Genomic DNA, 279,004 nt, shown 5'->3' with positions numbered 1-279,004 from the left:
GTGGTGCTGGCCTACAACGGAGCCTCGCGGGGGTCTCCGTGGCAGAGCTGCTGCTGGACGCCAAGGGCACCAGCGCCTCCCTGCGCCTGCAGAGTGTGATCATTTGCCACGAGGGCACCTACATCTGCACCGTCTACCTGCCCCACCTGCATGCCCAGCAGGTGCTCGAGTTCAAGGTGGTGGGTGACTGAGTGACCGGGGTCTCCCTCGCAGGGAGGATGGAGGGGAAGGGGAAAAGGGGGATCAGCTGCCCCCATTGAGCCAGCATCCTTTATTCTCACAGGGTCCAAATGCCGTCAAGGACCTAAGGATCCAGATAGACTGCTCCTGTGCCTGGAGGCTCCAAAAGAACATAGGGAGAGTGCTTAAACCTTGCAGTGGCCAAATAGCCCTGAGATACCTGCCTTGCAGATGACCCTTAGGTGCCTTCCTATTCTATAGTTCTATGATTATAAGAACCTAGGATAGACTACCTCTGCTCCTGGAAGTTCCATGGGAACAGACAAAGAGCCTGAGGCATCCAGTCCGGCCTCCTGTCCTTGCAGCGGCCAAATGCCCATAGGTAGTGCTTCCTGCCTCCTAAGGGGTTGGGCTGGATGACCCCTGGGGGTCCTTCCACCTCAACCATTCAAGCAATCCAGGGAGGCTGCCCCTGGACTGGGAGGCTCCATAAGAAGAGCCAGCTGCTGGATCAAGCCCTGTCCTGTCCCTGCAGCGGCAGGGACCACCCTGCAGATGTCCTTCCCCCAGCCAGGATTTGAACCCAAGATCCACCCTCTCCCCTCCCAGCAGATGGGAGTCTGAAGCCTTGGCTGCCTGCAGCTTTCCTGGTTGTCAGCGGCTGGCGCTGCGCTCAATCCCTCTCCCCCCTCTCCACATGCAGAGCCCCCCCTAGTGAAGCTGCGCCTATGACGTTCTCAGTGCCCCCCGGCGCCTGTCCCCAGCCGGCCTGCGAGGTCTCCAGCTTCTACCCTCTGGGTGCCTTGGTTAGCTGGAAGCGGAGGAGGTCCGGCGCCCCCCAGGACACCTTCCTGGACATTGGGACTCGGGGCACCGCCAGGCCCCCAACGGCACCTTCAACTTCATCATCTTCGCCTGCCTGTTGCCCATCCTGACCGAGGACCACGGGGTCTCCTATGTCTGCCACATGGGCCACCCCGGGGTGGGTGAGGCATCAAGGCGGCGGTTGTGCTTCATGTGGCAGGTGGGGGGGCATCCGTGTGCATGTCTGCGCTTGTGGGTATATGCGGGGGTCCCCTGGAGGCTGGGCAGCAGGGCCCAGAAGACCAGCTGCGGGTGCGATTCCTGACTCTCCTTTGCTGGGGACTTTGATGTGGAAGTTGGGTGGCTGCCTGTCCTGCAGAGACCGGTGGCTTTTTTGCCAGGAATCATGACAACGGAAATCAAGAAGACAAACAGACCATTTATTTATGTACGCCACAACTGCTGCCAGGATTCTAACTGCAAAAAATCGGAAAAGAGAAACTATTCCCTCAAAACTCAAATGGCAAACCAAATTGCTAGAATACATACAGTTAGCAAGGATAACCAGAGCAGTAAGAGGAAATACGATACAAGATGTTAATAAAGAATGGACAGTAATCAAAGAATACCTTAAAGTTTACTGTGATAACAAAAGCTTTGTGGCAGATATCAAATGAGTCTTGTAATATAAGGAAATATTGGAGAAAACTAGAACCAAAAAGGAGAATGTGAGGTGGGGGGGGGGAGATTTAGGAAACTGTAAAAAAATTAGTTCAGAATAGTACAATGAGTATAGTCAGAAGGCTTTTCTTTATTGTAAATAACATCATTTCCTATTCTTTTTCTACTTCTTCTTTCTCTTTTCTTTTTCCCCGTTCATTTATACTTTTTGTATATTCATAATCTGTAATGTTTGAATGTAATGTTTTATATTGTATGTCTTTTTAAGATTTCAGTATAATAAAGGTTTTAAAATAATATAAAACAGGAAGAGGACAGTTGGAGGGGGGAGGGGCCTGCAAGGAATGCAGGGAAGGAAGGATCTCTCAGGGTGGGAGATGGGGAAAAGAGGGGGGCACCCAGGGGAGAGCTGGGGGAGCCTGCCTTTCTATGGGTTAATAAATGATATGATACAAATGTGATAAAGGGTATTTTTAGTTATTCTGCCCCATTCTCTTTTTTATACACTTGTGTTTTGTAAGGGTTGTTTAATAATTTTTGCTTTTGTCTTTTTCCTTTTTGGTTTTCCCTCTGTATGAATTCTTTGATGGGTTGTGAGATTGTCGCTTCGACTGAACCTCTTTCCACACTCATGACATTGAAAAGCTTTCTCCCCTGTATGAATTGTGTGATGGGAAGAGAGCTGAGACCCCTTCCTGAAAATCTTTCCACATTCGAAGCACTGATATGGTTTCTCCCCTGTATGAACTTTTTGATGCAAATTGAGACTGTGCCTGTGACTGAAGCTCTTTCCACATTCCAGGCATTGATATGGTTTCTCCTTTGTATGAATTCTTTGATGCGAAGAGAGATTGGAGCTCTGACTGAAGCTCTTTCCACATTCGAAGCACTGATAGGGTTTCTCCCCTGTATGAACTCTTTGATGGGAAGTGAGACTGTGCCTGAGACTGAAGCTCTTTCCACATTCCAGGCATTGATATGGTTTCTCCTTTGTATGAATTCTTTGATGGGAAATGAGATGATCCTTCCGGCTGAAGCTCTTTCCACATTCCAAGCACTGATAGGGTTTCTCCCCTGTATGAATTTTTTGATGGGAAGTCAGATGGTGGCTGTGATTGAAGCTCTTTCCACATTCCAAGCACTGATAGGGTTTCTCCCCTGTATGAATTCTTTGATGGGAAGTGAGATGTGCCCTTTTACTGAAGCTCTTCCCACATTCCAAGCACTGATATGGTTTCTCCCCTGTATGAATTCTGTGATGGGAAACAAGATTCACCCTCTGACTGAAGCTCTTTCCACACTCCAAGCACTGATGGAGTTTCTCATGTGTATGAATTGTTTGATGGGAAGTGAGATGATTTTTCCTACTGAAGCTCTTCCCACACTCCAAGCACTGATAGGGTTTCTCTCCTGTATGAATTCTTTGATGGGAAATGAGACTATCCTTCCGATTGAAGCTCTTTCTGCACTCTAAGCACTGATAAGGTTTCTCCTTTATATGAATTCCTTGATGGGAAGTGAGATGGTGACTGTGACTGAAGCTCTTTCCACATTCTTTGCAGTGATACAATTTCTCCCTACTCTTTGTTCTTTCTTGTGAAGTGAAACTATCCCTCTTTCTTTGATGGGAGGTGGACTGGGAGCTCTGACGGATGGTCTCTCCACACTCTGAATATTTATATGACTTCTCTGCTATGTGGATTATGTTCTGGTCCCCCTTGTTCTTCCCTTCCAATTTTTCACCATCTGCAATGAAGAGAGCAGCTAATTAGACCGTCAGAAAGAAATGGAGCTCCAGATTATTGAACAATGTTAATGAATGCTTGTGATAGAGGAAGAACTGAAGAAAGTTAGATGTGAGGCCTTACTATAGTTTTCACTGCCTTTGGTGGCTGGTATTAACTGACATTCTTAAGGAAACCTATCCATTCTTAAGGTAATCAGCTCTAAGTGCTCACTCGAAGGAGCTGAAGCTGAGACTCAACAACAATTAACTGACTTATTGCTTGGTTTTTACAGTAGTACCTCAGGTTACATACGCTTCAGGTTACATATGGTTCAGGTTACAGACTCCGCTAACCCAGAAATAGTACCTCAGGTTAAGAACTTTGCTTCAGGATGAGAACAGAAATCGTGCTCCGGCAGCAGCAGGAGGCCCCATTAGCTGAAGTGGTACCTCAGGTTAAGAACAGTTTCAGGTTAAGAATGGACCTCCGGAATGAATTAAGTACTTAACCCGAGCTACCACTGTATCTGGGATAGATTTTGTTTGGCTCAATCATGTAATCCACTCCATCTCCGAAGTCAGTCAGCTCTTTGGTCAACCAAATACAGGCAGAAGCAAAAGCAAAAATAAAAACAACAAACCTGACAGAAGTTACAACAACTTCCCTAAAAACTCTGAAGCCGACATTTAAGAAGGCCTTAGCAGTTCAGACAAGCCTGGTCATTGTTTAAAAAGGCATGAATAGACAAAGAACATTCACAGAGAAGACTATTGATATCCCTCCATTCAGGGATCATGGTGGGGATGTTAGAATCCCAGATGCTATTGGTCTCCATCCATATGTGGGATGTAATCCACTGGGAGCAGTCAAGTACAGCATTCCTTGTTTTGCTAGAGTGGACATGCAAGGGAATGTTTGGTCCAGCCAGTCGAAACTTCCTGTTCTTCCTGGCCTGGAGCATCCTTCCTTGCTGTGACTAGTGGGTGGGTGTGACCTTTCCAGACGTGGTAAAAGGCCAAGTCACCCTGCCGCCTTTCTTTTTTCTCCCCTTTTTGTCCTGCCTGCTTCCTGCCTCACCTGCCTGGACTGTTGGCTGCCATAGCAGTTCCCCAGGTCATCTCCCATATGGGGTAAACCTGTTTGTACATGTTTGTAACTATAAGCCTTAAGCCTGCCTTCAGGGATCACACTGCGCTCGGCCAGATCATAAGTAAAACTACATTTTGTTACTTATGAATAAGACTGTGGTGTCTTTATTCTTTTAGGAGGGATTCAAAAGGGTCTTACCAGGAATATTAGAACATATCTCAATCTAGACAAGCCAGATTGAATTGCTAGTTGTCTTAAGAAACTCACACGAATTTGGAACTAGTTTTCTGCTGTGTAAAGGGGAATGCACTCTGCTAAGTGAAGAAACTTGCTAGCGCAAGTTAGGAAGGATATTAATTAACAATATATTCTCTCCTGCCACCCTCAACATTCGCACACCAAATAGTGGAGGTTCATCACATAGAGGTATATATGGAATTTCAAAACTGATCTTATGATCCAACGGGGAGTTTTACCAAGAGGGTCCATGATCCCATGATTCTCCTCCTTGACTTCCTTATGCAGAGCTCTCTGCTCAAGATCCTGCAACGTCCATGCCTCATCTATGAAACAAACAGCAACATCTTCACCTGCACATTCCCCATTAGCAGTTACCTCAATCTGGTTGGTCTAAATTTAAATTTATACGTAAATCACTTTCTTCACTTTGAACCCCTCTGCCATGTTCACGAGGAGACCAACTCTGTATTGTTTCATTGGTAACATAAGAGGAAAAATGACTATGACTCACACTTAATCTAATCACAACGACCACAAGAGCTCCTGACTAGGCATTCAACTATGTGATGTTGAATGTTCTCTGTTCTCTCCTGTTTTTTCCTTTTTTGTTTCAGTTTAAACCAAATCATGAACCCAATAATGATGAGCCATATGTTATAGATCAGTGGTCAGCAAACTTTTTCAGCAGGGGGTCGGTCCACTGTCACTCAGACCTTGTGGGGGGCCGGACTATATTTTTTTTGGAGGGGGGGGGAATGAATGAATGCCTATGCCCCACAAATAACCCAGAGATGCATTTTAAATAAAAGGACACATTCTACTCATGTAAAAACACGCTGATTCCCAGACAATCTGTGGGCCGGATTGAGAAAGCGATTGGGCCACATCTGGCCCCTAGGCCTTAGGTTGCCTACCCATGTTATAGATATTCCTGCAAATGTATTCTGCTATTTTGAGATGTACAAATGACATGAGAAGACTCAGTCTACATATTTGTATCATTTATTGGTCCTATGATACTTGTTTTTAAAAGCAAATAAAAGTTATACAAAAAGGAAAAAAGGGGCAACACACGGAGACCTCATCTGCGTTCAATCTACAAAGCGGGATCAGGTTACTTTAAAGAGTCGTGGCTTCTAGTGCTGCGCGATGGATTGGTAAGTTGTCTGACATTGGTAGGGCATTCAGATCACAGCACTGGTTTTAGACATTTTGAGCAGCCAATATATCGCGGTGGCCAGGGACCTGTGATGTATTCCTAGCTTAAATTGCCTGCAGATGACAAAGGTGCAGGCAGGCAGGCAGGTGGGTGGGTGGAGGAGCCCGGAAAGGTGCTCCCCTTCTCCATCTCCATCCGCCTGCCTGTCTCCCCCCACCCCCAAACTGAGGAAGCCCCAATACCTCTCCAGCTCCATCCATCCATGTCCGCATCTCCACTCCCCTGGAACTCACCAGATCTCTCAGAGGTCCCTGGGAGGGAACGCTCAGAGGTTGTGGGGAGGGATGCGGGAGACAACCTGACCAGGTCAACCGTCCATCTTCCCCCTTCCATCCTCACTAGCTTTGCCGGATCCGTCTCGTTCATCCTTCCTGAGGAGTCGAGGAGCCAAAAGAAGCTTCAGGGTCCTGGAAGAGAGGAAGAAGGCCCTGCAGGGATTTTCATACAACTTAATTCCCTACTTAAAGGAAATTGGCAGGATAATAAAGCTGGGAAGTGGTTGGCATGTAAACTGTGTAATAGATCCTTTCTTATATACGTTATGTCCAAATAGAAGCTTTTTGTGTTCCACGCATGTACAAATAAATCTATTGTACCTCATGTACATATGTACTGCAAGTAAAGGAGTTTTCTAACAAAGAAGGCTTTAAATTTGCTTTACAGTCATTTGCTACATGTGCTACTCCATGAGTAATCTATGTGATTAAGTGTCCTTGTGGGTTACTTATATGTAGGCCACACCATTAGACCCATCAAAGTAAGAATATCAGAACACCGTTCCAGAATCAGAAACAGTGTTGTTGACGCGCCTTTAGTGCAACATTTTATTCAAGCGTCACATTCAGATGAATATTTAACATTCTTTGTGATCTGGGCATATCAAGGACCTGTAGAACAAGCCAAAAAGATTCTTATGCAGAAAGAAACCAGATTTATTTTCCTGCTCGATTCTTTGCATCTCTCAGGTTTAAATACAGAAATAGATTATAGTTGTTTTCTATGAGCTATTCTTAACATCTTGATATACCATTGATAATCTTAAAAACCGACGTTGAATATGGTGGTTTCAAGGGGGTCACTTTAAGAGGAAAAAAACTTTGCTGTAGATTGCTGCCACCTGTAACCAGAAACAGCAGCTGCATACAACAACTATACTTTGCAAAGGCAGATGTGGACCATTACAAAGAAAAGTTCATCTTTTGCAAGTACTGCTCCTTAAAGTTGTTGCATTTGACATTTGTATTCGCAAAGACATACATGGAACACAAAAAGCTTCTATTTGGACATTATGTTTAAAAAAACTAAATCATTTGTAAATACGTGGAACACAAAAACTTCTATTTGGACATTACGTATATAAGAACTGATCTATTTGTATTTCCTGTTCTAAATGTTGGACTTTAATTGCTTCGCCTCCAGGCTTGATTATTGTAACTCGCTCTACGTGGGGCTGCCCTTGAGACTGACCCAGAAACTCCAGCGGCTACAGAATGCCACGGCGAGACTCCTTACGGGGTCCTTGCTGCTGGATCACATTCATCCAGTGCTTTACCAATTGCACTGGCTCCCGGTGGAGTACAGGGTCAGGTTTAAGCTGCTGGTTTTGACCTTTAAAGCCCTACACAGCCTAGGACCCTCATACCTACGGGACCACCTCTCCTGGTACGCCCCGCAGAGGACCTTAAGGTCCACAAATGACAACATTTTGGAGGTCCCAGGTAGCAAGGTGGTTAGATTGGTCTCAACTAGGGCCAGGGCCTTTTCAGTACTGGCCCAGACTTGGTGGAACGCTCTATCCCAAGAGACTATGGCCCTGCGGGACTTGACATCTTTCCGCAGGGCCTGCAAGACAGAGCTGTTCTGCCTGGCCTTTGGTTTGGACCCAGTCTGACACTTATGTTTCCCTCCCCTTATGGTTTTGATTTATGGGTTACTTTTAAAATGAGGCTGCATTTTAAATTGCATTTTAACCTGTATTTTAAATTGGGTTTTTCCCCCTATTATGATTTTACTGTAATTTTACTGGTATTAGCCACCCTGAGCACGGCTCTGGCCCGGGAGGGCAGGGTATAAATAAAATTTATTATCATTATTATTATTCTACTCAATTAGATAATGTGAAAAGAGCTATGTTTATATGATGTATAAAAAATTCATATAGTTAAACACAGCCAGTTACGTTGTGGTCATCTGTTGCCAGCCTGACAAGTTAAGATTTATATTCAATTATTTGCGTATGGCATATATATTTTTATCACAAATAGCTACCAGGGGCAGGCTCCTTTGTTTCCTGTCTTGGAGATCTCCTCCCCTCCCCCATTCATTTTGTTTTATTTCATTTTCACTTTTAATTTGTATACTGCTTTTCTATATTACTATACCCAAGGCAGTTTACAAGCAGAAGAAACAGCAAAAAACCAGCAAAGATCACACACCCCAATAGCAATCTGACCCAATACCAAAAAGTTAATAAAACCATAACTTTAAAATAAACAACTTATATAAAATAAAGCAATATTCAATAATCCATTAGAATATAACAGTAAACTGTATAATTAAGTATCAGAAGATATTAAACAGTTTACGCTTAACCACTACAATAAAGAATTACTAAACTATAATCATTAAAAATAAGAGCAAATACACTAGAGCCCTGCATCCTATTCCTGTGAATGACATTTGTTGTAACTCTTTTTAATATGGCATTTTAAAATGGTTATAACCCGCCTCGGGTAATAAATGTAGGAATACGAGTAATAACCACAACCAGAACAACCTGAACAACTATAACATTAAGCCTCAAGGGTGGTAAAACACAAAGCCTCAAGAAACAGACAGAGCTTTGTTGTTGTTGTTTTTACACACATTACAGCATCTTGAGGAAAAAACAGCCTCCAGAATACTCACCCATTGCATCTCTGTTTGGCTCAATCCGGTTGCTCTAAATTTAAATTTAAACAGAATTTACTACCTCGGCTTTGAACACCCCTTGAAAGTTCATCAGATAGACCAAGACTTTATAGGGCTTCATTGGTAATGGAAGAGGGAAAAAGACTCTTGCTCTCACCTACAGGAAGCAGAACCACAAGGGCAGCTGACTAGGCGTCTGGCTCTGGGATGCTGACTGTTCTCTGTTAACAAATTCTACCGTGTTTCCCCCTTTTCTGTTTCAACCAATTAATTAACCAGGAATTGCTACACTGACCGCTAATAATGAACCATAGGTTGTAAATATTCCTGGAAATTTATTCTGCTCTTTTTTGTGATATACAAATGACATGAGAAGAGATTGTCCATTTATTTGTCTCCTTATTATCCCCATGATCCTTATCTATAAAGCCCCATAAAAGTGATTCAAAAAAAGGAAAGGAATAAACCAGGCTCCACCTGCGCTGCAGCTGCCAAGCAGGATCAGGCCACCTGGAGAGCCCTGGAAAAAACACACCAAGAACTCAGGCCAATGTAGTGGGAGTGGTCCCTACTCACAAATCAATAGTCAATTGTAACAAAAACTAATCCATTCAAAAATATGTATTCTGACAAGGATTACAAACTCAAACAGAGATTACAAACTCAAACTCATAAGGACGTTGCAGAAATTACAGGGGGCCCCCCACATCTTTAAAGTTGTTAAATGTTACAAATATTATGCCTCAATGTATCCTTTCAACTTGACAGCTCAGGGAAGTTACCTAGCTTTAAAAATCATATACTGTAAAATCAACTCCTTTGCCAGTTTCCTCCATTCCAACACTATTTTGCCCTTGTAAAATAGGGACCCCAGGAAGTGCCCAGAGGTGACAATTGCTGAGCTGATTGTTGGCCAAGGAAAGCCTAACCCCATCCCCAGACATGCCAAGGGTTCCAGACATGAAAAGGAAGGTCTATTGTACTTTGGGTGGTGAGACTTCAGGTATCCTTATTAGCCTATGCTAATCTTAGACCTGGGTCTTGCCCTGACATGTCTGTCTATGCTAATCTTGTACCAAGGACTTGTCTGGACATGTTTGCCAAGGTTGAACTAGTGTAACCCCTGTCTACCCCTCCCCTTTTGTGACATGTCAGTGATGTAAAGAAGATGTATTGATGATGCTGTGCGAACTGTATTCTGGGATATGGTGGGAAGTTTTAAAAGTCAGTGTTGCCCCATGCTCTGGGTTCACTCACTGCTCTTGAACCTGTTGCGCAACAATAAAGGATCTAAGTCTACTGACTGCTGTTTTTTGCTTGGCTGGAATTTCCTTCTTTTTACTGACCGCAGGGACCCTGGTACTCTGACGAGCTGGGCTGCTGAGTAGTCTCTCAACCCAGAATTTTCTTTAACGTACAACTTCCCTGGGGAGAGCATCCCACAGACACAAACCAGCAGTCATCCAGATGGGCAGTGTATAAATAATAATAATAATAATAATAATAATAATAATAATAATAATAATATGTTGGAGTGCAAGCTTCCACATAAATCTCAAACACAGAGAGTAACCCTTTGTTTGGGGCTGCTTCTTCACTAGCCACTCAAGTCAAACCCTTGTAGCAACAAGAAAGACCAGGATAACTAGCTGCTTTTTGCTTCTACTGTATATGCTTGGCTGCAGACTTTGGTATTTCCTGACTGATCAGGAGCACACAGAATTGCGTCCCAGCGCAGTTGGGGAGAACTGTAGGTGGTGTACCCAAAGCTTACTTTGCCACAGTAAAGAGAAAGGGGAGCTGCTTCCACCGGTTGGATTTCTGCCTGGTTGTTCAGAGGCAGGCAGTCTCTTGCAGGCAAAGGGGTCTGAGGCGCCCCATAGGGTGGCTTTGCTCCTCCCAAATCCCCTTCTCCTCAGCCACAGAGTCCTAGAATGGTAGAACTGGTAGAAGGCTAGTCTCCCTTCACACTCTTCCTCAGGTGCAGATACACTTCGTCTCATGGGGTTGATGGTGTGAAACCAGGGCCTGGATGTCCAAACTGGCTCAGTCTGGGTGCCTGGGGGCAAGTCCTGGGGTTGCCTGTTGGCTATTTGCAGATTAGTTGTGCTACAGAAGGCGTGTTGGGGAGACCACACATTACAAGGAACGCAAAAATAACTTTTGCTAGGTTTTAATAACAAAAACTCCTTTTATACTAAATTACAATATATCAATAAGCGTGACCCATCCACCAGGGTACTGAGAGAGCTACATGGTGCTCTTTAATATACCACACCCAACAGCTTACCGTTATTACCACAACTTAACAGCACCTGCTATACTGCTTCACAGCTGTAAAACTAGCTCACGTTATTTGCTCTGGCCTTTAAAGAAATACACATCTTGTGGAACAATAATGAACCTTCAGATTTAAAGAGACCATTCACCACTGCCCACTCACCCTTGCCCTTTCTGTGCTCCCTCTTCTGGGCTAAGATGGGTGGCCTCATTGTACAGAAGAGGAAAAGAGTGTGGAAGAGAGGGGATAGGACAGTAATTGCACACACACACACCTCAGTAAATAAGAACTGCTGTATTACAAATATAGGGGGTGGGTGGGGAGACCTGGCTTGCCAGTAGCAGGGGTCTTTGTAGACCATAAGCTGAACATGAGTCAACAGTCCAATGCAGCAGCAGAAAAAGTGAATGCTGTGTCCAGTTCTGGGCACTACAAGATGAATATTGACCAACTGGAACATGTCCAGAGTAGGGCCACCAAGATGCTCAAGGGTCTGGTAACCAAGCATCTTGAGGAATAGTTGAGGGATCTGGGTATGTTTAGCCTGGAGAAGAGGAGACCGAGAACAGATATAAGAGCCATCTTTTGAAATATATAAAGCAGGCATAGGCAAACTTGGCCCTCCAGATGTTTTGGGACTACAGCTCCCATGATCCCTAGCTAACAGGACCAGTGGTCAAGAATGATAGGAATTGTAGTCCCAAAACATCTGGAGGGCCAAGTTTGCCTATGCCTGATCTAAAGGGACCACCTGTAAAAGAATCAGTACATCTCCCAGTTGGAGAACTGGCCCCAAACTAAGAGGGTGAACTTCAATAGGGACAAATGTCAGGTTCTGCACTTAGGCAGGAAGAACCAGATGCACAAATATCAGATGGGGAACATCTGGATTGCCAGTGGCATATGGGGAAAGGGTCAAGGGGTCCTAGCAGACTATTAGCTTAACATGAGTCAACACTAAATACAACAGCATGAAGCAAGTCTGTGTGGGGCAAGAAGCACAAAGAGGCTGTTGGTCCCTCTTAGCGGAACCCCCTGGAGGGGCTGGTTCAGAGCAGAACACACAAGCCCCGCCCACCAGATCCCAAACATTCTACGGATCCAATTAGGCCTCAGTGATTTTGATACATTCAACACTTGGCCAATGACGTCCACCTTGCAGATCTGGATTCATAGTGTGAAGAAATATTGGGCACCAGGCTTGCACCCCATGGCTCTGAGAGGCGAGACTGACTTCTCTGCTGGGGCTACGAAGCACAAGAACACCGTTGCAATCCTCACCCAAATACTAATTAAAGTCTCTTAAAATTTAATTACTACATAGCAACTGGTTTTTTAAAAAAGCATTTTTTATTAAATCTCCAAAAGTATTTCACAACATTATATAATTTTTTTACGCCATGAATTTTCTTCTTGATGTCCCACCTCCCTTTCCTGATGTTTGTTTTTTGCTCCATTTTATTAGTTGTTTCACAGCACATAAGTTTTTACTTTCTAAACTCTAGGATTGTTAATTCTTTCACCTATCCATTAATATTTCAAATCCTGCTAACAGCTTCATGTCTGGGTGATACTTTAATAGATAATCCATCAATGGTCTCCAATCCTCCTTGAAAACTTCATTATATCCTCTTAATTTGGCAGTTAATTTCATCATTTCAGCATAATCCCTCTGTTTCAGAAGCCATTCCTCCTTTGTTGGTAATCCCTCCTCTTTCCACCTCTGTGCATATAAAGTTCTAGCTGTTGTTGTTGCTACATAAATAAATGGGTCAGTTTTCTCACGACCTCCGTCCCCATTGCTTCTAGCAGAAACACCTCAGGTTTTTAAGGAACTGTCAGATTAAACATCCTTTTCAGTTAATTATATATCATCCCCCCCAAACACTTTGCCTTTTCACAGGACCACCACATATTATAAAATGACCCTTCCTCCTGTTGACATTTCTGGCACGTACATTTTTATACATATTTGCTAGTTTATATGGTGTTATACATTATTTTCACATAGTTTTCTCTCAAGGTATAATATGCAGTAAATTTCAAATCTATCTTCCATAGTCTCTCCCAAGCATTCATCACTACACAGCAATTGCTATGGTTTCTCCACACTGTGAGTTATTTGATGGGAAATTGGATGGGAGCTCTGACCGAAGCTCTTCCCAAAGCACTGATAGGGTTTCTTGCCTGTATGAATTCTTTGATGGCAAGTGAGGTTTTTCTTCACAGTGAAACTCTTTCCACATTCCAAGCACTGATAGGGGTTTTCACCTGTATGAATTCTTTGATGGCAAGTGAAGCTGTCTTTCCACCTGAAACTTTTTCCACATTCCAAACATTGATAAGGATTCTCCCCTGTATGAATTCTTTGATGGGAAGCAAGACTACTCTTCCACTTGAACCCCTTCCCACATTCCGAGCACTGATATGGTTTCTCCTCACGGTGAACACTTTTATGTCGATAGTAGTTTGGCCTTGTATTGAAGTTCTTTCCGCATTCCAAACACTGATACGGCTTCTCTCCTGTATGAATTCTTTGATGGGTCGTGAGATGGGCCCTCTGACTGAAGCTCTTTCCACACTCTAAGCACCGATATGGATTCTCCCCCGTGTGAATTATTTGATGGGAAGTCAGACTGACCTTCCATCTGAACCTTTTTCCACATTCCAAGCACTGATAGTCTTCATCCTCATAGTGAATTCTCTGATGTCGATGGAAGCTTGAGCTTGTAGTGAATCTCTTTCCACAGTCCAAGCACTGATAGGGTTTCTCCCCTGTATGAATTCTTTGATGGGCCGTGAGACGGGAGTTCCGAGTGAAGCCCCTTCCACATTCCAGGCACTGATAGTGTTTCTTCCCAATGGGATTTATTTGATGGGAAGTGGAAAGGGAGCTCAGACTGAAGCTCTCGCCACACTCCATATATTGATATGGATTCTCCGCTGTGTAGATTTTGTCATGGTCTTCCTCCTCCTCCCTTTCCAATTCATTCCCTCCTACAATGAAGAGAGAAACTAATTAGAGCCTCAGGAAGAAATGGAGCCCCAAATTATCAAACAATGCTAATGAACGCTTGTGATAGGGGAAAAGACGGAGGGAATTCGATGTGAGGTTCTACTACAGGGTTCACTGCCTTTATTGACTGGAATTAATTGACATATTTATGGGAACCTGAGATTTGAAAATCCTGACTCTTTTCTGGGATGTGTTTCATTTGGGCCAATCATGGAATCCACTACATTTCCAACGTCAGTCGTCCCTTTGGTCAACCAAAAACAGACAGAAGCAAAAACGAAAGCATAAATCCCAACAGAAATTACTTCTCTTACCACTGCAAAGCCTACATTTAAAAATGCTGGGGCAGTTCAGACCAGCTTCATCATTGTTTTTTAAAAGGAATGGAGGGAGGTGTGAGGAAGTCAGGGAAATAGGCAGATGAAAGAAAGGATATGGAAAGACTGATTTGTTTTTAACTATTTTTATTTTTCTGTATTTTGTATTTTTTGTCTCCTTTTTCTTTTCTTTTTTCTTTTTTTCTTTTTTACATTCTTGTATTTCCTTTGAAATTTTAATAAATATTATTATAAAAAAAAATTAAAAGGAATGGAGGAAGAATATTTGCAGACAAAGCAGGAGATGCGCCTCCATTCAAAGTGAGCTGTAGGGATGTTGGAATCAGAGGTGCTGGAGGCGGCCCTGCTGAGCACCGTCATTTATTTATTTTAATGCATTTTTACAAGTCATATGCGCATCATATCGTATTCATCATTATCTCTTATCCTTGGACTTTCCAGTCCATCTCTCCATGGCATTCTAGGGTGTCTTGTCAGGAAAACCCAGGACACATTATCAAAAGCCATGATATGACCACTCCTCTGGTCTCTTTCTCTCAGACCACTGCTTCTATCCTCCCCCCCTCCTTTCAGTTTTCAAAAACAAAACAAAACAAAACAAAACATCACCCTTAAATATAATTCTGGACATCAAGAAATGGGAAGCAGGGAAAGAATAAACTAATCCCTGCCCAACAAAACTGATAAAAAGTTTCTTTCTTCCTTCTCCCTTCAGTCTTAAGCCCTCTGCTTTTCTTATTTCCTCTGTCCTCCTCTCTCCTTGCCTGTAGCCTTGTCTCCTTTGCATTCTATAGTCTTCTTTTGGCTTATTCTTTCCTTAGGAGAGTTTTAATGTTACCTGCCCCCTTGAAGGTTTGAATCAAGCCAAAGTCCACTCAAGTTCCACAATCCACATTTGTCCAATAGTCCATTCAGGTCTTGCTGTATTTCAACATCCACACTATTTATTCAGTCTCTCTAAAACGTTTCCTCCATGCATTCACTCTTGTCTGTAGTCTATTTTATACTCTAATTTTAGCCTCAGATTTCTTGAGTGGAAATCTTTGTTTTCTGGGGTGGTCTTTTTCAGAGAGAGAAAGGGGCTGCTTCACAGATGTTCCCCTTCTTTCCCCCTTAGCACTATTTTCCACCAGCGAGACAGTCACTCACACAGCCACCGTCTTTTTATCCCCCCCCCGCTCCACTCTCGCCTTTCCAATCCTCTCTTCCACCTCTTATCCTTTCCATTTTCCAGTTGTTTGGGCTTTAGAAATTCATCTCTCTCTTTCTCAACCCTCTTGCTTCTTGCCCCCCTTCCACTTCTCTCATACTCACAAACAGGTCTGTTCTTCTCAACAGTAACCACAGTCAGTTTTCCCCCAGGCACCGTAGTGCCCTTTCGAGATGGGCTTCCTTTTTCTTAAGTACTTTTGGGGGTCCTGTGGCTCTTTCTCCCAGACCCAGCTCTTCTTTTTGGGGTGCTAGCACTCGGTTAGGTCCACATCAGGGGCTTTCTGTCCTGGAGGGAGCATAGCTCCCCTTTGCCATCTTAACCCCCCCCCCGATCCTTCATGGAGCTTTCTCAGCCCCGTTCAAGATCCTCTGCACTGTGGGGTGTCCTTGGAGGCTCCAGATTCACCTGGAGGTTTGGGGGGGAGTCGCAGAGCCCTCACTTTCTCCCCTTCTCCTCCAAGACAGCCAGCTTTCACTCAGTGAGTGCAACCAGCTCCATCAAAATATTGCAGATTTCCCCTATAGATATATGTATGGAATTTCAAAACAAATACAGTGGTACCTCGGTTTACAAACTTAATCCATTCCTGAAGTCCGTTCTTAAACCAAAACTATTCTTAAACCGAGGCGTGCTTTCCCTAATGAGGCCTCCCGCCGCCGGTGCCCTTCCACCGTTCGGAATCCGTTCTTAGGCCAAGGTAAAGTTTGCAAACCGGGACACTATTTCCGGTTTTGCGGAGTTCTTAAACAGAATCGTTCGTAAACAGGACTGTTCTTAAACTGAGGTACCACTGTATTGTGATCCAACAGGGAGCCTTACTGAGAGAGACCAGGATCCCACCATTCTCCTCCATGACTTCCTTATGCAGAGCTCTCTGGTCAGGATCCAGCAACGCCCACTCCTCATCTGCGAAATGAACAGCAACATCTTCAAATGACAAAGGGTCCTAAAAGGAAAAGGGAAAATTTCTCCTCTTAGACAGCGTAAATATTATCTACTACACATTGCTCTGGTATTTTATGCCTGTTAATGGCTGTCTTGTTTGGGTGGGATTGTTTTGCTGCACATTTTAAGTACGAATGCTGATGTTGACGTCTCTGTGGAAATTTCTTTTCGTGTATTTTAATGATGGGTATTAATCATTGTTTAAATGGGTGGAACTTCACATTGTGTTCTTCATGTCATTTTGTTAGCACAAACATTCCCATTTGCCACATGGAAAGATCCTCTCTCTCATCTCGCTGTTATGTGGAAGGGTACCTTTAAGTTTAACTTTAAGGAGTGCATGGCAGCCGAGGTGTGGGAAGGAGAGCAGGGAGCCCCATTGTGCAACTCATGGAGCCGGGTAGGTGAATCCTGACCACTCTTACTAGTCTGCCTACTGCTTAGAAACCTGTTTTAGCATTCATTGTTAAGCATATGAAGAAAATGGCAACAAATGGCAATCAATTATACTAACTTTACCAACTGCTTTACCAACTGCACTGGCTCCCTGTGGAGTACAGGGTCAGGTTTAAGGTGCTGGTTTTGACCTTTAAAGCCCTATGCGGCCTAGGACCCTCGTACCTATGGGACCGCCTCTCCTGGTATGCTCCACGGAGAACCTTAAGGTCCACAAATGACAACAGGTCCCAGGTCGCAAGGAGGTTAGATTGGTCTCAACTAGGGCCAGGGCCTTTTCAGTACTGGCCCCAACTTGGTGGAATGCTCTGTCACAAGAGACTAAGACCCTGCAGGACTTGACATCTTTCCGCAGGGCCTGCAAGACACAGCTGTTCCGCCTGGCCTTTAGTTTGGACTCAGTCTGACCCTTATGTTTCCCTCCCCTTATGGTTTTGATCTATGGGCTACTTTTAAAATGAGGATGCATTTTAAATTGCATTTTAACCTGTATTTTAAATTGGTCTCCCCCCCCATTATGTTTTTACCGTAATTTTACTGATGTTACCCGCCCTGATCATGGCTCTGGCCAGGGTATAAATAAAATGTATTATTATTATTTATTATTAATGTCATTTCAGCCTTTGTTAAGGGCAGCTTTGACAGGACAAGAGGAGGAAAAAAAATTGTTTGGGCTCAGAGGCACCTGGCTGCCCCACCCCTCGGCCTCCTTCCCCACAAGGCTCCTTCCTCTGACCTGATCTGGTTCCACAGCTGCTGCTTCTGCTCCACCACCAAGAGAAGAAGGATGAGGAGGTCTTGCTGGCATCCTTCTGTCACCTGCAAGACACAAAGGTAAGTGGGAAGACATTCCTGCATGCTTCTCTCAGAGGTTCAGCTGTCCATCTCTAAGACAGGCATTAGAAAAAGTCTTACGTGATGAGTGCATTTGGACATTTGGTCCCATTTCATATTTTATTTGTGTAAAGATACATCTCCCCTCCTCTTGGCCTCAACTGTCTCCACCCACCCCAAAGATGAAAACCCAAAGATTAGTTTCCATATTAATAGAATGAGACCAAAAAGAGACCAAAAAGGCTCCTTACCCAGCAGCCTCTCTCTGGTGTCCAACAGAGTCCTCTCTGCCTCAGGCAAATATGAACCCATTTCTGCTAACAGAAACTTTCCCTGAAGGAGCAACAAGGATTCAAAACAGGGAATGAAAATAGGTATTACAATAGGAATGGCAGAAGCAAACACTTCAGGGCTATCAGATCTCATTGCTTGCTTTCCAAAAAAAGAAAGGATGAACCATTAGGAAAGAATTTTAGGATACTGTCCCTCCTGCCCCTTGGGAATATCCAGAGTTAAGTCTCTCTCACCTGCTTTCTCTCTGCCTGCTTCCTCTCCTCTGCCTGACTCAGGAGGAATCCTTCGGCCAGGGCCACCGCCTGGGAACTGGTCTCCGCTCCACATTCCCTCACCCAGCTCTCCATCTCTGGAGGAAGGACAGCCAGGAACTGCTCCAAGATCACCAGGTCCAGCATCTCAGCTTTCGTGTGCTTTTCTGGCTTCAGCCACTGATAGTAAAGGTGGTAGAGTCGGCTGCAAATCTCTCGGGGTCCTTTGGCCTCCTGGTAGCAGAACTGCCTGAGCTGCTGGCTCTGCACAACTGAGCGGAGAGTGTCCTCCTCTCCCAGGATCTTCTGCACAGAGTTTTCCCAGAATCCCCCACTGCTCCCAGTTTGGATGTCATGGCCTCTTCCCACTTCAGGGCCAGCTGAGTCTTGCTCATCCATCTGGGCTGTCAGGAATCCCCCAAGAGATCGGAAGGAGCCCCTTGGTTTTCTGCCCCGTTCTGTCTGTCCTAAGTAGAGGTGCTAGGAAGTCCTACAAAGCAAATGCATTGTCGTGATCAGCAGAAGACAAAGGTTCATTGAGCAAGATTAGATGAGTCCAGAAACAAGGGCTGGACTGCTCCACAGCCCAGACACTGAATTTTCTTTTATTTGAAAAGAGGAAGGAGGAGAAGTCAGCCTCTAGCCCACGTAGAAGGACACTTCCCAAGCAAAATGTGAAGGCTACTGAAGGGATTTCTGTGAGATGAATCAGCCTGGTTGCTCCTGACTTTTCAGTAATTGCAGTCAAGGAATGAAGTCGAACCGTGATGGACAAGTGAGGAACTTGTACCAGGGTCTAGACACCTCCAATGTCAGGGATGCCCAGCGCCACCCAGTCCATTTCCCTTGCAGTGCAGGGAGCCAAGGTTCTCGACAAGGCTTCCTGTTCAATCTCAAAAGATCCTCTGAGCATGTAGGGCCTGCAGGTCTGAATAGGTGCACATGTGCCAGTCAGGAGTCTGGATAAGACCCCTGTCCTATCTGAGGATGGGGGAGGGGGAGCTTTGATTGTAAGGGAAGGTTCGCTTGCATCTGCAGGGACTCAGCATCAGAAGAGGAGAGGAGCCCTGCAGGATCAGGCCAGCCCCCCCCCCCCGATATTGAGACTGGGCTCATCCATCTGACTGGGGTTTCCTGGCATGCCGCTCCCCCCCCCCCGACCCCAAGCCCCCTCTCCAAAGGGGCATGGATAGAGTTCCCTCCTCGTCCTCTCTCTGGCTTTGGGGGCAGTAGGACTCTCTGCTCCCTGACTTGGGGGTCCCCCTGTTCCTGAGCTGAGCAGGACCCCCTTGCATCCCTGCAGCCCCCTTCTCCCCATTGCACCCTCAGGGGGAAGAGAGACGAGACTCACCGGATCCCAAAGACAAAAGCGAGCCCCCTCTCCTCTCGCAGGAAGAGACTGGGAAACGGGGGGGGGGGATTCTGCTCTGGAGGACCGGCTCGCCTCGCCCCCCCTTTCTCTCCCGGCCTCTCTAGGAATCCAGCTCAGTTTCTTTTAACCCTCAAAAAGCCGAGCGCAGGAAGAATCCCTCCCGCGCAGGTTGCCCCGCAAGAGGCGAATGCGCGAAGCCGGAGCCGGCTCTCTCCAGAAGCGCAGCCCCGTCATCATCATCATAATTTATTATTCATACGTCTTCTTTGGCGATCCCTCGTCGCCCAGTAAGATTGTCTTCCACAAACACGGTTTTAACAGTGAGTCTGTAAGTGACTGTGGAGGCCAATTCTGGATCCACACGTCCTTCCACAGTGGGGACACAGGTTTCCGGGTGGGAGCTGATCACAGTGTGGATTTGCCAAGCATGCCTTCCTCTTAGCACGTTTCTCCCTTGTGTCCTGAGTTCGAGTGTCTTCAAAGCCCAGGACACCTTTGGTGAAGGCTGTTCTCCAACTGGAGCGCTCGCAGGCCAGTGTTTCCCAGTTGTCAGTGTTTATACTACATTTTAAAGATTTGCCTTAAGTCTTTAAACCATTTTTGTTGACCACCAGTATTACGCTTTCCATTTTTAAGTTCGCAACCCCAGAGTCGGACACGACTGGACCTAACGGTCAGGGGTCCCTTTACCTTTACACTGCTTTGAAGGACACAAGATTCTTATAAGTAAACCTTTTTATGCTCATTTGAAAGACTGGTCTGGCTATCGGTAAAAGGAGCAGAGGTAGCAAATCCCAAGTGCCCAGAATGGATACCTAATACAGGCTGTGCTGCCTTATACATCCTGTAAAAAGGTAAAGGGACCCCTGACCATAAGGTCCAGTCGTGGCTGACTCTGGGGTTGCAATGCTTATCTCACTTTACAGGCTGAGGGAGCCGGTGTGCAGCTTCCGGGTCATGTGGCCAGCAGGACTAAGCCGCTTCTGGAGAACTAGAGCAGCGCACGGAAACGTCGTTTACCTTCTCGCCGGAGCGGTACCTATTTATCTACTTGCAATTTGACGTGCTTTCGAACTGCTAGGTTGGCAGGAGCAGGGACCGAGCAACGGAAGCTCACCCCATCACGGGGATTTGAACCGCCAACCTTCTGATCGGCAAGTCCTAGGCTCAGTGGTTTAACCCACTGTGCTACCCGTGCCCCGTGTTCTTCTGATTAAAGGTAAAGGTTAAGGGACCCCTGACCATTAGGTCTAGTCGCAGCCGACTCTGGGGTTGCGGCGCTCATCTCGCTTTACTGGCCGAGGGAGCCGGCGTACAGCTTCCAGGTCATGTGGCCAGCAGGACTAAGCCGCTTCTGGCAAAACCAGAGCAGCGCACGGAAACGCCGTTTACCTTCCCGCCGGAGTGGTACCTATTTATCTACTTGCACTTTGACGTGCTTTCAAACTGCTAGGTTGGCAGGAGCAGGGACCGAGCAATGGGAGCTCAGCCCATTGCAGGGATTCAAACCGTTTTTAGCCCTTCATTTCCAGAGGTTGCTGCTCAAGACACCAGCTGATTAAATAACTACAGCAGCAACCACTTTTCGTGCAAAACGAAGTCCAAGTTACGAAGATGCTGCTGCAGTTCTGTATCTTTTCTCTCGTGCTCCACCTGCAGCTCTCAGTTCCATCAGGCGGGGCGGGAGGAAGGGGGGGGAAATAGCGCCCGAAGTAAACCCACAGATCAGACCATCTATGCTAGTCTACCACTACAAATCTATGGGAGAAGCGCTTGTGGTTCTTCCCTTGTAGCTTTGGAACACCTGCCCGCGCCTCCTCCTCCTCCTCCTCTCTCTGAACTGCTTTCTCTATGGTTGCCCTCGCTCTCCTCTCAAGGCTCCTCAGCAATTCATAGGGCACGCCAGGCTGCCCATCTCATCCGGGTCCTTCGGTGGCACAGCCGCAGTACGGCCTAGCGGGAGCGGTGGCGGCAACGACAGGCAGAGGTGAGGCCCCAGGCAGAGACGCTCAGTTTGGCAGCCGCGAGGATGATGGCGGCAGAAGGGCCCGAGGCTCCTGCCAGTCCCGGCGGGGAGGGGCTCCCGGGGGCCGAGGCTGGTGAGAGGAGGCCAGAGGGGGGCGGGCCGGGCAGCCAAGCAGCACAGTTGGAGCCTCCCTCCTCCCTGGCCGGCAGGGAGGGCGGGAGAGGAGCTCCTTCCTTTGAAACCTGGGAAATTTAAGGGACATTATTAATAAGGGACAGCAGCGGGACATGGCGCTGGGATAAGGGAGTTTCCCGCCAAATAAGGGACAGTTGACAGCTATGCTGATAGATGGTAACCTCATCAGTGGGGCCAAATCGTGCTTGACCCTCCACCAGGCATGGCATGAAGAAGGTCATTGGCTAATGTAGTAGCATAGTAGTGTGAAGAAGTGTTGGGCCCTGGGTGTGTACTCCATAGTCCTTTATTTTTTTAAATAACTTTATTGATAACCATAACAAAGCATAGAGACAAAAATAAATACACCAATCAGCAAACAAACCCATACTACATCCTATATTATTTTAATCTTTAATATTTCTTCTCCCTCCCCCTCCTCCCTACTTCCCTCACTTATATGGAATCTTGTTGTTCTTATATTATTCTGCTGTTCTATTTAAATTCCTTTAATAAACTAATTTTTCTTATTTTTATTCATTTACCTTGTGATATAGTTACTATTTTTTACTAATAATATTTATTTGCTAATAATTAGCTTACCTTTCCAACCCTTTCCATATATGTTTCAACACATTCCCATTCTTTATTGACCTTCTGAGTGAAGCCTCCTCTCACTGACACTGTTAATTTTGCCATGATCATGAATTCACAAATTTTGGATCTCCATTCCGATAACTCTGGTACTATTGTTTTCCAGTTTTTTGCAACCAATAATCTTGCTGCCGCTGTTCCATATAAGAATATATTCTTCTTGTTCTTAGGAATATCAGCTTTTAGTAGTCTCAATAAATATGCTTCTGATTTTTTATGAATTGTAATCTTAATCCCCCCCCAATTCTTCATGAATCTTTATCCAAAACTGTTTTATTAGCCTACACCCCCACATGTGAATTAGGCTTCCCATGTCTGCATTGCATCTCCAACATTTGTTTGAATAATTTTTATATATTTTGGCCAGTTTCACTGGTGTATCATACCATCGGTGGCACATTTTCATATTTTCTCTTATCAGGTAGCAAGCGGAAAAGGTTATATCTTGGGTCCAAAATCTTTCCCAGTTTTCTAGGTATATTATTTTGCCCAGGTCATGCGCCCATTTTATTGTTGATTCCTTTATGATTTCATCTTTTAGATCCCACTCCCATAATAAATTGTACATTCTTGATATTATCTTTTGATCCGATTGTAATAATTCTTTTTGTTAACTTTGAGATCCCCTGTTCAAAACCCTGTTTTTTATCCTCTTTAAACAAATTTGCTATCTGATGATAATGGAGCCAACTACTGCAATGCTCTTTAATTTTTTCATATGCTCTTAATTTTAAAATACCCTGTCCTTTTGTTACTTGGTAGGTTGGCCAGATCTTTCCCATGTTCAATTTTTAAATTCCTATCACCTCTGATGGTGAAACCCACCAGGGTGTTTTCGGTTCAAGTAACCAACGATGACTTTCCCAAACTTTATATACGGGCCTTCTTATTATATAATTTAAGAAATCTTTATTACCGTATTTTTCGCCCTATAGGACGCACCGTCCAATAAGGCGCACCTAGTTTTTTGGGGGGGAAATAAAGGGGAAAAATTATTTCTCCCCCAGGCGCGGGGCTGGGGCGGGGGAGGCCAGAGCTTTCCCCCGACCCCAGCCCCCAAACAGGCAGCTCTCTGCAAGCCGTGGGAGCCCAGCGCTGGCTCCCGCTGCTTGCCGAGAGGTCCGGGAAGCCTGGACGCGCTGATCTCAGCGCGCGCAGGCTTTGGCATGCAGGCAACTCTCCGCAAGCAGCGGGAGCGCTCCCGCTGCTTGCCGAGAGGTCCGCGAAGCCTGGAGAGCGAGAGGGGTCGTTGCGCACCGACCCCTCTCACTCTCCAGGCTTCAGCGAAAGCCTGCATTTGCCCCATAGGACGCACACACATTTCCCCTTCATTTTTGGAGGGGAAAAAGTGCGTCCTATAGGGCGAAAAATACGGTATTTAACACTTTACCATATGCCAAATATAAGTGCCAACCAAATCAGTCACCCCTCAATATCTAAGATCTACGCATTCCTCAGCAAAATCCAATCTTTAACCCACCCGAAACTGGTCGCAAAATAATAAAGTTTCAAATTAGGTAATCCAACCCCCCCCCCCTTTGGAATCTGTTAATATTTTATACTTTATCCTTGGCTTCTTTCCTTGCCAAACAAACTGTGTAATATCCTTCCTCCATCCTTCAAATATCTGGTAATTACTGGTTATTGGGAGCATTTGAAATAAAAATAACAATTTTGGTAATACAATCATTTTTATCGTAGAAATCCTGCCCCAAAGTGATAATTTTAATCTTTGCCAAATGTCCAATTGCTTTTTGACTCCATTCCAATTTTTTTTTGTAATTCTCTTCAAATAATTCAATATTTTTCATTGTTATTTGAATTCCAAGATATTTTGCTTTTTTTACAATTTGAAGACCATTCCTCTCTTGTATTAATTTTCCCCTCTGTTCATCCAAATTTTTAACCATGACCTTAGTTTTTTATTTGTTTACTTTGAGCCCCGCCACTCTTCCAAAATCTTCCATCCTTGCCATTAATTCTTGTATACTATCTACTGGTTCCTCTACCATTATCAGCATGTCATCAGCGAAGGCTCTAAGTTTATATGAGTTTCTTCCTAATTTTATTCTATCCCTCCTTATTACCTCATTCAGAACCTCCAAGGTAAGTATAAAGAATGAAGGGGAGAAAGGGCATCCCTGCCTAGTCCCCTTTTGGATTGGAAAATATTCAGTCAACTCATTATTTATAATCAAATTTGCCGTCTGATTGTTATAAATTGCTTTTATTGCCCTTATTATTGGCATACCCATACTCCATGGTCCTTAAAGACACGGTCGACTTCTGTGCTGGGTCCCCAAAGGTCAAAAACACGGTTGCAATCCCCATCTACCTATTAAGTAAAGTCCCCTAAAATTTAGTTCTGTACACAGCCATGGTTATGGCTTCTCCTGATTGTGAGTTCACTGGTGGGCAGTGAGATTGCAGAATTCTTTCTGTATTTGAAGATCTGATGTTTCCCCCCGTGTAAATTATTTCATGGGAAGTGAGAGAGGAGCTCTGACTGAAGCTCAGTACATATTCCAATCATTGTTAGTTTTTCCCACAATGACTTCTTTGATGGGTAATGAGAGTGGAGTTCTGACTGAAGCTCTTTCCACATTCCAAGCACTGATACGGTTTCTCCCCTGTATGAATTCTTTGATGGGCAGTGAGACTGCCCTTCCGATTGAACCTCATCCCACATTCCAAGCACTGATAGGGTTTCTCCCCAGTATGGGTTCTTTGATGGGAAGTGAGACCGGACTTCTGACTGAAGCTCCTTCCACATTCCAAGCACTGATAGGATTTCTCCCCAGTATGAGTTTTTTGATGGCAAGTGAGAGTGAAGCTGTGACTGAAGCACTTCCCACATTCCAAGCACTGATAGGATTTCTCCCCAGTATGAGTTCTTCGATGTACCACGAGACTGTTCCTCTGACTGAAACACTTCCCACAGTCCTGGCAGTGATAGGGTTTCTCCCCAGTATGAAGTCTTCGATGTGCCACGAGACTGGCCCTCTGATTGAAACACTTTCCACAGTCCCAGCACCGATAAGGTTTCTGCCCTGTATGAATTCTTTGATGGGCAATGAGAGTGCTTCTGTGACTATAGGTATTTCCGCATTCCAAGCACTGATAGGGTTTGCGCCCAGTGTGGATTCTTTGATGGGACATGAGTTGGGATTCCTGACTGAATCTCCTTCCACATTCCAAACACCGATATAGTTTCTCCCCGGCTTCTCCCTTGTTTTTCATTTCTAATTGATCACCACCTGCAACAAAGAGAAAAACCAGATCAGAGCCTCAGGAGGAAATTTAGCCCTCAATGCTTGAACAATGCTAATGAGTGTGGATTGATGCCAGGATTTGTCCACGTCTGGAACCCGATATGCACCCCGACTGGGCTAGGCAGGAAGACTGGAACATCTTCAGCATAATCCGGAAACCTGGACTCACAACTGTGCCTTATGAGCACCACTGTCAGAGGTTCAAGAAACGTAGATGGGGCTGCAAGAGTTTTGAAGCAGTTCTTCTTGATTTCTACAAGCTACAGAATTATTTACAGAATATACAGACTGTGTGCTATAGCTTCTTACTCACACATCTTATCTACAGCAGAGATGAAATCACTCTCCCTAAACACGAGGCTCAGAGTCAGGAAAAGGAAGATTAAAGACACGGTTCCCTCCCCCTTCTCTCTGACCACCAGATCATACGATTCTCCCAGAAGGGAGGGGTGAAATGCTAACAACGAGTGCTTTTCATAAGGGAAGAACTGAAGGGAGTTATCTGTGAGGTCTTACTAAAGGGTTCATTAGCTTTGTTGACTGGCATCAAGGATGATATTTATGAGATCCTGAAATTAGAAAACCTGGCTCTTTTCTCAGATAAGATTTTACTTGGTCCTATCATCGAATCCGCTTCATCTCCAAGGTCAGTAGCCTCATTGGTCCACAAAAAATGGACAGATGCAACATCAAAAGAGCCTAGGAGAAACTACTGGAGAAACTAACAAGTCTAAAGCCTACGTTTGGAAAGGCCTTGGCAGTTCAGACTAGGCTGACTTTCTGATGTACTGTTTTATTCTGGATTGTTTTATTTGACTTTTAACATAGTTTGTAAACTGCTTTGAGTTTTTTTTTAATCTGAAATAAAAAGAATAATAACAATAGTAATAATAATACCTGGAGGAAGAATAGTTACAGGTAGGTAGCCGTGCTGGTCTGCCGTAGGCGAAACAAAATAAAAAACTCCTTCCAGTGGCACCTTAGGAAGGATTTTTCTTTTACCTGGAGAAAGAATAGTCACAGATGAAACAGTAGATAGATCCCTATTCAAAATGTTCTGTACGGGTGTTAAGAGTCACAGATGTTGTAGGTATCACTGTTGAGCTCCATAAAAATATTAGAGGCTTGTCACATAGAGATACACATATTACATTTCAGAACAGATACAGTGGAACCCCATGTTATGTATGCAATCCGTCGTGGATCATGCTACGTAACACGGGTGTGCGTAACGCAAACGCACGAAAACAAAAAAACCAGAAAAAGCGCGATTTGGGTGCTTCTGCGCAGGCGCAAAGTGTGCAGAAGTGTTCCGCGCATCCGGGCCACGCGCGCTCCGGAAACACGTCCGGGCGGTGGGTGTGCTTATCCCAAACGTACGCAACACAAGGTATGACTGTATTATGATTCAACAGGGAGCTTTACCGAGAAAGTCCTGTTGGAAGATCACCCTCCCGGGAGCATTGCCAGCATCCCAAAGCACTCCGGGGCGATTAGTCCGGTGGTCACTCTCTGGCTACCATCCAGGAATCCTCCTTTAGTCCAGAGAGACCGATAATTAGGCGACTTGTCTCTTATGAGAAAAGCACACCAATTTCTCCTGAGCAAAATCAGAAGAAAAGGCAGTTCGTAGACTTCATCTACTTTATTAAAACTGCATAGAAAATACACACGACTGCACGGTCCTGAGCAGTCCAGCTTAGAGTTCTCCGACTCAACACTGCTCCAGTCCAGGAGCGGAAGAAAGAAGTGTAACTCCGCCCCGGTTACACTGAGGACAGTCTGAGAACTGCCTCAGACTTCCTTTTCCCCGGTCAGCTACACCTGATGTAAACAACAACCTTTTAGCTTTTGCTGCTTCCTGGCAGCTCGTGCAGCTCGTAGGGACCGAAATCCCGACAAGTCCATCATCTCACGATTCTGCTCCATGACTTCCTTATGCAGAGCTTTCTGTTCAGGATCCAGCAACGCCCACTCCTCATCTGTGAAAGGAACAGTGATATCTTCAAAGCGCACTGAACCCTAAAAGAAAAAGGGAAATGTCCTCATATAGCGTAAAGATGATCGACTAGACATTGATCTGGTGTTTTCTGCCTGTTAATGGCTGTGTTGTTTTAAAGGAATTGATTTGCTGCACATTTTAGTTATGGATTATTATTTTTATATTTTAAATGAATTCTTCTATTGTGTCTTTCAATGGTGAGTATTAATTTTGTTGTAAATAGGTGGAACTGAACATGGTGTTCCTCAAATAATTCTCTTGGCACAAGGTTTCCAATTTGCCGGGGGGGGGGGGAGGAGGATCCCCTCTGTACTCTCTCTGTGTGCTGTTCTTCAGGGGGCAAATGGGAAGCAAAAGGAGACCTAGGAAAGCCCTGAAGGTGAATCTTGGCTACTGTTTTTATGGTTTCTCAACTGCTTAGAAGCCTATTATAGTATTCAACAATAAATAAAGAAAACGGTGACCGAGAAATAATGCAAGCAACAGTAAGGCTAGTTGAGGCAAGGCAGCTGTTCCTTATTTTCAGGACCCTGACCTTCTAGAAAGGCCTATTTGGTCTTTGTTCAGGGCAGCTTGGCCAGAAACAAAGTGGAGGAAGAGTGAGATTTGCTTGGGCCCAGAGGCACTCTTGACTACCCCACCCATCAGCCTCTTTCCACAATATGCTCATTCCTGCTACCTGATCTGGTTCCACAGCGGCCGCTTCCCCTCCTCCCCCATGAAGAGATGAATGAGGAGGTCTTGCCAACATCCTTCCGTCACCTGCAAGAGACAAAGGTAAGTGTGAAGCCAGGTGTGCATGTGTCAGGGAACTGGAGGCAGAGAAGGGGGAGAGCATGGGCTCCTACCGGGAAAACCCTCCTTTAATAAGCTCTTCCTCGGACGAGAAAGGTGACGAAGGGCTGTCAGGAGGTAATGAATCTGAGAGGGGGGAGGCACTTCCAGGGTCAAGCCACTCTTGTCAGAGAGGAAGGAGGGGGGCTGGGCTTAGGAAGTGGCTATGCTGGGGAAAACCGAAAGGAACTTGAGTTGGGACAACTGACCCGCCATGAATCAGACGGACTTTTGAGCTGCTTGTACATAGCTTCAAAGAGGCAATAAATCCTGTAAATATGGCTGGATTCCCGGACTATCTTCGCTAACACTCACAACTCATTGCTGACAGCATGCTTCTCTCAGAGGTGAAGCAGTGCAGCTCTAACGACAGATGGGCCTTAGAAAAAGCCTCACCCGCAGAGTGCATTTGGATGTTTGTACCCATTTCGTATTTTAGCGTCTTCCCTTCCTTGGGGCTTTCCCCCAAGAAGATTCAAGGAACCCCTGGATGAGTTTCAGGATTCACAGAATGTGACCAAACAGAAAAACAACTCAATCCTGCATACCCTGTGGCCTCTCTTTGATGTCCAACTGAGTTCTCTCTGCCTCAGAGGAATACCGGCCCATTTCTGCAAACAGATCCTTTCCCTGAAATAAAAGAATCATAGAATGCTAGAGTGGAAGGGATTCCAAGGGCCATCTTGTCCAACCCCCTGCAAAGCAGGAACCTCAACAAGGATTCCAAACAGAGAATGAGAAGAAGGGTTAGAAAAGCAAAGGCAGAAGCAAACAATTTAGGGGTATCAGATATCATTCCTTGAACGCTTTCCAAAAAAGAAGAGCCGTTAGCTGAGAATTTTGGAATACTCTCCCTCATATTCGGAGCTCTCTGGGAGTATCCAGAGGAAAGTCTCTCTCACCTGCTGCTCTGCCTGCTTCCTCTCCTCTGCCTGACTCAGGAGGAATCCTTCAGCCAGGGCCACCGCCTGGGAACTGGTCTCTGCTCCACATTCCCTCACCCAGCTCTCCATCTCCGGTGGAAGGACAGCCAGGAACTGCTCCAAGATCACCAGGTCCAGCATCTCGGCTTTCGTACGCCGTTCTGGCTTCAACCACTGACGGAAAAGGCAGTAGAGTCGGCTGCAAACCTCTCGGGGTCCTTCGGCCTCCTGGTAGCAGAACTGCCTGAGCTGCTGGCTCTGCACATCTGAGCGGAGAATGTCCTCCTCTCCCAGGATCTTCTTCACAGAGTTTTCCCAGAATCCCCCACCGCTCTCGGTTTTGATGACATGGCCTCTTCCTGCTTCAGGGCCAGCTGAGTCTTGCTCATCCATCTGGGCTCTCAGGAAGCTTCCAAGAGATCAGAAGGAACCCTTGGTCTTCTGCCAAGTTCTGTCTGTCCTCATGAGAGGTGCTAGAAAATACTACAAAACAAATACATTGTTGTAAGACTGACACACTGTGAGGAGAAGAAAAATGTTCCTTGGGCAGGCGTGGATGAGTCTTGGTTTAATTCTTATTAATACTGAATTTTAATCTGCCCTGGGTAATCAGTGTAGTAGTAGTTGGATTCTGCACCGAAAAGGTTGGACTAGACTAAGGTTACCAGATTTTTTTCGATGAATCCAGGGACACTTTTCAACTTCCAACTAAATAGATGGATTTTGTCAGGGGACTGATTTGTAAATCTGGGGACTGTCCCTGAGAAACGAGGATGTCTGGTAACCTTAGATTAGACAGCCCTTGGCATCCCTTCCAACTCTACAATTCTATGATTGTATAATTCTAATAATATTAATAATAACAACAACAGCAGCAATAACATAAAGCATCAAGTGTGGGGAAAATAAAGCCCTTGAGATTTTGGCGTAGGTAAGCACAAACACCCCATCGGCATTTTGCTTCACCTGGTTGATCTAAATTTAAATGTCAAATTGAAGAATTAACAATGGAGTGCACCTCTGGGGGTGAAGTCAATTTGCTTTGTGAGCAGCACCAAAGTGACAGCAGAAGGTGCTGGAAGGAGGCGTACAAAGTGTCACCCAACCACCTTAGGGAATCCACTCTGGGTTTGTGGAAGGTTTACTCCTCAGCCTTTTCTTCTCCTGAAGGAGGTTCAGGATCAGAGTTTTCCTTCTCTTAGCTGGGTTCCCTTTCTGGGTCGAGGAGCCCCATCTGCCCCCCACTTGACCTTTGGACCCCCTCTCGGTTTTGTCCACTCAGCATGCTGAACCCCATCTTTGCATCACTGTAGACTTGAGACCCATGAGCTCCCCCATTGTTCAGCCCGGACACTGAGGTCCAGCGCCGAGGGCCTTCTGATGGTTCCCTCACTGAGAGAAGCCAAGTTACAAGGAACCAGGCAGAGGGCCTTCTCGGTGGTGGCGCCTGCCCTGTGGAATGCCCTCCCTTCAGATGTGAAGGAAATAAGCAGCTATCCTATCTTTAAAAGACATCTGAAGGCAGCCCTGTTTAAAGGTAAATGGACCCCTGACCATTAGGTCCAGTCATGTCCGACTCTGAAGTTGCAGCGTTCATCTCGCTTTACTGGCCGAGGGAGCCGGCTTACAGCTTCCAGGTCATGTGGTCAGCATGACTAAGCTGCTTCTGGCGAACCAGAGCAGCGCACAGAAACGCCGTTTACCTTCCCGCCGGAGTGGTACCTATTTATCTACTTGCACTTTGACGTGCTTTGGGACTGCTAAGTTGGCAGGAGCAGGGACCGAGCAACGGGAGCTCACCCCGTCACGGGGATTCGAACCGCTGACCTTCTGATAGGCAAGTCCTAGGTTCTGTGGTTTAACCCACAGGGAAGTTTTTGATATTTAATGCTGCATTGTTTTTAACACTCGATTGGAAGTTGCCCAGAGTGGCTGGGGAAACTCAGCTAGATGGGCGGGACATACATAATAAATTATTATTATTATTATTTAGCCCCCTGGCCAAAGCCTTTCCTGCGATTGCAGCTGCTGCAGTCCGCTGACAGCTCCGAGGAGCCACAGGAAGGAGCAGAGGGCAGGGTGGGGAGCCAGGGTGGCCCCCAGGACGCATCCCTACCAGAGGGGTGGGTCCCCCCACGCACCCGCCCCCTGCCACCTGGGACTCTTAATTCTCCCCACTTTGCCCTATGGCAGAAGAGACTAACCAGCTTCCAGAAGGCGCCGTCGAGAGAGAGAAAGACAGAGACCCCGCGCCCCTCCCTCTCAGTGCAGGAAGTGATTGGCAGGAAGGACTTTTGCACGCCCCGCCCTTCCGTTGCGCTATTTCCGGTCCTCGAGGCGGTGGGGGGGATGCAGAATTGCGCACCAAAACACCAAAGGCGCCATTTTGGAAGAGGGCGGAAGGGAGGGCTCCGTCATGCTGGAAAAGGCAGTGATAGGGCAGGTATCAAGGACGCCATCTTAGGAGGGGCACTGAGGCTAGAATGTGACGCAAGAAGCGGGCGGAGGAGGCACCACCGCCATGTTGGACAAGGGCAAGTAGAGGACTGGGAGGAAATCTCCTCAGGAATGGAGGTCGAGTCCTCATTAAGTCTAGACTTCAGGCCCTCCTGATGTTTTTGGCCTACAACTCCCATGATCCCTAGCTAGCAGGACCAGTGGTCAGGGATGATGGGAATTGTAGTCTCAGAACATTGAGGAAGCCTAGCCTAGTAGGTGTTTATGAAGCCTGTGGTTTTTAAGGGAGAGGGCTGGGTTTTCTCGGCTTGCTAAGGGTTAAAAGGCCCTGAGCTGCATTCCTAGAGAGGAGAGGAAATCGGAAGGGGAGGGAGAGTCCTCCAGAGCCGAAGGCCCCCCCTGCTGGGCGGGGGAGGGGCCGCCATCCTCTCTTCACAATGCAGTCCTACCTTGGAAGTCGGAATCCCTTATGGAACTGCATCTGTTTTGAAATTCAGTACATATTTCTCTGTGACAAAACTCCAATATTTTACGTACAGGTGGGTAGCCGTATTGGTCTGCCGTAGTCGAAACAAAACAAAATAAATAAAATAAAATAATTCTTTCCAGTAGCACCTTAGAGACCAACTAAGTTAGTTATTGGTATGAGCTTTATTCTATTTATTATTTTTATTTATTTGTTTGTTTTGTTTTGTTTCGACTCCCAATATTTTGATGCTGCTCAATAGCACCACCTACAACATCAAACCTAGACAGCATCTTAAAAAGCAGAGACATCACCTTGCCAACAAAGGTCCGTATAGTTCAAGCTATGGTTTTCCCAGTAGTGATGTATGGAAGTGAGAGCTGGACCATCAAGAAGGCTGATCGCCGAAGAATGGATGCTTTTGAATTATGGTGCTGGAGGAGACTCTTGAGAGTCCCATGGACTGCAAGAAGATCAAACCTATCCACTCTGAAGGAAATCAGTCCTGAGTGCTCACTGGAAGGACAGATCCTGAAGCTGAGGCTCCAATACTTTGGCCACCTCATGAGAAGAGAAGCCTCCCTGGAAAAGACCCTGATGTTGGGAAAGATGGGGGGCTCAAGGAGAAGGGGACGACAGAGGACGAGATGGTGGGACACTGTTCTTGAAGCTACCAGCATGAGTTTGACCAAACTGCGGGAGGCAGTGGAAGACAGGAGGGCCTGGGGTGCTCTGGTCCATGGGGTCACGAAGGATCGGACATGACTAAACAACTCAACAACAACATCTGGGATCCTAACACCCCCACAGCCCACCTTGAATCGAAACCTCCCACTCCGGGGAGTGGAGATGGGCCTGGGACGTCTTAGCCCAAGGAGTTGGGGCGTTGCCTCCCCATCACCCACCCCCATCTGGCTTGCGGAGGGGGGCAGTTTTGCAGGTACCCTGGCACCCCTCAAACTTCTTCCTCTGCCAGCCCGAGATCGAGATCGTGGTAGGAGGAGAGAGGAGCGAGAGAAAGGCTCAAACCCCCCCCCCCCCAAATCTGGCTTGTGAATTGGGCAGAAGGGAGGAGGAGAGCGCTGCGCTCCCTCGCGTCTCCAAAGCAGGGGATGCATGAGGGTCCCAGCCTGACGGAGGGGAGGCAGTGACGGAGCCCAAGTCACCTGGTGAACTTCTTGGCTGAGTGGGGATTGGGTGCACGCCCTTAGACACTCTCTACCCAACCCCCCCGCCCCACCTCGGAGCCCCACTGATTTCTCAGCCAGCGCAGAGGAGGGGATTATTGGGGTCTTCCCCGCTTCAGAGCCAAGAATCTCCGCACATCCCTATGACTTGAATTTTAAGGCACTTTTGCGTCCTCATTCCTGGTATAAGAGCAGGCGGGAATGAAGTCCGCCAAATCCACTGCTTTAGTGAGCCACTTCTGCTAACTAATGCTGCTGAACCTTCAACAGCCACCCAGTTGAAGGCCATTCCTGGGCAAGGAAGGGGGTGGGAGATCCTCTCTCAGCCCCCCCTCCATCACTCATGCAAAACCATGCTGCAAGTCCGCTACATGATTTCCACCTCTAGAGGTGCAAACCTTTCCAGAAATCACGTTCAGCCTATTCACCATGCATGGGGAGCATTCAGTATTTTGGGCAGTGTGATTCAAAGACTATTAGCTGAAATATTCTTTCGTGCATCCCCGTCTCTGAGAGGGAAGAGACTCCAGGAAGTGGGTAGAGGATGAGGGACTTCATCTCAGGGTTGTGGGTTCAAGACCCAGGTTGGGCAAGACGATTCCTGCATTGTAGGGGGTTGGACTAGATGGCCCTCGGGGTCCCTTCCAACTCTTTGATTCTATTGCTTTTTCCTCAGTGAGAGGATCCATAACAAATGACAGTGCACTTCAGTCTCCCAGAAAGGCAGCTTGACTCATGGATACAAATATCAGCTTCCAGGAATTGGCTGTGCTTTGGAGGGCAATGGTCAGGCCCAGCAGAGGAGCTAGTGGGAGGCAAGGAAAGGGTTAACCCCTCCCTGTGTGCCACAGCCTCCTTTCTGACTCCACCCCCATCCACAGCTGTTAGATACAAGGATATAAGCAGCATTAAATCAAATGTCTGGCAGGAAATGAAGTCTGGTCCAAGCCTCCTGCTTCCAAATAAGGCAGCAAGGGGTGAACTGGAGGTCGGATCTGGTGCACTTGGAAGACAAAAACCGAGACAGCAAAGATGCTTTGCACATTTCCTTTTTAAAATTTGCACATAAATTGTTTTGCACGCACCCCTACTGTGCAGGAAACTGCAAATGCATGTGGCACAGAGGTTCATTCTAATTTGGGCCGGCCTGAGACATTTTGTTGCCCCAGGTGAGCCAGAAAAGGGTGTGTGCCTGTCATGAATGGTACTTTGTGAATGGTGCTAGGCTAGAGCATTGAGAAAGACTGTCAGGCTGAGGGACCAAATGCAGCCCTCCATGCCTCTGTGTCAGGGCTCAGGCCACCTCCCAGCCTCCTTTGCACCTTCCGTGCTTTTGTTATTGTTTTAAAACTGACTGCAATGTGTCTTTGGATGGAGAGAAGGTGTGGTGGGAGGAGAGCACTTGTCTCATCCCCTTCCAAAGAAGAAGAAGAAGAAGAGGAGGAGTTTGGATGCCTTTCACTCCCCAGGGGTGCCCAAACTTTTTTCAAAGAGGGCCAGATTTCATGAAGTGGACATGCGTGAGGGCTGACCAAAGTTGTTCAGCTTTTTTAGGATTTCAGCCCAGGAAATAAACTGCCAATAAATAAGCGGCTAACCATCTCCTTTCTCTTACTCCCCCAAAACGAACACTCTGTGAGGTGAGTGGGGCCGAGAGAAGTGTGACTAGCCCAAGGTCGCCCAGCAGCTGCATGTGGAGGAGCGGGGAAGTGAACCTAGTTCACCAGATTACGAGTCCACAGCTCTTAACCACCACACCACACTGGCTCTCCCCTTTCCACTGACTGACCCCTCTTTCACCTTTGTACAATGGCTTACTGGCTGGAGACTGCAGCTGCTCTCCTGCAAAGCTGGGAGCCTGCCTGTCAGGATGCAGTGGATTTGATTATCTGAGCCCGGCTTCGGCTGGGGAGGGTGGGATATAAATAAAAAATTATTATTATTATTATTATTATTATTATTATTATTATTATTATTATTATTTTATTATGTATTTATTATTATTTCCTATACCACTTAATATATTACAAGCAACCACAGACAACTTAAACAAAATATTACAAAAATGCAGCATCCCATATTGCTGCACGCCACCCCAGTCTCCAAGGTGAGTGAGATCCCAGGGCTTCCAGGCGCTTCAGAATCCTGAATGCTACAAGTAAACATGTCGTTATGTTTTTATGTATGGGAATGGTCCCATTTCTTGGGGTAGTTATAAACACAATTGTGTAGCTCTTTCTTCCACAGATTCCAAATGTGCAGTTGCTACAGAAGTGTGCAGAGTGGTTGCCTGGCTTGACCAGCTGACAGCGGGCTTTCAATTGATGCGAGATAAGCCCATGCAACTGACCTCTTGGTGACTTTTGATACCATCGACCACTGTCTCCTCCTGGAGAGGCTCTCTGAGTTGGGGGAAGGCGGCACTGCATTGCAGTGCTTCTGGTCCTCCTTGGATGGTTGTCTTCCATGGGTGAGGCTTGGGGAGTGTTTTTTGGCCATGTGGGACCCTCAATGTAGGACTCATGATACTAATATTGCACAGCCTGAAGCAATTGGATATATGAAAACTGACTCCTTTCGGAATAAAAATAGTCCAGACTCATAAATGTTCTTCAAAGCTTTACTAACCAAAACATGTTCAAAAACAGGTAGAAAACAATCAATGATACATCCAGAAAGTTGTATAAAGCACATGCATATCCAACATAGGTTTTTCTTAAAAATATAATTAGGATCAGAGCAAGAAATTCAAGCTCTGTCTCTCCCATAGTTTGCATTAGCCTGCACCAAGAGAAGGCAGAGGGCCTTCTTGGTAGTGGCATCTGCCCTGTAGAACGCCCTCCCGTCAGGTGTCAAGGAAATAAACAACTATCCGACTTTTAGAAGACATCTGAAGGCAGCCCTGTTTAGGGAAGTTTTTAATGTTTGATGTTTTATTATGCTTTTAATATTCTGCTGGGAGCTGCCCAGAGTGGTTGGGAAGGCCCAGCCAGATGGGCGGGGGATAAGTAAAAAAATATTTTTATTTATTATGGTATTTATTATTATTGCTACTACTACACACATTTACAAGCATGCCTTTGTTGCCTCACACAGTGTCCTATTCATTATAGAGTTGCGTGTGAAATAATTAGTGTGTGTAGCATTAAGAAAGGTTGTCCAAGGCATCTCTCTGTTTGCCTCTCGCATCCCAGATCTGCCCTCCATTTCAACCCTGCTGCCTTAGGTGGAAACAGGAGGCAACGGACAGGCTTCCTTTCCTTCCCAACATTTGATTTAATGTTGTTTATATCTTTGCATCTAGCAACTGTGGGGAGGGAGGAATCCGGAGCATCAACGCTTTCCTGGTTCCCATCGGCTCCTCTGCTGAGCCCGACCCTCACCCCCTCAGCATGGCTAATACCTCAGTGGGTCAAGCTGCCTTTCTGGCAAGTGCACTGCTGTTGTTACTGAAGCTCTTACTGAGGAATTACCAGGAAGCTTTTAAAGGAAGTCCACAGTTTGGAAAGGATCAGCCAAACCCTTCACCTTTGCAGCTTAAAGGAACTGGGTGGTGGTGGTGGTGGTGGTGGTGGTGGTGGTGGAGGAGGAGGAGGAGGAGGAGGAGGAGGAGGAGAAAGGGATCCCAGAATCAGGGAAATGAAACCCTGAAAATTCAGCTGAATGTGGTTTTTTACAAGCTCTGTAAACATACTGCATTTTTTGGGCTGGAAAACTGCATTCACAATTCACACAAGTGTATATACTGAAGGTTAGCAGGCGTTGGTTTGCACATTTCCAAAAACTGTGTATGAGGAAGATGTGAACTGAATTGAATTCATCCTTGATTAATCCTGTTGGCAAACTTTCCCTTGCCCTGCCTTGCCGATAAGCTGGAGGAAAGAGCTGCTGCTGAAAGCGCCCCATCTTTGAAAAGCGGGTCTACAGAGCCATACGTTTCACAGGGAGACAGAGAAATAATTTACACCAGGGGTGTAAACAAATCAAAATAGTCCTTATTTATGAAAATGAACTCACCCTGGGGAGGGGGCGGGGAAAGGATTGGACATATAACTCTCCCACCTTCGCTTCCATTTTGTAACATGGGAATGTGGGCCTTCCACAATATCATTCGGAGGACAGGCCCCAAAGGATGTAAAGTCATTGGGGATTCAGAAACACACTTCTTCCAGCAGCCGAGCTTATCTAAGTGAGACCTCAACAAACCAAGCTTATCTATATTTGGCTTCTCAGTCTGTATTGTATGTGAAATAGGGATAATTGTGTGAGAGAACATACAAGGCTTTCCCATCTCGCCCTGTCCTCAGATTCTTCTTAAAGGAGAAAGAGCACTCTACTTACGCTCAGAGGAACACTGCCCTTAATTTTTCTTTTAATATAGAAAAAAATCATAAGCAAAGTGAGCATTTAATATGAAAAATACCCATTCAGCAAATGCGCTGCGGAATTCAAAGTATTCTAGCACTGGTAAAATTGTACTTGCAAGAGATTCATGGCTGGATCAGGGCACCAGAAAGTAAAAAACAATAGGATGTTTTGATTTCCATATTTCTGAAGTGGTGTTTGTTCCCAAAAGCAGCCTATCTGCACCAAGACAGTAGTCTAATCCCAGATACACAGCAGAAAATCCCACTGAATTCAGTGAGGCTTACTCCCAAGTAAGTGGCATTAGGATTTCAGTCTTAATCGGCTTCTTAAGGTGAATCTTGAAAAGCAATGAAATGCACTGCTCATTTCTGCTCTTTTGACATGGAAAGAAGCTGTCTCCTTATTTGCTTTTGCATTGAATTTTTTATTATATTTCCACAGTAAGCATTACAAGCGTAAACAAGAAAACATTGTTCAATACACAGGTGTGTTGTATATTTAAATACATTCAGGAATTACCGGTACTTCATAGCACATGTCAATTTCCATCCACCTGAAAGAAATTTAGAAGTGATGGCTTTTGGTAATTCTGTGGAATTTTTACCTGTCTTCTCAAGTTAAAGTCTGAGCATCTTTGCTGAAGGGGGAAAGAACCACCTGGATTTGGCTGCCTGTTTTTCAGCATTTCCAAACATAATAAAAAAGTAAAATTAAATTTAAATTTTCTTTCCTTCCCCAGCACTAAACTGTCCCTCCCTTGTGCCCAAGTAAGGGAAATGAGATAGAAGGACAAACTTAAACTGAACTGTGAAATTAAGGTAGGGGGAATGGCTGAAATCCTGACCCAACTTAGTGGGAACAAGACTTGTCGAATTCAGAGGAACTTCAATCCCTTAATTTTGAAAGGCACCATGCAAGGAAGGTAGTTGAATTGTAAATACATGTTGATCAACCGAGTGTTTATTGTGTGCTATGAAAAAATACATCAAACTATATGCATTTCCACATTAGTAGACAACAAAATGGAATACTGATTTGTGCAAAATAAACCAACTGCAATGGCTGAAAGTACAAGTGGAAATCAAGACAGACTTAGGCATTTTAGCACATCCCTACCGAGAGTGAAAATGTTCTGGTGTTTAACTGGATCATTCTCACTAGATGCATTACAGCAGTGGCGTAGCGTGGGGGGTGCAGGGGGGGCCGGCCGCACCGGGCGCAACATCTGGGGGTTAGGGTTAGGGGGCGCAAATCCACAGGTTAGGGGACGCAAATCCACGGGTTAGGGGGTGCAAATTACTTGCCTTGCCCCGGGTGCTGACAACCCACGCTACGCCACTGCATTACAGTATGTTGCATATTGAGCCAGACTCCTCTTCTTTCTTTCTTCTCTTCTCTTCATTAATTTCCCTTTCCACTTCCCTTCGTATTTGTCTCTTCATCTTCTCAATCTCTTCTTTGTCCTCCTCTAGCATGTCTTCCGTGTAGCAGGGGGCTGCCTTGTTCTTTTGGACCAGGTGGTCAATCATCCCAAGCAATGCGGCCACCTGCTCCTCTCTTTCCTGCCCTTTCGCCTTGTTGTTGAAAGCCAGGCATCTCCCGCCACACTGAGCGATCTGGTTCTGCAGATCCTGGTCTCCCTCCGCCAAGAACTCTTTGAAAGGCCTATCTTCCAGCTCATCCTTCCGGGTGAACAAGATGATCATGTAGTCCTTGGCTTTGCAGCTGAAGATCTTCTGGATCAACCGAGCAACGGCTTTCTCCTCCTTGCTGAAACGAGTCAGTTGAATGACTTGTATGATGACATGGGGTCCTGGGTAGATGTGCTTCACGCAGGTCTTGATTTCCTTGGAAGTCACATCTTCTGGAACATTTGTGTCGAAAAAGCCAGGCGTATCAACCACCACAATTCTCCTACCACCAATGACCGTGTCCTCTTTCTGACACTTTGCTGTCACTGAGGAAGGGGACATGAAGGATGAAAACTTTTTGTCCCCCAGGATGGTGTTTCCTGTTGCGCTTTTCCCAGCTCCAGTTTTGCCCACCAGGGCGATCCTCAGTTCTGCAAGAAAGAGGCAAGAGATGGTGAGCAACTCTTCTGCATTGTCACCAGAGAGGAAACTGAGGAGAACATGGGCACCACCCCTCCCCTGCCCATCTCCATCACCCAGGAGCTGTGGGGAGGGAGAAACAAATCGGTCAAGTTCTCCTTCCCTCAGGTTCTCATTTCTCCAGACTTAAGTTCAGTTCTCTACTTTTAGGCATGACAATCTGTACACATTTTAAGTGCATTTAACCCAATACACGTTTCTGGGTGCATTTATGCCCACTATAAACATTTCTGCAAGCAATTTCCCCTAATATAATTCATTTCTCTACAGATATACGCAAATTTGTGTGCATTTTTTCCTGTTCTATGCTTTTTCATATATATATTTTGGTTGAACTGCATCTTTTAGCTCATATAATAATTGGCTACCTTTCACCCCAGGGTCCCAGGGTGAGTTACAATTAAAACACAAAGTTAAAAACAGGCTAAAATTATAGAAATAAGACAGGTGCCAAAGTTAGACACCTCAAGCTTCAAAAGAGGTGCACCTTCAGCTTTTGCCAGAAGCTGCACAATGAAGGCTCCAGGTGCTCCTCTTCAGGGAGGAAGTTCCACATCTATGGGGCCACCACAGAGAAGGTCCTGGGCTGACCTTTTGTAGTTGGTAGAACAACCAAGAGGACCCCTTCCCCCAATCATAGCACCCAAGAGGGTCTGCAGGAAAAGAGGGGGGGGGTCTTTCAAGTATTGGAGACACGAATCATTTCGGTCTTTAAACACCAATGTGAGCACCTTGAATATGGTCTGGAAACAAACCATGAATCAAGCTAATGTCTCTCCCATGGTTACATTGATTCCATCCAACACCATCCAGGAATCTGGGAGAATGAGATCAAATCAGCTCAGTCTTACCTGTGCTTCTCCCAGCCATATTCAGGCAAGCAGAAAAATTCACAAGCCAATATTTAGGATTTCTAGATCGGAAGCAAAAGGAAACAGAATCAGCCAATGGGGAGCTTTCTGTATTAGGCAGAAATGTGTGTCCCCCCCAAAAAAAAGAAAAACCTGCCTCACAGAATTCTTTTTCCAATTTAGAGGATCTTCCTAAGTGTCCACTGTCCCAAATATTTGGCCATCATGTGTGTGTTTCACTCTTTTTGTGTTCCATGCCCCCCCACTGGCTCATGTTCAGAATAAGACCCACGACTCCCAGATTCTGACTAAAACGTCACACCTATGTAGCAAATGAAAAGCGTCTCTGCTTCTTCCAAAAGACACTTTAGCTCAACCTTTGGTGAGGCTCCAGAGGATGAGAGTCATGGACTTGTGGAGCAGCCATGATGGCCCCTCAGACTCACAGGGGGCATCTGAAGGGAGTTTGCTGCCTTAGTATTTGATATGTTTCTCCATAGGATACATTCCTCTGGGGAGCCATGGGGCCACCATTTCCCTCCAGTATGTGCTGAAAGGAAGGGATGTCTTGGGGAGAAATGGCAGGTCCCGCAAAACAGGAATGGCCTTCACTGATGGCTGCCTCAGAATGGAGGCTGGTTAGTTGGGGCAAGAGGGACACTGCCCCACCCAGCCCCCACTTGCTCCTCCTTCCTTCCTTCCTTCCTTCCTTCTGCTCTAGGGTGCAGCTGTGAACATCTTCCTCCTCAGCCTCAGAGTTGCCTTGATAGACGTCAGTAGGGAGGAGGATGGGGACCACAACAGAGAGAGTTGACTCCGCCTCTCAGTGGTTCTGGCTACTCTTGGGCTCCCTGCCTCCCACCCCTCCCCCAGTCCGAATGGCCACCCCTGGGACTGGGACTTTCTTTGCCTCAGATCCCAAGATGGACCTGGCCTTGGTTCACTGTCCAAAGCTCTGGATGTCTTCTTCCCCACTGAGGGAAATGGGAAAATGCCTATCAGCTTCCAATTCCTTGGCTGAACTGAGAAGGGCAGAAAAGACCATTCTCAAGGGAAGAAGCCTTGCGTGTTTCAGGCAAACAAGGGCAGGAGTTATTGCTCAAAGAGCCTTGGCAGTCTGAGGAAACTCCCTTCCCCGCCGTGGTCTTAATAGTGCGGAAAATATAGCGTGACTCTGCTTACGTAACAGAGAGGGTCTGCCAGAGGGCATTGCTGAGCGGCCTTAGGACTGGGGCTGGAAGACAATATCCCATTCCTCCACCCCATGAGGTCACTGAATTCATGCACGGGGACGGGGCTGAGCTCTCTGAGCATCCTCTACATCATAACTTCCAGAGTTGCAACTATGCCAAGGATTTAGTGGTAAACATAGTTTTCTCCAGCAGGTGGAAGCGGAAGAGAGTACAGATACATACAGGCCTAAGTATTATTGTGGATTGCTCACTTTCCCTTGTTTTTTGTCTGAACAGCTAACATACAGAAGAGCCCTGTGTGAGTTTAAAGCTTGCATCTTGCAATTTGCATAGGACCTGGTGCAAAGAAAGATATTCTTCCTCATTCTGTCCTTGGGAATGCTATTCATCTCCCTACCACCCCATGCCCAGGGGACTGGGGCAAGTCTACATTTCTTAGTTATTGTCTGTGTCCCACCTCCAAAATGCTGCTTCTCTTGGACCATATAACAAGGAAGAGACTGAAACAAGCTGAGGGCTTCTCATCTTGAGGTAACTGAGAAAGTTCAGGAGATTAAAGTGACCCGTTTGGACGCAAGCAACAGCCCAGGCTGGGCAGTTCAGAGAAATTCTAGTATACTAATCTGCAGAACCAAAGAAGGCGGCCAAGATTTCTACATGAGCAGCACAAGAATGCAGGGGAGGCCTGGATCGAAAATTCCAAGAGGAAGGAGAGAGACATGGAGCCATCGCAAGATACAATTAATGTTTTGTCCGTGTGGAAAGTAGCAAACAGATCAGTAATAGAGAAGGAATGCAGACCTCTGCCTCTGTTTACACTAAGTGGGATAGAAACATCTTTTGTTTATGGAGAAAGAAGAAGAGGATGATATTCTCCAAAAGTCAGGTTTTGGCTCAAGGACTCGTTTTCTCAGCATCCCTGTTTCGGACACATCTCCCCCTTTGGGACCTCCTTGCGCTCCTTCATTGTGCCTCTGGGCAAAGGCCTGCATCAGTCACCATAATCCTGCCACCCACATGGTTGCCTTGCTCAGCCTGATAATATTATAAGAAAAGAATCTGAGGTGCATCTCTCAGTGTGCCTCCTGCTTGATAAGAAACCCTAAAAATGCTACTGCAAAATTAATGCTGGTGTCAGAGTGTGGGGGTATTTCCCAAGATTGAGGGGTGCGGATGTCAAAGATTTTTTGTTCCCCCACAAACAAACCCTATGCACACTTTACTGGAGTAAACTCCATGGAACTTAATGGGGCTTTCCCCACCTAAGTAAAAATCCTCACTATTACTCCCGAAACTGCACTATTAAAGTACAAAGATTTGGAGCTCTTGCTCTAGTTAGAAATACAGTGGTACCTCGGGTTAAGAACTTAATTCATTCTGGAGGTCTGTTCCTAACCTGAAACTGTTCTTAACCTGAAGCACCACTTTAGCTAATGGGGCCTCCCACTGCCACCGCGCGATTTCTGTTCTCATCCTAAAGCAAAGTTCTTAACCCAAGGTAATATTTCTGGGTTAGCGGAATATGTAACCTGAAGCGTATGTAACCTGAAGCGTATGTAACTGGAGGTACCACTGTACAGCATTTTAAGCGTAGAGCAGACAGCTATTGGGGGAGGGGATTTCGCCTCTCTCTCTTTTTTAGCCCTGGTGAATCCTCCAGGGGGTGCCATTGAAGCTCCCAGTCTGTGTACCCAAATGCCTGGGGGACATTGCCAGACTGGGTCTTTGACCTGGCTGAAACAAAGGCTAGTTTGCCCCGCCCCCCAGAACAGACTTTTGAAGCCATTGAGTTCAACCATTGAAGAAATTGATTGTTGGAATTGGCAGACTTCACCCCTTAGAAAAGTATGACCATGTTTGCAGATTGCAGCCATTTCTGGCAGAAAAGAAAACCGCTCCACAGTTCTTTACAAATTCCATTTGAAAGGTTCTCTGTGCGAAAACTTAATTTTCTGGGCCAAGTGCCTCTTGGTTCTATAGATCCATATCCAGGACCCCCTAAACTACTGTATAAAAAAGTATTATTCAGAATAACATTTTGCACAGCCCACTAAGCTAGGTAGTAACCCAGTAACATTTTGCACGACAGCAACTGTTATGTACTGAGTTGAATAGGATCCAAACTGCAGCAGTCTGATTGGTCCTAGAACAATAGGATCCAAAAGGCAGCAGTCTGATTGGTCCTAGAACAATAGGATTCAGAATGCAGCAGTCTGATTGGTCCTAGAACAATGCAGCAGTATGATTGGTTGGCAGGAACCACCCAATCATGCTCCAGATAGAAGTGAATCCACAACCTGGTTGGCTTACAGTAGAATTCCGGAATTAGCCAATCATGTGCAGCCCATTGTGTAAATAATGTATATAAAGCAGATACTTTGAGGGGACTTTCATTCATTCATTCCTCCTCACCACTATGAGCTGAATAAAGAGCATGAAATCACTTTGCGACTCTGAATATATTTCACTGGCGACGAAGGTGGGATCCTGCTGAGCTGACTGCCGCACACAGCACCGCAGCACCGCCACCTGTCGCACCGCTGCCTCGCACCGTGTATCCAGGCTTCAGCTCCGGGACACAAGGAACTCAGAATGGCAACCGACAGCAGCTTCTCGCCATTCAACCCAGCATCTGGAGACTGGGAAGCGTACGCCTCCCGTTTCACCTTCCTCCTAGAAGCCAAAGGGGTCACCGATGAAGAAGACGCCAAGAAGAGGGCAATATTCTTCAGCGTCTGCGGAGAGGAGACGTTTGAAATCGCCCGGGCTCTCCTTGCGCCTGAAGACGTTGCTACTGTTCCATACAAAACAATAATGGAACAGCTGAAGGGGCACTTTTCGCCACAGCCCTCAGTGGTGGCTCGTCAAAATGCCTTCTACGCAAAGCGGCAAGCCCCTGGGGAAACCATAACTGGGTTTGTGACCTCTCTCCGCCAAGCTGCCCGGTTCTGCAACTTCTCAGAGCTGGAGAACATGCTTCGTGACCGCCTCGTCGGTGGCCTGAAGGATGAGAAGCTGCAACGACGCCTCTACGCTAAGAAGGACCTAACGTTCCAGGTCGCTCTGGAGGAGGCCCTGGCAACGGAAGCTGCCGAGAGGTCGACGCAAGAGGCACGGCCGAGCCAGCCGTCCCAACCGAGGGTCCACCACAAAGACCTCACCGACGACTCAGGATCTGACAAGGAGGAGGTGCACCGAGTACAGCAGCGCACTCAAGCAGCCCACATACCACAGCTGCCTCGACGAGAAGGAGGGAACTGCGCAAGCTGCGGGGAAAGTCACGAGAGGAGGACCTGCCGTTTCCGCAACGCAGAGTGCAGGCAGTGCAGAAAATTGGGACACATCGCCCGGGTGTGTCGAGCTCGGCCCACCCGACGCCAGGCATCAGATGACCAATCCAAGAGCCCCAGGTCCCGGGGCCCAACACACCAAGGCAACTCGACGGAGCTCACGGACTTCCAGGTATACCAGTTGCCCCACCCCAACGTAGAGAAAATTTATGTAGAGGTACAGATAGAGGGGGCCCCATGCCGCATGGAGCTTGACACGGGTTCAACTCCATCCATAATCTCGGCAAGAACCTTAAGGAAACTGTGTCCTACTGGGGGTCCCAAACTCAGGCCGGCCCCATTCACCCTCCGGGACTTCCAGAAACGTAAGGTCCCCACAATGGGGGTGGGGACCTTCAGGGTGCAATACCGAGGGCGGACGCGGCAACTGGACTTGCTTGTGGTCAAGGGCCCCTACATTAGCTTACTGGGATTGGCATGGTTTGGACCACTGGGGCTAGCCGTCACCGGGGTGAACCACACAAGCTTACAAGTGGACGTGGACGCCATATGCAAGGAATTTCCGGGGGTTTTCGATGGGAAATTGGGACAGTATACGGGCCCCCCCATTGCTCTACAGCTTGACCCCGCAGTACGACCAGTCAGGCTCAAGGCCCGCCGGGTCCCATTCGCTCTGAAACCCCGTATAGACGAGGAATTGGACCGACTCGTGGAGCAAGGAGTGCTGGAGCCGGTGCCTAATGCCCCCTGGGAAACCCCAATCGTCACACCCGTCAAGCCTAATGGTTCGGTCCGCATCTGCGCAGACTACAAATGTACCATAAACAAGGCCCTCACGGCCCATGCATACCCAGTGCCAGTGGTCAGCCATGTCCTTGCCACCCTGGCTGGGTCGAAAATTTTTGGCAAGCTGGACTTGGCCCAAGCATATCAACAGCTGCCAGTAGATGAGGCCACAGCAGAGGCACAGACGATTGTGACGCACAGAGGAGCGTTCAGGGTAAAGCGGCTGCAATTCGGTGTCAGCGTGGCACCAGGCATATTCCAGAATCTAATGGACTCTCTCCTTAAAGGGATTCCTGGTGTCACCCCCTTCTTCAATGATGTGTTGATTGCCGGGCCCACACCAGAGGAGTTTGAGGACCGCCTCCGCACCGTTCTGCACCGTTTCCAGACGGCGGGTCTCAAGGTGAAGCGGGAAAAATGTCTACTAGGAGTGCCTCAGGTGGACTTTCTGGGATTTATGGTGGACGCAGAAGGGGTCCACCCGACTGGGGACAAGGTACGGGCCATTTGTGATGCCCCAGCGCCCAAGAACAAGACTGAACTTCAGGCCTTCTTGGGACTATTGAACTTTTACCATTCCTTCCTTCCCCACAAGGCAGCGGTAGCGGAGCCCCTACACAGACTCCTGGACAAGCGGGCCCCTTGGGTGTGGGGCCAGCGCTAGGAGGCCGCATTCCAGGCAGTCAAGGACTTGCTGGTCTCAAACTCGGTCTTGGCACACTTCGACGAGAGGCTGCCAGTGGTGCTAGCATGCGATGCCTCGCCCTATGGCATTGGCGCTGTCCTGGGACACCAACTCCCGGATGGAAGAGAGGTACCAGTGGCATACTTTTCCCAGACACTCAACGCAACCGAGCGGAACTACTCGCAAATCGACAAGGAGGGTCTGGCAATCGTGAAGGGAGTAAAAAAATTCCATGATTTCTTGTACGGGCGGCCCTTCACCGTGGTGACTGACCACAAGCCGTTGCTTGGCTTGTTTGCCCCTGAGAAGCAGACCCTCCAAGTGCTGTCTCCTGGCGTCCTCAGGTGGTCAATTTTCCTTGCCAGCTACCAGTATGCACTGATTCACCGCCCTGGGAAGGCGATGGGCCATGCGGACGCCCTCAGCAGGCTACCACTACCGGAAACAGGCCCTGACCCAGCACCTGCACAAGAGGTTATGAGCCTGGAGCTGCTTCCTGACCGCCCCATTCAGGCACAAGAAGTTGCACACCATTCCAAGAAAGATAGGGTCATCTCCCGGGTCCTGGACTGGGTGTGGAGGGGATGGCCCAGCAGCAGCCCTGGGCCAGAATTCGCCGGCTACACAACCCGCAGACATGAACTGTCGGCCCACAAGGGGTGCCTGTTATGGGGAAGCAGGGTCGTTGTTCCCCAGCCCCTCCGCAAAAGGGTCCTCACAGCCCTACACGAGACACACCCAGGGGTAGTAAGAATGAAGGCCCTTGCCAGGAGTTATGTGTGGTGGCCGGGGATCGACGGAGAGATAGAGGCCTGGGTCCAACACTGCCAGGCCTGCCAAGAATCCCGCCCAGATCCCCCAAGGGCCCCAGTCCAGTCCTGGGAGTCCGCCCGAGCACCATGGTCACGCCTGCATGTGGACTTCGCTGGCCCCTTTCAGGGGAAAACATTCTTCATAGTGGTGGACTCCTACACCAAATGGCTGGAAGTCGCACTGGTACCATCCACTTCTACGTCCGCAGCCATCCGGGTACTACGCAGGCTGTTTGCTACCCACGGGCTCCCTGACACTCTCGTCTCAGACAACGGGACTGCATTTACGTCAGGAGAATTCCAAACCTTCACAGCGCAGAACGCCATCCGCCACATCCGTTCGGCGCCATTCCACCCTGCCACCAATGGCCAAGCAGAACGCATGGTGCGGACCACCAAGGACACCCTTCGCCGCATGACGCAAGGGGATTGGGAGTACCGCCTTGCCACATTCCTTCTAGCACAGCACAGCACCCCCAGCTCAACGACTGGCCGGAGCCCCGCTGAACTACTAATGGGTCGGCGCCTTGCAATCAGATTGGACCGCCTTCACCCCGATAGAGCTCAGGATGAGGTAGTGGTGGGGGAAGGCAGGAACCCCCGGACCTTCGAGGCCCAGGACCCAGTGTACGCAAAGAATTTTGGGGCAGGCCCTGCATGGGTACCCACCACAGTCACCAGGGTCACTGGCCCCGTGTCGTACGAGGTGCTAACAGATGGGGGGCAATGCTGGCGCCGCCACTGTGACCAGATACGGCGACGATTCCCGGGAGAAAACCAGGAGGAGGAGGACAGGTCAGGGAACAGTGGGGCAGTGAGGCCCATAGAGCAGCAGGGGCAAGCAGGAGAGGCAGAATCAGTAAATACAGAGGGGACCCGTGAGGCCGAAAGGACACCGGAACCAGAACCACGACTGAGCGAGCCAGTTGCGCCAGAACAAACAGCCCTATCACAGCCAGCATCCTTTGAACACGAGCCAGAACCTGAACCCCGGACCAGGGAACACCCCAGGCCGCAACGCACACGTAGGCCGCCGGCATACCTTGAGGACTATGAATGCGACCTCCCGGGCAGGACTGGAACTTAGAGGGGAGGGGTGTTATGTACTGAGTTGAATAGGATCCAAACTGCAGCAGTCTGATTGGTCCTAGAACAATAGGATCCAAAAGGCAGCAGTCTGATTGGTCCTAGAACAATAGGATTCAGAATGCAGCAGTCTGATTGGTCCTAGAACAATGCAGCAGTATGATTGGTTGGCAGGAACCACCCAATCATGCTCCAGATAGAAGTGAATCCACAACCTGGTTGGCTTACAGTAGAATTCCGGAATTAGCCAATCATGTGCAGCCCATTGTGTAAATAATGTATATAAAGCAGATACTTTGAGGGGACTTTCATTCATTCATTCCTCCTCACCACTATGAGCTGAATAAAGAGCATGAAATCACTTTGCGACTCTGAGTATATTTCAGCAACAATTGCACAATCATTCAAAACTATTTCGTTTAATTCACTCAACCATACTGGTGAACTTGATTCAGTGATACCAGCTTTTCAAAGCCATTTGACCTCCAGCGTCCCCTGCTGGCCCCTAGGCAACCCCACCGCCCCCCAACCCCCAAGCACGGGGTGGTACCTCCCAGTTTGGGGGCCACTGCCTGGCCGGCTCTGCCTGCAGGTTGGCAGGCTTAACTCTGTGTGCAGAGGCTCCTTCGCCTAAAAGTTTCAAAGGACGGAAGGGGGAAAGAATGTTACAGCCATTTCGAGAGCCACAATTGTAGGGGGTGGGAGGAGGGGGCGGAAACAGAGCTGCGTTTTCCACATATCTAACAAGAGTTCCAAATTAAAAGGCAAACAGGAAAGACACGGAGCATCTCCAAAACAGACTGATCTGCTTCCCAAACCTGCAGACTCGGACCTTCAACTCTTGCAGCAGCCGCTCACGCCTCCCCAGCACCAAGCTGTGGGTCCGAGGGAAGTGTGGGGTTCCTCTGCCTCTCGGGTGCTTCTGCAAGCGCCGCGGAAGACTCAATGGGGCGAGCAGAGTCGTCTCCGCTTGGCAATTCTCTTTTGGTGAATGAGAAACAAGTCAGAGAAACCTCCCTGACTTATCAGAAAGGGCTCGTGGGCTGCTAGCCAGAAATATTTGGTGGCACTGCAGGGTGAGAGGGGGGCTGGATTCGCCCCTCTCCGTTTTATTCCCCTCTGAACCGAGTCCCTGGTCCACGAGAGAGAGAGAGAGAATAACGCCCATCAAGCGCAGCTGCTCTTTGATAACGCGGAGAAGAAGGTGCGCTTCTCTTTCTGCATTTGGGAACCCCAGACGTCGCCTTGCGCAGAGTTGGGCCATCGCTCCGTCTGGCGCAATGTCGCCTGCACTGACTGGCAGGCGCTTCCCAGGCCCAAGTCTCTCCCCCAGCCCCACCTGGAGAGGCCGGGGATCAAACCTCGAACCTTCTGCATGCAGTGCAGCTGAGCTGATTCTCCCTCTTGGCGAAAGATTCCCTTGCTCTGAGTTTGAGCGCAGATGGGCTGGAGAGAACAGAGGAGGGAAGGGGGAGATTCCACTTTGACCGGCAAGCCGAGGTCTTGATCCCTGAATTCAGTGATTTGGGAAGAGATGCCAACGAAGGATTGATTTTTCAGAGGGACCCTTTCTCTTTCCTCTGCCTCTCCTTTCTCTATCCAGTTCAATGGAGAGATTTCTTTCTTGCAGGGAGAAGCTGTGTGCCGAAAAATCCCTGGTGTGGGGCAGAAGAAGTCATTTCCATTCCTCCCCCCTACTGACTTTTTCTTTGTCTTTTTGTACCAACCCCCCCCCACCCACGACAGCTCTAATTTTGGGATTTGTCAGTCTCCATGTCCGCAAATTTCAGGCAATTCTGGCGGGGGGGGGAGGGGGAAAGAACATGTTCTTTTAAAAATAAACTTTAAAACCCCTAGAAGGATGTTCCTGCAGATTGTCAGGCTCCTTCAACTGCCAATTTAATTTAATCAAAAGGAAAAGATTCATGATTATACACGCAAGCCAAAATTTTGCTTCCGAGAGCTCTAACCCAGCCTCTAGCAACAGGTCAAACAAAGCAGACCTTGAGCATCTCTGAGGCAGGTTGAGATACAGAAGACTTAAAGTCAAACCTTGTGGCTGCTGCTCCCAGTTCCCAAATACCAACCTGTAGTCCGTCTGATGTGTGGGTCTCCCTCCGTGTGGGTCTTTCTCTGTGTGGGTCTCCTCCTGTTGCTGGTCCTCTTGGCTGCTTCTCCAAGAACTGCAGGAGACCAAATGCAGCTCCTCTGAAATTATCCTCCCAGAGGGCAGTTTTGTCCTCTCCTGTAGCCAATAGAAACAGAAATGCAATTCCGGGAAGCTGTTTCGGCTTCTCAGAACATGATCTGGCTGCTAGCCATGAATGCTTTTGGGGTGTGTGTGTGGAGCTCATGCTTGCCATCTCCATTTTATTTAGCTCAGAACAGAGTCGGCCATCGACAGAGAGGGAGAGAAGAAACTGCAGAGCAGAGGGACCATCGAACACGAGAGTCTTCTTCAAGCTCCAGAGGCGTCACAAAGAAGGTACCGTTGGCTTTCTTGTCTTAGGAACATCCGAAGCTCCCTTTGCAAGGAGACACCACCTTGGTCCTTCTGGCTCAGCAATGGCTACCTGCCCCCCTGGAGATGCCAGCGGTGGAACCCGAGACCACCTGTATGCAAACCAGAGGCTCAGCTGCTGAGCTGTGCCCCCTGCCCCAATTCACATGGAGAAAAAAGGAAGCTGTTTTGTCCTGAACCAGACTGACTAGTCCATTTAGATTAGTATTGTCCACACTGGCAGACAGTAGCATCTCCAGGGCTTCTGAGTGGGGAGGTTCCGGGGGTGTGTGTGAAATGGCGACATTCAGCAGCAGCAGAAGGAAGCAAGTGGGAGAGAGTCCGCTGGGTGAAAGGGGGGGGGGAGAGAGGCACTGGAAGTGGTTGGCATCAACCCCCTTCCCCACTGAAAAGCAGCTGCCTTCAAGAGGCGGTCATCTCTGGCAGTGGCGTAGCGTGGGTTGTCAGCACCCGGGGCAAGGCAAGTAATTTGCGCCCCCTAACCCGTGGATTTGCGCCCCCTAACCCGTGGATTTGCCCTAACCCCAGATGTTGCGCCCGGTGCGGCCGGCCCCCCCTGCACCCCCCACGCTACACCACTGATCTCTGGAGGGTATTTTCATCAGGACTAGGCCCCAAGGAGCCTACAGGCCATTATCCTGAGTGGATGCAGCTGTTCAGGGCCCTCCCCAAACCAGCCCACCTGCCTGGGAGCTGCAGAAGGGAGGATATCAGGCAAGGCTGTCAGTGACCCACAGGGCAGCAGCAGAAGCAGGTGAGGGGGGGAGGAGAGATGCAGCTCTGGGTGGAGGAAGGGAATATCCGGGTGCTTTTCTTAACTGTTTGAGGGGTGTTGAGGGCGAAGCAAGTATGCCTGCAGATGTAGAATCATAGAATCATAGAGTTGGAAGAGACCACAAGGGCCATTGAGTCCAACCCCCTGCCAAGCAGGAAACACCATCAGAGCACTCCTGACATATGGTTGTCAAGCCTCTGCTTAAAGACCTCCAAAGAAGGAGACTCCACCACACTCCTTGGCAGCAAATTCCACTGTCGAACAGCTCTTACCGTCAGGAAGTTCTTCCTAATGTTTAGGTGGAATCTTCTTTCTTGTAGTTTGGAACCATTGCTCCGTGTCCGCTTCTAGAGGGTGGGAAGATTCTGGCAAGAGATTGTGAAGGACAAAGTGTTAGGCATGTTTATTTATTAATGCTTATACACCTGTTGGTGATAAAAACCACACACCTTCAAAGCTGTTTCCAAAAAGATAGAACAATGAAATTATCAATAGGAAAAATTAGCAAACCTAATTTAGGACCAATGCATGTAAAAAATGTCATCAACTGCCTCCCTAGTAATTGAATCCCAAATCTGCAGGGGCAGAATATGGTGCTTTGAGGTTCTTTCAGGGTTGTGTTTCCATCATAAGCTTCCTCTGGTGATGGAGAGGAGTTTGGGCAAAGCAGGAGCTAATGAACTTCTTTTTCTGGTTCTCTTCTGGCTCAGCAATCTGCCTGGACAATGGATGAATGGAGAGAGGAAGTTAGAGGTAAGTCTCTCCCTTCTCCTGACCCTCCTCTGAAAGAACCACATGATGGGAATGGTGAAGGTTGGACCATTCGTGGGCCACAGTTGGAAGGGTGAGGTGGCCCCAGGTGCTTAGGGGAATTGTTGCAGTGTATGGACCCTGCATGGTGGCAATTTGGGGGCGAATTCCCAGGCAAGAGGCAGGCCCACATATCTGGAAATGAGCAGCCCACTCTCCCTTAAGGAACAAGACTTAGTGGCACAGCAGGAATAGTTGTTGACTTGGGTTTCCAAGGTATGAGTGTGGCCAGGTCAATATTGTTTTCACTCCTGGCTGACATGCCAGCTTAGGGTCTTTCTTGAGAATAAGAACCTGGGTGGTGTTTCTACAAGGTAATCTCTCAGTTGGGCTACTGCAACGTGCCATGAAACTGCCATCCCTTTAAAACAGTTCAGTCCTGGATTCCTAGACATCTTCCTAATTCCTTTCCAGAGACCACCAAAGCACAGGAGAGCAGAAACCTCAATGAAGATCTACGGATTGTTCTTGTTGGGAAGACGGGAGGAGGGAGAAGTGCCACAGGAAACACCATTTTGGGCGAAAAGAAGTTCGAGTCCAAATCTTCACTGAAGGCAGTGACCCAGACTTGCAAGAGAGAAGTCCGGGCAGAGAAATGGGAAGGAAAGCAAGTTGTTGTCGTTGACACTCCAGCCATTTTTGACACCTGCCTTCCAGAGCAGCAGAATAATGCAGAGATCCAGAAGTGTCTCTCTCTCTGTGAGCCAGGTCCCCACGCCCTGGTGTTTGTGACGCAGGCTGCCCGTTTCACCGAGGAAGACGCTGTGGCCACCACGAGGGTGGAGAAGGTCTTTGGCCCAGAGGCCACAAAGTACATGATTGTCTTGTTCACCCGCAAAGAAGACCTAGAGACAGAAAGCCTAGAGGAGTACATAGGACAGTCTGGAAACAGAGCCCTGCAGGATTTGGTGAGGAAATGCCAGGGCCGTTGCTGCGCTTTCAACAACAGAGCAACAAGAGATGAGCAGGAGCTGCAAGTGAAGGAGCTGCTGGTGGAAATTAAGCAGATGATGATGGACAACCAGAACAAGCCTTTCCTTCAGCAGTTTCCAAGAGGACCTACAAGAAGTGCAGACAAAATGAAACCAGAGGAAGAAGCAATGGACACAGACAAGGGAGGACCAAATGTATTCCCTGAAGGTAGAGTCAAATTATGATTCTGAAGCAGTTAGAGACCTCCCTGGGTTGAGTTTCCCAAGGTAGCCCTTCCTTAAAGAGACCCACCAAATACCTGCTCTTCTTCTTTGTACAAGGAAGAGCCCAAAGGCAGAAGAATTCTGCACCCATAAGGGGGTGGCTCTGTAACTTGCAAACATTTTGCAAATTATGGAGATGGGTGCAAGAGTTAGCTTGCTTTGTGCAATCCACCGCATGAATTTGGTGAATTTGGAGGGGAGGGATTTGGGTGATGGTGGAGGGAGAAAGGCAATGTCTACTGTATTAAGAATTTAGGATAACCCTGGAGCTGAATCCTGCCAAAGGCCTCTCAAGCACAGCATCCTGTTACATAGAACAGAGGAACCTGCCTTGTACTGAGCTCAGTACTGTCTACACTGATTGGCAGCAGCTCTTCAGAGTTCCAGGCAGGAGATTCTCCCAGCCCTGCCCTACAAATACTGCGTTCTCTTCCCTCTCTCCCCCTCTGTGGTGTATGAAATTAACAAACCTCTCTTGCAAGACATTCTCACACTTTTCATCCAAAAGACAGGATGGAGCATAATATGGACTTGTGCAGTAGGAGAAATTCCTCCCTGTGATGCATTTAAAAATACTGCGTGGACAAAATTTCAGTGTTAACGTTCCTTATTCCTTCCCAACAGAGCCTGGGAACCAGAGTCGATCCCACAAGGATTCTGAACTGCGGGTTGTTCTTGTTGGGAAGACGGGAGGAGGCAGAAGTGCCACAGGAAACTCCCTTCTGGGGGAGAAGAAGACCTTTGAGTCCAAACTCTCCCCGAAGCCAGTGACCCAGACATGCAGCAGAGAGGTCCGAGCAGAGAAGTGGAAGGGGAAACAAGTCATCATCATTGACACTCCGGCCATTTTTGATGCTCGTCTTCAAACACAGCATGATATTCTGGAAGTCCAGAAGTGCCTCTCTCTCTGTGAACCAGGTCCCCATGCCCTGGTGTTTGTGACGCAGGCCGGTCGTTTCACCGAGGAAGACACTGTGGCCGCCAAGAGGGTGGAGGAGGTCTTTGGCCCAGGGGCCACAAAGTACATGATTGTCTTGTTCACCCGCAAAGAAGACCTAGAGACAGAAAGCCTAGAGGAGTACATAGAGCTATCTGGAAACCGACCTCTTCAGGATTTGGTGAGAAAATGCAAGGGCCGTTGCTGCGCTTTCAACAACAAAGGGACGGGAGAGGAAAGGGCCAGCCAGGCAGAAGAGCTGCTGTCTCTGATTGAGAAGGTGGTTCAGGAGAACAGGGACCAGCCGTATCTCAAGCCGTGTCTGATGGAGATGTCACTGAGGTCAGATGGAAGGAATCCTGGGGAGACTTCAAAACAAACAGCAGCAGGGGAACTAGTGGAAGATGAAATGAATGCTGGAGGAATCCCTGAAGGGCAGCAGAAGAAGAAATCAAAGAAGGTAGGGTGCAGAGAATGAGAATGGGGCCCCTGTCTTTTCCAATTGCTGATGACTTAAATGGTAGCCAAATTCCAACTTGGAAAAGGAGGATGGAACAGGGCTGTTTTCAGTTGCTCCAGAGGGTAAGAGCTGAACAAGCAGCTCAAAAGTAAAACGAAAAATGATTTAGACTAAACATTAGGAAGAACTTCATGTTCCTGGGGAAGAATTTATTAATTTAATGCATTTATATCCCACCTTTTCCTCCAAGGAGGTCAATGTGGCGCACGTGGTTCTCCCCCCACCTCATTTAACCTCCAAATGCTATTTCATTAGGGGTTTTTAAGCAGAGTCTGGGGGGGGGGCTCCCTCTTGAGAGACTGCAGAAGGGTTGGGCTAGATGACGTTTGAGGTTCCTTCCATGAGCTTAAGGGGGGGGGGTAAATTCTTGCTTATTTGAGAACTCCCCCCCTACTTCTCCCCTTGACATCTTTCCCCTTTTTTCTTGACTCCACGCCAATCACTTACCCCGGGTTTGTTTCCAACAGGTGTTTAGTTCTGCCATGGGCTCCCTTCGTTCATACCTTGTCCCAGAATCTGGAGAAGCTTCCAAAGGAGGCAGGGGAGGAGTAGGAAGATCCCGTCCTCCAATGTAAACGGAAGCAGTGTCATCAATAAACACAGCAGAATAACCTGCGTTCTCCCATCATTATTGCATGTCCTCCGTGTGGCACTATTTCACGGCCTTCATCCCCCTTTCCCTCACAACCTCCTTAAGCCTAAAGTGGGTTTAACATTTTGGATCCAGGGAATTCTGTGGCTTATCCACACTTCCCCTTGTTTTTCTGCCTCTCCACAGGAAACCCTCTCCTTGGCGCTCAGTTGAAGCAAATGTCAATCGTCTTTCCTAAGGATTGATGTTTGCTCTGATTCAGATGTTCTGATGTTTGTTCCATTGGGAGGGGTGTGATAAGAGGGGAACCGCTCAGACCGGTGCTTTCTAGGGACGGGATTGAGGAAGGGTGGACAAGCCAGTGTGCGATAAATAAATCAAGAATCCTATTTTAAAGTCATCCATGTTGGTGGCCATCAATATAAGCTTATTGTTCATATGTTGAATTAGATATATATGGGGGCACCAACATCTTTTAAATGTTTGGAGCCTCTAAAACCCTCTCAGGCCATGGCAGTGGGCATGGGGAGTTCAGTGGCTGTGTGTGTGCACCAGGGGAAGGTGTCAAGGGCACAATTGTGCCCCTGGGAAACATATTGGCAGCTGCTGGTCTATGAGGCCAGGCTCCAAGGCAGCTGGAACATCCTTTTCTTCCCTTTCTGAGATCACTTGGCTCTTTCTGCCTCAGCAGCGGACACCTGGTATCCGCTGCGCACCTGATGCTTCTCATTTCCATTTGGGCAGATTTCCTTTCCCCCCTCCCCTCTCAATAAGTTGACATGACTCCTACTTTCTCCTGCTTCCTCTCATTGGTAACAAACACACAGCGGGGGCGGGGGGAGTGAGTGTCTTCTGCACCCTCCTTTTGAGTCAGCAGAACCATCCGCTTCTAAGACTTGCCCTTTGGAAACAAAACAAACTCTTCCAATGTGTTATTTATTGTAAAAAGGAAGGTCTGTGCTATTTTGCAACCACTTGGAAATTACCCTGGGGACTGATGGGTGAACTGGGGTTTACTGGTATTTTGAAATATATGGTGGGAGCATTTCATGTCATATTTGGTAGTAACAGCAGTGACAGAAGATGGTTTTGCTACAAACTGTACTAAATTTGAATATTTTCCATTCATCAAGCTACATGAATTCTCTAGTTGCTCAGATATTAGAATGTGATTCTAAGTTTGGTTCCCTTCACATGCATCTCAGCTGTTCCAGAAACTCCTCCCTGGAAGAGGCAGAGAGGCAAAGAACTGTCCATCCCATAATGACTCCAAGGTCGCTTCCAGCAGTGTTAGAAACGGAGAAATGAAAGCTAGGAGCTCAATGGCACCTTAAACCGAGGTTGTGAAAGCAACAACAGAATGTCTAGGTGCGCTTTTTAAATAACAAGAATTCAAAGCTGAAAAGGAATAGACTACGGCGTTTCCATGTGCTCTGGCTTCCGTCATGGTGTCCCGTTGCGCCAGAAGCAATTTAGTCCTGCTGGCCTCATGACCCAGAAAGCTCTCTGTGGACAAACACCGGCTCCCTCGGCCTGAAAGCCATATGAGTGCCACACCCCATAGGCACCTTTGACCAGTGGCGTAGCGTGGGGGGTGCAGGGGGGGCCGGCCGCACCGGGCGCAACATCTGGGGGTTAGGGCAAATCCACGGGTTAGGGGGCGCAAATCCACGGGTTAGGGGGCGCAAATTACTTGCCTTGCCCCGGGTGCTGACAACCCACACTACGCCACTGCCTTTGACTGGACATAACCATCCAGGGGTCCTTTACCTTTTACTCAGGTGGCCCTGTGAGATCTCGTGTGAGCATCCCAGTGTCTGGGCTCTGAGCAGGCCTTGCCTCCCCAGCAAGGCAGAGAGCTCAAAAGCTCGTAATGTGCCGGGTGACTCCAAGAGGACCTGCTGCAAAAAGAGCTTTTAAATTCTCCAAGTTGCTTGGATTTAATGTGCGCACTTTCAGCCAGCCTGTTTCAGGGCTGCTTCAGCTACAGGTGAGCACAGAGACTCGGAGACGAGCAGTAAAGCTGATTCTTTATTCAAGGAAGTGGAACACAAACAGAGGAACATACAGGCAAGACTTGCCCTGGTCAAAAAGTTGCCAGAAGTGATGCTCTGTGACTCCCAATTCACCATGACCCAGTGAAGCATAGGGCTGATCCCTGCGACCCCTGAGCCAAAAGGGGTGCCTTGTTGAGAGATACCCAAACAACTGAAAAATCAACTTTAAGTGCTATTCTGAGCCAATGTATCCTTATGGTGAAAGGGTGGGGAATCCCAGATGAGTGAGTATTATACAGTGGACACTCGGGTTGCGAACATGATCCGTGCAGGATGCACGTTCACAACCCGCAGTATTCGCAACCCGTGTCTGCGCGTCTGTGCACGTGCTGGTTGTGATTCGGTGCTTCTGTGCATGCGCAAAGCACGATTTAACGCTTCTGCACATGCGCGACCACCGAAACCCAAAAGTAACCCGTTCCAGTACTTCTGGGTTTCAGCGATCCGTAACCTGAAAAAACGCAACCTGAAGCATCTGTAACTCCAGGTATGACTGCAATGCCTTTATTCATAGAATCACAGAATTGTAGAGTTGGAAGGTCACTTTCTATATCTGTTTATCTGCAACAAAAGGGCTAAATATTCCCGTGCCATGTATTGTTTGCAAGGCACCTTCTGAAGCATCGTCAGGTGGCATTCAGAGAGTATATGAGCCCCAAAAGGGTCTTTGCATGCACAAGTGTTCTAGGGAGTCTCTGCCCACCATCATATGTGGCTCACACCACGAGCCTGTTCCAATTTCCCCTGTGAATGTGTGAATGGCCAGTTATGCAGTCATTTGGGCCAGGTTTCCCAATCATTCTCCGAAAGGGTAGCCATGCTAGTGATATTGAGGCACCGTCTGTTGCTGTTCTCTCCCTGCTCCCCCTTAGCTCAAATGCAGCAGGCTGGCTCCTGTATGATAAAACATCACAGAAAGCAGTCAAATACAACATTTCCTGTTTGCCCAGAGTGGACACACAGGGCAATGTTGCTCCAGTCAGGAGGACTTCCTGTGACACCTAGTCTGGAGCATCCTCCTCCTGCTTGTGACCAGGTCGATGGGCATGACCCTGGCAGACCCTATAAAGGGGCTAATCACGCAGCCACCTTCCTCTCACTCTTCTTGACTCTCTTGATGCCTTTTGCTGTCTGCTTGCTCTCAGCCAGCAGCACATGGGCTCATCCCTCGCGGAGGATGAAGCCACACTTTTCTCTGCAACTGTAACTACTAGCTAAAGCCTGCCTTCGGAATCATACTGTGAACTGAATGTAAGTAAACCTTATCATTACATTTAATAGAAGACTGTTGTGTCATTATTGCTTTTAAGAGGGAACTAAAGGGGAAATTTACCAGGAACAATCCAATCTGGACAAGCCAGACTGGATTGTTGTGACTAATCCTTCAACCAGCTTCCAGCAAGGGAATGTGCTCTGCTACTAGCTCACTAGTGTGAGTGAGGAAGGATAATATTTAATCAATATATCCTCTCCTACTATCCACATTCCCACAGCCCCTTCCTCCTTCTCCCCCTCCTTGCCCCCTCTCCGTCCCAGAGCCCTTGCAATGCAGCCTCCCTTAGGGCTCTCAAGTGGCCTGCAGATGGCAGTGTGTCCCTTCCAGTGTGGGAGAAGCACCTCCTGCAACAGCCATGCCACCTTCGAGTGCCAGAGTGCCAGGCTGGTCCTGGAGGTCTTCGTTTGTTTGTGAGGTTAAGGCAGGGGGATGCTAGAACGGTTTCTTCAGGGAGTGAAGATGCTACACAGAAGTGGCTTGTGGGAAGATGGGGAGCGCATGGAAGCAACTAGCGCCAACAAGGGCAAATGTGCCTGAATGGTGAACTGCTGGTGCTGGTGCAAAAAGGAGGCACTGGCTCAGGATCACACCCTATATTAAAAGTGCATATCCCCCCACAGAATCCTGGGGACTGCAGTTCATTACGGATGCTGGGAATGGCAGCTCTGTCTATAATAGGCAAGCTATAGTTACCAGGATTCTCTTACGGTAGGCATACACTTCAAAACTGTGTGGGGGGTTGCAGGTAGTTTGTTGCTTTCTCCCACAAGAGAGTGCCAAATCCATTTTTATTGTGCAGCTTAAATTTGCTGGCCTACAATTAGATCACCCCTGCAAAATAGTCACATTCTGGGAGGGGCCCACAGCCAAGCTCTAAAGGCCTTGGGACTTGGGGTGTCTGCACACAGCAAAGCACCCCAAGGTGCCCTTCAGCTTCTCTTGTGATGCACCGTGTGGGATGGTTTTAAGGTATGCAGGATGCCCAGGGGAAGAGAGACCCAATTAATCTGTGTTCTGTTCTCCGCATTCATATTTCCAGCTGTTTTAGGTAAACAGTGATTTAAGGCTCGTTCTTAGGACGTCCTTTAATGTGCAATTCTCTTTCTGTCTAAGGGGGGGCCTGCCCAGGATGTAAACAGAGGCTCCCTCCTTAGAGTCCTTCTTCCTTGCTTGTGGGACGGGGGGGGGGGGGCTAAGCGCACAGCAGCCATAGCCACATGGAAAATGTACTGTCATGGACGCAGAGGTGTGGTGGGGGCACCAGCTAGGAGCCCCCAAGGGAAGAGGGCTCAGAGCCTGGGGACAGTGAGCGAGGGAGAAGTCTGGGAGGAGGAGGTGTGTGTGGGGGGGCAATTCAGGAAGTGAGGCTGAGGGCCCCCCCCCGATTCTGGCGTTTCTGCTGCATTGAGGACTCTGTGTCATTTGTAGGGCTCTGGGCAGAAGTCCCAGCCACCCCCCATCCTGCCCCTGCTCCCCCCAAAGTGGGGGCAGACCCCCCCTCCGGTTTTGCCACGCCTTGGCATTCCGAGGTCACTGCGCCCGCAGAAGGTGGTTTTCCCATCTCTTTTTTAAGCTTAAGCGAAAGCAAGCAGGAGGCCGTCCCCTTGAGAGTCCTCCAAAAAGGATTTCCATGCTGCTTGGATTATTCTTGAAATCCTTCAAGATTTCTAAAGTGCAGCAATTATTTCCAACGGCTGAACCGTTTCTTTCTTGGAAGTCAAAAGGAAAGCTCTTTCCCTGCCCCCATGCTGAGGTTGGGTCCAGAGCATCACAGGAGTCGATTAAACCGCCCTGGCAGGGGTGGCTAAAGAGGGGCAGGGCAGTTGAAGGTGTGGGGCATGGTGGGGGGTGGGGATCCTCAGCCCCATACTCCACAATCCATGCAAGACAGGAAAGAGTGTGTCTGTTAGGATCTGCTCTTTGCTGTGATCAGTCCCTGTTTGTGAGCAGGTCACAGACTCATGGAATCAGAGGATTGTAAAGGGACGTGGGTGGTGCTGTGGGTTAAACCACAGAGCCTAGGGCTTGCCGATCAGAAGGTCGGCGGTTCAAATCCCTGCGATGATGGGGTGAGCTCCCATCACTCGGTCCCTCCTCCTGCCAACCTAGCAGTTTGAAAGCACACCAGTGCAAGTAGATAAATAGGTACCACTCCGGTGGGAAGGTAAAAGGCATTTCCATGCGCTGCTCTGGTTCGCCAGAAGCCGCTTAGTCATGCTGGCCACATGACCTGGAAGCTGTATGCTGGCTCCCTCGGCCAGTAAAGCGAGATGAGCGCCGCAACCCCAGAGTCGTCCACATCTGGACCTAATGATCAGGGGTCCCTTTACCTTTACCTTTAAAGGGACCCCCTAGGGTCATCCAGTCCAGCCCCCTGCAATGCAGGAATCTCACCTCAAGCGTCCATGATGGATGGCCATCCAGCCTCTGCTTAAAAGCCTCCAAGGAAGGAGAGTCCACCATTTCCCGAGGGAGTCTCTTCCACTTCTCAGCTTTCAAAACTATTTTACAATGCAGCTTAAAATATAAGAACAGAACACAACAGCTAACCGCAAGCAATAAAACAACAAAATGCAACAAGCCAGACCTTCGTCAGCAGCAGTTTCAGTAGCTACCCTGCTGCGTTGAGTTCTTACTGTTAATTAGTTTATTTTGCACTGAATATAGTTTGATATGCTATTATCCTGCATTTTGTGTGTGTGGATATGTAGGTATAGATATATACAAACATAAACGTTCTACACCAGGGGATTTGCCCCTGTTCAATTTCCACCACCACCTTTCTCCCCTTGCTAAAACCCCACAGCTTCTCCCACCCCCGGCTGCTTCCAATTGCTGTGGTTGAGTTTAACCCACCCAGGGGGTTGCTAAGCCCCTGGGCAAAGGGTCTCCTCAGCCCTCCATTAAACTTCATGGAGAGTGCATTGAATGGAGGGGGGCAGGTGCTTCGCTCCTCTCTCTCTTTTGAGCAGCAGTGCATGGCCTGGGCTGGGCTGGCATTCCTTGCGCTGCTGTTGGTGTGGCCTCACCACCTGCAGAGTGTGACAACGTTTTACATAGGGAGATGCAAACCCCCAATCCTGGACAAAACTGAGTCATCTTCATCTCCTTCCGCAAGGCAGCAAGATGGGGGGACATTCCACACTGGTCATTGCCTGGATAGCTCAGTTGGTTAGAGCATGGTGCTGATAAATGTGGGATGTGAAACAAGTAGCAGTCAAGAACAACATTCCTAGAGTGGACATGCAAGGGGATGCTTGGTCCAGCCAGTAGAAACTTCCTGTTTCCTCCTGGGCTGGGACAAACTTCCTCTGCATGTGACTAGGGATGGGCGTGACCTTACCTGTCCAGGTGACAAAAGGACCAGGAACAAAGCCCCCCCCGATTCCATTCCTCAAAGAAGCAATATCTCTTCAGCTAGAGATGCCCTGTTGGTTTCCAGCCAACAGAGCACAAAGAGACTATCTCCTTATGGGATAGTTCCAGATGTATATACTTCTGTAACCTAAGCCTGCCTTCAGGGATCCATCTGTGAACTGAGTGAATGTGAGTAAATTTCTTTTATACTTTTTACACAAGATTGTGTCTTGTCTATTCTTCTTAAGGGGGAGTAAAGGGGATTACCCTCCTGTTGTTCGGTCCCTGCTCCTGCCAACCTAGCAGTTCGAAAGCACATCAAGTGCAAGTAGATAAATAGGTACCGCTCCGGCAGGGAGGTAAACGGCATTTCCGTGCATTGCTCTGGTTCACCAGAAGCGGCTTAGTCATGCTGGCCACATGACCCGGAAGCTGTATGCCGGCTCCCTCAGCCAATAAAGTGAGATGAGCGCCGCAACCCCAGAGTCGGTCACGACTGGACCTAATGGTCAGGGGTCCCTTTACCTTTTAAAGGGGATTACCAGGAATCTTATATTGAGAGGCTAAAACTAGCCTGCAACAAGCTAACCAATGTGTATTTAAAAAGGGGAATGTTAAAACTCTGCTAAGTTATAGAACTTGCTAGCGCAAGTTAGGAAGGATATTATTAAACAATATATCCTCTCCTGCCTCCCTGAACATTCCCACAATAATGCCAAGGTTGCAGGTTCGATCCCTGTATGGGACAACTGCATTGCACAGGGTTGGCCTAGATGACCCTCAGGGTCCCTTCCAACTCTACAGTCCTATGATTCTATGACCCCAACCGGATATTCATTCATTCATTCATTCATTCATTCATTCATTCATTCCCTGCCCATCTGACTGTGTTTCCCCAGCCAACCTGGGCTGCTTCCAGCATGTATAAAAACAAAGCAAAACCTTAAACCCAAAAAACCTTCCCTATACTGGGCTGCCCTCAGATGCTTCCTAAATGTTATATAATTACTCATCTCCTTAACATCCGGTGGGAGGGCGTTCCACAGGGTGGGTGCTGCTACCGAGAAGGCCCTCTGCTTGGGGGCCTTCCCACCCACCTTCCCCTCTCTGGGTTACTTTAAATGGGGCTGTGCAGTGTCTTCCAGGTTAGCTGGGGAGAGTTTGTATTGGGGTGGCATTGTCCCAGTCATCTGATGAGCAAAGGCATCTTGCAGGAGCTCTCTCCCTCCCAGCCCCCCGTGATGCCTTCATTAGCCTGACCTCGATTCCACACAGCCTCTTCTCCTGGACATGCATTTTGTGCTGATTGCCTGAGCAGTCCTTAGACTGATAATAAACTGCGCTCCCATAATAAACATGCCTTGCACCTCCAGGGCTGGCGCAGGAGAGAGGAGAGGCCTCAGAGGACCCTCGGCTGCTCTTTCAAGGCTCCCACTGCGCCATGCGGAAGTGTCCTTTGATTTTTTTATTTATTGTATGTCTATGACTCTTTTCATTCAAATGAATCTCAAAGCGGCTTACAACCAATAAATAACCACAACATAAAAACAACAACAGCAGAATAGGGCATTGCGAATACAGCATACACCATACAAAATAATTAACAAATTATCAATGAAACAGTTGCAATAGTAATAAAAAAACTTAACAAAACAGCAACGAAAAATAAGCTAAACCTCACAATTACGGCAAGTCATGTGATTAACAAATCAATGCAGCCTTTAGAATCTATAAGGGTAAAGGACCCCTGACCATTAGGTCCAGTCGTGTCCGGCTCTGGAGTTGCGGCGCTCATCTCACTTTATTGGCTGAAGGAGCCAGCATACAGCTTCTGGGTCATGTGGCCAGCAGGACTAAGCCGCTTCTGGCGAACCAGAGCAGTGCATGGAAACGCCGCTTACCTTCCCGCCGGAGCGGTACCAATTTATCTACTTGCACTTGGACGTGCTTTGGAACTGCTAGGTTGGCAAGAGCAGGGACTGAGCAACGGGAGCTCACCCCGTTGCGGGGATTCGAACCACTGACTTTCTGATCGGCAAGCCCTAGGCTCTGTGGTTTAACCCACAGCGCCACCCGCGTCCCTTTCTTAGAATCTATAAAACGATATTAAAAACATTAACGAAATAGCAACTAAAAATACAAGCTAAGCACTAAGTCCATTCACACAACCTCTGCACCCCCACGACTCACGCTCTCTCCCCAAAATAAAACCGTGCTGCCTCCTTGACCCCCCCCCCTCCAGGGAGGGGAGGGTGCTGCTGGTGACCTGCCCAGCCAGATGGTGCTCAGTCTCCTTATTGCACAGACCCCACTCCAGACCCCAACTGGGAGGCTGGGGAAGGGAGGTGCAGAGGCCCCACGTCAGGAGCTTTTCCTTGGGTTTTTGGAAGATAATACCAATAACAAAAATAATAAGAAACCAGAAGCCTTTTTATTAGGAATTACAGGTACTGACATACCAAAGTAGAAGAAAAGACTCTTTATGTATGGAACACAGCCGCCCCAATGCTTCTAGCCCAGAGGTGGAAAGAAGATAAAGTCCTGACCAGAGAAGAATGGCAAACCAAGCTGATGGACTATGCCGAGATGGCAAAGCTGACTGGGAAACTCAGGAACCAAGAGGATAAAAACTTGACAAAAGAAGGGGGGGGGGAATATAAACTACATAGGAGCCCACTGTAAGCAGATGGAAACAAGAGCAGGATTTTTACTCACTTGTAGTGTAAAAAATACTATGGATATTGTGGTTTGATACAAAAACTGGAGTATGGATGAATATGCAGTTGTAGATGATTAAAATGAGGTTCCATGGAGGCGATGGGGGGAATTTCTCAGATTCAGAGAATCTCTTTACACAGATATACTATTCTTACTTTTTGTTTATCTGTATTTTGTATTTGTAAAACCAATAAAAATTTCAACAGAAAGAGAAAAAGATCTGTCCCAGGGTGACCAGGTCTGGTTGAGATCCTGCTCTGGAGTCCAGCCCATAGCTGTCAACTTTTCCTTTTTCTTGCGAGGAATCCTATGCTGAATAAGGGAATTTCCCTTTTAAAAAGGGAAACGTTGACAGCTATGGTCCAGCCTTCCTGACACTACCTGAGAGTTTAGGAAACCACTTAAGCGCTGGCCCTCACCTTCCTGGTTGCATCGAGTCACTGCTTTGGATTTTTCATAGGAAGGAGGGAAGGAGACGGGGTTTCCTGGCTTCCTCTTGGGAACGACTCTGACGGCATGTCGGATTGTCGGAGCCATCCATCTCCCTAATAAGCCGCCCTGGATGGCTGCTGGCAGCTGCAAGAAAGAGGCAATTAATAAGGATCTTTCTGACCTAGATCCAGGTGGGTTTGTGGCTCCCGGATGAGATGCCACATTCATTCCTCACGCCATCCTCCCTGCTGAATGCTAACCTCTTTTCTAGCAGCGGTGGAAAAAGGGCTTTGGCTGGGGGGAGGGGGGGAGATTGCAGAATGGAGTCGCCCCTTAAGCAAGGAGTGGGGAGATGAAAGGATCAAAATGGCATCCTTTTTGATAGTGTGATTGTCCTTTCTGTCCGGGGCAGCGAGCAAATCATTAAAACAATATCATTCAAAACATTTCTTAAAAGCAGTTTGAAACATTTGCTACTATAGTGGCACCTTAGTTCTCAAATTTAATCCGTTCCAGAAGTCTGTTCCAAAACCAAGGCGTTCCAAAACCAAGGCACGCTTTCCCATAGAAAGTAATGCAAAATGGATTAATCCATTCTAGACTTTTAAAAACAACACCTAAAACAGCAATTTAACAAGAATTTCACCAGTGCTTATTTCTGGGGGAATGCAGGGGTACGCATACCCCTAAACATTTTGTGAATCTAAGTTTGGCCTCATTGAGGGGCAGTATTTCAATATGAGTAAGAAAATGAGAGTACCCCCTAAACATTTTTTTAGAAAAAAGCACTGAATTTTACTATCTAATGAGACCATTGAACCATAAAGCAACAATCAATGCACTGTACTATAAAATAAATAAGACAGTATTGTAGATGATAAAAATAAAAAGTAACTTTTTTTCTTACCTGCACTGATGATAGTCATTGTTTGGATGGGGGGGCTTTTGTCCATTTCCACAGTCACACAATCAATCAATCAATCAATCAATCAATAGTTGAACTGGGTTACACACAGTCACAAAAACAAATGAACCGAAAAAGCCTCAAAAACAAAAACTCAAAATAAATAGCAAAAACAAAAGCGCCAAACTTAATCCGTTCCAGAAGTCTGTTTCACTTCTTAAATGTTCGAAAACCAAGGCACAGCTTCTGATTGGTGCAGGTGCCCCAGAAACAATCACTGACAGCCACATCGGACGTTCGCCTTCCAAAAAAATTTCGAAAACTGGAACACTCACTTTTGGGTTTTCGGAGTTTGAGAAACAAGGTACCACTGTATTGATGTCAGGGTTGCCAGGAACAGTATCCTTCAGCCAACAAGTGCCTGGCCAAGCAGGGATGCTTTCAAAGCTCTATTGAAAGTCAGCAGTGAGGGAGACAGACACACCACACTGGGGAGGGCATTCCACGAGAGGAGAACCACCACTGAAAGGTCGTGTCCACACCAACAAGGCCTCACCACAAGTATCTGAGGTAGATAAGGGCAGTGGCTGCCTCCAGGTCACCTCTGTCAGCATTGCGGCTGAGAGTGGGATTTGAACCCAGAACCACTACACCGCCACGGCTGTTCTTGCTCACAATCTCTCCTGCTTCTCCCACCTGCTTTCGCTTTTCACCTTCATTCTGACTTCTCAGCCCTTCCTTGCTTCCTTCCTTCGTCCCTGCATGTCCTGTCCAGGATCCCACGCATTGTTGACCAAGTATATAATTGCTCCTTCCTTGTATAAACTGCTGCTCTACGGGTATTGTAGAACGGGGATTTGACATTGTAAATTGATAGATACTGTGCGCTCTGCTTTAGGCAGAGCTTCATCTAGGAGTTTTCTTTCATCGTGTGCTGAGGCAGTAATTCCCCAGAGACGCAGTTCAGTCGAGCTCCTTTGACACCCTGGGACTTTGATGCAAGGTTGAAGTTCTTCTGTCGCCGCCACTACAGGAGTATCCGAATCCAGAACGCACCATCTGCATATAGATTTGTTTTATACTCTGTAGGGTGGTTTGCTTTCTCTTTGTTATTCTTTAAACCTTTTCTTAATCCCACAAATCTGCATATCCATTAATGTTCTTAAACATGGTATAAATACATTTCTTTTCCTTTTTTCCTTTTTGGAACTGGTCTAAATTAAGGAGAGTGGCTAGCTCATCCTGCTAATTTAAATTTTCTCATTGATCCCGCACACCCACACTGGTTTGGCAAGATTTGATCTTGATTGCATCCTTAGAGGCTCTTTGAGAATGAAAGTAGACCTTGCTCACTCAACAGGGATGCCCACCTCTTATCCAGGCTAAACTTACGCAATTCCTTCACGCACAAGTCAGATCTCTTGGGCTGTTTTCCTTACCTATGGGAGTACAAAGGGAAAGCAGGATCCTGCCCCCTCCTGCCTTTCAGCGCTCTGCTCAGCAAGGGCAAAGGCACCGGGCTGGCTGACAATCGCCAGGCACTGTTTGTTGCGGTTACCAAAACGATTTAACAGCAAAACTTTAAGCAGCTTTTAGTTTCACGTTGAGGATGCATTTAGCCGTTTGCCCTATTTGCAAATACACCTCCCCGCTCCAGGATGCCCTCAGCTGCCCCTTATACTTCTGGCCCCCTTCCCCTCACACGCAGAGACACCGCACCCCTCCGCCCTCCACTTTCCTGGCCCTGCAGCTTAAAGCCCGTGGGCAAGCTGGCAGTCAGAAAGGGCGCTTCTGCCGCTGAATGTTCCCAAAGCAAGTTCCTCACTGGGGTGTAAGTAATGCCTAGCAAAGACAGGGAGAGAGAGAGAGAGAGAGAGAGAGAGAGAGAGAGAGAGAGAGAGAGAGAGAGAGAGAGAGAGAGAGAGAGAGAAGGAAGCACTCAAAGACACTTCTCACCTGGGAAGCGAATTTCCTTGTGAATTCCTCAAAGCGTGTTTGTTAATGCTACTAAGTGCATAAATTGCTTTAGCCAACTCCCTCCAGGCATTTGTGTCCCGTTCATTCATAGTCTAGGATTTAAAGATCATGCCAATTGACGCCGCTCAGGCTGCCTTGGGTGGTCATTCGTCAGCCACGGCAGAGGCTTCACTGCCCGGTTGGCACCCAAAGCAGGCTGCCGGGCACCAAGTGCTTTACTTCCAGGGGAAAAAAGGTGCCAGGACACACCGTGAAGTTTTTACACATTTTTAACCGGTGCTTTTCTTCAGGGAAAAAAGGTGCGTAGCCTTGAGAACCCCCAGGGGAAAAAAGCACTGCTTGGTGTTGATATCCGAGCTCTCTGCCAACGTCACCCCTCTTCCCGCTGGAATGCTGAGTCCCTGTCGTGTTGTACAAAGCTCACTGGCCATTACCAGGACAAAAGGCTAATCTTGGATAACTGTGTGTGTAAAATAATAAAATAAAATAAGGGAAATGACATCAAATCAGATGTAGAAAGAGCAGGAAAGTAGCACATGGAATATGCCAAACAAGGACAATACATTTAAGAGTTCTTTGTCATCCTGGAAAAAAAGTGAGAATTTGGGTGCCGCAGGGTTCTGTCCTGGGCCCACTGTCGTTCAGCATCTTTATAAATGACTTGGATGAAGGAATTGAGGGGATGCTCATCCAATTTGTAGGTGACACCAAACTGGGAGGGGTAGCTAATGCCGCAGGAGACAGAATCAGAATTCAAAATGACCTTAACAAATTGGAGAACTAGGCACAAGCTAACAAGATGAATTTCAATTCATTGAGGGAGAATCTGTTGAACTGGCCAAACCAGTCTCTTTGTAAGATACAGATAGGTAGCCTGTATCTAAGTTTGTTATTAGTACGAGCTTTTGTGTGCATGCACACTTCACATGCACACGAAAGCTCATACCAATAACAAACTTAGTTGGTATCTAAGGTGCTACTGGAAGGAATTTTTTAATCTTTGTAAGATAATGGCCTGAGCTGGGCAGTAAAGTGCTCTCTTCAGCATCTTAGAGAGCGAGCCATGTTGCCATAGTGACAACTGAGTGATGCTGCTCTCCAGAGAAGAGGGGCACAGCCTTTTCTCACCTCACATGGCTGGATGTCACATGATCCACGAAGGAGATCAAGAGGCTAAAGGGGCAAATTTTGGCATGGGAGTTTTTGGCCAGGCTGGGAGCTGGTCAGAAAGAATAGACTTTTCTGTGGAAGGAATCCAGAGCTGTGAATTTGTGGGGCTTCTTCAGAAACCCTAGTGGGGAAGCAGGTTCAGCTGGGGTGTTAATGCTGTGAGTCCCTCTACCCAGGTCCCTATGCTCAGGTTGTATATATATTTGTCAATGAAACCATATAGCCTGCAGACACCACAGACTCCGCTGACCTTCAGTCCAAGGAAACTGAACAGGCGCCCCAGAGTCTCTCACCACCTGGAGAATGAGGTGTACGAAACAATATTATTATTTCTGGTGCTTTCAGTTTAGAAGGTTTTACCTGCTGCTTTTGCCAATGTTTCCTTAATCCATGTGCCAATTTTGCTATTTTTTTAGCATCCTCTGGTGTTTTGCAAGACATAGAAAAGTAGGATACAAACTTGGGGGGGGGGGGAATCAACAAATACAAATGAATAGTTGTGAACAACTCCTCAGACACATTTCAGAGGGGATGCCTCTGCAATGGAAGTTAGGCTGCCCATTAGTCAAAATGCCCACACTTTGGCTAAGAGTGGTCAAGAGTATGCACAATCAAGTATGTGACTTTAAATATCTGAAAATGGCTCTCGTATCTCGCTTGGTCTCCTCTTTTCCAGGCTAAACATACCCAGCTCCTCACAAGGCTTCATTTTCAGACCCTTGATCATCTTCGTTCCTCTCCTCTGCACACCTTCCAGCTTGTCAATATCCCTTTCCCTCTCTGTGATTCCACTTCTAGCTGTGGTCAGCTCTGCCTGCTGTCTCTGGGGACCCTCCATCTCATTCTGCTGAGTGAGTTCCCCGGCTGATGGCACCGCCAGGAGGAGCCCCTCTCGGATCCTTTGCGATTATGAGACAGGGAGCCCCATGGGACAGCAGTGCCTTGCCTTGCATCACCTGCCATCTTTTAGGTAAAGGCAAAGGACCCCTGGATGGTTTAGTCCAGTCAAAGGTGACTCTGGGGTTGTGACGCTCATCTCGCTTTTCAGGCCAAGGGAGTCGGCGTTTGTCCACAGACAGCTTTCTGGGTCATGTGGTCAGCAGGACTAAACTGCTTCTGGTGCAATAGAACACCGTGACGGAAACCAGAGTGCATGGAAACGCCATTTACCTTCCTGCCACAGCAGTACCTAATTATCTACTTGCACCGGTGTGCTTTCGAACTCCTAGGTTGGTAGGAGCTGGGACAGAGAAATGGGAGCTCACCCCATTACAGGGATTCGAACCACTGACCTTCAGATCAGCAAGCCCAAGCTTTAGACCACAGAGCCACCTGAGTCCCTGCGCCACCTATTAGCAGTCTTGTGCTCACCTGGAAGAGGCCCTCTTTGCTCTGCATTTCAGAAATGAAGAGCGAAGCACAGGCCCAGCTGGGGAGAAAAAGCAACTCTGCAGAATCAGCCCTGCAGAGGCGATGCTGTGGAGCTCGGTCGCTCTGCCATTCCCACCCACTGGGGCCATGCGCTTCTCCTTCCCTTCCACGCAGCCATTAAGAGAGATCAAATCACTGAGTTAAGAAGGAGCGTGGGGAGGATGCAGGAGCCCAATTAAGCGCAGGCACAGTTCTCCATGGCCGAGCCTCGCACTCCCCATCTTCCAGCCGCAGAACCAGCTCCCGGCTAATTGGGCCCGGCAGTCTGTCACACAGGTTCCTGTCAGACTTCTCCTTGATCCTTTGGGACAGGAACCTATCACACAGGCTCTCCCCCCCTTGGCTCCTGTGTAGTTCTGTGCCCCCTGCCCCCAGCAGCAGCAGCAGACAACAGAGAGAGATGCAAAGGGCTGCAGGTGAGTGTAGAATAAGGTTGCCATATAACCCAAAGTGAAAATCCCGAGGAAGGATTTTTGCTTCCACACTAGGGCTGCCATATGTCTGGGTCTTCCTGGACATTTTGCAGATTCAGCAAAAATCCACCCGGATGCTGCTTTGCAGCCCGATTCCCGGATGTGTCCAGGACGTAGGAAAGCCCTAGTGTAGAAGTACGTGTTTCACATGCAGAAGATCCCAGGTTCAATCCTGGCATCTCCACGTGGGGTTGGGAATGTCTTCTCCACTCAGACTCTGGAGAGTGACAGCTGCCAGTCACTGAACAGCACCTGGAGCTAGTTGGGTCCAATGGTTTGACTAAGTGTAAGGCGGTTTCCAATCTTCCCATGCGTCTAAAGTAAGATGACAACAATGAGGATATAAATGCTTGTTTGGTGTTAGGTGTGGGGATGTTCAGGGATGCAGGAGAGGATATATTTTTTGATTATAGCCTTTCTAACTTGTGTAAACAAGTTCACAATTTAGCAGAGTAACATTCCCCCTTTTAAACTCACAGCGGATGCGTTTGCTCAGGCTCACTAAAGCCTCTATAATAACTGTTCTGGTATTTCCCCCTTATTTCCTCATAAAAGATAAGATATGACACAGTCTTCTAGAAAAGTATAAAAAGAGTTTACTCACATTCTCTTCACAATCGGATCCCAGAAGGCAGACTTAGCTTAGAAAAGTAACATACACCTGGAAACTATCTCATAAGGAGACAGTCCCTTTGTCCTCTCTTGGCTGGAGCCCAAGAGAGCATCTTTGGCTAAGCAGATGTTGCTTCTTTGACTAAAGTAGTCACAGAGAGATAGATGGGGGCCAGTCCTATGCTTTTGTTACCTGCACAGGTGAGGCCACACCCACCTCTAGTCACATGCAGAGGAAGTCTGTCCCAGCCCAGAAGGAAACAGGAAGTTTACCTGCTGGCTGGACATTCCTCCCCACGTGTAAACATGTTCACTCTAGGAATGTTGTACTTGACTGCTCTTGTGTTTCACATCCCACATTAGGCACCAAAGGATGTACTCCACAGGGAGCTGGCTTCTGGCACCAGACCAATTGGCAGACCGACTCTGCCTCACAAAGATGTCTGCAAGCATAAAATGAAGGTTGGCAACATCAACCCTGCTGTGTGGGAATCCCTTGCAGATGACCTCAGTGCCTGGAGACAGACAGTCAGGCCTTGCCTCCATAGCAGTGGCCGGAGAAGGAATGACCGCTGGGAGGAGAAACCCTCTGGTGCAAATGCAACAGCACAACCAGACACCTTCATCTGCCCCAGCTGCAACAAAATATGTCTCTCCCGCATCGGTCTCTGCAGCCACAGCAGGTGCTGCTACCTCCCAACAGCTTGACCCCACCCCCGAAGGTGCTCTCCTCCATTGTCTCATGAGACAGAGCCTGCCTCCATCATAAGTGCATAATGGAATCTTGGACCACATCTTAAGTCCTGCCATAGTTAGAGGCAGCAATGCTTCTGAATATCAGTAGCTAGAAAGCACAGGAGGGGAGAATGTTGTTGAAGGGTCTTTCAGCTGCAGTGGTTGGGGATGTCTCAGTTCTGTTGGCTCAAGGAAAAAATAGGTAAAAAAAGGAGAATTCCTGGGATGCCAAGACCCAAGTTAGAGGCTAGTACTCTTGGGCGAGAGAACCCCAGCAGAGCTTTAAAATCACAAAACGCACAGCAAAGTAAAGTGTGGCTGTTAGACCTTTAAAATATGCCCTTCCAAGTTCCTTCCAAAGTCCCCCTCTTCCGGTGGACGTGCCCTAGGATTAAGGTCTTCTGGGAAATGATTTATAATGAAATGAAAAAGGTGCTTAAATGCACTTTCGTGAAGAAACCAGAAGCTTTTCTCCTGGGCATGGTAGGCCAATTGGTGTCAAGGAAAGATAGGACGTTTTTTATGTACGCTACAACAGCAGCAAGAGTACTCTTAGCAAAGTATTGGAAGACACAAGAACTGCCCACACTGGAAGAATGGCAGACCAAGGTGATTGACTACATGGGACTGGCGGAGATGACTGGCAGAATCCGTGACCAGGGGAAAGAGACGGTGGAAGAAGATTGGAAGAAATTTAAAGTTTATCTTAAGAATTGTTGCAAAATTAATGAATGTTAAAATGTCTTGGGTAAAGTAAAACAGAATTGCAGTGACAAACAACTGGATATGAGAAAAAAGATTTAAAGAAAGTGCTATAAGAAATTGAAATTAGGGGTTGCTGGATTGATTTAAAACAGGGATGCAGAAAGGGGAGGTATGGGGAAGTCGCTGAAAGAAGGTCTAAGGAAAGAAAGGTTAAGAAATTATACGTGTTTATATGTTTGTTTGTTTATGTATTGTGTTGTTTTGTCATTTAATATGTGTTGAAAAATCAATAAAAAATTTATAAAAAAAAAACAAAGTTCCCCTCTTCCTTTGACATAGAAAAAGACCACCATGTTTGGAAAGTTTAAAATGGTTTACTTACAAACTCTTCAAAGGTCAGATTCCTGTGCTTTCCCATACAAGTCAGAAAAGTTGCACAGGCATTAAAACTTGGCTTAGTTGACAGGTGGTGAAAGTTCCCAAATTATTGGTTAGCAATTCAAAAGAAGCTTGTAAGAGCCATGCAGCCTGAGCTGCAGCAGCCAGCTCAGAACCTCTTCGCTTGCTGAAGTTCACCTGTAGACTGGAAGCTGAACTAAGAAAGGCGAAGTGACCTTGCTAGGCGTAGCAGCGCAGCTTACTCTATGGTATCAACCCCTTCATGCATTAATCAAAATTAAGCATGTTGGTTATAGAATGCTGGTTATCCCACAGATCCCACCATGTCAGAAAATGCCTCCTACTTTTAGGTAGTCTGGGCCCTATCTTTGCCATGTAAGCTGTCAGCTGCACTTGACCTGGCCAGCATCAGCTTCTCTTAAATCTGATCCGCTACACACAGCAACCAAGTCAGCTCAGAGCTCCCTCCACAAGCAACCCACTGTCAGCTCCTGTCTTCCCTGGGGGCTGCCCTTTAATATCTCGCTACTCAGAAACCGAGGGCGGATTCATATGGGGGATGTAACATGAGAGCCAGGCCATAATATTGAAGAGACAGCCAAGAGAAAGCAGTTGCCAGGAGCCGTTATCCTCAGTGAGATCTGGCCAAGGGAGGCCTGCGGCAGGCTGGTGCAATCTCTGCTTCCTAAAAGTTTAATACGGCAAGAGTGGAGTGTGTTACGAAGGCCCAGGAGATGCCTTGTTCTAAGCCACAAATGTTTGCTCAGTCCTGCTCTGCGGGGGATAAAGAGGAGCAAAGAATCTCTCTCTCTCTCTCTCTCTCTCTCTCTCTCTCTCTCTCTCTCTCTCTCTTCTCTCTCTCTCTCTCTGTGTGTGTGTGTCTTGGGGAACAGCTCTCCTGGTCAGACTAATGGAGCCTCAACTTTTCCCTTGGGAATGTGGAGTTTGTTTTTCTGATCACGAAACCAGCACCATGTTCTGGGTCTGGGGAGAGAGGATGTTGCAGGTATTAAATATAGCGCAGTCTGAAGCAACTGGGCACATTTCCTTTGGAAATGAAGACCCATGAAAATATTATTTAAACTTTTACTGGCAGAACTTTCTTCCAAACAGAATTTAAACATCAAAAATACCTATACAATACCTTGTGCTGTCCAGCACAGGCTCAGCATCTTACAAAATACAATATAATCCAATCAGACCTAAAAGCAGAGGTCTCTCTTTGCGTTCAGAGAAAGACTCGTGGCCACCGCCCTCCCAAGGTGGCAAATTTGCAACTCAAGACCTTCATCACATGATCAAAGGTTCACTCTCAGTACATAGGAGAGAAACAATCAACAGGTAAGCATAAACTAGTGACAGCTCAGAGCCCTTTAGAAAAATTCTTGTGAAAAACCCCAGTGTTAGCAACCCTTCAGCAATACACATTTAACAGTTTTCCATTTTAAACCTCCATTAATACATGCACACTTTTCATTTCTGTGTGAATTAAACCATTATAATTAACAGAGGAGGAACAGATGTCCAGGTTGTGCTGCATCCTTTTTGGAAAAACCTGTTGATTTATACCATCAGATCCAGCTGGGACCTCGCTCGGTAGGGTACTTTTTAGTCAAACAAACAATGCAGGACTGCCCAGAGGACATTCCTTGTCCACCTGGCATGGTTCCTTCTGAGGAGTATTATCATCATCATCATCATCATTGCCGTTATATCAAGATGGGATGGCAGGTGTCTGTCCACATATGCATAAGGACAGGGGAGCCACAATTTCCTAAAGAGCAGCTGAATGGCAAGGAGAGGGAAGACGGGCATTGGCTGTGCAGGAAGATCCACGTTGCTGTGAGAGGCTGGCTTGCCCTGACCCAGAAATGCCTCCCCAGAACTATTATCCGTGAGTCTTTGGACGCAGTGACTCAGGGAAGCTGCTCTGCTGGGGCCTCTGCTTTCCTCCTCCTCCATCCATTCCAGATCAAATGGTTTCCGCTTAACGAAAGCCACAGGGATGCTTCCCTCCTCTGCACTTTCAGGCCTGCAACCTGTTGTTCTTCGGTATTTTTTTTTTTTGTTAAAGTATAAAAGGAGAAACCCCTGGACACCTAGTTCCAGGTTTGGGGCAAGTTCTCTTTGGCAAGAGAGCCCTGCAGAGATTTAACATCACAAAACGTGCAGCAAAATTGTTGTCGGCCTCCGTCTGTCTCAGGAGACAACGCAAGAGTACACCTTAGAGGGCGAAGCAATAAATAATCCAGATATCGCAGAGACAACACAGTCTTTGCTCTTGCCCAAAGGAAACACGGACCCTGGATCCCTCAAAACTCCTCAGAGATTGGGGTGGTGTGCTGCAGTGTATGAGGAGCACCTACCTCCAGCCATGGCCTGTTCACCAGCCTTTCCTGGACTGGGATAGCATTGCAGCAGTGGCACGTGCTCCAGGAAACTCCTGCGTAAGCTACTGCAATGTGCTGTATGTGAGACTGCCCTTGAAGATGGCCCAGCTGGTGTCAAGTGCAGCCACCCAGATCTCAGGTGGTGGAGTCAGGTAGGACCATGTTGCGCCCCCTCCTCCCAGAACTGCATTGGCTGCCAATTTGCTATCTTGGGTCCAGTTTAAGGTGTTTGCTTCAGGGACTTCGCATGCAGCTTGGGGACCAGGCACTTGAAGGAGCAACTCTCCTGTTGTTTGCCAAACTCCGCCTTAAGAGATGGTGTGTGTGTGGTTCTGCTGATGGAATCATAGAGTTGTAGAGTTGGAGGGGACCCCCAGGGTCATCTAGTCCAGTCCTCTGCAATGCAGGAATCTCAACTAAAGCAACCATGACAGGAGGCCATCCAACCTCTGCTTCAAAATCTCCAAATAAGGAGAGTCCATCACCTCCTGAGGGAATCTTAGAATCATAGAATCATAGAATCATAGAGTTGGAAGAGACCACAAGGGCCATTGAGTCCAACCCCCTGCCAAGCAGGAAACACCATCAGAGCACTCCTGACATATGGTTGTCAAGCCTCTGCTTAAAGACCTCCACAGAAGGAGACTCCACCACACTCCTTGGCAGCAAATTCCACTGTCGAACAGCTCTTACTGTCAGGAAGTTCTTCCTAATGTTTAGGTGGAATCTTCTTTCTTGTAGTTTGGATCCATTGCTCCGTGTCCGCTTCTCTGGAGCAGCAGAAAACAACCTTTCTCCCTCCTCTATGTGACATCCTTTTATATATTTGAACATGGCTATCATATCACCCCCTAACCTCCTCTTCTCTTCCACTGTGGAGCAACTCTTCGTGTCAGAATGTTCTTCCTGATGTTTAGTGGGAATCTCCTTTCTTGTAGCTCGAAGCCATTGGTCTGGGTCCTATCCTCCAGAGCAGGAGAAGACAAACCTGCTTCTGTCTATAACTGCAGCCCATTGTGCAATGTCTCACAGCAGGGTCTTCCTGGGTCTGGCTGGCTTCCTGCTCTGCCATCTCCCGCAGAGGGACCTGCTTGCCACTGAATTAATTCTTTTAGTATGGAAAGCCAAGGGAGGAGAGGACAGGGTGGAAAGCAAAGATGGAGGAGGCTGATCACCCTCTTCTTCTTCCTCCTCCTCCTCCTCCTCCTCTGCTTACCTCCAGGTGCTCCATAGCATCCCACCTCAGTGGACCACCTTCTTCCTTCCATGAGCCTCTATACTGCTGTCTGTTGCCCACAACCAGCTGCTGGAAATGCTTTTTGGTGTTGGGGGTGATCAGGGATGGAGGGTGCAAAAAGCCCACTCAGCCACCCAGTAAATTTGTAGTATCACTAGTTCGTGACCACACCGCCTACCATGTCATGACATTCTTGACGATTTTATTTTTTAGTTAGGTGCCGTGTAGGTTGTATCCAACACTGGATAACTTGGTTGGTTAAAGTGTGGTGCTGATAATGCCAGGGTCACAGGTTCGATCCCCTTAAGGGACCACTGCATATTCTTGCATTGCAGGGGGTTGGACTAGATGCCCCTTGATGCCCCCTTCCTACTCTACAATTCTTCGATTCTATGATTCTATGCTCACAGGCAAAACCAACCACCAGAAGCATTTTCTCTTCCCAGCTCCTCTCCTCCTCCTCCTCCTCCTCCTCCTCCTCCTCCTCTCCCTCTCTCTCTTTCTCTCTCTGTAGAGGGGCTACTCATCACCATGGTAACCACTCCGCCTTTGGGCTCCCACAACTGCACGGTAACTTCACTGCTGCTCCTGCCTCTGCTGTTTGCAGAGCTGGATAAATTAAAAGGAAGGGAGAGAGTTGGGGGGGAGGAGAGGACGGTCTGGGGCCTCAAAATGTAGAAAAGGTTCAGAGGAGTCGCCCCAGGAGGAAGCCAAAAGGAGGGCTCAGCCTCCAGGCCCATCCATCATGCAGCTCCTCTGCATTACGTAACTGGGCTCGCCTGCCCCAGGCCCAGAAGATGATGAAAGTCCTTTGCATCCGTTCAGGCACTCTGAGAGTGGCTTGAGGTGCAGTGAGCCCAGGCAGAGCAGGACCCGATGACTCTCAGCCACCCTGTGTGTTCTGGAAGGTTACTCTCATGCTGCACGGACAGAAGTCTAGTGTCCAGGTCCAGGGAAGTCATAGTCCCACTCTATTCTGCCTTGCTCACACCACTCCTGGGTCCAGTTCTGGGCTCACAATTGAAGAAGGATGTTGGCAAGCTGGAAGGCGTGCAGAGGAGGGCAACAAGGATGATCAAGGGTCTGGAAGCTAAGCCTTATGAGGAAGGGTTGAAGGAGCTGGGGATGTTTAGAAAGGAAAAGAGGAGACTGAGAGGAGATATGAGAGCCGCCTTCAAATATCTGAAGGGCTTTCATATGGAAGAGGGAGCAAGCTTGTTTTCTCCTACTCTGGACGGTAGGACTTGAACCAGTGGCTTCAAGTTACAAGAAAGGAGACTCCAACTAAACACTGGGAAGAGCTTTCTGAGAGTAAGAGCTGTTAGACAGTGGAACAGACTCCCTTGGGAGGTTGTGGACTCTCCTTCCTTGGAGGTTTTAAAGCAGGGGTTGGATAGTCATACGTCAGGGATGCTTGGGATGAGATTCCAGCATTGCAAGGGGGTTGGGCTAGATGACCTTTGGGGTGTCTCTTCCAACTCTGCAATTCTATGACTCCATGAAATGCCACTCCCAGTCGAGGGAGAGGCCCCCTGAATCCCCCGAGGGTGATTCTTCCAGCTCAGCTGCCTTGCTTGGAGGAGCAAATCCCTCCTTTCACTAGACACCCTCTTGGGCATGGGGCTGCCCAGCCCACATGGAGCCACAGGCTGTGGAGATTGAAGGGCAGAGCTGAAAAATCAGCCTGGGGTGCTGTCCAAGTCCTGAAAGTGCAGGGACTGTCAGGAGTTCAGCCTACACTCAAGTAGGACTCTGGCAGAGACACATGCCCGACTGGCATGTTCTCTCCCTCCTGGTCGATCATTCGGGAGCTTCATAAGCTTTCTTCAGCCCAAACATCACAGCGACCGATGCCAACTGACATCAGCACACTTAGGGATCCACAGAGTCTGCGTAGTTCGCGTAACAGAGCTCAGCAACTCAGCATTTTGGCTAATCTACTTTATTTACATATAAACACACACGGAGCACTGCAACATGGCTCCCTCTCTCTCTAGCATCAGACAGCGAAGAGGAAAAGAACAAAGGACAATAGTCCCACTTCACGGAACACAGGAACACAAACATCCTGTCTCCGTCACTTCCTGCTTTGTGGAGTCAAAACACATACTGTCATATGATAGACAACAATCCCATGACTGCAGTCACGGAGCAGGAATTCTAACAGGGACACACACACCCTCACTTGGCTGCCATGGACGGCCACCTGCCATGGCCTCTTTATTGAGATTCCTGCATTGCACGGGGTTGGGCTAGATGGCCCTCGAGGTCCCTTCCAGCTTGACAGTTCCATGATTCTCCAGCCCAGCCTTCTTTGCCTCTGGCTCACTGGAGCCTGCAAGCCAGCACCCACCTAAGCAGTCTGAGCCTGGGTATTTTTAGCCTTGGAGAATAGCCAGTGGATGGGGGAGGCGAGGGATTACTGCCTGCTCTCACCTTCTCCTCTCCTCTCCGGGGACCCTGGTGTCATCACATTGCTCAGGAGCCGTGAAGCCATGTGAGGATGGGGGCATCCCAGGCCCAGGAGGAAGAGGGAAGAGGCGCATGGATTTAACTCCTCTCGTCCATGCGAATGGAGCAGGAGTCCCATGAGAAGAGGGGGAGTGTGTGGCTGGTGGCTGCATGGCCGAGAGGCTGGTGCGTTGGGCAGTGCCACTGGCGTTGCCACCTTCTCCCCCCCAGGTGCTGCCAGGTGTTCGAGAGACGCCAGGCAGGTATTATGATTCCTCTGGGCACTGACTTATTTATTAGTGCTGTAGACGTGGATTATTTATGCTCGTCACACATTATCCTCAGCACAGAGCTGCGCACCAGAGGAGTCAGAGACCGGCTCGGTCCCTGCAAGCTGGAGAGATGCGTGAGCGGCTGGAGGAGCCCAGCGTCCTGGCGCGAAAGGGGAGGGAGCGGAGAGCAAAACTGCTTCAAGTGCCACTTTTTCTACAACATTAATTTCACACCCAACAGACTTTCTGAAAACATCTCTGTGTACCAGGAAGGCTCTCTCCCCGGCTGCCTAGGGATTCCCTTGCAAGAGGTGAAAAAAGGAATGTCAGGACTCAAGAGCTGTGATTAGGGATCGGGGCCCTTCCACACCTGGCCTGCTCCCCGCCCCCAGCCCCACAGCTACATTATCATGTTCCAGAGAAAACCCTGAGGGGTGTCAAAGGTCCTCTCAAAACATTAGCAAAGGGTCCCTTTCACTTTCATTTTTATTTTTGCAGTGTTTTCTTCCTGATGGTGATGGGTGTGGGTGTGTGTGTGTGTGTGTGTGTGGGTGGGTGTGACTGCTGCTGTGTTGGTAAAACAGCTGCCGAATCCTGTTGGGATGTGAATAGATGCTAGGAGAGGCTAAATTTATCAGATATTATTCTTCTTTCCTGAAGATGTTTCAGCAGAGTGTCATCTCTATTTAAGAGAAGCTTAAATAGGCTGGTTCTAGCCTTTTAAGGAAATCAGCCCTGAGAGCTCACTGGAAGGACAGATCGTGAAGCTGAGGCTCCAAGACTTTGGCCACCTCATGACAAGAGAAGACTTCCTGGAGAAGACCCTAATGTTGGGAAAGATGGAGGGCACAAGGAGAAGGGGACGACAGAGGATGAGATGGTTGGATGGTGTTCTTGAAGCTACCAGCATGAGTTTGATCAAACTGTGGGAGGCAGTGGAAGACAGGAGTGCCTGGCGTGCTCTGGTCCAGGGGGTCACGAAGAGGCGGACACGACTAAACGACTAAACAGAGCCTTTTAGTTTAACTAATCCAGGATGATTTAAGGCAGACCGGATTCTCCTGGTGTTTCCCCATTAAAACAACAATCACACACAATACAGTATAGTCTTGTAAAAAGTGAAAATAACATATACTCACTCAGAATAGTTGTTGAAGAGTAACTGATACAGCAACTTTCTTCAGGCAGGCTTCGGTAATTCAGTTACAAAGACATGCTTAAGTCTAGCTTAAGATGGAGTCTGAACATTGGAGCTCAGATTTAGCAGATGTTCTCACATTTCTGGCTTAGTGATGAAAAGGTTTATTTTGTGTGGCTTCAGTTTTCAATGTTTCTGCAGGCTGTTGCTGTTTAACTGTGGTGTGTGGTTTTTTGTTCCTATTGTATATTGCCTTGAGAGAATTGTATAGAAAGCGACTAATGACTCAATGACAATAACAATCACAAATCCCACCAGCTAATGACAGCGCCTCGGTCCCAGTGAGTGGCATTTAATCCAGGTTAATTAACTTGGAGCAACAGACCCCGCTTGGCCCAGACAAGGATTTGCAAACCGTTTAATAAATTTATAAGTGGTTTTTAAACACCAGGCTGCACCTCCTGCTGCACTTGTAGGCTGACGCTGAAGAAATAGCTCCTCTTTCCTCTGGTGTAAACCAGCCTTCCTCCAGCCTGGGGGCTGAGCAGAATCCTGCCCTGGAGCTATAAGCAGATCACCGTATCCATGGCAGCGGGATCCTTAGCTGAAAGATCCTTGACACTCTTCACTTTTTCCTTCTTTCTTTCCTCTGTATTAAATGGCTATTCTGCAAGCCCTCCAAGTCTCATTAGACTTCCACCTCCACTGCCTGATGTCCAGGGATGATGGGAATTGCAGTCCCTCCACATCTGGAGGAGCAAAGAATTGTCTGTCTTGCGTTGTCAAGCAGCCAGTGGCTAAAATTGCACAGTTTTTGGAAACTGGAGCTCGCTTTGCTCAGATATGTGATGCAATTTGGGATGTTTCCTAGAAATATATCCATGGGCAGAGGTGGAAAGGAAACTGTACAATATTATCAAACTTTCATGCATCTGATGGAATTGGGCTGTGGCCCACACATGCTTTCCCCCCTGCCACAATAAATCTGCCAGGTGCTACAATGCCTGATGAGGAACGGTCGAAGGAGCTGGGTATGTTTAGCCTGGAAAAGAGGAGACTGAGATAGGAGAGCCAACTTCAAATACCTCAAGGGCTGTCACATGGAAGAGGGAGCAAGCTTGTTATCTCCTGCTCTGCAGGGAAGGAGGCGAACCAATGGCTTCAAGTTACAAGAAAGGAGATTTTGACTAAACATCAGGAAGAACTTTCTGACAGTGAGAGCTGTTTGACAGTGGAAGGGACTCTCATGAGAGGTGGTGGACTCTCCTTCCTTGGAGGTTTTTAAGCAGCGGTTGGATGGTCATCTGCCATGGATGCTTTAGCAGAGATGACACCTGGGGTCTCCTTTCAACTCCACAGTTCTATCATTCTGTGATGCTACTATGACTTTTTTCTTCCTGGGTTTTTGCTGTTCTTATTTTTACCTGTGAGCTGATTTGATCTTTGGTCTTTCTGGGGCGGGGGGGGACTATTGCTGTATGCTACCACAGCTGCCCAAATGATATCTGCCCAAAACTGGAAAGAGGAACTGGCTCCAGAAAGAGACAACTAGCAATTAAAAGGCAATTGGCAATTAAAACTGATGGAATATGCAGAGGTGGCAAAACTTACTGGAAGATTAAGAGATCAAGATGATGAACTTTTTGTAACAGAATGGGGGAAATTTATTGAATACATGAAAAAGAAATTGTAAACTATTAAATACATTAGCAGGATAGATATAAACACAAGCAGTAAGAAATTTAAAGGAATTATAAATTTGTAAGAAGGGTAAATTTGGATTTGCAGTGATAAAATAATAGAAAAATAAGAAACCGCAGAAGGGGAGGGAAGTCACAGAAAACATTATTTGATTTGTGTAGATTTTTATTCATTGTTGAATGCTGTAAAATGGAAAAATAAAATATTTAATGTAAGCAGCCCCTGTCAGGGAAAAAGGCAGGGTATAAACAACAACAACAACAACAACAACAACAACAACAACAACAACAACAACAACAACAACAACACATTCAGAGTCCTTTCTCAGCAGTCATGGCTGCAAGGATTAAGGTGTCAGCAGCAGATCCTAGCCAGGCAAAACACTGTAAAATACTACTACTACTACTACTACTACTACTACTTATTTATTTATTTATTATTTATACTCTGCCCATCTGGCTGGGTTTCCCCAGCCACTCTGGGCAGCTCCAAACAGAAAATTAAGAACATGATAAAAAATCAAACATTAAAAACTTCCCTAAACAGGGCTGCCTTCAGTATCTTCTAAAAGTCAGATAGTTGATTATTTCCTTGACATCTGATGCGAGGGTGTTCCACATGGTGGACGCCACTACAGAGAAGGCCTTCTGCCTGGTTCCCTGTAACCTTACTTCTTGCAGGGAGGAAACCGCCAGAAGGCCCTTGGAGCTGGACCTCAGTGTCTGGGCTGAACGATGGGGGTGGAGACTCTCCTTCAGGTATACTGTACAGGACCAAGGCCATTCGCTGCTTTAAAGGTCAGCACCAACCCTTTGAATTGTGCTCGGAAACGTACTAGGAGCCAATGCCGGTCTTTCAGGACCGGTGTTATATGGTCCCGGCAGCCACTCCCAGTCACCAGTCTAGCAGCCGCCTTCTGGATTAGTTGTAGTTTCCGGGTCACCTTCAAAGGCGGCCCCACGTAGAGCACATTGCAGTAGTCCAAGCAGGAGATAACCAGAGCATGCCCCACTCTGGCAAGACAGTTTGCGGGCAGGTAGGGTCTCATCCTGCGTACCAGATGGAGCTGGTAGACATCTGCCCTGGACACAGAATTGACCTGCGCCTCCATGGACAGCTGTGAGTCCAGAATGACTCCCAGGCTGTGCATCTGGGGATTCAGGACCAGGGAGTCCTCCACATCTGCCCACCCCCTGTCCCCCCAAAACTCTGTCCAATCTAGATGCAATGTAAAGTTGAGGGTAGAGCCAGGATGCCCCCCCCAGACAACAATGGGAGAGGAGGGACACTGCTGGATATGCTACTTTGTGGAGAGTTGCTGCTCTTGCACTCAGCTGCTGCTTTTGGGTTTCCTATAATGGGCACCTGGTTGGCCCCTGTGAGAGCAGGATCCTGGACTGGATTGGGACCCCTTGGGCCTGATCCAGCAGCTTGTCTTGTTGTAGGCTCTTAAAGTTTTCCAGGAAGCCGTCGGTTACCCAGGGGTTGGGGCAGTGGGATGGGAAAGATTCACCAAAAATGTTTGTAAAAATATATATAGAAGGTGGGAGATGGTTGGTGGGAGGACCCTGAGTGAGAGGCTGGGAAGGGAAGATCTCCCAGGGTGGGAGACTCGGAGAAGAAAGGAAATGAGTGAATTTGAAGTATTTGCGCCTGAAAGTATTGCTTAGCAGAAGGCAGAACAGCTGGATGTCATCTGAGAGTGAATATTTTTTTGGGGGAAATTGTATGTAACTGACAGATGGAAAATCAGAAGTGCTTTTGATCTCTTTCTCCTCTATTCCTGTTCTCTTCTTTATTCTTTGTTTCTCTTTGGTTCCCCTTGGTGTCCTCTGCTCTGGGTCTTTATTTGGATTAAGGTGGTGGGTGGAAGGCCCCTGAGTGAGAGGCAGGGAAAGGAAAACCTCCCAGGGTGGGAGACGGGGAGGAGAACGCAGAGGCGAAAGCTGGGAGGGTCTGCTCCTTTCTGTGTGAGGCAAGAGTTAAGATTTACCTGCAAGAGAAGCCTTTGCATTCTTCTTCCTTTCTCTGTTTTTACTTTTGTCTAGATTAGTTTCTTTTATCTTATTGCGTGTGCATGTGTAAACACACACACACACACAGCTCCCAAATAAGCAGCTTAGATAACAATTTGGTCCCTAAAGTTCTGGAAGTTCAGGAGCCGCCTTCAAGAAAATGGATGTTTAAACATCTTTGCCCCCATTTTATGGTTTTTTTATTAGCCACTTTCCCCCCTGCTGGGATAAAAATGTTTAAATCCCAATGTGCTAGGTGGTGTGGGGAGGGAGGGAGACGCAAAACCTTTGTCTGCTTTTATTTTGCCTTTGATCTACCTCTTGATAAATCCAAGACCGGCTGCTTTGTGTGTGTGTCAGATCTGGGGTGTGTGTGTGTGTTCCTGAATAACTCCTTGTGTCAACAAGGCTTTCAGAAGCCCTTCTCCCCTCAGCTGCTTGAAGTGACGTGGAAACATGCAGTGATTTTGAATCGCTATGAGCTTTCGCAGCGGATGTGCCATGTGTCTATATTTAAACCAGGCTGATAAATTTTGCATCAGACACAGTTTAAAGGCAATGAACAATTAAACTCTCCAAAAAGATGGGCTTTCTGAAAGGTGCCTAAAAGTGGGTGGCAGCTGCAATGCATTTGGACCTGTTAACAAATGTGTCTGTCTTTCTTAATTGAGGGGGGCATTTCTTTGTCCCACAAAGAGAGAGAGGCTAAAGGAGCGCCCATTCCATGGGTCAAAAAGAACATCTGCTTCCTATGACTGGCCATTTGCACAGCTGTTGCTGCTGAGGAGGTCTCTAAATCTGCAGCATCTATGACCTTAGGTGGACTCTCCTTCCTAGGAGATTTTAAAGCAGAGGTTGGATGGCCAATTGTCTGGGATGCTGTAGCTGAGATTCCTGCACCCCTGGGGTCCCTTCCAACTCCATAATTTTGCGATTCCTTGGTGTGGAGCAGGCTTCCTCAAACTCAGCCCTCCAGATGTTTTTGGCCTACAAAAATCCCATGATCCCTAGCTAGCAGGACCAGTGGTCAGGGATGATGGGAATTGTAGTCTCAAAACATCTGGAGGGCTGAGTTTGCCTATGCCTGTTTCAGGCTATAACTCTTATCAGCCCCGCTAGCATGGCTATTGAGTGTGGCTGAAGAGTGTTGTAGTACAGAACATCTAGAGGGCAAGAGGTTGGCCCAGGCTTCCTCAAACTTGGCCCTCCAGATGTTTTGGCCTACAACTCCCATGATCCCTAGCTAGCAGGACCAGTGGTCAGGGATGATGGGAATTGTAGTCTCAAAAAACATATGGAGGGCCGAGTTTGAGGAAGCCTGGTGAGGAGGGAACAAGACACATTCTGTCACCTGCCTGGAGTCCTCCAGACCTTTCCCTGCCATATCTCTAAAACAAGAAGCTCATATTTCTGCTCCTGTCGCCAAGAAGTACCATCCCTTTTTAACCTAAGTCATTCACAACACCATGTAGGGCAGAGATCATGAGCCCCAGTGCTCAAGGAATGGGGTCTGTGCTGGAGCCTGGCCTTGTTGGTGTGGGGTGTGGGGTGCATGAGCACATCTTCACCACAGCTGGAAACCAACAATGGCTGCAGCAGGATTTGGTTGCAGTTCAAGTCCGCCTCCCTTGTGAACAGACCCTTAGGCCGCTGTCATATTGTGGGGCTGGGGAGCACACTGAGGGTGGAGCTTAGCTGCTGTGGCTGCTTTTCAGCACTTGGACAGCGCACAGCTAGCAAGAGGGATTTCTTCATTTTATTCTACTCATTCATTACATTTCTAGACTGCCCTTCATCCAAAGATCGCAGGGCGGTTGACAATATAAAAACACGAAACAGTCAAGTCGTCTGCCCACAGCAGTGACCAGAGGAGGAGTGACCGCTGGGAGAAGAAGTGCCCTGGTGCATCTGCAGCAGCACAACGGGATGCCTTCATCTGCCCCGGCTGCAACAAAACATGTCTCTCCCACATTGGTCTCTGCAGCCACAGAAGGTGCTGGGACCTTCCAACAGTTTGACTTCACCCCCAAAGGCACACTCCTCCATTGTCTCCTGAGAGAGTTGGATGTCTACGAGCACAGCATAATAACAAACAAAAATAATTCCCTCCAGTAAAGAGCTTTTTATTCAAAGTGTCTCTCATGAAACAGCTGCCAAACTTGCAGGCAGGTTTCAACAGCTGCACCCAGAAAGAGGCAGGTGAACATGTAAGAAGTGGCCCACAATGGACAAGCCTGGCTTTGTGCTGACCTCACACAAGAGAGCCTGCGTATGCTGGGAAATGCTTCTTGGCCTAACCTCCTTCTCCCCCACTCCCAGGGCCAAGCTGCAGCCGAGGCAAGGACCTTAAAGGTAAAACTGTGTGTGCCCATGCGCATGCGCACAGAGCACTGGGTCTTGCTCATCGGCACCCTCACCTTGAGCAGGAGTTGCCAAGTGGAGAAGCCTCTTCTGTGTCCACGGCCCAGGTGACAGATGACTTTTCTGCTGCCATCGGCTAATTTTAGCCTTGCGCTGGGAACAAACAGCTCTTGCAATCTTTTTTGGGAGTTAAGGTGAAGGGGCTGCCATATGTTCGCCTGGGATAGTAGAGTTGGAAGCGATCTTGAGGGTCGTCTCAACCCTTTGCAACGCAGGACATGAACACAAGTGCCCTCTCTTTTCCTGTGGTTTTTGGCAACTGGTCCTTTTCTGAACAAGCCCTGCTGAGGCCCATCAGCACGAGGTTGCTGGGATCTCAGGGTGCGAGAGTTCCCCTAAACATTTGTGGGTCAGAACTGGAAGGACACCTCCAGCAGCCAAACAGCCGCCAGGCAGAGGAGATCCCCTTTTTCCCAATGGGTCAGTGGACATCTCTTCCTGCTGTGCTTCTGCTCTGTCCTTGAGACCTCCCTCGCTCCTTCCCTTTCCCTTGGATGTGTCTTCTGCTGTTTAGACTAGACTCCTCCTCTTCTAATCTTTGTCTGCACCACAGCCACATATAACTGGGCCCCTGACAATATCACTTTACGAAACTGCCAGCCTTCCTCAGCCTTCACCCTCCCAACTCTTCACAGCAATTTCCCAAGTTTGCTCAGCCAGTCATGGCTCAGGATGAGCTGAGGGCCATTTCTTCCCACCCATCATGTTAAGGGCTGGTTGGATGCAAAGGAATGGTGGGAAGAACCGGCTGGGGAACCCTCAAGGGAAGAAGGCTCAGAATCCGGAGATTGGTGGTGGGATGACAATGAGCAGTCAGAGAGAGTAGACTGGGAGGAGGAGGTGTCGGAAGCTGATGAGGCAACAGGGCTTAGTGAGCAGGGAGAGTCTGTGTCAGAGAGCAGTCCAGAATTAGAAGCAGAAGCTGAAGCAGGAGCGTGGGAAAAGAGAGGCCAAGAGGCAGAGATGAGTCAGGCTGGTGTAGAGTCATGGCTGTCTCCCCCTCCTGCTGCAACAAACTTCCCTTCCCCCCTGTCTCCCAGAACCAGATGAGGCATGAAAAGGGTGGAGGGGAGGTTTGCTGCACACAGATGTAGTCTCTGACTGCTTGGGGAAAGCCCTGGGGGGACTTGTCCTGTCTAAGTCCTGAGGGGACTTAGACAGCCATGGGGGACTTTCAGTCTCAGCAACTGATCTTCATAGATTAAGACCACCGGGAACGAACTTTTCTGTGAACTGCCCTGAGACCTCTGGGTATGGGTCCATGGAGATTGTGTTTTTGCTAATAAAGAGTTAACTCCAATTTTGAACTGTGTGATTACTGACCAGCAGTCTTCTGTGACATCAGATCTCTCTCTCTCTCTTTGTGTGTGTGTGTGTGTGTGTGTGTGTGCAAGCGTGCTCATTGGAACCCCCAACCTCTCTTTTCCCAACCTCCTCCCTCCACTGTCTTCATTTCCTCTCCAACCCGCTTCAAGGAATTAATAATGTTTGTGTGTGGTAAGATCATAGAAGAGCTTGCTGGATCAGGCCAATGGGCCTTCGAGTCCAGCGTCCTGTTCTCTCACCCTGCTCTAAAAAATTGGCAAATGGATCTTTTCAATTTTGCACCTCCTTGGCTTGGTTCTCAGTGCAGGGAAACAGCCTGAACCAGCCTAAATGCAACCCTGGGGGCACCTGGTTGGCCACTGTGAGATCAGAGTGCTGGACTGGGTGAGCCATTGGCCTCATCCAGCCACAGGACTCTTCTTACATTCTTCGTGCCAACCTGGAATCTGGAGAGTTTGTCTTTTCTCTGTAGCTGAGAATTCTGTGTCATTCCAGCCTTCCCGATGAAGAGTCGGGTGTAACACGGAAGTGTTCAGATTCCATCAGAGCTAATCTTTGGTGAACAAGTCTGAAGGCTCACCCACACTTCTTTGCTCAATGCTTTCTAGACTCACTTTCAGGCTTTCCAGGTCTGTGCCAAAGGGTGGCAGCTGTGTTTTATTGACTCGGCACTTTCCCCAGGAAAACCTGTGATTTAAGAGATTCTTAAGGTCATGGGTTCAAGCCCCTCCTCGGGCAAAAGATTCCTAAATTGCAGGGGGTTGGACAAGATGACCCTCGTGGTCCCTTCCTATGATTTAATCAAAGCAAACAGCAACCCACAGAAAACCCGATTTGCTCCAATTCAGCGCTAAAATGCAGAATCGGTCACATAGCATGGCATGCACACACCATTTGAATGCAAAACACTACTAAACCTTAGGTTACGTAAATACAATCTTGGTAACAACACACATACTGTAACAGTCTGTTTTTGACCATGTAACTTGTATTTCAAACACAGTTCAACATATAAAGTCCATTCAGTTACTAAATTGGCCATCCTTTGGACTTTAATTTCTCAGGATATGTTTCGTTTGCATGATGTGTTGGTCTATGGAATTACACTTTGTGAGATATTGTATGTTGAATTGTGTTTGAAATACAAGTTACATGGTCAAAAACAGACTGTTACGTTGTGTGTGTTGTTACCACACCATTTGAATGGCAATGCCCAACAATCTTTTTTTGGGGGGCAGCCCCCTCAAATATTTTATTGGGGTGTTCGAAAGGAGCTCAGCCCCGAGGAGTTGGCTCCTAGGAGCAAAAGATTCCTTCACTGAAATGGGTTGGACTAGATGACCCTCGGGCCCCTCCCAACTCTACAATTCTGTGAAGTAAAAGCCCGCTGGTTTCTCGCAGGCTGCTGGGCTGCTGCAGGATGGTGTGTGTGTGGCAGGCAGTCTGTCCAGCCCAACTGGCAGAAGTGGACGGTCCTTAGTGAAGCCCTTAAGAGCATCGGAAGAGTCTGGCCACAGGTTGACCAGGCCAGATCTCGACTAAGCTGCCTCTTGGGGACGCAGGAGTCCGGCTGGAGTCGGCTCTCCATGGGGGTTTATTTCTGGGGAGAACTTCGCGAAGGCGGGGGGGGGGGGAGTGTCCGGCGAGCAAAGCCCTTCGGCGCCAGCAACCTCACAGAACAGAAAGCCAAAAAAAGGGAAGAGCTGAATTGGGGGCGAGGGACAGAAGCAATCCGACGTCGCGGACAGGGGAAGGGTCGGGGAGCCCACCTTTGCTCTCCCCTGCGAGAATTTGGGGCATCCAGAACCAGCCGCGCTGCGCTGACACCACAGTTTCTGGCGAACAGAGAGTAACCTTTCAGACGGGAGAAGCGCTCCGACGGCGCAGACCTTTCTCTCCGTCAGCGCGCACTCTGCACAAGCTCTGCGACTCCTTTTTCGCGCGCCGAGAAGGTTAAGCTTGGAGAAAAAAGGCGGCGGCGGCGGGTCTGGTTTCGGGGAGCTGCAGCGGAGCGCCGCGCCGTCGGGGCTGTCCTTGCGTGGGTTGGGCAGCGCCCTCCCCGCTGGAGGGCGGGCCGAAGCGAGCGGGAGCGTCTCTGCCAGGCTCGGGGCTACGGGCGGAGGAAGCCAGCGGCGGGCAGGACTGAGGCGCTGGCCGTCGCTCGGCCGTCGAGGCGCCTCCATGCGGCGCTGCTGCTGCCGCCGCTGCCACTGCCGCTGCCGGACGGAGCCGCGGAGCAGCGGCGGGACATGCGCGCGCGCCTCCTCGGGCTGGGGCGCCGCCGCCACCGCCAGCCTCGCCGCCCGCCCGCCTTCCCCGCCGCCGGCGGGGGACGCCGCGCGGCCGAGGGATGCGAGGGCCCGTCGTCTCCCACCTCCTGCTCGGCGTGCTGCTCAGGTGAGGCGGGGGGGGGGGACGGGGAGCGTCTTCGTTCGGGGCCGCAGCTGCAGGGAAGGGGCACTTTGCACGTGCTCAGAGGCGCGCTGGTATTTTCCAGGTGGCGGCGCGTTCTCGGCGCCGGGGCTGAGAGCTGGCGCTCGAAACCGGTTCGGGGGCTCAAATCAAGTGCCAGGCAGCCCCGCCCCCCCGCCTCACTTTCCCTCTTCGCCTTCGTTCCCGCAGCTCCTTCCCCTCCTGAGCCGGCTTTGGAGCATAAGCCCTGCAAAGAAATCACGAGAGGGTCTCTCTCCCTCTCCTTCACCACCAGCTTAGCCCGCAGATCTCCACAGTCCCAGCCCCCACCTCTCTTCCAGATCTGCTTGGATCTTGTCGGGGGGGGGGGGCTTCTTGCTTGCGCTCGGACTGCGGGGGCGGCGGGTTGTGAAGCCCGGCAGGGAGGGAAGGAGCGAGGCTGGTCCTATCCCGACCCAGCGAGGCCTCTTGGTCCTTCTCGGGGGAGAATTTTAGCACCAGCCGCTTTTCACTGCCGGGGGAGAATGCCCTTTGCTGGGCAAGAAGGCTCTGGGGACCGGATCCCCCTCAGAGACTGGCGCTGGCAATCTGGGCGCAGATGCGGCGGCGGCGGGGGGCGCTTAGCTCTCAGGCAAGGCTCGGGGAGGGGTCTGAAGGAGAAGGAAGTCCTTTCACCTGAGCTACTAGGCCTGGTTCTCTCCAGGGTCCGAGCAAGCAACACTTCTCCGGGCACAGGGCAGGAGGGGGACCAGAGAGGCCACTCCAGCAACGAAGCGCCCCCGGGTGGGACGGGCATAGGGGAGGAGTACTGTATGTTCTGGCATGGTGAGTACTCCTAAGAGGAACTGACAGCCTTCTTGGGTTTAGGGGAACGCAGAGGTGCCCGCAGCAGCAGCAGGGTCCTTGGGGTGGGATGTGGGGCTTGCAAGAAGATCCATGTTCCTCATCCATTTTGCGCTGGGAGGTCCCAGCATCGCCCCACAGACATTCCAGCTGTGGGGAGAGCAGCGCTGGGGGAAAACTCCTTTAAGTGTTCTGTAGTGTAAGAGCCTCGTAGATGTTTTCAGGACTCCAGCACCCCGTGAATATTTCAGATCCCCTCATGTCAGCCTCGGGTTTCCAGGTAAGCGCTTGGGAAGCGGAGCCTAAAAGTCTGCAGGGAGGTCAGGAGCAACTCCCCCACCCCCACCCGCAGTCTGGGCTTGTTCCGCTCTGCAAATTCGCCAGCTGTCTCTAACATAGCAACCATTTCTACACACGCACACGGACAGTGCAGTTGTGAAGTGTGGGAATAGCCAAGGAGGTTATTTTTGATCGGGAGCAACCTCTGTCCGTTGTCTGGACTTAAAGCTCGAGGTTTGGGGGAGAGGCCGGCCTGCCAGCGACACTGAGATCTGGGGGTTTCAGACCTCAAGAGTGAGAGAACCCAGCTAAGCCGCCCCACCACCTGCATGGAGGGGTGCTGAAATATACTCAGAGTCGCAAAGTGATTTCATGCTCTTTATTCAGCTCATAGTGGTGAGGAGGAATGAATGAAAGTCCCCTCAAGGTATCTGCTTTATATACATTATTTACACAATGGGCTGCACATGATTGGCTAATTCCGGAATTCTACTGTAAGCCAATCAGGTTGTGGATTCACTTCTATCTGGAGCATGATTGGGTGGTTCCTGCCAACCAATCATATTGCTGCATTGTTCTAGGACCAATCTGACTGCTGCATTCTGAATCCTATTGTTCTAGGACCAATCAGACTGCTGCAGTTTGGATCCTATTCAACTCAGTACATAACACCCCTCCCCTCTAAGTTCCAGTCCTGCCCGGGAGGTCGCATTCATAGTCCTCGAGGTACGCCGGTGGCCTACGTGTGCGTTGCGGCCTGGGGTGTTCCCTGGTCCGGGGTTCAGGTTCTGGCTCATGTTCCAAGGATGCTGGCTGTGATGGGCCTGTCTGGTCTGGTGCAACCGGCTCGCTCAGTCGTGGTTCTGGTTCCGGTGTCCTTTTGGCTTCGCGGGTCCTCTCTGTATTTACTGATTCTGCCTCTCCTGCTGGCCCCTCCTGCTCTATGGGCCTCACTGCCCCTCTGTTCCCTTGGGACTCCTCTGACCTTTCCTCCTCCTGGTTTTCTCCCGGGAATCGTCGCCGTATCTGGTCGCAGTGGCGGCGCCAGCATTGCCCCCCATCCGTTAGCACCTCGTACGACACGGGACCAGTGACCCTGGTGACTGTGGCGGGTACCCATGCTGGGCCTGCCCCAAAATTCTTTGCGTACACTGGGTCCTGGGCCTCGAAGGTCCGGGGGTTCCTGCCTTCCCCCACCACTACCTCATCCTGAGCTCTATCGGGGTGAAGGCGGTCCAATCTGATTGCAAGGCGCCGACCCATTAGTAGTTCAGCGGGGCTCTGGCCAGTCGTTGAGCTGGGGGTGCTGTGCTGTGCTAGAAGGAATGTGGCAAGGCGGTACTCCCAATCCCCTTGCGTCATGCGGCGAAGGGTGTCCTTGGTGGTCCGCACCATGCGTTCTGCTTGGCCATTGGTGGCAGGGTGGAATGGCGCCGAACGGATGTGGCGGATGGCGTTCTGCGCTGTGAAGGTTTGGAATTCTCCTGACGTAAATGCAGTCCCGTTGTCTGAGACGAGAGTGTCAGGGAGCCCGTGGGTTGCAAACAGCCTGTGTAGTACCCGGATGGCTGCGGACGTAGAAGTGGACGGTACCAGTGCGACTTCCAGCCATTTGGTGTAGGAGTCCACCACTATGAAGAATGTTTTCCCCTGAAAGGGGCCAGCGAAGTCCACATGCAGGCGTGACCATGGTGCTCGGGCGGACTCCCAGGACTGGACTGGGGCCCTTGGGGGATCTGGGCGGGATTCTTGGCAGGCCTGGCAGTGTTTGACCCAGGCCTCTATCTCTCCGTCGATCCCCGGCCACCACACATAACTCCTGGCAAGGGCCTTCATTCTTACTACCCCTGGGTGTGTCTCGTGTAGGGCTGTGAGGACCCTTTTGCGGAGGGGCTGGGGAACAACGACCCTGCTTCCCCATAACAGGCACCCCTTGTGGGCCGACAGTTCATGTTTGCGGGTTGTGTAGCCGGCGAATTCTGGCCCGGGGTTGCTGCTGGGCCATCCCCTCCACACCCAGTCCAGGACGCGGGAGATGACCCTATCTTTCTTGGAATGGTGTGCAACTTCTTGTGCCTGAATGGGGCGGTCGGGAAGCAGCTCCAGGCTCATAACCTCTTGTGCAGGTGCTGGGTCGGGGCCTGTTTCCGGTAGTGGTAGCCTGCTGAGGGCGTCCGCATGGCCCATCGCCTTCCCAGGGCGGTGAATCAGTGCATACTGGTAGCTGGCAAGGAAAATTGACCACCTGAGGACACGAGGAGACAGCACTTGGGGGGTCTGCTTTTCGGAGGCAAACAAGCCAAGCAAGGGCTTGTGGTCAGTCACCACGGTGAAGGGCCGCCCGTACAAGAAATCATGGAATTTTTTTACTCCCTTCACGATTGCCAGACCCTCCTTGTCGATTTGCGAGTAGTTCCGCTCGGTTGCGTTGAGTGTCTGGGAAAAGTATGCCACCGGTACCTCTCTTCCATCCGGGAGTTGGTGTCCCAGGACAGCGCCAATGCCATAGGGTGAGGCGTCGCATGCTAGCACCACCGGCAGCCTCTCGTCGAAGTGTGCCAAGACCGAGTTTGAGACAAGCAAGTCCTTGACTGCCTGGAATGCGGCCTCCTGGCGCTGGCCCCACACCCAAGGGGCCCGCTTGTCCAGGAGTCTGTGTAGGGGCTCCGCTACCGCCGCCTTGTGGGGAAGGAAGGAATGGTAAAAGTTCAATAGTCCCAAGAAGGCCTGAAGTTCAGTCTTGTTCTTGGGCGCTGGGGCATCACAAATGGCCCGTACCTTGTCCCCAGTCGGGTGGACCCCTTCTGCGTCCACCATAAATCCCAGAAAGTCCACCTGAGGCACTCCTAGTAGACATTTTTCCCGCTTCACCTTGAGACCCGCCGTCTGGAAACGGTGCAGAACGGTGCGGAGGCGGTCCTCAAACTCCTCTGGTGTGGGCCCGGCAATCAACACATCATCGAAGAAGGGGGTGACGCCAGGAATCCCTTTAAGGAGAGAGTCCATTAGATTCTGGAATATGCCTGGTGCCACGCTGACACCGAATTGCAGCCGCTTTACCCTGAACGCTCCTCTGTGCGTCACAATCGTCTGTGCCTCTGCTGTGGCCTCATCTACTGGCAGTTGTTGATATGCTTGGGCCAAGTCCAGCTTGCCAAAAATTTTCGACCCAGCCAGGGTGGCAAGGACATGGCTGACCACTGGCACTGGGTATGCATGGGCCGTGAGGGCCTTGTTTATGGTACATTTGTAGTCTGCGCAGATGCGGACCGAACCATTCGGCTTGACGGGTGTGACGATTGGGGTTTCCCAGGGGGCATTAGGCACCGGCTCCAGCACGCCTTGCTCCACGAGTCGGTCCAATTCCTCGTCTATACGGGGTTTCAGGGCGAACGGGACCCGGCGGGCCTTGAGCCTGACTGGTCGTACTGCGGGGTCAAGCTGTAGAACAATGGGGGGGCCCGTATACTGTCCCAATTTCCCATCAAAAACCCCCGGAAATTCCTTGCATATGGCGTCCACGTCCACTTGTAAGCTCGTGTGGTTCACCCCGGTGACGGCTAGCCCCAGTGGTCCAAACCATGCCAATCCCAGTAAGCTAATGTAGGGGCCCTTGACCACCAGCAAGTCCAGTTGCCGTGTCCGCCCTCGGTATTGCACCCTGAAGGTCCCCACCCCCATTGTGGGGACCTTACGTTTCCGGAAGTCCCGGAGGGTGAATGGGGCCGGCCTGAGTTTGGGACCCCCAGTAGGACACAGTTTCCTTAAGGTCCTTGCCGAGATTATGGATAGAGTTGAACCCGTGTCAAGCTCCATGCGGCATGGGGCCCCCTCTATCTGTACCTCTACATAAATTTTCTCTACGTTGGGGTGGGGCAACTGGTATACCTGGAAGTCCGTGAGCTCCGTCGAGTTGCCTTGGTGTGTTGGGCCCCGGGACCTGGGGCTCTTGGATTGGTCATCTGATGCCTGGCGTCGGGTGGGCCGAGCTCGACACACCCGGGCGATGTGTCCCAATTTTCTGCACTGCCTGCACTCTGCGTTGCGGAAACGGCAGGTCCTCCTCTCGTGACTGTCTCCACAGCTTGCGCAGTTCCCTGCTTCTCGTCGAGGCAGCTGTGGTATGTGGGCTGCTTGAGTGCGCTGCTGTACTCGGTGCACCTCCTCCCTGTTGGATCCTGAGTCGTCGGTGAGGTCTTCGTGGTGGACCCTCGGTTGGGACGGCTGGCTCGGCCGTGCCTCTTGCGTCGACCTCTCGGCAGCTTCCGTTGCCAGGGCCTCCTCCAGAGCGACCTGGAACGTTAGGTCCTTCTTAGCGTAGAGGCGTCGTTGCAGCTTCTCATCCTTCAGGCCACCGACGAGGCGGTCACGAAGCATGTTCTCCAGCTCTGAGAAGTTGCAGAACCGGGCAGCTTGGCGGAGAGAGGTCACAAACCCAGTTATGGTTTCCCCAGGGGCTTGCCGCTTTGCATAGAAGGCATTTCGACGAGCCACCACAGAGGGCTGTGGCGAAAAGTGCCCCTTCAGCTGTTCCATTATTGTTTTGTATGGAACAGTAGCGACGTCTTCGGGTGCAAGGAGAGCCCGGGCGATTTCAAACGTCTCCTCTCCGCAGACGCTGAAGAATATCGCCCTCTTCTTGGCGTCTTCTTCATCGGTGACCCCTTTGGCTTCTAGGAGGAAGGTGAAACGGGAGGCATACGCTTCCCAGTCTCCAGATGCTGGGTTGAACGGCGAGAAGCTGCTGTCGGTTGCCATTCTGAGTTCCTTGTGTCCCGGAGCTGAAGCCTGGATACACGGTGCGAGGCAGCGGTGCGGCAGGTGGCGGTGCTGCAGTGCTGTGTGTGGCAGTCAGCTCAGCGGGATCCCACCTTCGTCGCCAGTGAAATATACTCAGAGTCGCAAAGTGATTTCATGCTCTTTATTCAGCTCATAGTGGTGAGGAGGAATGAATGAAAGTCCCCTCAAGGTATCTGCTTTATATACATTATTTACACAATGGGCTGCACATGATTGGCTAATTCCGGAATTCTACTGTAAGCCAATCAGGTTGTGGATTCACTTCTATCTGGAGCATGATTGGGTGGTTCCTGCCAACCAATCATATTGCTGCATTGTTCTAGGACCAATCTGACTGCTGCATTCTGAATCCTATTGTTCTAGGACCAATCAGACTGCTGCAGTTTGGATCCTATTCAACTCAGTACATAACAGGTGCACTGAAGATAACCCAAATCTTTCCCAAGCTGTGGTGCAGTTCTTGCATTCCAATGAGTGTGGGGCTACCCCATGAAGGCCCCGCAGCTACTGCAGGGGTGAGAGCAGCCGCCAGATTTCCTGGCTCTGTAGGACTGCCTGATCTGGGGCTTGCCTCGGGATCTTCTTCCAGGTGGGTTTGGAGTGAAAGGAAGGGAACATCTTGCTTGTACAAAGGTACATCCATCTGGGTGGGCACAGGCAGTAGGAGTTCTCTCAGCTTTTCCAGGAATCCTCACTCCCTCTGCCCTTCGGCTCCGCAGCGCAGTATCTCCTGCCCGCTGTGTCCACTGGGAGTGATATCAGGTTGGCCTGAAGGCACTGAAGCTAAATCAGGTGAAGGTAGCCGATGGGTCTCCAAGCCTCAGTGAGTCAGGGACTTCCCCTGCATGCAAAGACAGACTCCGGCCGATTGAGCGGACGAGACCAAGAGTGGGTCCAATGGCCAAGAAGGCGGTTTCTGCAGGTGGTCTAGGGGGAAATGAGGGGCAGGTGGGGCTCGGCCACCTGGAAAGGGAGCCTATCTGGGAGAAGGAAAACTCTGATCATAAACATCCGCTGCCTTGCGGGATATCTTTGGGAGAAGACAAGGCTAAGGAGAAAACCCTGCACAGAACAAGAGTGGAGTCCCTAAGGCCGTTGGGTGGTGCCTAGTACGCTTCCTTCCAGTCCCTCCTGCAGCCCAGCTGGTGCTCTCCTTTGGACCCCATCAGTGAGGCCCAGAGAGGGGTCTTGTTACAGGGGCAGCCCAGGACCTCCAAACACTGGTCAAGGCTTGCGTCCTGGGGAAGTCCCTTCGGTGCTGCTAACACAGTTGTTCGACTTTACCCCTGGAGATGCACGGATGCCAAGAACTGAAGCTCTTAGCCCCTTGCGTGCTTCTCAACTGGACTGGCGGCAGACGCTCCTGTCCTCAGACTGGGTCAAAAGGGAAAGGCCTGGACGGAAATGGGACCCCCACTTCTGGAGATCCTCGAGGGCTTGAGAGAGACCCCAGGCACTGCGCAGCCAGGCAGCAAATGGTCCACACTTCCTGTCGCTGTTTTCTGATCCTTCCTGCTCAGCCCAGAATGGTACAGCTCTCCCCCACCCAGGCATGCAGGGCTCCTGGTCTCCAAGGGCTCACCCACCCAACTTCTGCCGGGGGGGCCCACCAGCCTTTTCAGGCAGCACTGGCCCAGTAACGGAGCAGGGTCATTGGAGACGCATCCAGCTCAGATAGTTTTGCTTGTTGCGTTTATTTAGATGTCATTTCTTGATGCAGAAAGAGAGAGGAGAATGTATATTCTGCATGCTGCCGAAGCCTCAATTGGCTTGTAAGTTACTCCAGATCTTTCAGCCCCCCCAGAGGGAGGGGAAGGGAGCTGTTCTTGCCACAGACCAAAACCGCCAGGGGGCCCTGTTCCACTCCGGATTCTGCAGGGGCCTTGGCCAGCGAATGATGAGTTGGATGCAAGCGCTGCTGACCTCCCGCAGCGTTTGCTTTGCTGACCTTGCAGAGGAGCTGCTGGGCTTGTTAAAATTATTTGGCCTCCCAGGATCTGCGGAGCCTCTTTTGCGTCTTTTAACAAGGTAGCGTCTTGCAAAGTGCTTTTCCAGTCTAGCCAGCGACTCCTTTCCTGGGAGCTTCCTTCCTTTTAATGGACGAGCATTTTCACGCGGGGAATCGACAGCAAATCCTCGGGCAGCTCTCGGGGAAGGGGGCATTTGGGAGAAGTGTGGATAGCTCGGTTGGTTGGAGCGCGGCGATGATAACGCCAAGGTTGCATCTCTGATCCTCGTTTGGGACGGCTGCATATTTATTCCTGCATTGCAGGGGGCCTGGACTCGATGATCCTCAGGGTCCCTTCTAACTCTATGATTGGCAGGGGGGGACTGAGAGGCTGGCATTAGGGACAGAGGCAGAGCTAGCTGCTCCAGCGCCCGGAGCGGTGCACATGCCATAGGGGTGGGGTGAGTGTCCCAGGGGGAGAGATGCCCATGGGGGGTGGAGCGAGCTGTCCATGGTGGGCTGCTTCCTGGGGGGGGGGGGGGGAGCCATGCCGCTTTGCCAGCGCCCTTCCTCCCTTCCCTCTTCCTTTTAACAGCTATGGGGAGGCTCCCCCCCCCCAAGCAGCCCGGGAGCAAGGGGCAATGGCGCGCTGCCGGCCCACAACTCCAAAGCCTCCCCCGGCTGTCAAAACAAAGGGGGAAGGTGGGGAAGGCCGCTGGCAAAGCCGCGCATCTCCAACCCTTCCCCTGACGGCTCGGGGTAGGCCTGGGAGTCACGGGCAGACGGTGTGCCGAATGTCACCCCCCCTCAGTGATGACACCTGGGGTGGACCGCCCGCACCGCCCCCTTCCTCTGCCCCTGCTTAGGGACAGGCAGAGCCTGGGCTCCTCGGAGTTGACAAATGGAGGGGTGCACATGGAGGGACCAGCAGCTGGCCAAAGAGGGGAAATATTATTGACTTATTCACAGAATCTATAGCCCTCTCTACAGCTGAATTCTCCCCACTCCCAAGAGTGGGGCGCAAAGTAATGAAAACAAATAACAACAACAACAACAACAACAACAACAACAACAACAACAATTTATTTATGCCCTGCCTATCTGGCTGGGTTTCCCCAGCCACTCTGGGCGGCTTCCAACAGAATGTTAAAGTACAATAACCTATTAAACATTAAAAGCTTCCCTAAACAGGGCTGCCTTCAGATGTCTGCTAAAAGTCTGGTAGTTGTTCTTCTCTTTGACATCTGATGGGAGGGTGTTCCACAGGGCGGGCGCCACTACCGAGAAGGCCCTCTGCCTGGTTCCCTGTAACTTGGCTTCTCGCAGGGAGGGAACCGCCAGAAGGCCCTCGGAGCTGGACCTTGGTGTTCGGGCAGAACGATGGGGGTGGAGACGCTCCTTCAGGAAGAAGAACAATTTACAAAATCTTTAGTTCATTGAAAAACTAAACAACGTCCTATTTGTCTGGGGGGAGGTGGGGGCAGTGCCTGCCTGCCCCTCTCAAGCACAGCTGGGAAGAGGCCTCTGCAGGCTGGGCACACTCAGAGGAAGGTGGGCGGGTGACAGAGAGAGAGTGCAGTGCCCACAGTGCCCTCTTGCCTGGGGATGGACAGGGAGCGGGCAGAGAGCAGCCCCCCCCAGGAGTGACAGCAAACTCCCTTGGGTGGTGGGAAAGTCTGCTCTTGCCCTGGCAGTTGCACAAAGACTGGAACTGGAGGAGGAGGAAGATGGCACCTCCCTGTAAAGGCTGCCAAGGCTGATGTCCAGTTTTTGCAGTGCTGGTTTCCTCAATTTGCTTAATGACCGTCCTACAGTAATTCTGAGCAGAGCTCTGGGGAAGCACCCCTTGTTCCATGGGGAGAGCCAGCACAAGGCCTCGCAGGCGAGATGCATGCTGGGCCCAGGCTGGCAGCAAAGAGGAAACCTTTGTCCCTCTGGATAACTCTCTCTGCCCTGCTGTTGGGATGTGAAGAGATGCTAGGATCTAATTATTAGGTATTATCCTTCCTTCCTCACATTTGTGAGCTCAGCAGAGTGCCATCCCTTTGCAGCTTAGTTTTAGCCTTTTAGTTTAAGTAATCCAGAATGCTTAAGGCAGACTCGGTTCTCCTGGTATATTTCCCCCTTTTCTCCCCCTTAAAACAACAGTCACACAAACAGTCTTGTAAAAGGGGAGGGGGGATAAAATTTCCTCACTCAGAATACTTGTTGAAGAGTAACAGATGCGGCAGCTTTGTTCAGGCAAGCTTAAGATGGTAATTCAGATACCAAGACATGCTTAAGTCTAGCTTAAGACGGAGTCTGAGTTTGGAGCTCAGATTTAGCAGATGTTCTCACATTTCTGGCTTGGGGGAAAGTGCTGAAAAAGAGACCATTTGCCCAGGGAGGTAAGTTAATATATATGGCTCTGCCATCCCTCTGTCATGGCACAGTGGGAGTCCCATCTCTCACAGAGGGGACAGAAGGAGTAGCTTGAGTGGCACCAAGAGGTTAGACTATTTGTTTTATGCATCAAAATCATGTTCCACCTTTTCAAGGAGCTGAAGGTGGCATACAAAGCTCTCTTTGTCCTCATTGAGCCATCACAACAACCCTACAAGGTAGGATGAGAGGCAGTGACTGGCCATACCTTGTGAGCTTCATGGCTGAATGGGGATTTGAACTCTCTCTCCGGTCCTAGTCTGATGCGCTACCCACTGTACCACACTGCTGCCTTCTACCTCTGCGTGTTGAGGCACCTAAACCCAGCAGGGCTGAATGGCGACAGGCAGCCCAGATGATGCCAGCTCCTATTTCCAGCAGTGGTGTGTGTGTGTGTGTGTGTGTGTGTGTAGAAAAGTGGGGTTCAGCCTGCTGACTGTGGAATGTAAAACACAGGAGCAGTCAATGACAACATTCCTAGAGTGTACATGTTAGAACATGGGGAGGGATGTCTGTCCAGCAAGCAGGTAAACTTCCTGGAACAGACTTCCTCTGCATGTGACCAGAGGTGGGTGTGGCCTCACCTGTGCAGGTAATGATAAAAGCACAGGGCAGGCAGCCATCTCTCTCTCTCTGCCATCTTCCTTCGAGGAAGCAACATCTAAGAATGCCCTCTTGGCTCTCAGCCAAGAGAGGAGGAGAGGACTATCTTCCTATAAGATAGATTCTAAATGTATATTACCTTATTAAGCCTGTCTGCCTTCTGGGATCATATTGTGATACAGAACATGAGTAAACTCTTTTATACCTTTATGAAGACTGTGTCGTGTCTTGTATTTTAAGAGGGAACAAAGGGGAAATTACCAGAGTAATTATTATAGAGGTTCTAGCGAACCTGTGCAGACGTTACCGTTGCGAACTTAAAGGGGAATGTCATAAACTCTGCTGATATTTTGGGAACTTGTTAGCACAAGTTGGATTAGGATATAATCTCACAATATATCCTCTCCTGCACCCCTGAACATTCCCACACTGACATCCCCCTCTCTTCCTCCCAGACTGGTGTCAGGGAAAGGAGAAGCAAAATCTGCCTCACGGAGCCTCCCGCAACCAATGTCTCCCTCTGATTTCCTGGACAAGCTCATGGGCCGGACGTCGGGGTACGATGCCCGCATCAGACCCAATTTCAAAGGTAAAGGAGGACTTTGCTCACAGGCTTCCCATCCTTTCGCAACGTTTCCCCATCAGGGCTGCCAAATCCAGGGCATCATACACATCCCTCCAGCGCTGAAGGTCACTCTGTGTGCAAGAATATTGGAGGCTGGAAGTTTGAAAGATAGCCAGGGATGCAAAGCCCCTCCCCACACAAAAAGAGAGACACCAGAAGACAAGAGAGCCCTTTCCTGGGTGGAAATGGGGGAGTGTCGTCCCTGGGAATTATATTGCAAGACTCCTGGTGTTGGATAGATTTAGATGAGTAGGAGAGGATATTTTATTTAGTCATTATCCTTTCTCTTTCTCACTTCTGTGAGAATGTAAATACTTATTTTTTAGCAGAGTTAAAATCACCATCTGTGCACAGCTTATCTCTAGAAGCTGTTAGGATAAGGTTGCACGACCTTCTAGAGCAATTATGATATCCAAGGATGCTCTAGGCAGACTTGGATTATCTGCTCCTGTTCATATTTCCCTCTTAACAAAGAAATCACTCTTAGGCTATTTAGTAAAACAAGAAAATATAAGGTTTACTCACATCAAAAGTCTTGCCAGGATTCAACAAGTATGGTGATGAAAATCAGACAGGCAGTAATCCTTAAATATTACAAACACCCATAGTCTAGTTCAAAATGGAGTGTGCTTTCTGGAGGAGAGCTTACAGACAACCTACCCCATTGCAGGCAGGAGAAAAGTGTGCAGAGACAGGAAGAAGTAAATATTAAGTTTCTATTGTTCTTCCTGCCACAAAAGTTTAGAGGCTATGACATCATCATGTCCCCTGTTTGTGACTATCTAGGAATCATGCATTTGTGATTTGGCTGCACATCCTCTCACACGTGTCCTGGGATCATTGGAAAAACAAGTGACCTGTATAAGGCAGGTGTCTCCTCCAGGTGGACCAATGCTTTGACTTGGTCGAAGGCGGCTTTGAGTTGCACCCTGGAACCTTGTCAACTCACCTGTGCTTTCCCATTGGCTTACAGGCCCGCCCGTCAACGTGACATGCAACATCTTCATCAACAGTTTTGGTTCGGTCACTGAAACAACCATGGTGAGACTCTGACTGCTTGCCTCGCCCCAAGCACAAGGGTCCTCCTCTGCCCTGGGGCTGGCTGGGCAGCGATCCCTGGGGGTTGTGCTTGCCTCTGAGTGGCTGCTGTTCCCTTGGAGGTTGATGGGGGGCAGGGAGAGGAAAGTGGTGGGAAAGGTGGAGGTTCAGGTGATGAGGACAGTTGGGAAGAAGGCAGAGAAGAGCCTTGTGGCTTGTGCATAAGAACACACAAAAAACCCTGTAGTTGGATCAAGCCCATGGCCCTCCTAGTCCGGCACCCTCACGTACTCGGGTCTTTGTCTATCATAGAATTACAGAGTTGGAAGGGACCACGAGGGTCATCTAGTCCAACCCTCTGCAGTGCATGAATCTTTTGCCCAGTGCGGGTCTTAAACCCACGACCCTGAGATTCTGAGTCTCAGGCCCTACCAACTGAGCTACGATGGGCACAGTGGCTAACAAGAAACCTGTGGGAAACCTGCAAGTAGGATACTACGGTCATAAGAACTCTCTCCCAGGGGGTGGACTGGATGACCCCCAGGTCCCTTCCAACTCTACAGCATTGATTCTCCCCTCCTGTGGTTTCCAGCAACTGGTATCCAAAGTCATTAGTAGGATTGTGTCCAGTTAGCACTGAGAACAAGGAAGCGATGTTTCACTTGGTATTATTATTATTATTATTATTATTATTATTATTATTATTTTATTCCTGCCCCCAACTATGCAGGGAGAGCGTAGCCTACATCAATAGCCATTGATGTGCAGGAGTTCCAGAGCCTTTCTCCAAATCTCTTCCCAGCTTGCTTGCTCGCTTGCTTCCTTAGTCCCACCTCCCACCTGCCTTGCTCACTCCCGGGCCAGGATACCAGAGGCCCTGAACCACACTGCACATGGATGCATGTGTGTGTGTGTGTGTGTGTGTGTGTGCAGGTGCATGCCTATGTCATGTGGCTTGCCCCCGCGTGTGACGGCTCCTCTCTGCTCTCAAGGACTACCGCGTCAACGTCTTCCTGAGGCAGCAGTGGAATGACCCCCGCCTGGCCTACCGGGAATACCCTGACGACTCCCTGGACCTCGACCCATCCATGCTGGACTCCATCTGGAAGCCGGATTTGTTCTTTGCCAATGAGAAGGGTGCCAACTTCCACGAGGTCACCACCGACAACAAGCTCCTGCGCATCTTCAAGAATGGCAACGTGCTCTACAGCATCAGGTGGGCCCAGCGGCGCCTGGCATGGGCTCTCCCTGCTGCCACTCGGAAGCAGGGCAGGGCCCGACACAGACCCCTGACCCCCCTGACCCCCTCCTTTCTCTCCCCTTCCCTCCTAGGCTGACACTAATCCTGTCCTGCCCCATGGACCTCAAGAACTTCCCGATGGACATCCAGACCTGTACGATGCAACTGGAGAGTTGTGAGTACCAGGGCAAAACCTTTTTGCGGTGCCAGGTGCAGGACAGTCGCCGCACCTGCAATCTATGTTTGGAGGCAAGGAGGAAGGATGCTGCCCCAAATTGTTGCCAGTGAGCTGCACGGAGTGGCCAGCAGATGGGCAGTGGAAGGACTGCCAGCTGAGTCCAGGGTGGCTCCCTAAAGTCATTGTTGAGGTTCTGGAAGGCCCAGCAGACTCTGGCAGTGGAAGAGTCCATTTCAAAGCAGCTCTGGTGCTTCTCAGAAAGCAATGATGCCTTGAGTGGCGGAGTTGGAGGAGCAGGTCAAGGGGAAAGGCAATAGCCCCTGGGGCAGGGAACATGTCTCCCAACCAGCAAGGGAGGACAGTGGTGTGGGAATGTTCAGGGATGCAGGAGAGGATATATTGTCTGTTCACAATTTAGCAGAATAACATTCCCCCTTTTTAAAACTTGCAGCGGATGCGTTTGCTCAGGCTTGCTAAAGCCTCTATAATAACTGTTCTGGTATTTTCCCCTTATTCCCTCATAAAAGATAAGACATGTCACAGTCTTCTATAACAGTATAAAAAGCTTTACTCACACATCATTCAGTTCACAATCGGATCCCAGAAGACAGACTTTGCTTAGAAAAGTAACATACACCTGGAAACTATCTCATAAGGAGACAGTCCCTTTGTCCTTGGCTGGAGGCCAAGAGAGCATCTTTGGCTAAGCAGATGTTGTTTCTTCAATGCATGTAGTCAAAAAGAGAGAGATGTCTGCCCTGCCCTGTGCTTTTGTCATTACCTGCACAGGTGAGGCCACACCCACCTCTAGTCACATGCAGAGGAAGTCTGTCCCAACCCAGAAGGAAACAGGAAGTTTACCTGCTGGCTGGACAAACATTCCTCCCCATGTGTAAACATGTTCACTCTAGGAATGTTGTACTTGACTGCTCTTGTGTTTCACATCCCACAAGTGGAACTTGTAGTTGAGCATGATCTGGTCTGCGTTCCCTTTGCTATGGGGTGGGAAAGTGACTGGTGCTGAGCAGAGGAAGAGGCAGTGAGCAAAGGGCTGTCTCATGGAAGATGGAGCAAGCTTGTTTCCTCCTGCTCTGGAAGGTAGGATTTGAACCAGTGGCTTCAAGTTACAAGAAAGGAGACTCCAACTAAAGACACCAGGAAGAGCTTTCTGAGAGTGAGAGTTGTTTGACAGTGGAATGGACTCTCTCAGAAGGTGGTGGACTTTGGTTCATTGGAGATTTCTAAGCAGAGGTTGGGTACAGTGTTAGAAACGGAGACATGGAAGCTAGGAGCTCAATGGCACCTTCAACCGAGGTTGTGGAAGCAACAACAGAATGTCTAGGTGCACTTTTTCAATAACAAGAATACAAAGCTGAAAACGAATGAACTGCAACTAAAATATTATCTTCATTTTTCACATGGTCTAGTCCTTCCCCTGCCCACCCCCCTAATATTTGTAAGAAGGTCCCTTCTTCAGAGAGTAGCTGGAAGTGGGGAGGCAGAAAAAGGTCCTCCTTTCCTTCCGCTCTGCAATTTTAATCTGAAATTAGGACTTGCTGCACCCAGAGCTCAGAAACTGCTGGCGCCAATGAAATTCCATGGCTCAAAATGCTCCTAGAACGGGAGTTTTGAACACTGGTTAGGTAGCCACCTGTCATGGATGCTTTAGATGAGATTCCTGCATAGCAGGGGGTTGGACTAGATCAGAGGTTCCCAAGCTTATTTGGCCTAGTGCCCCCTTTTCAGAAAAAAAATACTCAGTTGCCTCCTGGAAACCTACCTTTGTGAAGTGCACAAACAGAAAGATGCAGTGACAAATTTGCATTCTTTTTATGTATCTATATTTCTAGCTACGTCCTAAGCAGATAATCACTCTGACTTTAACTCTATGTTACATTGATAAGCATCATTATACAACAAATGAAACATGTACAAATGGTTTTTCAAAATTTCATTCTCTTCTTGTCTTTCTTCATGCTTTATTCAATGCCCACCCCCTTGCACCCGAGGCTATTACCGCTCCCTGGATTGTCCCAGTGCCTCCCAGGGGGTGGTATCACCCACTTTGCGAAACACTAAGCTAGACGACAAGGGACGCGGGTGGCGCTGTGGTCTAAACCACTGAGCCTCTTGGGTTTGCCAATCAGAAGGTCAGCAGTTCGAATCCCTTCAACAGGGTGAGCTCATGTTGCTCGGTCCCTGCTCCTGCCAACCTAGCAGTTCAAAAGCACGTCAAAGTGGAAGTAGATAAATAGGTACCGCTCCGGCGGGAAGGTAAACGGTGTTTCCGTGTGCTGCTCTGGTTCACCAGAAGCGGCTTAGTCATGCTGGCCACATGACCCGGAAGCTGTACGCCGGCTACCTCAGCCAGTAAAGCGAGATGAGCGCCACAACCCCAGAGTCGGCCACGACTAGACCTAATGGTCAGGAGTCACTTTACCCCTTTACCGTTACACACATTGCACCCAGGGAGCCAGGGGTCCCTTCCAACTCTACCATTCTATGAATGCCTTGTGGTTTGGGGGAGGGGGGAGGATTCCCGACAGCATTTGTGGCTTTGTATAGATCGCTGGAAGACTCTGGGTTGACCTTGTCCCTCTCACCCTTCCTTCCTCACCCGCTGCCTTTGCCTTCTAGTTGGCTACACCATGAATGACCTGATCTTTGAGTGGGTGAAGGAGCAGGAAGCTGTGCAGGTGGCCGAAGGCTTGACGCTCCCTCAGTTCATTTTGCGGGATGAGAAGGACCTGGGCTATTGCACAAAGTCTTACAACACAGGTAACCAGCCTCCCTTGGTCAGATGCTTCCATCCCAGCACAGAATGAGCACCTTCCCACCCACAGTGCTGCCCACTCCTTTGCCACGGGGCATGCGACAATGGCGGGCATCTCACCTCCCAGATGTTTCCCTCTCTTTTTTCTTGATTTCCTGATTCTGCTTTTTAAAAAATAAAAATAAAAAATTAAGGATCCCAATCTTGTACAGAGTCTCTTTTTAATTGATGGTATCACATCTGCATATTTGACTGGTTTTTGCAAACCATCCAGGGGAACTTGGTCCATGGGCAGTCTAGGAATGGCACAAATAAATGAAATAAAGAGGGGAACAACCTCTTTATGAGGAGGACACATGGATGCCCCCCCCCAAACAACCTTTGTAACCTCAGCATTGTCTCATTGGCACTCTCTCTCTCTCTCTCTATATATATATATATTCAGTTTTTCATCATTAACATCATTCAAACTTAAATTCAGCAATATTTATATCTTTGTGGGATTCTCTAACCCCTGGACTTCCCTCCTCCCCCTTCTGGTTTTCCTCAAATATATTTTTTAAATTTTGACTGCATCTAATTGCATATATCCAACTTTAATTAAATTTAATTAATTAAATCCCTTACCAGTTAAAAATTACAAGTGCTACATCAATCTTGCCAATGTCTTTAAATTTTTACATGGTTCCTTAATATACTCTATAAATTTATGCCATTCTTTTTTAAATTTACTGTCATCTTGGTGCCTGATCTTCCCATTTCTGCGTAGTCCATCATTTTCTCTATCTACTCTTTCTTGGTTGGCGTTTCCTCTTACTTCCATCTTTGGGCAAAAAGCATTCTTGCAGCTGTCTTTGCATACATAAACAGTCTTTTTAAGTCCTTTGGTACTTCTTCTCCTGTAATGCCGATTAAAAAAAGCTTCCTTTTTTATTAACAAAAGTTATCTTAAACATTATTTTCAATTCATTATATTTATATATCATTTCCCAGAATGCTCTAGCCTTTTTGCACGTCGACTACATGTGTTAGAACGTGCCTTCATTCTCTTTACACTTCCAACATAGGTTGCTAGTATTTTTCTACATTTTTGCTAATCTTGTGGGAGTCAAATACCATCAGCACATCATTTTCACATAGCTTTCTTTCAATGTACAGCATGCTGTAAATTTCAAATACTCCTTCTGTAATCTTTCCCAATCAGCAGTGTCTCATGGGCACGCTCAGGACCGGATTTAGGTTTGATGAGGCCCTAAGGTGCTCCAGAAGGTAATGGGGCCCTTTCAATGTCCAGCTGTCCTTTGTCAACAACAAATTGTTGCTGTTTTTTGTGTTGAATGTATGCTATATGGTCATTTATGGACCTCATAGGCATCTCAAGCCATTTGCACATAACCAACTATGTATTTTATCAAAGTGATTGAACTGAAATGCAATTAAGAAGAAGCATATTAATAGTGAAATAGTGAATAGTATATTAATAGTGAAATAATTATTAATATCTAACTTAAAATGATTTTTTATTCATAACAAACTTAATAATGCAAACACATTGGCATTTGGCAAGAACAAAAGTTCCTTTAGAAACACAATGTACAAAGACTCATAATCTAGTCTCTAGAAACTTGCTATAACATGAAATAATAATTGTAGGTTTTATTTTATGTTTTTTATCTTATATTTTGGAAATGTAATAATAATAATAATAATAATAATAATAATAATAATAATAATAATTTATTATTTATACCCCGCCCATCTGGCTGGGCCTCCCCAGCCACTCTGGGCAGCTTCCATAGAAAACAAAATGTACATCCAGTTTTTCCCCCTTTAATTTTTTTGGGGGCCCCCAAGAGAGTGGGGCCCTAAGCTGTAGCTTGTTTAGCTTATACGTCAATCTGGCACTGGGCCTGCTCTGCCTTTTCCCTTGCAGGGAAGTTCACCTGCATCGAGGTGAAGTTCCACCTGGAGAGGCAGATGGGCTACTACCTGATCCAGATGTACATCCCCAGCCTGCTCATCGTCATCCTTTCCTGGGTCTCCTTTTGGATCAACATGGATGCTGCCCCTGCCCGGGTGGGCCTTGGCATCACCACGGTGCTAACCATGACCACGCAGAGCGCGGGCTCCCGGGCGTCTCTGCCAAAGGTTGGTGCTGCCAGGTGGTTTGAGGGGGAAGGGGAGAAATAGCGCTCTCCCAAGGAGGGAGGCAAGTGAGCCTCTCCAGTCCCCAAGATGGCGTCTTGCAAATATTTGTTTCATTATTGCATTCCCACCGCACCTTTCCCTCCTAGGAGCTCAAAGCCTCATACGTGGATTTTGAGGAGTAGGAGAGGATGTTCTATTTAGCCACGCTCCTTCCTCTTTCTCACTTCTCTGAGAATGCAAATCTCTATTTCAGCAGAGTTAAAATCACCATCCTGTGCAGCTTATCTCTGGAAGCTATTAAGACAAGATTGCATAACCAAAGACACTTTGTCAGGGACAGAAAAAAGGAGAGGTTTATTATTTATTCATCATATCCACCACCCACCTTTTCTCAAGGTAGTGTACATAGTTCCTAGAATCATAGAATTTTTTATTTTTGCAGAAAAGACAATACCATTATTATAACCAGTTACATTTCCATACATTATTGTATAGATATAAGTGGTATCATTATCCTAATACGTATATGCTTATTAAAAACCTACTATATTCTGTATAAACTCAAAGTCTATGTCTACCAGCAATCCATTCATATGTTGAGGGTGTTGTCATGTTGTCAGTCCATTGACTGAAGAGGATCAGATCTTTAGTCTTCCAATGCATCAGTATAGAATTCATCATAGAACCATAGAAATGTAGAGTTGGAAGAGACCCTGAGGGCAATCTAGTCTAACCCCTTGCAATTTAAGAAGGATGATGGAAGGTGTGCAGAGGAGGGCAACCAAGATGATCAAGGGTCTGGAAACCAAGCCTTATGAGGAACGGTTGAAGGAGCTGAGTATGTTTTGCCTGGAAAAGAGGAGAGTGAGAAGAGATTGGATAGCTGTCTTCAAATATCTCAAGGGCTGTCCCATGGAAGAGGGAACAAGCTTGTTTCCTCCTTCTCTGGAGGGTAGGACTCGAACCAATGGCTTCAAGTTATGAGAAAGGAGGTACTGACTAAACCTCAGGAAGAACTTTCTAGCAGTAAGAGCAGTTCAACAGTGGAACAGTCTCCCTTGGGAGGGGGTGGGCTCTACTTCCTTGGAGGTTTCTAAGCAGAGGTTGGGTGGTCATCTGCCATGGATGCTTGAGCTGAGATTCCTGCTTCTCAGGGGGTTGGACTAAATTGACCCATGGGATCCCTTCCAATTCTAGGATAATTTTATTCTAAGACACTGTGGGACATTAGGGTGCTCCTGCTGAATAGGGGACAAGATCCCCAAGGGGGATGGAGTCTTTCAAGTCAGGCCCTGCCTAGCCATCCACTTCTGAGGAGCCACCCCGTTCTCCCTTCCTCCTTTGCAGGTCTCCTACGTTAAAGCCATTGACATCTGGATGGCTGTCTGCCTCCTCTTCGTCTTCGCCGCCTTGCTGGAGTATGCCGCCGTCAACTTCGTCTCCCGCCAGCACAAGGAGTTCATGCGCCTGCGCCGAAGGCAGCGGCGGCAGCAGATGGTGAGTAGGCGGACTGACACCCCCACCCCACCTGCCCCGCCCCCCACCTTGGCTGTCTTCTTGATGGAAGGGGGCGATTCGCTGGCTGTATTCCCAGCTGCTCTTCTCAGCCCAGACACAATGGCCATGATCCTGGGTTGGGGAAAGGGAGGGGTGGGCAGGATCAGGGCTTCCCTTCTCAAGCGGCAATAGCTGAGCCATCCCTGTCTGCTGGGTTGCTCAACCCCTTCCTAATGGAGCAGGATTGCCCCCACTTGCCCTCCCTCCCAGATTCCTGGCCCAGCTGACCCTGAATTTTTGTTGAAAGTCGCCCAGGATGTGGTGGGGAGGCAGGGGCTTCGGAGGGGGCTGTAGCTCAGACTAGCATGTTGAGAAACAGATGGCACCCAGAAGATATTTCAAGGCCTCCCACCTGTTTTGCAGGTGTTTTTCTTTCATCAGGTTCACCAAATCTGCCCCGAGTCTCTGTAGCAAAAGAAAAACAAAACAAAACAGGTTTTGAATCTGATTTGACAACATTATCATTGGCCGCTGCCACCAACTCCCAAGAGCTCTCAAGGTCTAGTTGGAGTCTTTCATTCTGAACCATGAGGACAAATCTTTATTTTGAGGGGAAGGGCTGTAGCTCAGTGCCTGCAGAAGGCCACAGGTACAACTCCCAATGGCTTCTCCAGGGAGGGTCAGGTGTCTCAATGCAATTTGTTCGTTTTGCGGGTTCCTTTTCAGTCAGCTGAATCACCCAGAAAATCCTCCAGAACCTTCTTTCTCAGTCCACTTCATCTGTTGGTGAATTCTCATGTGGGAACAAACACCTCACCCATTCTAGTCCTGCTTAAAGTATTTATTGAAAAATTGACATTACAACTACTGGTCTAAGGAAAATAAAGTAAAACTATGCACAGAGAATCCTTCCTCCTCTCTGCTCTTTAGCTGTCTGGCCAGAGTAACAGCCAAAATTCTCTCATTCAGAGCCTGTCTAATAGAGAAGTCTGTTGCTAAGGAAACCCTGTTGCTGGGGAAGACCTGTTGCTGGGATAAAACTTGTTGCTAGGGGCAAAACTATGCAAGGATCGTTTCAAGCCTGTTTTTAGACTACACTAACAGGGAGAAGATGCTTGATCTGAGAGCTGCTGCCATTCAGTGGATGGAGCTGTAAGAACATAAGAATGGGGAACAACCTGGCTTGCCAGTAGTACATGTGAGAAGAATCTAGGGGGTCTTGGTGGACTCCCAAGCTTAATGTGACTCAATAGTGAGATGCAGCAGCAAAAAGAGGTTGGGTGGCCATCGGTTATGGATGCTTTAGTTGAGATTCCTGCCTTGGACCAGCTGACCCTCAGGGTCCCTTCTAACTCTGTGATTCGACGATTCTATGATTCTGTGAGCAGGATGAGATGTTGCCCAGCTGGAGGGAGCATCTCTGAGCAGGTGCAGAGTGCAAATGGCCTTCTCTAGCTGCAGCAAAGCCAGGCACAGACCTAGAATTCAGAGGAAACACCTTCCTGGGCATGGCGGCAGGGTTCCCAGCTGGGTTTGTACCCCCAGAGATAAAGCTACTGGTCTTTGAGGGTGTCGGTGAGACTGTGTTGCTGCTGCTGCTTCCTCCTTCCACCCCTCTCCCCTTCTCCTCACCCCCCTTTTCCTGAGTCATGCGCCCCAGTGCCCACCCCCACTGCAACCATCTCATTTGTAGAGGCCCACACTTTAATAAATGAAATCGTCAGGAAAAGCAAATGTTGAAAGCACATTTTTGAAAGCACATTTGCGTAGCTTGGCTTATTTGGCATCCATCCATTTCTGGGAGTTGCAAGGAAGGGCCAGGAATGCTGAAGGACCCTGGGCAATCCTGCTCAGCCCCTTTCTCCTCACCCTCCTTAGCCAATGGCCTTCTTTTGAGACGTCACCAAGCCTTGACTAAACCCTCCCAGTTCTATATCTGCAGCCTTAAAGGCTGGCCACTTGGCAAGCCGAGACGGAATCATAGAATTGTAGAGTTGGAAGAGACCCCCAGGGATGCAGGAATCTCAGCTCAAGCATCCCTGACAGATGGCCATCCAACCTCTGCTTCAAAACCTCCCAGGAAGCAGAGTCCACCACCTCCCAAAGGAGTCCATTCCATGGTTCAATGGCTCTTCTGATGTTGAGATGGAATCTCCTTCCTTGTCATTTGAATCCATTGGTTCAGGTCCTATCAAGGTGTGTGTGTGTGTGTGTGTGTGTGTGTGTGTGTGTGTGTGCCTGTAATGATGCTGCCATCCCACAAGCTCCCACAAAACCTTGCCTTTCATCCTCCTCCATTCCCCTCCTCCTCCCTGCCTAAGCTGGGAGCTCCTGAATGGCTGGTTTGTGTGAATGTGCCGTCAAAGCCCACACGCCATTTTGAGCCCTTTGTTGGAGGCATTGTGTATGTGTGTGTGTGTTTGTGGGAATGAGGGTTGTCCTTGGGTGGAACAGACTCCCTTGGAAAGTGGTGAACTCCCTCTCTCGTTGGAGGTTTTGAAGCAGAGCTTGGATGGCCATCTGCTTGAGTTGAGACTCCTGCATTGCAGAAGGTTGGGCAGGTCCCTTCCAACTCCACAACACTACGGTTCTGTGATTCCACCCACCAGGGCCTCTAAGCCCCACTGCCCCACTGCCTTTTTGCTGCCATCCTCCAAAGAGGAGAGGGCAGGCCTGCCAGGCACCTGGTGGGTCTCCCCTCTCTGTTCTGTGCACGTGTGAGTCCACCCAGAGGACTGTAGTCAACCAAGCTCTCTAAGAGGAGACCTGTTGAGCCAGAGTGAGCCACACCTATGGGCATCAATGGACAGACCCTTTGCACGGGCTCCCGCCCAGAGTCGCTGTGCGCCAGCCGAACCCTCGGTCATCCACTCTCCTGTTTCTGTTTGATCTGCACTCCCTGCTGGATTGTAAAAGGGTCTGAACAGCCAGACGCCCAGCTTGGAGTCCCTACGGCAGCTGGAGGTCACGCCCAGCAGCGAGTCCACCTGCGAGACCCTCTCTCAATTCGGCAGCACCGACTCCAGGGTAAAAAGCAAGCACACACCCCTTCCCCACCCCCTGACCCCACCCCGCAGGTCTCCTGCTCTCCGCCTGACACCCTTCTCCATGCCAACCCTCGTGTTTTTCCCCTCCCTCCCTTGCACCGCCTTCCCCATTGCCTGTGAGAAACCCACCCTGCAGTGTTGCCCACAAATGCACAGCACCCCCTGTATGTGTGGGAGCAAAGGGTTTTTGCTGGCGATGGGGTCAGCAAACAGCCCAGAAGGAGAGAGGGTTGGATGTGCTGGAAGCGAGCTTAGGAGGACCGAAGGGCAGCTGTTATCAGGGCATGCATGCGTTCTGAGTGGCACAGACCTCTTCGTCAGTCACACACTATGGAAGCTGGAAATGTAGAAGGCTGCAGCCCCTCTTCACATGCTCTCATGGGATGCGTATAGAAATAAGGAGATAATATATTTGTTAGATATTATCCTTCCTTACTCACATTTGTGAGTTCAGCAGAGTACATCCCCTTTGCTGAAAATAATAATAAGAAGAAAGCTGTTGATAAACTAGTGTTAGCCCTTTAATTTAAGCAATCCAGGATGGTTTATCACAGATTGGATTTCCTGGTATTCCCCTCCCCCCCTTAAAACAATAAACACACAGTATTCTTATTAGTAAAGATAGATTTAGGTACTCACCTGGTTTCACAGCAGCAGTCCTGCACCAGGCTTAAAAGGTAGTTACAGACATATATGGTAGTTTAGATTAAAGTAGAGTTTGAGCTGTTTCTCATACTCAGTGCATGTCCTACATCCCTAGTCACTGAAGAGAAGAGATGAGAGAGATCGGAGATCAGGAATCAAGAGAGCAAGCAGGCCAGGGACGTGACCAGCTTATATAGGCTGCTCGCCTTTACCTGGTTAGAGACAGTGGGAGTGGCTCTCCCAGGGCGGATTTCCTGTAGAGATCCAACTTCCCCTGTGTTTGCCTTTCTAGCAAACACACCTTGTTGGTTTGACTGCCTTGTAGACATCCCGCCTGCTCTGCTGTGGCATGTCTCCGGCGTTACTTCGAAAGCAATTGGGTCCCATTAGTTTCAGTTCCCTGGTTCAAGCCACCATCCTTGGAGGAAGGATTTTGGGCTTGAGCCATGATGCAGCAGCATCGAGGGCCCCCCTGTCCTGTAGACAAGACGGAGAACCTTTAAGCCGTGACTACCCCTCCAAAGCAATGATCCCAGCTCCCTGGGCTGCTCCCTCCCTTTCTCTTTCCCCAGGAGGAGGAGGTTGTCCGCGAGAGCCGCTTCTACTTCCGGGGCTACGGCCTGGGCCACTGCCTGCAGCACATGAAGGACGGTGGGGCAATGGAAAGTCTTGACATCTACAGGCCACCCCCTCCCACCTCACTCCTGAGGGAGGACGAGATGCTCCGGAGGCGCTACCTGGACAGGGCCAAGCGCATCGACACCATCTCTCGGGCGGTCTTCCCCTTCACCTTCCTGGTCTTCAACATCTTCTACTGGGTGGTCTACAAAGTGCTTCGCTCAGAGGAAGTCCACCAAGCCACGCCCTGAGCTCTTACCAGGACTCGGAAGCCAAGTCACAAGGACCTTGGGAGCTGCATTCTGTCTGGCGTTCACCTTGCAAAGCATTGGGATGTTGACCTCTCTCTCCCCCACGCCCTTTGTGTTTCCTGGACACAAGTTTCCCAGTGCTGGCCAAGAAAGTTGTCGAGCTGTGCATGGCATGAGAAGGTCCAAAGCAAAGCTTACTCCCACTTCTTCCTCCAGTACCTCCACCACCGGAGCATGGCGTTTAAGGGTGGGGCGTGTTTCTCAAAGTGTCCCAGGGATTTTAAGGTGCCCCAGCCTACTGGAGGCACCAGAGTTTCTACCCTAGACCTGTGTTGCTGCTCCTTCACCCCAGCAAGGAGGTGGGAGAGTCAGTGGGACCCAGTTTCCCAGCTTCGTAGCACAGTGTGCTGCCACCTCCTCCCTTGCCATCTAACCCACAATCCCACCAATACTTAGCCAGCATGGTCCAACAGAGGATCCTTGAGGAGGACATTTCCCAGTCACACAGCATGGTCCTTACATCAGCTGGGCTCCTGCCCTGCCTTAGTAGCATGGATATGTCTTGCAAGCAATGTCACTTCCTGCCATCTCCCCAGCACCAACACAACCCATAGATCTGGAAGACCAACCAAACCAGCAGTGGTGCAGGGGGTGGGGGTGGGGGGACTGGGACATGGTGCAGAGATGAAGGTCCTTAAGGACAAGGCAGGTGTGGTCAGTCCTTGATGGTCCAGAACCTGTCCAGAAATGGAAACAAAAGGAAGGCACAAGTAATGCAACTCTATCTTGCTGTGTGTGTGTTTATACTTTTTAGAAATGTTTAACTGCTGCTTGGATGGACTATGGGAGAAATGTTTTGGTGTCCTCATTCAACGCAGTTCAGTTCTTTTTTTGGGGAGGGTAACATAGTTCTTATTCCTTTTCATCTTTAAGCTGTTTATCATGGTTGCATTGAGATATATCTTTGTTTACATTAGAGCATATGACATGCAACAATTACATAAAATTAAAACAATAAACACACAGACAAATGTTTCTGACAAGGTTGTGTCAAAGTGTATATAGCAAAAATATGACAATTACTACAGATATGAAATGGTGCAAAGTAACAGTGACAATAAGTAAGAGGAATTTTGTATCAATAACAATTAGAATTTATAGGAATTTATAGGAAAGGGGTAGGGGGAAAGTTAAAATATGTCCTTCATGCACGCTAGACTGTGCTGTAAACTTTGGGTACGGTTCTTCCATATGCCTCTTTATTTGTGTAATCAATAAAGTCACATCAGATTGCATAAAAATCATCATGATTCTTTTGCCCTCTTGCTACTTTTAATTTTTGTGGCAGTTTTTCCAATCCTGTTGTTTGCCAGATTGCATTCGACTATTGGTCCATAATCAACCGTTATTTGTAATTATTTCCATGTCTTGGCCGTGGTTGTTCTTGCAGCGGTTAATGGATGTGTTATGAGTTATTTGTTTCTAAGCTGCAAGATATCGTGACTTACAAGTGAAGTGGAGCCAGTCCTGGGGTCCTGGGGTCCTGGGGTCTGTCTGCCTTGTAATCAAAGATATGCTGGAGGCACAGGGCAAGGGAGGGCGTTGCCTCAGGGTGTGTTTCCTGAAGGCTTTGGCACTCCGCAAAACAGGGCTCCATAATGAAGGAGAACACAAAAGCACAGGAATTCAGAATCCCACTCCCTTGGCACCTAACAGGGACAGTGTTGGCATGGGATGAGTTTTCCAGAGGAGAGTTCTCCTTAACAGAATAAGGGAAAGCGAAGAAATGGGACGTTCCTAGGCCTATACTGACATCTAGGGACCATTGAGGGAAGTTTGCCTCAATGCAGGACAATCTTCTTGAGAGCTCAGTACAGTGGTACCTCGGGTTACATACGCTTCAGGTTACATACGCTTCAGGTTACAGACTCCGCTAACCCAGAAATGGTGCTTCAGGTTAAGAACTTTGCTTCAGGATGAGAACAGAAATCATGCTCTGGCGGCGCGGCAGCAGCGGGAGGCCCCATTAGCTAAAGTGGTGCTTCAGGTTAAGAACAGTTTCAGGTTAAGTACAGACCTCCGGAATGAATTAAGTACCACTGTATACGTTTATTTTAGACCGTACAGATTCTCCCCAACCAGTGGCGTAGGAAGGGGGGTGCGGTGGGTGCGGGCCGCCCCGGGTGTCAGCACTGGGGGGGCGGTGTGTGTGACAAATTGGCAAAAATACGTGTTTTTAAAATAAATTTTAAAAAATTAAAAAATTGGGCTCACGACACTTTTTTTTGGAAAAAATAATATTATTTAAAACGAGTTTGATAACTTTGCCTGACAATTAATTAACCTCAGCAAGTCAACACAATACATATTGAAACTTTTTAGTTCAGTCAACAAACGCAACAAAACACGGCTGAACTTGACGCTGTGTAGCGGAGAGCAAATGGACAAGGAAGGGCAGGGGGTGTTTCGTTCTGCCTAAGTCTGTCTCTGCAGTTTGTACTCGAGCAAGACGTAAACAGCCGGTGACTCATCATCACTCAACCCGCAGCCAATCCTATCTGCACCGGGTACCACCTGACCTTGCTACGCCACTATCCCCAATATTCCACCTCCTCCACTGAAATACCCTTCGCAGGACTCCCTGTGGAGAGTGAAGGACCACAAGCCAGTTTGCTCAGCAGTGTTGATAAAACACACTTTTAATAACCCCCCCCCCAAATTCTTTTAAGGATCAAGGGAGATTGTTCTGTCTGTTGTCTCCTCCAGTCAAATCAAGGGGTCTCTTCAAAATCTGCCTGTGCCCAGGCCCAAATCTGCTTTGGAAGTGGATTGTGCCCAAGCCTTGGAAAATCCTAGGCAGCCGTCTCTTGGACCAGAAGTTGTTTCATCACTGGCAACCCCGCAAGTACTTTCCACCCCAAGTGAGCTTGTGCATCACCTGGGCAGGCCCTCTCAACTAAGCATGGAAATGTGCTCCAGTTCACATTTAAAGGTGAACTAACCTAATTCACACTTTCTCAAACAGCGCGAAAACCAAAAGACAGCCATCTTTGGAATTCTCACTTCTTTGAATTTTGTAACCCAGTCCTCTAGCCAAATAATGTGCGTAAAAATGCACATGACAGGGCAAATAGTGCATATAAAAGTTTATACAGTGGGAACTTGGTTTTCAAATGCCTTGGTTCCCAAACACCAAAAACCTGGAAGTGTTTTTTTGGAAGCCGAATGTCTGATGCAGCTGTTGGATATTGTTTCCGGGGCACCTGAACCAACCAAAAGCCACTTCCTGGTTTTTGAACATTTCAGAAGTCAAATGGACTTCCAGAACAGATTAAGTTCGAGAACCAAGGTACCACTGTATTTGGCACTTTTGTTTTGGCTATTTATTTTGCGTTTTTGTTTTTGAGGCTTTTTCAGTTAATTTGTTTTTGTGACTGTGTGGAACCCAGTTCAACTACTGATTGATTGATTTATTGTGTGACTGCGGAAATGGATAAAAGCCCCCCATTCAAACAATGACTATCATCAGTGCAGGTAAGAAATGTTTTAATTTTTTTTTATCATCTACAATACTGTCTTATACATTTTAATAGTACAATACATTGATTATTGCTTTCATTTTATGGATCAATGGTCTTCTTAGAGAGTAAAATTCATGTTAAATTGCTGTTTTAGGGGTTGTTTTTAAAAGTCTGGAATGAATTAATCCTTTTTGCATTACTTCCTATGGGAAAGAATGTCTTGGTTTTGGAACGCTTTGGTTTTGGAACGGATTTCCGGAACGGATTAAGTTTGAGAACCAAGGTACCACTGTATTGTCAAAAATGGAATAGAGAAATGCATTATTTTAGGAGAAATTGCTTTGCAAGCTTGTATGTGTTAGACAAACTTTCATATAAATCTATGTATATTAGGAGTAAGTTGAACGAAGATGGGGTGAATTTTCAGCAGGACTTGAAACAAATATATACTCACAAATTGATGTGGAAATGTGGAGGGCTAGACTTGAGAATTGAAAAATGAGAAATGAAGATAAACCAAAATTTGCCCACCCCTAACCCCAACCTAAGCTATGGAATACAGTACAGTGCAGTGGGGTGTCATGTATTTATTTATTCTTATTTAGCAAGATACGCACACACATATATAATTTAAAATACTGATGAAAACAGACTTTAAAAACATTAAACATATCTGAATTATCAAGATATATCTACAAACCAATAGCTTTTTAAAAGCAATGTACCCAATGAAATTCCATGTCTCTGTAGGCTTGCCTGTGGAAAGGAAGTTTAAGCAACGTTTAAAAGAAGCCTGCCCAATGAGAGACGGAGATTATGTGGCCCTTGTGCAGGGCCGTCTTAAGCATATCCGGCGCCGTGGTGCAAAGATCCCTCCCCCCCCCCCGTTTCCCAGAGTTGTCGCCCTTTTCCCAATCCTCTGCAGGGGTCGCTCTCCTCCCGAGGAGGCTTGGGAAGGAAGCTGCACGTCCACCAGCCCTATGGTTGAGGGGGCACAGCTGGCGGGCGTGCAGGGAAAGGGGAGGCAAAGCCACGCAGCTCCCCCACTCGCTGGGGCACCCCTGAGAGGCCAGCGCCCTGGCGCAACGCGCCACTAAGACCAATGGGATAGACGGCTCTGCACTTGTGAAAAGTCCCAGTTCCGGAGATGGGATTCATGGAAGGCCACTCCGTCAAGTAAACTGATCCCAAGCTATGGAGAGCTTTGTATACTAATAGTCACCCCTCTAATGTGGCTGAGTAACAAACCAGAAGTGCAGATTGAAATACTCTTTGATGGTGTTGAGGGGAAGGATGTAGAGAAACAAGCCTCTCCCTCTTCCTGTTACTGGAGGAATCTCTGTGAAAACGAGACCTGTCACTGGGTATGTTTTTGCTAGAAGGAACTTAGTTGAACATTGAGGAAAGCAGCTTCCTCTGCCTCCGAAACCTCAAATCGGCCTGTTTCCTGTTTCTGTGAGAAAAAACACATAAAGCTGCAAGTAAGTTTCAAATGGAAGCAAGCATGCAGATAGAGATATCCGCTCCGCCTGCACCTAACTTGCTTCACCTCAAAAACGAACGGGCGTGGACAATGAAGTCCCCTCTCCACAGAGTCCTGGTGTTGCATCTGATGGGAATCTTCACAGGAGACAATCAGGTATGAAAAGGCACCTTGGAGGGTGGAGGAGGGGGCAAAGGTGGGCTTCAGTCCAGAATTCAATCTTAATTCTGGAGTTTGGGTTTCACCAGCCTCCTGTTAACAGGACTGGAGGAACCAGCAGCTGTGGCCAGGAAGGCCAGATCTGGAAGATGAGAAGCCACCAGTGTTGTCTGCAGGGTTTCAGGCAAGGGATTTTCCCAGTCCTTCCTAGAGATGCCCACCTGGGACCTTCTGCTCTAACACAGGGCTTTGGCCATTCCTCAGACTTGGTTCAGGCATTCTCCAAGGAGGTCAGTCACTGACTGCTAACCTCCAGGGTCGAGGGTGCCACTTTCCTCTTCATCACACTGAGCAGGAAGTTAGCTGTCATCTTGGTAATCCAACAATCAGAATCCTGCAAAAGAAGGGACACTATCCAAGGCTGGATTGGGAGATGAAGCTTGTTCATGAGAGGAGTTAAAAACCAAGATCTTTCATCTGTCCAGTTGGGACAGAAGAGCATTACATGTTCCATAGTCTCCAGAGCCGTGTCATTACAGGTGCATGTTCTGTTTGCGATGGGGACTCTGGAATAACGACCCGACAGAATTGCTGTAGGAAAACAGTTGAGACGGGCACACGTAAAGGCCCTTCGCTTAGCCTCCGAAGAAATTGTGAAGCAGTATAGAGGGATCCCTTCAGGGGGAGAAATAGCTAGGGCTAGGCCTGAACACGGCCCTCTTGCATCGGCAGCTGTGTTAGAGAAGTCAAGTTGCTGTAGCTTCTTTTTAATTGAAGGTAGGGCCGCCGGACTGATACACTCTAATTTAAGAACAGTTTTGCAATTCAGATTGGAAAGAGAGCGGAGTTTGAGGTTAATTGTAGTTTTCCAAGGGGAATTATGAATATCTCTTAGGATCAGATTGGAAAAACCACCTCTAATTCGAGCATCCGATGCTAGAAGATGGGAGCTATAGGAAATGGCTCGACACCATGCTCGTTTTACAATTGAGGGCTGGGCGAACTCAAGTCGTAGGGCTGCACCTGAGACGCATCTCGGGACACCGGAAAGAGATCTCAGAAACATATGAAGTGGGCGATCCAAGTTACCTGATATTGCTGTAGTCCATACTTCACAGCCATATAATAATTTAGGAACAACTTTGGCATTGAATATTTGAATTGCTGCTGGAAGGTGTTTGCCACCCTTCTGGTGGTAAAATCGGACAATGGCATTGGAAGTCGTGGTTGCGGCGAGAAAGGCAGATTGTAGATGGGTGGTCCAGGAGAGATTATAAGTGAATATTAAGCCTAGATATTTAAAGGCTTTTACCTTTTCTAAGTAGCCACCTGTGATCTTAAGCGGCTCCAGCTTGAGTTTGCGGGAACGAGTGAAGTGAAGGACTTTCGATTTTTTATAATTAATATTAAGAGCTTCCGCCTTACAATAGGCGATAAATGCATTAACTGCATTTGCTAGGTCCGCAGCTGTTCTGGATAAGATGACGGCATCATCTGCATAGAAAAGGGAGGCAACGGGGTGACCTGCTAAGTGAGGAGGATACTTAGTTGCTAGCTTCAAAGGGGAAATTGCATCATGAAGATAGAGATTAAACAGTAAAGGGGCCAAGAGACAACCTTGTTGGACGCCCTTGGCCGTTGGGAATGGAGTGGTGAGGGAGCCGTTGGGACCACTTCGGACGCAAGCTGTGGTGTTTGAATAAAGGGAAATAATTAGGGAGAGGAGGTGCGGATCAATTCTGAGGATCTCCAACACCCCCAGCCCCCCCTGCTACAAGGTGTTTCGAGGGGTCAGAAATATCAACTTCAGCGCTACTGTTGATGATACGGTCCGTTTCAGGCAATTCGCATCCTCATCACGGCAAGAGGGGATTGCCCAATGTTTCACTAAAGTTGGACAGCCTGTGGCCAAAACCATCTTTGAGATTTACACTTGTCATGGGGTTCTCATCAGAGAATTTTCTGACATGCCCATTGAGGACGAGGTTCTGATCCCACCTTATGAGCAGTTCAGGGTTGTAAGTTCCAGAAAGGATGAGAATGGTACAACCCGCATACAGCTCCGCTCTGCTGGGAAATTCAGCAAATACAACTGTGCATATGCAAGTGGTAAGAACCCAAGCAATTACTCCTGGGATCAGAGAATAGCCAAGTTTCCTTCCTTCCTTCCTTCCTTCCTAGAATGGAAGAGGGATAACTGTCATTAGTCATAGAGTAGACCTATTGATATCAGTAGATTTAAGTCAATTTATTTCATTGCTCCCACTCTGGATATGTCTAATGTTGGATGCCAACCCCTAATATAACGAAGTAAAAACAGCATCAAATAGCAGAGTTAAAATTATAGTTACAAAGCAGAGGCAAAGAAAGCAAACTTCTAACAGGAAAATTATATACAGTACTGTAGTTGTTAAAACAAATTTATTGAAAGATGAACCCCGTTTACCCAATATTGGAATTGTAAAATAACAGATCATTTGTCTCCTTATTTATTCACTACAAGTTAACTTCCTACCCAGACACACTTTTCTGAAATGGTTCATCCACTTTCTCCTTTATTGTATTTCAACTTCGAATTTTCTTTTGTATTTGGTAGTTACTCTCCTTTTTATTGCAAATTAATACGATATTAAAAATCAACAAAGGAGAGTGAAAAGGGCATTTGTTTGTCACCAACAGGAAAAGGGTTCTTGGATTTATTACTTCTCCCAAATATAGAATGAGATAGGCATTGCAGGGTTGCCATATGTCCTCGTTTTCCAGGGCACGTCCTCTTTTTCATGGGTAGAGAGCGATCCAGAGTTAAAACTGGAAGTTGGCAGATGTGTCCTTTATTTTGCTCTAGAAAGGTTGTTTTTAGAGGGCTAACAGTGCCCCATCCTCTACTGGGATGAGGAACCTCAGGCCCAGGAGCTGAAGGAAGATGCCTCAGGACTCTCCCTTGGCCACAGCCCTTTGCCTCCTGGGCTCCACTCCTCACTGGCTCAGCTCTGCAGCCTCCTCACATACTTTTCGCGGTGTGGAATGTGTTCGTGGGGTGCAATAATGCCGAGAGAGAGATGGGGGTGGCGGTGGATGACCCCTTTTGGAGCATGAAGGATAATAATACATGAACGACTCATGTTGTGGTTCTTGTTTCAGGTGGGAACTATGAGGACGATGCTGTGGACCAGGGGTCACCCAACGTTTTGGCCCAGTGGGAACACTTTGAATTCTGAGAAGGTGCTGTGGGTGCTGGTCACCAGAGACGCCAGCTTGTGAAAGCGACTGGAGGGGCCAACGTCGTGTGTGCGACGGCACGACACCAGGAGGAGCTGGGGGCAGAGCTGAATACAGCAGCTGTGTGGCTTCAGTGGCTCTGCCTCTCCTCCTCCCAGGGCCACCACTGACAGGAGGCTGCTTTGAACCTCCTTCCCTTCCACAGCAGGAAGAGGAGGAGCCAGAGGCCGGAGCTGGGCCACCCTTGGCTCCACACTCAACCTCCATGATTTTTGAATGTTGGCAGGGTGTCCATACCACCCAAAATATGGGGTGGGGGACAAAAGGTCTCAGCCCCCAGGAGCTGGTGCCCCTGCCAGTCACAAAACGGCTGCCTCGGGGATATGGAGCAGCACAAAATCCTAGCCTAGCCTATTCAAAGGTGGACACCAAATCTGGTTGGACACATACCACGTTGAGATCCAACACACTCCCTGCTGTTAAAGACAAAAAGAGGACAATGGGAGCTAAGATGATCCCCAAATGTTTTCCATAAGCCAGGAAGGTGATAATCTTGGGGACACATTGATCTCTGTCCTTGTTTGGATGATGATCATCTGAGCATTTTGTGCAACGTTCTGCTTCTGAGGAAGCGGGAAAGAGCGGCTTCCGCATCACTTACCTCCAGAACTACCTGAGCTCAATTACATTATGAGAATATATGATGCTGTGGGGGGAGGTGAGGAAATAAGTATTTGTCAATAGGTAGAGAGGGGAAAAAATACTTAGTTCATTTTTTTAAAAAGTTTACCCTTATTACTGCCTTTCCCTCAAGGAGACAGAGGTGGCGCACAAGGTTTTTCTCATTTTGATCAGCAAAGCAACATTGTGCTCTATGATTGAGAGGCAATGACTTCTGCAAATCAGCTGTGTTGAAGAATTCCTGCCTAATCCTGAAGACATGCCTCTTTACCTATGCTTTGCTAATGCAAACAGTTTCCTATTGCTTCCATACAATGCTCCTAGTAGTTGTATTGCAAACATTTCCATATAATGTATTGCTGTGCTTTTACTATGTTAAAAATTTGCCACTTTTCACCATTTGCCAGTTATTCTTCATAATTTTCCAAATCATTGCCTTTTTCATGTGGCTTGGTATAAAATAGCAAAAAGGAAGGCGTTGTGAGCAGTGCATGCTGAGTCCTCTCTCTGCTGATTTTGAACTCCAGAGATGGCTTCCTTGTGGTCATTTCTTTCAACTCACTTCCTGGAATTGAGGTGAATAAGAATACAGAAGCCAAGAAGGATCCAAATTCAACAATTTATTCTGAATTTTCACAAAAAAGTACGAGTGAATTTCCACCATGAATTTGGGACAATAAATTTCCCCAAGGAACGCCCTCTCCCTTGAAGTTTCTCACCTTCCTGTGCCGAGAAGGTCCCTTCCACACACAGAGAACAAGCAGAGCAGCAAACTGGCTTTGCTCCACAATGCTTAGTATTCATTTCATTGTCTTATTGCATTTATAGAGGTAAAGGGACCCTGACCATTATGTCCAGTCGTGGCCAACTCTGGGGTTGCGGTGCTCATCTCACTTTATTAGCCGAGGGAGCTGGCGTACAGCTTCCAGTTCATGTAGCCAGCATGACTAAGCCACTTCTGGCGAACCAGAGCAGCGCAAGGAAACGCCGTTTACCTTCCCGCCAGAGCAGTACCTATTTATCTACTTGTACTTTGACGTGCTTTCAAACTGCTAGGCTGGCAGGAGCAGGGACCGAGCAAGGGGAGCTCACCCCGTCATGGGGATTCGAACTGCCGACCTTCTGATCGACAAGTCCTAGGCTCTGTGGTTTAACCCACAGCGCCACTCGCGTCCCTTATTGCATTATATCCAAACCCTGTTCTATTCTATCCATTACACAACAAAGACGGGGAGATTTAGGCTTCATTTCAGGAGCACACAGTCTTGACAAAATAAAACTGACTAAAAATGGATCACCCACCTCCCAAGTTTTGTAAAATACTGTTAAGTTTTGCTGCAGTAGTTTTGTCTGTTTAAAACGGGGGCTGTATAAAGCCCCCACTTGTTCTTCAGAAGGAAAAATGGGGGTCAAGGAGGGGGTTTTTTGTTTTTGTTTTTAACCAAGGATGACCACTGGGTAGAAAATCGGTAGCTAAACAGGTAGTTAAACAGCCATTTGAGTCCAGGTGGGGAAGCACCAAACACCTCAATATATCTTTACTTACAAATGAGGCCTGGTGGGTTGAAGGGGTGTGTGTGTGTGTGTGTGTGTGTGTGTGTGTGAGAGAGAGAGAGAGAGAGAGAGAGAGAAGATGAATTGTGCAAATGGAGTAATAATAAATAAAATCCCTGAACCTTGGAAATGGCCAGAGTTTCATGCCATCCTCACTTCCCTCCTGCAGGTGGGGTGATTCAGAGCATCCTTTGGACCCCTGAGCAGATTCCTTTGCATTACTGTGTCACCACCTTCAAAAAACACACAGCAGCAGGAATAAGAAAATATCTTACTAAGGGAGACCCAGGAAATGAGGAAACAGAAGAGGCATGTTCTTTTGTTGGGAGAGAGCTCTGGGCTATCTGCAGCCCCCGGATCTCCAAGCGTCCTCCAAGCATAGCTCTGGAAAAGGGATCCCCTTCTTCTCCAGGGCGCTCCAGCAACATAAACCAACTTGATTTATGCACACTAATCTTCTGGCATTGCACAGCAAGAAGAATGAACCATCCGTAGATCAGCAGCGTCCCGGAATCTTACCCCCGAAGTTTTGGAGCCCAAAAAAAGAAAGGAAGGAGAAAGTGAGCGACACGCAGTTCCCTTCGGGGCCGCGGGAGGCAGACGCAAACGCGGGGCGCAACAGCGAGGGCACTTTCGATTTCGTTTCCATTCACTCGGGCGGAGCTTTTGCGCACCAGCTGGGCGGGCGGGGAGGGGTGCAGGGGGCTCGGCAGCGGCTCTCCAGGCCTCACAATCCCCGCTTTGTCTCCCGGTCCTCGCGCATCACGCGGGGAGACTCGCGCAAGAGGACAGCGTGGGCTGGGCATGAGGACTCCTGCTGCCCTGGGCAGGCTTCGTGCTAGGAGGGAGGACCTCGGACGGATGGACTTGGCTACGCCCATGGGCCCCGATCCCCCTTCCCTCTTGCAAGCTGGCTCTGGCGTTGGACGGGGAAAGCGCAAGGCGCTGCCCACGCCCGGACTCCCCGGGTCTCGCCTCTGGCCAAGGAATCAGGAGGGAGATGCGCGCCACGGCAGCGCGCTCAGCTGAGCTTCCAGGATCCCGCCGCTCTCCCCGCCCTCCTGAAGGGCGTCTTGGAACAAAAGGAGGCGCGATCGTGGGATGCTGAGCTCCGCATCCGTCCACCTTCAAGGCTGAGAGATTCTGGCACAGTGCCGGATTGAGGTATAAGCCAAAGAAGCCATAGCTTAAAGCCTCACTCTCTTGGAGCCCCCAAAAAATTTAAAGGGAAAAAAACCCTGGATGTACAATTCCAAAATATAAGATAAAAAAACAAATAAAATAAAACCTACATACAGCAACAGGGTTTTGTGTTGTGTAGGCTCCTATGATACCAGTAAACCCCAGTTCACCCATCAGTCCCCAGGGTAATTTCCAAGTGGTTGCAAAATAGCACAGACCTTTCTTTTTACAATAAATAAAACATTGCAAGAGTTTGTTTTGTTTCCAAAGGGCAAGTCTTAGAAGCGGGTGGTTCTGCTGACTCAAGAGGAGGCTGCAGAGGACACTCGCCTCCCCCCATCTGCTGTGTGTTTCTTACCAATGAGAGGAATCAGGAGAAAGTAGGAGTCATGTCAACTTATTGAGAGGGGAGGGGGGAAAGGAAATCTGCCCAAATGGAAATGAGAAGCATCAGGTGCGCAGCGGATACCAGGTGTCCGTTGCTGAGGCAGAAAGAGCTAAGTGATCTCAGGAAGGGAAGGATGTTCCAGCTGCCTTGGAGCCTGGCATCATAGACCAGCAGCTGCCAAGAGGTTTTCCAGGGGCACAATTGTGCCCTTGACACCTTCCCCTGGTGCACACACGCAGCCACTGAACTCCCCATGCCCACTGCCAGGGCCTGAGAGGGTTTTAGAGGCTCCAAGCATTTAAAAGATGTTGGCGCCCCCATATATATCTAATTCAACATATGAACAATAAGCTTATATTGACGGCCACCAACATGGATGACTTTAAAATAGGATTCTTGATTTATTTACCACACACTGGCTTGTCCACTCTTCCTCAATCCCGTCCCTAGAAAACACTGGTCTGAGCAGTTCCCCCCTTTTCACACTCCTCTGCGATGGAACACCCCCTCTTCTGCTCTAAATCAGAGCAAACATCAATTCCTGGGAAAGACGATTGACATTTGCTCCAACTGAGCGCCAAGGAGAGTGTTTCCTGTGGAGAGGCAGAAAAACAAGGGGAAGTGTGGATAAGCCACAGAATTCCCTGGATCCAAAATGTTAAACCCACTTTAGGCTTAAGGAGGTTGTGAAGGAAAAGGGGATGAAGGCCGTGAAATAGTGCCACACGGAGGATGTGCAATAGTGATGGGAGAACGCAGATTATCTCATTGTGTTTATTGATGATACTGCTTCCGTTTACATTGGAGGAAGAGATCTTCCTGCTCCTCTTTTGCCTTCTTTGGAAGCTTGTCCGGATTTGGAGACAAAGTTCAAACAAAAGGACCCCACGGCAGAACTAAATGCCTGTTGGAAACAAACCCGGCGTAAGTGATTGGTGTGGAGTCAAGAGAAAGGGGAAAAGATGTCAAGGGGGAGAAGGAGGGGGGAGTTCTCAAATAAGCAAGAATTTAGCCCTCCCCTTGAGCTCATGGAAGGAACACCAAATGTCACCTAGCCCAACCCTTCTGCAACCTCTCAATAGCCCCCCCCAACACAAGTGAACAACACAAGCAACGCTGACACCAAACTCTACATACATTAAACATAATAGAAACACCGCCACCCGACCCCACCCCCATCCATCTTCCCTCTCTCCACCCCCCCTTTCTTTTTTCTTTCTTTTTTCTTCTCCCCCTAATGCCTCAACAAATGAAACGGATTTGTAAAAATGTTACATAGAAGAAGAAGAAAAAATACGAGGCACTACACTTCCGTAAAACAAGAAAATCCTTAATAAAAAATATTTTTAAAAAAATAGCCCCCCCCGACTCTGCTTAAAAACCTCTAATGAAATAGCATTTGGGGGGGATTAAATGAGGTGGGGGGAGAACTACATGCGCCGCCTTGAACTCTTTGGAGGAAAAGGTGGGATATAAATGCATTAAATTAATAAATTTCCCCCCAGGAACATGAAGTTCTTCCTAATGTTTAGTGTAAATCATTTTTCCTTTTACTCGAGCTGCTTGTTAAGCTCTTACCCTCTGGAGCAACTGAAAACAGCCCTGTTCCATCCTCTTTTCCAAGTTTGAATTTGTCTACAATGTAAGTCATCAGCAATTGGAAAAGACAGGGGCCCAGTTCTTATTCTTTGCTCCATATCTTTTTCACCTGACATTTTGATTTCTTCTTCTGCTGCCCTTTGGGGATTTCTCCAGCATTCATTTCATCCTCCACTGGTTCCCCTGCTGCTGTCTGCTTTGAAGTCTCCCCAGGATTCCTTCCATCTGACCTCAGTGACATCTCCATCGGACACGGCTTGAGATACGGCTGGTCCCCATTCTCCTGAACCACCTTCTCAATCAGAGACAGCAGCTCTTCTGCCTGGCTGGCCCTTTCCTCTCCCGTCCCTCTGTTGTTGAAAGCGCAGCAACGGCCCTTGCATTTCCTCACCAAATCCTGCAGGGCTCTGTTTCCAGACAGCCCTATGTACTCCTCTAGGCTTTCTGTTTCTAGGTCTTCTTTGCGGGTGAACAAGACAATCATGTACTTTGTGGCCTCTGGGCCAAAGACCTCTTCCACCCTCTTGGCGGCCACAGTGTCTTCCTCGGTGAAACGGCCGGCCTGTGTCACAAACACCAGGGCGTGGGGACCTGGCTCACAGAGAGAGAGGCACTTCTGGAATTCCGGAATATCATGCTGTGTTTGAGGATGAGCATCAAAAATGTCTGGAGTGTCAATGACGACCACTTGTTTCCCCTTCCACTTTTCTGCTCGGACCTCTCTGCTGTAAGTCTCGGTCACTGGCTTCGGGGAGAGTTTGGACTCAAAGGTCTTCTTCCCCAGAAGGGTGTTTCCTGTGGCACTTCTCCCTCCTCCCGTCTTCCCGACAAGAACAATCCGTAGATCTTCATTGAGGTTTCTGTTCTCGTGTGCTTTGGCGGTCTCTGGAAAGAAATTAGGAAGATGTCTAGGAATCCAGGACTGAACTGTTTTAAAGGGATGTCAGTTTCATGGCATGTTGCAGTAGCCCAACTGAGAGATTACTTTGTAGAAACACCACCCAGGTTCTTATTCTCAAGAAAGACCCTAAGCTGGCATATCAGTTAGGAATGAAAACAATATATTGACCTAGCCACACTCACACCTTGGAGACCCAAGTCAACAACTATTCCTGCAGTACCACTAAGTCTTGTTCCTTAAGGGAGAGTTTGCTGCTCATTTCCAGATTTGTGGACCTGCCTCTTGCCTGGGAATTCGCCCCCTGAATTGCCACCATGCAGAGTCCATACACTGCAACAATTCCCCTAAGCACCTGGGGAGTATAGCATCTAGATCAAGGGAAGTAATAGTGCCACTGTATTCTGCTCTGGTCAGACCTCACCTGGAGTACTGTGTGCAGTTCTGGGCACCACAGTTCAAGAAGGACACTGACAAACTGAAACGTGTCCAGAGGAGGGCAACCAAAATGGTCAAAGGCCTGGAAACGATGCCTTATGTGGAACGGCTAAGGGAGCTGGGCATGTTTAGCCTGGAGAAGAGGAGGTTAAGGGGTGATATGATAGCCATGTTCAAATATATAAAAGGATGTCATATAGAGGAGGGAGAAAGGTTGTTTTCTGCTGCTCCAGAGAAGCGGACACGGAGCAATGGATCCAAAGTACAAGAAAGAAGATTCCACCTAAACATTAGGAAGAACTTCCTGACAGTAAGAGCTGTTCGACAGTGGAATTTGCTGCCAAGGAGTGTGGTGGAGTCTCCTTCTTTGGAGGTCTTTAAGCAGAGGCTTGACAACCATATGTCAGGAGTGCTCTGATGGTGTTTCCTGCTTGGCAGGGGGTTGGACTCAATGGCCCTTGTGGTCTATTCCAACTCTATGATTCTATGATTCTAAGTTTACTAAGATTATTCAGAGGTTTGAGCTAACTCCCCAAGCTTTTGATGATATTACAAATATATCATTCTTATTATCATCGCTTGGACCAAAATTTAACGCATTTGTAAGCCTCATGGACCACAGAGAGGGTCTAACTTTTAAAGACTTGATCAGTCATTTAAAAGAGGAATGCAGAGATAGAGCTGAATCTCCAGTGAGAAATGCTAGAAGCAAGGACAGTAATTATGCATCTAGGCAATTTACAAAGTCCAGAGAGATGCCCAAGAAAGTGGTTTGCTTCAATTGCAACAAAGAAGGGGACATTGCAAAGAACTGCAGAGCTCCTAAGGCAAAGAAACCCCAACCCTTTCAGCCAAAAGGGGAAAAGAAGGGGAATGTGAATGCACATGGCTACTGCAAGAAAGGAATTTAACTGTCCAGAATCGTGAAAATAAACGTAATAAATGGATCATAGATTCAGGTGTGAGCTCTCATTTTTCATATGAAAAGGACTTTTAATCAGATAAATGATGTAGACAGATCTGAAATAACGCTGGTGTCTCTGTGTCCAAGCCTTCTGTGCCATAGGTCCAGATCTGCCTCATCCTTCTGGCTGGAATGTGCCACTTTTGCAGACTGGTTCTCTGAAAGATTAATCTCATATACACCATTTATTAGCTTTGCTTGAGCAAACACTTTGCCATTTTTAGTCACATTACATTCTCCATTTCCAAATGTGATCTGGAAACCTTTCTTGTCTAAAGTGGACACACTGATTAAATTCCAGCTCAGTTCTGGTACGTACAAAACTCTAGAGATTGTGTTCTCAATGGATTCATTGTTTATATTGCATTTCAAGTTCATGGAACCTGCACCTTTTGCTTTAACAATGTTGCCATCTGCAATCTCAATTCTGGATCTACAGAAACGAAATCTTGTAAGAGGTTTGCAGGTAAAGCAGAGCAACAAAGCTCCAGCAAAGTGCATAAGCTGTATTACTGAGAAGGCTGTAAAACCTTCATTTCCACGTTGTGCAGAACAAAGAAGCAACAAAGTGCTTGACATAGTGCACACTGACATATGTGGACCCATGAATGTTCCCTCACTGGGAAAGAATAGATATATTTTAATATTTCTGGATGATTTTACAAAGTTTTGTGTTGTATATTTCCTCAAAGAGAAGAGTGAAACAGTGGACAAGCTCCAGGACTACATTGCCATGGTCAAGAATAAGTTCCAAAGAGCTCCAGCTGTGTTAATGAGTGACAATGGAGGTGAGTACTGCTCAAATGAAATGCAGGCTCTCCTGGCCAAGGAAGGAATTGCATGCATAACCACAATTCCTTACACACCACAGCAGAATGCCATAGCTGAGAGAAAGTTTAGGTCCATTATGGACATGACAAGGTGCATGCTAAAGGATGCATGTTTGCCACAGAAGCTGTGGGCCGAAGGAGTGTACACGTCGGTCTATTTGCAGAATAGACTGCCAACAAAAGGAGCAGAGCACATACCATTTGAACTTTGGCATGGGAAAGCTCCCAATCTGTCGCACATACGTGTGTTTGGAAGTCCGTGTTACTTCCACGTGCCCAAAGAACACAGACACAAACTTGACTCCAGGGCAAAAGCAGGTATCCTTGTGGGATATGCTTCTGGAGGCAAAGGATACAGAATTATGGACTTACAAACTGGTAAGACAAATGCATACCATGCGGTTTATTTTGATGAATATGGAAAAGTAGACACTAAGAATAGTGTTGTGGACTCTTCCGATGAGTCAGAAAGGACTCAAGAGTTTGTATATTTCCCTTCTGAAACCCCACAAAGTAATAATCTGCCTTCGAGTGTTACAGCGCCTCCTACAGGCGACGCACCAGAAGACGCAGAGGACCAGACCCCTGGCGGCACCAGAGACGAAGAGGAGGACTCAGATGGGAACATGCCTGCGTTGGAGGAGGATGAGAAAGCTGATGCGGTCGCAGAACCAGAGGTCAGGCGCTCATCCAGAACCAACAAAGGTGTCCCACCATTACGGTTGTCCTACTTTGCAGGGTCGGTGTTTCCACAGGAACCTTCCACTTGGGAAGAGATACAGGAGATGCCAGCTGCAGAAGCCAGTCTCTGGAGGAAGGCCGCGCAGGAGGAGATGGATGCACTGCATCAAAACAAGATCTGGACACTCACTGAGCTGCCTCCCGGTAAGAAGGCCATTGGCAGTAAATGGGTTTTCAAGGTTAAGAAGGGGTCAGAAGGAGAAGTGCAGCGCTACAAAGCTAGACTTGTAGCACAGGGATTTTCACAACGTTTTGGTGAAGATTATGATGAAGTTTTTGCACCGACCGTGAGGTATAGCAGCTTAAGAATGCTTTTGAGCATTGCAGCCTCCAAGCAAATGAGGGTGAAACACATTGACATCGCTACTGCTTTTCTTTACGGGCAGATTTCAGAGCAAATTTATATGAAACAGCCCAAAGGTTTTGTGAAACCACATGAGGCACATCTAGTGTGCAAACTCCAGAAAGGACTTTATGGACTTAAACAGGCTGCTAGAGCCTGGAACCAGAAGTTCCATAACATGCTGACGCAACTTGGGTACAAGCAAGGCAACGCTGACAAGTGCTTGTACAGTAAGTCAAATAATGGACAATTTTCATATATCCTAGCATTTGTTGATGACCTGATTATTTCCACAGCAAGTGAGAGGGACTATACACAGATAGTAAAACACCTTAGCAAAGAGGTGGAGGTCAAGGAGCTAGGAGATGTTCAATACTACGTCGGGATCCAAGTGGAGAGAGAAGAGGACGGCTCATTTCTTCTCAGCCAAAGACAGAAGATCCACGAGCTAGTTGAGCACATGCAGATGCAAGATGCACACCCAGTTGCTACACCGATGGCTACTGTTAACAAGTTCCCCAATATCAGCAGAGTAAAACATTCCCCTTTATTTTAAGTTTGCAACGGCAGCATTTGCTCAGGCTCACTAAAACCTCTATAATAACTATTCTGGTAATTTCCCCTTATTCACTCATAAAATAGAAGAGACGACACAGTCTTTTACAAAAGTATAAAAAAGAGTTTACTCACATTCTGTTCACAGTCAGATCCCAGAAGGCAGACTTAGGCTTAATGAAGTAAAATTCACTTGGAATCTCTTATAAGAAGACAGTCCCTTTGTCCTCTCTTGGCTGGGAGCCAAGAGGGCATCTTTCACTCAGTGGATGTTGCTTCTTCGATGCATGTGGTGAAAGAGAGAGATGGCTGCCCTGCCCTGTGCTTTTGTCGTTACCTGCACAGGTGAGGCCACACCCACCTCTAGTCACATGTAGAGGAAGTCTGTCCCAGCCCAGAGGGAAACAGGAAGTTTACCTGCTGGCTGGACAAACATCCCTCCCCATGTCTAAACATGTTCATTCTAGGAATGTTGTACTTGACTGCTCTTGTGTTTCACATCCCACACAAACAAACAAACAAATGAACATTCTCGGACACAGTTTCAAATCATGGATGTGTGCCTGGAATGTGGTGGGTAAAATGTAAGTGTGGATAATATCTCAGTGTCAACTGAAGCAACATTCAGGGCTGTCTGAATCTTTTTGGTCCCCATTTAAGGTGTTACCCAGTGCTTTCAAGTCCAAACTGACCTGGGTTCTTTGGAGCACTTCTCCCTCCATCAGCCATCCCAGATTCTCCAGGGATTGGCAGGGGGTTCCTTTCTTCCTGTCCTGTTGGTTGGGGAGGCTCAGGGTGCCCCAGTGACATGGTGTGGCCAGGCCTTCCCAGTGGTGAGGATGTGATTGTGGAGTCTCTTCCCCTGGTGATCCGATTCAAACTTTCTGAAACAATATTCAAACCAAAACAACCATCCATTGAAATTGACATTTCTCCATGTCAGAGCAGCCAAGTAAGGTGTAGAAAAACGTATATACTAGGGTATATGTTGAAATGTGGAGAGCTGTGTTTAATTTGGGGGGGAAAGTGAGAAGGAGAGAGAAGTCAAAACTTAAGAGATTCTCCCATATGTAGCCAGGAGGAAGAACACAGATGTCCACCTGCCTATGTCCTGGCTAGCACTGACTCCACTCTGGACATTATGAAACAGGGTCTGAAGGGGCTTCTAAGCACATTCAGGCAAACACAATTAGAAGCCACCCCACAACCAGGAGCCCCAATGACCCAGAATTTCCAACCATTGGGTTGCTGGGCACGTGGTTTGCATGTGTGAATCAAATGCCTGCATAGGTCTCATGTGCTGAATTGCATAAAGCAAGCAAACTCTTGCACCCATCTCCATAGTTTGCAAAATGTTAGTGTGTTACAGAGCCACCCACTTCTAGGTGCAGGATTCTGCTCTCCTTTGAGATCTTACTTGAACAAAGAAGAAACACAGGTATTTGGTGGGTCTCTTTAAGGAAGGGCTACCTTGGGAAACTCAACCCAGGGAGGTCTCTAACTGCTTCAGAATCATAATTTGACTCTACCTTCAGGGAATTCATTTGGTCCTCCTTCGTCTGTGTCCATTGCCTCTTCCTCTGGTTTCATTTTGTCTGTGCTTCTTGTAGGTCCTCTTGGAAATAGCTCAAGGAAAGGCTTGTTCTGGTTGTCCATCATCATCTGCTCGATTTTCACCAGCAGCTCTTCTGCCTGGCTGGCCCTTTCCTCTCCCGTCCCTTTGTTGTTGAAAGCGCAGCAACGGCCCTTGCATTTCTTCACCAAATCCTGAAGAGGTCGGTTTCCAGATAGCTCTATGTACTCCTCTAGGCTTTTTGTCTCTAGGTCTTCTTTGTGGGTGAACAAGACGATCATGTACTTTGTGGCCTCTGGGCCAAAGACCTCCTCCACCCTCTTGGCAGCCACAGTGTCTTCCTCAGTGAAACGACCGGCCTGCGTCACAAACACCAGGGCATGGGGACCTGGCTCACAGAGAGAGAGGCACTTCTGGAATTCCGGAATATCATGCTGTGTTTGAGGATGAGCATCAAAAATGTCTGGAGTGTCAATGACGACCACTTGTTTCCCCTTCCACTTTTCTGCTCGGACCCCTCTGCTGTAAGTCTCGGTCACTGGCTTCGGGGAGAGTTTGGACTCAAAGGTCTTCTTCCCCAGAAGGGTGTTTCCTGTGGCACTTCTCCCTCCTCCCGTCTTCCCGACAAGAACAATCCGTAGATCTTCATTGAGGTTTCTGTTCTCGTGTGCTTTGGCGGTCTCTGGAAAGAAATTAGGAAGATGTCTAGGAATCCAGGACTGAACTGTTTTAAAGGGATGTCAGTTTCATGGCATGTTGCAGTAGCCCAACTGAGAGATTACTTTGTAGAAACACCACCCAGGTTCTTATTCTCAAGAAAGACCCTAAGCTGGCATATCAGTTAGGAATGAAAACAATATATTGACCTGGCCACACTCACACCTTGGAGACCCAAGTCAACAACTATTCCTGCAGTACCACTAAGTCTTGTTCCTTAAGGGAGAGTTTGCTGCTCATTTCCAGATTTGTGGACCTGCCTCTTGCCTGGGAATTCGCCCCCTGAATTGCCACCATGCAGAGTCCATACACTGCAACAATTCCCCTAAGCACCTGGGGTCACCTCACCCTTCCAACTGTGGCCCACAAATGGTGCAACCTTCACTATTCCCTTCACGTGGTTCTTTCAGAGGAGGGTCAGGAGAAGGGACTTACCTCTAACTTCCTCTTTCCATTCATCCATTGTCCAGGCAGATTGCTGAGCCGGAAGAGAACCAGAAAATGAAGTTCATTAGCTCCTGCAAAACAGTATGACTAGTTCTTTGCACAAACTCCTCTCCATGACCAGAGGAAGCTTATGATGTAAACACAACCCTGAAAAAACCTCAAAGCACCATATTCTTGTGGGAATGTTCAGGGATGCAGGAGAGGATATATTGTCTGATTATATCCTTATCCAACTTGTGTTAACAAGTTCCACAATTTCGGCAGAGTAACATTCCCCTTATTTTAAGTTTGCAGCGGCTGCGTTTGCTCAGGCTCGCTAAAGCCTCTATAATAACTGTTCTGGTATTTCCCCTTATTCCCTCATAAAAGATAAGACAGGACACAGTCTTCTACAAAAGTATAAAAAAGTGTTTGCTCACATTCAGATCCCAGAAGGCAGACTTAGCTTAATGAAGTAAAATACACTTGGAATCTATCTCATAAGAAGACAGCCCCTTTGTCATCTCTTGGCTGGAGGCCAAGAGGGCATCTTTGGCTTAGTAGATGTTGCTTCTTCGATGCATGTAGTCAAAGAGAGAGAGATGGCTGCCCTGCCCTGTGCTTTTGTCGTTACCTGCACAGATGAGGCCACACCCACCTCTAGTCACATGCAGAGGAAGTCTGTCCCAGCCCAGAAGGAAACAGGAAGTTTACCTGCTGGCTGGAGAAACATTCCTCCCCATGTGTGAACATGTTCACTCTAGGAATGAACTTGACTGCTCTTGTGTTTCACATCCCACAATTCTGCCCCTGCAGATTTGGGATTCAATTACTAGGGAGGCAGTTGATGACTTTTTTTTTACAAGCATTGGTCCTAAATTAGGTTTGCTAATTTTTCCTGTTGATAATTTCATTGTTGTATCTTTTTGGGAACGGCTTTGAGGGTGTGTGGGTATTTTTAACAACCAACAAGTGTATAAGCATTAATAAATAAACATGCCTAACACTTTGTCCTTCACAATCTCTTCCCAGAATCTTCCCACCCTCTACATCTGCAGGCATACTTGCTTCGCCCTCACCAGTGTTCAAATGGTTAAAAAAAGCACCCAGGTATTCCTTTCCTCCAGCCAGAGCTGCATCTCCCCCCCCTTACCTGCTTCTGCTTCTGCCTTGGGGGTCCCTGGCAGCCTGGCCTGATATCCTCCCTTCTGTGACAGAAGCCACTGTCTGCCAGTGTGGACAATGCTAATCTAAATGGACTAGTCAGTCTGGTTCAGTACAAAACAGCTTCCTTTTTTCTCCATGTGAATTGGGGCAGGGGGCACAGCTCAGCAGCTGAGCATCTGGTTTGCATACAGGTGGTCTTGGGTTCCACCGCTGGCATCTCCAGGTGGGACTGAGCCAGGTGACATCTCCTTGCAAAGGGAGTTTCGGATGTTCCTAAGACAAGAAAGCCAACGGTACCTTCTTTGTGATGCCTCTGGAGCTTGAAGAAGACTCTCGTGTTCGATGGTCCCTCTGCTCTGCAGTTTCTTCTCTCCCTCTCTGTCGATGGCCGACTCTGTTCTGAGCTGAATAAAATGGAGATGGCAAGCATGAGCTCCACACCCCCCAAAAGCATTCATGGCTAGCAGCCAGATCATGTTCTGAGAAGCCAAAACAGCTTCCCGGAATTGCATTTCTGTTTCTATTGGCTACAGGAGAGGACAAAACTTCCCTATAGGTGGAAAATTTCAGAGGAGCTGCATTTGGTCTTCTGTAGTTCTTGGAGAAGCAGCCAAGAGGAGCAGCAACAGGAGGAGACCCAAACAGAGAAAGACCCACACGGAGGGAGACCCACACGGAGGGAGACCCACACATCAGACGGACCACAGGTTGGTATTTGGGAGCAGGGAGCAGCAGCCACAAGGTCTGACTTTAAGCCTTCTGTATCTCAACCTGCCTCAGAGATGCTCAAGGTCTGCTTTGTTTGACCTGTTGCTAGAGGCTGGGTTAGAGCTCTCGGAAGCAAAATTTTGGCTTGCGTGTATAATCATGAATCGTTTCCTTTTGATTAAATTTGCAGTTAAAGGAGCCTGACAATCTGCAGGAACATCCTTCTAGGGGTTTTAAAGTTTATTTTTGAAAGAACACGTCCTTTCCCCCTCCGCCCCCCGCCAGAATTGCCTGAAATTTGCAGACATGGAGACTGACAAATCCCAAAATTAGAGCTGTCGTGTTTCCTTTGCCATGGGGGGGGGGGTGGTACAAAAAGACAAAGAAAAAGTCAGTAGGGGGAAGATGGAAATGACTTCTTCTGCCCCACACCAGGGTATTTTCGGCACACAGCTTCTCCCTGCAAGAAAGAAATCTCTCAATTGAACTGGATAGAGAAAGAAGAGGCAGAGGAAAGAGAAAGGGTCCCTCTGAAAAATCAATCCTTCGTTGGCATCCCTTCCCAAATCACTGAATTCAGGGATCAAGACCTCGGCTCGCCGGTCAGAGTGAAATCTCCCCCTTCCCTCCTCTCTTCTCTCCAGCCCATCCGCACTCAAACTCAGAGCAAGGGAATCTTTCGCCAAGAGGGAGAATCAGCTCAGCCGTAGAGCAGCTGCCCTGCATGCAGAAGGTCCGAGGTTTGATCCCCGGCCTCTCCAGGTGGAGAGACTTGGGCCTGGGAAGCGCCTGCCAGTCAGTGCAGGCGACATTGCGCGAGACGGAGCGAGGGCCCCACTCTGCGCAAGGCGACACCTGGGGTTCCCAAACGCAGAAAGAGAAGCGCACCTTCTTCTCCGCGTTGTCTGCGCTCCTTGAAGAGAGCCCTGCGCTTGACTGGCGTTGTTCTCCTTCTCTCTCTCTCTCTCTCTCTCTCTCTCTCTCTCTCTCTCTCAGCCTACATCGTGTGGACCAGGGACTCGGTTCAGAGGGGAATAAAACGGGGAGGGGCGAATCCAGCCCCCCTCTCACCCTGCAGTGCCTCCAAATATTTCTGGCTAGCAGCCCAGAGTCCTTTCTCAGACGTCAGGGAGGTTTCTCTGACTTGTTTCTCATTCACCAAAAGAGAATTGCCAAGCGGAGACGACTCTGCTCGCCCCATTGAGTCTTCTGTGGGGCTTGCAGAAGCACCCGAGAGGCAGAGGAACCCCACACTTCCCTCGGACCCACAGCTTGGTGCTGGGGAGGCGTGAGCAGCAGCTGCAAGAGTTGAAGGTCCGAGTCTGCAGGTTTGGGAAGCAGATCAGTCTGTTTTGGAGATGCTCCGTGTCTTTCCTGTTTGCCTTTTAATTTGGGACTCTTGTTAGACATGTGGAAAACGCAGCTCTGTTTCCGCCCCTCCTCCCACCCCCGACAATAGTGACTCTCGAAATGGCTGTACCATTCTGTAAGCAGAGTCACGCTATATTTTCCGCACTATTAAGACCACGGCGGGGAAGGGAGTTTCCTCAGACTGTCAAGGCTCTTTGAGCAATAACTCCTGCTCTTGTTTCCCTGAAACACGCAAGGCTTCTTCCCTTGAGAATGGTCTTTTCTGCCCTTCCCAGTTCAGCCAAGGAATTGGAAGCTGATAGGCATTTTCCCATTTCCCTCAGTGGGGAAAAAGACATCCAGAGCTTTGGACAGTGAACCAAGGCCAGGTCCATCTTGGGATCTGAGGCAAAGAAAGTCCCAGTCCCAGGGGTGGCCATTCGGACTGGGGGAGGGGTGGGAGGCAGGGAGCCCAAGAGTAGCCAGAACCACTGAGAGGCGGAGTCAACTCTCTCTGTTGTGGTCCCCATCCTCCTCCCTACTGACATCTACCAAGGCAACTCTGAGGCTGAGGAGGAGGAAGATGTTCACAGCTGCACCCTAGAGCAGAAGGAAGGAAGGAAGGAAGGAAGGAAGGAAGGAAGGAGGAGCAAGTGGGGGCTGGGTGGGGCAGTGTCCCTCTTGCCCCAATTGACTAGCCTCCATTCTGGGGCAGCCATCAGTGAGGTCCATTCCTGTTTTGCGGGACCTGCCATTTCTCCCCAAGACATCCTTTCTTGTCAGCACATACTGGAGGGAAATGGTGGCCCCATGGCTCCCCAGAGAAATGTATCCTATGGAGAAACATCAAATACTAAGGCAGCAAACTCCCTTCAGATGCCCCCTGTGAGTCTGAGGGGCCATCATGGCTGCTCCACAAGTCCATGACTCTCATCCTCTGGAGCCTCACCAAAGGTTGAGCTAAAGTGTCTTTTGGAAGAAGAAGAGACGCTTTTCATTTGCTACATAGGTGTGACATTTTAGTCAGAATCTGGGAGTCGTGGGTCTTATTCTGAACATGAGCCAGTGGGAAGGCATGGAACACAAAAAGAGTGAAACACACTCATGATGGCCAAATATTTGGGACAGTGGACACTTAGGAAGATCCTCTAAATTGGAAAAAGAATTCTGTGAGGCAGATTTTTCTTTTTTGGGGGGGACACACATTTCTGCCTAATACAGAAAGCTCCCCATTGGCTGATTCTGTTTCCTTTTGCTTCCGATCTAGAAATCCTAAATATTGGCTTGTGAATTTTTCTGCTTGTCTGAATATGGCTGGGAAAAGCACAGGTAAGACCGAGCTGATTTGATCTCATTCTCCCAGATTCCTGGATGGTGTTGGATGGAATCAATGTAACCATGGGAGAGAGATTAGCTTGATTCATGGTTTGTTTCCAGACCATTCAAGGTGCTCACATTGGTGTTTAAAGACTGAAATGATTCCTGTCTCCAATACTTGAAAGACCCCCCCCCTTTCCCTGCAGACCCTCTTGGGTGCTATGATTGGGGGAAGGGGTCCTCTTGGTTGTTCTACCACCTACAAAAGGTCAGCCCAGGACCTTCTCTGTGGTGGCCCCATAGATGTGGAACTTCCTCCCTGGAGAGGAGCACCTGGAGCCTTCATTGTGCAGCTTCTGGCAAAAGCTGAAGGTGCACCTCTTTTGAAGCTTGAGATGTCTAACTTTAGCACCCGACTTATTTCTAGAATTTTAGCCTGTTTTTAACTTTGTGTTTTAATTGTTGTAACTCACCCTGGGGCCCTGGGGTGAAAGGTAGCCAATTATTATATGAGCTAAAAGATGCAGTTCAACCAAAATATATATATGAAAAGGCATAGAACAGGAAAAAATGCACACAAATTTGCATATATCTGTAGAGAAATGAATTATATTAGGGGAAATTGCTTGCAGAAATGTTTATAGTGGGCATAAATGCACCCAGAAACGTGTATTGGGTTAAATGCACTTAAAATGTGTACAGATTGTCATGCCTAAAAGTAGAGAACTGAACTTAATTCTGGAGAAATGAGAACCTGAGGGAAGGAGAACTTGCCCGATTTGTTTCTCCCTCCCCACAGCTCCTGGGAGATGGAGATGGGCAAGGAAGGGGTGGTGCCCATGCTCTCCTCAGGTTCCTCTCTGGTGACAATGCAGAAGAGTTGCTCACCATCTCTTGCCTCTTTCTTGCAGAACTGAGGATCGCCCTGGTGGGCAAAACTGGAGCTGGGAAAAGCGCAACTGGAAACACCATCCTGGGGGACAAAAGGTTTTCATCCTTCATGTCCCCTTCCTCAGTGACAGAAAAGTGTCAGAAAGAGGACACAGTCATTGGTGGTAGGAGAATTGTGGTGGTTGATACGCCTGGCTTTTTCGACACAAAGGTTCCAGAAGATGTGACTTCCAAGGAAATCAAGACCTGCGTGAAGCACATCTACCCAGGACCCCATGTCATCATACAAGTCATTCAACTGACTCGTTTCAGCAAGGAGGAGAAAGCCGTTGCTCAGTTAATCCAGAAGATCTTCAGCTGCAAAGCCAAGGACTACATGATCATCTTGTTCACCCGCAAGGATGAGCTGGAAGGTAGGCCTTTGAAAGAGTTCTTGGCGGAGGGAGACCAGGATCTGCAGAACCAGATCGCTCAGTGTGGTGGGAGATGCCTGGCTTTCAACAACCGGGCGGAAGGGCAGGAAAGAGAGGAGCAGGTGGCTGAATTGCTTGGGATGATCGACAACCTGGTCCAAAAGAACAAGGCAGCCCCCTGCTACACGGAAGACATGCTAGAGGAGGACAAAGAAGAGATTGAGAAGATGAAGAGACAAATACGAAGGGAAGTGGAAAGGGAAATTAATGAAGAGATGAGAAGAAAGAAAGAAGAGGAGTCTGGCTCAATATGCAACATACTGTAATGCATCTAGTGAGAATGATCCACTTAAATACCAGAACATTTTCACTCTCTGTAGGGATGTGCTGAAATGTTTCCGTCTGTCCTGATTTCCACTTGTACTTTCAGCCACTGCAAATGGTTTCTTTTGCACAAATCAGTATTCCATTTTGTCATCTACTAATGCAGAAATGCATATAGTTTGATGTATTTTTTCATAGCACACAACAGACACTCGATTGATCAACATGTATTTACAATTCAACTACCTTCCTTGCATGGTGCCTTTCAAAATTAAGGGATTGAAGTTCCTCTGAATTCGACAAGTCTTGTACTCACTAAGTCAGGTCAGCATTTCAGCCATTCTCCCTACCTTAATTTCAGTTCAGTTTAAGTTTGTTGTTCTATTTCATTTCCCTCACTCAGGCCCAAGGGAGGGACAGTTTAGCTGAAAGTGAAGAAAACTTTAGTTCTGGGGGAGGAAAGGAAACTTAAATTTAATTTTACTTTTCTATTAAGTTTGGAGATGCTGAAAAACAGGCAGCCAAATCCAGGTGGTTCTTTCCCCCTTCAGCAAAGTTGCTCAGACTTTAACTTGAGAAGACAGGTAAAAATTCCACAGAATTAACAAAAGCCATCACTTCTAAATTTCTTTCAGGTGGATGGAAATTGACATGTGCTATTAAGTAATTCCTGAATGTATTTAAATATGCAACACACCTGTGTATTGAACAATGTTTTCTTGTTTACGCTTGTAATGCTTACTGTGGAAATATAATAAAAAAATCAATGCAAAAACTAAAAATGAGACAGCTTCTTTCCATGTCAAAAGAGCAGAAATGAGCAGTGCATTTCATTGCTTTTCAAAAATCACCTTAAGAAGCCAATTAAGACTGAAATCCTAATGCCACTTACTTGGGAGTAAGCCTCACTGAATTGAGTGGGATTTACTGCTGTGTATCTGGGATTAGACTGCTGTCTTGGTGCAGATAGGCTGCTTTTGGGAACAAACACCACTTCAGAAACATGGAAATCAAAACATCCTATTGTTTTTGTCTTTCTGGTGCCCTGATCCAGCCATGAATCTCTTGAAGTACAATTTTGTCAGTGCTAGAATACTTTGAATTCCGCAGCGCATTTGCTGAATGGGGGTTTTTCATATTAAATGCTCACTTTGCTTATGATTATTTTCTATATTAAAAGAAAAAATTAAGGGCTGTGTTCCTCTGAGCATAAGTAGAGTGCTCTTCCTCCTTTAAGAAGAATCTGAGGACAGGGCGAGATGGGAAAGCCCTGTATGTTCTGCCATAAAATTATCCCTATTTCACACACAATACAGACTGAGAAGCTAAATATAGATAAGCTTGGTTTGTTGAGGTCTCACTTAGATAAGCTCGGCTGCTGGAAGAAGCGTGTTTCTGAATCCCCAATGACTTTACATCCTTTGTTTTTTTTTTTTTTTTTAAATAATTTTTATTACGTTTCTTTTCATAATTTTGACAATTCAATACAATACAGAAAAACCCAAATACAAGAAACAATTTTTGATTTTTTTAACAAAAAAGAAAACCATTGGACTTCCCCACACCTTCCAGATCTGCGTTCTTTGTAGTAGCAATATCAGCAGTTTGTTACCTTATTTCAAACCTTGTTGGAACTTTCCATTATTATGTACCCATATTCAGTATATTGTATCTTAACTTTGTTACCTTTTAAAATAAACATAAAATGTTTGATTCACATTGACTTCTTTTCTCATTTGTCATTAATTTTACCATTTGCTTAATCATATTTGCTAAAGCGTAACCTTTCCAAAAACATGCACTGTCTTAAAGTTCATACAGCTTATAGTATTTTTGCAAATAGTCTTTAAATTTTTTCCAATCCGCCTCGACTGATTCTTCATCCAAATCTCGGATTCTGCCGGTCATTTCAGCTAGTTCCATATAGTCCATCAACTGCGTCTGCCATTCCTCCAACGTGGGTAAATCTTGTGTCTTCCAATTCTTTGCGATGAGTATTCTTGCTGCTGTGGTAGCATACATAAACAAAGTTCTATCTTTCTTTGACACTTTCTGGTCTACCATGCCCAGCAGGAAGGCCTCTGGTTTCTTGGGAAAGGTATACTTAAATACCTTTTTCAGTTCATTGTAAATCATTTCCCAGAAGGCCTTCACTTTTGGGCAGGTCCACCAGAGATGAAAAAATGTCCCTTCTGCCTCCTTACATTTCCAACATTTGTTATCAGACAGGTGATATATCTTAGCTAGCTTGACTGGGGTCATGTACCACCGGTATAACATTTTCATAATATTTTCTTTCAGGGCACTACATGCCGTGAATTTTATCCCGTTGTTCCATAACCTTTCCCAGTCTTCAAACATAATGTTATGTCCGACATCCTGTGCCCATTTTATCATGGCAGATTTAACTGTCTCATCCTGTGTATTCCACTTAAGCAGCAAGTTGTACATTCTCGATAATACCTTAGTTTTTGGTTCTAACAATTCTGTCTCCAATTTCGATTTTTCCACTTGGAAACCAACTTTTTTATCCAATTTAAAAACCTCTTGAATTTGAGCATAGTGTAACCAATCTCGCACCTTATTTTTTAGTTTATCCTTACTCTGCAGTTTCCAGTTGTCTCCAATTTTTTCGATTATTTCCCAATATTTCGGCCAATAGGCCTCCATATTGGGTCTTTTTCGAGCCTTGGCCTCCACTGGTGATAGCCACCTCGGGGTTTTACTCTCTAATAAGTCCTTATATTTCATCCAGACTGCAAAAATTGATTTTCTGACAATATGATTTTTGAACAGTTTATGAACCTTAACCTTGTCGTACCATAGATATGCATGCCAACCAAAAGCATTATCAAACCCTTCCAGATCCAGGACATCAGTGTTTTCTAACAAAAACCAATCTTTCAACCAGCAGAAGGCTGCAGATTCATAATATAACCTCAAGTCCGGCAGGGCAAACCCTCCTCTTTCTTTCGAGTCAGTTAGTATTTTAAACTTTATTCGAGGCTTTTTGCCCTGCCAGACAAACCCAGATATATCCTTCTGCCATTTTCCAAAACATTCCACTCTGTCCACGATCTGTAGGGTCTGAAACAAAAATAACATTTTCGGCAATACATTCATCTTTATAGCTGCTATTCGACCCAACAAGGAAAGTTTCAATCTTGACCAAATTTCTAAGTCCTTCTTAATTTCCGACCAACATTTTTCATAATTGTCTTTAAATAAGTTCAAATTTTTGGAAGACAAATAGATCCCTAGGTATTTCACCTTTTTAACCACATTTAATTCTGTTTCTCTCTGAAACCCCTCTGTTTCTGTAGATGTCAAGTTTTTGGCCAAAACCTTAGTCTTTTGTTTGTTCAACTTAAATCCTGCAACCCGACCAAACTCATGAATAAGTTCTAAAACTCTTTTTGTACTGGGTTCTGGCTCCTGTAATGTCAAAACTAAGTCATCTGCAAAAGCTTTCAGTTTATATTGTTTCACTCCGACCTCTATCCCTTGTACCAACCGGTCCTCCCTAATCATGTTCAATAGCACCTCCAGGACTGAAATGAATAAAAGAGGGGATAGAGGGCACCCTTGTCGTGTCCCTTTTTCAATTTTAAATTCCTCCGTCACCACATTGTTCACTATTAATTTAGCTTTCTGTTCTGAATAGATTGCTTCTATTCCATTTTCAAACCCCCGTCCCACTCCCATCCCTTCCAAATTTTTCTTCATAAACTTCCAAGATATATTATCAAATGCTTTCTCCGCATCAATGAAGATTAAAACCGCCCTTGTGTTCCTATTGGTTTGCAATAGTTCCAAAATGTCAATGATGTTTCTGGTATTTCCATATAAATGTCTACCAGGGAGAAAGCCAGCTTGGTCCTTGTGAATTACTTCATTTAAGACCTTTTTAAGTCTGCTTGCTAAAATGTCTGCAAATATTTTGTAATCCACATTCAGGAGTGAGATGGGACGGTAGTTCTTAAGCTGGGTCTTTTCAGATTCTAGCTTGGGTATCAATGTGATGAATGCTTCTTTCCACGTTTCCGGTGCCCTCTTCCCCTCCATGATCTGGTTGCATACCTCCATCAAAGGCTGTGTCAAGTAGTCCTTCAAAGTCTTGTAGTATTTGGAGGTAAGCCCATCCGGGCCTGGAGATTTGCCAAGTTGCATATTCTGAATGGCACCTTCAATTTCCTGTTGAGTTATTTTACAATTCAAGATTGATCTTTTATCTTGGGTTATTTTTGGTAGTCCATTTATCCTTAAAAATTGATCTATCTCCAACTCTTTCTGAGGCCCTTGTGCATAAAGTTCTTTGAAGTATCTGTGGAAGCACTTCCTGATTTCTTCTGGTTTCTGAACCATTCTTCCTTCAATCTCTAGATTTGTCACTGTATTTAACTTTTGTCTTTTTTTCAGCTGCCAAGCTAGCAGCTTTCCACATTTGTTTGCTGATTCAAACGATCTTTGCTTCATCTGTTTGATTTTCCATTCGATCTCTTGATTTATCAGTTTAGAGTATTGTGCTTGATGGAATTTGATTTCTCTCAGCACTTCCTTTGACTTGGGATTGGTTCTCAGTTTCTTCTCACCTTGATATATTTTCTCCAATATTTTATCCTTCTTTCCATTCCAGAGCTTTTTCTTGATTGTATTTTGTTGTATCAGAAACCCTCTCATAACGGCTTTACTTGCGTCCCAGATCATTCTTTTTTCAACTGTAGTGTTCAGGTTGATTTCAAAATAGTCCTTTAACGTTTTTTGGGCCTTTTTCACAATCTCTTGATCTCTTAATAAGGTGTCATTCATTCTCCATCTGAAGGAACCGGTTTGGGTAAGTCTAAGTTCTAGTTTCAAAGCATTGTGGTCGGAGCATGTTTTTGGGCAGATTTCCACCTTTCTAGTCTTGGGTGCCAGCCCTCTAGATGTCCAGATTTGGTCGATCCTTGTCCATGACAGGTGGGCCTCAGAGAAGAAAGTTCCTTCTTTACCTAGGGGGTCTTTTGTCCTCCATATATCAATCAGATCCAAATTGTCAATCAGTTCAAAGAAAGTTTTAGGCAGTCTGCCATCTGATGTTGAGTTTTGATTTTGAGACTTATCCATATGTGTAGATACCACTCCATTCATGTCTCCCATCATTATGATGTTGTTGTAGTCCATATAGTCCAACATAGTCTCATGCAGCTTCTTAAAAAATTCTGATTTCCCGTCATTTGGCGCATATATTCCTAATATCAAAATTTTTTCTCCTTGTGTTTGGATTTCAATCGCCAAGATTCTTCCTTGCTCATCTTTAAATACAAATTTTGGTGCCAGGCTCTCCTTGGCATATATCACCACGCCTCTTTTCTTAACCTTGTCTGATGAAATAAATTCTTGGCCTAGTCTTTTGTTAACTAAGACTTTTCTGTGAAGCCTGGTCACATGGGTTTCTTGTAAACAAATAATGTCCAATTGTTCTTTCTTCAATATGTGAAATATTTTCCTTCTTTTTTCCGGAGAATTTCCGCCATTTATATTCCAACTAAGTAGCTGCAGAGACATCCTGTACTGTTTTGTTACACCTAGAGTGGTGTATCTTCTGGTCCCGAGGGTGTAGGGCCTGCTCCGCCTCCAGGCGGAATCCCAGCTTGTGGTAGAGGACAAAGTGCTGCTGCTTCTTTTTGGAGATCTTCACCGTGATCGTGCAGGAACTTTTGTAAATCCTCTGGTGTTTTTATCTTTACCTTCTTCTGCTTGTAAGTAAATGATAACCCTTGTGGAAACTCCCACCTATAACGAATTGTGTTGATTCTCAGCAGTCTTGCCAGTTCTGAATAAGTGGTTCTCAAGTCCAATAACTGTTTTGGGATGTCTCGGTAAATTTCCACCCTTTTATCTTGTATCACCAATGTATTTGCGAAATGTAGGCCTAATATTTTGTCTCTCTCTTCCCTTGATCTCAAAATTATCAAACAATCTCTGGGTCTGTCCTTCCTTACCAATCTTCCCAGCCGAAAAGCTGACACTATTTTAAAGTCAGTTTCTTCCTTAATGCCCCAGAATTTTGAAAATTCTGTTGTCAAAAATCCAATTAAATCTTCTTGTTCAATTTCTGGGATTGCTCTTAATCTGAGGTTATTCTCACGATTTTTCAATTCCACCATCGAGAGGTAGGCTTGTTGTTCACCAATTTGTTTATGCAAAGGTTTAACTTCACCTCTAACTTCCTCGACCTCTTTTCTAGCTGCCGTTGCAATTTGAACAGCTTCCCCAGCCAAATTACGGTTTTCTTGTGTAGCTCCTTGCAATTTTTCAATTGCTTGTGTATGCTGGGAAACCTGATCTGTCAATTTCTGGATCGAAGATGTAGCTTGGTCAATTTTTGATGATTGGTTGTCAACCTTTTGATTTAAAGCTGCCAACTGCTCCAAGATTTGTTTCAGAACTCCCTCAGATGCTCCTGCTGCCATATCTTCCTCTGCTGGAATTTTAGACTTTTCGGCTTCTGCCTTTTGTACGCCCAGCACAGCTGGAACTGATGATCTGCGTCCCTGAGTCAAAGTTGTTTGTACAAGCTGTGCCTGCTTTTTTTCCTTTTCCTTCTCCTTAGCTTCCTTGGCTTTGGCTGCTCTTGTCTTTCCTGTACCACTCATCAGTCAATGTTCAAGGTCAAATTGTTATTGTCCCATGGGAAAGACAGATCCAATTTAAAAACAATCCAGTGAGAGAGAGTAAACATAAAAAGCTGTTCCCAGGCCTTATATTCCCAAAATCCTCTAGGGGGAGTACCACCAAAGTTTCAAAAAGAAGAAGGCAACTTTTCCGCCATTAAAGTCCCCTGTATGTTAAAAAACAGAAATGCAATAGTCCCAAATGGTAATAAACAAGTCCTGCAGAGTACTTTAAACTTTTAACAAAGTTTCAAAAAGGTGCCTACAATTTGTATCCAGTCCAGCTTGTTAAAGCTCAAAAGCTCAAGGGTATCCATACGTCTGTAAAAGTTTGTAACAATTTGTAACAGTTCCGCAGTTAAACAGTTTCCCCTCCAGCAGCCCGACGATTTGGAATTTAGCTTTGAATGATCTTACTGGGGAGGATCGCTCCAATTTTCCTTTTTAAAAAATTGCTCACAAATAAGTCTATCTTTTCTCGTTAACAGTCACTTCTGAAAGTGCATGAAAGTCCCTCTTTAAAACATCCCTTTTCAGCCGCTTTTCGCTTCTCTGATCCCTTGCTTTGATCTTGTAAGCAGCTCCGGGAGGCGGACTTCCTTTTTAACGTCTCCCGGTTACAGCCAAAATTTTTTTCAAGAATTTACTGCCGAATTTAACGTCCTTACTCACGGGTTTGTTGTTTCAGTCGAATCTTTAAAGGAAGAAAGGTCGGCGCTCATCTGCAACAGCTGCGCGGCTTCACTCCCGCAGAAAGAGCGATGAACTCACAGCACCGCTACCCCTCTTTCACTCCGGAGCCCCTTACGGGGTTCCTTTCGCGATTTCGGGGTCGCTCCAGGTGCCCGCCGAGTCCCACGGCCACGAGCTCACTCTGCTCGTGGTTTTTCTTGATGGGTCGTCGCTGTGCCGCAGCGAAACGACCCTTTCCTGCGGAGCCCCTCTTCAGACTAGAAGAGGACCGCCATTACAGTTTCGCGCCGCCTCCGGAAGTGACTTTACATCCTTTGGGGCCTGTCCTCCGAATGATATTGTGGAAGCTGCCACATTCCCAGGATCCCCATGTTACAAAATGGAAGCGAAGGTGAGAGAGTTATTTGTCCAATCCTTTCCCCGCCCCCTCCCCAGGGTGAGTTCATTTTCATAAATAAGGACTATTTTGATTTGTTTACACCCCTGGTGTAAATTATTTCTCTGTCTCCCTGTGAAACGTATGGCTCTGTAGACCCGCTTTTCAAAGATGGGGCGCTTTCAGCAGCAGCTCTTTCCTCCAGCTTATCCGTAAGGCAGGGCAAGGGACAGTTTGCAGTTTGCCAACAGAATTAATCAAGAATGAATTCAATTCAGTTCACATCTTCCGCATATAACAGTTTTTGAAAATGTGCAAACCAACAACTGCTAACCTTCAGTATATACACTTGTGTGAATTGTGAATTCAGTTTTCCAGCCCCAAAAATGCAGTATGTTTACAGAGCTTGTAAAAAACCACATTCAGCTGAATTTTCAGTTTCGTTTCCCTGATTCTGGGATCCCTTTCTCCTCCTCCTCCTCCTTCACCACCACCCAGTTCCTTAAGCTGCAAAGGTGAAGGGTTTGGCTGATCCTTTCCAAACTGTGGAGTTCCTTTAAAGGCTTCCTGGGAATTCCTCAGTAAGAGCTTCAATAACAACAGCAGCGCACTTGCCAGAAAGGCAGCTTGACCCACCGAGGTATTAGCCACGCTCAGGGGGTGAGGGTCGGGCTCAGCAGAGGAGCCGATGGGAACCAGGAAAGCGTTGATGCTCCGGATTCCTCCCTCCCCACAGTTGCTAGATGCAAAGATATAAACAACATTAAATCAAATGTTGGGAAGGAAAGGAAGCCTGGCCATTGCCTCCTGTTTCCACCCAAGGCAGCAGGGTTGAAATGGAGGGCAGATCTGGGATGCGAGAGGCAAACAGAGAGATGCCTTGGACAACCTTTCTTAATGCTACACACACTAATTATTTCACATGCAACTCTATAATGAATAGGACACTGTGTGAGGCAACAAAGGCATGCTTGTAAATGTGTGTAGTAGTAATATAGTAGTAGTAATCAAAATAAAAATAAATATATTTTTTGACTTATACCCCGCCCATCTGGCTGGGCCTCCCCAGCCACTCTGGGCAGCTCCCAACAGAATATTAAAAGCACAATAAAACATCAAACATTAAAAACTTCCCTAAACAGGGCTGCCTTCAGATGTCTTCTAAAAAACTGGACAGTAGGAAGAATGAATATAAGAAGAGCCTGCAGGATTAGGCCAGCAGCCCATCTAGTCCAGCATCTTGTTCTCACAGTGGCCTGCTAGATGCCTCTGGGAAACCCAGGAGCAGGACATGAGCACAATGACATTCTCCCCTCCTATGGTTTCCAGAAACTGGTGTTCGGAAACATTGGGGGGAGAGCGTAGCTTAATTCTTCCTGAAACTCCTCATTCTTGCTTATTGCCTTGGAACCTAGCTGGGGAAAACAGGGTGGAAAATATCAGGAGAGGGAGACGTTTGCAGGACATTGCAGAGGGTGCGAGGGGTTGAATAGGTCTCTCCCATGGTCCCTGGAAACTTCTTTGCACAGAAAGCAACAGCCAGGAGGAAAAGCTTATTTAGGCAGCCAACAATGTGCACCTGCTAAACTGGAGCCTTTTCCAGGCATCTTTCTTAATACTTAACAAGGAAGAGTCCAAAACCAAACAAGCAGACATTTCTCTTGCTCCCACCAAGTCACTCTCTAGACAACTAACCAGCCAGTTCCAAGAGCAAAGGGTGATTACCATTAAAAAAATACAAAATCCCTAAATCTCTCTGTCAACAGCAACTCAAACGGAAAGGTTGCCACTGAAATCAGGGCATTTAACAAGAGCTGCTGGTGTTTCAAGTTGTTCTAACTTTTAGCAACAAAATTTGGGCAGTTGACTCATCCAAGCACTCGCGTCTTCCCCACCTTTTCCTGAATTACTTGACATATTCCGAGGCTGAATATTACAATACTTTGTAAATCCTCTTAAAGGTTTGTAAGAATTTGGCATATGCAGTGGTGTTTTCTTGCAGAAAATACTTTCCAGTTAATCTGTCACCCTTAAGTTGCAACCCTAAACCTATTTGCAAGTGAGCTAGCTCTGAATTGTTTCAGATTCCCTCGCCCCCTTCACAATCCCATGCCCACACACCACCTCTTTGGCAATCACAGCTGCCCTCTCTGCCCTCACTTGGATACAGACCTGGACGGCCTTATGCGCTGCTTCTCTTGTCTGTTTTCCTGAACTTATTAGGAGTCAAACATTTGATCTGAGTAGAAAGCGAAAGAAATTCTGCCATGGATTGGGTTTCCTCTGGCATGCTCAGACACACCAGCTGCCAATGTCTGTCAGTGCTGGTGAAATATACTCAGAGTTGCAAAGTGATTCATGCTCTTTATTCAGCTCATAGTGGTGAGGAGGAATGAATGGAAGTCCCCTCAAAGTATCTGCTTTATATACATTATTTACACAATGGGCTGCACATGATTGGCTAATTCTGGAATTCTACTGTAAGCCAATCAGGTTGTGGATTCACTTATATCTGGAGCATGATTGGGTGGTTCCTTTTTTTAAAAAAATATTTTTATTAAACAGTTTTTATAATCACACAAACAATACATAATACATGACAACAACAAATACATAAACAAACAATAACAAAAATAAAACAAAAAAAGAAAAAAGAAAACAAGTACCATTTCATATCCTAATTTCTTAAACCTTTCTTCCTCGACTTCCTCATGCCTCCCTTTTCTGTATTCCAAATTCTGATCAATTACTCAGCAAATCTTCCCTTATTTTACTTTAAATTTAAGCTAGTCTTCCTTATTCTCCTTGTCTTAACCATTGCTAATAGTAACCATTTACTTTCCAGTCCAACATCATTCTAACTTTCATTAATTTTGTAATATTTCTTTAAATAGTCCTTAAACTTTTTCCATTCTTCTTCCGCTGCTTCTCTTCCCTGGTTTCGGATTCTGCTCGTCATTTCTGCCAAGCCCATGTAGTCAATCACCTTCATCTGCCATTCTTCCAGTGTGGGTAGATCTTGTGTCTTCCAGTACTTTGCAATGAGTATTCTAGCTGCTGTTGTAGCATACATAAAGAAAGTTATATCCGTCTTTAACACCCCTTGGCCGACAATACCCAAGAGAAAGGCCTCTGGTTTCTTAGGGAAGGTATATTTGAATACCTTTTTAAGTTCATTATAGATCATTTCCCAGAATGCCTTAATCTTCGGGCACGTCCACCAAAGGTGAAAAAATGTACCTTCCTTTTCTTTACATTTCCAACATTTATTATCAGGCAAATGGTAAATCTTTGCAAGCTTGACTGGGGTTATGTACCACCTATAGATCATTTTCATAATATTTTCTCTTAAGGCATTACATGCCGTGAATTTCATCCCGGTGGTCCACAACTTTTCCCAGTCAGCAAACAAAATATTATGACCAATGTCCTGAGCCCATTTAATCATAGTTGATTTAACCGTTTCATCTTGTGTATTCCATTTCAGCAGCAAATTGTACATTTTTGACAGATTCTTAGTACTGGATTCTAACAATTCAGTCTCCAATTTTGATTTTTCCACCTGGAAGCCAATTTTACTGTCCAATTTAAACACTTCATTTATTTGATAATAGTGCAACCAATCTCTCACCTTGTCTTTTAATTTCTCAAAACTCTGCAATCTCAGTTTGTCCCCTTCCTTTTCCAAAATTTCCCAATATCTTGGCCACTTGGACTCCATATTTAACTTTTTAACTGCCTTAGCTTCCATTGGCGACAACCACCTTGGGGTTTTGTTTTCCAGCAAATCTTTATATCTGACCCAGACATTTAGTAGTGCTTTTCTGACAATATGGTTTTTAAAACTTTTATGTGCTTTAACCTTGTCATACCACAAATATGCATGCCACCCAAAAATATTGTTAAAACCTTCCAAATCCAGAATGTCTGTGTTTTCAAGAAGCAGCCAATCTTTTAGCCAGCAGAAAGCTGCCGCTTCATAGTAAAGTTTAAAGTCTGGCAGGGCAAACCCCCCTCTTTCCTTTGAATCCGTTAATATCTTAAATTTAATTCTGGGCTTTTTGCCCTGCCAGACAAATTTAGATATGTCTTTCTGCCACTTCTTGAAACAGTCCATTTTATCCATTATTTGTAATGCTTGAAACAAAAACAGCATTCTTGGCAATACATTCATTTTTATAACTGCAATTCGGCCTAACAAGGAAAGCTTCAAGTTTGACCAGATCTCCAAATCTTTTTTCACTTCTGTCCAAGTTTTTTCATAATTATCTTTAAATAAGTTCACATTCTTAGCTGTCATATTTATACCCAAGTATTTCACTTTTTTAACCACAGTCAACCCCGTCTCATTCTGAAACCTTTCTTTTTCAACCTGTGTTAAATTTTTCTCCAATACCTTAGTCTTTAACTTATTCAATTTAAATCCTGCCATTTGACCAAACTCTTGAATTATTTCCAAAACTCTTTTCGTACTAGCTTCTGGCTCCTGTAAAGTAAGTACTAGGTCATCTGCAAATGCTCTCAATTTGTATTGTTTAGCTCCGACCTGAACCCCTTTGACCAACTGGTCCTTCCTAATCATATTAAGCAAAACCTCCAGGACCGATATAAAAAGTAGTGGGGAGATAGGGCACCCCTGACGTGTCCCTTTTTCAATCTTGAACTCTTCTGTAACCACATTATTAACAATTAATTTTGCTTTCTGTTCAGAATATATTGCACCTATACCATTTTCAAACCCTTGGCCTACCCCCATCCCCCGGAGGTTCTTCAACATGAAACTCCAAGATATATTGTCAAAGGCTTTCTCGGCGTCCACAAATATCAAAACAGCTTTAGTGTTTATATTCACTTCCAACTTCTCCAAAATGTCAATTATATTCCTTACGTTGTCCGATAAATGCCTTTTCGGGAGAAAGCCCGCTTGGTCCCCATGAATCTCCTCCATCAAAACTCTTTTCAATCTCTTTGCTAAAATGTCAGCAAAGATTTTGTAATCCACATTTAGTAACGAGATGGGTCGGTAGTTCTTAAGTTGGGTCTTTTCAGTCTCTGTCTTTGGTATAAGTGTAATATAGGCCTCCCTCCACGTATCGGGTGCCTTCTTCCCCTCCATGATCTCGTTGCAGACTTCCTTCAAAGGTTGTATCAACCCTTCCTTCAAAACTTTGTAATATTTGGAAGTCAGTCCATCCGGTCCAGGTGATTTGCCCAACGTCATACTTTGAATGGCATCTTCTATTTCCTGTGCTGATATCTCCTGGTTCAAAATAATCTTACTTTCCTGCGAAATCTTTTTCAGCCCATTTTTCTCGAGGAATTGTTGTATGTCCATTTCTTTCTGCGGCCCTTGTGTGTACAATTGTCTAAAGTAGCTCTGAAAACGGTTCCTAATTTCCACTGGGTTACATATGTTCTTTCCTTCCACTTCTAAGTTTGTTACCGTGTTGAGTTTTTGTCTCTTCTTTATTTGCCAAGCCAATAACTTGCCACATTTATCTGCAGATTCAAAAGTCTTTTGTCTCATTTGTTTAATTTTCCATTCTATTTCTTGATTCATCAGTTCCATATATTGTGTTTGGTACAATTTAATTTCTCTTAAAATCTCTTGCGATTTTGGCTTCAGTCTTAGTTTCCTTTCCCCTTCTTTTATCTTTTCCAAGATTTTCTCTTTCCTCTCATTTTGCTTTCTTTTCCTTAATGAATTTTGTTGTATCAAAAACCCTCTCATCACGGCTTTACTTGCGTCCCATACTATTCTTTTTTCTACTTTAGTCCTTAAGTTGATTTCAAAATAGTCTTTCAGAGTTTTCTGGGCCTTCTTGCAGATCTCCTCATCTCTAAATAAGGTGTCATTCATTCTCCATCTGAAGGAGCCAGTTGTTGTTTGTTTCATCACCATCTTTACTGCGTTGTGGTCGGAGAAGGTTTTTGGGCAGATTTCCACTTTCTTTATGTTCGACGCCATACTGCTAGTCACCCAAATTTGGTCAATCCGTGTCCATGTCATTTTGGCTTCAGAAAAGAAGGTTCCCTCTCTTTCTAATGGGTGTTTTGTTCTCCAAATGTCAATCAAGTCCATATTGTCAGTCATTTCAAAAAAAGTTTTTGGTAGTCTTCCATCTTTTGTGACTACCTGTCTTTGTGCTTTGTCCATATTTGTTGAAACTACTCCATTCATGTCTCCCATCATGATTAAATTGTAATCCATATAGTCCATCAAAGTCTCATGCAACTTCTTAAAAAATTCTGCTTTCCCTTCATTTGGTGCATATATTCCCACTATCAAAAATTTTTCTCCTTGAAATTGAATTTCAATTGCCAAATATCTTCCTTGGTCATCTTTAAAAATTTGTTTCGGTTGCAAATTTTCCTTTGCATAAATCACCACTCCTCTCTTTTTTACTCTGTCTGAAGATATAAATTCTTGTCCCAGTCTCTTATTTATTAATAATTTTCTGTGTGCTCTTGTCACATGAGTTTCTTGTAAACAAATCAAGTCCAATTGGTCTTTCTTTAAAGCGTGAAATATATTTTTTCTTTTTCTGGGATTATTCAAACCGTTACAATTCCAGGTTAGAAGTTGCAAGGCCATGATGGGGTTATTTGCTTCCTCCTACAGCTCCCAGTTGTTGTTCGTCTTTTGTCGGTGGTTCTGTGTCCGTATCTAGTGGTCCCTTGCTTGAAGGGTGTCCCTGTCCTGGAAACGTCTCTTTCTGTAGGTCTTCTTCGTGTTCTCCCAAGAACTTGTCTTTATCACTCACTGTCTTTATTCTTCTTTTCTTCCCCTTGTATTTAAAAGACAAGCCTTGGGGAAACTCCCACCTGAATAGTATGTAGTTCCTTTTCAGCAGTGTCACCAAATCCTTGTAATGACCTCTTGCATCCAAAATACTTTTGGGAATGTCTTTAAAAATCTCAATGTGAAAATCTTCAATTCGAAGGGTTGTTTGATAGTGCAGGTTCAATATTTTGTCTCTCTCTTCCTTTGATCTTAAAGTTATCAAGCAATCTCTGGGTCTGTTCTTCCTCTGCCTTATTCCCAACCTAAACGCACTCTCTATCTTGAATTCTTCCTTATTCAGCTCCTGCTTCCAAAAGTCAGAAAATTCTTTTGTCAAGTAATCCACCAAGTTGTCTCCTTCCTTTTCCGGCACAAGTCTGATCCTTAGATTTTTCTCCTTGCGTTGCATATCTTGCATAGAGAGTGCCAGCTCATACTCATCTAGTTTCTTGTACACCGGTGGAAATTTTTCCTCGGCAGCAGTTGCAATTTCCTTAGCTTCCTCAGCTATCTTTCGTGTTGTGGATGAATCTTCCAGTAATTTCCCAATTGCTTCTGCATTGGAGTTCACTTTGTTCCCAAGGTCAGTTATACTTTTAGTATTTAAGTCAATTTTCCCAGAGATTTCCTCAATTTTCTTATTTGTTTCAGCACCTTGCTTCTTTAGTTCCTCCAAAGAGTCATTTATTTTCCCCAATGCCTTTGCAAATGCTTCTTCTGAAGACATTATTTTCACTTTTGCCTTTGTGACAGCTGCAGTTCCGGAAGCCCCTGATATAGAGGCCCTTCTTTGCATAGAAAGATCGACTTTGTATTGTCTACCAGATCTCAAAGTTGTTTCTTGTAAGTCCTCTTTCTGTTTACCATCTGCCATAACAAAGTCTTTCACTCAAGGTCATTCCCACACTCTTAAGCTGTCAGAAAAAAAAAAATTTCTCAGGTTTTAAGCTCCACTTGTTGCTGAAACTATTCACAAGTCCTCTAGAGGGCGTAAAGTCAGTTCTTTAACTTCAAATTGTTCCCACACCTTCCAAAAAACAAAAGCCCTCCTAGTCCCTTTCTTTGTAAAAGATCCAAATCAATAGTATCCTGCAGATAACTTACTGTGCAACAAAATAAGATGTTTCAAGTTGAGAGTAGCCAAAGTCAATATTACAGTTACTTTTTAACCTTATTGTAGCGACAGTCCTTAGCCGGTTCCTTTTCTCCGGCAGTCCGACCCCCAGGTAAAGGAGCAGCGGTAAACAGTTCAATTTCTTTTAAAACAGGCAGGAAATCACTTTAAAGTCTTCTCCCCCCCCCCTCCTGCCTTCGGGGGAGGGAGTTCTTTGCTTGGTGGTGGATTTCTTAGTTCGCAAAACTCTCCTGTCAAAAAGTTACAGCTTGAATGCCTTTCGCTTTGATCTTGCTACAGAACGGAAAGCAGACTTCCTTTTTGATGCTTATCCGTCTCGGTGCCCAATTTCTTTAATTTTATCGTCCAATTATGTTTTAAAGCTCAATCCTACTCACGGAAAGTTGCTCTTTTTAGTCCAAATTCACCGGAAGAAGTCAGCGCTCTCCGCTAATGGCGACGCGGCTTCGCTTCGCAGGCTGGGTGAAAGCGACTCTCAGCACCGCTCCATACACCCTCCGCTGATCCGTAGCCTTTAAAAAGGCTATTTCACAACGTCGGGGGGGCGCAAAGGTGCCCGCCGAGTCTCCAGTTCACAGGCTACGCGCCTGTGATTTTTAGGGGTCCTCGCTCCGCCGTGGCTGCAGGACCCGAACCCACGAAGCAGATCTCTCCCGGAGCTCCGGGAGAAATCCGCCATTAAGCGCTGGCGCTAACCGGAAGTGCATGATTGGGTGGTTCCTGCCAACCAATCATACTGCTGCATTGTTCTAGGACCAATCAGACTGCTGCCTTTTGGATCCTATTGTTCTAGGACCAATCAGACTGCTGCAGTTTGGATCCTATTCAACTCAGTACATAACACCCCTCCCCTCTAATTTCCAGTCCTGCCCGGGAGGTCGCATTCATAGTCCTCGAGGTACGCTGGCGGCCTACGTGTGCGTTGCGGCCTGTGGTGTTCCCTGGTCCGGGGTTCAGGTTCTGGCTCGTGTTCCAAGGATGCTGGCTGTGATGGGCCTGTTTGGTCTGGCGCAACCGGCTCGCTCAGTTGTGGTTCTGGTTCCGGTGTCCTTTCGGCCTCGCGGGTCCTCTCTGTATTTACTGATTCTGCCTCTGCTGCTGGCCCCTCCTGCTCTATGGGTCTCACTGCCCCTCTGTTCCCTTGGGACTCCTCTGACCTTTCCTCCTCCTGGTTTTCTCCCGGGAATCATTGCCGTATCTGGTCGCAGTGGCAGCGCCAGCATTGCCCCCCATCTGTTAGCACCTCGTACGACACGGGGCCAGTGACCCTGGTGACTGTGGCGGGTACCCATACTGGGCCTGCCCCAAAATTCTTTGCGTACACTGGGTCCTGGGCCTCGAAGGTCCGGGGGTTCCTGCCTTCCCCCACCACTACCTCATCCTGAGCTCTATCGGGGTGAAGGCGGTCCAATCTGATTGCAAGGCACCGGTCCATTAGTAGTTCAGCGGGGCTCCGGCCAGTCGTTGAGCTGGGGGTGCTGTGCTGTGCTAGAAGGAATGTGGCAAGGCGGTACTCCCAATCCCCTTGTGTCATGTGGCGGAGGGTGTCCTTGGTGGTCCGCACCATGCGTTCTGCTTGGCCATTGGTGGCAGGGTGGAATGGCGCCGAACGGATGTGGCGGATGGCGTTCTGCGCTGTGAAGGTTTGGAATTCTCCTGACGTAAATGCAGTCCCGTTGTCTGAGACGAGAGTGTCAGGGAGCCCGTGGGTTGCAAACAGCCTGCTTAGTACCTGGATGGCTGCGGACGTAGAAGTGGATGGTACCAGTGCGACTTCCAGCCATTTGGTGTAGGAGTCCACCACTATGAAGAATGTTTTCCCCTGAAAGGGGCCAGCGAAGTCCAAATGCAGGCGTGACCATGGTGCTCGGGCGGACTCCCAGGACTGGACTGGGGCCCTTGGGGGATCTGGGCGGGATTTCTGGCAGGCCTGGCAGTGTTTGACCCAGGCCTCTATCTCTCCGTCGATCCCTGGCCACCACACATAACTCCTGGCCAGGGCCTTCATTCTTACTACCCCTGGGTGTGTCTCGTGTAGGGCTGTGAGGACCCTTTTGCGGAGGGGCTGGGGAACAACGACCCTGCTTCCCCATAACAGGCACCCCTTGTGGGCCGACAGCTCATGTTTGCAGGTTGTGTAGCCGGCGAATTCTGGCCCGGGGCTGCTGCTGGGCCATCCCCTCCACACCCAGTCCAGGACCCGGGAGATGACCCTATCTTTCTTGGAATGGTGTGCCTGAATGGGGCGGTCAGGAAGCAGCTCCAGGCTCATAACCTCTTGTGCAGGTGCTGGGTCGGGGCCTGTTTCCGGTAGTGGTAGCCTGCTGAGGGCGTCCGCATGGCCCATCGCCTTCCCAGGGCGGTGAATCAGTGCATACTGGTAGCTGGCAAGGAAAATTGACCACCTGAGGACGCGAGGAGACAGCACTTGGGGGTCTGCTTTTCGGGGGCAAACAAGCCAAGCAACGGCTTGTGGTCAGTCACCGCGGTGAAGGGCCGCCCGTACAAGAAATCATGGAATTTTTTTACTCCCTTCACGATTGCCAGACCCTCCTTGTCGATTTGCGAGTAGTTCTGCTCAGTTGCGTTGAGTGTCTGGGAAAAGTATGCTACCGGTACCTCTCTTCCATCCGGGAGTTGGTGTCCCAGGACAGCGCCAATGCCATAGGGCGAGGCGTCGCATGCTAGCACCACCGGCAGCCTCTCATCGAAGTGTGCCAAGACCGAGTTTGAGACAAGCAAGTCCTTGACTGCCTGGAATGCAGCCTCCTGGCGCTGGCCCCACACCCAAGGGGCCTGCTTGTCCAGGAGTCTGTTTAGGGGCTCCGCTACCGCCGCCTTGTGGGGAAGGAAGGAATGATAAAAGTTCAATAGTCCCAAGAAGGCCTGAAGTTCAGTCTTGCTCTTGGGCGCTGGGGCATCACAAATGGCCCGTACCTTGTCCCCAGTCGGGTGGACCCCTTCTGCGTCCACCATAAATCCCAGAAAGTCCACCTGAGGCACTCCTAGTAGACATTTCCCCCGCTTCACCTTGAGACCCGCCGTCTGGAAACGGTGCAGAACAGGGCGGAGGCGGTCCTCAAACTCCTATGGTGTGGGCCCGGCAATCAACACATCATCGAAGAAGGGGGTGACTCCAGGAATCCCTTTAAGGAGCGAGTCCATTAGATTCTGGAATATGCCTGGTGCTACGCTGACCCCGAATTGCAGCCGCTTTACCCTGAACGCTCCTCTGTGCGTCACAATTGTCTGTGCCTCTGCTGTGGCCTCATCTACTGGCAGCTGTTGATACGCTTGGGCCAAGTCCAGCTTGCCAAAAATTTTCGACCCAGCCAGGGTGGCAAGGACATGGCTGACCACTGGCACTGGGTATGCATGGGCCGTGAGGGCCTTGTTTATGGTACATTTGTAGTCTGCGCAGATGCAGACTGAACCATTAGGCTTGACGGGTGTGACGATTGGGGTTTCCCAGGGGGCATTAGGCACCGGCTCCAGCACTCCTTGCTCCACGAGCCGGTCCAATTCCTCGTCTATACGGGGTTTGAGGGCGAACGGGACCCGGCGGGCCTTGAGCCTGACCGGTCGTACTGCGGGGTCAAGCTGTAGAGCAATGGGGGGGCCGTATACTGTCCTAATTTCCCATCGAAAACCCCTGGAAATTCCTTGCATATGGCGTCCACATCCACTTGTAAGGTAGTGTGGTTCACCCCGGTGATGGCTAGGCCCAGTGGTCCAAACCATGCCAATCCCAGTAAGCTAATGTAGGGGCCCTTGACCACCAGCAAGTCCAGTTGCCGCGTCCGCCCTCGGTATTGCACCCTGAAGGTCCCCACCCCCATTGTGGGGACCTTACATTTCTGGAAGTCCCGGAGGGTGAATGGGGCCGGCTTGAGTTTGGGGCCCCCAGTAGGACACAGTTTCCTTAAGGTCCTTGCTGAGATTATGGATAGAGTTGAACCCGTGTCAAGCTCCATGCGGCATGGGGCCCCCTCTATCTGTACCTCTACATAAATTTTCTCTACGTTGGGGTGGGGCAACTGGTATACCTGGAAGTCCGTGAGCTCCGTCGAGTTGCCTTGGTGCGTTGGGCCCCGGGACCTGGGGCTCTTGGATTGGTCATCTGATGCCTGGCGTCGGGTGGGCTGAGCTCGACACACCCGGGCGATGTGTCCCGATTTTCTGCACTGCCTGCACTCTGCGTTGCGGAAACGGCAGGTCCTCCTCTCGTTACTTTCCCCGCAGCTTGCGCAGTTCCCTCCTTCTCGTCGAGGCAGCTGTGGTGTGTGGGCTGCTTGAGTGCGCTGCTGTACTTGGTGCACCTCCTCCCTGTCAGATCCTGAGTCGTCGATGAGGTCTTCGTGGTGGACCCTCGGTTGGGATGGCAGGCTCGGCCGTGCCTCTTGCGTTGACCTCTCAGCAGCTTCCGTTGCCAGGGCCTCCTCCAGAGCGACCTGGAACGTTAGGTCCTTCTTAGCGTAGAGGCGTCGTTGCAGCTTCTCATCCTTCAGGCCACCGACGAGGCGGTCACGAAGCATGTTCTCCAGCTCTGAGAAGTTGCAGAACCGGGCAGCTTGGCGGACAGAGGTCACAAACCCAGTTATGGTTTGCCCAGGGGCTTGCCGCTTTGCGTAGAAGGCATTTCGACGAGCCACCACTGAGGGCTGTGGCGAAAAGTGCCCCTTCAGCTGTTCCATTATTGTTTTGTATGGAACAGTAGCGACGTCTTCAGGCGCAAGGAGAGCCCGGGCGATTTCAAACGTCTCCTCTCCGCAGACGCTGAAGAATATCGCCCTCTTCTTGGCGTCTTCTTCGTCGGTGACCCCTTTGGCTTCTAGGAGGAAGGTGAAACGGGAGGCGTACGCTTCCCAGTCTCCAGATGCTGGGTTGAATGGCGAGAAGCTGCTGTCGGTTGCCATTCTGAGTTCCTTGTGTCCCGGAGCTGAAGCCTGGATACACGGTGCGAGGCAGCGGTGCGGCAGGTGGCGGTGCTGCGGTGCTGTGTGTGGCAGTCAGCTCAGCGGGATCCCATCCTCGTCGCCAGTGAAATATACTCAGAGTCGCAAAGTGATTTCATGCTCTTTATTCAGCTCATAGTGGTGAGGAGGAATGAATGGAAGTCCCCTCAAAGTATCTGCTTTATATACATTATTTACACAATGGGCTGCACATGATTGGCTAATTCTGGAATTCTACTGTAAGCCAATCAGGTTGTGGATTCACTTATATCTGGAGCATGATTGGGTGGTTCCTGCCAACCAATCATACTGCTGCATTGTTCTAGGACCAATCAGACTGCTGCAATTTGGATCCTATTGTTCTAGGACCAATCAGACTGCTGCAATTTGGATCCTATTGTTCTAAGACCAATCAGACTGCTGCAGTTTGGATCCTATTCCCTCAGTACATAACAGTTGGTAAACAAGCTGGTTTACAGGAAAAGCATTGGGAAGAAATGCGGGGGGAGGGGAGCAGAAATCTTGTCAATCTTGGGAACCAGAGTGCTTTAGGTGCTTTATTGCAATTCTTCCAGTCATAGGTCAACAGAAGCATTGTTAGAAGAATCATCATCATCATCATCAACTATTATTATTTTTGTTGTATTATTTACTATTATTATATATATTATATATTATTATTATTATTATTATTATTATTATTATTATTATTATTATTACCCTGCCCATCTGGCTGGGTTTCCCCAGCCACTCCGGGAAGCTCCCAACAGAATATTATTATTATAATAATAAAGCGATAAAACACCAAACATTAAAAACTTCCCTAAACAAGGCTGCCTTCTGATGTCTTCTAAAAGTCAGATAGTTGTTTATTTCTGTGGGATGTGAAACTCAAGAGCAGTCAAGTACAACATTCCTAGAGTGAACATGTTTAGACATGGGGAGGAATGTTTGTCCAGCCAGCAGGTAAACTTCCTGTTTCCTTCTGGGCTGGGACAGACCTCCTCTGCATGTGACTGGAGGTGGGCGTGGCCTCACCTGTGCAGGTAATGATAAAAGCATAGGGCAGGGCAGCCATCTCTCTCTCCCCTCTCTTCCTTCTCTCTTTCACCACATGCATCAAAGAAGCAACATCTACTGAGTGAATGATGCCCTCTTGGCTTCCAGCCAAGAGAAGACAAAGGGACTGTCTTCTTAAGAGATAGATTCCAAATGCATATTACTTCATTAAGCTTAAGTCTGCCTTCTGGGATCTGATTGTGAACAGAAGGTGAGTAAACTCTTTTTTATACTTTTGTAAAAGACTGTGTCGTCTCTTCTATTTTATGAGGGAATAAGGGGAAATTACCAGAATAGTTATTATAGAGGCTTTAGCGAGCCTGAGCAAACACTGCCGTTGCAAGCTTAAAATAAAGGGGAATGTTTTACTCTGCTGAAATTGGGGAACTTGTTAACAGAAGTTGGATAAGGATATACCGTATTTTTCACCCAATAAGATGCACCGGCCCATAGGACGCACCTAGTTTTTTTGGGGGGAAATCAAGGGGAAAAAATTTATTTCCCCCCAGGTTTGCGCAGCCATCCCCAAGCTAGAAGAGGGAGACGGAGCGCTCCGTCTCCCTCTTCTGCCTTCAGGGACAGCCTCTTTAGCCTCTGTGGGGCAGCGGACCAGGTCTGGGAATAGCGAGGTGGTGGCGCTCCGCCTCCCCGCTATCCCCCGAGCTTGTGGGGCTGGCGGGGTGGAGAAGCAAGCTTGCTTGTCTCCCCCCCCCCCCGCCAGCCTCCAGATCAGGTTGGGGAATAGCAGGGTGGCAGCGCTGCGCCTCCCCGCTGTCCCCCGAGCTTTTGGGCTGCAGGCTGCTGCCCGCAAGCCTTGCGAGCCTGCGGGACCTGCCGCTGGGCTTGCAAGACTTGCGGATAGCTTCCTGAAGCCTGGAGAGTGAGAGGGGTCGGTGCCGACCCTCTCGCTCTCCAGGCTTCAGCGAAAGCCTGAATTCGCCCCATAGGACACACACACATTTCCCCTTCATTTTTGGAGGGGAAAAAGTGCGTCCTATAGGGCGAAAAATACGGTAATCAGACAATATATCCTCTCCTGCAACCCTGAACATTCCCACAATTTCCTTGACATCTGATGGGAGGGCGTTCCACAGGGCGGGTGCCACCACCAAGTAGGCCCTCTGCCTGGTTCCCTGTAACTTGGCTTCTCACAGTGAGGGAACCGCCAGAAGGCCCTCAGAGCTGGACCTCAGTGTCCGGGCTGAACGATGGTGGTGGAGATGCTCCTTCAGGAATACTGGCAGCAAACAACCATGCCCAAGCCCCCAAAGAAGGAATTAACAAAATTTAATTAAATCGCTATGTATTTATTTTAAAAACTTTTATCATTCACTTTCTCTTGCTCAGTTCAAGGGGTGATAGAATCATGGAAATGTACGGCTGGAAGAAATCTAGTCCACCCACTAAGGCATCCCAGACAGACGGCCATCCAACCTCTCTTCAAAAACCTCCCACAATATGGATTTACTTTAAAAATAATCTATATATAACAACAACACTCTTATTATTTGTACCTCGCCCACCTGCCTGGGCTGCCCCAGCCACTCTGGCTTTCATTTCTGAATACCAGCAGGCCAGAAGCCGAAAGCAGAACAGAGCACAATTTCGCAGTCAAAATTTGTTCTTCGGTTATTCTATCTGCTATAGCAGTCCCTATGGCTCCACCAATTAAGCTATGTCACATTCCACAGAGAAAATTAAAAAAAACCCAGACCTAACCGAATGTCACCGGAACAAGACCTCCCTGATTTCAAGAGAAGTAACTTGTTTTGCCCCCCAAATGAAGTACAACATAGCATGGTGTTTCTCAAGGGAAGCTATTTTGATCAGACCATTACTGGTTTTTGTTTAAGATTTGGTCCAGCTCTATTGAACCCCTGCATGTCTGCAGATATGCAAGATGAAGAGGACTCTGCCCTCTGTTCACTCCATAGTAAAACAACAACCCTGCAATGAATTAGGGGCCACCACCTGCCGAAGGAGGGGCGTGGGTGGCGCTGTGGGTTAAACCACAGAGCCTAGGGCTTGCCGATCAGAAGGTCAATAGTTTGAATCTCCGCGACGGGGTGAGCTCCCGTTGTTCAGTCCCTGCTCCTGCCAACCTAGGTGTTCGAAAGCACGTCAAAGTGCAAATAGATAAATAGGTACCGCTCCGGCGGGAAGGTAAACAGTGTTTCCGTGCGCTGCTCTGGTTCGCCAGAAGCGGCTTAGTCATGCTGGCCACATGACCCGGAAGCTGTACGCTGGCTCCCTTGGCCAATAAAGCGAGATGAGCACCGCAACCCCAGAGTCGGCCACAACTGGACCTAATGGTCGGGGTCCCTTTACCTTTATAAATGCAATAAGACAATGAAATGAATACTAAGCATTGTGGATCAAAGCCTGTTTGCTGCTCTGCTTGTTCTCTGTGTGCGGAAGGGACGTTCTCTGCACAGGAAGGTGAGAAACTGCAAGGGAGAGGGTGTTCCTTGGGGAAATTTATTGTCCCAAATTCATGGTGGAAATTCACTCATACTTTTTTGTGAAAATTCAGAATAAATTGTTGAATTTGGATACTTCTTGGCTTCTCAATTTTTATTCACCTCAATTCCAGGAAGTGAGTTGAAAGAAATGACCACAAGGAAGCCATCTCTGGAGTTCAAAATCAGCAGAGAGAGGACTCAGCATGCACTGCTCACAACGCCTTCCTTTTTGCTATTTTATACCAAGCCACATGAAAAAGGCAATGATTTAGAAAATTATGAAGAATAACTGGCAAATGATGAAAAGTGGCAAATTTTTAACATAGTAAAAGCACAGCGCTAACAATACCTTATATGGAAATGTTTGCAATACAATTACTAGGAGCATTGTATGGAAGCAATAGGAAACTGTTTGTATTAGCAGAGCAAAGGTAAAGGGGTATGTCGTCAGGATTAGGCAGGAATCCTTCAACGCAGCTGATTTGCAGAGGTCATTGCCTCTCAATCATAGAGCGCAATGTTGCTTTGCTGATCAAAATGAGAAAAACCTTGTGTGCCACCTCTGTCTCCTTGAGGGAAAGGCAGTAACAAGGGTAAACTTTTTTTAAAAAATGAACTAAATATTTTTTTGCCTCTCTCTACCTATTGACAAATTCTTATTTCCTCACCTCCCCCACAGCAGCATATATTCTCATAATGTAATTGAGCTCAGGTGGTTCTGGAGGTAAGTGATGCGGAAGCCGCTCTTTCCCTCTTCCTCACGTGCAGAACGTTGCACAAAATGCCCAGATGATCATCATCCAAACAAGATCAATGTGTCCCCAAGATTATCACCTTCCTGGCTTATGGAAAACATTTGGGGATCATCTTAGCTCCCATTGTCCTCTTTCTGTCTTTAACAGCAGGGAGTGTGTTGGATCTCAACGTGGTATGTGTCCAACCAGATTTGGTGTCCACCTTTGAATAGGCTAGGATTTTGTGCTGTTCCACATCCCCAATGCAGCCATTTTGTGACTGGCAGGGGCACCAGCTCCTGGGGGCTGAGACCTTTTGTCCCCCACCCCATATTTTGGGTGGTATGGACACCCTGCTAACATTCAGAAAGCATGGAGGCGGAGTGTGGAGCCAACAGTGGCCCAGCTCCGGCCTCTGGCTCCTCCTCTTCCTGCTGTGGAAGGGAAGGAGGTTCAAAGCAGCCTCCTGTCAGTGGTGGCCCTGGGAGGAGGAGAGGCAGAGCCACTGAAGCCACACAGCTGCTGCATTCAGCTCTGCCCCCAGCTCCTCCTGGTGTCGTGCCGCCGCACACACGACGTTGGCCCCTCCAGTCGCTTTCACAAGCTGGCGTCTCTGGTGACCAGCACCCACAGCACCTCCTCAGAATTCGAAGTGTTCCCACTGGTCCAAAACGTTGGGTGACCCCTGGTCCACAGCACCGTCCTCATAGTTCCCACCTATAACAAGAACCACAACATTAGTCGTTCATGTATTATTATCCTTCATGCTCCAAAAGTGGTCATCCACCCCCACCCCCATCTCTCTCGGCATTATTGCACCCCACGAACACATTCCACACCGCGAAAAGTATGTGAGGAGGCTGCAGAGCTGAGCCAGTGAGGAGTGGAGCCCAGGAGGCAAAGGGCTGTGGCCAAGGGAGAGTCCTGAGGCATCTTCCTTCAGCTCCTGGGCCTGAGGTTCCCCATCCCAGATATAGGGCACCGTTAGCCATCCAAAAAGAACCTTTCTAGAGCAAAACAGAGGACACATTTGCCAACTTCCAGTTCTAACTCTCTACCCATGAAAAAGAGGATGTGTCCTGGAAAAGGAGGACATATGGCAACCCTCCAATGCCTATCTCATTCTATATTAGGGAGAAGTAATAAATCCAGGAACCCTTTTCCTGTTGGTGACAAACAAATGCCCTTTTCACTCTCCTTCATTGGAAGTAGGAGCAGGATCGGGCAACTCAGCTGTGGAGCGCTTGACTGCCTTCAGGTGGTGCAGGGGCTCTCAGATGCAGCTTCTGGGCTATCTCCATCTTCTCCAAGGAATCGACCTCATGCACTTTCATGTGTGGTGTGTTTTATCAGTCCTACTTTTCTAGAAAAAGAGGTGCCAGAAGTTCTCCCCATAAACACCTCCCTCATTCTCTTAGAATAGCAACGGTGCTCACCTGAGAGGTGCCAGAACTGAGTCCCAGTGAGTTCTCACTGAAAAAATGTCCGAGTTTCTATTATTTTGTTTATGGAAATGTATAGATGGTGACAGCAGCCACGCCTGCTTCTTGGGAGAAGGGCAATGACAGGCCTAGACAGCATCTTGAGAAGTAGAGACGTCACCTTGCCAATAAAGGTCCGTATAGTTAAAGCCATGGTTTTCCCAGTAGTGATGTATGGAAGTGAGAGCTGGACCATAAAGAAGGCTGATCGCTGAAGAATTGATGCTTTTGAATTGATGCTTTTGAGAGTCCCATGGACTGCAAGAAGATCAAACGCATCCATTCTTAAGGAAATCAGCCCTGAGTGCTCACTGGAAGGACAGATCATGAAGCTGAGGCTCCAGTACTTTGGCCACCTCATGAGAAGAGAAGACTCCCTGGAGAAGACACTGGTGCTGGGAAAGATGGAGGGCACAAGGAGAAGGGGGCGACAGAGGACGAGATGGTTGGATAGTGTTTTCGAGGTTACCAGCATGAGTCTGACCAAACTGCGGGAGGTAGTGGAGGACAGAGGTGCCTGGCGTGCTCTGGTCCATGGGGTCACGAAGAGTCGGACACGACTAAACGACTAAACAACAACAACAACATAGGTCACTAAGACCAGAAGTGGTGTGAAAAGTTTAGTAGCAAACCAAACAAAAAAGTACAATAAATTAAAAAGTATAGAACTTAAACATTATGTACCTGCAATGTCTGGTTCCTCTTTTTAAAATATACCAGAACCCACAAATAATATGGAAGTTGAGCCTGGCCTGTATCTGAACGGAGTGTTGCTTGAAACAACTTGGAACAGCTTCCTGAGCAGCACCTGACTGTGACCTCACCTTCTCAGTTATTTGCCTATTTCTGGATTGCTTGTGTGCTGCCATTCTTGCCTCCTTTCTTGGAGCCATTGGGATTAGGAGACCAGCATTTGATCTGCCTTGAAAACGAAAGTAGGTTTCTGCCAGCACAGAAATAGCTGGACCAAGGCATTCTGCCACTGACTATAACAGCACCTGGTTTACGGGAAAAGCCTTGGAAATCGTGCCACGGAGCGGGGTGGGCAGAGAGAAAGGAGGTTTGCTGGTGCTGCAGAAATAGTGTGGAGGCTCACAATTTCTACCCTCCAGTGACAGAAGAGAATTGAGGCCTTTTGGGTTGCCACACCCCACCCTCAGCCAATCAGCACCCCAAGGTCCCTCTCCCATGCCCCAGCCCCCTCAACTCACCTCCCTTCATATCTGAACATATTTACATTATGTCTCAAAAAATATTATTATTATTGCTATTATTACTATCTGTTGAAGCCATATACCATTTATTTTGTGTTTTAGGTTACAAACCCATACAAGCAATAAACTACCGGATGTTTGCCACTGGAAAGAAAGAAAGAAAGAAAGAAAAAGAGAGAGAGAGAGAGAGAGAGCAGACCAAGCAGGGCCAGGATGGTGCCAACCCTGATTACTTTCATTAGTTCTCTCCTGGACTCCTTTGGCAGGTAAAAGGTAAAAAGGTAAAGGGACCCCTGACCATTAGGTCCAGTCGTGACAAATTCTAGGTTTGCGGCGCTCATCTCATTTTATTGGCTGAGGGAGCCGGCGTACAGCTTCCGGGTCATGTGGCCAGCATGATTAAGCCGCTTCTGGCGAACCAGAGCAGCGCACGGAAACACTGTTTACCTTCCCGCCGGAGTGGTACCTATTTATCTACTTGCACTTTGACGTGCTTTCGAACTGCTAGGTTGGCAGGAGCAGGGACCGAGCAACGGGAGCTCACCCAATCGTGGGGATTTGAACCACCGACCTTCTGATCGGCAAGCCCTAGGCTCTGTGGTTTAACCCACAGCGCCACCCACGCCCCTCCTTCGGCAGGTGGTGGCCCCTAATTCATTGCAGGGTTGTTGTTTTACTATGAAGTGAACAGAGGGCAGAGTCCTCTTCATCTTGCATATCTGCAGACATGCAGGGGTTCAATAGAGCTGGACCAAATCTTAAACAAAAACCAGTAATAGTCTGGTCGAAACAGCTTCCTTTAACACCATGCTATGTTGTACTTCATTTGGGGGGCAAAACAAGTTACTTCTCTTGAAATCAGGGAGCTCTTGTTCCGGTGACATTCGGTTAGGTCTGGGTTTTTTTTAATTTTCTCTGTGGAATGTGACATAGCTTAATTGGTGGAGCCATAGGGACTGCTATAGCAGATAGAATAACCGAAGAACAAATTTTGACTGCGAAATTGTGCTCTGTTCTGCTTTCGGCTTCTGGCCTGCTGGTATTCAGAAATGAAAGCCAGAGTGGCTGGGGCAGCCCAGGCAGGTGGGCGAGGTACAAATAATAAGAGTGTTGTTGTTATATATAGATTATTTTTTTAAAAAGTAAATCCATATTATGGGAGGTTTTTCAAGAGAGGTTGGATGGCCGTCTGTCTGGGATGCCTTAGCGGGTGGAGTAGATTTCTTCCTGCCATACATTTCCATGATTCTATCACCCCTTGAACTGAGCAAGAGAAAGTGAATGATAAAAGTTTTTAAAATAAATACATAGCGATTTAATTAAATTTTGTTAATTCCTTCTTTGGGGGCTTGGGCATGGTTGTTTGCTGCCAGTATTCCTGAAGGAGCGTCTGCACCACCATCGTTCAGCCCGGACACTGAGGTCCAGCTCTGAGGGCCTTCTGGCGGTTCCCTCACTGTGAGAAGTAAAGCTACAGGGAACCAGGCAGAGGGCCTTCTTGGTGGTGGTGCCTGCCCTCCCATCAGATGTCAAGGAAATAAACTTTTAGAAGACATCTGAAGGCAGCCTTGTTTAGGGACGTTTTTAATGTTTGATGTTTTATCGCTTTATTATTAATAATAATAACATTCTGTTGGGTAGGGTAATTATTATTATTATTATTATTATTATTATTATTATTACAGAAAGGTAGCCGTGTTGGTCTGCCATAGTCAAAACAAAATTTTTTTTTCCTTCCAGTAGCACCTTAAAGACCAACTAAGTTACTTCTTGGTATGAGCTTTCGTGTATCTGAAGAAGTGTGCATGCACACGAAAGCTCATACCAAGAACTAACTTAGTTGGTCTTTAAGGTGCTACTGGAAGGAAAACAAATTTTTGTATTATTATTGTTAATATTATATATATATATATATATATATATATATATATATATATATATATATATAATATTAATAATATTATTATTATTAATAATAATAATAATAATAGTAAATAATAAAACAAAAATAATAATAGTTGGTGATTATGATGATTCTTCTAACAATGCTTCTGTTGACCTATGACTGGAAGAATTGCAATAAAGCACCTAAAGCACTCTGGTTCCCAAGATTGACAAGATTTCTGCTCCCCCCCTCCCCCCCATTTCTTCCCAATGCTTTTCCTGTAAACCAGCTTGTTTACCAACACTGACAGACATTGGCAGCTGGTGTGTCTGAGCATGCCAGAGGAAACCCAATCCATGGCAGAATTACTTTCGTTTTCTACTCAGATCAAATGTTTGACTCCTAATAAGTTCAGGAAAACAGACAAGAGAAGCAGCGCATAAGGCCGTCCAGGTCTGTATCCAAGTGAGGGCAGAGAGGGCAGCTGTGATTGCCAAAGAGGTGGTGTGTGGGCATGGGATTGTGAAGGGGGCGAGGGAATCTGAAACAATTCAGAGCTAGCTCACTTGCAAATAGGTTTAGGGTTGCAACTTACGGGTGACAGATTAACTGGAAAGTATTTTCTGCAAGAAAACACCACTGCATATGCCAAATTCTTACAAACTTTTAAGAGGATTTACAAAATATTGTAGCTCTGTAGCTAGGCAGGCTTATGCAGCTGCTGGTTGAAGCCCCCTGGGGGAGATGTCCCAGATGTGAGCCAAGGGAATCCTCCTTAGTGGGCTTGGGGTGGAGGATGCAGAATGGAATGAAGCAGAAGTCCCAGCAAAGGAGGGAGGGATGCAAAAACACACAGAATATGCAGAAATGGCGAAACTTACCGGAAGAATAAGAAATCAGGATAACAAACTGTTTATAAAAGAATGGAAATGGATTACTGAATTTTTACAGATAAAAACGTTAGCAGGATTACTGTAATGATTACTGTAGAAACCTGCAGTTTTATAAGAGTATATATTTACAGTGGATAAATAAATGAGCAAGTTGAATGAATTTGGATATGCAGAATATATTTTTGGAAAAAAAAATTAAGGAACCACAGAAAGAGGGGGAAGGAAGTCAAAATATGGAAATGTTAAATTTTTTGTAAAACGAATGAAATGTATAAATTTGAAAAATACAAATAGAAGACTAAAAAAGAAAAAAGAAATGAGTGCCATGCGATGTGCCAGAACATCACCAAGAGTCAAATACAATCCTAAAAACACCTAGCATAATAAACATCTCCTTAAGGGGATCGAGGGGGCCCTGTGGGCGATGCCGAGCAACATCATGACATCACCAGCGTTGGCTTGAGAGTCAACTCCCAATCTAGTCAGGTTTGATGCAGAGAATGGGAACTGCACCATCTTCTCCTTCGCCTCAGGCAGCAAAATCTCTTGGGCCGCTCCTGCCTTGAGGATGGGAGATGGTGGCTGCAGCTGAGGGCAGCAGGGTGAGGAAGGGATGCATCTGGCCCAAGGGAGCACAGAGCCATGGACCGTCTCCCGGGCAAAGGAGGAGAGGACCTCGACCTTCAGCCGGTGGCTTTCCCAATGGGCACCTTTCGCCAGCAGGCCATTTGAACCTGGACAAAGGTGGACCTGTGGGCTTGGGCCCCACTGACCTTTCCTTTCCTAGGGTTCAGCCCCCGTTGCCCCCAGTCCACCCCCGATTCTCTCTGCAGATTGACATCCTCATCATCTTTTAAAAAGTGATGGGGGGAGAGGCGTCAGCATGACTTAGCTTATGGGGTTCAGGAAAAGCTCCACAGCCATTTACAAGAGTCAAATACAATCCTAAAAACGCGTAAGCATAATAAACATCTCCTTAAGGGGATCGAGGGGGCCCTGTGGGTGATGCCGTGCAACATCATGACGTCATGCGTGTGATGCTGTGTGATGCTGCATGACATCATGCATGCGACATTGCTCAACACCTTGAATCTTCTGTCTTCTTTGGCGATCCCTCGTAGCCGAGTAAGATTATCTTCCATAAACACGGTTTTAACAGTGACTTTGGAGGCCAATTCTGGATCCACACGTCCTTCCACAGTGGGGACATTGGCTTCCAAGTGGGAGTTGATCACGGCGTGGATTTGCCAAGCGTGCCTTCCTCTTAGCACGTTTCTCCCTTTTGTCCTGAGTTCGAGTGTCTTCAAAGCCCAGGACACCTTTGGTCAAGGCTGTTCTCCAGCTGGAGTGCTCGCAGGCCAGTGTTTCCCAGTTGTCGGTGTTTATACTACATTTTTAAAGATTTGCCTTGAGCCTTTGAACCTCTTTTGTTGACCACCAGCATTACACTTTGTGAGAACACCCTGAATATTAGGAGGCTCCTCCCCCTCAGAAAATTATGCCTTGGCCCCTGCCAGGCAATCATTCTGTGCACTTCTCAGTATAGTATGGTGCTGATGATGTCAAGGTTGCAAGTTCAATGGGGCAGCTGCATATATCTGCATTGCAGGGGGGTTGGACTGGATGACCCTTGGGTCCCTTCCAACTCTACAATTCTCTGATTCTGTGACCCTCTCGTGCGCTCGCCTTATCTCTAAGCTGAAAATGCACTGGGACAACCGATCTCAGTGATCACGGGTAGGAGGAGGAGTTACGCTAAGACTAGACCACGTCATTACAGAGGGGGCAGGTTTAGTCGTTGTCTGAGGACTATTCCTGCCTCCGGGTCTGGTCCTGACCGGATGGATACTAGAATCAGCAAGGGATACCCACATGACCTGAAGGTGCTGCTGTGCAATGCCAGGTCAATGATTCATAAGACCACTGCCATCCATGACTTGATCATGGATGGAGGACTTGACCTGGCATGTGTAACAGAGGCTTGGTTGGATGAAGCAGATGGGCCTGTCCTTGCCGCTGCTTGTCCACCAGGTTTCTCTTACGCACAGCAACCCAGGTCATGTGGGCGGGGAGGGGGGGTTGCAGTGATTTTTAAGAAGTCATTAGTTTGCACCAGGCGTCCTATTGGGAAGACCCAGTTTTCCGAGTGCATGTTCTGGAAGTTGGGCAATAGGGGCAGTACAGGATTCCTTTTGGTGTACCGACCTCCCCGCTGCACCAAGGATTCCCTGCCCGAGCTGCTTCAGGTCGTGGCGGATGTTCTCCTGGAGACACCTAGCTTGGTCGTCCTAGGGGATTTTAACATCCATGCCGACACGACCTTACAAGGGGCCACCCGGGACTTCGTGGAAAGCATGGCCTCCATGGGGCTGTCCCTGAATAAGTCTGGCCCAACCCATAGCTGCGGACATGCCTTAGACCTGGTATTCACCTCTAGTGACGTGGGTGATCTGACACTAAGTAAAAGTGAAACCAAAGAAGTGCCATGGTCAGATCACTTCCTGGTGCAACTGGACTTCTCTGCGACTCATCCCCTCTGCAGGGAGGTGGGACCAATTCGGATGGTCCGCCCCCGCCACTTAATGGATCCAAATGGTTTCCAGAGAGTGGTAGGGGATGCTTTATCCCATGTTGATGGCCTTTCAGCTGATTCCCTGGTGGCCCGCTGGAATGTGGAGTTAACCAGGGCTATTGACTGTTTGGCTCCGAAGCGCCCTCTCCGATTGCATGGAGCCCGGACAGCCCCGTGGTTTTCCACGGATCTGAGGGCAATGAAACAATCGTTGAGACGGCTAGAGCGCCGGTGGCGGATAACTCATTCCGAATCTGACCGGACACAGGTTAGAGCTCAACGTCAAGCCTACCAAGTGGCAATAGCGACGGCGAAGAAGAATTTCTTCACCGCCTCTATTGCATCTGCAGAAAACAGCAGCAGGAGACTTTTTCAGGTGGTTCACAATTTAGCGGAACCACCTGCAACATCGGGGCCCAGTACGGGCCACATGTTCTCCTGCAATGATTTTGCAAAGTTTTTTGCAGATAAAATCGCTCAGATTCGGGAAGAAGTAGACTCCACCGTGGGAGCAGGGCCGGGGCGGGAGAGTGCTAGAGTTCTGTCTAGTCAAGTTGAGTGGGATCAATTCCAATCTGTTACCTCCGAGGATGTGGACAGGCTGCTTGGACGAGTGAAACCAACCACCTGTCTCCTGGATCCTTGCCCATCCTGGCTTATAAAAGCTAGCCGGGAAGGACTGGGCGATGGGCTTCGTGGGGTGGTGAAAGCTTCCCTCCGTGAGGGAGCCTTTCCAGACCCGCTGAAAGAGGCGGTTATTAAACCGCTTCTTAAAAAACCATCTTTAGATGCGGCCACGATGGCCAACTATCGCCCAGTCTCAAATCTTCCATTCTTGGGCAAGGTGATTGAGCGAGCGGTTGCCGAACAACTCCAGGCACGCCTGGAAGAAGCGGACCATTTGGATCCCTTCCAGTCGGGATTCAGGCCTCATCATGGGACTGAAACTGCCTTGGTCGCACTGGTTGATGATCTCCGGCGGGCTAGGGACAAAGGTGAGAGCTGTTTCCTAGTTCTGCTGGATCTCTCAGCGGCGTTTGATACCATCGACCATAACATCCTTCTGGACTGTCTTGAGGGGCTGGGAGCTGGGGGCACTGTCATACAGTGGTTCCGCTCCTTCCTCCTGGGCCGTGTTCAGAAAGTGGTGGGGGGGATGAGTGTTCAGACCCCTGGGCTCTCACTTGTGGGGTGCCTCAGGGTTCTGTCCTCTCCCCCATGCTTTTCAACATTTACATGCAGCCGCTGGGAGAGATCATCAGGAGGTTTGGGCTGGGTGTTCATGAGTATGCGGATGATACCCAGCTCTACCTCTCTTTCAAATCAGAACCAGTGAGGGCGGTGAAGGTCCTGTGTGAGTGTCTGGAGGCGGTTGGAGGATGGATGGCGGCTAACAGATTGAGGTTGAATCCTGACAAGACAGAAGTACTGTTTTTGGGGGACAGGAGGCGGGCAGGTGTGGAGGATTCCCTGGTCCTGAATGGGGTAACTGTGCCCCTGAAGGACCAGGTGCGCAGCCTGGGAGTCATTTTGGACTCACAGCTGTCCATGGAGGCACAGGTCAAATCTGTGTCCAGGGCAGCTGTTTACCAGCTCCATCTGGTACGTAGGCTGAGACCCTATCTGCCTGCGGACCGTCTCGCCAGAGTGGTGCATGCTCTGGTTATCTCCCGCTTGGACTACTGCAATGCGCTCTACGTTGGGCTACCTTTGAAGGGGACTCGGAAACTACAACTAATCCAGAATGCAGCAGCTAGACTGGTGACTGGGGGCGGCCGCCGAGACCATGTAACACTGGTCTTGAAAGACCTACATTGGCTCCCAGTACGTTTCCGAGCACAATTCAAAGTGTTGGTGCTGACCTTTAAAGCCCTAAACAGCCTCGGTCCAGTATACCTGAAGGAGCGTCTCCACCCCCATCATTCTGCCCGGACGCTGAGGTCCAGCTCTGAGGGCCTTCTGGCGGTTCCCTCATTGCGAGAAGCAAAACTACAGGGAACCAGGCAGAGGGCCTTCTCGGTAGTGGCGCCCGCCCTGTGGAACGCCCTTCCAGCAGATGTCAAAGAGATAAACAACTACCTGACATTCAGAAGACATCTTAAGGCAGCCCTGTTCAGGGAAGTTTTTAACGTGTGATATTTTATTGTATTTTTGGTTTTTATGGAAGCCGCCCAGAGTGGCTGGGGAGGCCCAGCCAGATGGGCGGGGTATAAATAATAATAATAATAATTATTATTATTATTATTATTATTATTATTATTATTATTATTATTATTATTATTATTAATTATTATTAATTATTATTATTATTATTATTATTAAAGCGCCCGACGCGGCCACCCACCGCCCAAACGAGCTGCTGGTTCTCCAGGCAGCCACTGGGGGGAATTCTTGTCCTGCTCCTTCCAAGCAGAAGAGGACCTAATTCAGCGGCTACTTTCATTTTCCCTTCCGAGAAGCAGCTCGTCTCTCGCTCCCGTTCGCTGCAGGAAAACGCAAACCGGCGTGGAAGACGACGCGGGACGAGGAAGGATCTGCCGAAGCAGCTGAGGAGGTGAGGTCTGCCATCTGGGAAGGGCCGAGTGGTGGAGAGAAGGGGGGAGAGAAGGATCTCCTGCTGCAAGAGGACCCGGGGGGAGACGCCCCTTGTCTGGCTGGCAGCCCTGGGCAGCCTCTCCGCGCTCCTGGGCGCACCTTCCTCGCTCAGAAGCAGCTCCGTTCAATATGCCCAGACATACCAGGCTGGGTCCCTGCCCTCAAGCTTCCTAGGGAGGCAGCAGCTGGGTTTAGCCTGTTGCAACAAAAGGCAAGGGAGGATCCCTTAAAGGCTGATCGACCGAGTGTGGCTTAAGAGTGCGCCCGAACTGGGGCTTCTCTTCCACCACAAACAGGAACAGGGGCATTGCAGGGTTGTGTTTGTCAGGGACACTGTCCTCCTTCTGGCGCTTGCTGAAATTATTCCTTACCCTCTCCAACGTTTTCCCGATGAAAACAGGGACGTCCTATCCCATAATAATATTAATAGTTGTATTATTTGTACCCATCTGACTAGGTGGCCCCAGACACTCTGGGAGGCTTCCAACGTGTATATAAAAGCATAACCAAACATTAAACAGCTTCCCTATCCAGGTGTCCTCTGAAGGTTGTCTGGTTACTTATCTCCTTGGCAAAATATTGCAAAATATTCTGAACATTTTTATGTCTGCAATGTGCTGTTTCTCATTTGAGATACCACATGTCTGAACTAGGGGTGGGGTGCTGGGTTTGCAGATGGAAGGCTGCCTGAGAATATCATCTTGATTTCTTGCCATTATTTTCAGGGGAAGATGGACGGGACCAGAGGAGGTAAGGAAGGGTTCCAGTGACTCAGAGGCAGATTGACTGCTTGGGGTGGGGTGGATTATTCCAGATCTATTTCGCAGGAGCTTTTCACGGCACCCCCAATGACGTTTATTTTATTTATTTGCAGAAAAAAATATTGTTCTACCAATGTGTAATATTTTGGGATTTGGGGGGGTGGGAGGTGCCTGGGTGGGATGCCATCCTGATGCACATCTGCAGGAACCTAGAAAGATGCCCTTGGCTGCATCAGGCCACTGGTTCTTCCGGCTCATTCTTGCCTGCACTGACCAGAGCTGGGAAAGGAACTAGCGCTTGTTCAAATTCAAGATGCATTTCATAAATCCCTGCATGTTGTACAAAAAACTAAACCATTCAGTATTCCATTATTGCATCCATCAAAACTTATTTACGCTGTTGAATTTATCAGGTGTACACAAACGTTTCCCAATCTGTTCTTCTTCTGCTTTTATTTAAACATGTGTGTGCTTTACATAAGGGATGCGGGTGGCGCTGTGGGTTAAACCACAGAGCCTAGGACTTGCCCATCAGAAGGTCGGTGGTTCAAATTCCCACGATGGGGTGAGCTCCCGTTGCTCGGTCCCTGTTCCTGCCAACCTAGCAGTTCGAAAGCACGTCAAAGTGCAAGTAAATAAATAGGTACCACTCTGGCGAAAAGGTAAATGGCGTTTCCATGCACTGCTCTGGTTCACCAGAAGCACCTTAGGCATGCTGGCCACATCACCCGGAAGCTGTACGCCGGCTCCCTCGGCCAGTAAAGCAAAATGAGCGCTGCAACCCCAGAGTCATCCGCGACTGGACCTAATGGTCAGGGGTCCCTTTACCTTTACCTTACGCTTTACATATGCATTCAGTCTCTCTGAGGATCAGAAAACAATATAATTCTCAACAATCACATATTAAGAGGGATCCCACCAGAAGTGGTTGCTCTGATATTTTTGCTGACCAGCTCTTCGCTGTCTTTCAAAACCCGCAGGAAATAGGGGAGAACTGAGGATCGTCCTTGTGGGCAAGACTGGAGGCGGCAAAAGCGCCACAGGAAACAGCATCCTTGGCCAGAAGCTCTTTGATTCGAAACTTCAGGCCAGGACAACCACCTTGTCCTGCCAAAAGGCGTCTTGCACTTGGAGAGGCTACGCTGTGTCTGTGATTGACACAGCAGATATTTTGGGCACCGGAGATTGCGATGAAAGGCTGGACCAGGAGACCAAGCGCTGCCTTGACCTCTCTCAGCCTGGCCCTCATGCGCTCGTGTTTGTGACCCAGGTGGGCCGCTTCACCGCGGAGGACGAGGAGGCAGCCCAGCGAGTCCAGGAGATGTTTGGGAGGGAGGCCATGAAGCACACCATCCTCTTGTTCACCCGCAAAGAAGCCTTAGAAGGCAACTCCTTGCGGGATTACGTGATGCAGTCAGATAACGAGGTTGTCCGGAAGCTGGTCCAAGAATGCGGGGGGCGCTTCTGCGCTTTTAATAACAGGGCGGCAATAGAAGAACGAGAGGCCCAGGTCTCTGAGCTGATGGAGATGGTCCTGGAGATGGTCCAGGGGAATGCAGAGCCATACCTGGAGACGCCATCCATGGAGGCAGCGCTTGGATCTTACATCTGCAGGAAAAGGGCCAAGGGAGAGGGGGAAGGGAAAGCTCACAAGGGTTTCAGCTACCCAAAAATATTTCTTGCCATATGTGTGTGTGGTGCAGTGCTTTACCTGTTACATTACCATTGTAATCGTTTCTCTCAATATCTCCCCTTTAGCAAAGCTGGGGATTTTTAAAGCCAGCCCACCAGCTTCTTATGAGGTGTCAGGAGAAAAACAAATAAACGAATGAACAAACCGGATTGTCTGGGTGCAGTGTCCTAAGAATCACCTGCTTAGTATTTTATTTGCCATTGTATCAGTTGCAATGCCCCTGTGACTCTGGACAAATAGGAACAACAGAGCATGTGCTTCTCCACCTCCTATATTACAGAGACATTTGTATTAGCCTCCTCTCCCCATTACACCATAAGTTCCCCGGGCGCACAGGACAATTTTATACCTCCCTGCTGCTGTCAGAGCCCAACCCTGCTACAACATACAACGTTGCCAGGTTCTGCACAGCAGCGCTCAAGATCCATCAGGTGATGACCTGCACCACAAACTAGATTTAATGAACACTCACATCATAGTGCTCTCTAACCTGATAGTTGTAGACTTTTATATACTAATATTTTATGTTCCTCCACATCCGTTTAGTTTCTTTTAGATTCTTATAGTCTTTTAGATATACCTTCTGTTTTAATACTTTTTAGCTTTCCAAAATGTTTTACAGATTCTAAATGATTGCACCCCACCCTACTTATTCTGGTCTATGGCCGTAATCAAGATTTGATTGATTGATGATGGATTGTGTCAGGGAACTGCCATTGGAGCCCGAGGGAGAGGGAGGGCTCCAGAGGGGTTCTGGAGAGCGTCCCGGGAGGGAGAGAAGCAGCCCATCTTCTGGGGAAGGAATTCAGTGTAGCACCAGTGGAGAAGGGGGGCAGATGGGGGAATCGGTGAGGGGGCTCCACGACTCCTTGCTGGGGACCAGCGGGGAGAGCACGGGTCCTCCGCTGCCCACACCCTCCCTGCGCAGAAGGCTTCCGCGCAGGGAGAGTAGGCGGAGACTAGGCGTCAAAGAGCTTCTTTGCTGGAAGAAGTTCAAGAAACGCCCACTGACGGATTCTGCCAGCGATTGAGACGGCCACGGGCGAGTGGCTGTCCGGACAGAAAGAGTTCACCCAGGTAACCCAGCCAGGTGTGGCGTCGATTTACGCACGAGTAACCCCTAGAACCATTACAGATTGCATCAGTTCATTCCATTTCTGAATTACATGTCAAACCAATTGAACAGGACAAACATAACAATAGAAGCACATATAAAACTGTTCCACACATGCAAACAAGGAAAACAACCTCACATGTATGAACCTTATCAAAGCCAGTACTATTGTGATATTGGTTTCATAATATTTGAGCAGGCAATATATTGCAAATCATGATGTGTGTGTGCTATGCAGAAATCACAATGTGGGGAAAACCCTGAAGCCAGTCAGTGCCTCTACACAGCTCCATCCATATTTCAGATGTTGTGCTATATTGGTATATTATGGTGTTTAGCTAGTGATATATAGCCATGTTGAAAACCAGGTATCTGTTCACCTCTATAGCTCCATCCTTATTTCAGACATTGTGGTATATAAATGTCATTGCAATGATGAAAACCAGATATTGCCGTACCCTCGCAAGTACAGATGAAAATCCCCACTTGTTAATTGGAAGGATTCTGATCTGGGTGGCAAACTATAATTATTCCCACTTAACAAATAGGTGATTGGGGCTGACTGCACACTCTACATTTAAGCTGCATGATTTCCTACAGAATTCTGGGAACTGGAGTTTGCGAAGGGTGTCTGGGATTGTTGCTCTCTAGGAGGTGAACTACAGTTGCCAGGATTCCTGGAAGGAAGTCATGTGCTTTTACTGTTCTTTCAACATGTGACGCCGACCACTGACTGAGTCTCAAACAAGCATGAATGAGTGTCCATAAGGAAATTTTGAAAAGACGAAGAAAAATGGTTTGGGGAGGGGGGTATTCAGAAGACAGAGAAGGCAGTGTTTAACCCTTTGCCTGCACACAATTTTCCCTCTCTAAAGTCTCCTGATGACAAACAAGCATGGTGCTCATAGCGCCAAAGTCATGAATTCAATACCCTTACGGCAACTTGCAGATTCCTGCATTGCAGAGCGTTAAACTAGATGATCCTTGGGATCATCTCAGGATCAGTTCTATGATTCTAACCTTAAGCAATAAAATACAGAAATATTCCTTTAAAAAAAAACATTTCATTCTGCCTTGCTTTTAAAGTGAAAGAGGAGAAAGAGCAGCTTTCTCCTGAGACAAGCCTTTCCTGCAAGTCTGTTTGCCAGACTTGAGATAAGAAATGGCTTATCAGTTCTGAAGCAGCAAAGCGGTTACTCTCTGGAAAGTAGCTCAGCTCCGATTTGACCTGCAGTTTAGGGAGCATTTTGCAAATGTGAATGTCCACAAGCAGTGCTGGATTTACGTAGAAGCTGAAGAAGCTATAGCTTAGGGCCCCATTCGCTTGGGGTCCCCTAAAAAATGTAAAGGGGGAAAAATGGTACATTTCCAAAATAAAGGTAAAGGGACCCCTGACCATTAGGTCCAGTCGTGGCCGACTCTGGGGTTGCGGCGCTCATCTCGCTTTATTGGCCGAGGGAGCCGGCGTACAGCTTCCGGGTCATGTGGCCAGCATGACTAAGCCGCTTCTGGCGAACCAGAGCAGCGCACGGAAACGCCATTTACCTTCCTGCCGGAGCGGTACCTATTTATCTACTTGCACTTTGACGTGCTTTCAAACTGCTAGGTGGGCAGGAGCAGGGACTGAGCAACGGGAGCTCATCCCATCATGGGGATTCGAACAGCCGACCTTCTGATTGGCAAGCCCTAAGCTCTGTGGTTTAGACCACAGCGCCACCCGTGTCCCTTCTCATTTCCGAAATAGAAGATAAAAAACAATTACTTTGATATAATGCATATTTTGTGATGGCTTGAGATACCTATGACGTCCATAAATGACCCTATAGCATATATTCAACACGAAAAACAGCGACAATTTGTTGTTGACAAAGGACAGCTGGACATCTAAAGGGCCCCATTACCTTCAGGAGCTGAGGGCCTCATCAAACCTCAATCCGGCCCTGGACACAAGTTCTAATGAGAGAGGGAAACTTTTCTGTCTCTTTTCTCTGTCCACGTGCCGTGAGTCGAGCCCCATGGACTCAGTGGGGTTGGCTTTCGAGAATGCATGTGCAGGATTGGGCTGCCTGCCGCTTGCAGTCTCCCTCTCCCCCCGGAGTTGCTTGCGAAGCCTTTTCCCTTTCAACCTGCTGCTGTCTGGGGCAGCCAGGGGGCGTCCCCTGCTCTGCTTCAGGAAACTGAATTTATTCTGCCCTGTGAACTTTCATTTTCAGCTCCGAGCAAACCTTCGTCTCACAAGCTGAACGATTTCGGGAGAGTGGAGGAAGGAGCAGTGTACAGAGCAGAGCAGAAATAGGAAAAATCCACAGATGAAGAGAGAATTCTTGTGATCTCCAAAAAGGTAGGGGGAAGAGAAGGAAGCCGCAGGTGGGGGGGGGACAGGCAAAGGAGTCCAAACCGATTAGTTTTTTCATGGTGCAATTTTGTACGTGTTGGCTCAGAACTGAGCCCAATGGGATGTTTAGGACTGCAGCTCAAGGGCAAAGCATTTCTGCATGAAGAAATCAAAATAGGCATTTGGAATCTGCTGGCTGTAGCCATCCCAGGGGGCGTTTGCATGATGACAGGATGAAACCTGGCTCACGAAATGTTTGCCCATGAAAAGATGAGGGTTGGTGATGCCTCGTTGAGGGGACTTTATGCGAGGATAGGGACAGGGGAGGAATTTAGTTCACAGTTAAAATTGAGCCTACATAATTTGCACTTTCTGAAATAAGATGGAAACTGAAACACAGCCAACCTTCGCGATTCACACTTTTCTGAATTTTGTGGTGCAGTTCTCCAGCCAAACAATGTATATGAAAATGCAAAAAGCAGGGGGAAGTGTGGAATAAAATACATATATTACTTTAAAAACAAAATTAAAAAATCCATGCATTATGTTGGGGGAAATTGCTTGCAAGCATGTTTACATACAAAAATGTTTTTAAGCAGAGATTTGCAGTAAATGCAGGTGAATTTGCATGAGGTTTGTTTTATTTTAAATGCAGATTGCTGCACAAATTTAGAGAGCTGCATTTGTCAAAATGAGAAACTGAGAGAACTGATTTGAGGCAGGGCTTAGCCTCAGAACCTGTTTTGAGTGCCACAACTCTGCCCAGAAAAAAATTAAGTAATTGCATATAGAACAAGAAAACAAAACCCAAGATTTGGGGTGGATTCATGCCCAAAATATTTTAAAATTATTTGAAGAATTTGTGGTAGGAGCAGTTTTGCTCTAGTTCCTGATGGCACCAAGTTTTACCCTCAGGCTCAGGTGACTAAGCACAGGAACTGATTCCATCTCTTGACACATTTAAAAGCATTTTTTGCCTGAGAATGATATCCCTGAAGTCTGACAGAGTCATGGCACACCAACTGCACAATTGTAGAAATGTCTGGATTGGTATCCATTTAATGGGTGTGTGGTCTTTTGAATTTGTAAAATATTTCCCTTTCATGTGTGTCATGCTGGTGGCTTTCCTTCTGTAAATCTACACATCAGTGGAAATAAAGAAATAAGTGGGATTTTACTGGGATTTAAAATAAAAATAAAAATGTATGGACTGCAAAAATAAAAGTCTGCCACAGAAAGTAGCTTGCAATTGTTCGTACAGCCGTAACTCTGTCATTTGCAGGGAGAAGAGACCGGGGCGGGTGAGTCAGTGGCAGCGAGATATGGCAAAGCAGTCAGGATCCACCAAGGTAAGTGGGAACAAAGGAGCCATTTAGAAGATATCCGGATCCTGGCCGGCTAAAAGAGTCCAGCTCTCCTCCCAGCTCTCTTGCAGGACAGAGGAAGTAGCTTTTGCAGTCCCAGTTTGGTCCTCGTGATGCTAATGGAGGAGGAGCTTTTGTCAATTGTCACTTCAGCGATAAGGAAAAATCCTGGGGTGAGGATTTACTCCGCTGCCTGGCTCGTCGGGGTGCCACTCCCCGCGGATCCCTCTGGTCAGCAGGAGAAGGAGTCTCCAGCCAAGTTAAAGAAGCATAACAGCGGCCAGTAGACCTGATCTTTATTTGTTGCAACAAGGTTCAAACACAGAGAGAATAGGAACCCCGAGCTTGGGGTTGCGTGAACTTTAAAGACCTTCCGCCCCTTCCCATAATACATTTCCAGATACATCACAAATATGTCACAAAGTATGAGTGTTTGGCATGTAGAAACATGAGCCCATCACCCACTCCTGGCAATAACCCCAGTTCCTGACACCTTTTAACTACCCTCTCCCCCAAGGAACACAGGCCCCACAGATTTACGATAATCCTCTCTCAAGTTTGCACTTTTGAGGACCCGTGTCCCGGGGCGTTGGGTTTGCTGACCGAAGGCTGCTAGTAGCTAACATGTTATGTTGCAACAAACATTCCAGGGGCAGAGGTGGTGGCTCAGATCCCGTCGGAAAGATTCTGGTAAGTGTTCCCCCATTGAGTTTAACATCCTGCTGCATAGGATAGGGAATATCATAGAGGGCTGCCATGTGTCCTCTTTTTCCAGTAAAGGTAAAGGGACCCCTGACCATTAGGTCCAGTTGTGGCCGACTCTGGGGTTGTGGCGCTCATCTCACTTTACTGGCCAAGGGAGCCTGCGTACAGCTTCCGGGTCATGTGGCCAGCATGACGAAGCCGCTTCTGGCGAACCAGAGCAGCGCACGGAAACGCCGTTTACCTTCCCACCAGAGCAGTACCTATTAATCTACTTGCACTTTGACGTGCTTTTGAACTGCCAGGTGGGCAGGAGCAGGGACTGAGCAACGGGAGCTCACCCCATCGCGGGGATTCGAACTGCCGACCTTCTGATCGGCAAGTCCTAGGCTCAGTGGTTTAACCCACAGCACCACCTTTTCCCCATCTTTTTCCAGTAGAAGTTGGCAAATGTGTCCTTTCTTTTTGCTCCTCAAAATATGTTTGTGTGTGTGTTTATTCCATATACAGTGGTACCTCGGTTTAAGTACTTGATTCATTCCGGAGGTCCGTACTTAACCTGAAACTGTTCTTAACCTGAAGCACCGCTTTAGCTAATGGGGCCTCCTGCCGCTGCTGCGACGCGGGAGAACAATTTCTGTTCTCATCCTGAGGTACCACTGTACCTGAAAGAACACTGTAAACAATTAAAAACATTAGCAGGACTACAATAACACTTGCAATGTGAAAAAGACTATGGTTAAAATTTGAGTTATATAGATAAATAGAGAATGGTATGAGATGCAGAAGAAAATCTTGTTTGTGGACTCCACGGAGGGGAGGAGGGAGGTCGGAGAATTCAGAGAATTCAATATTTCATTATTGTATTCTAAGTTTGAATGTCAAATCATAAATGTAAAATTAATTTAGAAATTAATTTTAAAAAATAAAATAAAAGGGACGGGTAGGAAGGGGGGACTCCCCCCCTTACGTGTAATGGATCCCCAGAGGATCCACTGCAAGAATGTGGTTGGTCAAGGGAGCCGTGGGCTCGAAAAAGTTGAAGAGCACTGCTCTGACGTGATCTTTCTAATTCACAGGGGACAAGGAAGAATCAGAACTGTGTATCGTCCTTCTTGGCAAGGCCGGTGTGGGGAAAAGTGCCACAGGGAACACCCTCCTCGGAGGGGAGAAATTTCACTCGGCTTTTTCAGCTAAGCCAACAACTCAGAACGTCCAAAAGGAGAGTGGGGAATTTAAGGGCCAGAGGTTTTCTGTGATTGACACGCCCGCTGTCTCTAGTTCAAAATCTCTCAAACAGCACAAGCGAGAGATCAAAAAGCTCTGCAAGCCCAATCCTTACGTTCTGGTCTTTGTCATCACCTTGGGCCGTTTCACTCCGGAAGACAAGAAAACTGCTAAAAAGGTCAAGAAAAGGTTTAGGAAGAAGTTCGGGAAGCGCATGCTTGTCTTGTTCACCCACAAAGAGGATTTGAAAGGTGAATCCTTGGAGGAATATGTGGAGAAGTCCGAAAACAAGGCACTCCTGAAACTGCTTGAGAAATGTGGGAATCGCTGCTTCGCTTTGAATAACAAGGCAGCTGGAGAAGAGAAGGAGGAGGCCTCCAAGCTGCTGATGGAAAAGCTCTGGCAGATCCTTCACGGGGACGGATCAAGGCCCTGCACAGAAAAAGGGAAAGAGGAGGAAAGGGGAAAGAATTGAAGGCTGCTCTTATATCCTCTAGTTCACAGTGTTTCGTTTCTTTCTAAAATATGTGGGGCTTCCCTTCTGCCTAATCTGGAAGTTGCAATGAGCGCAGGATGCCACCATTGTTGACAGCAGCGGGTGCTTGTCAGCCTAGGACGCCTGGGCTCAGAGACCTGCCCTGGCTCCCGATTTGCTGCCAGGCCAAGTTCAAGGTGTTGCTCTCAGGATATAAAGTCCGTAACAGTTTGGGAGCAGTTTAGCCCTGAGATCGCCTGACCCCACATGTGGTCTCTGGATGCTTCGATTGGCAGAATGGGCACAGTTACAGGTGCCACATAATATCTGTTCTGCATTGATAAGAAATGGTTCTTTCGGTGTGGCAGCACCAACACTCCCTGCATATCGACATCAGGCAGGCAACTTTGCTTTTTTTTGCTGCCTGCAAAAAACATTTTTGTTTAGACAAGACTACTCATATATTTAGAATACTGATAAGTTTGTAGTTTGTCACTGGTTTTAATTTGTGGATGTTTTATTTGTTATTAATCATAATCCTGTTGTTTTATTCATTTTGCAAAGCACTTTGAGGTTTTCTACAATCAAGAGGTAAAGGAATTTTATGAAACTAATAACATAACTGTCTGCAGTTTCCTAAACCCCACATAGGAGTGGATACAGCAGTCCACTTCAGTTTTCTCAGTTTCTCATTTTTCCTGTCTTAAACTCTCTGGAAATGCATTATTTTTATTTTTGAACCATTATGAAAGTTTAGCCGTATTTTTGTGTCAATTTCTCCTAACAAACACCTTTGTAAATTACGTACATACTTTTGCAAGACACTGTTCCTAATAAAATGCACCTTTGCATATCATTTTCACAGTTATATGCGTTCTTGTGAACTTCAGCTAGAGAACTGCGTAGCGAGATTCCACAAAGGGAGGATTTTAGATATTGGCTGTTTCATTTTGCTTTGGAAAGTGGAAATTTACTATTTCCACCTTTCAAAGGAAGCTGCATCAAATTTGTCCTGCATCCCTCATTCCACCTCCTTGTTCCTCAGACCCTTTAATCGCCCATCTGTCTGGTATTTGTAGGGCAGCCCCATGGGAAATCCTATTGAACTCAGTGGGACTTACTTCTGAGTAAACATGGTTCGGCTTGCAGTGTGAAGCTGCCTACTCTTTACCCAGTTACCTGGGAGTAAGCACCATTGAATACCGTGGGATTTACATATGAGTAGACAGCGCAAGGCTCCATTTACAATTAAGGAATAATTAAGGAATAGTGTTTCCTGAGAAATGGCTGGCAGCTGAAGCATTGCAATTACGGAATGGAAAGGGGATTGGTGACCTTTTTCTTCAAAATTATAGGAGGGGCTTTGTGCGCCACCATCACCATTTCCTCTGTTTGGTGCAGGAATTTTATTTTCAGGGTAAACAGGAGTCCATTTTTGTGCCTACACACACCACTTTTAATTGTTCTCCGATACTTCAAGGGGAGGAAAAAGGAAAACCGGGGCATTCCAGGATCAAATCAGAAACTGGGATGGCTTATGCAATTCCTGGGCTGTCCCTGGAAAACAGGGGCTCTTTGAGAACATGTATTCTCCCACCTCATGGTCGGACTATCCCTGATTGAGATTTCAGAAGGCTCTCCCGGCTCAGGAGGCCAAGGAAGGCAGAGAAAGCTGCAGGGAAACTATGGGAGTAAACAGCGAAAGCAAAAGCAAAAGCTGTGTGCTGTGGACCATTTCTGAGAATTTGCACCGTTACAAATAATACCCTGCCTTGTGTGGGAAACCCCGATAGGCAGGTAGAGCATTCTGTTTTTCATATCAGTCGTTTCTATCTTCTGCTCGACCTTAAATGCAAAAGAATATAGCAGTTTCTCTCCTCTTTGCACAACAGCACAGCAGAGATCTCGCAGTTTCATTTCACATGCTATGTTTTGTTTATGCTGCATGAAAACCTTATTTCACATGCATATATATGGAGTGTGTTACAGGAATTTATGTAAAGGCTGGGGGCGGGCAGGGTGTTTACCCTCCAGCAGACATCACACACACACACACACACACACACCCCAACTACCATACTCAACACAATCACTCCTGCAAATGTCCCCACAAAACACTTCATCACAGTTTTTTCCTTTCTCTATTCAAAGGGCCTCCACTGCACATTAACGAATGCAACAATTCACTGATAAATATATCTACATACTGGCTCACTGGGAAAACCTTAGAAAGGCATATAAAATCGCTCCTGTCTGGATTTGTGCCATTCCAACTTTGTTCTGTTCAGGGAAGGAATAGCTATCAAGGGGGGAGTCTGGGATGTGAGCAACCATAATCTCTGAAACCTGGGATCACGTACTCAGCAGCCTCTTGCACAAGAGATATTCCCTGGCATCCTGGCAAATGGGTGCCAGGCAGGTAGTCATCTCATGCGCAACAGCCAACCATCCAAGAATGGATTGTGCTCCTGGGTCAGGACAAAGAGGTCTCATTACCTGACCTGGAAACCCAGGAACTTGTCAATACTTCCTTTGTATCACTTGATAGGGGTAAGGTGGAGGGCAAGAGAGGGTTGGGGGCAGAACCCGATGGACGGGTTTCTGCCAGAGACCCCTCCCCATTTGTGACATATGTGTGATGTATCTAAGATGTGTGCATGATGCTTCACCAAAGGTGTTTGTGGGGGAAAGTGGGGGATGTGAAACACAACTACAACATTCCTAGAGTGAACATGTTTACACATAGGGAGGAATGTTTGTCCAGCCAGCAGGTAAACTTCCTGTTTCCTTCTGGGCTGGGACAGACTTCCTCTGCATGTGACTAGAGGTGGGTGTGACCTCACCTGTGCAGGTAATGACCAAAGCACAGGGCAGGGCAGCCATCTCTCTCTCTTTGACTACATGCATCAAAGAAGCAACATCTGCGTAGCCAAAGATGCTACGCAGCCAAGAGAGGACAAAGGGACTGTCTTCTTATGAGAGAGTTTTCAGGTGTGTGTTACTTTTCTAAGCTAAGTCTGCCTTCTGGGATTCTATTGTGAACAGAATGATGTGTGAGTAAACTCTTTTTATACTTTTATAGAAGACTGTGTCGTGTCTTATCTTTTATGAGGGAATAAGGGGGAAAGACCAGAACAGTTATTATAGAGGCTTTAGCAAGCCTGAGCAAACGCATCTGCTGCGAGTTTAAAAAGGGGAATGTTACTCTGCTAAATTGTGAACTTGTTTACACCAGTTGGAAAGGCTATAATCAGACAATATATCCTCTCCTGCATCCCTGAACATTCCCGCAAAAAGAAAACTTATGAAAGAGGAAGCATCCCTTTGTTCGGGGCTTCTGCCATGTGGAAGTCCTGTTGCAGCAGTCTTTTGAATCAAGCCGACCAGCTGCTGTTTTGCTTCTCATTTTTGGGCTGGTGTCTTTGTTTGGCAATCCAAGTGAGCCCTGGAATTTTCCTATAGCAAGTGTAGCATGCACAGTGCGATTGCAGGGAAAGTGTGCAAAATCTGTAGAAGGACTTTAATTTTAATTGCTGTATTTTTCCGTCTATAAGACGCCCCCATGTATAAGACGACCCCTATTTTTTGAGCCCCAAATTAAGCAATAAATATTTTAAACGTTCCATGTATAAGACGATCCCCAATTTTAAACTTAAAAAAAATATTGGGGGAAATATAGTCTTATACAGAGAATAATACGGTAAGGTTATTCTCCCCAGTTGGGGGCAGTTTATTATATTCCACCATTCTAGCACAGGGGTCGGGAACTTGAGCTTGCAGCTACACAATCTGCAAAATGCCAGGAAAAAGAAAGAGACTCTGAAGGCAAATCTTCTGATTCCATGATAATGGGGCCACAATGGTCTCTGAGCTTGTGCAGAGTGCCTTGCCTCTCTGCTGAGCAGCTGCTGCCTGCACCCCTTTAAAACTTCAGGACAGGAATAAGGGACAGAAAGACAGTGAGAGTCAAGGTCGTGGAGGGAAACGCCGGGACCAAAATAGCTGCAAAGACACACGAACAAAAATGTTGAAATGTCTGTAACTTCCTTTGCAGCAGAACTTAGCAGGATTAACCCTCATGATTGCTTTTGTGCGGGCAAAAACTCTTTCTTTAAGCCAACGGCTTTTCCTGGCAGGCTGTGGGTGGAGTTTTGGCCATTTCTCACTGGAGGAGAACGTAGTTTATTGCAGCCTATCTTTCCTTTCCAGCTTGGAGCCAACAGCAGCCGCCTCCTCTGCTCCTTCTGTCTGCACTTCAGGAAAAGAATGTCGTCCAAGAACGTCCAGAAGTAGGAAAGATCTGGAGGAGCCACACCTGTGATCTCCAAAGAGGTAGGTGGGAAGGGGTGAAGAGAACAGGGTCAAAACCGGAGATGTTTTTCAAGGAGGCTCTCTCCTAAGAAAGACCCAGGGTCTGTTGCAGCAAAAACAGGAAGGAATCTTCCAACAACTTCAAGATTCTCGGGTTTCTTCTTCTGCAACAACATCTGTGCAATTATAAAAATATTAAGAGCTTTTTCAAAAAAAGGTTTTATTTATACATTTCAAATTTATACATTTCATTAATTTCACAATCATTTTAGCATTTCAAAGTTTGGCTTCCTTCCCCCTCTTTCTGCGGTTCCTTAAATTTATTTTTTAATATCTTCTGCATATGAGAATTCATTTAATTTGCTCATTTAATTATCTAAATATAAATTAAATCGTAGCTAAAAACATATAAATGGAGATATGATGTTATAAAAATGTTAAAAACTGAAAATCAATTAAAAAATATTCTAGAAATAAATAAATAAGACTTAAATTTATAAGACAGTGAACGCTGCAATCCTAACCACACTTACCTGGGAAGAAGCCCCACTGAATTCAGTAGGACTTGCTCCTGAGCAGACTTGGTGAAGGTTGCACTTGGAATTGCTTCGGCAATTCTGTTGAGTTTAGCAAGCCCTGCACTGGGGTTGATGTATCACCACAGAGGTTGCACCCACTCCCTGCCTTCGGCTCACGGGGCAGGCTGGCTTTCAAACAAATGAGTAACTTGCATTGTTTGCAGGAACAAATCCTGGAAGACTGTCACCTTGAAGCAAGAAAATTGCCACGGGAGAAAACATGTCACGTGAACCATTGCTGAAAACCTCAGAGGTAAGCCCCAAGAAAGGGTGGGCAATTTGCTCTTGGATCATTTAACAGAAAGGAGAATAGAAAGGTAATTCATAGAATCATAGAACTGTAGAGTTGGAAGGGGGCCCAGGGGTCATCTAGTCCAACCCCCTGAAATTCAGGAAACACAGTTAAAGAATCACTGACAGGTGGCCACCCAGCCTCTGCTTTAAAATCTCCAGGAAGGAGAGTCCACAACTGTTGAACTGCTCTTACTGTCAGAAAGGTTTTCCTGATGTTTAGTCAGAATCTCCTTTCTCATAACTTGAAGCCATGGGTTCGAGTCCCGCCCTCCAGAGCAGGAGAAAACTGGTGATTGGTGGTGGCAGCCGGCCGGAGACTGGCATTGGCAATTGGGGGTGTGATTGGTGTCTGCGCTAAGGCCTGCTTACGATCGGCTGCGGCAATTGGGCGATTGGTTAGCGGCAGTGGCGATGCTTGCGTGCAATTGTGTGTGGTTTTGTGTAGTGTGCAGGGGGGCTTATGGCAGTGAGCGTGCAGACAATTGGTGGCTGTGGCAATCCCCCCCATTTTTTGTCGCAGTCCCCCCAAAAAGGGGTCATCTTATACAAGGGGGCGTGTTATACACAGAAAAATACGGCATCTCTGTTTCTCAGGGTCTGTGCACTTTGCAAAAAGTGAAGCCTCAGAGCTCTGAGAAGATTCAGGGGAGTTGTTCTTAAAGAAGAGCAGTGGGTGATTTAATAATAATAATAATAATAATAATAATAATAATAATAGATTTAAAAGCATTTCTCAACTAGCATCAAATTAGTGTTCAAGATTGCAAACCGAAGGCTGCTCTGGACTAACCTTAAACTATCACAAATATTTCAGGCAGATGAAGATTCCGTCGGAGAAGGTAAGAAAGAAGGCAAAACATCACATTTTGGGGGAGAAATCTACATTAGCTACTGTCCCACAAACATTATTTATCCCTTCCTCCATTTTTAATGGTTCCAGTTGAAACCGCACCAGTATTCCCAGCTCTCCCCTTCCTGAAGGTTACAGGGAGCAGACGATTCCCTGCTTACAACAGCTTCTCTGGCTACCCATCATTTTCCAGGCAAAATTCAAGGACCTTTAAAGCCCTTTACAGCTTAGGTCCAAGCTATCTGAAAGACTGTATTCCCTCATATGAGCTGGCTTGGATTTTGAATGATACCAACTGTACGAATGTCATGATCTACAGGAATAAACCATCTGAAAAATTCAGATTGTCACCCCTGTTTGCAGCCTGGCAAATTCTTATGGGAGAGGGCAGTCCTTCAGATAGCCTGGGTCTAAGCTGCACTTGGCACAATCAGCACAGTTTTCCTTCCACTGCAGTCCAGTTTCCAACAAAAACTACCTGATTCGTCTTGCTATCCACCATGGCCAAATTTAACATGCTAAATTTCCCCATATGAACTGGCCCAGTTCCTGCAATCATCCCTTGAGTTCCTTCTTTGTGCGTCTCCTCCTCAAGAGGTCCGGAGGGTGGCAACACAAGAGCAGGGCCTTTTCTACAGTGGCTCCCCATTTGTGGAATGCTCTCCCCGGGAGGCCTGCCTTGTGCCTTCATTGCAGATCCTTTAGGTACCAAGAGAAAAAGTTTCTCTTCAGCCAGGCCTTGGGCTGATTAACTTTCTATGGCCTTTTAAATGTGTTTGTGGGAACGGAGTTATTGGTTTGTTTTTGTCCTTGTTTTATTATGTATTTTGTTTTCTCGTTTCGTATTTTTATGATGTGAAAATCCCTGTACTTTTTGGATGAAGGGTGACATACAAATTTAATAAATAATAATAACCAGGGCATTTTTTCAGCTGGAGCTCAGCTGTGGTACCTCTCAGGTGGGTTAGTGTTACAGAACAAGGGAGAAGTTTTTGGTGAGCTCCAGCAAACTCTTTTTTCTACAAAAGTAGTATGGATCATAATGGATGTTGTGATTACCGTATTTTTCGCTCTATAACACGCACCCGACCATAACACGCACGTAGTTTTTAGAGGAGGAAAATCTGTAGGCATGCCACCCGTAGGCATTCCCTCTATAACACGCACAGACATTTCCCCTTACTTTTTAGGAAGAAAAAAGTGAGTGTTATGGTGCAAAAAATACGGTAATTACACAATACCACACTGTTCATTTCAACACAAAGGCCACTAATTTTAATGGGAAGGAAATACAGTGGAACCTCGGTTGTCGAACACCTCAAACATTTCGGGTTTTGAATGCCGAAAACCCGAAAGTAACTGCTCCAGTTTTTGAATGATTTTTGGAAGCCGAACATGCTACGCGGCTTCCTTTTTGAGTTTCCCTATTGTACTGAGGCTTCCGTATTGAGTTTTCGGTTTTCAAACGTTTTGGAAACATTCTTCCGGAACTGATTACATTCGAAAACCAAGGTACCACTGTATCAGACAAGCAGCAGAAGCGAATCCCCATCCTATTCTCCTGCCTGATTTCCATCCCAAAAAACAAACAGGTGAGCTGCTGCCATTTTCACCCCCTCTGCTTCGCTGGACGGCAGTGAGGTGTTGCATTGAATATCAGAAAAGGGTTGAGGTTCACCTGGAGAGAACTCGAACCCTTTGGTTGCTGATCTCCTGTTCTCTAACATCTCCATTGCTCACAGGAGAAGACAGAGAACTGAGGATAATCCTCGTCGGTAAAACAGGCTGCGGGAAAAGTGCCACGGGAAACACCATCCTTGGCCGGAAAGAATTTGTGTCGGTGCTCAGGCCAGGAACAACAACTGTGACCTGCCAAAGAGGCCAGGGGACCTGGAATGACAAGACTGTCTTGGTGGTGGACACAGCAGATATTTTGAGCTCAGGTGCCTTCAGTGATGAAGAATTAGCAGCCCAGATCATCCGTTGCATTGAGCTGTCCAGGCCTGGTCCCCACGCTCTGGTTTTCGTGACTCAGGTGGGCCGTTTCACAGCAGAAGATGAGGCGGCAGCGAAGCAAGTCCAGGATGTCTTTGGCTTGGAGGTCACCAAGCACATGGTGGTCTTGTTCACCCGCAAAGAAGATTTAGGTGGAGGCTCCTTGCGGGATTATGTGGGGTGGTCAGAGAACAAGGCTGTCAAGGAGCTGATGGAGAAATGTGGCCGCCGCTTCTGCGCTTTCAATAACAGGGCAGAAGGGGAAGAGAGGGAGGAGCAGGTCTCCGAGCTGATGGACATGATCCACAACATGGTTCAGGAGAACGGAGGAGGCTATTACATCAACGAGCTGTACTTAGAGCCCGACATAACCAATGCAGATCTCAGGAGTTACATGACAGGGAACAGATGGGCCAGGCAAAGAGCAGAGCAAGTTTCCTGCAGGAGGCAGAATGTACCGCGTCTCGTGGCAGATTGGTTGTTGGTCGCTACGGGGACTGCAATTGGGTGCGCTTTGCTGGGGTACATTATTTGGCGTGTGTTTTCTTACTTTCATGTTGGGTCATCTGCCTCCTAAAATAGCTCATATTGGTCTTTCATACCCTCTCCAGCTGTTTTTGGCCTACAACTCCCATCATCCCTAGCTAGCAGGATCGGTGGTCAGGGATGATGGGAATTGTAGTCCAAAAAACAGCTGGAGACCCACATTTGGGAGACCCTGGGATAGAGTGTCAGACTAGGAAATCCCTGACTGCTCAGGGTTCAGATCCTCACCTCTCAGCCATGAATCTCACTGGGTGACCTGGGGCCAGTCACTCACTCTCAGCTTAAACTACCTCACAGTTTTGTTGTGAGGATAAAATGGGGAGGGAGAGAATTGTGAACTCCTTGGAGGAAAAGGTGGGATATAAATGTAATTAATAAAGAAATAAACTCTTGTGTGGCAAGATGAGCAACTTAACTTGGAAGGTTAGAGTTCAATGAGAGGCAGTAGTGGTTTGAATGTCAGGCTCAGAGCTGGGAGAGCTGGGTTCGAATCCCTGCCACTCAGCCATGAAGCTCACTGGGTGCTCTGAGTGCCATAGGTTCACCACCACTGCTCTAGAGCAATTGCCTTCAATGTCCTAAAATAAGAACCAAGAGTGCCCACTATTTAAATACGTGACCAGAAAATGGGGGTGGGGGGGTTGTGCAGAGAGGGGGCTGCTATCCGTGAAAGGCTCTGGCTGCCTTTCTTGAAAATGCTCTGGCCATGTCAAGTTGATTTCCCAAGGCGGCTGGCTTTGCACCAAAAGCAATGTGTAATCACATCTGGCTTTCTTCCTGCCTCACCCAAAAGCAACTTCCTGTGTTCTTCTCAACCTACATGGCTTAAAAGCCATGCTCAGTTTTTCTCCTTCTTGCAGTGATACGGATTCACATGACTCTGCAACAAAGCTATTTACCAAACCAAAGAAGCCTAGAAGAGTGTAGAATGCGGCCTTGGGGGAAGGAAGACCCCTCTGTGCTTGTGTGTGAGTTCAAGACTGTGCAAAAAGGGGGGTCAGATTTCCTAGAAGTGATGAACAGAATCTAGGAGCCACTATGTAAGACGAGCCCAATATTTGGATCTGGCCAGGGACCCACCTAGTCCTGCATCCTGTCACAGCCACACGCTGTGATTCCCAAACAGTGGCATTCAGAGGCGATTGGAGACTCTGCTGCTCTTAGGATATGTGGTTCCAGTGGCGTAGGAAGGGGGGTGGGTGGGTGCAGACAGCCCCGGGTGTCATCACTGAGGGGGGCGATGGCACACCGCGGGGGGCAGCACTTACCGCAGGGCCTGGCCGGCAGCGCCCCTGAGCCACGCGTCTCTCCTGGGGGTGGCGTAGTGGCGTGAGCACCTGCAGGCTCCATGCTGCCCGAAACGGCAGCTTTGGGCTTGCGTCTGCCAGGCAGACTCCGCAGAGGCTCCACGCAGTGTGCTCTGCTCCGGGCGGCCAAGCAGCTAGCTATGCCACTGTGTGGTTCCAGCCACAAATACAACCTGAGCATAGGGTGGAGAGGCTTGCAGTATGAACACCCCAATAAATCTTGCTTCCAGTTCTTGCTATGCAGAACTGGCAAAACTGACATATAAGCTACGGGACAAGGATAACTGTGACTTTAAAGATGAACGGGAACCCTTTACAAAGTATGTGAAGACGCAACAAAGTGAACTGGACTCCTTGGCTGGCTTTGAATAAACATTCACAAACTTTTTATTGATAACCATCAGCTAAATAGTTTGAGGATCTCTACAACTGTGTAACATGTAGAGCATTTTTAGAGAAATCAAAGCCTGGAACTGAGGGAAGCTGGTGTGGGGGTGGGTGGGTTTTGTGTTGGAGGTTGGGGGGAGGGAGGAAAATGGGGATAAGGATGATATGTTTCTGGATAATATGTTTTGTTTTAATTTTGAATAAATTTTTTTAAAATAAATGAATCTTGCTCCCCCAGTTTGGGTCCAGCACAGAGCAAGGCGAGGGCTTACTAGGATAGCTCAGTTGGTAGAGATCTCAGGGACGTGGGTTCAAGCCCCACTTTGGGGGGAAGAGTCCTTCATTGCAGGGGTTGGACTAGATGGCCCTTGGGGTCCCTTCCAACTCTGCCATTCCATGATTCTTTGTTTTTCTGGGCAAGTCCCTGCAGGCAGGCATCCCGTGGTCAATGGGCTTTGGTCAAGTCAGGCGGAGACAGACCCAGATTGCCACAGGTTTGGGGGCGAGGGGACCAGTGTGGGCAGGGGCTGTCAGGAAGATGGAAGCAGGTCTATTGCAGTGGTTCTGAAACTGTTTACTCTGGGCTAGACTTTCAGAAGAAAAATTTGTTCACATTGTTGCAGGCAAACATGCTGTACAGTGGTACCTCGGGTTACATACTGTCAGGGCTGCCCTAGGTCCCAGCTCACAAAGGACCAACGCTGCTTCGTTGTTAAGTATAAAAGTCTTTATTAAAGTTCAGTCTCACTTCCAGAGCCGCAGCGCGCAGCCCCACGTCTAAAGTGTCAGACCACTGATGCTCCGTCTGAGTCTCCTCCCCCCTGACACCAATTTAAGATCCTAGCCTTGCTCCACCTTCTCCGCTGCTCCTTCCTCCTCTGGGTTCGCCTGCCCGCCGGGGTTCCGCCCTTTCTAGCCTCTTCTCCCGCTGATTCCCCTGAGCCTTCTCCCTCCCTCCGGCGGGCTTTAGGAGCTGGTTCCCCATCCGGGTCTCCTGCTGTTCCGCGCGCCTGCACATTTGAACTTGGCGCGCGCGCCCAGCCAGCAGCTTTCCTCCTGACCGTTTCACTGCTGCTCCCACTGCTTCCCCCTTCGGGGGGGCTAGCTGCAACTGACCTCCCTTCCGTTCCCCCACTCTCCGATGGAGGCGTGGTCAGCCCTGACTCATCTTCTCTCCCTGCTGGAGGAGACGCTGGCCCTGACACATGTGACTCCTCCCCCCCACTATGCTCTGGTGGGGAAACTGGTCCCGATCCTCCACTGCTGCTTTGGGGTTCCCCTCTGGCTCCTTGTTTCTGGTGCGTCCCCCCTGGGACCCCCCTTGCCCTGACCATCGGCGCCCCCTTCTGGGAATCTTCTGATTCGCTGGAGAAGCTGATGGAATCTCTCGGGCCACTGTCATACTCCCCTACGCTGCCCTCGGATTCTTCCCCTTCGCTCTCCAATTCCTCTCTCCCCATTCCTCCTGCTCCTGATTCCCTGACACATACGCTTCAGGTTACAGACGCTTCAGGTTACAGACTCCATTGGCTAAAGTGGTGCTTCAGGTTAAGAACAGTTTCAGGTTAAGAATGGACCTCTGGAACGAATTAAGTACTTAACCCGAGGTACCACTGTAGTTCCTGGGTCTTGCCAATAAAACTCAAACACGTTGCAGGATTCCCCCCCAAAATAGACCAGAGACGATGAATATTTCATCCAGCAGAGCTTTACTGCTACTGAAGGCAGATGAGCATCATGGTCACAAATCCAACACATTCAGGATTGGCACAGTCCATAAGAATTCCACTTGCAGACTTCAACTTACAATAACCTATAACAACACCTTCACACTAAGCATACTATGTACAGAACAGCACAGCAGAAGGAAAAGAAAGAGAAACAGAAACCCAGGCTCCTTCTGGCCTCAACTTTTATAGAAAGAAAAGAAAACAGAACCAGTTTAAGGCAGCTGGACTCAGCTTCTCTGAAGGAGTAACCCAAACATCATGAACCTTCTGCTTGTTTCTTTCACACAGAGAAGCTTCCAGAACCTTCTTGAATTAAATAGAATAGGAAAGATCTTTCTGCACTAAGAAAATGCAAACTGACAGTTATTAATATTGCAGTTGTTGTATAAGGGATTATTATTATGACCGGAATGTAATGGAAATTAATAAGATTTTGGAATGCAGAAATAAAGAAAATAACCAAGCCATCGATTCTAGCATGCGGGGGGGGGGGGCCACTATCTAAATTGTATGACCCAGTATTTGAATGATTGGTATTAATAATTGTATTATAAATTGGTATTGTTATAATGAGGCTATTATTGGATAGTAATTGAAAAGAAAAGAAAGCAGTGGTGGGCAAACATATCTCCATCCTTGATTCCCGACTCCTCACTGCCGATATTACAAAATGTTACAGCATTTTGAGCTGTCCTTTTTGAATTGTTCTTCGGTGTACAGTGGTCTTCTGCCATTGAGTGCCACCAAGCCATCAATCATCTCAATGAGCTTCTTCACCTGAGTCTGCTTTTCTTCTCCATTAGCCACATTGTTAAAAGCAATCATTCGTCTTTCGGACATCTCAATCAGATCCTTCAGGTGCCCCTCAGCGCCTGCTATGAAGTCATTTATAGTTAAATGATTCTTATCTAACTCATCTTTATAGGTGAATAAAAGAATCAGATAGTTCTTTCCTTCATCCTTGAAGAGCCTTTTCACGAGCTGAATTGTTTCCTGGTCCTCCTTTGTGATCTTCCCTGCTTTTATCACGACGAGGATGGCGTGAGCTCCAGGAGAGACCATATCAATGCACTTCTTCAGCTCCTCTCGTGTGAAGCGTTTCTTATATGCTGTATCAAAGAACCCAGGTGTATCAACAACAACAATTGTCCTGCCACCTATAGTGGCTTCTCTTCCTTTGCAGGTCTTGGTTGTTGAATCAAGATTGGATGTGCTTTTAAATTTCTCAGCCCCCAGGATGGTGTTTCCTGTTGCGCTCTTCCCGGATCCAGTTTTGCCAATGAGCAGAATTCTCAATTCTTTGTCTGGTTTGGCTAAATAAGAGATAAAAAATACCATGTCAGCAAAGTTACTGAGACTAACACACACACACACACACACACGTCTTACAAATGTTTCATAGGTGTGCTACTTATTAGTTACCTAATTTGTTTTACAAGAAAGGCGATTCTGACTAAACGTCAAGAAGAACTTTCTGATGCCAAGAGCATCAGACTTTCCTTCCGTGGAGGTTTTTAAGCAGAGGTTGGCTAGCCATGTGCCACGGGTGCGGTAGTTGTGATTCCTGCATTGCAGGGGATCAGACTAGATTAATAAACAACTACCTGACTTTTAGGGACGCCGGTGGTGCTGTGGTCTAAACCACTGAGCCTAGGACTTGTCGATCAGAAGGTTGGCAGTTCGAATCCCCGCAACACGGTGAGCTCCCATCACTCGGTCCCTGTTCCTGCCAACCTAGCAGTTCGAAAGCACGTCAAAGTGCAAGTAGAAAAATAGGTACCGCTCCAGCGGGAAGGTAAACGGAGTTTCCGTGCGCTGCTCTGGTTCACCAGAAGCGGCTTAGTCATGCTGGCCACATGACCCGGAAGCTGTCTGCGTGTCTGCGGACAAACGCTGGCTCCCTCAGACTTGTTTGTGGCCACCTTGAAGTCATAAGCAAACCATGCAGCATTTGTTTTGCTACCTCAGGATGGTCAATATCAGGAAAAGACTCACCTTTGGCCATGCTGCCTGTCGCAGAAAGATAAGCTGCCATCAAGGTTCACGGCAGTCCAGAAATCCTGCATTTAAAACACCAAAAGTCATTTGCAGAATTCCTGGGGGACTCTCAGTGTTGCAGAACTCAGTTTCTCTCCAGGGACTTTCCTGTTACTGGAGTCCTTAGTCAAAAACAAAGTTTGGGGAATACGTAAATTGGTCCTCTCTGATACCTAAGACTGCAAGCCAAGAAGCTTGGAGCAGGAAGCAACATTCAAAGAGATAAAAGTTGCTGGCCTTCTGCCTTGGCTTCAGTGAAAAAATGAACTCCTTGTGAGGGGTCCAAATCCAAAAGGAAGAACCAAAACTTAGAGGTCTTTGCATTCCTACTTGTTGTACAAGGCAAGAGCGTTTGCAGATAGGCTCAGTACTGGGTAAACATGGTAAAAATCAAACTCTAAACCGAATGACTTCACCTGAGAACGCCCCTCCTACATTCTAGCCACACCAAAGAGGGAGCAAGCTTGTTTTCTATTTCTCTGGAGGGCAGGACCCAAACCAGTGGATTTGATTTACAAAAAAGGAGATTCTGACTAAGCCTTAGGAGGAACTTTCTGAAAGCAAGAACTGTTTGATGGTGCAACAGACTCCCTCAGAAGGTGGTGCAATCTCCTTCCTTGTAGGTTTTTAAACAGGCTGGGAGGCCATCTGTCATGGATTCTTTAGATGTGATTCCTGCGTTGTGGGGGTTGGACTAGATGGTCTTGTGGGAATGTTCAGGGTGGCAGGAGAGAATATATTGTTTATTAATATCCTTCCTAACTTGCGCTAGCAAGTTTCTTCACTTAGCAGAGTGCAGTCTGCTTCTGACGCAGCTGGTTGCAAACTCATGCGAATTTCTTAAGACAATACACAATTCAATCTGGCTTGTCTAGATTGAGATATGTTCTAATATTCCCTGTAAGACCCTTTTGAATCCCTCCTAAAAGAATAAAGACACAACAGTCTTATTCATAAGTAACAAAATGTAGTTTTACTTATGATGAGGCTGTGCGCAGTGTGATCCCTGAAGGCAGGCTTAAGGCTTAAAGTTACAAACATGTAGAAACAGGTTTACCCCATATGGGAGATGACCTGGGGAACTGCTGTGGCAGCCAGCAGTCCAATCCAGGTGAGGCAGGAAGCAGGCAGGACAAAAAGGGGAGGAAGGGGGAAGGTGGCAGGGTGACTTGGCCTTTTACCAGGTCTGGAAAGGTCACACCCACCCACTAGTCACATGCAACAGGAAGTTTCAACTGGCTGGACCAAACATTCCCTTGCATGTCCACTCTAGCAAAGCAAGGAATGTTGAAATCAATGGAAAATGTAAGGAGCCATATTGGTTGCAATAACATCTGTCACATGAAATGTTTAAAGTAGATAGAAAGAATGGTTTTTCGGACCAAAGCTGACAATTCAAAAAAGAACTTCTACAAAACAAAGAGAAGCTTTTTTTAAAAATGTATAAATCTGTTATTAGACTGGGAAACAAAAGACGAGTCCTTTCTGTTGGGGATAATTCAGACGGAAATTCCCAGGTGTCAGGAAAGGTTATTTATGTATGCTACTACTGCGGCCTGTGTTTTGTTAGCCCCCAAATAGAAAACGAGCGAGGTCCCAACCAAAGGAGAATGGCAACTTAAGTTGACTGAATATGCACAACTTGCAAACTTAACGTACAGAGTAAGAGAACAAGAAGAACATATGTTTAGAGAAGATAGGAAAATGTTTATTGAATATATGGGAAATAATTGTGTACAACTGAAAATGCTGGCGGCATAAAAATAAATTCAGCAGTGTAAATAAGTCTGGATGGATGCAATAATGGAATACCGAATGGTTTAGTTTTTGTAAAATATGCAGGGATTTATGATATGCAAAAGGAACCATGGAAAGAGAAGAAGGGAAGTCATTGCTATTTTAAGGATGTAAAATGAGTATTTTAAATTGTAAAACAGAAAATTTAATAAAAATTATATAAAAACAGAAAGGGGAGAATCCTTGGCATGGATTGTGCCCCCCCTTCCCCTTCCTTTTAGAGCATCTCCCGGGAGGGCAGACTTTGCCTCCAACCACCAACCGCCCCTACAAAACCAGGTGTGGTAGGAGCATTGTGGGATTTGCAAAATATTTTCCCACCGTCCCAATTTCCTCCTGGCAGGAGGGATCCCCACCTCTGCTTAATTCCACCAGAACAGAGGGGTGTTTTCATTACCTTGACTTCTGCTGGGCAGTTTTCTCAGCCTGCAAGTGTTCCTGGTCTGGCTGTTTCTCTCTGCAACTTCTGGCAGCCTCTGACTCTCTCCGTCCCTCTCAGAGCTCTGAGTCTGATGCAGGTTTTGAGTGCACAGTAATAGCAGAAAGTTTGACATACGCTCAGCAGTGGAAAGTGAAAGTGTTTTCTTCTCAGTTGATTCATCCAGTTACTCATCCATAAAAGGGCATCAAAAGAGCCCGGCTGATGGATCAGGCAAAAGACAGACCTGGAAACCAGGTGCCCCGACAGGGAGCTCACAAGCAAGATATAAACACAATGGCCTCATCCACGCTTGTGATTCTCAGCAGCTGGGGAATTCAGAGGCACACTGAGCATCACCAGAATGCCAAGCAGACCAGAATAACATGGGAACTATGATAAGGCAGCCTTATACAGAGTCAGACCATGTGCCATAGACTCATTACTGCCCTTGATTGGGACACTAGACTTCAGTGGAGGCAGCCTAGAACAGCCTTAGCCTTTTTTGCTGCTGCATCACACTGTGGGCCCATGTGAAGCTTGCGGTCTGCTGAGGAAGGAACTGACCGTTTCCTCACAACAGAAGAAAGCCAGTTTCAACCAGAATACTGTTACTTTCCAGATGCCAGACCACACCTGGTCAGACCACACCTGGAATCCTGTATCCCGTTCTGGGCAATACAATTTAAGAAGGATGTTGACAGGCTGGAAGGTGGGCAGAGGAGGGTGACCAAGAGGATCAAGGGTCTGGAGACCAAGCCTTGGGAGGAACAGTTGATGAGGTTGGGGATGTTTAGTCTGGAAAAGAGGAGACTGAGAGGAGATAGGAGAGCCATCTTCAAATATCGGAAGGGCTGTGCCATGGGAGGGGGAACAAGCTTGTTTCCTCCTTCTCTGGAGGGGAGGACTCGAACCAATGGCTTCAGGTTATGAGAAAGGAGGTTCTGACTAAGCATCAGGAAGAACCTTCTGACAGTAAGAGCAGTTTGACCATGGAACGGTCTCCCTCGGGAGGTGGTCTCCTTCCCTGGAGGTTTTTAAGCAGAGGTCGGAGGGCCATCTGTCATGGATGCTTGAGCTGAGATTCCTGCATTGCAGAGGGTTGGGCTAGATGACCTTTGGGGTGTCTCTTCCAACTCTACGATTCTATGAATTAGCTTTCTACTCTCCTTTCTGTTAAATGACCCAAGAGCAAATTGCCCACCCTTTCTTGGGGCTTACCTCTGTGGCTTTCAGCTAGTTACGCCTGTGCAGTATGGCCTGAGATCAGGACACTTTCCCCAGGCTAAGCTTGCCTGGTACACGCTGGAAAATTCAAGATTTCCTGCCAAACCACACAGGAGAACCACTAGCCCCACATGGGGCACCATCTGTTAAAGAAAATTCTGGGTTGAGAGACTACTCAGCAGCCCAGCTCGTCGGGGTACCAGTCCCCCAGGGTCCCTGCGGTCAGTAAAAGAAGGAAATTCCAGCCAGGCAATTTGGAGCAAAACATCAGTCAGTAGACTTAGGTTCTTTATTGTTGCGCAACAGGTTCAACAGCAGCAGCAAGTGAAGCCTGAACAAAGGGCGACATTGATTTTTAAGAGTTCCCACCATATCCCAGAATACAGTTCAGACACCATCATCAATACATCATTGCTACATCACTAAAACATCAGAAAGGGGAGGGTTATACCCGATTAACATAAACAGACATGTTGGGGCAAGTCCCCAAGAACAAGATTAACATAGGCTAACACCTCTTAATTGCCCACCATCCAAAGTATAATTCCCTTGGTATCTAGATCCCAAATCGGTGATGGGATTCAGCTCTCCTTGGCTAACAATAAGCTCTGGGCATTTCCTGGGAAGGCAGGAGTGTATGTGTCTGAGGGATTAACACACTCCATATATATGCATGTGAAATAAGGTTTGCGTGCAGCATAAACAAAACATAGCATGTGAAATGAAACTGCGAGATCTCTGCTGTGCTGTTGTGCAAAGAGGAGAGAAACTGCTATCTTGTTTTGCATTTAAGGTTGAGCAGAAGATAGATACGACTGATATGAAAAATTCCTGCCTATCGGGGTGTACCACACAAGGCAGGGTGCTATTTCTAACAGTGCAAATTCTCAGAAATGGTCCACAGCACATAGATTTCGCTTTCTCTTTCACTGTTTACTCCCATAGTTTCCCTGCAGCTTTCTCTGCCTTCCTTGGCCTCCTGAGCAGGGAGAGCCTTCTGAAATCTCAATCAGGGATAGTCCGACCATGAGGTGGGAGAATGCATGTTCTCAAAGAGCCCCTGTTTTCCAGGGACAGCCCAGGAATTGCATAAGCCATCCCAGTTTCTGATTTGATCCTGGAATGCCCTGGTTTTCCTTTTCCTCCCCTCAAAATATCGGAGAACAATTAAAAGTGGTGTGTAGGAGCAAAAATGGACTCCTGTTTACCCTGAAAATAAAATTCCTGCACCAAACAGAGGAAATGGTGATGGTGGCGCACAAAGCCCCTCCTATAATTTTGAAGGAAAAGGTCACCAATCCCCTTTCCATTCTGTAATTGCAATGCTTCAGCGGCCAGCCCTTTCTCAGGAAACACTGGGAGTGTTTATTCCTTAACTGAAAATGGAGCCTTGCGCTGTCTGTTGTTGTTTAGTCGTTTAGTCGTGTCCGACTCTTCGTGACCCCATGGAACAGAGCATGCCAGGCACTCCTGTCTTCCACTGCCTCCCGCAGTTTGGTCAAACTCATGTTTGTAGCTTCGAGAACACTGTCCCACCATCTCGTCCTCTGTCGTCCCCTTCTCCTTGCGCCCTCCATCTTCCCCCAAATCAGGGTCTTTTCCAGGGAGTCTTCTCATGAGGTGGCCAAAGTATTGGAGCCTCAGCTTCACAGTAGCAGTAGCAGTAGCAGTAGCATAATAATAATAATAATAATAATAATAATAATAATAATAATAGTAATAATAATACGACCTGCCCATCTCGCCCAGGTCTTTAGCAGGTGCTAGTAGTGGTGTGCTCTGTTGGCTATTTGCAGTTTAGTAGCGCAGAGAGCTTGCTGGGGAGACCATGCATTAAAAAGGGACTAAAAAATAGCTTAAACAAGCTTTTAACTACAAAAACAAAAACTCCTTTTACACTAAATACATCAACAAACAAACCAGACCCAACCACCAACCCATCCCCCAGGGTAATGGGAGAGCTAAGTGCTGCCCCTTATATATTACACCCAATTGCTGACACACCTTAATCAAATACAACTCAGCAGCACCTGCTACGTTTCACAGCTGTAAAGCTGGGTCTCGTTATCCTGCTCTGGCCCTTGCTCTGGCTCCTTAAAGACATACACATCGGGTGGAACAATGATGAACCTTTACATTTAAAGTAACCATTCAACATGCTCGCCTCAAGATGCATCATGTCTCTAGCCATGGCTGCAGAAAGAGAAGGCTCCCCCTCTCACACGCATGAAGCCATAGTGGAGGGCTCCCCTAAAGGCGCTGCGAAGGGCACCCCGAGCAGCCAATAGGATTTTTAAAGGGCCTTTTCTTCCGGCAGGAAGGTCCCGCCTATGAGGCTTGTAATAACTAGAAGAAAGGTGAGGGGTGATCATATTGACGGCCCCTCCACCTCTGATGCCAGGCCCTACAGGGCCCACCCTAAAAAGAAAACGTGTATTCCCAGAGGAGCTTGTGGCTGAGAGCGACACTTCTCTGTCCAGTGGGGATGTTGTGCAGGAATTAATGTGCCAGAACCGCAGCCTACAGTGTCGCCTGGCCCAGCCTGAGGAGCATTTAGATAAGTCTAAGTCCCCTCGTTGACGCTCTCGCAAGGATAGGCAAAGGCATAGGTCACCCGTTCGAGTTCACCTGACAGCTCCTCCAGCCCTGATTTGCGCAGAACACGATGCAAGAAGAAGAGGTCTTGCAGATCAAGGAAGCATGGGCGTAAGTGCAAGAGGGACTCTTCAGATTCTTTGGATCTCTCAGGTACGTGTGATTCCTCCTGTGGCAAGTTGGAAGAACACTGTAAGGGGTACTGGGTTACTACCCACAAGGCCCCTGGCCTTCCTAGTTGGATTTGGGAACGTCACACCCGGCGCCATCGCCACGCTTTTGGGGCCAGGGAACCATGCGGGGAAGATGGGCTGGATGCAAAAGGGAGAGTGCGGGCGTCAAGCTTCAAGCGGACGGATCAGCCACCTGGCTTCCGGCTAAAAAAGAATCTTCACAACCACATCCTAAATGGGGAATCTGTAGATATCTTTACTCTGCTCTCCCCGGCTTCTTCTTGTAGTTCCAAGTTTAAGCCAGAATCGCGTCGTAAAAAGGATAAGGCAGTGGATGTTGATAGAACATTTGATAATTGGTTAATCGCTTACACATCCTACATGGGGTTGGTGGCCGCCGCTTACCCCGACAAGGCATGGCACCTAGCCAACTACCAAGGCATTATTTTAAAAGCCGGGAAAATGGCACGGGACTCGGGGGCTTTAGCGTATGATGAGGATTCCATGAGAGGGCTGCTGAAGACCCCAAGGCGTGGTGGGACATTAAGGACAGTGATATTTGGTTCGAAGTAGTGGCACCACACTTCCAAAAAAGGGCTTTTGGGGGGAAATCAGGCAAACCCTCCTCCAAAGTACAGAGGGTGGCTACGCCAGCATGCTGGGAGTTTAATAATGGGTTGTGTAGCAGAGACAGATGCCATTTTGACCATGTGTGCGAGCGCTGCGGTGGTCCTCACCCACGGACTAAGTGTTTGCGGGCTAAGCCTCCTTTTCGCGGTTTTTGAAAGACAGGATCGGGGAGTGGATCCAGGGACGCAAGACTCAGGAGCCTCTACCTCTGGAACCCAACAGGCCAAGGCTGCCTCTAGAAAATGAGGTTTTTTCCGCCCTAACCCCAATCCCTGTCTGCCTCTCAGCGATCTTACCTTTGTTACAAGTTTATCCCAACAGGACTGCAGCCAACTACTTGGAGGCAGTGTTCCGCCACAGCTTCCACATGCCCGTCTCCAGCTCACCGGTATCCAGAACCCCTCCCAATCAAAAGTCGGTAAGGGAAATGCCCCTTGTTGCATTTAACAAAATCGAAAAAAGCAGCGTTTAGGTGTTTAGTAGCCAGCACTTTCCCTGCCCCCCTTTTCAAAAAAATTATAGTTTCCCCACTTGGCATAGTGCCCAAAAAACTTCCCGGTGAGTTTCGTATGATACACAATCTGTCATATCCTAGGGGTGGGTCTATAAACGATGCCATACCACGTGAGCATTGTTCTGTAAAATATGTGTCCTTGGACGTGGCCATCAGAACGATTAGGGATTTAGGCCCAGGGACCTTATTGGCAAAACGTGACATCAAGTCAGCCTTTCGACTGCTCCCAGTTCATCCTGAGGACTTTTGACTCTTAAACTCAGGGACAGTTGGTATTTTGATAAGGCTATGCCTATGGGTTGCTCTGTGGCCTGCGCGGCCTTCGAAACCTTTAGCATATTTATTGAATGGGCCATCAAAAAGACATCTGGTTCCCCTTACATCACCCATTATTTAGATGACTTTTTGATCATGGGGCCTGGGATTCCCCCTCCTGCGCCCTATCCTTAGCTACTTTCATGTGTCTTGCGGCGGACTTTGGCATACCTTTGGCTGCCGACAAGACCGAGGGCCCTTCTACAGTCCTTTCCTACTTGGGTATTGAACTGGACACACATCAGCAATCATCACGCCTCCCGCAGTCCAAACTCGAATCCTTAAAAGTCTTGCTGGAAACAATGCTGGGGGTTAAAAAGACTACACTTCACCAGGTTCAGTCCCTAATGGGTCATCTCAATTTTGCATGTAGGGTAGTTGTGCCAGGTTGTGCTTTCTGTGCCCCCCACCATAGCATCGGGGTGACAAAGCAGATAAAGGATGATTTGAAGACTTGGCTTTCTTTCTTTCTTTCTTTCTTTCTTTCTTTCTTTCTTTCTTTCTTCCTTCCTTCCTTCCTTCCTTCCTTCCTTCCTTCCTTCCTTCCTTTCTTTTCTTTTCTTTTCTTTTCTTTCTCTTTTTTGGCTTGCATTCTTGCAGGATTATAACGGGGTCTCGTTTTGGCAGAGAAACCTCAATCCTGGGGTGGAGTTCCAGGTCCATTCTGATGCTTCTGGCCGCTATGCTTTTGGCGTGTTCTTCAAGGGCCATTGGTGTGCCGAACCGTGGCCATCCTCTTGGCACGTAGCAGGGATCACTCGCGATTTACCTTTCCTTGGGTTTTTCCCTATTCTAGTTGCCATTCGCATCTGGGGAACCCTCTTCTCGAATTCCAGGGTCTGTTTCTGGTCTGACAATCAAGCGGTGGTAAGAGTTATATCCAGGCAGTCGGCAAAGGGTGCTGCGCCTGTTCGTGCTGGAGTGCCTGCGGCACAATATTTCCTTCACAGCCCATTTCATACCTGGTCTTAACAAAAACATTGCTGATGCATTGTCTCATTTCCAGATGGAGCGTTTCCGCGAGCTGGCACCAGAGGCAGCCCAGACCCCGGACCCCTTCCCAGACGATCTGTGGGAGATTGGAAGTGAGAAGTAAACCAGGGAGCATTGTCAGCATTAGCACCTTCCACTAGACGTTCTTATTCCAGGGCCTGGGATGCCTTTGGGCATTTTCATGGCTCCATAACACGGCGCGCTTCCGAGGAGGAGGTGCTTCAATTCCTGGTTCTCCTAAAGCGCAAGGGCCTTGCCATTAAAACTTTAATGCTTTACAGGGCAGCTATCTCTTTCTTTTGTAAATTCCTTCATTGGCTGGACCCCTGTGACAAGAAGCTGCTGGCTGGGTGGCGTCGCATCATCCCCCCACGTCAGGATGGGAGGAAGCCCATCACTATCGACGCACTCAAACTAATTTGGAAAAAAATTACCAGAGATCTGCTGGTCAAATTTCGAAACACGTCTCTTTTGAGCAGCATTCTCCCTAGCCTTCTTTGGTGCCATGCGCATTGGGGAGTGTTTGGCAGCCGGGGCCCCTCAATCAGGGTTGGCGGATACGGACATTAAGTTCTCGGGGGATACTGTGAATGTCAGAATTTGGTCATCAAAAACGGATCAATTGAGAAAAGGAGTCACATTGGTGCCTGCTCCGACGGAACAGGAGGGGCCCTGCCCCTATCGGGACACACGCTGCTTCTTCAGGGTCCGGCCTAAGTGCAAGGGCCCTTTCTTCATACACACAAACACGCGCCCTTTCTCGCGATCCCAATTCACTGAAGTCTTGCGCAAAGTCATAGCGGCCTGTGGAGCTGACCCCCAAGTATATTCTGGGCACTACTTCCATATCGGGGTTGCCACTTCAGTGGCAGTCCAGGGTTGGGACCCAGCCTGCATCAATACACTGGGGCGCTGGCGCTTGGCAGCATATAAAAGCTACATTCATCCCGGCTCCTCCTCCTTAACACTTGCAATTTAACTTTCTTACAGGTTTACCCACCACAAAGATCTGGGTTGTGGGGCACAGCATTGTCCATTGGGCAGCGGAGCATGCCTGGTCGCACAATGGGGGTCATAACCTTAACATTCACCCCAAGGTACGCATTTATTGGATGGGCCACCGGGGCATGCGTTGCCCGGGCTTGATGCCCGTACTTAGTAAGGCCGCAGTGGCGCACGGCCCCTCAAGAGTCTTGATTTTACACCTGGGGGAGAATGATCTAGTCGAACAAAAAGGCATTGCCCTGACCCTTGCTGCAAGGGCAGATATAGAAAGCTTGCATGCCTTGTACCCAACAATGGCCATCGGCTGGTCCAATCTCCTCCCCCGTCTCCGCTGGAGGGGGGTTCCCAATCCCTCTCACATTAATTATGAGGTGGGGAAAAATCAACAGGGCCATGCCCAATACCATGCGGCTAATTGGTGGATTCTCTATCCCATACGCCTCTATCAGGGCAGAGATGGCCGGCTTATTCAGGGCGGACGGGGTGCATCTGACACCATTTGGGAATGACCTCTGGCTGCACGACTTGCAACAAGTCCTCAGGGACTGGGTAGACAGCAAGGTTAGAAGGCAGAGTATGGGTGATGGTTCCTCGGTTGTGGGACTCTTGGTGGCAAGGCCCTTAGGGGGTCTAGGGTGGCAGTTTTAGGCCTTGGCAAAGTATCCTTTATCACCAATTTGTGGGGGATGCATTCATGCTCCCCCCCCCATGCGGCGGCGCTTGCAGGGCCCGTTAAAGGGCAAAACCGGGAGTCCCTGGCCCTAGAGCGGCGGCATGTAGGTCAAACTCCCGGGACGAGGTCGGAGGAAGGACATGCTGTGTAAGTTTGCGCTTTGCAGTCCCCTCTCACTGCATCTCATCTGCCTGCATGTCCTCAGCCAGGAGGGCTGAGAGGGTTACCTGCCAAGGCCTGTGCCAAGTTTCCCACGTCTGAAGCTCAATAAAGTTGTGGCCAATTTGAACCCCATACTCTGTTCTCGTCTCATCATTTGGGGTAAAGGAGTGGGCACCACAGGCAGGGTTTAGTGTGTGTGCCCACAATAGAACTTCCCTTGCATAGCTAGATCCTGGGGCAAGTGGGTGATGGGATTTAGCTTTCCTTGGCTAACAATAAGCTCAGCAATTGTCACCTCTGGGCATTTTCTTGGAAGGGAGGAGTGTATGTGTCTGAGGGATTATGGTGGGAGGGAAAAGAGTCCTTTTTCCAAGGGCAAAATGGCATTGGAATGGAGGAAATTGGCAAAGGGGTTGATTTATATGATTTATAAAGCTAGGTATCTTCCCTGAGCTGTCAAGTTGAAAGGATACGTTCAGGCATAATATTTGTAGCATTTAATAACTTTAAAGATGTGCCCCCCTCCCGTAATTTCAGTAACAACATAAATTCCTGTAACACACTCCAGATATATGCATGTGAAATAAGGTTTGCGTGCAGCATAAACAAAACATAACATGTGGGATGAAACTGCGAGATCTCTGCTGTGCTGTTGTGCAAAGAGGAGAGAAACTGCTATGTTGTTTTGCATTTAAGGTGGAGCAGGAAATAGAAACCACTGACATGATAAACAGAATGCTCTTCCTGCCTATCGGGGTGTACCACACTAGGCAGGATGTTATTTCTAACAGTGCAAATTCTCAGAAATGGTCCACAGCACATAGATTTCACTTCTGCTTTGTTTGCTCCGATAGTTTCCCTGCAGTTTTCTCTGCCTTCCTTGGCCTCCTGAGCCGGGAGAGCCTTCTGAAATCTCAATCAGGGATAGTCCGACCACGAGGTGGGAGAATGCATGTTCTGAAAGAGCCCCTGTTTGCCAGGGACAGCCCAGGAATTGCATAAGCCATCCCAGTTTCTGATTTGATCCTGGAATGCCCCAGTTTTCCTTTTTCCTCCCCTCAAAGTATCGGAGAACATTTCTCAGGAAACACTGGGAGTGTTTATTCCTTAATTGTAAATGGAGCTTTGCTCTGTCTGTTGTTGTTGTTTAGTCGTGTCCGACTCTTCGTGACCCCCTGGACCAGAGCACGCCAGGCACTCCTGTCTTCCACTGCCTCCCACAGTTTGGTCAGACTCATGTTTGTAGCTTCGAGAACACTGTCCAACCATCTCATCCTCTGTCGTCCCCTTTTTCTTGTGCCCTCAATCTTTCCCAACATCAGGGTCTTTTCCAGGGAGTCTTCTCTTCTCATGAGGAGACCAAAGTATTGGAGCCTCAGCTTCATGATCTGTCGTTCCAGCGAGCATTCAGGGCTGATTTCCTTCAGAATGGAGAGGTTGGATCTTCTTGCAGTCCATGGGACTCTCAAGAGTCTCCTCCAGCACCAGAATTCAAAAGCATCAATTGCTCTGTCTACTCATAAGTAAATCCCACGGTATTCAATGGTGCTTACTCCCATGTAACTGGGTGAAGACTAGGCAGCTTCACACTGCAAGCCGAACCATGTTTACTCAGAAGTAAGTCCCACTGAGTTCAATAGGATTTCCCATGGGGCTGCCCCTACAAATACCAGACAGATGGGCGATTAAAAGGTCTGAGGAACAAGGAAGTGGAATGAGGGATGCAGGACAAATTTGATCCAGCTTCTATTGAAAAGTGAAAAGTATTTGGTCCGAAGTTGTAAGTGGGACAGGGGGAGGGGGTTAAATATGCTCTCTGTTCCTGTTTTCGAATATGCAAATAAAAAAACAGTTGTTTTCTGGAGATGGGTGTTAAATCAGGGGTCAGCAAACTTACTGCGCCTTGGGCCAGTGTCTCCAGCACTGATCGCATGGCGGGCCGGAGGGCTGGGGAGTGCGTGCCCATATGCGTGCACACACGCTATTTCCAGCACATTTCCAGGTTGGAGGAGCACTGGAAATAGTTTGTGTGCATGTACACAGGGCTCCTCCGACCAGGATGTGCACCGGAAATAACAGTTGCGCATGCGCACAAGCTATTTCCGGTGCTCCTCTGACTCGGAAGTGGGCAGCCGTGCAGCACAGTGCCAGTAAGAGCAGGCGGCAGCAGTGGGGGTTGCTGCGGGCCTGATAAGCAAGTCCCTCTGGCCTTATCAGGCCCGCGGGTCTTAGTTTGGGGACCCCGGTGTTAAATAATTCCCTTCCCAAATGGTAAAATTTCAGAACTTTGGGAAGAGGTTCAAGCATGTCTCTTGCTGTGCAGGACCTGGTGTCCAGGCACTCATTAGGAATTCAATGTACATTTAATTGGCTGTAGGGCGGTAAATGTGTCTGGCTTAGAAACAGGCCTCTTTTGGTTTCCTGGGGCTTATTCCCAGGAAATGGGTGCAGGATGGCAGTCTAGGCTTTGGTTTAGGATCGGTGTTTGGGGAAACGGGGTTATTAAGCCTTTGAAATCTGTCTGTCCACAGTCAGGTGGGGGTTGGGGAGGGAGAGAGACTGAAGCAGCAATGACTAGACGCTGCTCTCTAACTTTGTGTTATGACATGCCCTCCCCATGGCATGGGATGTGGGTGGCGCTGTGGTCTAAATCACTGAGCCTCTTGGGCTTGCCGATCGGAAGGTCTGCGGTTCAAATCCCAGTGACGGAGCGAGCTCCCATTGCTCTGTCCCAGCTCCTGCCAACCTAGCAGTTTGAAAGCACACCAGTACAAGTAGATAAATAGGTACCACTGCGGCGGGAAGGTAAACAGTGTTTCCGTGCACTCTGGTTTCTGTCATGGTGTCCCGTTGAGCCAGAAGTGGTTCAGTCCTGCTGGCCACATGTTCAGGAAAAGCTGTCTGTGGACAAACGCTGGCTCCTTTGGCCTGAAAGTCAGATGAGTGCTGCAACCCCATAGTCGCCTTTGGACTTAACTGTCCAGGGGTCCTTTACCTTTACCTCCCCATGGCAGCCACATTGTGCTCTGCCACACACTCCTGCCAGCAATTTTATGACTACTGCCTCCCACCACACTCTCTCCAAATTCAAAATGTACCCCTGATCCAGAAAGGTTGGTGGCCGTTTGATCCAGCTTCCATTGAAAGGTGGAAACAATAAATTTCCACTTTCCAAAGCAAAATGAAACACAGCCAGTCTGTGGGCAGACATACCATGGTCAATAGGCTTTGGTCAAGTCAAGCTGAGACAGACCCAGATTGCTAAAGGTTTGGGTGAGGGGACCAGAGCAAGCAAGGACTGTCGTCATCATCATCATTTATTTATATCCTGCCCATATGTCTGGCTTTCCCCAGCCACTCTGGGCGACTTCCAACAAAAGATTAAAAAGACATTAAAACATCAAATATTAAAACTTCCCTAAACAGGGCTGCCTTCAGATGTCTTCTAAAAGTCAGATAGTTGCTTATTTCCTTGACATCTGATGGGAGGGCATTCCACAGGGCGGGCGCCACCACCGAGAAGGCCCTCTGCCTGGTTCCCTGTAACTTGGCTTCTCGCAGTGCGGGAACCGCCAGAAGGCCCTCGGAGCTGGACCTCAGTGTCCAGGCTGAACGATGGGCGTGGAGATGCTCCTTCAGGTATACTGGGCTGAGACGTTTGGACTTTAAAAGACAGCACTAATACTTTGTATTTTGCTGGGACTCATTTGCCAACTTCTACTTTTAACTATGGATTGCTATGACTCTACCCATGAAAAAGAGGACATGTCCTGGAAAAGGAGGACATATGGCAACCCTATAATGCTTATCTCATTCTATATTTGGGGGAACGATGGGGGTGGAGATGCTCCTTCAGGTAAACTGGGCTGAGGCTGCTTAGGGCTTTCAAGGTCAGCACCAACACTTTGAATTGTGCTCGGAAACGTACTGTCAGGAAGATAGAAGCAGGTTGATTGCAGTGGTTCTGAAACTTTTTACTCTGGGCTAGACTTTCAGAAGAAAAATTTGTTCACATTGTTGCAGGCAAACAGCCTGTAGTTCCTGGGTCTTGCCAATAAAACTCAGGAGCCAGGAGGAGATCAGAGTCCAACGATTTTATTACTTTCCAAGCAGTAGCTTCAGCGGGATCACTTCCACAAAGACTGAACCCCACCCCCCAAACACCGGGGTGGGGGGAGGTTACTTACAGGTTTCATACACAAAGCATTAAAATTTCCTGCAATCATATGCATAGAAAGATTTCTCATTACCTCATTCAAGGAAGCAAACTAGCTGTTGTTAACCAAAACTCATTTAGATACATTTCACTTTAGCGTGCCGGCGATTCAAGCATAAGCATTCGCTGACATAGCTTTAATTTACCGTGCCTGCGTGGCCTTCGAAGAAGAAGAAGAAGAAGAAGAAGAAGAAGAAGAAGAAGAAGAAGAAAAAGAAAAAGAAGAAGAAGAAGTTGTTATTATTTATACAACGCCCATCTGGCTGGCTTCCAACTGAATATTAAAAACAATATAGCATCAGACATTAAAAACGTCCCTAAACACTTATCTTTTAAAAGTATTGTCTGAAAAGTGCAGTATAAATGAGTAACACTTTTTTGTTGCAACAGCTATTGTGCTTTGTATTGCGTGTGCTGTGTGTATAGCGACTTGTGTTCTTTTGATAAGAGTAAAGGCTTTCTCAGCAGTTTTGTAAAGCGATAGAGCTGTCTTTTGAGGCCCTTGGGGTCCCCCACGAGATCAGAAAAGAAATACTTGGAAAAGGAAAAGGGGCAATGAGTAGCTGTGCTTGATTTGTAATATGATGACGGGACACCCAGAAAGTATAAAACAATGCAGCTACACAAGAATATGAATTATTCCCAAAATATAATTACAGACAACAAGCCTCTTACATATGTATCTTAACGGATACCCTCCAACACTTCAAAGCCAAAATCTGGGACTTCGCCTTCCTGTTTTTTATCGAGAGAGCATGTTGGCTATTTTGGTCACTGTGATCTTGCGTGATTTCACACTGTGCCCCCCATTAAAGCACTTTTGGGGGCACGGCACCCCCAAATGTGCATTTTAAGGCAAGATCACAGCCCTGAAAAAAGCACTTTATTGGGGGAGGGGAATTGTGCTGTGAAATTGTGTGAGATCACAACAACCAAAATGGCCGCTGTTCCCTCACCAGAGAAAAACAGGATGTCCCAGTTTTCCCAGGACACTTGTGGAGTATGCCTTAAGTATGTATACAAACTCAATGAAAGGTGTGAGCTTTTGTGGTACAATGAAGTATGACAAATCACACTTGTGGGGGGAGGGGCTAACAAAATAAAATTGGCAGAAGGTTTGGAGCATAAAGACTCTTTGCAACCGATCTGTACAACTTTATTATTTGCACAGCTAAAAATGAAAGCAAGACTTCCTTGACTTTAAAAAAACAGCCAGGGTTAGCATAAATTGTGTCTTGCCTTCTGTGCAAACGGTTGTCTGTGGTAGGAACTCACCTGTGTTATTTGGGAGTTATTTTTTATGCATTTCTTAACTCTGCCTTCTGGGCTAGAGTGGGATGTTTGCTCAGTGTTTGCAAGACATTGTATTATGTTGTCAGAATTTTTAAAAAGAAAAAGAAATAAGATTAATATCACTTCTTTAAACTGAATAATCTATTAAACCCAGGAACCACAAGTGAAGTGGCTGGGGTAGTATTTTTTATGTCATTTTTATTTGACTATTTCCACCATTTGGTTTTGCTTTTGCTTCAGTATATCAATACTGAAAAGCCTAATGAAAAGATTTATGGGAAAATTAAACGGAACAGGAGAAATGAAACATTTGCATTCCAAATAAATGTGCAATGGTGAAAACAGGTCATTTATTGGGACAGAGTGATTTTTCAGCTGTTGTTAAATGTTGCAAAACAACGAAGCATGGGATGGAGCGATGGAGAAATTTCAGAAACAACAATCTGATATGACGGATAACAGCAAAAACCAGGGAAAGAAAGACATAACATCTTATGAGGACAGGAAGAAACACCAGGGACAGAATAATTGCCACACACAGGAAGAACAAGGATATAGTTTGAGTTCCTCACTTGTAGTTTTATAAATCATTTAATGTATCAACACAAACAGAAGTTATTGTCATGGAATTCTACTCAGTATTGATCCACAGCAGAACTCCAGTGTATAGTTAGGAGAGTAAAAACTTTAACATGTTGCAGGATTCCCTCCCAAACAGACCAGAGACAATGAATATTTCATCCAGCAGAGCTTTAGTGCTACTGAAGGCAAATGAGCGAAATGGTCACAAATCCAATACATTCAGGATTGGCCCTGTCCATCAGAAATCCAGTTGCAGCAGACTTAACTTAAACTTACAATAACTTAAGCCTTATCTCCAGCAAGACGTAAGCCAACTCCACCAAGACATGTCCTTATTGAATTGCTCCTCGGTGTACAGTGGTGTTCTGCCATTGAGTGCCACCAAGACATCAATCTTCTCAATGAGCTCCTTCACCTGACTCTCCTTTTCTTCTTCATCAGCCACATTGTTAAAAGCAATCATTCGTCTTTCGGACATCTCAATCAGATCCTTCAGGTGCCCCTCAGCACCTTTTAAGAACTTCTCTAGAGTTGAACCATTCCTATCTAACTCATCTTTATAGGTGAATAAAAGAATCAGATACTTCTTTCCTTCATTCTTGAAGAGGCTTTTCACTTCCTGGAATGTTTCCTGGTCCTCCTTTGTGATCCTTCCTGCTTTTATCACGATGAGGATGGCGTGAGGTCCAGGAGAGACCATGTCAATGCACTCCTTAAGTTCTTCTCGTGTGAAGCGTTTCTTAATTTTTGTATCAAAGAACCCAGGTGTGTCAACAACAACAATTCTCCTACCACCTACAGTGGCTTCTCTTCCTTCACAGGCCTTGGTTGTTGAATCAAGATTGGATGTGCTTTTAAATTTCTCAGCCCCCAGGATGGTGTTTCCTGTTGCGCTCTTCCCGGATCCAGTTTTGCCAATGAGCAGAATTCTCAATTCTTTGTCTGTTCTGGCTAAATAAGAGATAAAAAATACCATGTCAGCAAAGTTCCTGAGACTAGCAAAAAAGAAAAAAGAAAAATGGGCTTACAAATGTTTCATAGGCATGCTACTTATTAGTTACCTAATTTTTTTCTACAAGAAAGGAGATTCTGACAAAACGTCAAGAAGAACGGTCTGATGCCAGGAGCTGCTCCACAGTGATATGGACGCCCTTGGAATGTTAAGTCCTGGGCCATCAAAAGTCAAGAGGTTGCCAAGTTCCAAATCTAACATGCCAAATTCTTTCTGCAGATAAATATCAGAGCACTCCCACTACTCTCTTGAGTAGTTCCCCCCCCCCCAAGGGATTTAAAAGAATTTTATACCAGGTTTTGTTTTGTGTGTATATGCCTATGCATTTAGGAACAGCATTTCGTGACAGATTTTCACATGGGAAAAAAAATTCCCCTTTCAACAGGATATGTGAACCTCTAAGAAGACTCAACCCCATTAACAAAGTGTTTGTCCCTTCTTTTCTCCCACAGCACAAATAATAATAATAATAATAATAATAATAATAATAATAATAATAATAATTTTTATTTATACCCCACCCTCCCCAGTCAAGGCTGGGCTCAGAGCGGCTTACAAGCAATAATAAAAACAAGTTGAATGATTACAACTTAAAAACAAAATTAAAATACAACATTAAAATATTGAAACATTAAAATATTAAAATGCAGCCTCATCGCAGGAGGAGAAGGAAAAGAAAAAAGATAGAAAAGGAGGGAATCAAATTGGTTCCAAGCCAAAGACCAGGCGGAACAACTCTGTCTTGCAGGCCCTGCGGAAAGAAATCAGATCCTGCAGGGCCCTGGTCTCATGAGGCAGAGCGTTCCACCAGACCGGAGCCAGAGTTGAAAAGGCCCTGGCTCTGGTTGAGGCTAATCTGACTTCCTTAGGGCCCGGACCACTAGGGTGTTGCTATTTATGGACCTTAAGGTCCTCCGTGGGCATACTGGGAGAGGCGGCCCCATAGGTATCCTAGGGTCCTAGGCCGTGAAGGGCTTTAAAGGTCAAAAGCAGCACCTTAAATCTTATCCTGTACTCTACCGGGAGCCAGTGCAGTTTGAAAAGCACTGGATGAATATGCTCCCATGGCAAAGACCCCGTGAGGAGCCTCGATGCAGCATTCTGCACTCGCTGGAGTTTGTGGGTCAGTTTCAAGGGCAGCCCCGCCTAGAGCGAATTACAGTAGTCAAGCCTGGAGATGACCATCGTGTGGATCACTGTGGCCAGGTTGGGGCAGGAAAGGTAAGGGACCAACTGCTTGATGCGGTGAAGGTGGAAAAATGTCGCCTTGGTTGTTGATGTAACCTGCGCCTCCATGGAAAGGGAGGCGTCAAGGATTACACCCAAACTCTTAATGGAAGGCAATGGCACTAATTGGGCCCCCGCAAGAGAAGGGAGTTGGTCCCTCATCCCCATGCCATCCCGACCCAGCCATAGGACCTCTGTCTTCGAAGGATTTAGTTTCAATCGGCTCCCACGAAAGCATCCAGCCACAGCTTCCAAGCATCTGGTCAGTGTGTCCGGGGCCGAGTCGGTGTGGCCATCCATCAGCAGATAGAGCTGAGTGTCATCAGCATATTGGTGACAGCCCAGCCCAAAGCTCCGGATAATCTAGGCAAGGGGGTGCATAAAGATGTTAAAAAGCATCGGGGAGAGAATTGCGCCCTGCGGCACTCCACACACCAAGGAGTGGCGCGACGACATTTCCCTCCCTAGTGCCACCCTCTGTCCCCGACCAGAGATAAAAGAGCACAACCAGTTACGGGCTATGCCCTGTATCCCCACGTCTGCAAGGCGGTGGTCCAGAAGATCATGATCGACCATGTCAAAGGCTGCTGACAAATCTAAAAGGATCACCAGTCCTGACCTGCCTCGATCCAGTTGTCTACGGAGGTCATCTGTTAGGGCAACCAGAGCCGCCTCGGTCCCAAAACCAGGACGGAAACCGGATTTCTATACGAGATAGAAATCAATGGAAAGTGTAAGGAGCCACGTGACAGACTGGCTACAATGTCATCAGTTACATGAAATGTTTAAAGCAGACAGGAAAAATGTTTTTTGGGACCAAAGCTCACAATCTGAAAAGAAACTTCTATTAAACAAAGAAACATTTGTCCAAAATGTATAATTTGTTATTAGACTGGGAAACAAAAGACAAGCTTGTCAAAGTCTCAATGACACACTGGGCAATAGATATAGGACACAATATAGATTTTAACCTCTGGGGAAAATTATGGAAAAGTGACTTGAAGTTTACAGCATGTTATTCTTTGAAGGAGAACTACCTGAAAATGATTTACAGATGGTACTTTACTCCGAGTAGACATGCTAAGATGTATAAGACAGAATCAAATAAGTGCTGGAGGTGCAAAGAGGTTGAGGGAATGTTGTTTAATATGTGGTGGACTTGTAAAAGGGTAAAAGAGTATTGGGAAATTATTCATAATGAATTGGGGGGGGATTTAAAAGTGCTTTCCCCAAAAACCCCAGAGTGCTTTCTGTTGGGGATAATTCAGTCTGAAATTCCCAAGTGTCAAAAAAGGTTATTTATGTGTGCCACCATTGTGACCCATTTTTTCAAGGCCCAAAATGGAAAACGAGCGAAGTCCCAACCAAAGAAGAATGGCAACTTAAGTTGATGGAATATGCACAACTTGCAGACTTAACATACAGAGTAAGAGAACAAGAAGAACATACGTTTAGAGAAGATAGGGAAATGTTTGTTGAATATATGGGAAATAATTGTGTACAGCTGAAAACGCTGGCAGCATTAAGATAAATTCAACAGTGTAAATAAGTTTTGATGGCTGTAATAATGGAATACTGATTGGTATACCGTAGTTTTTGTAAAATATGCAGGGATTTATGATATGCAAAAAGAACCTCGGAAAGAGAAGAAGGGAATTCGTTGCTATTTTAAGGATGTAAAATGAATATTTGAAATTGTAAAACAGAAAATTTAATAAAAATTAAATAAAAACAGAAAAGGGTGAATCCTTGGCATGGATCGTGCCCCCTTTTCCCCTCCCTTTTAGAGCATCTCCCGGGAGGGCAGACTTTGCCTCCAACCACCAACCGCCCCTACAAAACCAAGTGCAGAAGGCGCATTGTGGCATTTGCAAAATATTCCCCCCCTACCCTCCATTTCCTCCTGCAGGGGGGATCCCCACCTCTGCTTAATTCCACCAGAACAGTGGGGTGTTTTCACTACCTAAGCAGGAGGTCAAACTCCCCCCAAATTGAGGGGGCCGCCATCCCCCACTGCCCCCCGTGAGCACTGGCCTGCCAAGGGGGTGGGGAGCGTGGAGGGCAATGTTTACCCTTCTCTCTCAGCAACATCACGTGACACTGGGCCCCCTCAATGTGGGGGGCAAGTCGGTGCCCCCGTTTGCTGCCTTAGTATGCGATACAGTGGTACCTCGGGTTAAGTACTTAATTCGTTCTGGAGGTCCGTTCTTAACCTGAAACTGTCCTTAACCTGATGTTGGGATACTGCCAGGGAGGCAAAGTCCATCATAGCCCCCAAGCCGGCTGCCGGACGATCCATCGACCTCCTGTAGACAGGCAGTATCAGCAATTAGCGACACGAAGCCTCAGAAATAGATTGCCACATTCTTAGGCTGGTGCACACTCTATCAGCAGAATTCACACAGCGAAAGATGCACAGCAGGAGAGCATTTTTCCAAGTTTATTCAGCGTTGATCAGAACAAAAAAAAAACATGACTGCCTGTTTCGGTATGCTCAGGCAACAACAGAAACGAAAGCAAAGACACAACAGAAACATCCTGTGAAACAGGAAATATGCAGACTCTGTGATTCACAGCCTGCTCCCTTTTAAGGTGGAACAGAAATATCCTAACACCTGAAGCACCACTTTAGCTAATGGGGCCTCCTGCTGCCGCTGCGCGATTTCTGTTTTCATCCTGAAGCAAAGTTCTTAACCCGAGGTAATATTTCTGGGTTAGCGGAGTCTGTAACCTGAAGCGTCTGTAACCCGAGGTACCACTGTGTGTTCTCAGTATGCCTTGGAACTATGCTGCGATCAGTAACGCCAGGAAGGGCAGTCCTGTTGCTGGCTGGCTTTTCCCCTTTGCAAAAGAATCTACTCAACTGTGAGCTGATCCCCGCCCCAAAACGGGGCTTTCCCCCTTTCCTCCTCTAAAAACTAGGTGCGTCTTATGGTGCTTGAATATGAAAGGGCGAAAAAGTATGAGTGTGTCGCATTCAGTTCAGAATCCAGCTGGGCCCTTGTGGCTGTCCAGCGGGTGCTGGTCAAATGGGGCAAGCTTTCCACCAGAGTAAAAATCCTCACTATTACTCACAGACCCGGGTTAAGAAAAGGCTAGCTTTGCCCCCGAGAACAGACTTTTGAAGCCGTTGAGTTCAGCCATTGAAGAAATTGTGGAATTGGCAGACTTCACCCCTTAGAAAAGTATGACCATGTCTGCTGATCGCAGCCATTTCTGGCAGAAAAGAAAACCGCTCCGCAGTTCTTTACAAATGCCCTTTGAAAGGTTCCCTGTGCGAAAACGCATAATTTTCTGGGCCACCTCCCTTTTGGTTCTCTAAACCCATCTCCATTGCCCCCTAATCTACTGTATAAAAAAGTATTATTCAGAATAGCATTTTGCAAAACCCACTAAGGTAGGTAGTAACACAATTGTAACATTTTGCATGACAGCAACAATTGCACAATTCATTCAACCAATTCTGCCAGGGGGAAAGGACATGTTCTTTTAAAAATAAACTTTAAAACCCCTAGAAGGATGTTCCTGCAGATTGTCAGGCTCCTTTAACTGCAAATTTAATCAAAAGGAAACGATTCATGATTATACACGCAAGCCAAAATTTTGCTTCCGAGAGCTCTAACCCAGCCTCTAGCAACAGGTCAAACAAAGCAGACCTTGAGCATCTCTGAGGCAGGTTGAGATACAGAAGACTTAAAGTCAGACCTTGTGGCTGCTGCTCCCAGTTCCCAAATACCAACCTGTGGTCCGTCTGATGTGCGGGTCTCCCTCCGCGTGGGTCTTTCTCTGTGCGGGTCTCCCTCCGCGTGGGTCTCCTGCTGCTGCTGCTCCTCTTGGCTGCTTCTCCAAGAACTGCAGGAGACCAAATGCAGCTCCTCTGAAATTTTCTACCCATAGGGCAGTCTTGTCCTCTCCTGTAGCCAATAGAAACAGAAATGCAATTCTGGGAAGCTGTTTTGGCTTCTCAGAACATGATCTGGCTGCTAGCCATGAATGCTTTTTGGTGGGGGGACGGAGAGCTCATGCCTGCCGTCCCCATTTTATTCAGCTCAGAACAGAGTCGCCCATCGACAGAGAGGGAGAGAAGAAACTGCAGAGCAGAGGGACCATCGAACACGGAGTTTTCTTCAAGCTCCAGAGGCGTCACAATTTGACTCAAGAAAATCATCACGGGGGGAAATGAATACAGTTCAAATTGGGAAAAATAAATACCGGTACAAAGGTACCTCATTTTTTGAACAGCTTAGTTATTGAACTACTTGGAACCTGAACACTTCAAACCCGGAAATGAATGTTCCAGTTTTGGAACTTTTTCCGGAAGCCAAATGTGCTCTGTTCTGAGTATAACTTCCATTTTGAGTGCCACACTTCCATTTTCCTAGTGAGGGAAGGTGGGTCGGGTTGAGGCATCTGATCATAGCCTGCATTTTTAATCAAGGCTTATATTTTGATCAGATTCCTGTATTCTAAAAATGACCTTAAAGAAATATATATTTGTAAATGTTTGTATCTCTCATGCCAGGCAGAAACCATACTCTGGCAGCTGTTTATCTTCTTGATCAAGGGCGCCCCTGATCTATAGCAGTGTCTCAGGGTTGTAAAAGGAAATTACAGGCTAGGAGCAAAAGGTCACATTGACCATACAAATTATAGAATACAATCAAGGTTGCAAAAACACAAATAGTAATAATTATTGTGCCTCCCATTAAACTTGAGCCACATCTTCCCAAGGTTAAAAGGGCAAGAGCGAATACAAACAGCAGCTGGCTAGGGAAGAGGCTTCTCTCTGAAACTGCTTTGAATCTTTAGAATTTAGAATTTAGCTTAGCTTTTACTAAGTTCCCTTTCTTCTAAAAAAACTATATATGTATGAAATATTGGCTTAAATGTAATTATGCAAAGGATTTAGAAGAAATGTTAGATTCTTATTTCATAGAATCATAAAGTTGGAAGAGACCACAAGGGCCATCGAGTCCAGACCCCTGCCAAGCAAGAAAAAAACACCATCAGAGCACTCCTGACATATGGTTGTTGAGCCTTTGCTTAATGACCTCCAAAGAAGGAGATCTTTCATTGATAATGTGTGGGGAGATGAACAAAAAGATCTGTTCAGATAAAATTAGCCACCATCTGTTTTGGAGTGAATAGGGCAATAGGGCAAAAGATGAAATGTTAGTTAAGGCGCCTAGTCTAGGGCAAAAGGTTATCTGGTAATTAAGGTGCCTGGTCGAGGTAAATGTAAGATATATGACTACTTATTTGCCAATTATAAATAGAAGGAAATATAGCTCTTTGTCTCCCATAAAAGGTAATAGGAAATGGGTGTATCTTTTATGATTGGTTCTAGCAAACAGCCAATAGGAATTTCAACCAGGCTGATTGGACAGAGGCAGCCAAAGGAGGAGCAAGGGGGCTGAGCTGAGGGAATATAAGTGCTGGCCATAATGGCAGGAGGCCAGGCCAGAGCTTGGTAACCATATACCACTGTGCCTCACATTTATTTGTCTGACAAATAAATTATTATTTTAATTTCTCTATTGCTGCGTTGAATATTTCATTCCAGCTAAGCGTTAACCACAAGCAGGGTGCTACATTTTATGGTGCCTCTGTGACTCGGATAAGTGGTCTGCTGGAACGCAGCCCCATCGCCTTACTGGGCAGGGTACAAGAGGGAGGACCACTAACTGCTTACCCAGCGCGCACTGGAACATTTTTTCCAGGGGAACGCAGAAGTCTCGTCTGTCTGATACCCTGCCCACCGACGGCGACGGACCAGGGGTAACCAGAGAAATAAACTGGGAACCAGCTAAGGGTAAGTGCACAAAGGGTTTGGCCCTCCAATTAATTAGGAGGAAGAGAAGTCCTGATCAAACTTCTGCGTCTCAGTAAGGGGAAACTGAGTACGCTACATGGCTGGGTACATCAGATGGTGATCTGATGTAGGGAAAAGGGAAAGGTTGGGAGGTAGAGTGTGGTGAAGTATCCAGCGCATTGTATGTGTGAGAAAGTACAATCTGTAAGTGTGGAGTGGGTACTACTTCGTTTCCCAGTAAGGCGAGTGTGTGAGTGACTGAGTGGATACTTCACAGGCCCATATAATGGGAGTTGGGGGTTCAAAGGGGGGAAATACACCTCTTGGATGTATGTTAAATAATTTTAAGAAAGCCTTCTCAGGAGCATATGGAGTCAAAATGACGCCAGAGCGCTTGAGAACGTTATGTGAATTAGAGTGGCCGAAACAAAATACTGAATGGCCATCTCAGGGAACCTTTGATATAAATTTAGTAAGCAAACTTTGGTCTAATATCGCCAAAGAAACTGGAGGGTGCCCAGAACAATTTTCATATATAGATTCTTGGCTGAGCACATTAAATAAAAATCCTCCATGGATAAGGGAATGCAAAGTCCAACGATGCAAATTATTGGCTGTAAAAGCCGAAGCTAGGAAAGGAATCTTGCCAAATAAACTCAAACCCATTTTTGAGGGACCAGAGGAAGAGGTGCTTCCACCTCCACCCTATGCTCCACATCGAAGGGAGCCTAATCCAAATACTCCACCAGTTGTAACCCCAAGGCAAGAAAGTGGAATGAATAATGGGGGTGGAGTCACAGAACTTGATTCCTTGATAGATTATGATAAATATCTTCAGGAGGCCTTGGAGTCCTATAATAAAGCCCAAGCAGAAGTGGTTATTCCACCTGTGAGTCCCAGTAGAACTCCATCTACAGTCTCCTTTAGTGGACCAACCAATTGCCCACCCCAAACCCCTGTACATCCAAGTCCTAGAGAATTATTACAGGAGTTACAGGGAGACCTTGATCGGTCAGCAAGCAATACAACCAGGCGTATAAAGCTGCTAAAAGAACGCCTTGGGACAGATACCATCCCCTATGATTTGAGGCCCCTAGAGCAAAGCGAAGAGAAAGGTCACGTAGCAGCCCCTCTTAGAAGAGTATTTGATGCACTTGAGGAGCCTGTGCTGGTTAACGGGCAACCCAGACCACGGCCACCTCGAACTTCGACCCTCCAGTACATTCCATTCACAACTACGGATCTGATGAATTGGAAAACACACACCCCATCTTTCGCAGAAAAACCTCAGGCTATGATGGACTTGGTGACTTCAATAGTAAATACTCATAGTCCTACTTGGACAGATTGCCGCCAACTCCTGAATACTCTGTTCACCACTGAGGAAAGGAGAGACATAATTGAGAAGGCACAGATATATTTGCGTGAGCAGGCCAGAGTGGGAAATATTTTTAATATTGACCGTCATCTCCAGGATAACTTTCCTTTGGAAGATCCTAATTGGGATCCAAACAATGCAATTCACCTGGCCAGGCTTACCACCTACCGCCAGACGCTTGTGCAAGGTATCCGCAGGGCATGCCAGAAGCCCACTAATATGTCTAAAGTCTCAGAAGTAGAACAGAAACCTAATGAGAGTCCGGGAGACTTTTTAGAGAGGCTGCAGGAAGCCTATCGTATATGGACTCCTTTTGACCCTGAAGCCCCTGAAAACAGCAGAATGATTACTGCTACATTTGTGGCCCAGTGTGCTTCTGACATTCGTAAGAAAATTCAGAAATCAGAAGGATGGGAAGGGATGCTGATGAGCCAAATTATGGCCATTGCACGCCGAGTTTATCGGAATAGGGATGAGGCTGAGAAACAAGAGAAGAAGAAGTGGCAGAAAGAAAAGATGGTAATGCTGGCCACAGCAGTGATGTGTTACCCATAACACTGTTTCGTGTTCAGTGTGCACCCACAAAAGACTTAAGTTGTCACCTTTTGAGCTCCTGTATGGGAGGTCACCCTCCTTTGTTCAGGATATTCCAGCTGACCTCAAACAAATAGGAGACCATGTGAAACAGGGACAAGTGCAATCTCTCTCCCGTGTTTTTGTCTCTCTTCCATGTTTTTTTTTTTGTTGTTGTTTATCTTAACAGGTGGGCCCTCGAGCGCACGCCGTGCAGCATTGCCGAGCCGATTCATCAGTTCCAGGCTGGCATAGCGTATGGGTGAAAGAGTGGAAACGTGATCCACTTGCACCTAAGTGGCGTGGACCTTACACCGTCTTGCTCTCTACTCCAACAGCGGTGAAGGTAGCTGAGGTGACCCCCTGGATTCATCACTCCCGTTTGAAGAAATCCGAAGGCAGTTGGACGTGCAAAGGTGACCCCTCTAATCCTTTTTTAAACTGACTCTCTCCAAAAAACCCCCTGTATCTAGCCCTACGGGGAACGGGCTAGGTCACGGGCAACATTAGACGACTGGCCTGCTGCAGCCACAACCTGGAAGCTGGCTGACCTGCGCACGCCTGAAGCTTGAGGAGCATCTGAACCAGCGATTGTGAACAGGAAGATTCTCTTATACAATTGATTGACTGCCCCCCCCCCCTTTGTGGAACAATTATCAGGGATATTACTCATTGGGGATCCTTGGGATATATGTTTTGGTCTTGGTGGTTCCCCATTTCTGTCACTGGAGGAATTATATTGGGGCTAATATTTTTTTGTTATCACAATAAGGTAATCTTTTGTGGAAGGAATGCATATACTAGACATCAACATGATTTTATTATTAATCCTGATCCCTTGGGAAGGGGAAGGGTCCTTGAATTTGAGCAAATTTGCTAAATATGGATTCCGGCATGACCACAATATGTGGGTAGGCTTAGCTGAGATGGTAGCCAATGTTACAAATAGGACCAATTGTCTTGTTTGCTCTCTTGGGCCAGATGATTCAGAGGGAGGTATGCCCTTATTACCGATACCATTAAATGCCATTGGTATGGTAAGCGAAATGCCACACCAAACAGAAGTACAGAATTTCCCCGGATGGAACTCAACTAAACCAATACGAGTTATACCTGTACAAGGGGAATTCTGTGTACAGAAATCATCAGAGGCAGCTGATTCTACCATGATAGGCTCTTCTCATTGCCACTATACTTGGGATTATATTAAGAATAGTCAAACCTGGGCAAACGGTACTACCTATCGAACTCGGAATACCTTGCCCTGTGCACCTCCTTTTATTCATGCATGGAAAATGGTGTGGAACATAACTGTGACAGAAAAAGGCAATCTAACTTACTGCACTGTGAACTCTGTACCCCTTTTGATATTTCGCCTTATGCACTCCACGTACCAAAAACCTCAGACCCGATGGTTGTGGTGGATATGTGGAGAATGGGCATACAAGAAACTCCCTTCCAAATGGAGTGGGACTTGTTTCCTGGGATGGGTATTACCACCAATGTGGATTATGCCCACTAGTTCAGCCAAGCGTACACGAAGAAACGCTGATATTTCTCATATAGCAGGAGGAAGTACCCAAAGTTGGAGCGATACTGATGATTGGCCACCAGAGCGCATTATAGCCTATTATGAACCTGCCTCCTGGAATCCTGATGAGCTCATACAAGGGGCTCGGGATCCTATTTATAATCTAAACAGAATAATTCGATTGCAAGCAGTAGTGGAACTTGTAACCAATGCAACGGCCCAGAGTTTGAGACTTATTGCACAACAGTTGGATGAAAGTAGAGCCGCCATTTTGCAGCTGAAAATGGGAATGGATTATGTACTTGCCAGGCAGGGAGGCCTATGTGGAGTCTTGAACTTGACAGGGAATGCCTGTTGCTTTAACATTTCTGATAATGGTGAGGCAATCCGTGTGTTGGCCACAAAGATGGAGAATATAGCACATGTCCCAGTACAAACATGGGAAGGATGGGATATGGGATGGCTCACCAACTGGTTACCAAATGTCGCAGGACTCAAAGGGATACTATTGTCTTGCTTGTTTTTCTTGACGGTAGTAGTAATGGTTTTGTGTATGGTGCAATGTATCATTTCATGTTTTAGAAGTACAATTAGCAAGATGATTTCAAATGAAACTCTACCTCATATCATGGCCCTATACAGAGCTTTACCTCAGGAATATGATGAAGGTCAAGCTATCAAGGACACTTGGGAAGGTCCTTGAGCTTGAAAGGGGGGAATGAGGCATCTGATCATAGCCTGCATTTTTAATCAAGGCTTATATTTTGATCAGATTCCTGTATTCTAAAAATGACCTTAAAGAAATATATATTTGTAAATGTTTGTATCTCTCATGCCAGGCAGAAACCATACTCTGGCAGCTGTTTATCTTCTTGATCAAGGGCGCCCCTGATCTATAGCAGTGTCTCAGGGTTGTAAAAGGAAATTACAGGCTAGGAGCAAAAGGTCACATTGACCATACAAATTATAGAATACAATCAAGGTTGCAAAAACACAAATAGTAATAATTATTGTGCCTCCCATTAAACTTGAGCCACATCTTCCCAAGGTTAAAAGGGCAAGAGCGAATACAAACAGCAGCTGGCTAGGGAAGAGGCTTCTCTCTGAAACTGCTTTGAATCTTTAGAATTTAGAATTTAGCTTAGCTTTTACTAAGTTCCCTTTCTTCTAAAAAAACTATATATGTATGAAATATTGGCTTAAATGTAATTATGCAAAGGATTTAGAAGAAATGTTAGATTCTTATTTCATAGAATCATAAAGTTGGAAGAGACCACAAGGGCCATCGAGTCCAGACCCCTGCCAAGCAAGAAAAAAACACCATCAGAGCACTCCTGACATATGGTTGTTGAGCCTTTGCTTAATGACCTCCAAAGAAGGAGATCTTTCATTGATAATGTGTGGGGAGATGAACAAAAAGATCTGTTCAGATAAAATTAGCCACCATCTGTTTTGGAGTGAATAGGGCAATAGGGCAAAAGATGAAATGTTAGTTAAGGCGCCTAGTCTAGGGCAAAAGGTTATCTGGTAATTAAGGTGCCTGGTCGAGGTAAATGTAAGATATATGACTACTTATTTGCCAATTATAAATAGAAGGAAATATAGCTCTTTGTCTCCCATAAAAGGTAATAGGAAATGGGTGTATCTTTTATGATTGGTTCTAGCAAACAGCCAATAGGAATTTCAACCAGGCTGATTGGACAGAGGCAGCCAAAGGAGGAGCAAGGGGGCTGAGCTGAGGGAATATAAGTGCTGGCCATAATGGCAGGAGGCCAGGCCAGAGCTTGGTAACCATATACCACTGTGCCTCACATTTATTTGTCTGACAAATAAATTATTATTTTAATTTCTCTATTGCTGCGTTGAATATTTCATTCCAGCTAAGCGTTAACCACAAGCAGGGTGCTACATTTTATGGTGCCTCTGTGACTCGGATAAGTGGTCTGCTGGAACGCAGCCCCATCGCCTTACTGGGCAGGGTACAAGAGGGAGGACCACTAACTGCTTACCCAGCGCGCACTGGAACATTTTTTCCAGGGGAACGCAGAAGTCTCGTCTGTCTGATACCCTGCCCACCGACGGCGACGGACCAGGGGTAACCAGAGAAATAAACTGGGAACCAGCTAAGGGTAAGTGCACAAAGGGTTTGGCCCTCCAATTAATTAGGAGGAAGAGAAGTCCTGATCAAACTTCTGCGTCTCAGTAAGGGGAAACTGAGTACGCTACATGGCTGGGTACATCAGATGGTGATCTGATGTAGGGAAAAGGGAAAGGTTGGGAGGTAGAGTGTGGTGAAGTATCCAGCGCATTGTATGTGTGAGAAAGTACAATCTGTAAGTGTGGAGTGGGTACTACTTCGTTTCCCAGTAAGGCGAGTGTGTGAGTGACTGAGTGGATACTTCACAGGCCCATATAATGGGAGTTGGGGGTTCAAAGGGGGGAAATACACCTCTTGGATGTATGTTAAATAATTTTAAGAAAGCCTTCTCAGGAGCATATGGAGTCAAAATGACGCCAGAGCGCTTGAGAACGTTATGTGAATTAGAGTGGCCGAAACAAAATACTGAATGGCCATCTCAGGGAACCTTTGATATAAATTTAGTAAGCAAACTTTGGTCTAATATCGCCAAAGAAACTGGAGGGTGCCCAGAACAATTTTCATATATAGATTCTTGGCTGAGCACATTAAATAAAAATCCTCCATGGATAAGGGAATGCAAAGTCCAACGATGCAAATTATTGGCTGTAAAAGCCGAAGCTAGGAAAGGAATCTTGCCAAATAAACTCAAACCCATTTTTGAGGGACCAGAGGAAGAGGTGCTTCCACCTCCACCCTATGCTCCACATCGAAGGGAGCCTAATCCAAATACTCCACCAGTTGTAACCCCAAGGCAAGAAAGTGGAATGAATAATGGGGGTGGAGTCACAGAACTTGATTCCTTGATAGATTATGATAAATATCTTCAGGAGGCCTTGGAGTCCTATAATAAAGCCCAAGCAGAAGTGGTTATTCCACCTGTGAGTCCCAGTAGAACTCCATCTACAGTCTCCTTTAGTGGACCAACCAATTGCCCACCCCAAACCCCTGTACATCCAAGTCCTAGAGAATTATTACAGGAGTTACAGGGAGACCTTGATCGGTCAGCAAGCAATACAACCAGGCGTATAAAGCTGCTAAAAGAACGCCTTGGGACAGATACCATCCCCTATGATTTGAGGCCCCTAGAGCAAAGCGAAGAGAAAGGTCACGTAGCAGCCCCTCTTAGAAGAGTATTTGATGCACTTGAGGAGCCTGTGCTGGTTAACGGGCAACCCAGACCACGGCCACCTCGAACTTCGACCCTCCAGTACATTCCATTCACAACTACGGATCTGATGAATTGGAAAACACACACCCCATCTTTCGCAGAAAAACCTCAGGCTATGATGGACTTGGTGACTTCAATAGTAAATACTCATAGTCCTACTTGGACAGATTGCCGCCAACTCCTGAATACTCTGTTCACCACTGAGGAAAGGAGAGACATAATTGAGAAGGCACAGATATATTTGCGTGAGCAGGCCAGAGTGGGAAATATTTTTAATATTGACCGTCATCTCCAGGATAACTTTCCTTTGGAAGATCCTAATTGGGATCCAAACAATGCAATTCACCTGGCCAGGCTTACCACCTACCGCCAGACGCTTGTGCAAGGTATCCGCAGGGCATGCCAGAAGCCCACTAATATGTCTAAAGTCTCAGAAGTAGAACAGAAACCTAATGAGAGTCCGGGAGACTTTTTAGAGAGGCTGCAGGAAGCCTATCGTATATGGACTCCTTTTGACCCTGAAGCCCCTGAAAACAGCAGAATGATTACTGCTACATTTGTGGCCCAGTGTGCTTCTGACATTCGTAAGAAAATTCAGAAATCAGAAGGATGGGAAGGGATGCTGATGAGCCAAATTATGGCCATTGCACGCCGAGTTTATCGGAATAGGGATGAGGCTGAGAAACAAGAGAAGAAGAAGTGGCAGAAAGAAAAGATGGTAATGCTGGCCACAGCAGTGATGTGTTACCCATAACACTGTTTCGTGTTCAGTGTGCACCCACAAAAGACTTAAGTTGTCACCTTTTGAGCTCCTGTATGGGAGGTCACCCTCCTTTGTTCAGGATATTCCAGCTGACCTCAAACAAATAGGAGACCATGTGAAACAGGGACAAGTGCAATCTCTCTCCCGTGTTTTTGTCTCTCTTCCATGTTTTTTTTTTTGTTGTTGTTTATCTTAACAGGTGGGCCCTCGAGCGCACGCCGTGCAGCATTGCCGAGCCGATTCATCAGTTCCAGGCTGGCATAGCGTATGGGTGAAAGAGTGGAAACGTGATCCACTTGCACCTAAGTGGCGTGGACCTTACACCGTCTTGCTCTCTACTCCAACAGCGGTGAAGGTAGCTGAGGTGACCCCCTGGATTCATCACTCCCGTTTGAAGAAATCCGAAGGCAGTTGGACGTGCAAAGGTGACCCCTCTAATCCTTTTTTAAACTGACTCTCTCCAAAAAACCCCCTGTATCTAGCCCTACGGGGAACGGGCTAGGTCACGGGCAACATTAGACGACTGGCCTGCTGCAGCCACAACCTGGAAGCTGGCTGACCTGCGCACGCCTGAAGCTTGAGGAGCATCTGAACCAGCGATTGTGAACAGGAAGATTCTCTTATACAATTGATTGACTGCCCCCCCCCCCTTTGTGGAACAATTATCAGGGATATTACTCATTGGGGATCCTTGGGATATATGTTTTGGTCTTGGTGGTTCCCCATTTCTGTCACTGGAGGAATTATATTGGGGCTAATATTTTTTTGTTATCACAATAAGGTAATCTTTTGTGGAAGGAATGCATATACTAGACATCAACATGATTTTATTATTAATCCTGATCCCTTGGGAAGGGGAAGGGTCCTTGAATTTGAGCAAATTTGCTAAATATGGATTCCGGCATGACCACAATATGTGGGTAGGCTTAGCTGAGATGGTAGCCAATGTTACAAATAGGACCAATTGTCTTGTTTGCTCTCTTGGGCCAGATGATTCAGAGGGAGGTATGCCCTTATTACCGATACCATTAAATGCCATTGGTATGGTAAGCGAAATGCCACACCAAACAGAAGTACAGAATTTCCCCGGATGGAACTCAACTAAACCAATACGAGTTATACCTGTACAAGGGGAATTCTGTGTACAGAAATCATCAGAGGCAGCTGATTCTACCATGATAGGCTCTTCTCATTGCCACTATACTTGGGATTATATTAAGAATAGTCAAACCTGGGCAAACGGTACTACCTATCGAACTCGGAATACCTTGCCCTGTGCACCTCCTTTTATTCATGCATGGAAAATGGTGTGGAACATAACTGTGACAGAAAAAGGCAATCTAACTTACTGCACTGTGAACTCTGTACCCCTTTTGATATTTCGCCTTATGCACTCCACGTACCAAAAACCTCAGACCCGATGGTTGTGGTGGATATGTGGAGAATGGGCATACAAGAAACTCCCTTCCAAATGGAGTGGGACTTGTTTCCTGGGATGGGTATTACCACCAATGTGGATTATGCCCACTAGTTCAGCCAAGCGTACACGAAGAAACGCTGATATTTCTCATATAGCAGGAGGAAGTACCCAAAGTTGGAGCGATACTGATGATTGGCCACCAGAGCGCATTATAGCCTATTATGAACCTGCCTCCTGGAATCCTGATGAGCTCATACAAGGGGCTCGGGATCCTATTTATAATCTAAACAGAATAATTCGATTGCAAGCAGTAGTGGAACTTGTAACCAATGCAACGGCCCAGAGTTTGAGACTTATTGCACAACAGTTGGATGAAAGTAGAGCCGCCATTTTGCAGCTGAAAATGGGAATGGATTATGTACTTGCCAGGCAGGGAGGCCTATGTGGAGTCTTGAACTTGACAGGGAATGCCTGTTGCTTTAACATTTCTGATAATGGTGAGGCAATCCGTGTGTTGGCCACAAAGATGGAGAATATAGCACATGTCCCAGTACAAACATGGGAAGGATGGGATATGGGATGGCTCACCAACTGGTTACCAAATGTCGCAGGACTCAAAGGGATACTATTGTCTTGCTTGTTTTTCTTGACGGTAGTAGTAATGGTTTTGTGTATGGTGCAATGTATCATTTCATGTTTTAGAAGTACAATTAGCAAGATGATTTCAAATGAAACTCTACCTCATATCATGGCCCTATACAGAGCTTTACCTCAGGAATATGATGAAGGTCAAGCTATCAAGGACACTTGGGAAGGTCCTTGAGCTTGAAAGGGGGGAATGAGGCATCTGATCATAGCCTGCATTTTTAATCAAGGCTTATATTTTGATCAGATTCCTGTATTCTAAAAATGACCTTAAAGAAATATATATTTGTAAATGTTTGTATCTCTCATGCCAGGCAGAAACCATACTCTGGCAGCTGTTTATCTTCTTGATCAAGGGCGCCCCTGATCTATAGCAGTGTCTCAGGGTTGTAAAAGGAAATTACAGGCTAGGAGCAAAAGGTCACATTGACCATACAAATTATAGAATACAATCAAGGTTGCAAAAACACAAATAGTAATAATTATTGTGCCTCCCATTAAACTTGAGCCACATCTTCCCAAGGTTAAAAGGGCAAGAGCGAATACAAACAGCAGCTGGCTAGGGAAGAGGCTTCTCTCTGAAACTGCTTTGAATCTTTAGAATTTAGAATTTAGCTTAGCTTTTACTAAGTTCCCTTTCTTCTAAAAAAACTATATATGTATGAAATATTGGCTTAAATGTAATTATGCAAAGGATTTAGAAGAAATGTTAGATTCTTATTTCATAGAATCATAAAGTTGGAAGAGACCACAAGGGCCATCGAGTCCAGACCCCTGCCAAGCAAGAAAAAAACACCATCAGAGCACTCCTGACATATGGTTGTTGAGCCTTTGCTTAATGACCTCCAAAGAAGGAGATCTTTCATTGATAATGTGTGGGGAGATGAACAAAAAGATCTGTTCAGATAAAATTAGCCACCATCTGTTTTGGAGTGAATAGGGCAATAGGGCAAAAGATGAAATGTTAGTTAAGGCACCTAGTCTAGGGCAAAAGGTTATCTGGTAATTAAGGTGCCTGGTCGAGGTAAATGTAAGATATATGACTACTTATTTGCCAATTATAAATAGAAGGAAATATAGCTCTTTGTCTCCCATAAAAGGTAATAGGAAATGGGTGTATCTTTTATGATTGGTTCTAGCAAACAGCCAATAGGAATTTCAACCAGGCTGATTGGACAGAGGCAGCCAAAGGAGGAGCAAGGGGGCTGAGCTGAGGGAATATAAGTGCTGGCCATAATGGCAGGCGGCCAGGCCAGAGCTTGGTAACCATATACCACTGTGCCTCACATTTATTTGTCTGACAAATAAATTATTATTTTAATTTCTCTATTGCTGCGTTGAATATTTCATTCCAGCTAAGCGTTAACCACAAGCAGGGTGCTACAGGGTGGCAAGCAAGCAGGCACCTGCCACCCTCCAGCACTGGATCCCTCCACCACTGCCACAACAGCAACCACCCTCTCCTCCAGCTCTGGTCTGGCGGCCCTGGCACTGGGTGAGGGAAGTCTGGGACGGGGCGGCAAGCGAGCAGGCAACAACAACAACAACAACAACAACAACAAATTTATTACCGTATTTTTCGCTCTATAAGACACACCAGACCACAAGACACACCTAGTTTTTGAAGGAGGAAAACAAGAAAAATAATATTCTGAATCTCAGAAACCAGAACAGCAAGAGGGATTGCTGCGCAGCAAAAGCAGCGATCCCTCTTGCTGTTCTGGCTTCTGGGATAGCAGCGCAGCCTGCATTCGCTCCATAAGACGCACACACATTTCCCCTTACTTTTTAGGAGGGAAAAAGTGAGTCTTATAGAGCAAAAAATACGGTATTTGTACCCCACCTATCTGGCTGGGTTTCCCCAGCCACTCTGGGCGGCTTCCAACAAAGATTAAAAATACATTAAAATGCCACACGTTAAAACCTTCCCTAAAGAGGGCTGCCTTCAGATGTCTTCTAAAAGTCTGGTAGTAGTTGTTCTCTTTGACTTCTGATGGGAGGGTGTTCCACAGGGCGGGCGCCACCACCGAGAAGGCCCTCTGCCTGGTTCCCTGTCACCCTCCCCGCACTTCTGAGAGATCTCCGCTGCCACTCCTGCTTGCACACAAGTAGGAGCAGGAGCAGGATCGGGCAGCTCAGCTGAGGTGCAAGAGCTCTCAGATGCGGCTGCCTCCACCTTCCCCAACCCCAGCAGCTATTCAGCCTGGTGACCTTCACGGGGTTGCAGGGGATCTGATGCGGAGGTGGGGGCCCCTTTAAACTTCTCCCTTGAGGGGAGTGCATCCACGAACCCTCTACGGAAAGTGTGACAGAGCCTGCACCTACCCAGCTGAGCAGCCCCGATCCAGCTCCTGTTCCCTCTATCTAGCAGAGAAGCCCGATCCTGCTCCTACTTGCCTGCAAGCAAGGCAGGGATCTCTCAGAAGTGGAGCATCCTGGGGGACGGGGGCGACATCCCTTGCCTGCTCGCTTGCTGCCCCGGCCCAGCCTTCCCTCACAGTGCCAGGGCTGCAGGGCTGCATTCAAAATAAAAACTGACACTTTCCAGAAAACCACAAAGCCAACAAACTCACAACTCGTGAAAAGGCAACAACACAACAAATTGAAAAAAGCAAACCAACTGCAAATGAATCTAAATCACAAGAAAACAACACTGACAATGACCCTGACCCTAATTCTAATCCTTACCCTAACCCAGCCCCCCTTCCCTCCCCCTCCTCTCCCCCACCCCCAGCACGGAAGCTACAGCCCTGCTGGGGCAACTGCGTGTGTGCCCACAGAGAGGCCTCCGAGTGCCCTCTTTGGCACGCGTGCCATAGGTTCACCACCACTGCTATAGGCTGTTGACCTAAATGTGAGTCGAACACTGTTGTGTTTGATTTCACCAGTCAGAAGAGGGAGAGGTTTGGGGGGCAACTCAGAGTTGGTGCTGATCAAGGATCCATTTTGATAGAAGTAGACAGAAGCTCCTGGGTTCTTTCAGTCATGGACAGAGGACACAATGAACTGGGTCTTGCCATTTTCTTTATTGGCATTGGCAAAGTCAGAAAATGATTTGGCAGCTTGGCAGAGCTTTAGCTTCCTTTCCTCATCTCCAAACCCCAGATCGGATTTTTGTTTGCTTGAGGAAGAAATGGCTGGTGTTGAATCTGGGTTTTCTCCTGAATCTTGTTTCTTAAACCACTGCTCTGAATCAGATAAATATGGTTCCTCACTCTGCAATGAAGTGAACGTGAATGAGACAACAAAGTCGTGTTTGTACTCATGCATTATATCATTCAAGTGGGTCAGAGAAGAAACTATTTCCAGATCTTTTAAATATAAGACTTCAACATGCTCATCTCTTGTTCCTTCTTCTTCAGAAACTCAGAAACTTATTAAAAGGCAACTGGTCTAAGCGTTTTTGCAAATTCTCCAAGGCCCCTTCTTCCTTATCCCCACCATGGAAAGAAGGCAAGATTTGTACTAGTTGTTTCTGGAAAACCTGTCTCTGTTGCTGACAAAGACACTGAGTGTCTTGATTTCCTTCTTCATCTCTGGGAGGTTGGTGGCTGCGGGACTCTTAATCAGATCATTGCACCTTGCATCCATTTCAGTCAACTTCTCCAAAGTATCTTCCATGCAAAGGAGCAGTGGTCAGCTAATCTCATGCACCAGCTGAGCTGCTTTTGAGTCCAGCTTGGTGAGCGGGTAGAGCCATACCTTCACGGGCACAGCTTTCTCCCTATTCTCCCCCAGCAGCAGGGGGTGTGGTGGTGGCATGGATTCTCATGGCATCTCAAAAGGTTGTTGGATTGTGGTCTAGAAAGAAATCACTATGGAAAATGCAGCTGAGCTTTTCCTCAATTTTTTTCTCAGTGTTATTCAATTTCAGAGACCCTTCTGCCTCTACTGAAACATGCCTCTGTATGTCCTGCACACTCTCAGATTCAGAAACCTCACAAACAAAGACAAAGAAAGTCTGGGCCCCATAAAGCAGAGCAGTGACCACGTGAGTGGCAGTTCCTTGCTCAAATACTTCTGGATAGGAGATATTTTTTCTCCCAAGGTGTTTCATGGTCAAGCGCTTAAATTCAGTTGTGGTTCAGTACCTGTTTAGGGAAGATTTTAATGGCTGACATTTTAATGTATTTTTAATCTTTTGTTGGAAGCCGTCCAGAGTGGCTGGGGAACAAATAATTTTTTTATTATTATTAATTTTATTTTATTTTATATTTTTATATATTTTTTATTTATTAGTAGTAGTAGTAGCAGTATTACTGGAGAGTAAGCTGGGCATGATTCATACCCCCCCCCCATGAAACTGGCTTTAAGTGATGTTTCCAAGTTGAGGTATTTGCTTTTGTCTTCAAAAGACTCAGAGGTGATGGTATGAAATTCAGTTCTGCATTGTGGCTTTGTATCGACATCCCTTTGCAGAGTCTCCTGGTCCCACAAGGTGATACCTTGAGAAACAGATTAACGGAATATATTTTTCCAGTTTTCTTATTTTGAACTATTTCAAAGAGGTGAATATTGTTTAAAAAACAAGTGAGATGTACATTTTGTCACTTGGAAAGGAAATAGCAAAAGTGGATTTGCATATCTTTGAACATCCAACTTTATAATATCATTATACTTCTTTCAGCAATTTCCTGTTTCTGAATCCTCTTGCCCTTCTGCCTGCCAGCCTGGACATGTGGATTCCTGACCATTTGGGCTGAAGAGGAATCGGCCTCATGCACTTCCATGTGTGATGTGTTTTTATCAGTCCCATTTTTCTAGAAAAAGAGGTGCCAGAAGTTCTCCCCATAAACACCTCCCTCATTCTCTTAGAATAGCAACGGTGCTCACCTGGGAGGTGCCAGAACTGAGTCCCAGTGAGTTCTCACTGAAAAAATGTCCCAGTTTCTATTATTTTGTTTATGGAAATGTATAGGTCACTAAGACCAGAAGTGGTGTGAAAAGTTTAGTAGCAAACCAAACAAAAAATACAATAAATTAAAAAGTATAGAACTTATGTCTGGCTCCTCTTTTTAAAATATACCAGAACCCACAAATAATATGGAAGTTGAGCCTGGCCTGTATCTGAACGGAGTGTTGCTTGAAGCAACTTGGAACAGCTTCCTGAGCACCACCTGATGGTGACTTCTCCTCCTCAGTTATTTGGCTATTTCTGGATTGGTTTAGATCAGGAGGCCAGCACTGGGATTAGGAGACCAGCATTTGATCTGCCTTGAAAACATAAGCAGGTTTCTGCCGGCACAGAAATAGCTGGACCAAGGCATTCTGCCACTGACTATAACAGCACCTGGTTTACGGGAAAAGCCTTGGAAATCATGCCACAGAGCGGGGTGGGAAGAGAGAAGGGAGGTTTGCTGGTGCTGCAGAAATAGTGCAGAGGCTCACAATTTCTACCCTCCAATGACAGAAGAGAATTGAGGCCTTTCGGGTTGCCACACCCCACCCTCAGCCAATCAGCACCCCAAGGTGCCATCTCTGTCCCATGCCCCAGCCCCCTCAACTCACCTCACTTCATATCTGAACATATTTACCTTATTTCTCCAAAAATATTATTATTATTATTGCTATTATTACTATCTGTTGAAGCCATATACCATTTATTTTATGTTTTATGTTACAAATCCATACAAGCAGTAAACTACTGAATGTTTGCCATTGCAAAGAAAGAAAGAAAGAAAGAAAGAAAGAAAGAAAGAAAGAAAGAAAAAGAGAGAGAGGGAGAGCAGACCAGGCAGGGCCCAAGATGCTGCCAACCCTGATTACTTTGTGAGTTTCATTAGTTCTCTCCTGGACTCCTTCGGCAGGTAAAAGGTAAAAAGATAAAGGGGCCCCTGGCCATTAGGTCCAGTCATGACCCACTCTGGGGTTGTGGCGCTCATCTCGCTTTACTGGCCGAGGGAGCCGGCGTACAGCTTCCGGGTCATGTGGCCAGCATGACTAAGCCGCTTCTGGCGAACCAGAGCAGTGCACAGAAACGCCGTTTACCTTCCCGCCGGAGTGGTACCTATTTATCTACTTGCACTTTGACGTGCTTTCGAACTGCTAGGTGGGCAGGAGCTGGGACCGAGCAACGGGAGCTCACCCTGTCACGGGGATTCGAACCGCCGACCTTCTGATTGGGAAGTCCTAGACTCTGTGGTTTAACCCACAGCGCCACCCGCGTCTCTCTGAGTGCCCCCCTAAATAATCCCACCACCAAGTTTTTAATATTTGATGTTTTGTCACTTTATTATTAATAATAATAATATTATGTTTGGTAGGGTTATTATTATTATTATTATTATTATTATTAAATATATATAATAATAATAGTAAAAAATAAAACAAAAATAATAATAGTTGGTGATGATGATGATTCTTCTAACAATGCTTCTGTTGACCTATGACTGGAAGAATTGCAATAAAGCACCTAAAGCACCTAAAGCTAGCTCACTTGCAAATAGGTTTAGGGTTGCAACTTAAGGGTGACAGATTAACTGGAAAGTATTTTCTGCAAGAAAACACCTGTGCATATACCAAATTCCTACAAACTTTTAAGAGGGTTTACAAAGTATTGTAGCTCTGTAGCTAGGCAGACTTGTGCAGCTGCTGGTTGAAGCCCCCTGGGGGAGATGTCCCAGATGTGAGCCAAGGGAATCCTCCTTAATGGGCTTGGGGTGGAGGATGCAGAATGGAAAGAAGCAGAAGTCCCAGCAAAGGAGGAAGGGATGCAAAAACACACAGAATATGCAGAAATGGCGAAACTTACCGGAAGAATAAGAAATCAGGATAACAAACTGTTTATAAAAGAATGGAAATGGATTACTGAATTTTTACAGATAAAAACGTTAGCAGGATTACTGTAATGATTACTGTAGAAACCTGTAGTTTTATAAGAGTATATATTTACAGTGGATAAATAAATGAGCAAGTTGAATGAATTTGGATATGCAGAATATATTTTTGGAAAAAAAAATTAAGGAACCACAGAAAGAGGGGGAAGGAAGTCAAAATATGGAAATGTTAAATTTTTTGTAAAATGAATGAAATGTATAAATTTGAAAAATACAAATAGAAGACTAAAAGAGAAAAAAGAAATGAGTGCCATGCGATGTGCCAGAACATCACCAAGAGTCAAATACAATCCTAAAAACACCTAGCATAATAAACATCTCCTTAAGGGGATCGAGGGGGCCCTGTGGGCGATGCCGAGCAACATCATGACATCACCAGCGTTGGCTTGAGAGTCAACTCCCAATCTAGTCAGGTTTGATGCAGAGCATGGGAATTGCTCCATCTTCTCCTTCGCCTCAGGCAGCAAAATCTCTTGGGCCGCTCCTGCCTTGAGGATGGGAGATGGTGGCTGCAGCTGAGGGCAGCAGGAGGAGGAAGGGATGCATCTGGCCCAAGGGAGCACAGAGCCATGGACCGTCTCCCGGGCAAAGGAGGAGAGGACCTCGACCTTCAGCCGGTGGCTTTCCCAATGGGCACCTTTCGCCAGCAGGCCATTTGGACAAAGATGGACCTGTGGGCTTGGGCCCCACTGACCTTTCCTTTCCTAGGGTTCAGCCCCCATTGCCCCCAGTCCACCCCCGATTCTCTCTGCAGATTGACATCCTCATCATCTTTTAAAAAGTGATGGGGGGAGAGGCGTCAGCATGACTTAGCTTATGGGGTTCAGGAAAAGCTCCAAAGCCATTTACAAGAGTCAAATACAATCCTAAAAACGCGTAAGCATAATAAACATCTCCTTAAGGGGATCGTGGGGGCCCTGTGGGCAATGCCGTGCAACATCATGACGTCATGCGTGTGATGCTGTGTGATGCTGCATGACATCATGCATGCGACATTGCTCAACACCTTGAATCTTCTGTCTTCTTTGGCGATCCCTCGTAGCCGAGTAAGATTATCTTCCATAAACACGGTTTTAACAGTGACTTTGGAGGCCAATTCTGGATCCACACGTCCTTCCACAGTGGGGACATTGGCTTCCAAGTGGGAGTTGATCACGGCGTGGATTTGCCAAGCGTGCCTTCCTCTTAGCACGTTTCTCCCTTTTGTCCTGAGTTCGAGTGTCTTCAAAGCCCAGGACACCTTTGGTCAAGGCTGTTCTCCAACTGGAGTGCTCGCAGGCCAGTGTTTCCCAGTTGTCGGTGTTTATACTACATTTTTAAAGATTTGCCTTGAGCCTTTGAACCTCTTTTGTTGACCACCAGCATTACACTTTGTGAGAACACCCTGAATATTAGGAGGCTCCTCCCCCTCAGAAAATTATGCCTTGGCCCCTGCCAGGCAATCATTCTGTGCACTTCTCAGTATAGTATGGTGCTGATGATGTCAAGGTTGCAAGTTCAATGGGGCAGCTGCATATATCTGCATTGCAGGGGGGTTGGACTGGATGACCCTCGGGTCCCTTCCAACTCTACAATTCTCTGATTCTGTGACCCTCTCGTGCGCTCGCCTTATCTCTAAGCTGAAAATGCACTGGGACAACCGATCTCAGTGATCACGGGTAGGAGGAGGAGTTACGCTAAGACTAGACCACGTCATTACAGAGGGGGCAGGTTTAGTCGTTGTCTGAGGACTATTCCTGCCTCCGGGTCTGGTCCTGACCGGATGGATACTAGAATCAGCAAGGGATACCCACATGACCTGAAGGTGCTGCTGTGCAATGCCAGGTCAATGATTCATAAGACCACTGCCATCCATGACTTGATCATGGATGGAGGACTTGACCTGGCATGTGTAACAGAGGCTTGGTTGGATGAAGCAGATGGGCCTGTCCTTGCCGCTGCTTGTCCACCAGGTTTCTCTTACGCACAGCAACCCAGGTCATGTGGGCGGGGAGGGGGGGTTGCAGTGATTTTTAAGAAGTCATTAGTTTGCACCAGGCGTCCTATTGGGAAGACCCAGTTTTCCGAGTGCATGTTCTGGAAGTTGGGCAATAGGGGCAGTACAGGATTCCTTTTGGTGTACCGACCTCCCCGCTGCACCAAGGATTCCCTGCCCGAGCTGCTTCAGGTCGTGGCGGATGTTCTCCTGGAGACACCTAGCTTGGTCGTCCTAGGGGATTTTAACATCCATGCCGACACGACCTTACAAGGGGCCACCCGGGACTTCGTGGAAAGCATGGCCTCCATGGGGCTGTCCCTGAATAAGTCTGGCCCAACCCATAGCTGCGGACATGCCTTAGACCTGGTATTCACCTCTAGTGACGTGGGTGATCTGACACTAAGTAAAAGTGAAACCAAAGAAGTGCCATGGTCAGATCACTTCCTGGTGCAACTGGACTTCTCTGCGACTCATCCCCTCTGCAGGGAGGTGGGACCAATTCGGATGGTCCGCCCCCGCCACTTAATGGATCCAAATGGTTTCCAGAGAGTGGTAGGGGATGCTTTATCCCATGTTGATGGCCTTTCAGCTGATTCCCTGGTGGCCCGCTGGAATGTGGAGTTAACCAGGGCTATTGACTGTTTGGCTCCGAAGCGCCCTCTCCGATTGCATGGAGCCCGGACAGCCCCGTGGTTTTCCACGGATCTGAGGGCAATGAAACAATCGTTGAGACGGCTAGAGCGCCGGTGGCGGATAACTCATTCCGAATCTGACCGGACACAGGTTAGAGCTCAACGTCAAGCCTACCAAGTGGCAATAGCGACGGCGAAGAAGAATTTCTTCACCGCCTCTATTGCATCTGCAGAAAACAGCAGCAGGAGACTTTTTCAGGTGGTTCACAATTTAGCGGAACCACCTGCAACATCGGGGCCCAGTACGGGCCACATGTTCTCCTGCAATGATTTTGCAAAGTTTTTTGCAGATAAAATCGCTCAGATTCGGGAAGAAGTAGACTCCACCGTGGGAGCAGGGCCGGGGCGGGAGAGTGCTAGAGTTCTGTCTAGTCAAGTTGAGTGGGATCAATTCCAATCTGTTACCTCCGAGGATGTGGACAGGCTGCTTGGACGAGTGAAACCAACCACCTGTCTCCTGGATCCTTGCCCATCCTGGCTTATAAAAGCTAGCCGGGAAGGACTGGGCGATGGGCTTCGTGGGGTGGTGAAAGCTTCCCTCCGTGAGGGAGCCTTTCCAGACCCGCTGAAAGAGGCGGTTATTAAACCGCTTCTTAAAAAACCATCTTTAGATGCGGCCACGATGGCCAACTATCGCCCAGTCTCAAATCTTCCATTCTTGGGCAAGGTGATTGAGCGAGCGGTTGCCGAACAACTCCAGGCACGCCTGGAAGAAGCGGACCATTTGGATCCCTTCCAGTCGGGATTCAGGCCTCATCATGGGACTGAAACTGCCTTGGTCGCACTGGTTGATGATCTCCGGCGGGCTAGGGACAAAGGTGAGAGCTGTTTCCTAGTTCTGCTGGATCTCTCAGCGGCGTTTGATACCATCGACCATAACATCCTTCTGGACTGTCTTGAGGGGCTGGGAGCTGGGGGCACTGTCATACAGTGGTTCCGCTCCTTCCTCCTGGGCCGTGTTCAGAAAGTGGTGGGGGGGATGAGTGTTCAGACCCCTGGGCTCTCACTTGTGGGGTGCCTCAGGGTTCTGTCCTCTCCCCCATGCTTTTCAACATTTACATGCAGCCGCTGGGAGAGATCATCAGGAGGTTTGGGCTGGGTGTTCATGAGTATGCGGATGATACCCAGCTCTACCTCTCTTTCAAATCAGAACCAGTGAGGGCGGTGAAGGTCCTGTGTGAGTGTCTGGAGGCGGTTGGAGGATGGATGGCGGCTAACAGATTGAGGTTGAATCCTGACAAGACAGAAGTACTGTTTTTGGGGGACAGGAGGCGGGCAGGTGTGGAGGATTCCCTGGTCCTGAATGGGGTAACTGTGCCCCTGAAGGACCAGGTGCGCAGCCTGGGAGTCATTTTGGACTCACAGCTGTCCATGGAGGCACAGGTCAAATCTGTGTCCAGGGCAGCTGTTTACCAGCTCCATCTGGTACGTAGGCTGAGACCCTATCTGCCTGCGGACCGTCTCGCCAGAGTGGTGCATGCTCTGGTTATCTCCCGCTTGGACTACTGCAATGCGCTCTACGTTGGGCTACCTTTGAAGGGGACTCGGAAACTACAACTAATCCAGAATGCAGCAGCTAGACTGGTGACTGGGGGCGGCCGCCGAGACCATGTAACACTGGTCTTGAAAGACCTACATTGGCTCCCAGTACGTTTCCGAGCACAATTCAAAGTGTTGGTGCTGACCTTTAAAGCCCTAAACAGCCTCGGTCCAGTATACCTGAAGGAGCGTCTCCACCCCCATCATTCTGCCCGGACGCTGAGGTCCAGCTCTGAGGGCCTTCTGGCGGTTCCCTCATTGCGAGAAGCAAAACTACAGGGAACCAGGCAGAGGGCCTTCTCGGTAGTGGCGCCCGCCCTGTGGAACGCCCTTCCAGCAGATGTCAAAGAGATAAACAACTACCTGACATTCAGAAGACACCTTAAGGCAGCCCTGTTCAGGGAAGTTTTTAACGTGTGATATTTTACTGTATTTTTGGTTTTTATGGAAGCCGCCCAGAGTGGCTGGGGAGGCCCAGCCAGATGGGCGGGGTATAAATAATAATAATAATAATTATTATTATTATTATTATTATTATTATTATTATTATTATTATTAATTATTATTATTATTATTATTATTAAAGCGCCCGACGCGGCCACCCACCGCCCAAACGAGCTGCTGGTTCTCCAGGCAGCCACTGGGGGGAATTCTTGTCCTGCTCCTTCCAAGCCGAAGAGGACCTAATTCAGCGGCTACTTTCATTTTCCCTTCGGAGAAGCAGCTCGTCTCTCGCTCCCGTTCGCTGCAGGAAAACGCAAACCGGCGTGGAAGACGACGCGGGACGAGGAAGGATCTGCCGAAGCAGCTGAGGAGGTGAGGTCTGCCATCTGGGAAGGGCCGAGTGGTGGAGAGAAGGAGGGAGAGAAGGATCTCCTGCTGCAAGAGGACCCGGGAGACGCCCCTTGTCTGGCTGGCAGCCCTGGGCAGCCTCTCCGCGCTCCTGGGCGCACCTTCCTCGCTCAGAAGCAGCTCCCTTAAATATGTCCAGACATACCAGGCTGGGCCCCTGCCCTCAAGCTTCCTAGGGAGGCAGCAGCTGGGTTTAGCCTGTTGCAACAAAAGGCAAGGGAGGATCCCTTAAAGGCTGATCGACCGAGTGTGGCTTAAGAGTGCGCCCGAACTGGGGCTTCTCTTCCACCACAAACAGGAACAGGGGCATTGCAGGGTTGTGTTTGTCAGGGACACTGTCCTCCTTCTGGCGCTTGCTGAAATTATTCCTTACCCTCTCCAACGTTTTCCCGATGAAAACAGGGACGTCCTATCCCATAATAATATTAATAGTTGTATTATTTGTACCCATCTGACTAGGTGGCCCCAGACACTCTGGGAGGCTTCCAACGTGTATATAAAAGCATAACCAAACATTAAACAGCTTCCCTATCCAGGTGTCCTCTGAAGGTTGTCTGGTTACTTATCTCCTTGGCAAAATATTGCAAAATATTCTGAACATTTTTATGTCTGCAATGTGCTGTTTCTCATTTGAGATACCACATGTCTGAACTAGGGGTGGGGTGCTGGGTTTGCAGATGGAAGGCTGCCTGAGAATATCATCTTGATTTCTTGCCATTTTTTTCAGGGGAAGATGGACGGGACCAGAGGAGGTAAGGAAGGGTTCCAGTGACTCAGAGGCAGATTGACTGCTTGGGGTGGGGTGGATTATTCCAGATCTATTTCGCAGGAGCTTTTCACGGCACCCCCAATGACGTTTATTTTATTTATTTGCAGAAAAAAATATTGTTCTACCAATGTGTAATATTTTGGGATTTGGGGGGGTGGGAGGTGCCTGGGTGGGATGCCATCCTGATGCACATCTGCAGGAACCTAGAAAGATGCCCTTGGCTGCATCAGGCCACTGGTTCGCCCGGCTCATTCTTGCCTGCACTGACCAGAGCTGGGAAAGGAACTAGCGCTTGTTCAAATTCAAGATGCATATCATAAATCCCTGCATACAGTCGAACCTCGGGTTACATACGCTTCAGGTTACATACCCTTCAGGTTACAGACTCCGCTAGCCCAGAAATAGTGCTTCAGGTTAAGAACTTTGCTTCAGGATGAAAACAGAAACTGTGCTCTGGCGGCGCGGCGGCAGCAGGAGGCCCTATTAGCTAAAGTGGTGCTTCAGGTTAAGAACAGTTTCAGGTTAAGAACGGACCTCTGGAACGAATTAAGTACTTAATCCGAAGTACCACTGTATTTTCAAAAAAACTAAACCATTCAGTATTCCATTATTGCATCCATCAAAACTTATTTACACTGTTGAATTTATCAGGTGTACACAAATGTTTCCCAATCTGTTGTTCTTCTGCTTTTATTTATACATGTGTACGCTTTACATAAGGGACGCGGGTGGCGCTGTGGGTTAAACCACAGAGCCTTGGACTTGCCGATCAGAAGGTCGGCGGTTCGAATCCCCGCAATGCGAAGCAATGCGAAGCAAGCCCATAGGGAAATTCGTCTTGCGGAACGACTCAAAAAATGGAAAGCTCTTTCGTCTTGCGCGTTTTTCGTCTTGCGAGGCATTCGTCTTGTGAGGTACCACTGTATCCATATTTCTCTCCTCCCCCCTCTTTGGCTTCCCCCGTATTTCGTATTGATTTATTTAAACAAATTCTATACCCTGCTGAATTTACCTCTTATATAGTTATGAAATTTAGTCAAAACCTGCCAATGAGTCCAAATCTTTATACTGTCTTTTTATATACCGTATCTTTCGCCCTATAGGACGCAGTTTTTCCCCTCCAAAAATGAAGGGGAAATGTGTGTGCGTCCTATGGGGCGAATGCAGGCTTTCGCTGAAGCCTGGAGAGCGAGATGGGTTGGTGCGCACTGACCCCTCTCGCTCTCCAGGCTTCAGGAAGCTATCCGCAAGCCTTGGGAGCCCGTCGCAACTTTCCGGGCTCCCAAGGCTTGCGGTTGGCAGCCTGCGGGCTTTTGCGGGAGGTGGGGGAATTCCTAGAAAAGCCAATAGAAGCCGCGCAGCCCCTTTAAAGAGCTTTAATTTTTTTTCTTTATCCCCACCCACAAAAAAAAACTAGGTGCGCCCTATGGGCTGGTGCGCCCTATAGGGCAAAAAATACGGTAATTTATAAATGGTTCCCGCTCCTTTTTGAAGTCAATGTTGTCTCTCTCCTGTATCCTCTGTCAGCTTAGCCAGTTCCGCGTAGTCCATAAGCTTGGCTTGCCATTCTTCCTTTGTTGGCGTTTTCTCTGTTTTCCATACTTGTGCTAATAAGATTCTTGCTGCTGTTGTCACATACATAAACAATCTCCAATTTCCCTCTCTTATATCATGATCTAAGATTCCAAGCAGGAAAGATTCTGTTTTTTTAACAAAGGGTTTTTTTTTCAACTTTTCCTCCCAATTCATAATATATCATTTCCCAGTATTCTTTAACCTTCTTGCATTCCCACCATACATGAAAGAAAGTACCATCTTTCTCTTTACATCTCCAACATATCTTAGATCCTGGTTTATACGTTTTTGCATTTTTTCCCCAGTGTGATATACCATCTATTTTCATTTTCAAATAATTTTCTCTTAATAATATACAATCTGTAAACTTTATATTTGTTTTCCATAATCTTTCCCATTCCTCCAACTGTATATTATGCCCAACATCCTGAGCCCATTTTATTTGTGCTGATTTTACCACTTCATCTAAAGTCTCTCCCTATAACAAAATGTTATATGCTTCCTACAGTAGTTTGGTATTTCCCTCAACAATTGCCTTTTGGAAGTTTGAGATAGTGTAGTTGAACCCCCTTTTGTTATGTTCTTTAAACTTTCTCATAGTTATCTTTATATAAATTCAGGTTTTTATTTATAAGCCAAATTCCTAGCTATTTGACTTTTTTTATATAAATCTCCATGTTTGTCATTACTCCTAACTCTCTTTTTTCCAAATCAGTCATATTTTTAACTATCATCTCAGTTTTTCCTTTATTTATCTTAAATCCAGCCACCCGCCCAAATTCCTGAATTTTCTCTAAAAGTATTGGGAGGGGTGTCGTTGGCTATTCTACCGTAATTACTAGATCATCTGCAAACGCTTTTAATCTAAATTCCTGTCTTCCCACCTTAATTCCTTGTATTGATTTCTCTGACCTTATATTCCTAACCAAAACTTCCAGGACCAGTATGAACAGCAATGGTGATAATGGACAGCCTTGTCTTGTTCCTTTCTCAATTTTAAATTGTTTAGTTGTCACCTGACTTATAATTAATTTTACACTTTGACCTTTATATAGTGCCTGTATCCCTTTTGCCTGTATCTCCTTAACACTCACCCAGCTTTACGGGCGCAGGGAGAATGTTGCAGGAAAGGACCATGTCTGCATGGGAGTCCTGTTTCTTGCTCTTCTTCCTCGCAATAACAAAATATTTCTGTTCCTGATCTTAATCCTTTCCACTCCCATGTGCACACCAGTGCAGAGGTGCAGAGGCTTGTGGGAGTTGATCAGAAATTATTGTCAGTGAATCAAGCCCAGTCAGTGCAATGCTTTCATTGCGGACACAATGGCTTGCTCCGTATTTCATAATTCCTGATGGCAATCCCACCTGACCCCCACACTCTGGATATTTGCACCCCCACATGCATGCACAAGAGATGGGACTCTGGCCGCCAAGAGGGAGGCAGCAGCAGCTTAGGGGCTTCAGCGGCAGGCGCCTGGCGCCCCCCAGAATTCAGCACCCAGGTGCCCCACACCCCTTGCACCCCCGGGTAAAAACGGCCCTGGGGGGCCTGTTTCTCGCTTTCCTTCCTTGCAATAACAACATATTTCTGCTCCTGATCTTAATCCTGTTTTGCCCTCTCCACCTCCATGCGCTCACCAATTTCGGGAAAGGCAGGTTGGGGCTCCCGTGTGGAGCGTGTCAGCTGGGCCCTGCAGAGCGGTGGCGTTGGTTGGGTTCCTGTCTCCATGTGACTCCCACTTACATGCGTGTCAAAAACGGGGAGGTCATGCATGCTATGACTGCAGGCTGGATGCTCTTAGCCCAGAACTGGAAGGACGAGAAGAATCCCACGAAAGGAAGAGTGGATAACAATAATGCTAGACTATGCCGAAATGGCGAAAATGACTGGAAAAATCAGAAACTAGGATGGCAAAAACTTTAACAGAGACTGGGGGAAATTTACACACTACCTGAAAGAACACTGTAAACAATTAAAAACGTTAGCAGGACTACAATAACACTTGCAATGTGAAAAACACTATGCTTAAAATTTGAGTTATATAGATAAATAGAGAACGGTATGAGATGCAGAAGAAAATCTTGTTTGTGGACTCCACGGAGGGGAGGAAGGAGGTCGGAGAATTCAGAGAATTCAATATTTCATTATTGTATTCTACGTTTGAATGTCAAATCATAAATGTAAAATTAATTTAGAAATTATTTTTTTAAAAAAAGAAAAGGGACGGGTAGGAAGGGGGAACTCCGCCCCTTACGTGTAATGGATCCCCAGGGGATCCACTGCAAGAATGTGGTTGGTCAAGGGAGCCGTGGGCTCGAAAATGTTGAAGAGCACTGCTCTGACGTGATCTTTCTAATTCACAGGGGACAAGGAAGAATCAGAACTGTGTATCGTCCTTCTTGGCAAGACTGGCGTTGGGAAAAGTGCCACAGGGAACACCCTCCTCGGACGGGAGAAATTTCACTCGGCTTTTTCAGCTAAGCCAACAACTCAGAACGTCCAAAAGGAGAGTGGGGAATTTAAGGGCCAGAGGTTTTCTGTGATTGACATGCCCGCTGTCTCTAGTTCAAAATCTCTCAAACAGCACAAGCGAGAGATCAAAAAACTCTGCAAGTCCAGTCCTTACGTTCTGGTCTTTGTGATAACAGTGGGCCATTTCACTCTGGAAGATGAGGAAATTGCTAAAAAGGTCAAGAAAAGATTTAGGAGGAAGTTTGGGAAGCGCATGCTTGTCTTGTTCACCCACAAAGAGGATTTGAAAGGTGAATCCTTGGAGGAATATGTGGAGAAATCCGAAAACAAGGCGCTCCTGAAACTGCTTGAGAAATGTGGGAATCGCTGCTTCGCTTTGAATAACAAGGCAGCTGGAGAAGAGAAGGAGGAGGCCTCCATGCTGCTGATGGAAAAGCTCTGGCAGATCCTTCACGGGGACGGATCAAGGCCCTGCACAGAAAAAGGGAAAGAGGAGGAAAGGGGAAAGAATTGAAGGCTGCTCTTATATCCTCTAGTTCACAGTGTTTCGTTTCTTTCTAAAATATGTGGGGCTTCCCTTCTGCCTAATCTGGAAGTTGCAATGAGCGCAGGATGCCACCATTGTTGACAGCAGCGGGTGCTTGTCAGCCTAGGACGCCTGGGCTCAGAGACCTGCCCTGGCTCCCGATTTGCTGCCAGGCCAAGTTCAAGGCGTTGCTCTCAGGATATTAAGTCCGTAACAGTTTGGGAGCAGTTTAGCCCTGAGATCGCCTGACCCCACATGTGGTCTTTTAACTGCTTTGATTGGCAGAATGGGCACAGTTACAGGTGCCACATAATATCTGTTCTGCATTGATAAGTACCGTATTTTTTGCACCATAACACTCACTTTTTTCCTCCTAAAAAGTAAGGGGAAATGTCTGTGCGTGTTATGGAGGGAATGCCTACAGGTGGCATGCCTACAGATTTTCCTCCTCTAAAAACTACGTGCGTGTTATGGTCGGGTGCGTGTTATGGAGCGAAAAATACGGTAATTGTTCTTTCGGTGTGACGGCACCAACACTCCCTGCATATCGACATCAGGCAGGCAACTTTGCTTTTTTTTGCTGCCTGCGAAAAACATTTTTGTTTAGACAAGGCTACTCACATATTTAGAATACTGATAAGTTTGTAGTTTGTCGCTGGTTTTAATTTGTGGATGTTTTATTTGTTATTAATTATAATCCTGTTGTTTTATTCATTTTGCAAAGCACTTTGAGGTTTTCTACAATCAAGAGGTAAATGAATTTTATGAAAATAATAACATAACTGTCTGCAGTTTCCTAAACCCCACATAGGAGTGGATACATCAGTCCACTTCAGTTCTCTCAGTTTCTCATTTTTCCCATCTTAAACTCTCTGGAAATGCATTATTTTTATTTTCAAACTATTATGAAAGTTTAGCTGTATTTTTGTGTCAATTTCCCCTAACAAACACCTTTGTAAATTACATACATACTTTTGCAAGACACTGTTCCTAATAAAATGCATATTTTCATGTCATTTTCACAGTTATATGCATTCTTGTGAACTCTGGCTGGAGAACTGTGTTGCGAAATTTCACAAAGGGAGGATTTCAGAGATTGGCTGTGTTTCATTTTGCTTTGGAAAGTGGAAATTTATTATTTCCACCTTTCAATGGAAGCTGGATCAAACGGCCACTGACCATTTTGGATCAGGGGTACATTTTGAATTTGGAGAGAGCATGGTGGGAGGTGGGAGTCATAAAATTGCTGGCAGGGGTGTGGGGCAGAGCACAATGTGGCTGCCATGGGGAGGGCATGTCATAATGCAAAATTAGAGAGCGTCCAGTCATTGCTGCTTCAGTCCCTCTCCCCACTGCCCTGGGAAGCCTGCTGTGTCCTGCTGGTCCTGATTGTGGACAGACACCTTTCAAAGGCTGAATAACCCCATTTCCCCAAACACTGAAATTGGGGCCACAATGGTCTCTGAGCTTGTGCAGAGTGCCTTGCCTCCCTGATGGGCAGCTGCTGCCTGCACCCCTTTAAAACTTCAGGACAGGAATAAGGGACAGAAAGACAGTGAGAGTCAAGGTCGTGGAGGGAAACACCGGGACCAAGATAGCTGCAAAGACACACACGTAAAAATGTTGAAATATCTGTAACTTCCTTTGCAGCAGAACTTAGCAGCATTAACCCTCGTGATTGCTTTTGTGCTGGCAAAAACTCTTTCTTTAAGCCAACGGCTTTTTCTGGCAGGCTGTGGGTGGAGTTTTGGCCATTTCTCATTGGAGGAGAACGTAGTTTCTTGCAGCCTGTCCTTCGTTTCCAGTTTGGAGCCAACAGCAGCCGCCTCTTCTGTCTGCACTTCAGGAAAAGAATGTGGTCCAAGAATGTCCAGAAGTAGGAAAGATCTGGAGGAGCCACACCTGTGATCTCCAAAGAGGTAGGTGGGAAGGGGTGAAGAGAACAGGGTCAAAACCGGAGATGTTTTTCAAGGAGGCTCTCTCCTAAGAAAGACCCAGGGTCTGTTGCAGCAAAAACAGGAAGGAATCTTCCAACAACTTCAAGATTCTCGGGTTTCTTCTTCTGCAACAACATCTGTGCAATTATAAAAATATTAAGAGCTTTTTCAAAAAAAGGTTTTATTTATACTTTTGAAATTTATACATTTCATTAATTTCACAATCATTTTAGCATTTCAAAGTTTGGCTTCCTTGCCCCCTTTCTGCAGTTCCTTAAATTTATTTTTTAATATCTTCTGCATATGAGAATTCATTTAATTTGCTCATTTAATTATCTACTTTAAATATAAATTAAATTGTAGCTAAAAACATATAAATGGAGAGAAGGTAAAGGTACCCCTGCCCGTACGGGCCAGTCGTGACCGACTCTAGGGTTGTGCGCTCATCTCACTTAAGAGGCCAGGAGCCGGTGCCGTCCGAAGACACTTCCGGGTCACGTGGCCAGCGTGACGAAGCTGCACTGGCGAGCCAGCACCAGCGCCGCACACGGAAACGCCGTTTACCTTCCCGCTATAAAGCGGTACCTATTTATCTACTTGCACTTAGGGGTGCTTTCGAACTGCTAGGTGGGCAGGAGCTGGGACCGAAAGACGGGAGCTCGCCCCGCTGCGGGGATTCGAACCGCTGACCTTACAATCAACAAGTCCTAGGCACTGAGGTTTTACCCACAGCGCCACCCGCGTCCCGCATAAATGGAGATATGATGTTATAAAAATGTTAAAATTTGAAAATCAATTAAAAAATATTCTAGAAATAAATAAATAAGACTTAAATGTATACGACCGTGAACGTTACAATCCAACCACACTTACCTGGGAAGAAGCCCCACTGAATTCAGTAGGACTTGCTCCTGAGCAGACTTGGTGAAGGTTGCACTTGGAATTGCTTCGGCAATTCTGTTGAGTTTAGCAAGCCCTGCACTGGGGTTGATGTATCACCATAGAGGTTGCACCCACTCCCTGCCTTCGGCTCACGGGGCAGGCTGGCTTTCAAACAAATGAGTAACTTGCATTGTTTGCAGGAACAAATCCTGGAAGACTGTCGCCTTGAAGCAAGAAAATTGCCACGGGAGAAAACATGTCACGTGAACCATTGCTGAAAACCTCAGAGGTAAGCCCCAATAAGGGGTGGGCAATTTGCTCTTGGATCATTTAACAGAAAGGAGAGTAGAAAGGTAATTCATAGAATCATAGAACTGTAGAGTTGGAAGGGGACCCGGGGTCATCTAGTCCAACCCCCTGAAATTCAGGAAACACAGTTAAAGAATCACTGACAGGTGGCCACCCAGCCTCTGCTTTAAAATCTCCAGGAAGGAGAGTCCACAACTGTTGAACTGCTCTTACTGTCAGAAAGGTTTTCCTGATGTTTAGTCAGAATCTCCTTTCTCATAACTTGAAGCCATGGGTTCGAGTCCCGCCCTCCAGAGCAGGAGAAAACTGGTGATTGGTGGTGGCAGCCGGCCAGAGACTGACATTGGCGATTGGGGGTGTGATTGGTGTCTGCGTCAAGGCCTGCTTACGATCGGCTGCGGCAATTGGGCGATTGATTAGCGGCAGTGGTGATGCTTGCGTGCAATTGTGTGTGGTTTTGTGTAGTGTGCAGGAGGGCTTGTGGTAGTGAGCGTGCAGACAACTGGTGGCTGTGGCAATCCCCCTCCCATTTTTTGTCGCAGTCCCCCCAAAAAGGGGTCATCTTATACAAGGGGGCGTGTTATACACGGAAAAATACGGCATCTCTGTTTCTCAGGGTCTGTGCACTTTGCAAAAAGTGAGGCCTCAGAGCACTGAGAAGATTCAGGGGGGTTGTTCTTAAAGAAGAGCAGTGGGTGATTTAATAATAATAATAATAATAATAATAATAATAATAATAATAATAGATTTAAAAGCATTTCTCAACTAGCACCAAATTAGTGTTCAAGATTGCAAACCGAAGGCTGCTCTGAACTAACCTTAAACTATCACAAATATTTCAGGCAGATGAAGATTCCGTCGGAGAAGGTAAGAAAGAAGGCAAAACATCACATTTTGGGGGAGAAATCTACATTAGCTACTGTCTTACAAACATTATTTATCCCTTCCTCCATTTTTAATGGTTCCAGTTGAAACCGCACCAGTATTCCCAGCTCTCCCCTTCCTGAAGGTTACAGGGAGCAGACGATTCCCTGGTTACAACAGCTTCTCTGGCTACCCATCATTTTCCAGGCAAAATTCAAGGACCTTTAAAGCCCTTTACAGCTTAGGTCCAAGCTATCTGAAAGACTGTATTCCCTCATATGAACCGGCTTGGATTTTGAACGATACCAACTGTACAAATGTCATGATCTACAGGAATAAACCATCTGAAAAATTCAGATTGTCACCCCTGTTTGCAGCCTGGCAAATTCGTATGGGAGAGGACAGTCCTTCAGATAACCTGGGTCTAAGCTGCACTGATTTGTCTTGCTATCCACCATGGCCAAATTTAACATGCTAAATTTCCCCATATGAACCGGCCCAGTTCCTGCAATCATCCTTTGAGTTCCTTCTTTGTGCGTCTCCTCTTCAAGAGGTCCGGAGGGTGGCAACACAAGAGCAGGGCCTTTTCTACAGTGGCTCCCCATTTGTGGAACGCTCTCCCCGGGAGGCCTGCCTTGTGCCTTCATTGCAGATCCTTTAGGTACCAAAAAGCTTCTCTTCAGCCAGGCCTTTGGCTGATTAACTTTCTATGGCCTTTTAAATGTGTTTGTGGGAACGGAGTTATTGGTTTGTTTTTGTCCTTGTTTTATTATGTATTTTGTTTTCTCGTTTCGTATTTTTATGATGTGAGACACCCTGTACTTTTTGGATGAAGGGTGACATACAAATTTAATAAATAATAATAACCAGGGCATTTTTTCAGCTGGAGCTCAGCTGCGGTACCTCTCAGGTGTGTTAGTGTTACAGAACAAGGGAGAAGTTTTTGGTGAGCTCCAGCAAACTCTTTTTTCTACAAAAATAGCACGGATCATAATGGATGTTGTGATTAATTACACAATACCACACTGTTCATTTCAACACAAAGGCCACTAATTTTAATGGAAAGGAAATACAGTGGAACCTCGGTTGTCGAACACCTCAAACATTTCGGGTTTTGAATGCCGAAAACCCGAAAGTAACTGCTCCAGTTTTTGAATGATTTTTGGAAGCTGAACACACTACTCAGCTTCCTTTATGAGCTTCCCTATTGTACTGAGACTTCCCTATTGAGTTTTCGGTTTTCAAACGTTTTGGAAACGTTCTTCCGGAATTGATTACATTTGAAAACCAAGGTACCACTTTATCATCAGACAAGCAGCAAAAGCAAATCCCCATCCTATTCTCCTGCCTGATTTCGATCCCAAACAACAAACAGGTGAGCTGCCGCCATTTTCACCCCCTCTGCTTCGCTGGACGGCAATGAGGTGTTGCACTGAATATCAGAAAAGGGTTGAGGTTCACCTGGAGAGAACTCTAACCCTTTGGTTGCTGATCTCCTGTTCCCTAACATCTCCTTCATTGCTCACAGGAGAAGACAGAGAACTGAGGATAATCCTCGTCGGTAAAACAGGCTGCGGGAAAAGTGCCACGGGAAACACCATCCTTGGCCAGAAAGAATTCGTGTCGGTGCTCAGGCCAGGAACAACAACTGTGACCTGCCAAAGAGGCCAGGGGACCTGGAATGGCAGGACTGTCTTGGTGGTGGACACAGCAGATATTTTGAGCTCAGGTGCCTTCAGTGGTGAAGAATTAGCAGCCCAGATCATCCGTTGCATTGAGCTGTCCAGGCCTGGTCCCCACGCTCTGGTTTTCGTGACTCAGGTGGGCCGTTTCACAGCAGAAGATGAGGCGGCAGCGAAGCAAGTCCAGGATGTCTTTGGCTTGGAGGTCACCAAGCACATGGTGGTCTTGTTCACCCGCAAAGAAGATTTAGGTGGAGGCTCCTTGCGGGATTATGTGGGGTGGTCAGAGAACAAGGCTGTCAAGGAGCTGATGGAGAAATGTGGCCGCCGCTTCTGTGCTTTCAATAACAGGGCAGAAGGGGAAGAGAGGGAGGAGCAGGTCTCCGAGCTGATGGACATGATCCACGACATGGTTCAGGAGAACGGAGGAGGCTATTACATCAACGAGCTGTACTTAGAGCCCGACATAACCAGTGCAGATCTCAGGAAATTCATGACAGGAAGCAGATGGGCCAGGCAAAGAGCAGAGCAAGTTTCTGGCAGGAGGCAGAATGTACCGCATCTCGTGGCAGATTGGTTGTTGGTCACTATGGGGATTGCAATTGGGTGCGCTTTGCTGGGGTACATTATTTGGCGTGTGTTTTCTTACTTTCATGTTGGGTCATCTGCCTCCTAAAATAGCTCATATTGGTCTTTCATACCCTCTCCAGCTGTTTTTGGCCTACAACTCCCATCATCCCTAGCTAGCAAGACCGGTGGTCAGGGATGATGGGAATTGTAGTCCAAAAAACAGCTTGAGACCCGCATTTGGGAAACCCTGGGATAGAGTGTCAGACAAGGAAATCCCTGACTGCTCAGGGTTCAGATCCCCACCACTCAGCCATGAATCTCACTGGGTGACCTGGGGCCAGTCACTCCCTCTCAGCTTAAACTACCTCACAGTTTTGTTGTGAGGATAAAATGGGGAGGGAGAGAATTATGAACTCCTTGGAGGAAAAGGTGGGATATAAATGTAATTAATAAAGAAATAAACTCTTGTGTGGCAAGATGAGCAACTTAACTTGGAAGGTTAGAGTTCAGTGAGAGGCAGTAGTGGTTTGAATGTCAGGCTCAGAGCTGGGAGAGCTGGGTTCGAATCCCTGCCACTCATCCTTGAAGCTCACTGGGTGCTCTGAGTGCCATAGGTTCACCACCACTGCTCTAGAGCAATTGCCTTCAATGGCTTGAAATAAGAACTAAGAGGACCCACTATTTAAAAACGTGACCAGAAAATGGGGGTGGGGGAGTTGTGCAGAGAGGGGGCTGCTATCCGTGAAAGGCTCTGGCTGCCTTTCTTGAAAATGCTCTGGCCATGTCAAGTTGATTTCCCAAGGCAGCTGGCTTTGCACCAAAAGCAATGTGTAATCACATCTGGCTTTCTTCCTGCCTCACCCAAAAGCAACTTCCTGTGTTCTTCTCAACCTACATGGCTTAAAAGTGGCGTGGTGGCGTGAGCACCTGCAGGCTCCATGCTGCCCAAAATGGCAGCATGGGGCTTGCGTCTGCCAGGCAGACTCCGCAGAGGCTCCACGCAGTGTGCTCTGCTCCGGGCGCCCAAGCAGCTAGCTATGCCACTGTGTGGTTCCAGCCACAAATGCAACCTGAGCATAGGGTGGAGAGGCTTGTAGTATGAACACCCCAATAAATCTTGCTTCCAGTTCTCGCTATGCAGAACTGGCAAAACTGACATATAAGCTATGGGACAAGGATAACTGTGACTTTAAAGATGAATGGGAACCCTTTACAAAGTATTTGAAGACGCAAGAAAACGAACTGGACTCCTTGGCTGGCTTTGAATAAACATTCACAAACTTTTTATTGATAACCATCAGCTAAATAGTTTGAGGATCTCTACAACTGTGTAACATGCAGAAAACAGCATTTTTAGAGAAATCAAAGACTGGAACTGAGGGAAGCTGGGGTGGGGATGGGTGGGTTTTGTGTTGGAGGGTGGGGGGGGGAGGAAAATGGGGATAAGGATGATATGTTTCTGGATAATATGTTTTATTTTAATTTTGGATTTAAAAAAATTTAAAAAATTAATCTTGCTCCCCCAGTTTGGGTCCAGCACAGAGCAAGGCGAGGGCTTACTAGGATAGCTCAGTTGGTAGAGATCTCAGGGACGTGGGTTCAAGCCCCACTTTGGGGGGAAGAGTCCTTCATTGCAGGGGTTGGACTAGATGGCCCTTGGGGTCCCTTCCAACTCTGCCATTCCATGATTCTTTGTTTTTCTGGGCAAGTCCCTGCAGGCAGGCATCCCGTGGTCAATGGCCTTTGGTCAAGTCAGGCGGAGACGGACCCAGATTGCCACAGGTTTGGGGGCGAGGGGACCAGAGTGGGCAGGGGCTGTCAGGAAGATGGAAGCAGGGCTATTGCAGTGGTTCTGAAACTGTTTACTCTGGGCTAGACTTTCAGAAGAAAAATTTGTTCACATTGTTGCAGGCAAACATGCTGTACAGTGGTACCTCGGGTTACATACGCTTCAGGTTACAGACGCTTCAGGTTACAGACTCCGCTAACCCAGAAATAGTGCTTCAGGTTAAGAACTGTGCTTCAGGATGAGAACAGAAATCGTGGTCTGGCGGCGCGGCGGCAGCAGGAGGCCCCATTAGCTAAAGTGGTGCTTCAGGTTAAGAACAGTTTCAGGTTAAGAACGGACCTCCAGAATGAATTAAGTTCTTAATCCGAGGTACCACTGTAATTCCTGGGTCTTGCCAGTAAAACTCAGGAGCCAGGAGGAGATAAGAGTCCAATGATTTTATTACTTTCCAAGCAATAGGTTCAGCGGGATCACTTCCACAAAGACTGAACCCCACCCCCCAAACACCGGGGTGGGGGGAGGTTACTTACAGGTTTCATACACAAAGCATTAAATTTTCCTCCAATCATATGCATAGAAACATTTCTCATTCCCTCATTCAAGGAAGCAAACTAGCTGTTATTAACCAAAAACTCATTTAGATACATTTCATTTAGCGCGCCATTCGCTGACATAGCTTTAATTCACCGTGTCTGCGTGGCCTTCACATAAATACATTTTGTTGCAACAGCTATTGCGCTTTGTATTGCGTGTGCTGCGTGTATAGCGACTTGTGTTCTTGCGATAAGAGTAAAGGCTTTCTCAGCAGTTTCGTAAAGCGATAGAGCTGTCTTTTGAGGCCCTTGGGGTCCCCCACGAGATCAGAAAAGAAATACTTGGAAAAAGGAAAAGGGGCCACGACTAGCTGTGCTTGATTTGTAATATGATCATGGGACACCCAGAAAGTATAAAACAATGCAGCTACACAAGAATATGAATTATTCCCAAAATATAATTACAAACAAGCCTCTTACATATGTATCTTAAGGATACCCTCCAACACTTCAAAGCCAAAATCTGGGGCATTGCCTTCCTGTATGTTGGCTATTTTGGTCGCTGTGATCTCACGTGATTTCACACTGTGCCCCCCCCCCAATTAAAGCACTTTTAGGGGCATGGCACCCCCAAATGTGCATTTTAAGGCAAGATCACAGCCCTGAAAAAAGCACTTTATATTGGGGGAGGGAAATTGTGCTGTGAAATTGTGTGATATCACAACAACCAAAATGGCCACTGTTCTCTTCCCGGAGAAAAACAGGATATCCCAGTTTTCCCAGGACACTTGTGGAGTATGCCTTAAGTATGTATACAAACTCAAGGAAAGGTGTGAGCTTTTGTGGTATGATAAAATCACACTTCTGAGAGAGAGAGAAAGGCTAACAAAATAAAATTGGCACAAGGTTTGAAGCACAAAGACTCTTTTGCAACCAATCTGTACAGCTTTATTATGTGCATGGCTAAAAATTATATTTATTCGCCGGAAGAAATATCAACAACCTCAGATATTTTGTCTCCCTGCTTATTTAATTTATATGCAGAATACATCATGCGAAAGGCTGGGCTGGATGAATCCCAAGCTGGAATTAAGATTGCCGGAAGAAATATCAACAACCTCAGATATGCAGATGACACAACCTTGATGGCAAAAAGTGAGGAGGAATTAAAGAACCTTTTAATGAGGGTGAAAGAGGAGAGCGCAAAATATGGTCTGAAGCTCAACATCAAAAAAACGAAGATCATGGCCACTGGGCCCATCACCTCCTGGCAAATAGAAGGGGAAGAAATGGAGGCAGTGAGAGATTTTACTTTCTTGGGCTCCATGATCACTGCAGATGGTGACAGCAGTCACGAAATTAAAAGACGCCTGCTTCTTGGGAGAAAGGCGATGGCAAACCTAGACAGCATCTTAAAAAGCAGAGACATCACCTTGCCAACAAAGGTCCGTATAGTAAAAGCTATGGTTTTCCCAGTAGTGATGTATGGAAGTGAGAGCTGGACCATCAAGAAGGCTGATCGCCGAAGAATGGATGCTTTTGAATTCTGGTGCTGGAGGAGACTCTGGAGAGTCCCATGGACTGCAAGAAGACCAAACCTATCCATTCTTAAGGAAATCAGCCCTGAGTGCTCACTGGAAGGACAGATCCTAAAGCTGACGCTCCAATACTTTGGCCACCTCATGAGAAGACTCCCTGGAAAAGACCCTGATGTTGGGAAAGATGGAGGGCACAAGGAGAAGGGGACGATAGAGGACGAGATGGTGGGACAGTGTTCTCGAAGCTACCAGCATGAGTTCTGGTCCAGCTACCAGCGTGCTCTGGTCCAGGGGGTCACGAAGAGGCGGACACGACTAAACGACTAAACAACAACAACAAAAATGAAAGCAAGACTTCCTTTAAAAAAACAGCTGGGTTAGCATAAACTGTGTCTTGCCTTCTGTGCAAACAGTTGTCTGTAGTACGAACTCACCTGTGTTATTTGGGAGTTATTTTTTATGCATTTCCTAAACTCTGCCTTCTGGGCTAGAGTGGGATGTTTGACTCAATGTTTACATGATATTGTATTATGTTGTAAGAATTTTTAAAAAGAAAAAGAAATAAGATTAATATCATTTCTTTAAATTGAATAATCTATTAAGCCCAAGAACCATAAGTGAAGTGGCTGGGGTGGTATTTATAATGTAATTTTTATTTGAATATTTCCACAATTTGTTTTTGCTTTTGCTTCAGTATATCAATACTGAAAAGCCTAATGAAAAGATTTATGGGAAAATTAAATGGAACAGGAGAAATGAAACATTTGCATTCCAAATAAATGCGCAATGGTGAAAACAGGTCATTTATTGGGACAGAGTGATTTTTCAGCTGTTGTTAAAAGTTGCAAAACAACGAAGCATGGGATGGAGCGATGGAGAAATTTCAGAAACAACAATCTGATATGACGGATAACAGCAAAAACCAGGGAAAGAAAGACATAACATCTTATGAGGACAGGAAGAAACACCAGGGACAGAATAATTGCCACACACAGGAAGAACAAGGATATAGTTTGAGTTCCTCACTTGTAGTTTTATAAATCATTTAATGTATCAACAGAAATAGAAGTTATTGTCATGGAATTCTACTCAGTATTGCTCCACAGCAGAACTCCAGTGTATAGTTAGGAGAGTAAAAACTTAAACATGTTGCAGGATTCGCCCCAAAACAGACCAGAGACAATGAATATTTCATCCAGCAGAGCTTTAGTGCTACTGAAGGCAAATGAGCGAAATGGTCACAAATCCAATACATTCAGGATTGGCCCTGTCCATCAGAAATCCAGTTGCAGCAGACTTAACTTAAACTTACAATAACTTAAGCCTTATCTCCAGCAAGACGTAAGCCAACTCCACCAAGACATGTCCTTATTGAATTGCTCCTCGGTGTACAGTGGTGTTCTGCCATTGAGTACCACCAAGCCATCAATCATCTCAATGAGCTCCTTTACCTGACTCTCCTTTTCTTCTTCATCAGCCACATTGTTAAAAGCAATCATTCGTCTTTCGGACATCTCAATCAGTTCCTTCAGGTGCCCCTCAGCGCCTGCTATGAAGTCATTTATAGTTAAATGATTCTTATCTAAGTCATCTTTATAGGTGACTAAAAGTATCAGATACTTCTTTCCTTCATCCTTGAAGAGCCTTTTCACTCCCTGAAATATTTCCTGGTCCTCCTTTGTGATCTTTCCTGCTTTTATCACGATGAGGATGGCGTGAGCTCCAGGAGAGACCATATCAATGCACTCCTTAAGCTCATTTTGCGTGAAGCGTTCCTTAATTTTTGTATCAAAGAACCCAGGTGTGTCAACAACAACAACTGTCCTGCCCTGTACAGGGGCTTTTTTACATTCACATATCTGAGTTGTTGAAGCAAGTGCATATGTGCTTTTAAATTTCTCAGACCCCAGGATGGTGTTTCCTGTTGCGCTCTTCCCGGATCCGGTTTTGCCAATGAGCAAAATTCTCAATTCTTTGTCTGCTCTGGCTAAATAAGAGATAAAAAATACCATTTCAGCAAAGTTCCTGAGACTAACACACACACACAAAAAAAAGTCTTACAAATGTTTCATAGGCGTGCTACTTATTAGTTACCTAATTTGTTTTACAAGAAAGGCGATTCTGACTAAATGTCAAGAAGAACTTTCTGATGCCAAGAGCATCAGACTTTCCTTCCGTGGAGGTTTTTAAGCAGAGGTTGGCTAGCCACGTGCCACAGGTGCGGTAGTTGCGATTCCTGCATTGCAGGGGATCAGACTAGATTAATAAACAACTACCTGACTTTTAGAAGACATCTGTTGTTGTTTTAAAGATATTTATTAAGATTTTACAGAATGAAAAAAGAAAAAAAGAAAAATACGAAATAAAAATAGTTAAAAAACAATTCCATCTTTCCATCACTTATTTTTCATATGCTTATTTCCCAGACCTCCTCGCACCTCCCTTTTTTTTATTCCAATTCAAATTATTAGTTCAGCAAATCCTTTCCCTCTTTGTTTATCCTAGTCCTCAATCTTAAAATATTATAACCTTAAATTTTAACCTGTTAATAGTCCATTTTTTCATATTCCTTATAGCGTTATAGCTAGCAACCACTTAACTTTTTATCCAACATCATTCTATCATTCATTAATTTTACAATATTTCTGTAAATAGTCTTTAAATTTCTTCCAATCTTCTTCCACCGACTCTTCTCCCTGGTCTCGGATTCTGCCAGTCATTTCTGCCAGTTCCATATAGTCCATCACCTTCATCTGCCATTCTTCCAGAGTGGGTAGATCTTGTGTCTTCCAATACTTTGCAATAAGTATTCTTGCTGCTGTCGTGGCATACATAAAGAAAGTTCTATCCTTCTTTGGCACCAATTGGCCCACGATGCCCAGGAGAAAGGCCTCTGGTTTCTTCAAGAAGGTATATTTAAATACCTTTTTCATTTCATTATAGATCATCTCCCAGAAAGCCTTGATCTTTGGGCACGTCCACCAAAGGTGAAAGAATGTACCTTCAGTTTCTTTACATTTCCAACATTTGTTATCGGGCAAATGGTAAATTTTTGCAAGCTTGACTGGGGTCATGTACCACCTGTATATCATTTTCATAATATTCTCTCTTAAGGCATTACATGCCGTAAACTTTTAGAAGACATCTGAAGGCAGCCCTCTTTAGGGAAGTTTTTAAAGTTTGATGTTTTATCATTTATTTATTTTTAATAATTTATTTATTTTCAGTGCAAAATTACAACAAAAATTACAAACTCGTCATGTTTTTAATGTTCTGTTGGAAGCCACCCAGAGTGGCTGGGGGCCTCGAACCAAATGGGCGGAGTGTAAGTAATAAATTAATATTAAAGTATTATTATTATTAGATGACCCTTGAGGTCCCTTCCAACTTTGCAGTGTTGTGATTCTACTGAAGCCATAGTGGAACCTCTGTTTTGGAATGTCTTTGTTGACAAACATTTTGGAACTCGGATGCCGTAAACCCAGAAATAAATGCTTCGGTTTTCAAACACTTTTCGGAAGTTGAACATGCTGCGCAGCTTCCATTTTGAGTTTCCCTATTGTGTTGAGGCTTCTGTATTGAATTTTCAGTTCTCAAACATTTTGGAACTAGAACGGTCTTCTGGAACAGATTACGTTCGAAAACCGAGGTTCCACTGTACAAGGGAAATTTCCTACCCCTTTTTCTCTTGCCAGTTGAGGGCGCACAGAAAATGTGTTGTGGTGTTTCATTCCAGTGGGCACCCTGACCACAGTTTCTACCCTCAGCATGATCCAAGGAGAAGACCTGTTTGTGGCCACCTTGAAGCCATAAGCGGCACTCCAGAGATTTGTGGTGGCAATGCATGTCCTGCCCTCCTGGAACTGAGCCAAGACTTGCTGGAAGTTTCCCATTAACTTTTATTGAGAGACAGCTTTGGCATTTCAGACAATGCATATAGACAAGGTGCATTCTCTCGGGCGCTCACTGCTCCTTCCTAGGTGTTGCCCCCTCGGCTGTCTGCGTTTCTCACTCCTTCTTGATTAAGGGGATGCGAGTGGCATCTCCAAGATTTAAGAAGGTTAAGAAATGTTTTTCCAGTGTTTAAATAGGCCTTAAAGGCAACATTGAGCAGCTGTTTATCATAAATGTGAAGTTGTTGTTTTTTCAAATGCAAGCTTGCTTAAATAATTTTTATGTAAGGGCCTGATCAAGCCAAAAACAGGGCAAATATTGAACAACTGAGCAACTTTCCTAGAGTGCAAGACCAACACCAATAATAATAATAATAATAATAATAATAATGCAATCCCATAGAAAGGCAAAGGCAAAGACATCTCTCTCATGAAATGTCCAAACCTATGCCAGGGACAAGGCGACATGGTCAAGATGAAAGCCCTAAGGGGATTCATCAGGTGGTGCTGCTGTGGGTATGTTAGAGGTGTGAGACCAGAGAACTAACTTTGACACCTGGGAACACACAAAAAGGCAGAAACAAAACAAACTGAATTTTTCAGTTATTGGTGGACCTTCCTGCTAAATGTAAAGCATAGACCACTATTGAGAAAATGTTTCTCCCAAAGTGCTATAATGCCACAAGTAATTTAGTAACAAAATGCAACATGTGTTATTTTTATGAGATATCCTATATCCAGCTATGTGCACTGCTACACTTGCAAACATACCAGGTTAACATTTTGTGGGGCAAAGAATTTTTAAAGAAAAAATTAAAATCCCAAAGGGGTGATTGAAATAAAAAAATTAAGGTCTTATATATACAGTCATACCTCAGGTTAAAGAAGCTTTGGGTTAAATCTTTTCAGGTTGTGTCCCGTGGCGACCCAGAAGTACTGGAAAGGGTTACTTCCGGGTTTTGCCGCTCGCACATGTGCAGATGCTCAAAATTACATCATGCTCATGCGCATGAATCATGACCCGCGCAGACGGGCAGACATGGGTTGCGTTCTGCTCAGGTTGCGAACAGGGCTCCGGAATGGATCCTGTTCACAACCAGAGGTACCACTGTATAATAAATGTTCATAAATGTACCAAGCAAAACACGTACATAAATATATAAACCACATGTCTGAAGCAGCACAGGAAAACAGCCATGAAGCCATTTTGGTTCCCAAACTGACCAAATGTTTTCTCTGCAAGGTCAAAGGAAAATGGAAAAGCCTCCCCTTTGTCTTTTCCTTCACAAATCCTGTCTTAAGGGTATGTGTGTGTGAATAGGGTGAGCCTGTGACCTGGCTCAGGAACTAAGTATTTATCATTACAAAAACCTGGCCAGGCTCCCCAGGGTATCCAATCAAGTGAGCATTAATAGGTAACCTGCCAGACAGGAGATAAACAATGCACTCATATTTCTGTTGTAGACCACCCTTTCTTTGATGTAGGTATGATGTATCTGGGGGTGGTCTTGGACTCCAAGGCGGGCAATTTAAAAATGTCTATATAGGGGCGGGCACACCTGGGTCCTGGGTCCTCCTCCTTTCCTGCATGAGAGGGGAGCAGCCTGTTGCAACGGTTCAATAAAGATCAGGCTTACGAGCTGCTTTGTTTCTCAATATTCTCTGGCTGGCCTCTGTTCTTTTCTCCAACCGATGGAGAACCTACAAAGGACTCTGTAAGGGCTCTTGTGTCCCTCATAAGGGAATAAGGGCAGATTTTCGTTTATTACATGTGTTTCCCCTGGGCTCATCCTTCTCTGCCAGTCTCTGCCATCTTGAAGTCATAAGCAAACCATGCAGAAATTTGTGGTGCTACCTCAGAATGGTCAGTATCAGGAATAGACTCACCTTTGGCCATGTTGCCTGTTGCAGAAAGATAAGCTGCCATCAAGGTTCACAGTGGTCCAGAAATCCTGCATTAAAAACACCAAAAGTCATTTGCAGAAACTCAGTTTCACTCCATGGACTTTCCTGCTACTGGAGTCCTTAGCCAAAAACAAAGTTTGGGGAATACGTAAATCGGTCCTCTCTGATACCTAAGACTGGTAGCTAAGGAAGCAACATTCAATGAGATAAAGGTTGCTGGCCCTCTACCTTGGCTCCAGTGGGAAAAAATGAACTCCTTGTGAGGGGTCCAAGTCCAAAAGGGAACCATAGAAACTGGAAGAACCAAAACTTAGAGGTCCTTCCATTCCTACTTGTTGTACAAGGCAAGAACGTTTGCAGTGTAATAAAAAAATTCAAGGTTATATATATATATATATGGTAAAGGTACCCCTGCCCGTACGGGCCAGTCTTGACAGACTCTGGGGTTGTGCGCCCATCTCACTCAAGAGGCCAGGGGCCAGCGCTGTCCGCAGACACTTCCGGGTCACGTGGCCAGCGTGACAAAGCTGCATCTGGCGAGCCAGCGCAGCACACAGAATGCCGTTTACCTTCCCGCTGGTAAGCGGTCCCTATTTATCTACTTGCACCCGGGGGTGCTTTCGAACTGCTAGGTTGGCAGGCGCTGGGACCGAACAGCGGGAGCGCACCCCGCCGTGGGGATTAGAACCGCCGACCTTTTGATCGGCAAGCCCTAGGCGCTGAGGCTTTTACCCACAGCGCCACCCGCGTCCCCATATATATATATAAATGTTCATAAATGTACCAAGCAAACATGTACATAAAAATATAAACCACATGTCTGGAGAGGCACACTCCTGAAACCGTTTTGACTCCCAAACTGACCAAATGTTTCTCTGCAAGGAGGGAGGGGGTGAGGGAACCTCCCCATTATCTCAGAAATTAAGTGATTACCATCTCAAAGGAATGGCCAGACTACCAGGAAAGGCGATCGGATAAGGCATTATCTGATAACCTGGCAAACAGGAAAAACAACAACATTCAAATTTCTGTTGTAGATCTTTTCTGTGATGTAGGTATGATGTTTGTGGGGGGGCGGTCTTGAGTAACAGGGCAGGGAATTTAAAATGTCTATATAAGGGTAGGCACACCTTTGTTCAGGGTCTTCCTCCTTTCCTGCGTGTGAGGGGAGCAGCCTGTTGCAACAGATCAATAAAGATCAGGCTTACGAGCTGCTTTGCTTCTCAATATTCTCTGGTTGGGCTCTGTTGTTTTCTCCGACCGATGGAGAACCTACAAAGGACTCTATAAGGAAATAAAGGCAGATAAGCTAAGTTCTGGGTAAACAGGGTTACATATCAAACTCTAAACCGAATGATTTCACCTGAGAATGCCCCTTCTACATTCTAGTCAGTTTCACAAGAAGATCAAATCAGTCAACCCAATCTAGTCACTTTTACTGTGGGGTCAGTAAACTTGGCAGGCTGATTTTCAGCATTTCTTAATTGTGCTATTTTACAACAGCAGAACAATGAACAGAGGAGGAGAATGAGGAGCCCACAAATCAGAGCTAGAGGACTTACAACCTTACAGGTTTGCGGCCAGAACCCCCAAACCTGTACTTTAATGTCACACCAAAGAGGGAGCAAGCTTGTTTTCTGTTGCTCCAGAGGGCAGGACCCGAACCAGTGGATTTGATTTACAAAAAAGAAGATTCTGACTAAGCCTTAGGAGGAACTTTCTGAAGGCAAGAACTGTTTGGTGGAACAGACTCCCTCAGAAGGTGGTGCAATCTCCTTCCTTGTAGGTTTTTAATGGTCTGGGAATCTGGGGGGGGGGGCAGCATTGCATCTCGCAGGAAGAAGGAGAAAGGACCTAACTGGTGGCTGTGCTTTTTTGGAGGTAGGGTGTTTGTGGAAACTTCTACCACCTGACCTCTCCTTCACACGCCTCCAAAAAGGGGTGAATGCTTTTTGTAAATCCTGGACTCAGAAAGTCATGACTTAAAATTTGGCTGGCATGCATGACTTTGGTATGGAAAGGCGAAAATTTATAAAAGTTTTATGGACCATATCCTTAGGAAGAATCTGTATAGAGTTTGGGAGAAATATAAAAATATGCTGGAAAGGAAAACACCTTTATGGCTATCTCCTGTTGAGGCTATTACAATTAAGAGAGTTAATATGGATAGACAGTGGGTGACTTACAGGGAATTGCTGTATTTTACAGGGGCAGAACCTAAACTGAAATCAATGGAAAATGTAAGGAGCCATATTACGGATTGGTTGCAATACCATCTGTCACATGAAATGTTTAAAGTAGATAGGAAGAATGGTTTTTCGGACCAAAGCTGACAATTCAAAAAAGAACTTCTACGAAACAAAGAGAAACTTTTGTTTAAAATGTATTATCTGTTATTAGACTGGGAAACAAAAGATGAGCCCTTTCTGTTGGGGATAATTCAGACGGAAATTCCCAGGTGTCCAAAAAGGTTATTTATGTGTGCCACCACTGCGGCCCGTGTTTTGTTAGCCCCAAAAGGGAAAACGAGTGAGGTCTCAACCAAAGGAGAACGGCAACTGAAGTTGACTGAATATGCACAGCTTGCAGACTCAAGATATAGAATAAGAGAACAAGAAGAAAATGTGTTTAAAGAAGATTGGAAAATGTTTATTGAATATATGGAAAATAATTGTGTACAGCCAAAAACACTGGCAGCATTAAGATAAATTCAACAGTGTTAATAAGTTTTGAGGGATGTAATAATGGAATACTAATTGGTGTAGTTTTTGTAAAATATGCAGGGATTTATGATATGCAAAAAGAACCTTGGAAAGAAAAGAAGGGAAGTCACTGATATTTTAAGGATGTAAAATGAGTATTTTAAATTGTAAAACAGAAAATTTTATTAAAAATATATAAAAACAGAAAGGGGTGAGTCCATGGCATGTACTGTGCCCCCTTTTCCCCTCCCTTTTAGAGCATCACCCAGGAGGGCAGATTTTGCCTCCAACCACCAACCGCCCCTTAAAAACCAAGTGCAGAAGGCGCATTGTGGCATTTGCAAAATATTTTCCCACCCCCCAATCCCCCTCCCAATTTCCTCCTGCAGGGGGGATCCCCACCTCTGCTTAATTCCACCAGAACAGCGGGGGGGGGGGTTCACTACCTTGACTTCTGCTGGGCAGTTTTCTCAGCCTGGAGGTGTTGCTGGTCTGGCTGTTTCTCTCTGCAACTTCTGGCAGCCTCTGACTCTCCCCGTCCCTCTCAGAGCTCTGAGTCTGATGCAGGTTTTGAGTGCACAGTAATAGCCGAATGTTGGACACATGGAAAGCGAAAGTGTTTTCTTCTCAGTTGATTCATCCAATTGCACATCCATAAAAGGAAAAAAAAATTTTTCCTTCCAGTAGCACCTTAAAGACCAACTAAGTTAGTTCTTGGTATGAGCTTTCGTGTGCATGCACACTTCTTCAGATACACTTCAGATACACTTCTTCAGATACACTTCAGATACACTCAGATACACTTCAGATACACTCAGATACCAACTTAGTTGGTCTTTAAGGTGCTACTGGAAGGAAAAAAAATTTTTTGTTTTGACTATGGCAGACCAACACGGCTACCTTTCTGTATCCATAAAAGGAGAACACAATAGCATCAAAAGAGTCCGGCTGAGGGGTCAGGCAAAAGGGGTCTATCATTGTCCAGCAGCCGGATGCCTCTGCAAACCAGATGCCATGACAGGAAACTCACAAGCAAGACGTCAGCTCAGTGGCTTTCCCCACACTTGGGGTATTCAGAGGCATAGGAGGCAGCCTTATACAGAGTCAGACCATGTGCCATAGACGCATTACAGTGGTACCTCGGGTTAAGTACTTAATTCGTTCCGGAGGTCCATTCTTAACCTGAAACTGTTCTTAACCTGAAGAACCACTTTAGCTAATGGGGCCTCCTGCTGCTGCTGCCGCGCCGCCAGAGCACAATTTCTGTTCTTATCCTGAAGCAAAGTTCTTAACCTGAAGCACTATTTCTGGGTTAGCGGAGTCTGTGACCTGAAGCATACGTAACCTGAAGCGTATGTAACCCGAGGTACCACTGTACTGCCCTTGATCGGGACACTAGACTTCTGTTGAGGCAGCGTGGAATAGCCTTAGCCTTTTTTGCTGCTGCATCACACTGTGGGCCCATGTGAAGCTTGCGGTCTGCTAAGGAAGGAACTGATTGACCGTCTCCTCACAACAGAAGAAAGCCAGTTGCTACCGGGATGCCATTCCCTTCCAGATGCCAGACCACACCTGGAATACTGAGTCTAGATCTGGGCGCCACAATTTAAGAAGGATGTTGAGAAGCTAGAAGGTGGGCAGAGGAGGGCGACCAAGGGGATCAAGAGTCTGGAGACCAAGTCTTAGGAGTAACAGTTGATGAGGTTGGGGATGTTTAGCCTGGAAAAGAGGAGACTGAGAGGAGATATGAGAGCCATCTTCACATATCTCAAGAGCTGTCCCGTGGAAGATGCACCAAGCTTGTATTCTCCTTCTCCAGAGGGTAGGACTCGAACCAATGGCATCATGTTACAAGAAAGGAGATTCTGGCTAAATATCAGGAAAAACTTTCAGACAGTAAAAGCAGTTTGACAGTGGAATGGTCTCCCTCAGGAGGTGGTGGACTTTCCTGCCTTGGAGATTTATAAGCAGATGTTGGATGGTCACCTGTCATGGATGCTTTAGATGAGATTCTTGCATTGCAGGGGCTTGGGCTAGATGACCTTTGGACTCTACCATTCTAGGATTCTAGCATTCTGTGTGTACTGTAAAAAGGAGGCAGATAAACTCCTCACTCCTGCATCACCAATTATTGTTGTTGTTGTTGTTGTTGTTGTTGTTGTTGTTGTTGTTGTTTATTTGTACCCCACCCATCTGGCTGGATTTCCCCAGCCACTCTGGGCGGCTTCCAATAAAGATGAAAAATACATTAAAATGTCACACATTAAAAGCTTCCCTGAACAGGGCTGCCTTCAGATGTCTTCTAAATGTCAGGTAGTTGTTTATCTCTTTGACATCTGATGGGAGGACGTTCCACAGGGCGGGCGCCACCACCGAGAAGGCCCTCTGCCTGGCTCCCTGTAGCTTCACTTTTCGCAGGGAGGGAACCGCAGAAGGCCCCTCAGCACTGGACCTCTGTGTCCGGGCAGAATGATGTGGATGGAGACGCTTCTATACTGGGCTGAGGCCATTTAGGGCTTTAAAGGTCAACACCAACACTTTGAATTGTGCTTGGAAACATACTGTGCAATAGAGCTGATTCCCAGGCTGCAGATCCCAAAGAACAAGCTCTCTCCACTCTGGGAACGTGGGCTGGTTGCTCCATGAGAAGAAATGGACAAAAATCTCCAGAGGGGCTCATCCCCCCTTCCACTGCTTGTGGGGACACCCATGCAGTTTGTAAAGAAAACAAACACAGAGGAGTTGAGATCTTGCACTGACTTGCAAAACCTCAGCCGGGTCCTGCTGCCCAACTGCTACCTGCAGAAGCTTCTCCCCACCTTTCTCTGGGCATTTGTGCTGGTTGTGCAGTCTCAATTTCGCCACTGAGTGTGTCCTGGAAAAGGATCTGTGGTCAACCCCACCTGTACGTGAGAGATCCTTCTTCATGTGCCTCCTCCTCAAGGGGTCCAGAGGGTGTCAACACAAGAACAGGGCCTTTTCTGCAGTGGCTCCCCGTCTGGGGAATGCTCTCCCCAGGGAGGCTCGTCTGGCACCTTCATTATGCATCTTTAGGTGCCAGGCGAAAACACTCTTCTCCAACAAGGCCTTTGGCAGATTGACATCCAAAGCACTTTTATATGTGTTGTGCAAGGGGGATTATTGGTTTTTGTTCTTATTTTTATTATGTATTTCACCATCCTCATCCTCATCAATGCCACTCTGATGAACATACCTGTATGCCAGATACGTTTACAAACACACATTTGTTGCCTTCACAGCACATATGAGTCACTGAAGTTACATGCATGTGAAATAATGTTTGTGCACAGCTGGAGTTAGCCACAGCTGGAGGCAGCGATGCTTCTGAATTGCAGCTGCTGGAAACTCCAGGAGGGGAGAGTTGTTCTTGAGCTCAGCTCCTGCTTGCAGGCTTCCCTTGGGGGCATCTGGCTGGTCACTGTGAGAACAGGAGGCTGGACTGGAGAACTCTGCTGGTTAATGTGTGGTGCTGAAAACGCCAAGGTTGCAGGTTCAATCCCCGTGTGGGACAGCTGCATTGTGGGGGGGGGTGGACTGGATGATCCTGGGGGTCCCTTCCAACTCTTCAGGTCTATGAGTCTGTGACTCGATGGGCGGCTGGCCAGATCCAGAAGGGCTCTTCATATGTTCTTATGTTCTTCCTGTTTGCCAAGAGTAGAGAGATTAGTATCCTGTTTTGCATTGAAAGGTCACCCAAACAAAAGAAGGAAATGGCCAGCAAGAAAAGCAATACACCCTTCCTGACTGTTGGTTTCTGGACCCAAACAGGGTTTTCTTTATAATCATGTGATTTCTCAGAAATGGCCCATGGCTGCTCACTTTCGCAATCCCTCCTCCCAAAACCAGCAAACCACACACACACATTTTAAAAAACCAGTTAAAACCATTAGGGCAAGACCATCCCCATAGAAGACGTTGAGGAGGTGCTCCTTGCCCTTGCTCTCCCCCAGAGCAGATCTTCCCAAAGGGAGCAACTCCTTTGGTTCTGTGTCTTCTGGGGGCTCTGTCACCCGTGTTGGCCCAGGATTTAATCTAGCCCCCCCCCTCCTCTGGTGGATTGAGGCCAGGTGGGCTCTCAAGCTGCCAGTCCTCATGGGGTGGGCAGGGCAGGCTTCTCTCTGATGACCAAAGGTGGGGAAAGACTAGCTTCCTCAAGAGCAGGAGGGCCAGCAGATGGAGAAGAGGGCCAGGTAGGCAGATCACCTTCTCGGCTGCTCCGAGAGCAGAGAGCCAGGCCTCCCTGAATAGATCGTCCCCAGGAGAAGCCGTGGGGTTCCTCAGCTCTGCTCTAACAAACGCATAATGCCACCACGATACTCTTTTATTCTTTCACTTTTCAGTAACTGGCATGTTGTGAATATGGCAGTGGCCAGGACTTGGAGGAGGGGGTTTAAATTTGCAATTTAAGGAACGTGTTAGCTGCCTGAAGATTTACCACTTTAACAAAATCGCAGGCAGGATTCAAAATTCAAGATAAAAGCCCCAGAAGAAGAAGGATAAAATAATTGCAATAGAGAAACTTTGTGTAATAAAGATATAATGCAGGTTTACTTAAGGTTTACTTAAATTACTTAAGGTGACGCTCCCCCCCAAAAAAACCCTGAAGCATTTCTTTTAGGGATAACTGGGTCAAATGTTTCAAGAAGACAGACGGGCCTATATTTGTACGCTACGGCAGCAGCAAGGGAGCTTTATGCGCAAAAACGGCGAAATCAGGAGAAGGAGCATCTCCACCCCCATCGTTCAGCCCGGACACTGAGATCCAGCGCTGAGGGCCTTCTGGCGGTTCCCTTATTGCGAGAAGTAAGGTTACAGGGAACCAGGCAGAGGGCCTTCTCGGTGGTGGCGTCCGCTCTGTGTAACACACTCCATTCAGATGTGAATAAGCAGCTATCTTCTCTTCAAAAGACATCTGAAGGCAGTCATGTTTAGGGAAGTTTTTAATATTTAATGCTGTATTGTTTTTAATATTCAGTTGGAAGCCGCCCAGAGTGGCTGGGGAAACTCAGCCAGATGGGCAGGGTATAAATAAATTGTTGTTGTTGTTGTTGTTGTTGTTATTCCTGCTAAAGAAGAGTGGCAGTTACAACTGATGAAATATGCCAAATTGGCAAATGTAACTATGAAAATTGGAGATAAAAAAAGGCTAATTTCCAGAAAGAGTGGAAACCTTTTGTTGAATAGTTAAAGAATTATTGTGAACACATAAAAAGGCAAGTAGGGTTTGGATGAAGAACAGCAGTTCAGAACTAGTTGGAGTGCAGTGTGGAAAAGTTGAAGTGTGGAATATTTATAATATGCAGCAAATATGCAGAAACTACGGGGGAAACCATGGAGGGGTGGAGGGGAAGTAAA

At 47.0% G+C, this 279,004-nt stretch overlaps 12 protein-coding genes and 2 long non-coding RNA genes across 29 annotated transcripts; 8 read left to right on the top strand and 6 right to left on the bottom strand.

The window, feature by feature from the left end:
* Positions 1–12,462: 12,462 nt before the first annotated feature.
* Positions 12,463–19,960, bottom strand: LOC310746093 (uncharacterized protein). Of its 2 annotated transcripts, none has more exons than XM_083579816.1 (6): positions 19,802–19,960; positions 18,461–18,968; positions 18,185–18,266; positions 17,836–17,918; positions 16,518–16,644; positions 12,463–14,128 (listed from the first exon to the last, which is right to left on the bottom strand). In XM_083579816.1, the coding sequence occupies exons 2-6, from the start codon at positions 18,875–18,877 to the stop codon at positions 13,227–13,229; spliced, it is 1,611 nt and encodes a 536-aa protein (XP_083435942.1). In that variant the 5' UTR covers positions 18,878–18,968; positions 19,802–19,960; the 3' UTR covers positions 12,463–13,226. The 2 variants fall into 2 exon arrangements, with proteins under 2 accessions (XP_083435942.1, XP_083435941.1); XM_083579815.1 differs by having other exon boundaries at positions 19,830–19,955.
* A 2,336-nt stretch (positions 19,961–22,296) lies between these two features.
* Positions 22,297–31,988, bottom strand: LOC310746097 (zinc finger protein 213-like). Its single transcript, XM_083579820.1, has 8 exons — positions 31,880–31,988; positions 29,655–30,158; positions 29,301–29,382; positions 28,598–28,680; positions 27,758–27,938; positions 26,814–26,918; positions 24,030–25,901; positions 22,297–23,573 (listed from the first exon to the last, which is right to left on the bottom strand). The coding sequence occupies exons 2-7, from the start codon at positions 30,066–30,068 to the stop codon at positions 25,180–25,182; spliced, it is 1,587 nt and encodes a 528-aa protein (XP_083435946.1). The 5' UTR covers positions 30,069–30,158; positions 31,880–31,988; the 3' UTR covers positions 22,297–23,573; positions 24,030–25,179.
* Positions 31,989–38,900: 6,912 nt separating this feature from the next.
* On the bottom strand, positions 38,901–226,340 carry LOC310746166 (GTPase IMAP family member 4-like). 4 transcript variants are annotated; one of them, XM_083579988.1, is made up of 5 exons: positions 226,095–226,340; positions 50,336–50,413; positions 41,116–41,177; positions 39,488–40,215; positions 38,901–39,310 (listed from the first exon to the last, which is right to left on the bottom strand). In XM_083579988.1, exons 1-4 carry the CDS (start codon positions 226,247–226,249, stop codon positions 39,497–39,499), a joined length of 1,014 nt encoding a protein of 337 aa, XP_083436114.1. In that variant the 5' UTR covers positions 226,250–226,340; the 3' UTR covers positions 38,901–39,310; positions 39,488–39,496. The 4 variants fall into 4 exon arrangements, with proteins under 4 accessions (XP_083436114.1, XP_083436117.1, XP_083436115.1 ...); XM_083579991.1 differs by lacking the exon at positions 226,095–226,340 and adding an exon at positions 51,055–51,108 and having other exon boundaries at positions 50,307–50,413; XM_083579989.1 differs by lacking the exon at positions 50,336–50,413 and having other exon boundaries at positions 226,095–226,336.
* LOC310746057 (GTPase IMAP family member 8-like) lies at positions 51,226–56,337 on the top strand (the record flags this gene model as incomplete). Of its 4 annotated transcripts, none has more annotated exons than XM_083579715.1 (6): positions 51,353–51,913; positions 52,080–52,317; positions 52,615–53,016; positions 53,488–54,213; positions 54,894–55,666; positions 56,194–56,337. In XM_083579715.1, 4 exons carry the CDS (start codon positions 52,989–52,991, stop codon positions 56,299–56,301), a joined length of 1,635 nt encoding a protein of 544 aa, XP_083435841.1. In that variant the 3' UTR covers positions 56,302–56,337. The 4 variants fall into 4 exon arrangements, with proteins under 4 accessions (XP_083435839.1, XP_083435838.1, XP_083435841.1 ...); XM_083579714.1 differs by having other exon boundaries at positions 51,464–51,913; positions 52,080–52,242; positions 52,974–53,016; XM_083579713.1 differs by lacking the exons at positions 52,080–52,317; positions 52,615–53,016 and having other exon boundaries at positions 51,226–51,452.
* Positions 91,813–117,921, top strand: LOC310746122 (glycine receptor subunit alpha-4). Of its 2 annotated transcripts, none has more exons than XM_083579892.1 (9): positions 91,813–91,912; positions 103,277–103,410; positions 104,420–104,487; positions 105,477–105,700; positions 105,817–105,899; positions 108,540–108,680; positions 110,609–110,823; positions 112,171–112,320; positions 116,585–117,921. In XM_083579892.1, exons 1-9 carry the CDS (start codon positions 91,866–91,868, stop codon positions 116,879–116,881), a joined length of 1,359 nt encoding a protein of 452 aa, XP_083436018.1. In that variant the 5' UTR covers positions 91,813–91,865; the 3' UTR covers positions 116,882–117,921. The 2 variants fall into 2 exon arrangements, with proteins under 2 accessions (XP_083436018.1, XP_083436019.1); XM_083579893.1 differs by lacking the exon at positions 91,813–91,912 and adding an exon at positions 92,868–93,050.
* LOC310746347 lies at positions 120,535–127,583 on the top strand. The gene is made up of 2 exons (XR_014540657.1): positions 120,535–122,041; positions 125,186–127,583. It is a non-coding gene; the product is annotated as an uncharacterized lncRNA (long non-coding RNA).
* LOC310746027 (GTPase IMAP family member 8-like) lies at positions 129,828–139,931 on the bottom strand. The gene is given in 7 exon segments (XM_083579601.1): positions 129,828–129,972; positions 130,777–131,552; positions 136,129–136,320; positions 136,966–137,691; positions 138,162–138,204; positions 139,617–139,759; positions 139,762–139,931. Coding segments are annotated over 7 exon segments (2,058 nt in total). The 5' UTR covers positions 139,832–139,931; the 3' UTR covers positions 129,828–129,864.
* On the top strand, positions 139,900–145,104 carry LOC310746192 (GTPase IMAP family member 4-like). Of its 3 annotated transcripts, none has more exons than XM_083580031.1 (3): positions 139,900–140,026; positions 142,645–142,706; positions 143,606–145,104. In XM_083580031.1, exons 2-3 carry the CDS (start codon positions 142,688–142,690, stop codon positions 144,322–144,324), a joined length of 738 nt encoding a protein of 245 aa, XP_083436157.1. In that variant the 5' UTR covers positions 139,900–140,026; positions 142,645–142,687; the 3' UTR covers positions 144,325–145,104. The 3 variants fall into 3 exon arrangements, with proteins under 3 accessions (XP_083436157.1, XP_083436156.1, XP_083436158.1); XM_083580030.1 differs by lacking the exon at positions 139,900–140,026 and adding an exon at positions 140,719–140,789; XM_083580032.1 differs by lacking the exon at positions 139,900–140,026 and adding an exon at positions 140,806–141,341.
* Positions 179,624–182,414, top strand: LOC310746193 (GTPase IMAP family member 2-like). The gene is made up of 3 exons (XM_083580033.1): positions 179,624–179,775; positions 180,542–180,566; positions 181,558–182,414. Exons 2-3 carry the CDS (start codon positions 180,548–180,550, stop codon positions 182,352–182,354), a joined length of 816 nt encoding a protein of 271 aa, XP_083436159.1. The 5' UTR covers positions 179,624–179,775; positions 180,542–180,547; the 3' UTR covers positions 182,355–182,414.
* On the top strand, positions 185,078–255,355 carry LOC310746182 (GTPase IMAP family member 1-like). 3 transcript variants are annotated; one of them, XM_083580015.1, is made up of 6 exons: positions 185,294–185,725; positions 187,002–187,068; positions 193,697–193,819; positions 194,541–194,629; positions 195,485–195,509; positions 197,263–198,462. In XM_083580015.1, the coding sequence occupies exons 4-6, from the start codon at positions 194,597–194,599 to the stop codon at positions 198,090–198,092; spliced, it is 888 nt and encodes a 295-aa protein (XP_083436141.1). In that variant the 5' UTR covers positions 185,294–185,725; positions 187,002–187,068; positions 193,697–193,819; positions 194,541–194,596; the 3' UTR covers positions 198,093–198,462. The 3 variants fall into 3 exon arrangements, with proteins under 3 accessions (XP_083436142.1, XP_083436143.1, XP_083436141.1); XM_083580016.1 differs by lacking the exons at positions 193,697–193,819; positions 194,541–194,629; positions 195,485–195,509; positions 197,263–198,462 and adding exons at positions 187,734–187,773; positions 188,865–190,343 and having other exon boundaries at positions 185,078–185,725; XM_083580017.1 differs by lacking the exons at positions 193,697–193,819; positions 194,541–194,629; positions 195,485–195,509; positions 197,263–198,462 and adding exons at positions 187,734–187,773; positions 254,390–255,355 and having other exon boundaries at positions 185,212–185,725.
* LOC310746207 (GTPase IMAP family member 9-like) lies at positions 201,448–205,851 on the bottom strand. 3 transcript variants are annotated; one of them, XM_083580049.1, is made up of 3 exons: positions 205,717–205,851; positions 203,481–203,545; positions 201,448–202,798 (listed from the first exon to the last, which is right to left on the bottom strand). In XM_083580049.1, exons 2-3 carry the CDS (start codon positions 203,518–203,520, stop codon positions 202,149–202,151), a joined length of 690 nt encoding a protein of 229 aa, XP_083436175.1. In that variant the 5' UTR covers positions 203,521–203,545; positions 205,717–205,851; the 3' UTR covers positions 201,448–202,148. The 3 variants fall into 3 exon arrangements, with proteins under 3 accessions (XP_083436175.1, XP_083436176.1, XP_083436177.1); XM_083580050.1 differs by having other exon boundaries at positions 205,676–205,741; XM_083580051.1 differs by lacking the exon at positions 205,717–205,851 and having other exon boundaries at positions 203,481–203,564.
* Positions 209,285–212,467, top strand: LOC310746318. The gene is made up of 2 exons (XR_014540622.1): positions 209,285–210,780; positions 212,198–212,467. It is a non-coding gene; the product is annotated as an uncharacterized lncRNA (long non-coding RNA).
* LOC310746205 (GTPase IMAP family member 9-like) lies at positions 218,104–274,288 on the bottom strand. Of its 2 annotated transcripts, none has more exons than XM_083580046.1 (3): positions 274,075–274,288; positions 270,909–270,973; positions 218,104–221,066 (listed from the first exon to the last, which is right to left on the bottom strand). In XM_083580046.1, exons 2-3 carry the CDS (start codon positions 270,946–270,948, stop codon positions 220,405–220,407), a joined length of 702 nt encoding a protein of 233 aa, XP_083436172.1. In that variant the 5' UTR covers positions 270,949–270,973; positions 274,075–274,288; the 3' UTR covers positions 218,104–220,404. The 2 variants fall into 2 exon arrangements, with proteins under 2 accessions (XP_083436172.1, XP_083436173.1); XM_083580047.1 differs by lacking the exon at positions 218,104–221,066 and adding an exon at positions 264,747–267,115.
* On the top strand, positions 256,806–261,744 carry LOC310746183 (GTPase IMAP family member 2-like). The gene is made up of 4 exons (XM_083580018.1): positions 256,806–256,943; positions 258,044–258,132; positions 258,995–259,019; positions 260,545–261,744. The coding sequence occupies exons 2-4, from the start codon at positions 258,100–258,102 to the stop codon at positions 261,372–261,374; spliced, it is 888 nt and encodes a 295-aa protein (XP_083436144.1). The 5' UTR covers positions 256,806–256,943; positions 258,044–258,099; the 3' UTR covers positions 261,375–261,744.
* Positions 274,289–279,004: the final 4,716 nt, after the last annotated feature.

Source organism: Podarcis filfolensis (assembly GCF_964270895.1).
Source record: "Podarcis filfolensis genome assembly, chromosome: 12".
Taxonomy (NCBI): domain Eukaryota; kingdom Metazoa; phylum Chordata; class Lepidosauria; order Squamata; family Lacertidae; genus Podarcis; species Podarcis filfolensis.
The sequence above is the reverse complement of the archived record's forward strand: the minus strand, read 5'-3'. Positions and strand labels throughout refer to the sequence as shown.

Bases quoted from the DNA above. Each gene is read 5' to 3' on its own strand.
- LOC310746182 (XM_083580015.1), top strand. From the start codon at position 194,597: ATGTCACGTGAACCATTGCTGAAAACCTCAGAG. The intron at 194,630-195,484 runs GTAAGCCCCAAG...CAAATATTTCAG, and splicing joins CATTGCTGAAAACCTCAGAG to GCAGATGAAGATTCCGTCGG. The intron at 195,510-197,262 runs GTAAGAAAGAAG...CATTGCTCACAG, and splicing joins TGAAGATTCCGTCGGAGAAG to GAGAAGACAGAGAACTGAGG.
- LOC310746166 (XM_083579988.1), bottom strand. From the start codon at position 226,249: ATGGGTAGAAAATTTCAGAGGAGCTGCATTTGGTCTCCTGCAGTTCTT. The intron at 50,414-226,094 runs GTTGGTATTTGG...TGTTCTCTCCAG, and splicing joins GCACATCAGACGGACCACAG to CCCATCTGCGCTCAAACTCA. The intron at 41,178-50,335 runs GTTCGAGGTTTG...CTTCCGATCTAG, and splicing joins AGCTGCACTGCATGCAGAAG to AAATCCTAAATATTGGCTTG.
- LOC310746207 (XM_083580049.1), bottom strand. From the start codon at position 203,520: ATGGCAGCTTATCTTTCTGCGACAGGCAGCATGGCCAAAG. The intron at 202,799-203,480 runs GTGAGTCTTTTC...TCTCTTATTTAG, and splicing joins GACAGGCAGCATGGCCAAAG to CCAAACCAGACAAAGAATTG.
- LOC310746205 (XM_083580046.1), bottom strand. From the start codon at position 270,948: ATGGCAGCTTATCTTTCTGCAACAGGCAACATGGCCAAAG. The intron at 221,067-270,908 runs GTGAGTCTATTC...TCTCTTATTTAG, and splicing joins AACAGGCAACATGGCCAAAG to CCAGAACAGACAAAGAATTG.
- LOC310746122 (XM_083579892.1), top strand. From the start codon at position 91,866: ATGCGAGGGCCCGTCGTCTCCCACCTCCTGCTCGGCGTGCTGCTCAG. The intron at 103,411-104,419 runs GTAAAGGAGGAC...ATTGGCTTACAG, and splicing joins CATCAGACCCAATTTCAAAG to GCCCGCCCGTCAACGTGACA. The intron at 104,488-105,476 runs GTGAGACTCTGA...TCTGCTCTCAAG, and splicing joins CGGTCACTGAAACAACCATG to GACTACCGCGTCAACGTCTT.
- LOC310746093 (XM_083579816.1), bottom strand. From the start codon at position 18,877: ATGGATGAGCAAGACTCAGCTGGCCCTGAAGTGGGAAGAGGCCATGAC. The intron at 16,645-17,835 runs GTCAGAGGAAGG...TTTTCCTTTTAG, and splicing joins CAGCTGTGGAACCAGATCAG to GACCCTTTGTCATTTGAAGA. The intron at 14,129-16,517 runs GTAAGGCTCCCT...TCTTCATTGTAG, and splicing joins TGGGATCCTGGTCTCTCTCA to GAGGGAATGAATTGGAAAGG.
- LOC310746192 (XM_083580030.1), top strand. From the start codon at position 140,752: ATGCAGAAGGTCCGAGGTTTGATCCCCGGCCTCTCCAG. The intron at 140,790-142,644 runs GTGGAGAGACTT...CTTCCGATCTAG, and splicing joins TTGATCCCCGGCCTCTCCAG to AAATCCTAAATATTGGCTTG. The intron at 142,707-143,605 runs GTAAGACCGAGC...TCTTTCTTGCAG, and splicing joins TATGGCTGGGAAAAGCACAG to AACTGAGGATCGCCCTGGTG.
- LOC310746183 (XM_083580018.1), top strand. From the start codon at position 258,100: ATGTCACGTGAACCATTGCTGAAAACCTCAGAG. The intron at 258,133-258,994 runs GTAAGCCCCAAT...CAAATATTTCAG, and splicing joins CATTGCTGAAAACCTCAGAG to GCAGATGAAGATTCCGTCGG. The intron at 259,020-260,544 runs GTAAGAAAGAAG...CATTGCTCACAG, and splicing joins TGAAGATTCCGTCGGAGAAG to GAGAAGACAGAGAACTGAGG.
- LOC310746097 (XM_083579820.1), bottom strand. From the start codon at position 30,068: ATGGATGAGCAAGACTCAGCTGGCCCTGAAGCAGGAAGAGGCCATGTC. The intron at 28,681-29,300 runs GTATGCAGGATT...TGTCTCTTGCAG, and splicing joins CATCAAAGAGAGGCCACAGG to GTGACGGAAGGATGTTGGCA. The intron at 27,939-28,597 runs GTAGCAGGAATG...TTTTTCTTTTAG, and splicing joins CCGCTGTGGAACCAGATCAG to GGTTCAGTGCGCTTTGAAGA.